Source organism: Nerophis ophidion, linkage group LG02 (genome assembly GCF_033978795.1).
Source record: "Nerophis ophidion isolate RoL-2023_Sa linkage group LG02, RoL_Noph_v1.0, whole genome shotgun sequence".
NCBI lineage: Eukaryota > Metazoa > Chordata > Actinopteri > Syngnathiformes > Syngnathidae > Nerophis > Nerophis ophidion.
The window spans coordinates 18,609,221-18,840,724 of record NC_084612.1 but is presented as its reverse complement, the minus strand read 5'-3'; the positions used below and the strand labels follow the sequence as shown (position 1 = coordinate 18,840,724).

The window sequence follows — 231,504 nt, the reverse complement described above, 5'->3', positions numbered from 1 at the left end:
AGTTCATGTGACAGTAGTGAGGATGTAGAGGTATGCCAATAGGAGCTTCCTCAAGGACCCTGGAACACAAACACTAATATGATATCTCCCAAAGGGTGGGGGGCGACTTCCTCAGTGGCTTATTTCATCACTGAGATTTGCTTTTGGTGAATAGTTCACATGCACAAAATTCTATTAGACATGCTTTATTCTTTTTTTGCTGACAAGTGAATGAGCAAAGAAAGAAATCTGCCATCGTCAACAAAATACTCTTGATTGACACTGCAGTCAGTATTTAAAAACAGTATAATTATTGTTATCACTGTGTTGTTTGCATCAGACCAACACATATTTTTTCACATTTCATTATTCTATTTAGTTACGTAAATAAAGCAACATTTCAAGAAACACATGTGATGCCTTAAATAATGTAGAATTATATATGGAATAACTTTTGATATATATTATTAAATAATGAGACGTTAATGTTAAAATAAGATAAACAATTACACAAATTGTGAAAATAAATGAAAACAATGATAAAGTAGTAATGAAAATAATAAGATAATTTTGAAATCAAATGAAATAATAATATTTAATCTGTATTATTGAATAATTCAATAGAACATCAACCATTTCAAAGAAATTGTTTAAATGGATAAAATGATTAGAATAATAATAATAATAATGATAATGATTAATATGAAATATTAAATAATTAAATACAAACACTATGAAATTAGGGCTTCACGGTGGCAGAGGTTGTTAGTGCGTCTGCCTCACAATACGAAGCTCCTGCAGTCCTGGGTTCAAATCCAGGCTCGGGATCTTTCTGTGTGGAGTTTGCATGTTCTCCCCGTGAATGCGTGGGTTCCCTCCGGGTACTCCGGCTTCCTCCCACCTCCAAAGACATGCACCTGGGGATAGGTTGATTGGCAACACTAAAATTGGCCCTAGTGTGTGAATGTGAGTGTGAATGTTGTCTGTCTATCTGTGTTGGCCCTGCGATGAGGTGGCGACTTGTACAGGGTGTACCCCGCCTTCTGCCCGATTGTAGCTGAGATAGGCGCCAGCGCCCCCCGCGACCCCGAAAGGGAATAAGCGGTAGAAAATGGATGGATGGATGGATGGCACTATGAAATTACAAATTAGTTGTGATAATAAATAAACAAATATGAATAGGATAGGGAAAAATAATATACATCACAATATCCATCCATCTATTTCCTACCGCTTGTCTCTCTCAGGGCCGCTGGGGTCTAATATACTTGATTAAAAAAATAAATATACTGTAAATGTTAAAATAAGATCAACAGTTACGAATAAACGGTGAAAACAATTAAACAATATGAGTGAAATAATGAAAAATAATAAGATAATTAAAAAATACAACGCAAAAGTAATATTTAATATGTATTATAAATTCAAATGTTATAGTATCCATCCATTTCCTACCGCTTGTCCCTTTTGGAGTAACAAGGGGGCGCTGGAGCTCAGTTGCACAGTAACATAAAAAAATCAAATGGTGAAAATAAATAAACAATATGGATAAAATTGGTTAAACAGTCATGTGACCACTGGAAGCAGTCTTTCTCACAAGTCAAATGTATTTTTTTGCCAGCAGTAATTAATAGATTATAAATACATATTGTGCTAATGATGATGTAAAGAACTGTGAATAGCTGGCGACTTGGCCAGGGTGTACCCCGTCTTTTGCCTGAGTGCAGCTGGGATAGGCTCCAACCACCCTGCGACCCCGAAAGGGTCAAGCGGTTGAAAATGTATGGATAGATGGGTAATATAAAGAAATGTAGCGATGGGAATGAAACCCCAAAGACTAAAAATAACCTTTTTTTCTTCACAAAAATACTCAAGTAGAAGTAAAAGTATATTGCATTGAAACTACCCTGACAAATACAACTTATCCCAAAAGTTATTCTAAAGTAAATGTAAGGAAGTCAATGAGGTGTGAAGATCTGTCGCTTCATTTCTGTTTGTGCTTCCTTGTTTTGTGTGCCTAGTGGTTAGAGTGCCCGCCCTGAGATGGGTAGGTTGGGAGTTCAAACCCTGGCCGAGTCATACCAAAGACTATAAAAATGGGACCCATTACCTCCCTGCTTGGCACTCAGCATCAAGGGTTGGAATTGGGGGTTAAATCACCACAAATGATTCCCGGGCGCGGCACCGCTGCTGCCCACTGCTCCCCTCACCTCCCAGGGGGTGAACAAGGGGATGGGTCAAATGCAGGAGACAAATTTCGCCACACCTAGTGTGTGTGGGACAACCATTGGTACTTTACTTTACTTTATTTCCTATCAGTGTTCTTATTTTAGTTCTATTTCCTGCTTGTCCCGCTGAGCGCTGCTTTCCTCCTCACATGCTGTTGATTGGCAGCCGGCCCACACCTGCTGCCAATCAGCAAGTTTCTATTCATGCCTGTCTCGTGCGCTCCTCAGTGCTCGGGGATTGATTTATGTTTAAATATTTTATGCACGACTGCTTCATTTTCTGTTTTTGAGTGAATTTAAATAATCTTACCTGATATTCACTCTCCTGGTTCCTGCATCTTGGGGTCACAAAAAAATTCTGCAGCCATGCCAGCTTCTGACATTAAAGTTAAAAAGTTAAAGTACGAAATTATTCTCTCGCATTTGACCCATCACCCTTGATCACCCCTTGGGTGGTGAGGGGAGCAGTGAGCAGCAGTGGTGGCCACGCCCGGGAATCATTTTTGGTGATTTAACCCCCAATTCCAACCCTTTATGCTGAGTGCCAAACAGGGAGGTAATGGGTCCCATTTTAATAGTCTTTGGTATGACTCGGCCGGGGTTTGAACTCACGACCTACCGATCTCAGGGTGGACACTCTAACCACTAAGCCACTGTAGTGTGTTACCACATGCTTTTGAACCTAATAAATAGATGATTTATCTAATATGTATCTAATACAATATACTTTCTTGTATATTTCTCCTACATAAATAAAAATATGTATTTTTCAGGTGTACAAAGCAGGCACTTACATCGTAATTGCTTTTTCAAAACTAGATTGTTATGAGCATATTACATGACTCCCTGGCCTGTACTATCCTCTTTATATATACATACATACATACATACATACATACATATATATATATACATATATATATATATATATATATATATGTATATATATATATATATATATATATACTGCGATGAGGTGGCGACTTGTCCAGGGTGTACCCCGCCTTCCGCCCGATCGTAGTTGAGATAGGCGCCAGCGCCCCCCGCAACCCCAAAAGGGAATAAGCGGTAGAAAATGGATGGATATATATATATATATATATATATATATATATATATATATGTATATTTATATATATATATATATATATATATATATATATATATATATATATATATATATACAGTATAGTGTGTGTGTGTGTGTATATATATATATATATATATATATTTTTTTATATATATATTCTGTTCCTTACGTAAAGTCCCCATGTAAGGTCACACAAGTGGTCAAATGTCTGAATGGAACGAATCAGTGAAGACTTTTGCAAAAAATAGGGCTCCTTCCTTGGAAAGCAGCTGCAGTCGTGTCCAAAAAAGTATCGGGTGTCATTAACTGGTCGCCACAAACCTATTTGACTCACCACAGCTTGCAGCGAGCTTGCACTCCAGCTTGGCATCCACAGTGGTTCAGACGCTCGCGCCTATAGCTCAGTTTTGATTGATACACACAAAAGCACACAGAAACTTAAGTAGCCATGGATGCCATCAAGAAGAAGATGCAGATGCTGAAGCTGGACAAGGAGAATGGTTTGGACAGAGCTGAGCAGGCCGAGTCAGACAAGAAGGCAGCTGAGGACAGGAGCAAGCAGGTCAGGATGCACTTTGAGGCTTTTGTGTCACGTCTGTGTATGTGCGTAACTATGTGTCACTGTATGTGTCACTATGTTAAATTATTTCTCATTATTACTGAATACAACGTTATATTTACATGAATCACCTTCTCCACTGTGTCCCAGCTTGAGGATGACCTGCTGGCGCTGCAGAAGAAGCTAAAGTCCACTGAGGATGAATTGGACAAGTACTCCGAAGCCCTGAAGGATGCCCAGGAGAAACTGGAGCTGGCTGAGAAGAAAGCCACAGATGTGAGTTTACATCTCTATTACTAGCCTAAAAATCACAACTTCCATTTCAACTGTAACAAAAAATAGCGAAATGACGCCGTCCCCACCTCAAGTCCCACGTTATATTTAGTTTTGTCCTCTATCTGGAGAAGTCACAGCTTGCCGCCATCCTTGAGAATGCCACAGGTGGCGACAAGAAGCAGTGTAGGGTTACAGCAAAGCGTTTTTACATGCATGTTTGACCTGTGTGATCCTCGACAGCTTGGACGTTGTCCCGGTTGGTGCAATTAAATTCCAGCTGGGACAGAATAATTAACAGCATTGAAAACCAATACATACGTACCCTAAAATTAAATTTGAAGATAGAAAAATAGATTTAACCTTTGTTCAACACCAGTGCGGGAAACAGGCATTACATATGATATGATCGTTAAATTTGAAGGTTAGAAATTTTGCTAGGGAGTTTTTTTCCTCTCTCACATGCTTTGTTTTTATGTTTGCAACGGTTTTAGAATAGGATAACAAATTAAGCATACAAATTTTCACTTAAGACCTTTTTCGACCCCTTTGACTCCTATTGTAACTGCTATTTTTAACCAACTATTATCCTAGTATTTTATTATACTTTTTCCACAAAAACTAATGAAATCTCATTCTTGCCAATTGAAAAAAAACAACACATAGTTTTGGTGATCGCAGACCCGACAGCGATCTTGTTCTGTCTCTCTGTGATGTTTGTCTGATCTTGAATGGGATTGTGCTGAAAATTTTAATTTCCCCTTGCGGATTAATAAAGTATTTCTGACTCTGACTGACTTTGGTGTAATTGCACCCATTAAACACTTGATAGCACCAGGAAAGGACGATGAATAATTCTCAGAGCTTTGATGAGCGTAAATGAGTTAAGCTGCCATTAAACCGCTGATATTCCGAGGATGTTGTAGTCGTAATGATTTGTGCAGTCCTTTGAGACATTTGTGATTTGGGGCTATATAAATAAACATTGATTGATTGATTGATTGATATTCAATGAAATTGATCTTTGGAAGGTATATATAAGATGGCTGAAAAATACTTGTGTGAACTCAATGAACTCAACCAAGTCCTGCCTGCTTTCTCTCTCAGTAGGCAGTGTAAAAATAATAGTTCTTGGTATGCTTGTGTACTGTATTAAAATCAAATATTGTCACAAATTAGTGATCTAATCAAGGATTTAATTACCGAACTTAAATATTCCACACTGCAACTTATTTTTTTTGGAAATAGCGCACATTTTGCCTGTTCCCATTATATAAAAAAAAGCTGTTACTATTTTGACAAAATAGACATACAATAAAGGCAAAAATATAAAAATAAGTTGTTAAAAGATTAGGTAAAAGATTTAAAGATGACTAATGGCACTTTTATGAGTGGGTCTCTTTTATCGCTACGGAGTTGACTGTGGTGACGGAATTTCTGCAAAGTATGGATTGCATCCATCCATCCATTTTCTACCGTTTCTCCCTTTTGGGTTTGCGGGGGATGCTGGAGCCTATTTCAGCTGCATTCGGGCGGTAGGCGGGGTACACCCTGGACAAGTCGCCACCTCATCCCAGGGCCAACACAGATAGACAGACAACATTCACACTCACATTCAAACACTAGGGCCAATTTAGTGCTGCCAATCAACCTATCCCCAGGTGCATGTCTTTGGAGGTGGGAGCGAACATGCAAATTCCACACAGGAAGACCCCGAGCCCGTGGATCGAATGCAGGACCTTTGTATTGTGAAGGTCATGTACTTACCCCTGTTCCACCGTGCTGGCCCTAAAGTACAGATTATAAATGATAAATGTAATATTTTCATAGCTAGAGCCAGGCGTGTAGAACTAAATTATTGGCCCCCATACACAAGACTCCTAAAGGGCCCTCATCCCACCCTTAACCAAACGTCACTTTCCCAAACCAACACAGTTGATATTTTTGCATGTAATAAAATAACGAAGTATTCATGGATTTGGTTAAAACCAGCATTTTAAAATGCATGTAAAAATTTTAATTAGTCTTTTTTGACTTTTTAAAGATGGATATTAACATATTTACAACATAACTAGATAAAGCCCCAAAATAGTTTGTTTTTGTTGAAAAAAAATTTAAATATATATTTTTTGTTTTCACAACAAAGTGCTAACAAATGTAAAATAAAGTGACCAGAATATGAATTTAAATAATTATATTACATTTGTCATTATTAACTTAAATATGATTATACAGTACACATGTCAAGTTTCCTTTTACTTCAGAGTTTAAAGTAAAGATCATCTGATTCATGTAGGATTGTCATTATTGAGTGATACAAATCATAATAATTGATGCATTATATTATTATCAGTGCATGCTTAAATATGAGCTTTGATGACGTTATGACATCTATGTTGAGTGAAGTGTTCCATTTTGCATTTTCGATAGGTTAATTTGTTTCAAGCAAATTTATTATTAAACTGCCATAGCTATATTAATGTTTTGTTAACAATGATGATGTTGATTATGATAACTTACATGTTTAAATGACTGAAAAAAATATTTAAACCTTACAAAAGCCCATGAGCCCAGTACAATGTCCCCATTTTCCCCTCCACTTCTACCTCCCTGACTTGCGCACATAGTCACCTTTACTCCCGTTTATTATGCTGGTTGAGGCTGAGCCAATCAGTGGCCACAGTACTGAAAAGCGTGCTCGGATTGGATTGGTCTCAACCGGAGGCCATTATTCTGTAGTATTTACGGGATACTTTTTAGTTCATTTAGCCATATTTTTGTTTGAAAATACTTAATCCATCCATCCATCCATCCATTTCCTACCGCTGATTCCCTTTCGGGGTCGCGGGGGGCGCTGGCGCCTATCTCAGCTACAATCAGGCGGAAGGCGGGGTACACTCTGGACAAGTCGCCACCTCATCGCAAGGCCAACACAGATAGACAGACAACATTCACACTCACATTCACACACTAGGGCCAATTTAGTGTTGCCAATCAACCTATCCCCAGATGCATGTCTTTGGAAGTGGGAGGAAGCCGGAGTACCCGGAGGGAACACACGCATTCGCGGGGAGAACATGCAAACTCCACACAGAAAGATCCTCAGCCTGGAATTGAACCCAGGACTGCAGGACCTTCGTATTGTGAGGCAGACGCACTAACCCCTCTGCCACCGTGAAGCCCCGAAAATACTTAATTTATGCCACAAATACATAGAATATGCATAGAAAAATTATGAGTTACAGTTGAGCCCCCCTCTTTGAAGTGCAATATGGCAAGGGATGACTGAATTATGCTTCTGAAACGACTCAAAGTTTGATTCCATCCACTTTTGTATACTGTTTATTTTCATTGGGGTTACTGATAAGCTGAAGCCTAATTTATAAAACCTTTTTTTTGTTTTTAAATGTATAGGCATATCCCTAATATTTACTGTAAAAATGAGTGCACCACACCAACCAATCTTGCACAAATGTTACAAACACGTGACTGACAAGCACATGTTTGTAAATTATATATATATATATATATATATATATATATATATATATACATATATAAAATAATGAATAATAATTATTCATAATAATGTTTGTATTTATGTATATAAATAAAGAAAGAAATAAAAAATTATATATATATGTATATATATATGTGTGCATACACACAATTTATGAATAATACAACATCATATTTTAATATGCAGTATTCCGCATTGTATCTGGCACATAAAAGGGTTAAATCACTAAAAATGATTCCTGGGCGTGGCCACCGCTGCTGCTCACCCCTCCCCTCACCTCCCAGGGCGTGATCAAGGGTGATGGGTGAAATGCAGAGAATAATTTCGCCACACCTAGTATGTGACAATTTTGGGTACTTTAACTTTAACTTTAATAAAGCATATAAATGATATGTAGAAATATTTAAATATATTCTACATTCATTTGTCAGTATTGTGTTTGAACATGCATGTTGCAATACAATCAAGTTGTACATTTTAAGTAATATAAATGTAATTATACATTTTCGACATTACTTGTTTTCTAATTATTAGTAGTGTAATGTGACCTTCTTGTATACATTGTTGTATCAGGCTATTTTTTGGGTTAGCTCAATTTCCCAGTAGGGCAGGGGTGTCCAAACTTTTTCCACTGAGGGCCGCACACATAAAAATCAAAGCAAGCGGGGGCCATTTTGATAATTTTTAATTTTAAAAACCAATACAATATATGTATAAAAAATATAAATGTTATTATCCCGGGGACCCCAAAGGGGTTTGGTAAAAAAAAAATATTAAAAATATGTCGTTATTCAGTATTATTATTTTTATTATTATTCAAGTTTTAAATCTCTCAATCAACATTAGGGGAAAAAATGGAAAAAAACACAAAATATGCAATATTTTCACACAATAACTTTTTTAGGTGGAATATTTGAGAATATATAATAATTGAAGCCTTAATTTTGGATTTTGATTCATTATTATTTTTTGAGCAATGTCAATTAAAAAAAAAAATCACACTAAAATAATTGGGGATCCAAAAGTGTCCTGCTCATTAAAGTGTTAAAAAATACTTTACTTTTAGCACAATAATCTCGAGATTAACTTCAGAATTCAGATATATCCGTCAATTTTAAGTTTTATTGTTGTTTATGTTTTGTTTGTTTGTTTTAGGCCCTTCTTCTAAAAATAACAGCTCAGTTTTTTATATGGTAAAACACAAAATATGAAACATTTTCTCCCAAAAATATTTCAAAGTGGAATATTTAATGTGACGTAATCGGAGCCTTGAATAGGTCAATAATTCAAAATGACATTGATTTTGATTCATTATTATTTTATAAAGAAAGAAACAGCCTGTATGGCAACTTTGTGTTATAAGAGTAAGCATTCCAACAATTTCTTGTTACATTTAACCTGTTTGCTCTTATACCACTTTTTATGTTTTTCATTTTTTTCAATTGTATTATTAATAAATGCCGTGGGGCCGGTAAAAAATAACCCCCGGGCCGCACTTTGGACACCCCTGCAATAGGGGATGCCCTCATTCCCGTTCTTCTTTTAAGTTTCCTTAAATCCATCACATTTTTAAAATTTGTTATCAATAATCGATATAGAAACGTAAAAATAAAAAATAAAAATATTTTATATAAAGTTCATCAATTAAATGATTTCCGTGAGAAGCGAGTCACTTCCGGGTTCGGTGGCACGTGACCTCCCAATCCTCATCAGGACTTGATTAAAGTACGGTGGGGGCTGGGATCAAAGAGCCGCGCCTCGCCAAGTGTGCGCCAGCTTGCGTGTGTCTCTTTGGAGGGAAACTGACTCGAGTTTAGCCGAGACACTACGGTGGGCTGCAGCGATCACAATGGCCGGTGGAAGCTCCTTGGAAGCGGTGAAGAAGAAAATCAAGTCGTTGCAAGAGCAGGCGGATGTGGCGGAGGACCGAGCCTCCTCACTGCAGCGGGAAGTCAACCTGGAGCGGAGCGCGAGGGAAGCAGTAAGCCCAGCTAATGATTTAAGGCAATTAGTCTGCAGGCTGCCGACGGCATTAGGCGGAAATCTGCTCAAAAAGCGTGGCTGCGAGGCCCAGACAGCAGCGTTTCACGCTTTTATGCACTCAGACAAAAGTAGTGCGGGAAATTAGCCTGCTAATTTGTCTTAAAACACCGAGTGTGAAGTAGGCTAGCTTTCCCCGTGCTAAAGCTACACATAGCACTTCCAATTAGTCTATAACATGTGTTACATCGGCTGGACTTAATCACATCTTGGCATTTAGCTGTAAACAATCCAATCCAAACTGCACTATGCGAAATAAAAGAACCCCTGTGCTGCATCCCTGACCCCGCCCTGTCCCCAAACCAAGATGTTTGGATGCTGCAAAGTCCCGTGGGGAGCATCTTTCTTTTTTCCTTGCATATGTTGTAGGCACAATACCAATGTGAGCAATTTGCAAAATGCGCAATCGCATTTTGCAAATTTGTTTAATGCGCAATCTTTTGGGAAATTGCTTCCAGCTATATATTTGAATAATGTGTGGATGGGCGCAAATACATGTTTTGGTGTCAAAATAATTTATTAAATACTTATGAAAATCTATTCATTTGTAGTCGGGACAATATAACTATTGCCCTCAAATCAGTCCAACCCTAACCCTAAAGACCTAGTGAAATGAGATTTTCTTATTTGAATGGGGATAGCAGATCCATTCTATGTGTTATACCTGATCATTTCGCGATATTGCCATATTTTTGCTGAAAGGATTTAGTAGAGAACATCCAAGATAAAGTTTGCAACTTTCGGTGCTAAGACAAAAGCCCTGCCTCAACCGGAAGTCGCAGACGATGACGTCACACGTGTGGTGGCTCCTCACATATTCACATTATTTTTAATGCGAGCCTCCAACAAAAAGTGCTATTCGGACCGAGAAAACGACAATTTCCCCATTAATTTGAGCAAGGATGAAAGAAAAGTGTTTGAGGATATTGATAGGGACGGACTAGAAAAAAAAAAAAGATTAAAAAAATAATAATAAAAAAACACGATTGCATTGGGACGGATTCCGATGTTTTTAGAGACATTTACTAGGATCATTCTGGGAAATCCCATATCTTTCTATTGTGTTGCTAGTGTTTTAGTGAGTTAGATAGTACCTGATAGTCGGAAGGGTGTCTCCACGGGTGTCTTGACGCGCAGTGTCTCAGGGGAGTCAACGGCAGCTATGGACAGCACAAGCTCAGCTTTTCTCCGGTAAGAACTGACTTTTTAACCACAATTTTCTCACCGAAACCTGCTGGTTGACATGTGGTCGGGATCCATGTTGGCTTGACCGCGCTCTGATCCATAGGAAAGTTTCATCTCCAGGAATTTTAAACAAGGAATCACCGTGTGTTTGTGTGGCTAAAGGCTAAAGCTTCCCAACTCCTTCTTTCTACTGTGACTTCTCCAATATTAATTGAACAAATTGCAAAAGATTCAGCAACACAGAGCTCCAAAATACTGTGTAATTATGCCGTTTAAGCAGACGACTTTTAGCTGTGTGTGTGTTCAGCGCTCATATTTCCTTAAAACCCGTGACGTCTTACTTACACATCATTACACGACGTTTTCAAGACGAAACTCCCGGGAAATTTAAAATTGTAATTTAGTAAACTAAAAAGGCCGTATTTGCATTTGTTGCAATGTTAATATTTCATCATTGATATATAAACTATCAGACTGCGTGGTGGGTAGTAGTGGGTTTCAGTAGGCCTCTAACCACTATACAGTGTACTACCACAACTTGCTTTACTAATTATAAAATATAATAATGTAGGGTTACTGACTAAATCATCTACAAAATCTCGTCTTGCGATATGCAAATTGCTTGCGCACAATGGAAATGTTGTATAATTAGCAAAGTGTGAGAGATTGGTGAAATGCTTACAACACATAAATCTGACTGTTGGTGCTCTTGTGCTTTCCCAGGCTGAGGGCGATGTCGCCTCCCTAAACAGACGCATCCAGCTGGTTGAGGAGGAGTTGGACCGTGCTCAGGAGCGTCTGGCCACAGCTCTGACCAAGCTGGAGGAGGCTGAGAAGGCAGCAGATGAGAGCGAGAGGTGGGTGCACCTTGCAGCTCAGGAAACCCAGCAGCAGGAGCACAGCAAGTTTTTTTTATTTTTATTTTTTTATTTTTTTTTTTAGACCCAAGTATAGCGTTTGCAAAGACCTTAGGCAGTCTGTAAATCAATCCAACACTTTTGCAGAGGCGCAAATGTTAAGGTAGTAAACATACACTTGTGCATTAGCGCATCCCTCAAAATAGTAGCCAATGTCTCTAATATGTTATGTAAAATAACTGTCATAATCTAGCACCTAAGAGCTACATTCAGCTTGACCATGACAAAAACTGCAGGACCACTCCCAGCATCCTGTCTCAGTGCTGCCACAGCTGGCCACCGGCTGTATTGCATTGTGCAGTTTGTCCAAAGTGTTTCTCTATTCTCCTAAACAATATGGAATAATTGGACAGCACGGTGGGACAGGGGTGAGTGCATGTGCCTCACAATACGCAGGTCCTTCGTAGTCCTGAGTTCAATCCCTGTCTTGGGATCTTTCTGTGTGGAGTTTGCATGTTCTACCCGTGACTGCGTGGGTTCCCTCCGGCTACTCCGGCTTCCTCCCACCTCCAAAAACATGCACCTGGGGATAGGTTGATTAGCAACACTAAATTGGCCCTAGTGTGTCAATGAGTGTGAATGTTGTCTGTCTATCTGTGTTGGCCCTGCGATGAGTTGGCGACTTGTCCAGGGTGTACACCGCCTTCCGCCCGATTGTAGCTGAGATAGGCGCCAGCACCCCCCACGGCCCCAAAAGGGAATAAGCGGTAGAAATGGATGGATGGAATATGTAATAATTGGGCAGCACGGTGGTACAGGGGTTAGTGCATGTGCCTCATAATACACAGGTCCTGCGTAGTCCTGAGTTCAATCCCGGGCTCGGGATCTTTCTGTGTGGAGTTTGCTTGTTCTCCCCGTGACTGCGTGGGTTCCGGCCGGGTACTCCGGCTTCCTCCCACTTCCAAAGACATGCACCTGGGGATAGGTTGATTGGCAACACTAAACTGGCCCTAGTGTGTGAATGTTGTCGGTCTTTCTGTGTTGGCCTTGTGATGCGGCGTAGACTTGTCCAGGGTGTACGCCGCTTTCCGCTGAGATAGGCTCCAGCACCCCCTGCTACCCCAAAAGGACAAGCGGTAGAAAATGGATGGATGGAATAATTGGTAGATGAGCTACCAACAAGATAACCTGACTCTTGCTAGACCCTTGTAGTTCGCTGAGCTCCACACAAGGTTCTGGGCTTAAGGGCAATGCAAACTCCTTTAAAGATGGCAAAAAAATAATGAACCTATCAAGATCGCCGGGCGGGATTTCATAGATGTGACGTAGCTCCGAAGCGATTGTTTGATTCAAACAACAATGACGGCACGCAGCGAGGAGTTGTGTGCTGACATTGATTCTGCTATTGCAACTGTCTTGTCAAATATTATTTATTTAAAAGATGAACAGACAACGGTTTTGAAGGCATTTATTAACTTGTCACTCAGTCGTTATCCAGTATGTCGGCTGTTTTGTTTTGAATTTCCCAGTGTCTCTCATTAGCTGACGGGTTGATTTTGATGCGTGTGGTTGAAGTAGCACGTCATTCAACATAATGGACAAGTGGTTTATCCAATCACATACAATGATTCTTTTACAAGGCCCTGCCTTCTGAAATACATCTCCAATTGAGAACTCCCAGATCCTTGTGTGGAGCTTAGTGAACTACAAGAATCTGGCGAGAGTCAGGTTACCAACAATATTTTGTCACACAAATTACGAGGCACCGTGCGGTATCTGTGTCGGACCCAATAGCGCAATAGCATCTTAAGTGTTCGTACAGAACACTAAAGTTATTTAAAGTTAAAGTCACAACGATAGTCACACTAGATGTGGCGTAATTATCCTCTGCATTTGACCCACTCCCATGTTCACCCCTTGGGAGGTTAGGGGAGCAGTGAGCAGCAGCGGTGGCTGTGCTCTGGTGATTTAACCCTCGATTCCAACCCTTGATGCTAAGTGCCAAGCAGGGAGGCAACGGGTCCAATTTTTATAGTCTTTGGTATGACTCGGCCGAGGTTTGAACTCACAACCTTCCAGTCTCAGGGCGGACACTCTAACCACAAGGCGACTAAGCAGGTTGAGGTAAAGGGCTGTGACTGAAAAATATTGAAAACCACTGCACTAATGAGTCGCGACGAGCAAAGCTCTGTAAGCTAGCCACCCGCCGCCTAATGAGGTTTCACTGCTTAATTCTGCTGTGGAATAAAACATGCTTAAGTGCTGTGAGCGATGCACAGAGTGAACCCTCTTGCATTCTTTTTGCATTATGGCAGTTTATCGATGCCAGCAAAGTTAATTTTAATTTCTTTGATTTATTGTCCCAGGCCTAATGTTGAGCAGGTATGGACAGCAAAATTAATTAATTGCTAATGCTAAAAGTGCGCTTTATCTTGATATAGCAGTATTTGTCTACATGTACTTGAATATGGCCCTCTTCAGATTCAAGTCACATATGATCAAAATGTCTTGTTGTTGCTCACGGTGCCCATGAATTAATGCTTAATTCTGCCTTCTCCAGAGGCATGAAGGTTATTGAGAACAGGGCGATGAAGGACGAGGAGAAGATGGAGCTGCAGGAGATCCAGTTGAAGGAGGCCAAGCACATTGCTGAGGAGGCTGATCGCAAATACGAGGAGGCAAGTTTCTCAGCTTTGTCTTCATGTGACAGTTGCCTCATTGGACTCGCTCTTTGCTTGTGGGGTCACACAAAAATGATTTAAGTTACATTCCAGATGTTTTAACTCCTTGACTGTCATCAGGTGGCCCGTAAGCTTGTGATCATTGAGAGCGATTTGGAACGTACAGAGGAGCGCGCCGAGCTGTCTGAGAGGTAGGAAATATCCTCCTATATGTTACCACACTGCCTTATCTATCACCTTGTAACCTCCAGTAAATGCGGTGAGCTTGAGGAGGAGTTAAAGACCGTGCAGAACAACCTAAAGTCTCTGGAGGCTCAGGCTGAGAAGGTAAGCTAGCTAGTGCTAATAATTGACATTAATCAACTTTAAATATGAAGTTTGAACTTTTGTGACACTTCTTTCTTTGTGTGTGTGTGTGTATGACCACAGTACTCGCAGAAGGAGGACAAGTACGAAGAAGAGATCAAGGTTCTTACAGACAAGCTGAAGGAGGTGAGGAGTTGAAATTATTTTAGCACTTTGCAAGACGTGTTTGCTATTTTTTTTTTATTAAATTTTTTAAAGTGTAATCTAATCATTTTCACTATGATCAATGCCTTTTTTGCTGAGGACATCATTTGGTTCTACTGCCTTCTTCTAAAGGGATGTGTACTTTAAAAAAAAAAAAAAAAAAAAGGTGTTCCTATCATTCACAAAAAAAGATTACTTTTTTTTAATGCATTTTAAGTCGTTTGATACGGCAAGTACGAGGTGGCTAACAATGCAGCTACTGGAGTACACTATACCGCCCATAAAGCTTTCTAAAAACATCCAAAAACCGCTAACAATACTCCATTTATCTCGTGAGCTGAATATTAACCAAGTATTAGTGATACTGTTATTTTGCACGCAGACAAAATATTTTTTTTGAACTGAGGAGTTGGTTAATGTCTTTGACATTAAACTTGTATGGGTAGAAATGCACAAAAAGACAACAATTTATTTTTAAACCTGTGTGGCGATTATGATTAATTGTTCATCTAAACGGGAATATATGAACATCCCATCAGTTAGAGAAAATGTTGTACAGTAAGTGATTGTTTTATGTTCGTAGTTTGTATTTCTTGTTTAGCACTTGGCAATACAGCTACATGATGCTTAGTGTGTCACTAAAAGTGCATCTGTTTCACAGCTTCTATAACTTGTTGCTCATCCTCCTTATATCCAGGCTCAAAAATGCCAAGTTTTGATTAACATTTGTCCCAAAATAGTCTTTGCCTCTTACGAAATCTGTCATAAGTAGTAGGTTTATTGCTGAAGATAAAAAAGCAAATGTATAAAAATGTACATGCCGCCAAATGATTATAATTAGCAAAATATGTAAATATTAGACATAATGAATGTCTGTCACTACATTACATGTATAAATACAGCAAATGTACAGTCTGGCAAAAAAGTATTATATTTAGCCACCGATTGTGCAAGTTCTCCCACTTAAAATGATGACAAAGGTCTGTAATTTTCATCATAGGTACACATTCATTCTTTCCTTAACACGGATCAATCGTCCTGTCCCCTTGGCAGAAAAACAGCCCCAAAGCATGATGTTTCCACCCCCATGCTTCACGGTAGGTATGGTGTTCTTGGGATGCAACACAGTATTCTTCTTCCTCCAAACACGACGAGTTGAGTTTATACCAAAATGGATACATGCATGATACAGCTGAGGATTGGGACAATGTCATGTGGTCAGATGAAACCAAAATATAACTTTTTGGTATAAACTCAACTCGTCAAGTTTGGAGGACGAAGAATACTGAGTTGCATCCCAAGAACACCATAACTACTGTGAAGCATGGGCGTGGAAACATCATGCTTTGGGGCTGTTTTTCTGCTAAGGGGACATGACGATTAATCCGTGTTAAGGAAAGAATGAATGGGGCCATGTATCGTGAGATTTTGAGCCAAAACCTCCTTCCATCAGTGAGAGCTTTGAATGGTTGACCAAATACTTATTTTCCACCAAAGTTTACAAATAAATTCTTTAAATTTCCTACAATGTGAATTCCTGGATTTTTTTTTTTCACATTATGTCTCACAGTTGAAATGTACCTATGATGAAAATACAAACCTCTTTCATCATTTTAAGTGGGAGAACTTGCACAATCGGTGGCTGACAAAAAACTTTTTTGCCCCACTGTATATACATAAAAAGATGATTGAGGCTTTTTGGAGGATTTTTAGAGCGCTTTATAGGCGGAATACAGCAACTCCCATTGGTGCCATTGTGAGCTGATTTTTGCTAGTGTTATTTAAAAATTACAAGCATGTGATTTTTTATTTATTTATTTTTTTTATTTATTTTTTTTTTTTTTAAACTCTATAGTCGTAAATCCTTTTTTTATCCCTGTAAAAAATATTTAAAAAATTCAGTTTTTCTTCGTTTTTTCCAACCTACACAGTGTGTTAAAATCGTGATCCGTGTCTTTGCCATACCTGACAACAACTACCGTTTTCCCATAAGTACGGTTTTTAATAATCCATTCCGGTAAAAACCACGGTTTTCTGTTAAAAAATTATAAACTTAAAAATCGAAGCAATGTAGATTAACTACATTTCCCAGTAGCTTGTCAATAGCTTGGCTACTTTTTGAACTAGTAGCTTGGCCATTTTTAGACCCATGTAGCGGTTAGCTAAGCTACATGCTACTAAAGAAGAGCGAGGGAGAAGACAACAAAGTGGACTGGTGTAACTTCACGAGCAAGGGACAACATGAGAAAAATCAATGATTGGTTGATTTATGTATAAGAAAATCCATGATTGTTTGGTTGGTTTACAATGATGAGTCACGATAGGTTAAAATTAGGGCAAAACATTACGGACAGGCCAATCAGAGGCAAGATTGAGCGGGTCATCGAACCAGGAAGCACGTCTGGATAAAACAAAGCACAAAACATTAATTTTCATTGTTCATCATGTAAGCCCAAATCAAAACTGTTCTCGACGTGGAATTCACATTTAAGAACACACAGGATTGTGGCAGACTTGATGACTTTTTCTACAATATAGCCTGTCTACATGCTAAATTTCATTTTCAGTGGTGTTTTAGAACAAGACAGTAACTGACATTTTGTTCATTATTTCTACTGTTAATATTTTGACATTAAATGGTTGAATCATTTTGAAACAAACATGATGCAATATATTTATTTCATGGTATAACCACAAATGGCTATTCAGATAAAAGAAGTTAGCTAATGGAATAAACATTGTTTGTTCTCTTTATGATGTTTATTGCATTTGAAGCAGTTAGAAGTGAAGAGGGAGTCTAAGAGATGGAAATAAGCTATAAAATCCAAGGCTCAATTCACTAAAGCAAAAACAAAAGGGAAACTGCAAGCTGCTCAGAAATTTGCCAGGAAGGCTCATGTCAGAGCGATCGAAGCAAAAATGCCAAAGTAATGTGTAAATAATGTAAATGACTAGATTAACCATCTGTGGCTGTGAAGTGAACACTGGTAATGTTGTAAATACTGTATAAAGTAGGCTGGACCTGGCTGGGGACCTGCGGCCCCCAGACCCTGGCGTATTTTCAGTGTTTTTCATTAAGTTTCAAATCACATGCATGGAGTTGGAATGCATCCAAAATAACCATATGTGTTCCTGTCTCACATAAATATTGTGAAAGATAGCCCTAATGGGGAACTGACCTATTTTTTTTTGCCTAACGTAATGAATGAATAAATTAAATGTCTCCGCTTTTACCAATGTCTTAAGGTTTTAATAATCTATATTACTCTGGCAGGCTGAAACTCGTGCTGAGTTTGCTGAGAGATCAGTTGCCAAACTTGAGAAGACCATTGATGACCTAGAGGGTATGAATCTTTTCATTTTAACTTCATTTTTCATGCATCTGAACTGTTTTTCACAGGATATCACACCATTCAGTTGGCGCTCACAAGGGTTAATTTTGGTCCGTGATAACTTAATACAGTGTGAGATCATATACGTGTCACTTTTAAAGTATTTACTGTTAGTAAATTGACGGGGCCATATTCTGCCACGGCTGCTCAAGGTAATGCGACATGTGAGGACGTTTTCTCGCTGACTGCTCAGGAATCTCTGACAACCTAAGCAGCTGTTACATGTGCACCTTTTCTATTTCTGTCCCGGGTTTTTCATGTGTTTTTGCCTCTGTTCTGACATTTTTTCCATTTCCTTTTCTCTTCTTTTCCCATTCAAATTCATTGCCGTCACGTAATAAATAATTGCCACATCGTAGATGAGTTGTACGCCCAGAAACTGAAGTACAAGGCCATCAGCGAGGAGCTGGACCACGCCCTCAACGACATGACTTCCATGTAAATCAACATGTAGCTTGTGTGTGCTCTGTGGTCCTTGAGTAGTCTTCACACAAACTTCAACACTAATAATAGTTTCCTCTTGTGGCATGTTTGGTTTCATCTTACACAAGATTTTAGCAAAATGTGTTTCCACTAATTTTTAACGAGTATCCGTTGTTGATATTTCCTCTTACTCTCATTAGTTGATCTGTATCCTTGCCTGCATGCCAATTGTTTTGCATCTTTCTTCACTTCTATTTTTTTCTCCTCCTCAACAGCTAAATTTTTACACCTCAGAAGCTGCCTACTGGTCGAACGTTGTCACCCCCTCTCTGCGGCGCAGCACTGCCACAATTTTCCGTCTGTCCTCTCTTTGCTGCCCTTTCTGCCACTTTCTGTGCATTGGGTCTCCAATGCTGCTGCTGCTGCCACCACCCATTTGTTCATCTATCATGCACACCTTTTGAGCTGTTACTTTGTTGTAAAATAAACATTCTTCCATCTGTCACCCCATTTTTCTCTTTTATCCTCACTTTCAACCCTCATTTGTCTGTCTCACCCTCCACCTTGATTTTCATTCTGTGTTTTCCACTTAAGATCCTCTCTCATTTTCTGTTTGGGATACTATTATTTGGTCATCGTAGTGTCAATGGGTGCATACTCCAACTTACAGTGGAGCTTTTTAAAGTAGAACGCAATCTGAGTTTGTCATCTCAGGGCATTTGATTGATCGCAACTGGACTATTTGGTTTGTCTTAAGATGTTTTGCCTCATCCAAGTAGGCTTCATTACTCCATGCTCATAGACTTGAATTGGTGAATCGGTTGATCTAGTCTTGTGCTAAAACCCCAGATCTACCCCATTGCTAATGAGGGGAAAATTTCATCTTAATGACTGTTTGCATAGACAGAAGGGATGCTATTTAGGTTGCATTCCGTCACATGACTTTTGACAAAGAAAACCAAGTGGTGGTCTAAACCAAGATGGCCACTCTGCTGCAAGCAGTATGCAAGGGGCCTAGATCTTTCCGCTAAAAGAAGATATGAGCAAAAAAAAAAAATTTAACAATGCAATGGAATCTATCTCTAAGTTTTGTCCAGCGATATCAAGTGTTATCCGTCGGATTTCCCTGACAAGTTGAATTATCTGGTTCGCCAAATGTTAATCTACATGACAAAACAGATGAAAATTTGGAAAAGCACAGAGCTCTACAGCATATTTGAAGCTTCATTTATAATTGCTGACTTTGACCACCACTTTAAGCCTTGCATATTTAATGAGCCGAACGTGATGTCAGGTGAATACATCCTATTGCACTGCAACAGTTTTTTTTCATTACAATTTGATGAAACCATCCTTGCCCAGGAACATCCTCCCTGTGTTAGTGTAAATAGTTGTTTTTGGCACCAGCTGCTAGACTAGATAAGACCAATCTAAGTCTATGAGGATGATCTGATGAAGCTGACTTGGCTGAGCGGCAAAACGTTTTCAAAGACAAACCAAACAGTCCAGTTGTGATCGATTGAATGAAAACAACCACAGACAATATTAATGTGTCTGTGCATTGGTAAATATTTCCTTTTCCATAACAGAAATAACCCAGGGTCAAATTGTCCACATTATTAGCCCTTTATTCACGTCAAAAATATTTTATTTATAAAGATTAAAGTAATTAACATTGAACATCAAACGTGTAAAATGTGTTAACCACTGTTCAAGCTGCTGTATGTCAGTTAATTGGATGCTTTAAGGGTGCTCGCGTCTAGAGCTGTCTTCAATTATTGGAAAATTCAATGATTCGATTCGGAACAGTCTGACCCGATTATCAACCTTGCAGTCGAATTGTCTTATTACAAACCCCCTACCCCAGTGGGAGGGAGGCAAATTAATTACTCTTATTTAGTCAAGGTTGATGTCTGTATTTGCTGCAACACAGCAGAATACCTCACAAACCGTGGTTTAGCCTTTTTTAGGTGGAAAAAGTCGCAAATAAAATCTTTTTGCAAGTACCTTCCATTTAGGTTGGAAAAGTCACATAAATGTGCTACAGCAGTGTTTAAAAAAAAATAAATGGTTCTCGACTGTGGTCGGTAGGGGTCACAGCAATACTCAGTTGTAATACACTTTTGCACCACTTGGCGGCAATGAAAATCGCAAACAAACCGAAGAAGTCTAGTCTGGAGCTTAAGTCATAGAAGTTTCTTAAGTGCAAAAAAATATGATTAAAGTTGTGAAGCTGTATTTTAATTTGAAAATATCGAATGTTTAGTTAAACATTTTATTTATTTTAGTACATCACAATTGTAAGTAGATTCATTTTGCGTTAGTTATTTGAGTCCTTTCTTAAATTAATAATCTCTATAATTAACACATGGTTTCATATTTGAAAAGGTGATGAACTGTAAGGTTAGATATAATTATTAAATATAATGTAATTCAAAAGTAAGAATTCTAATTCAGTGTTTATTTAAGTAGGTCCCAGGCCCCGAGGTCAAAAAGCTTAAGGATACCTGTGCTAAAGCACATCCATATGACGTTATTGACCCCTAGTGATCAGTCAGCATACATGACGACATATTTGTTTTTCTGTTTAAAAAAAAATGCTATAGTCTGATTTTAGACAATGGAAAAAAATCTAGCGAATCAGATTTGACTATGTAAATCTTTAGTTGAATATCCTACACGTGCGATCATTGTGACCCGCCCTCTTATTTCAAACTAGGATAGGCACACGCACGGAGGAAAAGAACAAAAGCGTTTAGTGATTTTTGGTCTTGCTCACCTGTTTAGACTGCACGTTGGTCATTGAATCTGTTTTTTTAATCCATAGAGGCAAAATTCCTGTGTGCAGACTTTGTTTTTTGAGTCAGAGATGTCTACCTGCTGACAGTTTTGACTGACACTTCAGTCTTCAATACCTAAAAAGAACTTTGTAGCTATATTATAAGACCTAACTAACACAATTGAGTTTTTCAATAATTTTAGTATGTGAAAATCTCTACTGTAGAACGGCCCCCGGCACGATATATTAAAGCCAATCATTTCTAGTGTTACATTTGGTCCGCGCAGTAGTGTTTTACACAGTTTAACTTCTAATTGTGACAGATATAAGTATTTATTTCTTAATTCTGTTCTTTTGAACCACTAGTGGTAAAAAAATTAGCGATGGTGTTTGGTTTAAAAATTTTAGTTTTGAACAAGTTGCGAACAGCCCCTTTTATTTGTTGGTTATGTCAACAAAAAGTTATGTCTTTAGTGACAAAAGTATTGTATGAATGTAATTTGCTTTACAGATGGATATCTCACACCCCTTATTTAATGTCATTGTCACTCGTGTACGGTATAAAGAAGTTAACCACCAATCATAAAACAAAACAAAGTTTCTAAATGGTAACTCTGCATTTCGCTTTGTCATGTAGCTTCCTTTGTATTTTTTTCTCTTAAGATTCCTTCTTGGAATAGCCGTTTCAAAAACAAAAGAAAAAGCAGACAACTTATGCGGAGTTGCTCCTTTGCCGCTGAACTGAGATATAACTTCAAAGGCAGATTTCCTCCCTAAACTTCTAATTGACCTTCCATTGTTCAACATCTTTAGAGGTCCCACTATTTTGTTAAAAATAATATATTTTTAATCAAATACCTGATATTAAAGGCTCTATAAACCTTTTCAGTGCATTAAATTGTAAATCTGACTTCAAGGTGAAATGGGTTGAGCTAGTCTTCAAGCTAAAAGCAATAGTTAGGATGTGTTGAACACCTCCATGAAGCTTGCTTTCATGCTGCTGTCATTTCCTCATGCTTGATATTTCGGGTAAAAGGAACTTAATATTTTCATGCTGACCAAGCTTCAATAGCTGTTCAAATCTAACTTTTTTCTTCAGTTAAATGTGAATACAAAGTAACGTCACACTTTCTTTTGTCTTCTTGTACTAATTACCTACTTGTCTCCTCTCCAATTTCTCTCACCTGCCTTCTGACTGTCAAGACCACCTTTACAAGCAGCTTGAGAAAAACCGTCTCCTCACCAACGAGCTACGGGTAGCCCTAAACGAGGCCTGAAGTGGGGATTCGGCTCTTGTTTTGGCTTTATCTCGTCACAAATCCAGTCTAGACACATTTGCCTCATCATTTTCATAAAAAGAGCGCATACAACCTACACTAATCAATGGATGCTCTTAATTAGCTGGAGCAAAAACAATCCTTTTACAGGACTTTTATTATGCATGCTTCAGGAACACTTCTTGGAAAAGTCAGACAGACTGTCTAGTATTTTTCCTCAACTGTTGTCGTTGCTGTCGCACATCAGTTTGAGTCTTCAAAGTACTTTGAAGAAACTGAGTAGGTTCTTTTGGTTTGTAGCAGTCTTTGAACTACGATAATTTCAACATGGGTATATATGGGTTTCTGGTGAAACCTAAACTGTAATATACTTTGGAATATTTAAGTGCTTTTTCTCAACTTAGTGTTTCATAACAAGGACCTGAACGACAAAATTCACACCAGGTTATTTTTTATTTTATTTTATTTCAACTAGTGCTGTCAAATTATTACATTTCTTAATCAAATTAAAGCTGCTGTGGATTTAAAAAATATATTTAAATTTTGCATGAGCAAAGAGACTCAAGGAAGAATAACGTGCCCTTTGTGTTGTTTACACCTTTAACATGTTGGTTACATAGAATGTACTTTTTTCTGAATTAACATCCAGTTTAACGTGATATTTTAAAATGGAAGTGTTTTGGTTAAGAGTGCATAATGTCAGTCGTTAGTTCCGTCATTTTTTTTGTGTACTCACGATTCTCACTAGTGGGCCAATGTGGCCATTGTCTTCCATATTATCTTCATTGCTTCTGTAGTCTGTCACTACCGTTTCAATTGCTCATTTGCAACCTGCGGATAAAACTCAAAGGTCATTAGCCACTTCCCTGTTGGAAGACTTGCAATCGGTAGGTACTGTTAATCAAATTGTTAGGCGTTGTCTTGGTCTCCAAATAAGTAGCATGACCAAGAAGACTGTTGAAATATTAATTTTAATAGAGCAGAGAATATATTGGTTGATTCTTGGATCACTCACACTTTGTGAATGTTGTAGCTCAGCTCCTTATAGAATAGCACATAAACTTTAAACAGTTGGACATGTGCTTCATTCTGAACCTAAAAACCTCTTTAGGTACCGTAGTCTTTGATGCAGCATGCAGTTGGACCAAACTGCTGATTGTATTGGTTAAGCATCAGACTAGCTTTGTGTAATTTGAACTATGCTGTTAAGATGGACATACACTGGAATTTAACAGTGTTGTTTTTTAATTCAAGCTTGCACTACAGTTGTACATTGCCTGTAACAGAAGATCCTGACTGCTCACACTGTTTGGGGGATGTTTTTTTCCACTAAATTCCACTAGGTGTCAGTAGTGCATGTTTCAATCTTTTGACAACTGTCAAACTATTGAAAAAGACCACCTTCCAGCTGTCCGTGGACAGTAAATGTTAATGCTGAAAACAATGCAACGTGCATTAGGGTTTTAGGAACTTTTTTTGTAACTGCCAATCAAATTCCTGACTCGGAAATTCATCAAATTGAGAAATCCGATTTTAGAATGTCCCATATTTACTCTGACATGTCTAATATGGATAGTGTTTCCTCAGCTTTGGACTTGACACATACTGTACAGCTTATGCTTTAACTTGGCGCTCTTACTTTATATATATATATATATATATATATATATATATATATATATATATATATATATATATATATATATATATATATATAATTTGCTGCAGTGTGAGCTCTTTTTCCAAGGTAGGTCAAACTAATTGGCAATAGTCCTGCCTTTAGCTGAAATTCCAAACATTAGATAGAAATGTTTGACTGCTTGATCGATATGAACACCTTAAATGTACACAATACTATAGATTGTCTTTGCTCTTTATTTCTAAAGCTGACTGAAGCTTCTTGTTTGTGCTAGCCCACTGTGTGTTAACGCTGCAATGCTATATTAACAGATAAACTTGCTCGTGCAAAAGAAGACAACGTGAGCGTAAAGCGGATGCTGGATCAGACTCTAATGGAGATATGTAACATTTGACCCAGCTGTACTCCTCTCCTCAATGTGACTGACTCTGGGACACCATGGCTGCAGTACACAAAATGTGTGTCTCCTCCCTGACCTCATGAAACTATGTTACGCACTGGCAGCATTCACTGTATCGTCTTTATTTGAGAGAATAAGCACTTTTTTTTACAGTGCACAAATATTTCACATATTCATTAAGCCAAGGTTATAAAGGAGTTTTTATTGCGGATTTTTGTTAAGTTGCTTGTTAGTCTTTAATTACGGTTGTTATTTTGTAATTGATACGGTGACATTGATGTTTTCACTTTGTATTAACACATTTGTAGGAAATATTTGCACATTGAACTTGTTTTTTTATTTTTTGTGTTATTGTTTTTCCCTTTTAAGTTATTTTGAGTTTTGTCTGTCATTTTATCATGGAAATGTTAATCCTTAATAAATTGGTAAACCAACTGGCTAACTTGAAGAATGGCTTTATTTTTTTTTTAAAGTTTAGTAGGCCTACATGTGCTTGGAAAAGATCACCGCACACCTGGGGGCGGGGGTAACATTTTTTATTCTACAGAGCAGTGGTTGAACAAGTCCATATAGTAAGGATAATATTGCCAATTACTGCTTGTGCCAACTTAAATTCCTTCCATCTATATTTTCTACCGCATATCCCTCTCAGGGTTGCCAGGGGGCTGGAGCCTATCCCAGCTGCACTTGAGCAGAAGGCAGGGTACTCCCTGGACAAGTCACGATCTCCATAGCAGAGCCAACACAGATAAATATTCACACACTATAGGGCCAATTTCATGTTACCAATCAGCCTCCAACTTAAATAGTTTCAGAAGAAGGTTTTTTTTTTTTTTTTGAAACTAATACAATATATAAAAACATTTTTATCCTTTCATGCTTCCCTCAAGTTGGATTCTAGTGACCCGGAAAGGTCTCGGTTATAAAAATGATAAAAAGTCCTATATGCAACACTTAAGTATCTGGATAAATGTGTATTTTTTTTCTAATGTTTTCTCCGAGTTTTGTCAAAAGGAAAACCCAGGGTTTTTTTTTTTCTATGGCGAAAAATCAAAATGTGCAATATCACCCCCTTCCCTAGTTTTCAAATTTGATTATTTGATGTTAAGTAATTGGAGCTTTAATTAAATATGTCCAATTCATACACAATTGTTTGTATTTCCTTATTTTTTGATCAACCGTTAAGAAAAAAATCCCACATAAATTCTTGGAGAGCAAAACGGGCCCCACTAAGTGTTTAATATAAGTCAGTCTTTTTTTTTTTTTTACTTCCAACACTTAAATCTCTAGATTAACCTCAGATCTGTCAATTCTATAAGTTTTTATATTTTTGGTTTTGTTGTATGCCCCTTTTGACAAAGAAAACTCAAAATATGCAATATTTCCCCCTAAAAATATTTCAAAGTGGGATACTTACAGTGAAGTAATTTTGAGTGGGAATTTCACGTCAGGGTACCTGGACTAGATCGGGGGCAAAAGCTGTGGAGAGAAAGATCACTTGGGCGGACCTCTGGCGGGCAGAGCCACACCGCATCAAGTTCCTTGTCCAGGCAGTCTACGACGTCCTCCATAGCCCATCCAATCTGCACACCTGGGGTTTGGCCGATACACCAGAATGTGCTCTGTGCAAGAGAAAATTAACTCTTGAGCATATCTTGAACTGCTGCCCAAAAGCTTTTGTGGATGGCCGGTATCGCTGACGTCATGACCAGGTGCTCAAAACATAACAGCTGCCGTAGGTCAAAGCCCTCAGCTTCATCAGGGTCGGAGAGAAACCAGAAAGGTCTTCCAAAGTAGCATTAGGGCTTCTGAACACCGCACAGGATTGGCAGCTGAAAGAGGACTTTAATAAATAGCTTAAGTTCCCCCAGCATGTCGTCAATACCACCCTGAGACCTGACATTGTCTTGGTATCTGAGGCAACAAAGAACCTGGTCATGTTAGAGCTCACTGTGCCATGGGAAGACCGAATACAGGAAGCGTTTGAGTGCAAAGTGGAGAAATATGCAGGCCTTGTCAGCAACTGCCACAATCAAGGCTGGAAGGCAAGGTGCTGAGCTGTGGAGGTAGGATGCAGAGGCTTCGCAGGGCAGTCCCTCTACAGGGCCTACACTGCATTCGGCATCACAGGTGAGAAAAGAAGAAGGGCTATCGGCAACAGCACAGAGGCTGCAGAGAAAGCTTCAAGGTGGCACTGGATCAAAAGTGCGGATCCGTAGACAAATGATGCTAGGGCACAAGTTGAGACTTGATCGACCTCAGCTGGGTCACCTGAAGGAAGTTGTCTGATGTTTCGAAACACCCGATGAGGTCAGGAACATCACTGATTGATTGATTGAGAAATTTATTGACATCTTTAAGAATTAAATCCATGTAATGCTTTAAAAAGGCAAACAGATGACACAAAAAGCCAAAAGGCTTGTTTCCATCGTGGTCCATTAAATATTTATCATATTTGATACATTCAATAATAAAATATATATAACCTGTAACATGTATATAAAAAATATGTTGTAAAAATTTATAAATTATGTATGTATACACAGTATACAGTTTTTTCCAAAATGGTGCCGCTGTAGTGGCTGCTGTTGGCAGGAGCTCTGTGCTCTTGTATCATCATTTTGTGTTCCCGATGTTTCCCTCTTGTTTACGTGTGGGTTTTTTATTTTGCCTTTTGGTTCGGGACCCTTTGGGACTGTGTGTCAAGGGGTGGCACTTTTGGGACTTCTGCGGTACTTTTTTGTGAACTTCTGGATCTGCCTCCCAGGAGCCTTTTAGCTATGGAGACTGCTGTTGGGTGTGGAGAGACTGGAGGAGATGGGGATGAAGGGACAGGGCTGCGGAGCAAGCGCCGAGATGGACAAGTTTCACAGTGTCTTGGCTGAATGAGCAGGTATCAGACACCTCGGTCTCCTTGGACGTATCCTTGCTCATCCATGCAGACTGTACGGTGGGCGGCCAAGGGTGGAGCCGGCTCTCTTGGTTGCTTTATTGGGTCTGCTCCCGTCTCTGGCCATGCTGCCCCTACGCCAGCAGACAATGGCATGGAATACCGCAGAGGCCACCACAGTGTATATGTGTTGTTAATGTTTTGCTTTTGTGGCTGTGTAGAAGTGGCTGGTTGCATCAGCTCTGCTCTTTTAATGTCTTTAATATATTTTGTGTTCTCTGATGTTCCCCCTCTTACACACATATTTATGTGTGCTATGGCTATGAGTCCCCGCCCCCTGGCCTTAGTCTGGAACCGCTCTCCAGGGGCACAGGCTTAGACTGTTGTAAATTGGCAGACCTGTCAGCAATCCTGTTCTGTCTCCCTGTAATATTTGTCTGATCTTGAATGAGATTGTGCTGAAAATCTTAATTTCCCCTCGGGGATTATTACAGTATTTCTGACTCTGATCTGATTCTATACATGTCAGGTGATTTGAAAAACAATATATACAAAAATGGGGAAGGGGGGGGGTACATGACTATGCTCATGTTGACTCTGTGTGTGCAAAACAGAATGAGAAACTATATATACACTGTAACCACGCTGATGATGTGCCCTAGCTTTTTAACATCAAAAGATGTATCATTACATCAGTCTTGAATAGGCCAATTATTCACAACATTGATTTTTATTCATTTATTCCTTTTGAGCAATGACCGCTTTAACGGAAAATGCCTGCCTGGACGACTGTGTTGTTGGTTGACCAATTTGGACAGAACTAACATCCATCCATCCATTTTCTACTTCTTGTCCCTTTTAGGGTTTTAGGGGGGGGGGGGCTGGAGTCTATCTCAGCTGCATTCGGGTGGGAGGAGGGGTACACCCTGGACAAGTCGCCATCTTTTCGCAGGGCCAACAGAGATAAACAGACAACATTCACACTCACATTCACACACTAGGGTCAATTTAGTGTTGCCAATCAACTTATCCCCAGTTGCATGTTTTTGGTGGTTGGAGGAAGCCAGAGTACCCGGAGGAAACCCACGCAGTCGTGGGGAGAACATGCAAACTCCACACAAAAAGATCCCGAGCCTGGGATTGAATTTAGGACTACTCAGGACCTTCATATTGTGAGGCACATGCACTAACCCCTCTTCCACTATGCTGCCCTAACATACAAGTTATACCTAAATAATATTCATCACATTGATATAAAATATCAAACTCCCCTCAAACTGATATGATATAAAAATATAAATGTAAGTGTATTATTTCATAACTCTGTAAAGCAGGGGTCTGAAACGCGCGGCCCACGGGCAAATTGCGGCCCGGGAGAAGTTATTTTGGGGCCTGCACCTAAATATGTAATTTAATACTGGTGCGGCCCGCGAGTTTTATATGAATGACGCTTTATAGCGTCATACTTGCATACCCTCGATTTTTCTGGGAAACTCCCAATTTTCAGTGCCCTCCAGGGGTAAACATTTACCCGAATTTCATGCAAACAACAATAATAAGGTGGCACCGTGGAGGTACTGCCTTTAGCGTCCTCTACAACCTGTACAAACAGCGTGCCAGCCCAGTCACATGTTGTACTTGGCTTCTGCAGACTACAAGACATAGTTGATCAACAGCCACACAGGTCACACTGAGGGTGGCAGTACAAACAATTTTGACACTGTTACAAATATGTGCCACACTGTGAACCCACACCAAATATGAATGACAAACACATTTTGGGAGAACATTCGCACAGTAACACAACATAAACACAACAGAACAAATACCCAGAATCTGATGCAGCCCTAACTCCTCCAGGCTACAATATACACCCCTGCCCCCCCAGGTAACTTTTACTTAGGTGAAACGGAATCCATCCTATTTGGGTCCCATATCAACCTTAAGAAAGTCAGTGATTTCACTATAAAAGTGGGTGACATTGTTATCACCAGGAAAGATGAGATCACCTACCTAGGTTCCATTCTAGAGGCTAATCTTTCCTGTGATAAAATGGCAACCAAGGTAATCAAAAAGGTCAGCCAAAGAACGAGATTCCTCTACAGAATCTCCTCTCTGGTCAACAAAAGCACCTTGAAGATTCTAGCGGGAACTATCATTCAACCCTTTTTCGATTAGGCTTGCACCTCCTGGTACCCCAGCACCACAAAAACCCTCAAATCTCGACTCCAAACATCCCAGAATAAGCTAGTCAGGTTACTTTTAGACCTCCACCCCAGATCACACCTCACTCCAACCCACTTCTCCAAAGTGGGCTGCCTCAGGGTGGAGGACAGAGTAAAACAACTTGCACTGAGCCTAGTCTATACAATTCGCTACACCTCCCTGATACCGAAGTACATGTCAAACTAATTCCTTAACCGCCATAACCACAACACCAGGGGGAGCTCCACAAACCACGTTAAACCCAGATTCCGATCTAACAAAGGTTTTAACTCATTCTCTTTCTATGCCACATCAATGTGGAATGCACTCCCAACAGGTGTAAAAGTAAGTGCATCTCTATATTCCTTCAAAACCGCTCTAAAGTAACACCTCCAGGCAACTTCTACCCTTTACTAATACCCTCCTCCATTCACATCCCATCTCCCCGGATTATAAATAATCAAATTTCAATAATCAAATGTACTTCTAATGTATTTACTTGCTCTTATGCTATCTGAACTCGCTATGTTCTCTGCTCGCTGTACATATCCTACTAAGTAAGACCTACACTATTTCAATGTCCATTTCTCTGTTGATGCAATTGTTGATGACTGAAGTACTGATATCAACCAAAGATCCTCATCCCACCCCCCGGATTGTAAATAATGTAAATAATTAATTGTATGTACTATGATGATTAACCTGTGTGATGACTGTATTATGCTGATAGTATATATTTGTACCATGAATTGACTAACGTGAACCCCAACTTAAACAAGTTAAAAAACTTATTGGGGTGTTACCATTTAGTGGTCAATTGTACGGAAAATGTACTGAACTGTGCAATCTACTAATAAAAGTATCAATCAATCAATCAATCAATCAAAACCCGCCCCCTATTGTAGTGGGCGGGGTTAGTTGCATGTTAGATTTTTTTAAAGAAATCTCTTCTTGCAGCCTAGCCTCACCCAGTTTCTGCATCCAGTGCCCCCCAGGTAAATTGAGTTTGAGACCCCTGCTGTAAAGTGATCATTTATGATCAGAAGTGAAAGCGTCATTCACTGTGCTGTACAGACATAGCACCTCCTGACCAGTAGGGGTAGTGTAGCACCCGCTGCATGTGCTTCACGTGCACTTCCGGTACATGTGAATTTACATAGCAGGACAGCCTTGTTTTGCGACACCCGCAAACTCAGAGGGAACATGGGGGATAATCTCGGCCCCGACGTGTCTTTGCAGGATACCAAAGCCGCTTACATTTTGAGCAATGTGGCGGAGGTCGTCGAGCGAGTTCTTACCTTCGTGCCGACCAAATCTCTTCTCCAAATCGCCAGGTAACGAGAACGCGTGCATGCTAGCTCGCAAACTTGACGGGTGTTAATTCATGAGCTGTTTATGGAAGTGAAAGCGAGTATAAAATAACTAGTAGTAAGTGGAAGCCACCAACATATGCTCGTTTTAGCGGTTTTGTGTCTTATTTTTAAATAATGGAGCTGTTCAAGATACTCACCAAGTTGCTGGAACCATTTAGCCAAATACTGCTAACACCAGCTGTGTGGTTTACCGTCAATTGGTTAACGTGGGGCAGCACGGTGGGGAAGGTGCGTCTGCCTCACAATACGATGGTCCTGCAGTCCTGGGTTCAATCCCAGGCTCGGGATCTTTCTGTGTGGAGTTTGCATGTTCTCCCCGTGGGTTCCCTCCAGGTACTCCGGCTTCCTCCCACCTCCAAAGACATGCACCTTGGGATAGGTTGATTGGCAACACTAAATTGGCCCTAGTGTGTGAATGTGAGTGTGAATGTTGTCTGTCTATCTGTGTTGGCCCTGCGATGAGGTGGCGATTTGTCCAATTGTAGCTGAGATAGGCACCAGCGCCCCCCGCCACCCAAAAGGGAATACGTGGTAGATAATGGATGGTTAACGTGGGGCAGCACGGTGGTACAGGGGTTAGTGCAGGGGTCACTTTGCGTCGATAAGTCTAGATCAAGGACTAGGTGAGTCGCCAGCTGGCCTGTTCTAAAAAATAGCTCAAATAGCAGCACTTACCAGGGAGCTGCCTCTATTTTTTAAATTTTGTTTATTTACTAGCAAGCTGGTCTCTCTTTGCTCGACATTTTTAATTCTAAGAGAGACAAAACTCAAGTAGAATTTGGAAATCCAAGAAAATATTTTAAAGACTTGGTCTTCACTTGTTTAAATAAATTCATTTATTTGTTTACTTTGCTTCTTATAACTTTCAGAAAGACAGTTTTAGAGAAAAAAATACAACCTTAAAAATGATTTTAGGATTTTTAAACACATATACCCTTTTCAATCAATCAATCAATGTTTACTTATATAGCCCTAAATCACTAGTGTCTCAAAGGGCTGCACAAACCACCACGACATCCTCGGTAGGCCCACATAAGGGCAAGGAAAACTCACAGCCAGTGGGACATCGGTGACAATAATGATCCAGTGGGACGTCTGTGACAATAATGATTATGAGAACCTTAGAGAGGAGGAAAGCAATGGATGTCGAGCGGGTCTAACATGATACTGTGAAAGTTCAATCCACAATGGATCCTTCCTCTTTTTCCTGACAATTTAAAGGCCTACTGAAATGAGATTTTCTTATTCAAACGGGGATAGCAGGTCCATTCTATGTGTCATACTTGATCATTTCGCGATATTGCCATATTTTTGCTCAAAGGATTGTGTAGAGAACATCCACGATAAAGTTCGCAACTGTCGGTGCTAAGCGAAAAGCCATGCCTCTATCGGAAGTCGAAGACCATGACGTCGCAAGTGTGGGGGCTCCTCACATATTCACATTTTTTTTAATTGGAGCCTCCAACAAAAAGTGCTATTCGGACCGAGAAAACGACAATTTCCCCATTAATTTGAGCGAGGATGAAAGATTCCTGTTTGAGGATATTGATAGCGACAGACTAGAAAAAAAAAAAATAGTTAAAAAAATAAACGCAAATGCATTGGGATGGATTCCGATGTTTTCAAACACATTTAATAGGTTAATTCTGGGTAATCCCTTATCTTTCTATTGTGTTGCTAGTGTTTTAGTGAGTTTAATATTACCTGATAGTCGGAAGGGTGTCTCCACGGGTGTCTTGACGCGCAGTGTCTCAGGGGAGTCGATGGCAGCTTCGTTGGATGGCCCAAGCTCAGCTTTTCTGCGGTAAGAAGCGACTTTTTAACCACAATTTTCTCACCGAAACCTGCTGGTTGACATGCGGTTGGGATTCATGTTCGCTTGACCGCGCTCTGATCCATAGTAAATTTTCACCTCTGGGAATTTTAAACAAGGAATCACCATGTGTTTGTGTGGCTTAAGGCTAAAGCTTCCCAACTCCATCTTTCTGCTGTGACTTCTCCAATATTAATTGAACAAATTGCAACAAAATTCAGCAACACAGATCTCCAAAATACTGTGTAGTTATGCCATTAAAGCAGACGACTTTTAACTGAGTGTGTGTGTGTAGCGCTCATATTTTCTAAATACCTGTGACGTCTTGCGTACACGTCATCATTAGACGACGTTTTCAAGACAAAACTCCCGGTAAATTTAAAATTGTAATTTAGTAAACTAAAAAGGCCGTATTTGGATGTGTTGCAATGTTAATATTTCATCATTGATATATAAACTATCAGACTGCGTGGTGGGTAGTAGTGGGTTTCAGTAGGCCTTTAAAATGTAAAGCCCACCAGGCTGCACCAAACTTGTGGTGCCTTGATGACACAGAAAAGTACAGTGGTGTATGCGCAGCAGCTATGAAGGTTGCAAGCCTGTTTGGTTTAACTTATCTTTGTGAATCAGCCTTTTCTGACATGAACTTCGTCAAGAACTAACACAGAACACGGGTCACTGATGCACATCTGCAATAGTCACTTAGGGTTGTCAAGTTACATACCAGAGTACAACGCACTAGTTAAAAGAGTGCAAACCCAGGCTTCCCACTAACTAACAAATAAACAGATAACAGATTTGGTGTCCAGTTCAAAGTGTGACATGATTTATTTAATAATTTGAGAGTTGACTTCTGTATTTTGAGTTATTATTTGTACAAACATGGTGCAAAGTAATTCATGATTTGTTAAAAAATGTTAGTGGCTAGCTAGTAAAAATGGGATATTGTGATTTCACAAGACTGTCTTAGAAGTAATCACTTGAAAATGTTCAATTTGAAAAATGTGCACTTAGAGAAAATATAAAAATAAAGTGTTGCATATTTATATTTATCTGTTTCTATATATATTTATTGTGAGGAATCATTAAGATGATCAGTGTTTCCACAAAGATAAATATCATTGATTATTAATAGTAAAATATAGTTAAAGGTAAATTGACTAAATTGGCTATATCTGACAATTTATTTAAGTGTGTATCAAACTGGTAGCCCTTCGCATAATCAGTACCCAAGAAGTAGCTCTGGGTTTGTGCACGTGCCTCACAATCCTGAGTTAAATCTCGGGCTCGGAATCTTTGTGTGTGTGTAGTTGTTGCATCTTCTCCCCGTGACTGCGTGGGTTCCCACCGGGTACTCCAGCTTCCTCCCACCGCCAGAAATATGGACCTGGGGATAGGTTGATTGGCACCTCTAAATTTCCCCTAGTGTGAGAATGTTGTCTATCTGTGTTGGCCCTGCGATGAGGTGGCGATTTGTCCAGGGTATGCACCGCCTTCAGCTGAGATGGGCCAGCGGTAGAAAATGAATGGATGGATGATAAACGTGGACCTCGACTTAAACAAGTTGAAACACTTACTCTGGTGTTCTCATTTCGTGGTCAGTTGTACAGAATATGTACTGTACTGTGCAATCTACTAATAAAAGTTTCAATCAATCAATGGCTGTGTTGTCACCTGCAGTGTGTGCAGGCTATGGAGCAACTGTGCCCGCAGGGTGCTCAGGACTCAGCAGCAGTTGGCCTGGGTGTCAGCCTGTGGACCCTCCGATATGCACGGACATGTTCTCTGCAAGGTCCTGGCCGAGGAAGTGGAGGTAAACTTGCTACTTGCACACTCACCACATCCATTTATCTCCTGTTGGGCTTAGTTTACATTTAGGAAATACATAGATTTACATGAACCAGCATTTTCAGACAGGGTCTTCTTGTAAAGACGATTCCAGTGAAAGAAGTGTCATTTTCCTGTGATAGATATTAAAGGCGAATCGGTGCGGCGTCTTCAGTAATGCGGACGCTGTATTGATCCCTTGTGGTGAGGAAGGAGCTGAGCCAGAAGGCCAAGCTCTCAATTTACTGGTCGATCTATGTTCCCATCCTCACCTATGGTCATGAGCTTTGGGTCATGACCGGAAGGATAAGATCACGGGTACAAGTGGCCAAAATGAGTTTCCTCCGCCGGGTGGTGGGCCTCTCCCTTAGAGATAGGGTGAGCAGCTCTCTCATCCGGGAGGAGCTCAAAGTAAAGCCGCTGCTCCTCCACATCGAGAGGAGCCAGATGAGGTCGTTTGGGCACCTGGTCAGGATGCCACCCGAACGCCTCCCTAAGGAGGTGTTTAGGGCACGTACGACCGGTAGGAGGCCACGGGGAAGACCCAGGACACGTTTGGAAGACCATGTCTCCCTGCTGGCCTGGGAACGCCTCGGGATCCCCCGGGAGGAGCTGGACAAAGTGGCTGGGGGAGAGGGAAGTCTGGACTTCCCTGCTTAGGCTGCTGCCCCCGCGACCCAACCTCAGATAAGCGGAAGAGGATGGCTGGATGGATAGATATTACAGGGGAACTTTTATAAAAATGTTGTCTGACTAGAACATGTTTTTGTTTTTATGCAATCCAGTTTGTAAATAAACCCTGTTAAAGTAAGCTAGCAATAGAGTCAATGGCAGTCACACTATTCTGCCTATAAGGTGCTCGAAAAAATATCCAAAAATGAACTTTTTTACGTACATCGCGGCCATCTGTTTTTCGTTTGGAATAAAAGATAATTTATATGAAAATACATTTTCCCCATTTTTTGGTTTGATTATAAAAAACAGGAAACCGATCGTTATCCGTTATCTGAATTTATTTATGTTTCAAAATCGAAAACGGGAATAAAACAAGTGTATACATTTTTCTATACACCCCACTCGATGTTTGGACATATAGACGGATTGCACATGCGCAGTGTCTTCGTTCTTAACTATGTTTACACTGCAGGTCAAAGCGTCCCAAATTAGCCTTTTTTTTTTTTTTAATCTGATTTTTTTCAAGTTGACTGTTTACCCTACAAGTAAAATGTGATCTTTATCAGACTTCAGTATAAATGCACACAGGCCTCAATGTGACCCCAATTTCATGTAGATGTCAACTGCATGCACAGTCCGATAAAGTGAAAAGTAAGGAAGTTGACCGGATTTTGTAAATGATTAAGGAAGTCGCTACTACTACTACTATAAAAGCCAGCCGCACTCTGGACAGGTCGCCGCCTCATAAATATATTTGAAGCTAAACGTCAGTTTGTGAGGTATTTACATAAGGTTTATTCAACTACATAATGAAGAGGGCCGCAGTTTCAAGAGCCAAAGGTTTCGGGGCCTTGACTTTAAAATGGAAATTTTTCATCAGAAAGTGCCTCTGCAGGTTATATTCCTTTTGAGACTGCATGTACTTGATTGCAAAGTAAAGGGTTGAATGAGAAGTCTTCGGGCGGTATAGCTCAGTTGGTAGAGCGGCCGTGCCAGCAACTTGAGGGTTGCAGGTTCGATCCCCGCTTCCGCCATCCTAGATACTGCCGTTGTGTCCTTGGGCAAGACACTTTACCCACCTGCTCCCAGTGCCACCCACACTGGTTTAAATGTAACTTAGATATTGGGTTTCACTATGTAAAGCGCTTTGAGTCACTTGAGAAAAAGCGCTATATAAATATAATTCACTTCACTTCACTTCTTCAACTCACCCCGCTGCTGCATCATCGTGACACATATGCCTCGCTGTTGGGCCTGCAGGTTGGCGGAGTACTGCATACATGGTCAATTCTAGTTTGAATAGTTTCATCAAGCAAATTTGGATGATGTTTGGTGGGCCAAATGAAAAGCGTTGGTGTGCGGTTGTGCCCTCCGGGCCGCCAATTTAATACGAGTGATTTACTTTATTAAAAGTTAAATTGTTCGTTAACTTTTCTGAGTAACAGCAGTTTCTAAACAGATATAAACATGTCCACTGTGGAGGACACTGCTTCTCATAAAATAAAAGTTGAAAGACACTTAAGTGAAAATGTATTGTTTACATTGCACTTTTAACCCACTCAACTGCAAGTTTTTTTAATATTTGTTTAAAACAGTGGATGCTCTTGCACAATTCTTTGCACAAAAAAATACATGTTTGTAGTAATACATTTGAGTAGAACATTTTAGCATTATGTTTGTGTTCAACTACAACGTGTTTATTCTCCCCAAAAAATACTTTAGTCACAGAAACAGAATGTTGCGATGACGTATCGATTTCCGCTGACGAGCTGTGTCTTTCCCCGCGCACACGAATAACGTATCTCGCCCAAAGAGGACATAGAAGTCACATTCATATCGCATTCAGGTATTTCGCATTTCTTTTTATATTGAAGTCACATTTAAAATGATAAGATTCCAATTGGATTCGGACTATCTCCTGATGTGACTTGAGTCTGATGGGAAAATATCAAATTTGAACCACTTTGGAGCTTTCAGACTGGCAAAAAATATCCGATATTCATCTGTGTCACTTTAGGGCAAAAAAAAAATCAAATTTGGTGTGCAGTCTAAAAGGGGTCCAAGACTGACCTGAACAGAACAAGATGAAGAACAGTCTCGTCAAAACAAGTTTGTTGGTGTCAAGAGTTGCCTTCTGTTTTTTAATGTTCACAAACATGAAACGTGACACATTTTATTGGTTCTCTATTGACCAGTCAAACCAGTACGTGTACGTCTCTCTTCTGTTGTTGTAACGGGTCACTCACAGACAAGGTTACTGAATAGAGACACTGTGCATGGGTTCTTTTACTCTTTCAATGTCTGCTCTGTTTCGTATTTGTGTTCGACTTTTTCTTCTGCACTTACTGAATTTCATCATCTTAGTTTTACTGAGATTCAAGCATAATCTGTTTTGTCAAGCCATCTCTTTAATTTGTTAATTTATTTAAGTTATTTGTATTGTTCTCTTCTGGACAAAATGCAGATATTGTGTCGCGTGTTTACCTGGCACAAGACTCTGGAGTTGGTGGCTCTGCAGTGTTGACGGCAAACCTTCACGTCCCACACTTGTATTCTTTCCGGGTTGTGGGGACAGCGATGTAAAAGCTTTATGCATTTATTGCGGGGGGGAGCATCCCCATGCTGCACAACAGGACATTTTTACACTCCAAAAATCTAATAGAAAGTGTCGCAGACACACAGCATTAGCTCAAGGCTAGTAGCAGTCATGGCGCCCTGTAGTCACGTGAGTGCCTTTGTTTGCCTTTAATTAAGGAGACCACCTAAAACCAGGTTGACCATACTCTCTCTATGTACGACTCTGTCACTAGTGGGACGCGGGTTCCATAGTGGTATGCCAAATAATTACTTGATTGAAGTATAGTGTTCATTTTCCCATATTCAATTGCAGTGGTACTGTTGTAATGTTACCGTGGCCAAAAATATTGAATATACTTGTTAAAAAAAAACCTGCCTTGTTTTTAATGAATATTTAGGCTTACTACTCAACTGTATATTAATGTTGGTCATTGTGGTGGTACTTGGAGAGACACATTTTTTTTGAAGTGGTAATTGGTGAAAAAAGTTTAAGAACCACTCTTACGTCATCAGTATTGGTGTGAATGGTGATGGAAAACAACACATAGTTGAACTGTAAAAACAGCGGTCCATTCGCCACTCACTATGGCGTAATTAGCAATTAGTAAATGGTCTGGGAGATCACAGTATCAATTCAGCCCGCGGCGAATACTTCAATAAGTCTGTCCGTTATCTCTCAGACTTATTGGGAAATATGCATTTCTACATAATGACTAATTTAAACTAACTCCACTCGTTATAAAGTTTGTTTCTGTTTTCTGATATTTTCAGAAAGTATTTCTCCTGCCCAAAACAGTACTAGCAATGCTGGATTGTGAGGCCCTCAATGAAGACGTGCACTGCTACAGACGGAATCGAGGTTTGTATTACATAGGTCATATGCCAGGAATATTTACCTAAATTGTTTTGGAGGTCAGGCGCCAGACTCCTCCTTTATTGTTAGTCTATTATTATTATACGACTACTATTAGTCTTATTTTATATATTCCTGAGAACCAGTGTCCTCTACAGTAGACATTTAATTTTGATCCATTTATACATTTGTAAATGCTGAAAAGGAGAGGATTTAAATGGGTGCCTTGAATGCCTCAGTTATGATTTGTGATTTATATTGTAAATCACAGAGTTCTAGGTTTGCTAGCGAGGTTAAAATATCTATGCAAAGATTTGCCGATGTGTTTACAGTGGTCCAACTTCCTCCATGCAACAGGACAACTCAAGTGTTTTTAGGAATTTGCTGAAAAAAAGTTTATCTCCCAAGTTTTGAACTGAATCTGAGGGCCTTAATGGTTTTAATCCTCGGACAATTTTGTGCCCCCGGGTCGCCAGTTGAATAGCCCTGGCATATACTGTACTGTATTGAATTAAATACAGCACACCTGCTGCATGATAAACATACCTCCATATGTGTTAGGTTTAAAATTGTGCCAATGCTATAATATACATATACATTGAAATGAATCTTGAAAACATTCACTGGCAACATTTGGTACACCATAGTACTTGAATTACCAATACGGCCCATAATGGGATATGCTGTAGTTGATTATTTACTCAAAGGCGTGAACACATTCAGTGGGCTACATTGTGGTCATCCAGGACTTTGCATTTCTAGCAATTAATTTGATTACATTGGAAAAAAAAATCTTAAGTTTATAATATTATTATTTTTATAATAATAATTAATTTGATCTATATAGTGCTTTCCACAGCTACTTAAAGACACTTAAACGTAACCAAAACATAGATTGGATTAGATTAGATAGTACTTTATTCATTCCGTCAGGAGAGTTCCTTCAGGAAAATTACAATTTTCAGCACAATCCCATTCAAGATCAGACAAACATTACAGGGAGACAGAACAGGATCGCTGACGGGTCTGCCGGCTTCCAGCGCCCCTTACAAAAAAAGATGAAATACAGGTAAACAAGGGGGTGGGGGAAATAGAAGATTAAAATGAAATAAAAAAATCGGTCTTAGCCTGGGCCTTGGAGAGAGAGGGGGGGGGGGGGGTGCAGACTGAGGCCAAGGGGAAAAAAAAAACAAAAACAAAACAAAAAAAACAACAACAACAACAACTCATAGCCATAGTACACATCCCTCTTCCATGTGTGTAAGAGGGAAACATCAAACATCAAAGAACACAGAGGACATTAAAGACATTAAAGCAGCAGATACAAGCAGACACTTCTACATACAGCTAGCTATGAATAAAAAGTAAAAGAAACATATCCACTGTGGTGGCCTCTCCGGTGATCCACGCCATCGTCCGCTGGGGAGGAGGGAGCATGGCCAGAGACAGGAGCAGACCCAACAAAGAAACCAAGACAGCTGACTCCACTCTCGGCCAGTGTCCAGTCCGCATGGATGAGCGAGGATACGTCCAAGGTGACATAGGTGTCCGACACCTGCTCACCCAGCCAAGACACCGCGAAGCCTCTCCGTCCCAGCGCTCAGTGCCAGCTCCGCAGCCCTGTCCCCTCATCCGCATCTCCTCAAGTCCCTCCAAACGGACTCGGGTGTGGCAGTGACCCAGCAGCTGGTCTCCATGGCCAAAAGGCTCCCGGGAGGCAGATCCAAAAGTCCACAAAAAAAAGCACCACAGAGGTCACAAAAGTGGCACCCCTTGTCACACAGTCCCAAAGGGTCCCGGACCAAAATGCAAAAAAATATAATAACACATGAAAACAAGAGGGAAACACAAAAGGATGATACAAGAGCACAGAGCTCCTGCCAATAGCAGCCACTACAGCAGCGCCATCTTGGAAACCCCCCCCCAAAAAAACATGATCATTTACATTAAAGCACATACTGTATAATAAAATAAATCATCATAGAAATGGGCAAAATGAAGGAACATTGTATTAAGTGATGATTTGTCAAGTATTAAAATCAGTTTTGAAAGGGTGGGTTTTTAACAGGGTTTTTTTGAATGTGGGGTTTGACATGAGTGGATGGGGTGGGGAGGAAGTTCCAGAGGGTGGGGGCAGCGATGGAGAAGGCACGGTCCCCCTAGGTTCGGTGTTGGGTTCTATCAGTAGGGGATAGCAGGTGGTTGTTAGTAGAACATAGGTTTATAACAGGAATGTGAGGCGGACAGAGAGGTACAAGGGGGCTAGAGATATTACAGCAGATGAGGGGGGAAACAGCTCTCTGACAGCTAGATGGCTGTTATATTTTAGCTAACATTGAACCCACATGTCAATCAAACATTTCTTATTTCCATTAATCTATAATCCACATGTTCCAACAAATCCAGTACTGAGGAATATTTATTTTGAGTTTAAAAAGCAGGTTCTGTAGGTTATGTGGATGATACACTGACAGATTTTGTTTTACAGGTGGATTTTATTTCACTTAAAGATGTTATGTTAAGTTTAACTAGTCTCATCTGTGAGGGTTATGAATTTTCCCTGTACATCAAAAGATCAAACTATTTTGTTATCGTAGTGACTAAGTATTCATCATCTTTCTCAACTTTTCTACAGCAAAAAGGAGCCGTCACAGTCGAGACACAGTTGAGGACATGTTCCCTCGAAATTGTGACGTCATGGGCATTGCTGCACCTGGCATCGTCTGTAAGAATGTTTTCTCTTATTCCCTCAATGTAAGATCATTTGTTGTCAATGGTAATTTAAATAAAAGTACTACTTATGTAAGCTACATAGAAAGAAAAACTGTACTAACAGCTCTCACCTGAAATGGAACTTGTTCTTTTTTAAATTTGACAACTATGGCAAAACTGAAGGAAGCAAGCCAGCAGGGACAGTCACTTGTTGCTAGTTCGGAAGAGTTTTTTAGGCACCGAAGTTGTGCACTCATACAGTTTAGATTTAACTCGTGCATGTTTCCTTGGTAATCCCGAGCTGTGGCTTTGCTGCCCTAAACAGCAGTGGAGGACGTAAATTCCGATGTGGAATAGATGATGCCTTCCAGGCAACTTGAGAAGAGGAATCAGCCGTTTTCCAGCAGACAGCTCGGCATTAATCCATGCTGCCGGTGTCGAGTCAGAATGAAAGGCTGGCACCTCCCTTCCCTGATCGATGGCCTCGTCTGCGTCGCCCCCCGCTCACCATTTCTCTACATAATCACAACCCTGCGGAGAAGTGACTCTCCATCAGACAGGCTCTCCTTTGCGGGGATGATGGCCTGTCAGGCTGCCATCGTCGATCAGGCCTAATGGTGGCCCCGGCTGTTTTGCCATAACACTCATTTGGGTGATATTGCAGCTGACGGGGTGGGGTCACCACAGGGTCGTTGTGGGCGGCTCTAATTCAATTGAAGGAAATCTGTGATTGGATTATGTATGGCAATGTATGAAGGCTCGGCTGACATGTAATAGGTTTCCTTATAGCCTAGAGTACAAGTTATTTATGCATGTTAGTTAAGGACTGCAGGGTATTGAAAAATGCCTTGTCCAGGGAGTCCAGGCCGGGAGAGAAATGAGACGCCCCTGTGTGAAATGTTTTCAGTAATGTACGATTTAATGTGCATGTCAGCAAAATAGAGTTAAATGAGGCACGTCTGTTACATACACTCAAGACAGTTCATTAGGTACACTTGTACAGTCCAATATCTTACACAGCGCCAACATTTGTGATAGAAAAAAAGGTAAAAATATAATCTATTTGTGGCTGCACCAGACAGTCACTTTTTCATATCACAGTGCCCTGTAAAAGTATATGCCCCCTTCTGAAATCCTTATTTTTTAACATTGTAACCACTTAAATGTTTAAACCAGCCAACACATTTAAATGTTAGACAAAGATAACCAAAGCAAACACATAATGCAATTGTAAAATGGTTATTTAATGTTCTAAGGGAACAAAGTTAACCAAACCTACCTGGTCCTATGTGGGAAACATTTTTTACGAAAACCTTAGTTTAATTTCACTGACTACACCCAATCCTGATTACCTCCAGACCGGTTCAATCAACAATGACCTACATAGCACTTGTCTGACAAAATTCAGTTGGCCAATAGTTTTTAAAAAGCTACAAAAAAATATGATGATGCAATCAAGAAAGTAATTAACATCTATCAGTTTGGAAAGGGCTATAAAACCATTTTTTTAAATCTTTAGAACTCCAACGAATCACGGTGAGAGCCATCAAGCACAAAAGGAGAAAACATAGAACAATAGTAAACCTTCCTAGAAGTAGCCGGTTTACAAAAATTACCCAAGAGCACAGCAACGACTCATCCAAGAGGTCACAATGGAACCCAGAAAAACATCCAAAAACTTCAGGCCTCCCTTTCCTCAGTTAAAGTCAATTTTCATGACTCAACCCTAAGGAAGAGACCAAGTAAAAATGGCGTCCATGTCAGAGTTCCAAAGCCAAAACAACTGCTGACCAAAAAAAAAGAAAGACATGTCTTACTTTTGCAGAAAAAACATCTAAATGAGTCCCAAGACTTTTGGGGAAATATTCTATGTACTGACAAGATGAAAGTTCAACTTTTTGGAAGGTGTGTGTCTTGTTTCATCTGAAAAGATGCAAGAGTCATTACCAGTTATAAAAAATGCTTGATTTCAGTTGTTGCTGCTATGGTCTTACAGTAGGTTTAGGGAACAATTACTTTTGCCCACAGTGCTAATTAGCTTTGAATAGTTTTTTTTTCTTTTATAGTAAAAATGATTATTTTAAAACAGTTTTTTTTACACTGAACAAAAATATAAACACAACACTTTTCTTTTTTGCTCCCATTTTTCACAAAAATGGTCTAAATCTAGATTTAGATCTCAAAGATCTAAATCTTTTACTGTACACACAAAAGACCTTTTCCTCTCAAATATTGTTCACAGATGTGTGTAAATATTTGTTCTTTAGCACTTCTTCTTTTCCAATATAGTCCATCCCACCTCACAGGTGTGGCATATCAAGATGCTGTTTAAACAGCATGATTATTGCACAGGTGTGCCTTAGTCTGCCCACAATAAAAGTCCACTCTGAAATGTGCAGTTTTATCACACACCACAGTGCTGCAGATGTCACAAATTTTGAGGAGGCAGGCAGTTGGCATGCTGATTGTAGGAATGTCCACCAGAACTGTTGCCCGTCAATTGAATGTGCATTTCTCTACCATAAGCTGTCTCCACAAGCGTTTCAGAGAATTTAGCAGTACATCTAACCGGCCTCGGAACCGCTGACCATGTGTAATGACACCAGTCCAGGACCTCTACATCCAGCAGGTGCACCTCCATGATTGTCTGGGACCAACCACCCGGACAGCTGCTGCAACAATTGGTTTGCACAACCAAATAATTTCTGCAGAAACTGTGAGAAACAGTCTCAGGGAAGCTCATCTGCATGCTCGTAGTCCTCATCGGGGTCTCAACCTGACTGCAGTCTATTGTTGTAACCGACTTGAGTGGGCGAATGCTCACATTTGATGGCCTCTGGTACGTTGGAGAAGTGTTCTCTTCACAGATGTATCCCAGTTCTCACTGTTCACGGCAGATGGCAGAGAACGTGTGTGGGAGAGCGGTTTGCTGATGTGAATGTTGTGAATCGGATGGCTCATGTTTATGATATGGGCAGTGTATGTTATCGACAACGAACGCAAGTGCATTTTATTGATGGCATTTTAAATGCACAGAAGTACCGCGACAGAAGCTTTGAGAGCCATTGTTGTGCCAATCACCAAAGACCATCACCTCATGTTGCAGAATGACAATGCACGGCCCCATGTTGCAAGATTCTACACACAATTCCTGGAAGCTAAAAATATCCCAATTCTTGCGTGGCCAGCATACACACTGGACATTGGGATGCTGTTGATCGGCGTATACGACAGTGTGTTCAAGTTTCTGACAATATCCAACAACTTTGCACAGCCTTTGAAGAGGTGTGGACCAATCAACAGACTACAATCAACAACCTGACCAACCTTATGTGTTGCACTGCGTGAGGCAAATGGTAGTCACATCAGATACTGACACCCACCCAAACCTCCAATAAAGCAAAACTGCACATTTCAGAGAGGCCTTTTATTGTGGGCAGCCTAAGGCGCACCTGCGCAATGATCATGCTGTTTAAAAAGCATCTCGATATGCCCCACCTGTGTGGTGGGATTTATTATCTTGGCAAAGAAGAAGTGCTCACAAACACAGATTTAGACAGTTTTGAGTCTTGGATTATGCATTGAGGGAGGGAGGCACTTTTTTTTTTTTACACATTTTTAAATCTTAAGCACTTTGTGCAACATTTTATATTAATGAAAAGTACTATACAAATAAAGTTAGATTTCATATGATAAACATACCAACTGTGTATGTGAGGCAGTGACGTTAGGTTTAGGGTGGGGTGTCCATTCATTCAGGAGTTTATACAGTCTTTCTAATTGGTACATTTGAATAAAATATTTTTGTGTAGAAGACCAATTTTCTCTCAATTTACAATACTAGTCAAAAGTTGGAACACAACTCATTGTGTAGCTTTAACAAGTGTTTCTAAACCTTTGTGTGTTTGCAGTGACTCCCACTGGCTCGAGCTGCAGGCCTCCAGAAGAGCACCAAGAGGGGGAGGCCGGCTTTGCCCTCATGTTCCCCAGCATGGAGGGTGTCGACATCAAACCTTTTCACTTCTGTTTGAATACTTTTCTCCCAACTGATCTGAAAGAAGCAGGTGAGTGAACCCATATTTTAAAAATTTTAATATTATACATGATTGTTTTAACATTATTTGTCACTGTCAAATTTTTATGTATTACTCCTTGATTTAGTTTGAATTAAAACAAATGTAAATATTTTACAAGAGGATTTATGCTTTTATTAGCCATTGTGTAGTTAAATTTGGTGATGGGACTTTTGCCCGCAGGACTTGTAGACAACCCAGAGCTACGAGTGGTGCTTATCTTTTTCTATGAGACGTATCGATCCAGAGGTGTGCAATTCCTTAACCAAATACTGGTGCCTCTGGCCAAGAGCACAGCTCTGATCACGGGAGGACTGGTAGAAAAAGTCTTCCTTCCCAACAGATACTGGTAAGAAAGAACATCTGTCAGCTGAGTGTGCTATATCTTTATATTTCCTCATATTGCGGGGGAAGGTTTTTACTTTAGCTGCAGAGAATATCAGGCCTCTATTTTGTGATACTGTAATTTCCGTATTATAAGACGCTACTTTTTTAATTTATGGATTTTTCAGGGTTCAGAAGCTTTACATTCCTACAATAAATCTAGCTTTGTCACATCAGACCAATGAAATTGCCACACAGGACACAGTGGACCAATTAAATTGTTCATATTAAATCAAACGTACTCACACAATAATTCAGTCGGTTTTTTAGGATCTTATGCACTTACCCTCCTAATAGAAATTCACATGACATAGCCCTAAAGTCGAATCGACCCGGCCATCCAAAAAGAAAACAGTCACCGGACAGAACGGAAATCCACTACCACACAAGATTGCATTAAAGGGGAACATTATCACCAGACCTATGTAAGCGTCAATATATACCTTGATGGTGCAGAAAAAGACCATATATTTTTTTTACCGATTTCCGAACTCTAAATGGGTGAATTTTGGCGAATTAAACTTAAGCCTTTCTGTTCAGTGCTCTTTTTGCGATGACATCAGAACGTGATGTCTCCGAAGTAATACAGCCGCCATTTTCATTTTCAACACATTACAAACACCGGGTCTCAGCTCTGCTATTTTCCGTTTTTTCGACTATTTTTTGGAACTTTGGAGACATCATGCCTCGTCGGTGTGTTGTCGGAGGGTGTAACAACACTAACAGGGACGGATTCAAGTTGCACCACTGGCCTGAAGATGCGAAAGTGTCTGCCGCCGGACCCCCATTGAATGTGCCAAAGTGTCTCCACATTTTACCAGCGATGACAGACATGGCACAGAGATGTATGGATAACCTGCAGATGCATTTGCAATGATAAATTCAACGAAATCACAAAGGTGAGTTTTGTTGATTTTGACTTAAGTGCTAATCAGACATATTTGGTTGCGGCGTGACTGCCAGCTAATCTATGCTAACATGCTACGCTAATCGAGGCTAACATGCTATTTACCGGCGGTGCTAAAGCAAACATGGCACAGAGATGTATGGATAACCTGCAGATGCATTTGCAACTATAAAGTCAACTAAATCACAAGGCGAGTTTTGTTGATGTTGACTGCCAGCTAATCGATGCTAACATGCTATTTACCGGCGGTGCTAAAGCAGACATGGCACAGAGATGTATGGATAACCTGCAGATGCATTTGCAACTATATTACGTTTACTTCCACCCGCATTTAATGCAAAAAAAACACTTATCAATCGAAAGATTTAAGGTGCTCCAATGTCACGAGATGCGAAAGTCCCGATCGTTTTACCGGCGATGCTAACGCAGCTATTCGGCCATGCTATGGCTATGAATAGCGTCAATAGCTATTCGCTCAATAGCTTCAGTTTTTTCTTCAATACTTTCATACTCCAACCATCCGTTTCAATACATGCGTAATCTGTTAAATCGCTTAAGTCGCTGAAATCCGAGTCTGAATCCGAGCTAATGTCGCTATATCTTGCTGTGGTATTCGCCGTTGTTTGTTTACATTGACAGCACTGTATGACGTCACAGGGAAATGGATAGTCGCATCGGAAATAGCGGAAATCAAGCACTTTATAGCTTTTTTTAGGGATATTCGTGGACCGGTAAAATTTTGAAAAAAAATACAACAGACCACTGGGAATTGATTTTTATTGTTTTTAACCCTTTTGAAATTGTGATAATGTTCCCCTCTAAGGGACTTTTCCGGTAAACTACTGCATACTGAAATATGAATACTGCCGATACCAGATCTTTATGCTAAAATATCGATTCTCAAATGGAAATACAGATACTTTTGGTACTTTTGTTATTTCAGATAATGTACAGTATATGATTAACAGAAACATAGTGTAAAGTAACTTAATCACTGAACGATTGGTGGAAATAACTTTTTCTTTCACCTAGTTAAGTACGTAATGCGCAACCAAGAACATTTTATACATTAGAATCAGTCACTCAATATTATAAAACAAATATTTATTGTTAGCTATTTGGAGACACTACTACATACAGAGTTGAATATAAATAAGCTAACATATTCAGTGCAGAATGACGCCATTATTTTTTCTCCCTGTGATTTTATATCGTTTGAAGATGATTCCTCTAAGAGCAGCAACACTAAAAATGCACTTATTTTTTCATTTTACCAGACACATTAAGTATATTTGCATAAAGGATCGATATTGGATCGGAATCGCCAAATCACTGCGAGAGAGTTGGCTCAAATTGTTGTTGTTTTTTCTCCCAAACAATTTTTTCGGCTAGAAAATAAAGTTGGACTTTTACTTAGATGTTTTTCATTGAACAGCAACAACATGCATTTTATTGCTCTATATTCTTTAATTATTGTAATATTAGGGACTTTTTTGTAAACACAACTATAAAATTTAGCGGACAGTTATATCAGTCAAAGGCAATTATTATTTTTGTAGGGATGGACGTATCTTTTTAGAGGCATATACAGACAACTTCCTGCTTCTTAAGACTGTCACTGATAACTCATTTATAACTATTGTTTTCTTAATGTAGGTTTAATGTGCACACCTGGGAGTAAAAAAGAGTCAAACAATGATTGATTTGACCATCTGTACTTGTAGATTTGTCCTAACCAAACATGACGTCACTGCAATGGTAGAGCTAACATCGAATCTATAAATCTTTGAAGCTTATATCCTGAATGGGGATGGGTTTTGTTTACACTTTAACCAATACTTGCATCAAATCGGTACTTTAACAACAGTGCAGGTACTTCATTGGTGTGCAAACTACCGGTACTTTCATACATATATTGTAAACATGCAAATATTTAGAAAAAAACCCAAAACTATGCATTTTTATTTTTATGTAATTTTGTGACATTAAAGTTCAACAACTAAGTGATATGAATTGAATCATAGATAAGTAACACATTCAAATACAGGAAATAAAATCTACATCAAATGGTCATGATTATTGCAGCAATACAGAAAGGGCAAAAAAACGACTTAGTAATTATTTTTTCCTAACATCCTAATGAGGGCTGTTGTTTGCAATAAAGCGTCAGACTCTGTGTGCTTCTGTCACAACACTACATTACTAAAAAGAATGTTAGAGGAGAAGATGGCTGAATCTGCATTCACTTTGCATAAGAATAAGGCCCCGATACCTACAATTTTTTAGTAGGTGGCAAGTAAGGTTTCATTTTTCAAAGCGAACATTTTTTTTTCCTTTCCTTATGTTTGCAGGGATTTTTGTTCAGGCGGTGCAATGTTTTGCTCTTGAGTAGTGAAGTCTGGTGATCTTAGGGACAGTTTGCAACATACGCAGTAGGAGCACTCGATTTGTTTACTCTAAAACCAACCTAGAGCACAGTATGGGCAATCTCGCCTCATTGGAGAAGTTTCAAATAAAAAAAGTTATCGTTTTTTTCTGAGCTTTTTTTTAATGTCATCAAATTATCGATGTGACGTCATAATTCCCGATAGCAACCAGATAATTTTTGTGCACTTCCCCCCCTGCTGATGGTCTCTGAGGTGTTGTGCCTATTTAATCAAAAAGAGGATTATAATTAGAGCAGAGGCCACTGTATGAGGACATGCATGTTTCCGTGAATATCAATGCTAGCAATTTTATTGTTCTCCCTCCAATATTCCCACTTCCCTGTCACAACGTCTCTATAGCTGCAGCAAGGGAGGGTGTGGCGTGATGGGCCTGACATTGAGCGGCCCCAAAGTGCAGGCAGCGTCTGTGCTCCTGGACCAGGATGTGGTCAGCCCCAAGACGGCCGAAGCTACAATCCGCAGGCTAAAGGCCGCTAAGATCCCGGAGAAGAATACGCTGGGGTTCATGTTCGCCTGCGTGGGCAGAGGCCAGAATTACTACAACCAGAGCAATGTGGAGGCCGACGCCTTCCGAAAAGTGTTCCCCGATGTGCCGCTCTTCGGCCTGTTCGGCAACGGAGAAATCGGCTGCGACCGCATCGTTAAAAACGACTACAAGCTGTTTGAAACTGACACAAACTCTCTGCAACACGAGTACACCACAGTCATTACGCTGGTCCATCTGGGTTGAAGCTGGAAACATTCAACATCATTCCTTTGCTTCATCAGAGGTAACCCTTCAGCCGCCTTTTTGAAGAAAACATATGGTTCTATAGTCGATCTACACACATATTAACACAGTTAAACTAGGATTAATATCCATAATCTCTTTTAACATCCTATTATGATGTACTGTAGCTTCTTTGTAAAATATATGTAAATGATGTGCAAACAGGCAGATTTTACGCCACCTCATAGGGTTTTTGCTTTGCCCTCGGGTGACCCAAGCTTGGGAAATAAGCACTTTTCCTTCGGGTGTGATGAATGTGAGTTTTCTTACGCAAAGTCAAGGCGGTCACTTTGGTACACTATATGGACATAGGTATTTAGACACCTGGCTAAAATATGCAACTGTTGCTGTTCTGGGAATTTTTTGGAGAAGGTTCTAGAGTGTCCATTCACCCAGAAGATAATTTGTGAGGTTTATGAGGTCAATCAAGGATACATCAATGGCCCTTGTTTTGTGCGACGGGAACAGGTAGCTCTTCCGCAAACTGTTTCCACCAAATTGCAAACCTTGAATTATCCAAAAAGGCTAAAGAATTCAGGGACCTGTCCTTGGTTAATTAAGAAGTCTATCTCCGCCTTACTTTTGTCCAAAACCTATAAGCTAACTAACATCAAGTGCAGGAAAACTGCAAACTAAATGCAACTGAGTTAAATCTAAATTGGAATATTTTCTGTTCATGAATGCCCAATGGCTCAGGATTAAACCATTTTGCCACATACAGTTAATATTGCTACTGGCCAAGTGTATCTACATAATTCTGGCGAGGAAAATAATAGACACAATACCTCCCAACTTTTGGTGCATACCTGTAGTTTTTAATGAAGCCTCTTCCTGTCTTGAAATACTTTCTAGCGATAAAGCTGCAATTGACTTAATTACATAGGTTCCTTTGTCATGTTAATGTTGATATTAGGTGCAACAATAACTGTCTTTTGTCATTCGCGCTTTCCAATACTTTGCTTAAAAGTGATTATTTTTCCCTTGACAGATACTTCATTTTGTGCAATATGTTCAGATTCAATACAGGATTTGTTTAATATTAATTTTCATAATGCTGAGGTTTGATAGACGGGTGAAATATGTTTTCTTGTAACCTTTAATTTTTTATCAAAACCAAGCATTGTTATATTAGTAAAGGCAGCTCAGGTCTTGAATCTCATCAGAGGTGTGCAAACTTACTGATAAATTGAAGGAAGTGGGACTTTTTTTTTAACCCTTTTAATAAACGCGCTAAACCCAACCCTAAGTATAGTTGACAAAACAAATATATATTTCAGAAACTTAATTGTCACCAGATTTATTTTGCAAATAACTGAAACAGTTAAAAGTATTTTTTCTCACATTACAAAAAAACGTATTTTGTGTGGCCTAAACCACATTTTTCTGTTCAGAAATGCAAGTAAATAATTGACATCTTAAGAAAATATGCTAGTTTGTTTGTAAAAATATAAATTAATGGGGTGAAAAATCATGCATATTTATTTATTTGGCATTAATACTGTATATGGTGGAGTTTCTTAAAAACCCGCCCAGATTCTGCTTATTTCCTCACTGTAGGAAGTAAAAATCAATAGTTTTTTGCCTTTAAAAAGTTTTGGAAAATGTTTTTATTTTTATTGATCAGCTACACCTCCCTTGAAGTCTTGTACCCCTAAAAAAGGGTTAACCAGTGCGGCTTGCAGCTATTTTTTCTAACACTCATAGGACAAAGGCTGACTTTTTTTTCCTTCGCTAAATTTTTGCTATAATTTGGCCGTATTTTTTGTTGTTACTCTTATGCATGTTTTTTTTCCCCAGAGGGTTTTTTCAGGGCTTCACGGTGGCAGAGGGGTTAGTGCGTCTGCCTCACAATACGAAGGTCCTGCAGTCCTGGGTTCAAATCCAGGCTCGGGATCTTTCTGTGTGGAGTTTGCATGTTCTCCCCGTGAATGCGTGGGTTCCCTCCGGGTACTCCGGCTTCCTCCCACTTCCAAAGACATGCACCTGGGGATAGGTTGATTGGCAACACTAAATTGGCCCTAGTGTGTGAATGTGAGTGTGAATGTTGTCTGTCTATCTGTGTTGGCCCTGCGATGAGGTGGCGACTTGTCCAGGGTGTACCCCGCCTTCCGCCCGATTGTAGCTGAGATAGGCGCCAGCGCCCCCCGCGACCCCAAAAAGGGAATAAGCGGTAGAAAATGGATGGATGGGTTTTTTTCATATTAAATTTAAAAATTTCAATGCCCGATTTTCTTTCTACAGGTGTACATACTGTCATTTATTCCTCAATACCCAAAAACTTTCAAAAAATGGCATAAACCATTTTTTACTTTCTTAGCTCAAATCTCTCAATCAACTTCTGACCTAAACAAAAATAGCAAACTTGTTATTTATTTTTCACCCTTTTGAAGGCCTTTTAAACAAAAGGTGCCACAGTCGTCATTGAGTATTACTTTGCAAAACAGTTTTACTATTTTAAACCTGGCATCTGATCATAAGGGTCAAAATTAAACAAACAAAAAATGGTCGTCTTTTGCTACATCACACTTCAAATATTGCAGCTTCACCACATTGCACATCATTTTGATGTTTTTTTTTAAACCATTTACTGCAACAGTTTTTCCCGACATCAAGCCTTTTCAAGCATAAACATGTCAAAACAAACTATAAATATTAATACATAATATTGGCTGCAAGATGAGCCCAAACCAATTGGAACACAATGTTCAGTATCGTGGCCACTGATTGGCTCAGCCTTATCCAGCATCACTATTTTGGATTAAGAGTGTAAATGTGACTAAATTGGGTTATTTCATGCATAGAGGTCTCTCATGTTGATTTTTTATTTTAGATTTAGCTCTTAACAGTTTTTTTTAATGCTCAAGCTAAGAAAATATTATCCATCCATCCATTTTCTACCGCTTGTCCCTTTTAAGAGTCGTGGGGGGCTGGAGTGTATCCCAGCTGCAGTTGGGCGGAAGGTGGGGTACAAATTTCTAATTGAAATGCATTTATTGCGGACATGTCCGGAACTGATTACAGCAAGAAACGACGGATCACTGTACATGTTGATAGTTTTGTTTAAAACTGAAGGTATATTGAGAAATTTGAGCAAAAAAAGTAAAAACAATTAAATGTTTTTGATGGCTTTAATGCCCCTTCTCGTATGTTGTTAAATTCAACTTAATTCATTATTAATGAAAAATATTGACACTACACTAAAATTATTTGTCAACTGTTTATTTGAGCATATTTTGATCCATACTGGATTGGTTTTAGTGTCTTCCATGTGCAAAATGTATTAATGTGGGCCTCCCATATCTTTAAGTTTTTCACCTCTCGCCTAAACTTTTTTTCCTAATGTACTGATGTGACCTGCCTTCTTAAATGTTCATACATTACGCTGCAGGCAAAAAAAAAAAAAAAAAAAGTCTGCTGCAAATGTCCCTGTGCCGCACTTTTGACACCATTGCAACAGAGTGTGCGGGTGTACCTAAAGGTGTGTCCTTTTTAGGTTTTGTGTAATGATCTTTGGTCCGGATGCACTTTTCTACGGGATGTGCCAAATCTGTTTCAAAATTGTCCTAAAATAAATTAAGAGTTAGAAATATGATGCCTGTATTTTTTTTTCGCCAGTGTGAAGTGGACCTCGTGTAATTAAATGTGTTTTGTAGCAAGCTTGTTCCACTAACATCCTCAGCATCAGTGGGCGGGAACATCCCACTGATTGACGTGCTCGCTAACCATCGCTTGGACATTCCCGATGATTGACAGCCGCTTAAACCAATTGCTGTGCAGGAAATCTTTACTCCTATAGTACCCGTAGATTTTATTTTTGGAAACCATAAAAACGCTTCTGACGAAGAGGGACAACCTAGCGGCGGTAAAGCTAATAAAACTCCAATTATGTCTCTGGCGTTAAATAGACTGTTAAGTGTAGGTTAGTCGCACGCCACCGTGCAAAAACATGATTATTCATTTATTTACACGTCGTGACCGTAGCGACACGAATTATTGTATTTCATTGGCGGTTGTGTTCATTTAAATGGCGTTGGAGTGAACATTGGGCCACATTTGTTGCCGTGGAAGCGAACATTGGATACCCAGATTCCCCCTCCTCCGCGGAAGCCCCGCTGAGCTCGCCGGGAAAACCCTCCGAGCCGCGGCGGCATCTCTATGGCTCCACAGCGGACTTTCACCACCACTACTATGCCGGCCCACGAAGCGTGTTGTGTTGAATGTGTCTTCCAGAACACCGTGGCTACTCAACCCACAACCATGTGAGTCCCACGCAGGTGCGTATGAGCTAACATTTTTCTTCTTTCCTCACCAAAAATGTAGAACATTCTGTTGCTAGGAAGTGACAGAAGCTCCTCGAATCGTGTAGCCGTCAAAAGTTTAGAAAATCAACTTTTATAAATCTTACAATGTGGCTTAATTAGACGTGGCATCGTCGTATATATTTTTTAAACATCATGTTGCATTTGTCAGGAATAATAAAGAGTTTGTATGTGCAACATTGTGTATTATTCCAACTCAGGAGTCACCAACCTTTTTGAAACCAAGAGCTACTTCTTGGGTACTGATTAATGCGAAGGGCTACCAGTTTGATACACACTTAAATAAATTGCCAGAAATAGCCAATTTGCTCAATTTATCTTTAACTCTATGTTATTATAATAATGATATTTATCTTTGTGGAAACACTGATCATCTTAATGATTTCTCACAATAAATATAGATAGAAACAGATAAATATCAATATTGAACACTTTTTTTATATTTTCTGTAAGTGCACATTTTTCAAATTGAACATTTTTAAATGATCACATCTAAGACAGTCTTGTGAAATCAAAATATCCCATTTTAACTAGCTAGCCACTAACATTTTTAACAAATCATGAATTACTTTGCACCATGTTTGTACAAATAACTCATGTAAAATACAAAAGTCAACTCTCAAATGTTTAAATAAATCATGTCACACTTTGAACTTGACACCAAATCCGTTATCTGTTTCTTTGTTAGTTAGTGGGAAGCCTGGCATTGCATGCTGTTAACTAGTGTGTTGTACTCTGGTGTGTAACTTGACACTGCAACTCTGAGTGAGTCTTGCAGATGTGCATCAGTGAGGCGTGTTCTGTGTTTGTTCTTGATGAAGTTCATGTCAGAAAAGGCTGATTCACAAAAATAAGTTGAACCAAACAGGCTAGCAACCTTCATAGCTGCTGCGCATACACCACTGTACTTTTCTGTGTCAACAAGGCACCAAAAGTTTGGTGCAGCCTGGTGGGCTTTAAATTTTAAATTGTCAGGAAAGAAGAAGGAATTTATGTGTTCAAAAATCCTAAAATCATTTTTAAGGTTGTATTTTTCCTCTAAAATTGTCTTTCTGAAAGTTATAAGAAGCAAAGTAAAACATGAATGATTAAACAAGTGAAGACCAAGTCTTTAAAATATTTTCTTGGATTTTCAAATTCTATTTGAGTTTTGTCTCTCTTAGAATTAAAAATGTCGAGCAAAGCAAGACCAGCTTGCTAGTAAAATAAATTAAATTTATAAAACAGAGGCAGCTCACTTGTAAGGGCTGCTATTTGAGCTATTTTTAGAACAGGCCAGTGGGCTACTCATCTGGTCCTTACGGGCTACCTGATGCCCGCGGGCACCGTGTTGGTGACCCCTGTTCTAACAGATCTTTTTTGTAACATACTGGATAAAATGTACTTTTGTATGTATTTCCACACAATAAACATAGCGAGCATTAAACAATATGTAGTGGGTTTTTGGTCTAAACATATTTCATTTTATTCGTTATAGAAATATTTCCTGCCAACTTATGGTGACAGGTATGTAGATTTTTGATTGCAGTGTTTGTTGCAACAGGGTTGCATAACACTTGACAGCTTTCTAATTATGTTTTTCTCATATTAGAAACAGAATTCGGTATGATAATGCAGTGGTTCTCAACCTTTTTTTCAGTTATTTACCCCCTGTGAACATTTTTTTAATTCAAGTACCCCCTAATGAGAGCAAAGCATTTTTGGTTGAAAAAAAGAGATAAAGAAGTAAAATACAGAACTATGTCATCAGTTTCTGATTTATTAAATTGTATAACAGTGCAAAATATTGCTCATTTGTAGTGGTCTTTCTTGAACTATTTGGACAAAATTATGTAAAAATAACTAAAAACTTGTTGAAAAATAAACAAGTGATTCAATTAAAAATAAAGATTTCTACACATAGAAGTAATCATCAACTTAAAGTGCCCTATTTGGGGATTGTAATAGAGATCCATCTGGATTCATGAACTTAATTTTAAACTTTTCTTCACAAAAAAAATAAATATTTAACATCAATATTTATGGAACATGTCCACAAAAAAATCTAGCTGTCAACACTGAATAATGCATTGTTGCATTTCTTTTCACAGTTTATGAACTTACATTCATATTTTCTTGAAGTATTATTCAATAAATATATTTATAAAGGATTTTTGAATTGTTGCTATTTTTAGAATATTTAAAAAAAAATCTCACGTACCCCTTGGCATACCTTCAAGTACCCCCAGGGGTACGCGTAACCCCATTTGAGAACCACTGTGATAATGATGCATACTGCAAACCAAAACCATAATGATGGCGGAAACTTACAGTGACCTCAACTTACCAGCTTAATTGGTTCTGTGACCTAGCTCTTAGGTCAAAGCACTTGTATCTCAAGTCAGCAAATGAAAATGAAATATCTATCCCTCCGGACGTTTGCAAATGATTTTTAAAAATCTTTTGACACCAAAACTGTAGCCACCAATATAGTGTACAGTGCCATTTACTAATTAAGGTAAGTCTTATACTAAGTATTCCAATGGTTGGAATCTGTGCTTTTGAGTGATATACAGGTTTCTATGGTAATCATAGGGACATGGTCACGAGGAAGAAAGCAGAATGAGCCGAATTGGTTTGCAGAGCAACCAGCGCGAGACGCGAGTATCAGGGACAGAAGCACATTTTTGCAGAAAAGTAATAATGTATGTGTTTTACCGTGTACGGTATGTTGCATTTTGTTGCGCTTTGCTTTGAGTGTAAAATATATGGAAGTATGTTGTGTATATACTGCCACTCTCCTAACGGCGTTGCACAGTTAGGAGAGTGGCCGTGCGCAACCCGAGGGTCCATGGTTCAATCCCCACCTAGTACCAACCTCGTCACGTCCGTTGTGTCCTGAGCAAGACACTTCACCCTTGCTCCTGATGGGTGCTGGTTAGCGCCTTGCATGGCAGCTCCCTCCCTCAGTGTGTGAAGGTGTGTGTGAATGTGGAAGTAGTGTCAAAGCGCTTTGAGTACCTAGAAGGTAGAAAAGCGCTCTACAAGTACAACCCATTTTACCATGTATATACTAAATCCTAAATAAAATAAAATGTTGTTTTTTGAGGTCATCCGTCAAAACTGATTATTTAATTTGCATTCTCCCAGACATTATTGTCTGAGATACTTTGGAGAGTAGACTTTTATTTGTCTGAGATACTTTGGAGAGTAGACTTTTATACGTACAGTATCTCCTTCCAGCTGATTATGTCAAACACACAATTAGCAGCTTCTCCGTATTTTTATGTTTAAATGTCAGCCGGTTGGGTATTCTTTTAACATTCCTAGCAGGCGTTAGACTCATTTTGCTTCAGTTTAGTATGGTGCAGTCATACGTTTGAATTGCTTTGCAATGTTTGCATCATACTCGGTCATGTTTTTGATTATTTATTTCTTTAATTGTAGGAAGATCATCCTCTTCTACTCAACACTGCCCTTCACACTCGCTGTATTCCTTCTCATGGTTGGAACGCTGTTATATCGATCCCTACCTATAAGCTAATGCTAGCAAGTAAAACTAGATGTTTCGGTCTGGTCTTACGGGGTTCTTTGTGACATTTGCAACACCAACTAATGGTGGGAATTCTTGTAACTCAATATTTTGCTTGCAACTTAAAGCATAACAATTAGTAGAGAAACAGCTCAAAACACTCTTAAAGTCCAGGTACCGCTGTAATTTGCAAAGCTGATTGGATATCTTGGATGTGTATCTATAATAGTGTGTTTGAACTGTGCAAGAAAGTTACAGTAAATGCAATGTTTTTGCGTACCAGTGCAATAAAAATATTTCATCTTCTGTCACTAACGTGAACCTGTTCTCCCATAGTTTCAACATGAAAGTAGCGTCTTTGGGTTGAAGAGGAGAACTTTAGCAATCTGGTGATAAGAAGCACACACATCTCTCCTTCCTCTCGCCCAACAACATGGCCAACATTGGGTAAGTTAATACACTCACACGAACACACATACTGTAGAGATGATACATGTTGTTTCCCCTAAACTGCCAAGATTTCTGTGGCGGTGGGGATGTGATTATGTGCGTGGTCACCACGTCGGCATCGATAATTTACTGTGATTAAATAATTTTCTTTAAAAAGGCTACATACGTACATTTAAAACAAAGCTGTTATTATTAACTAGTATTACCATATATTTTTCTATCGTTTTCCATATTTTCAATTATTGCTACTTTTTGTAGAATGTACTTTGTTAAGATTTTTTCTAGTGTTTACAGACATAATGTCTTTTAAAAAATTAAAAACGAGTAACAAAGGTAGCATCTTCCTCTGGTGTTATTATAAAATGTATTGGAGTTTAGAGACTCGCTCAATGTTCCTGACAAAAGAAAAGAGCTGCAGCGATCATGATGTCACACTTGCTTCGCGCTGTGGCTCAAGTTACTCTTCTTAAAAGTCACCACTGACCCCTACATATTTGCACATTTTGGCAATGGCTGTCTGCAGGTATATCTGAAATATAAATAAAAATCACATCCTCATCGCAGACACGCTGACAATGTCGCAGACAATGGTGTGCATTTTGTTTACATCCAACAAAAGTATTTTTTTGGTGGTCAAGTTTTACATACATCACTTGTCAATAATGCGCACATAATAGGCTATGTATATATCAATTCATACTGTACCGGCCGGCTAATGTTAATGTTTGTGTGGTTTGGATTTATGTTAGTTTTTCCCATGTTTACAAACACATGTTCGTGCCTGAAAGATGATTGGTGGAGAATGAGGACGTGTTCTTGTGTGTCCCGGAAAGCGTGGACGGAGACAAAAATGTTGTTGCGGAAGGTACATGTAAAACCTGTCGGAATTGTGCCATTGTTTGTTATCATAACATTGGTAATAAAAGTTACAAATAGCGTGATTTTCCTGGGGGCTACAATATTTGATATCACTTTAACTTGTTTTCAAGTAAAAAAAAAACCCCCCAACAACCTTATTTTCAATGTGTGGCGGTAATAAAAATACTGTGGCGGCGCTCCACATTCAATTACATAAAGGGGAAACCCTTGATATATATGTATATATGCATATATGTATATATATATATATTTATATATATATATATACTGGCAAATCAACTATGTTTCACACAAGTTATGTCATCACTGGAAGACGATGAATAGCTAAACATGCTACACTACACTACACACTGTATGATACAACAGGCCATGCTAACCGCTATAGGTGGAAATCTTTGGGCACCTCAATACGATTACGATTCAAGAGCTATGATTCGATTAAAATAGATTATTAATGCATCTTATCCATGTATATTGACGCAGTTTTATATTTCTTTTTGTTCCACTAAATAACCATTCATCACTTTTCAACTTTTATAAACAGTGCATTTGTAATAAGAAACAGTTGAATTAATTCCTATTACCTTCATGAAATTAATGGAAATGCGTGCAAAACTGGAACACAAGTTCCCTAAAATAAAGGAGCTGGCCGGATCTCATGGTGAGGTGGCTTTTAATTTTAGAACTGAGAGATAGAGATAGAGGTGGGCCGATCAATACACTTATCGACAGTAACGATACCAAGTATAGTATCAGTATAGACAATTATTTTTTTATTAACAAATCACTTGTCCATCCATCCATTTACTACCGATTATTCCCTTTGGGGCTGCGGAGGGCGCTGGTTCCTATCTCAGCTACAATCGGGCGGAAGGCGGTGTGCACCCTGGACAAGTCGCGACCTAATCACAGGGCCAACACGCTATTGTTTAACAACTCAAAGTACAGTAAGTCACTGGACACATGAGCGGTTTAAGGGCAAAACCCAAAGGATATAAAATAGAGCCAATAAATACAAACAATTAAATATTCCATAAATATTGTTACACTGCTGTTCTGTGTTTCTGCCTGGTTATAGTTGTGATCAAAAATATAATGATCTTGAAAATGTTTAGTATTGACATTGGTATGACTTTGTTTTTAAGTCTCTAACTCACTTTGTGTTGCATTTGTTTTATGTATGAATAGTGATTTGAGTTGACCAATACTGCCCCTTAAGTACTTGGTATAGGATTGATACTCAAAATTATAGTATCTCCCAAAACTAATTTAAAGTATTCAAACATGTGAATAATAAGGGTTTATTAAATTTTAACAAAAGTGCAGGTAGAACAGACGGCAGAAATGGAAAGTAACCAGATGTTAACAGTACATTAGCAATTAGATTAATAATAGTTTGGAAAAGATAAAAAAAACAGAAATGGTGCAAAATCATGTAACCGCATATGTGAGCAGACTTTGTATCCCATGTTAACATGGTGCTATTGTTATTTACATTCCAAATAACATATTGTGGTATAGGGCTGGGCGATATGGCCTTTTTTTAATATCGCAATATTTTTAGGTCATATCGCGGAATACGATATATATTACGATATTTTGCCTCGGCCTTGAATGAACACCTAATGCATATAATCACAGCAGTATGATGATTATATGTTTATACATTAAAACATTCTTCTTCATACTGCATTCAAATATGCTACTTTTAAACTTTCATGCAGAGAGGGAAATCACAACTAAGTCAATTGACCAAAAGTGTATCTATTAAAGTTATTAAGCAATGGCACAAACGTTGAAGTCATTTCCAAAACATAAAGTGCAAGATTGTCAGAGACATTTTAAGTGTCAAATAAAAATGAGCTGCATAATAGGAAATCAAATAGTATTTGTCCTTCACTAAGTGGTAGGTTACGATGAACGTTATGAAATTCTCTTCATTCTCTAGCGAGTGACTTTTCAAATGATGCTACATATTAGCAGTAATGCTACTTTTTATAGCAAAGCTTTTGCCCCACACTTGACAAATTACTGTTGTCTGTTCAACATATTCCCACTTGAAGCCAAATCACAGCCAGACAATGGACCCCCTTCTGTTTTTATTGGGAACTAAGTCTTCCTTCATTTGTTACATTATCCGCCCCTTCTTTCTCTCGTATTCCCACTCGTACGGCTACGTTAGCAGCTAACGTAGCCCAGTCTGCTACCTCTCTGTTGGGCGAGGGCGTATACGTATGTGACGTATGACGTGACAGTATGTGACGTATGTAAGAATGTGCGCCTGCTTGTCTGTGAGGAGAGACAGGAAAGAGTGAGAACAGCCTGAAGTGTAATGCCCGCAGCTAAAAGAAACTGCGTGAGAACGTATAGTCGAATATTACGATATAGTCATTTTCTATATCGCTCAGAGTCAAACCCGCGATATATCGTATATATCGATATATCGCCCAGCCCTATTGTGGTATATATCATTATCATTAAAGAGATTTCTGGCTCGCTATTAGCTTATGAGTGTGTAGCATCATGCTCAGCTTTTCTTCTTATCTTCACTGATCTCCATCCACAATCACCACCTTTGTTCAAGACTGTGACCTGTGTCCTCATTCTGAATGCTAAAGACACTCACATCATTAGATTGACCCACAGAGGCAACACACATTGTTTTGTGCTCTTTTAGCGAGAACTTGCAGGTATGCATTTATGGACATAGCTCCACCAAGTTTTGCTCAGAGCCTAATGTTTCATTCATTACAGTCCTCCAGGACCTCAAATTAAGAGTGTTTTGAGATAAGAGCTGGTTTTCGGCTAATTGTTATTACAAACCATGTTTCCATATGAGTTGGGAAATTGTGTTAGATGTAAATATAAACGGAATACAATGATTTGCAAATCCTTTTCAACCCATATTCAATTGAATGCACGACAAAGACAAGATATTTGATGTTCATACTCATAAACTTTTATTTTTTTTGCAAATAATAATTAACTTAGAATTTCATGGGTGCAACACATGCCAAAGTAGTTGGCATGTGTTTCTTTTAACAACACTCAATGAATGTTTGGGAAATGAGGAAACATATTTTTAAACCTTTTCAGGTGGAATTCTTACCCATTCTTGCTTGATGTACAGCTTAAGTTGTTCAACAGTCCGGGGTCTCTGTTGTCGTATTTTAGGGTTCAAAATTTTCAATGGGAGACAGGTATGGACTACAGGCAGGCCAGTCCAGTACCCACACTCTTTTGCTATGAGTCCACGCTGTTTTAACACGTGGTGTGGCATTGTCTTGCTGAAATAAGCAGGGGCATCCATGATAACGTTGCTTGAATGGCAGTATATGTTGCTCCAAAACCTGTATGTATCTTTCGGCATTAATGGTGCCTTCGCAGATGTGTAAGTTACCCATGCCTTGGGCACTAATGCAGCCCTATACTATCACAGATGCTGGCTTTTCAACTTTACGTCTATAACAATCCGGATGGTTATTTTCCTCTTTGTTCCCGAGGACACAAATATCCACAGTTTCCAAAAACAATTTCAAATGTGGACTCGTAGGATCACAGAAACGCTTCTCCACTTTGCATCAGTCCATCTTAGATGATCTCGGGCCCGGAGAAGCCGGCTGCGTTTTTGAATGTTGTTGATAAATGGCTTTCGCTTTGCATAGTAGAGCTGTAACCTGCACTTACAGATGTAGCGACAAACTGTATTTATTGACAGTGGTTTTCCGAAGTGTTCCTGAGCCCATGTGCTGATATCCTTTAGAGATTGATGTCGGTTTTTGATACAGTGCCGTCCGAGGGATAAAAGGTCACGGTCATTCAATGTTGGTTTCCGGCCAATCCGCTTACGTGGAGTGATTTCTCCAGATTCTCTCAACCTTTTGATAATATTATGGAACGCAGATGTTGAAATCCCTAAATTTCTTGCAATTTCACTTTGAGAAACGTTGTTTTTAAACTGTTTGACTATTTGCTCACGCAGTTGTGGACAAAGGGATGTACCTTGCCCCTTCCTTTCTTGTGAAAGACTGAGCATTTTTTGGGAAGCGGTTTTTATACCCAATCATGGCACCCACCTGTTCCCAATTAGCATGCACACCTGTGGGATGCTCCAAATAAGAGTTTGATGAGCATTCCTCAACTTTATCAGTATTTATTGACACCTTTCCCAACTTCTTTGTCACGTGTTGCTGGCATCAAATTCTAAAGTTAATGATTATTTGCACACAAAAAAATGTTTAGCGGTATTACAGTTAATATTCTAGAAAGATATATATATATTTGAGACAATACGCAATACAAGTAACTTGATGTGCCTTTGATATGGGCAGGCATCGTAGCTGAGGAGGGGTCTAGCATGCGTCCAGCGTCGCTACAGCGAATTGCCAATACCGACCCCTTGCCACATTCGCCTTCGGGCACAGCCGACGTGCACGCACTGTAGCTCCGATGGCTGGCGGGGATGGGCGGTGGCTCCTTTTTATTAACCAGAGATAATAGAAGCCGGTGAATAGAATCAACAGAACAGCCATCAAAGCTGATAGACTGCTACTGCTAAAGCTAACAAATACAGTTCAGCTGAAACCCTTGTTGGCGTCACACCTTGCTTAGCAACAGAAGCCACCTTTTAAAGGCACACGCCACGCACACGCTGCTCTTATTAACTTCCCTTATTATATACATATATTTGTAGTTTTTTTTTAAGTGATGCATTAATTTCTTTCCCGAATACTTTATTACATTTATTAAATAGTAATTTCATCAGTAATGAACTTCCCTTTTTAGGTAAGTAACAAGTAACTGTGAATAATTACTCTTTAAAAGTAATTTTTCTTCCAACCATGGGAAGGTAGCTATGAGCATGAAGGACAATGCTGAGAAGAAGTGGATGATAATCATTGAATTAAAGAAATAAATCATCAAAAACATGACAAAGTGTAGCCGACTTGGTGAAGCAGTTTGAGCATAGCACTTTTAGTCTGCATTATACTGATGCAGAACAAGTCTAACGCCAGATAAGGATATTAAAGTACAAACCCTGTTCCCATATGAGTTGGGAAATTGTGTTAGGTGTAAATATAAACGGATTCAATGATTTGCAAATCCTTTTCAACCCATATTCAGTTAAATGCACTACAAAGACAAGATATTTGATGTTCAAACTCATAAACTTTATTTTTTTTTGCAAATAATAATTAACTTAGAATTTCATGGCTGCAACACGTGCCAAAGTAGTTGGGAAAGGGCATGTTCACCACTGTGTTACATTACATTTTCTTTTAACAACTCTCAATAAACGTTTGGGAACTGAGGAAAATAATTGTTGAAACTTTGAAAGTGGAATTATTTCCCTTTCTTGTTTTATGTAGCGCTTCAGTCAGTCGTTCAACAGTCCGGGGTCTCCGCTGTCGTATTTTACGCTTCATAATGCGCCACACATTTTCCATTGGAGACAGGTCTGGACTGCAGCCAAGCCAGGAAAGTACCCACACTCTTTTACTACAAAACCACGCTGTTGTAACACGTGGCTTGGCATTGTCTTGCTGAAATAAGCAGGGGCGTCCATGATAACGTTGCTTGGATGACAACATATGTCGCTCCAAAACCTGTATGGACCATTCATCATTAATGGTGCCTTCACAGATGTGTAAGTTACCCTTGCCTTGGGCACTAATACACCCCCATACCATCACAGATGCTGGCTTTTGAACTTTGCGCCTATAACAATCCTGATGATTATTTTCCTCTTTGTTCAGGAGGATACCATGTCCACAGTTTCCAAATATAATTTGAAATGTGGACTCGTCAGACCACAGAACACTTTTCCACTTTGCATCAGTCCATCCAGCGAAGCCAGTGGCGTTCCTTGGTGTTGTTGATAAATGGGTTTTGCGTTGCATAGCAGAGTTTTAACTCGCACTTACAGATGTAGCAACCAACTTTATTTACTGACAGTGGTTTTATGAAGTGTTCCTGAGCCCATGTGGTGATATCCTTTAGATACTGATGTCAGTTTTTGATGCAGTACCGCCTGGGGGATCAAAGGTCCGTAATATCATCGCTTATGTGCAGTGATTTCTCCAGATTCTCTGAATCGTCTGATGATTTTACGGACTGTAGATGGTAAAATTCCTAAACTCTTTGCAATAGCTTGTTGAGAAATGTTGTTCTAAAACTGTTCGACAATTTGCTTACAAATTGGTGACCCCCGCCCCATCCTTGTTTGTGAATTACTTTGCATTTCATGGAAGCTGCTTTTAGACCCAATCATGGCACCCACTTGTTCCCAATTAGCCTGGACACCTGTGGGATGTTCCAAATGAGTGTTTGATGAGTATTTCTCAACTTTATCAGTATTTATTGCCACCTTTCCCAACTTCTTTGTCATGTGTTGCTGGCATCAAATTCTAAAGTTAATGATTATTTGCAAAAAAAACAAACATTTATCAGTTTGAACATCAAATGTTGTCTTTGTAGCATATTCAACTGAATATGGGTTGAAAAGGATTTGCAAATCATAATATTCCGTTTATATTTACATCTAACACAATTTCCCAATTCATGTGAAAATGGGGTTTGTAACATATAAATGGCGGACAATTCTTTGTCTAAATTTGGAGTAGCTGCTGATGGTGTGTTTGACAGAGAAGCTGCTGGAAGGAGCTAAAGTAGAAGTTCACTGTCACACTCAAAGTTAAATACTTTACATTATCATTACATTACTTCATTAAACTACTACAGTTGTTAGTAGTACAATATTTTGTTTTGTTTTTCATTCATTACTAATCTAAAAGATAGCTTTTCTTTTTAAAAGGCATGTTACATGTTAAAACTGCTGTTTTGGAGGGAAATCACCTATTGATATTAAGTAATATGAATTTGCTGATTTGAGAAACAAGTGTTTTGAGTTAAGAGCTATGTCACTGAACCAATCAAGCTTGTAAATTGAGGTACCACAGTAAATCTGAAAATTAGTAGGAAGAATCCAAGCTTATTCAATCCAACTCCTTGTCCGTGTCTATTACTGATATTCAGATCACCACATCTGGGCCCTTTCAATATTTCATGTGGTTATAGTTTGTCGTGAAAAAGTTGATGCACTTTGTTTAAGTGTCACCATTTTCTAATAGGGCGAGAAAAGAATCTAGCATATGGTGCAAAAAATTTAGATCTTATGCAGCAAGAAAGAATAAAAAAAATATAGTATAACTTTATAAAGGAAAAGAATACATGTGATACATCTTTTTAATTGTTTTTTAAAATTTCCATCCATCCATCCATTTTCTACCGCTTGTCCGGGGTTGCGAGCGGTGCTGGACCCTATTCCAGCTGCAGTCTGGCGGAAGGCGGGAAAAAGTCGCCACTTCATCACAGGGCCAACACAGATAGACAACATTCACACTCACATTCACACACTAGGGCCAATTTAGTGTTGCCAATCAACCTATCCGAGGTGCATGTTTTTGGAGGTGGGAGAAAGCCAGAGTCCCCGGAGGCAGGCACGTGCACACATAGGGCCCTATGGGTGCTTGAGCCCCTGCCCTTTTTTGTTTCGTCTTAAAAAGTGCCCTCTGCCTGTGTGTGTTTTTTTTGTTTGTTTGTTTTTTCTTTAAACTAAATTAATAAATTCCTGTTAGGATGTAAAAAAACAAAACAAAACAAAACAAAACAAAACAAAAAAACAGCGGTACAAAAACTCCACGTGTTCTTGTAATATTGGGTTGTTTGAGCCTGTGCTTCCACCAGAGAGAGAGAGGGCGAGTGAGTGAGTGAGAGAGAGAGAGGAGAGGAGAGTGAGCCTACTGCGGCCTGAGGAGACGTGACAGTGGAGCAACTTGAACCTGTGAGTTGTGGTCTAGTCGCCGTCCACTTATTCAGCATCTAATATGGGTAATATTTCAGAAAAACGCTGTATTATTCTCAGGGGAACCGAAAAGGGGGGGGGGGGGGGGGGGGGCAAAGGAGACTGATTCTAGGGGCCCATGATGGAGGGGGGCCCACAGAGGCCCCTAATGATGGTGAAATTATAATACAGATAAAGTAATGACACTAAGTTATTAACTAACACATAATCACACATGTTTTATTTTCCATGCTCTGGTAACAATACCTTTATTTGTTTTGGAAGCATCAACCCCTGCAGGGCCCTTCCTTCCCCCCCTCTTTACGTACAATGGTTCAGTCCGACTGGATCCGCTGCAGGTAGCGCACCGGCGATTTGTCGCAGACAGCGCCACAGCGGGCAAGGCGGAGGAGACAGCAGTATGCCTCAAAAATCAGGCAGCCAAAAAAGAAAGGAAAAGAAAATAAGAGAGGAGAAGGAGTTGAAGGGTCGACAATATGTCACTCAATATTTCCAAACAAAAGGTGGGTTTGTTAGTTGTGGTGGAAAGTTATGCATATTAATTTTGTCCCTGTCTGTGGTCATAAGCTAGCTCACTTTTCTCACCATGTTAGCTCAAGAAAACTCTGGATTTTAACACTTTACTGCTATATTAGTTATATAATCAATCCAGTCAAACATTTATCAAGCTGTTCTTATTCAATAATAGTTGATCTCCCCTCTGTCAAAATGATGCCTCATTCTGAACAGTCAACTGCACCAGCAGCAGCAGCAGCTGTCTGTCAGCCCCTAACTCCCCCTGCCCCTGAATCAGCCCCAGTGCGCCCACATGAGGAAGGAAGTGAGCAGCTGTGTGTGTTGAAATAATAATAATAATAATAATAATATAATACAAAATGTAATACATTTTACTACAGTCTCAAAACAATACAAAGATGAAGGTAATTCATTATTAAAATGAATTAAATAAAAGTCATTTTGAAAATTTTAATGGTTTAATGAGCAAAAACCATTTGTATGTAAAATAGCATCAAAAAATGTTGCCGCTGTGTTGGGGGCCCCTGTAAAGATTCTTTTCATGGGGCCCAAAATCCCTAGCGGCGCCCCTGATTATTCTATTATTCAATGTGTCAGCTTCTTGTTTTGCCGGACGTCGGAGCACTGCGCATCAATTGAGCACGGCACATCGATTGAGCAAAGAGCAGAGCGGATCGTGCGGGAAGTAATGTACAAAATACAAAATAAAACACCGGGTTAATTTTCAAAATAAAATGCACTGTGTTTACGGCGGATCACATTTCTCTCACAGTAGAGGTTTAGATATAAAGTTGTATTGCGTTTCAGTTGTTTAGTCTGAGCATTAAGTGAGAAAGACCATAAGTTACAACTTGATAGTGTTTTCATCAAGTTAAGGGAGGAAGGACAGATTTTCACATTGACGTTATTTCCATTTGGGTATTTATTTTTGTATTTGTTTTCGAAGTTCATGTTGCGCTGTTCAATGTTCAATATTAAAGTGCTTATCTTTAACAATAAATAGCCTAATAATAAACCATTTTTTTGTTGCTTTTCATGTCTTCCAAGCCTATAATAATGTGAATTAAGTAATTATGACAACAATTTGTTGACACAAAAGAAATTGCAATCACTTTTACCTACAAAGGACACACAGCTAAGTAGTTAGCTTCCTATTAGCAAATTTAATTTTACATTAATTTCCATATTGTGTAAAGGACCCCAAAAAAATTTCCTGCCCTTTTCTGACTTTGAGCCCCTGCCCCTCTATGATCATGTGCACGTCCTTGCCCGGAGGTAACACACGCATTCACAGGCACAACATACAAACTCCACACAGAAAAACCTTCTTACTGTGATGCATATGCAATAACCCCTGTGTCATTGTGCTGGCCTGTTTTATAAATCTGTAAATAAAATGGAAAAAAGTTTGAATTCATCGTTAATAAAACATTAATAATTTAAATAATTAGTACGGTGATTAAGAATGAATGAATATAAGTAGATACTGGAGAAATAATCAGAATTATGTGCTCTGTTTTGTGAGTGTGGGAATCACATACTTGCCAAGGTTAACAATTATGCTCATAATAATCAATTATTTTTTTGATTGTGTTGACTTGGTTGTTGATGAATTGGATCTTGAATTAGTTGAAACAAAACTAGTTTGTTTCTAAACATGGACAATGGTAAGTTCAGCTACATCCACACTGTAGCGCAACATCATTTTGCTCAATGCAACATTTTGGCATGGAAAATGTTTTTAGGGCTTTCTCATATTGCTTTATCACATGGAAAAAATTAAAATGAAAAAAAAAATCAACAAACACTATTTATTTTGAATCACGTTAGGTCTATTGTATAAAAACAGCATAAGAAATCATTTGCACATTAGTGTCACAGCCAAAGTTGTTTTGGGGTTGAATCTTGGCTCCCACATGCATGCTCTCCTTGTGCTTGCATAGGTTTACTTTGGGTACTATAGTTTCCTCCCATAGTCCAAAAAAATTCCTTTTCAGCTAATTGATGATACCAGAGCAAAGAGAGTCCATATTTGTGTGATTAAGCTAAACTTTACTTGATGTGACAATGTACAAAATAAAAGATACACTAAAGTTCTCTTTGTTCATCTGAGTCAGTCTTTTGTTGTATTCCTCTAAGGTCCAAACTGCAAAGGTCACTCGGTTACTTTCCTTTGTCTGCTCCACAAAGTTGTCATAGTTTATTCTGAATGTTATTAATGAGCCAATGTGTCTGGCAGGCACTAAAATAGCACTTTTTTTTGTTGCTCCAGGCCTTCCTTTACAGGGCATTTTATAGGCCACTCAAGAGCCTCTGAGATTGTTTATTCTCCTTTTGCCTTGCGACACGGGATTATGCTTTCAAATATTGTAACTATTGATGATGCGTGACAGAGTCATCACTGGAAGATACATTTTAACACAACAAAGCTGGAGGATTTGAAATTGACGTGAAATTTGACAATTGGCATGCATTTTGGAATTACTTGCCGTTTATGTCTGTTACAGCTGAGATACTACCTCAGAGAGTCAAATATTTGTTACTTATCAGTGTCTTTTATCAGACCAGCATCATGAAGAAAAGGAGTAAGAAGACCAGCTTGTACAGGCAGTATAAAACAGCCTATCGATGTACAAACCCCGTTTCCATATGAGTTGGGAAATTGTGTCAGATGTAGATATAAACGGAATACAATGATTTGCAAATCCTTTTCAACCCATATTCAGTTGAATATGCTACAAAGACAAGATATTTGATGTTCAAACTCATAAACTTTATTTTCTTTTGCAAATAATAAACTTAGAATTTCATGGCTGCAACACGTGCCAAAGTTGTTGGGAAAGGGCATGTTCACTACTGTGTTACATCTACTTTTCTTTAAACAACACTCAATTTTACCTTTGGGAACTGAGGAAACACATTTTTGAAGCTTTTCAGGTGGAATTCTTTCCCTTTCTTGTTTTATGTACAGCTTAAGTTGTTCAACAGTCCGGGGTCTCCGTTGTGGTATTTTAGGATTCATAATGCGCCTCACATTTTCAATGGGAGACAGGTCTGGTCTACAGACAGGTCAGTCTAGCACCCGAACTCTTACTATGAAGCCACGCTGTTGTAACAAGTGACTGGGTATTGTCTTGCTAAAATAAGCTAGGGCGTCCATGATAACAATGCTTGGATGGCAACATATGTTGCTCCAAAACCTGTATGTACCTTTCAGCATTAATGGTGCCTTCACAGATTTGTAAATTACCCATGTCTTGGGCACTAATGCACAGATGCTGGCTTTTGAACTTTGCACCTACAACAGTCCTGATGGTTCTTTTCCTCTTTGGTCCGGAGGACACAACGTTCATCGTTTCCCAAAAAATATTTTAAATGTGGACTCGTCAGACCACAGAACACTTTTCCACTTTGCAGCAGTCCATCTTAGCTGAGCTCGGGCCCAGAGAAGCCGGCGCAATTCTGGGTGTCGTTGATAAATGGCTGTGGCTTTGCATAGTAGAGCTTTAACTTGCACTTACAGATGTAGCGACAAACTGTATTTACTGACAGGGGTTTTATGAAGTGTTCCTGAGCCCATGTGGTGATATCCTTTACACACCTATGTCGCTTTTTGATGCAGTACCGCCTAAGGGAACGAAAGTCTGTTATATCATCGCTTATGTTCAGTGATTACTCCAGATTCTCTGAACCTTTTGATGGTATTATTAGATGGTGAAATTCCTAAATTCTTTGCAATAGACCGTTGAGAAATGTTGTTAGTATACTGTTTGACTATTTGCTCTTGTATTTTTTCACAAAGTGGTGACCTTCGCCCCGTCCTTGTTTGTGAATGACAGAGCATTTCACGGAAGCTGCTTTTATACCCAATCATGGCACCCACTTGTTCCCAATTAGCCTACATACCTGTGGGATGTTCCAAATAAGTGTTTGATGAGCATTCCTCCACTTTATCAGTATTTTTTTTCATCTTTCCCAACTTCTTTGTCAGGTGTTGCTGGCATCAAATTCTAAAGTTAATGATTATTTGCACAAAAAAAAAAAAGTTGATCAGTTTGAACATTGAATATGTTGTCTTTGTAGCATATTCAACTGAATATGGGTTGAAAATGATTTGAAAAACATTGTATTCCGTTTATATTTACATCTAACACAATTTTCCAACTCATATGGAAACAGGGTTTGTAGTGGTGCCACCGTTCTCCTACCCACTGTTTTTTGTAGGATTCTGTTTTCAGCAGCAAAGTTTTTGTATACCGTCTTGGTTATCGTACAGTGTACATCGTATCATATCATTCCACAAAATTTAGTCCACAAACATGGAATCCCATGTGTTGGTGAGTCAGTCTTATGTGCTTATTTTTATTCAGTATGGCTCCAAAAAAAATTCATTATGAGGCCGAAGAAAGTTGCAATTGTCATCACTTTGATAAAGAAGGTGATAAATAGGGATGTGCACCTTTCACATTTGAACGAATGTGGTTCCAACCCCCGTTACCTGGGAAACGATAACGGTACCAATGTTCGGTACTTTTGTTTGCGTTCATGTATTTATAATGTTATTTGTTCAATAAATAATTACCATTTTTTTAAATTTAAGATTTACATTGAACTGATTTTCAATACTGTGCTGTCAATTTATTATATCTTGTTTTCTTACACTTTTGACTCTCATTTACAAGTACTATTTAGTAGACTTTGCATGCAGTTGCAATTACAGGACATTAGATGGCAGTAGTGTATAAGCTTATACAGTTTTTCCTAACCATAGAGTAGCCCATTGTTGAGTCGTAAGCAACCCCAAAAGGGCTGCTAAAAATATCTGTTTTTCAGCTGTAATACGTATGGGCAGCAGCAGTACTCAGTTGTAATACATCTTTCCACCACTTATGGCAGTAATGATGACATCAAACAAACAACAAAACAACAAAGAAGTCTGCAGGAAAAATCACAGAAAAATGGTAAATGGTAAATGGGTTGTACTTGTAAAGGGCTTTTCTACCCCTTTTTAAGGAGCCCAAAGCGCTTTGACAGTATTTCCACATTCACCCATTCACACACACATTCACATACTGACGACGGGAGCTGCCATGCAAGGCGCTCACCAGGACCCATCAGGAGCAAGGGTGAAGTGTCTTGCCCAAGGACACAACGGACGTGACTAGGATGGTAGAAGGTGGGGATTGAACCAGTAACTGTCAGATTGCTGGCACAGCCACTCTACCAACTTCGCCACGCCATCCCCCGTTAATTAATTAAACGTCTCTTTATGGTGGAAAAATTGGGCCCCGAGGTCAAAAAGGTTAAGAACACTTGAGCTAAGGCAGACCTGGGTAATTTGACTCAGGGGCCCCATTGGTCGGTAAACATAAATCTGGGGACTGGTGTGTGATGTGTGTGTGTGTGTGTGTGTGTGTGTGTGTGTGTGTGTGTGTGTGTGTGTGTGTGTATATATATATATATATATAATATATATATATATATGTATATATATATATATATATATATCAGAGGTGTAACGGTACACACACATTTCAGTTCGTTACGTACCTCGGTTTATAGGTCACGGTTCAGTTCAGTTTCGGTACAGTAAGAAAACAACAAAATATAAATTTTGTTTACCAAATTTGTAAACCATAATTCTGCCCACGTTAATCCACATTACACTGCATCAAGTTGTTGCTTTGATAAAATAAAATTTCAAAACTTTACTTCTACATATAAAAAGTGCAACATTAAACGGTTTCAAGTCAACTCACCATGCTTAATTTATTACAGCATTTGGGAAGCCTGTAGTTGATTTTTATTATGTAAATGTTATATTTTTGTCAATATATGATAGCAGGGACCTTTTAATTCAAAACTAAGCTGCTAAATTACTAATAATTAATGTAACTATTGCTGAAAAAATAGTACAATAGCATTAGGAGAGACTATTCATCCCTGAACACCATGGAGTTCAAGTGAAATAACAGACAGGCAGGGCTTGGCTGCCCCTAACACACACACACGCACAGTCACACGCAGGCACACACGCACACAGCAAAATGAGCTAACATTACGCTAAAAGCTAATTAACCTTCACCTCAAGCCAGAACTGCAAGCGAGCTGAGCTGCAGTCTAAGTGTCTAGAAGGTCAACGGGCTACTAGGGATGTTGGTAGTAGTTGTGACTAGGAGGTGTTTTTTATAATTTGGGGAGAGTACGCTGTGTTATGCTCACCTGCTAAACATTATTCTGCTCGATGCTGAAGCATTGACTACATGTGCTCTGAATACACACTGCTGATTGGCTGTTACATCTTTTTGAATGCGCACTGCTGATTGGCTTTGTATGTAACCAATCAGATGGTTGTGTGGGTGGGTAAATGCTGGATGCTGACACAGAGGCAGAAGAAACAAAGCAGCTTGTTAAGACTTTAGCTTACAAACTCATTTGGTACACCCCCGTACCGAACCGAAACCCCCGTACCGAAACGGTTCAATACAAATACACGTACCGTTACACCCCTAATATATATATACACATATATGTGTATATATATATATATATATATATATATATATATATATATATATATATATATATATTAGGGGTGTCCTGATCCAGGTTTTTGCACTTCCGATCCGATACCGATATTGTTTTTACACTTCCGATCCGATACCGATACTGGCCTATCCGAGCATGTATTAAAGTTCAGTTATTTAGCCTAATTAGTTATCAGATTCATGCTGAAAAGTATTTTAGTACTCTTGATAAGAACTAGCCAGCTGAATTAGGTGAGTTTGAATAATACACAATAGTTGGTATTCAAGGATAAACACAAAATAGAAAAATTTATACATGACTAACAGAAATGGCATCATTAAACAGTAAAAAAGTGAACAGTATAAAGTGCAAATAATGCTGTAAACATTATTGAAAAAAGCAACACACACAAGCAACCTGAGTGGGATAAAATGTCTATAACTCAGCATCAATACATGCTCTTGAACAAGTGTAAACTTGAAAAAAAAAAAAAATATATATATATATATATCTACACACTCCCTTCATTGTTTGCCCCTGTCAGGGGGGCGAACAACTGAAGTCCAAGCAGAATGGGGAGATTCTTTCTAACAAAGACGAGCACTTCAAGATGCTCAGGTGTTAGCCTGCTCCTGTGTTCATCTATAATGAGTGCTAAAAAGTCTCTCACTCGCAAGAGTCATAAAATGTCTTACAACTTTACCACCACGCTTGACTTTATTGTGGCATGTTTTGCACTCCACCTCTTCATCTTTTTCGTTTTGTAGGATAAAATAATCCCACACGGCTGACATTTTTACCGTAAATTTTAAAACACGGCCGTCTGAACGGTTAGAACGCAGACCTGTGGATGTTTTGAAGGTGTGCTGGAAAATGCGGAACGGAGTTTAGGGAGCAGCAGCAGAGAGGAATGTATTATTTAAATCGGCGTGTTGGAAAACACGGACCGGAGTTTTTTTTAAAAAACTGGATCTGAACCGGCATTTTCCCATGCCTTGCCGATAAGCATTTTTTGGCAAATATTGGCGGCCGATCCGATCCAAATATCGGATCGGGACAACCCTAATATATATATATATATATATATACACAAAACCCAAAAGTTTTGTGAAGTTTGTACTGTACGTTTTGTAAATAGAAACAGAAGACAATAATTTGCAAATCATTTTCAACTTATATAAATATTATATAGGATAGGGTGAGAAGCTCTGTCATCCGGGAGGAACTCAAAGTAAAGCCGCTGCTCCTCCACATCGAGAGGAGCCAGATGAGGTGGTTCGGGCATCTGGTCAGGATGCCACCCGAACGCCTCCCGAGGGAGGTGTTAAGGGCACGTCCAACCGGTAGGAGGCCACGGGGAAGACCCAGGACACGTTGGGAAGACTATGTCTCCCGGCTGGCCTGGGAACGCCTCGGGATCCCCCGGGAAGAGCTAGACGAAGTGGCTGGGGAGAGGGAAGTCTGGGCTTCCCTGCTTAGGCTGCTGCCCCCGCGACCCGACCTCGGATAAGCGGAAGAAGATGGATGGATGGATGGATAAATATTATATTATTATTATTATTAACATTATTACATTATTAAAACAAACTTTGAATGCCCGTGACCTTTGATCCTCGAGGCAATACTGCATCAAAAACCGACATCAGTGTGTAAAGGTTATCACCACATTGGCTCAGGAACACTTCAGAAAACCACTGTCAGTAACTACAGTTCGTTGCTACATCTTTAAGTGCAAGTTAAACCTCTACTATGCTAAGTGAAAGCCATTTATCAACAACACCCAGAAACGCTGCCGGCTTCGCTGGGCCCGAGCTCATCTAAGATGGACTGATGCAAAGTGGAAAAGCGTTCTGTGCTCTGACCAGTCCACATTTCAAATTGTTTTTGGAAACTGTGGACGTTGTGTCAAAGAGGAAAATAACCATCCGGATTGTTATAGGCGCAAAGTTCAAAAGCCAGCATCTGTGATGGTATGGGGATGTATTAATGCCCAAGGTATGTGTAACTTACACATCTGTAAAGGCACCATTAATGCTGAAAGGTAAATACAGGTTTTGGAGCAACATATGTGGCCATCCAAGCAACGTTATCATGGACGCCCCTGCTTATTACAGCAAGACAATGCCAAGCCACGTGTTACAACAGCGTGGCTTCATAGTAAAACAGTGAGGGTACTAGACTGGCCTGCCTGTCGTCCAGACCTGTCTCCCATTGAAAATGTGTGGCGCAATATGAAGCCTAAAATACCACAACGGAGATCCCGGACTGTTGAACTTAAGCTGTACGTCAAGCAAGAATGAGAAAGAATTCCACCTGAATTGCTTCAAAATTTGGTGTCCTCAGTTCCAAAACGTTTATTGAGTGTTGTTAAAAGGAAAGGCCATGTAACGCACTGGTAAAAATGCCCTTGTGCCAACTTTTTTGCAATGTGTTGCCGCCATTAAATTCTAAGTTATTGATTATTTGCAAAAAAATTAAGTTTCTTACTTTGTAAAAAAAAAAATCTTATGTTTGCAGTCCATTCAATTGAATATAAGCAGAACCTTGTATTCTGATTTTATTTACGAATTACACAACGTGCCAACGTCTCTGGTTTTGGGTTTTGTCCATTCAAACATCCCAATCATCAATCATACTATTTAAATGGCACGATACCTGCAGGGTGTTTCTGGTTAACAGAGTAGTGAATGACTGATGAATGTGTAAAAATAACTGCGATGAGATGGCGACTTGTCCAGGGTGTACCCCGCCTTCCGCCTGATTGTAGCTGAGATTGGCGCCAGCGCCCCCGCGACCCCAAAAGGGAATAAGCGGTAGAAAATGGATGGCTGGATGGATTTGTAAAAATAATTCATGTTAACATGACACTGACACTTGACACAATATTTTAGCTGTAAAAAGTGTTACACATTCTGCTGTATGTGTGTCTGGTTCCCTTTTTTAAGGAACACTTTAAACATGTCGGAGTCGCTCAGCAATAGTGGAAGAAATTCCTATAATGCAATAGAAAAGTGTAATAGCTAAACACTCAATGCAAACACAATATGACGATAAATAGTTTATAAGTTAATATGAAAGAACCACCTCAAAAAACTGAATAGAATTGTACAGCCTTTTCGCTGAATAAAATAATGTACATGAAAATAATTAATGTGAGTAATGACTTGTTTGACATCCATCCATCCATCCATCCATCCATTTTCTACCGCTTAATCCCTTTCGGGGTCGCGGGGGGCGCTGACGCCTATCTCAGCTACAATCGGGCGGAAGGCGGGGTACACCCTGGACAAGTCGCCACCTCATCGCAGGGCCAACACAGATAGACAGACAACATTCACACTCTCATTCACACACTAGGGCCAATTTAGGGTTGCCAATCAACCTATCCCCAGGTGCATGTCTTTGGAAGTGGGAGGAAGCCGGAGTACCCGGAGGGAACCGACGCATTCACGGGGAGAACATGCAAACTCCACACAGAAAGATCCCGAGCCTGGATTTGAACCCAGGACTGCAGGACCTTCGTATTGTGAGGCAGACGCACTAACCCCTCTGCCACCGTGAAGCCCTGTTTTGAAAATAAAGTCAGTTTGGTTTTGAAAGCTCTGACACGTGTGTACATTTCATGTACAAACTGGTCTTTGCCTTGTAGCTTCACGTTCAGCTCATTCCTGTGTCCCAGTATGTCCACAGCAAAAGCCAAATCACAAAGCCAATCGGTGTCAATCAGCTCAGGGAAAGTGTCAGCTTTTTCAAGTTGCTCTAAAAATGAAATAATCTCCTGTTCTAGCTCTCACACACATTGACATACTTTACCCAAACTTGACCGGCGGACATTAGAATGCTAAATCAAGTCCTGGTGGTCAGCGTCAGTCTCTTCAAGAAATAAAATAAACTGACGATGGTGAAGTGCCCTCTCGCAAATGAAGTTAACAAGCTTTATAACTGGCCGCAATACAGCTTTGCACAGTGCCACCTGGTGGATTATGCAGTGTAAAAAAAGTACCTCGTGTTGGGGGTTGTCCTCTGTCACCCTCTCCTGGATTCTTTTTAGCAACTCAATGTTTTTTTCCTGTGAGATTTGGCAACCCATCTGTGGTAAAGTTAGCTAGCTTACTCCAAAGCTGCTTCATGACGACTTTTGCCACGCTGTTGAATAAATCCTCTCCTTGCTTTTTTTCTTTTAGGGATTCTATGGTCAAAAACTCCTCCGTCATCTCAAAATTGTCATTAATCCATCCATCCATCCATCCCTTTCCTACCGCTTGTCCCTTTCGAGGTCGCGGGGGTAATCCCTCTGATGAAAATCTAAAGCTGAGCGGCGTCCCGAGTGTCATTACTTTCACTCAGTGCCCAGGAATATATTGTAAAAGACTCTGTTTTATTGTTGAGCTTGCTAAAGGGAAGTCTTTGTCAATTAGCTGCACACGGCGAGTTACTGTCCTGCGCGATGAGCTATTTTTGTCAAATTTGCTCTTGCTCTCAGGGCACAAAACACCTGCTGTCTCCACAATGCGCTCTTTTAGAAACTCTCCTTCGGAAAAAGGCTTACTCGTCTTGGGTAATTTGCTTGATTCTTGGATGGTAGCACGTCAGATAAAGATGTTTTGCTGAGCCTGCAAATTACTGCTTGGTGGAAAAAATTACGACTTACGTTGAATTCCTTCAAAAACCGCGACTGTTTCTTGGCAAATAACACATACATAATTGGACTTCATTCTTTATTAAACACCTGGCATTTGTTGTCAACTTTTCTCATGGTTGCAGATTGGTTCTGCTGTCAGAGCAGTAGCAGTATAAAAAGTGTACCTGGGCTGTGCAATCACTCAAGCATATTGCAGTCCTATTGCGGCACTCTGTGGAAATACTTAGTACTATAGGACAGTTAATGCAGTCCTAATTATTACACAATTTGCTCGATTTTATTTTTCGGCGGGCCGGATGTGGCCCGCGGTCCGTAGTTTGCTCACCCCTGAACTAAGGTGTGTTTCCTAGCCAAGAAATAATTTTAAAGTGCCAATGTAGTTCTTTGCTACGAAGAGTTTTTACTGTAAGTATTGTACTTGCACAGTAGCCATGTGATTGTAGTATGCATCTTAGTTGTAGTTTTCATTACCAAATTCGAAGGTTTTGAAATTCCATCCATTTTCTACCGCTTATTCCCTTTGGTGTCGCGGGGGGCACTGGTGCCTATCCCAGCTACAATCGGGCGGAAGGCGGTGTACACCCTGGACAAGTCGCCCATTAATCGCAGGGCCAACACAGATAGACAGACAGACAACATTCACGCTCAAATTTACACACTGGGGCCAATTTAGTGTTGCAAATCAACCTATCCCCAGGTGCATGTCTTTGGAAGTGGGAGGAAGCCGCAGTACCCGGAGGGAACCCACGCATTCACGGGGAGGACATGCTAACTCCACACAGAAAGATCTGTGCCCGGGATTGAACCCAGGACTACTCAGGACCTTCTTATTGTGAGGCAGACGCACTAACCCCTCTTCCACCGTGAAGTCCGGTTTTGAAATTGTCATGTAAAATCACTAATACTAATCATTAGGGCTGTGAATCTCTGGGCACCACATGATTCGATTGGATTCGGTTTTCAGGGGTAGCGATTAGATTCTGAATCGATTATTGATTTAAAACGATTCCCGATTCAAAAACAATACTATTTAATAACCTTGGGTGCCAGTTCTATGATTAATTACAGTACATTCCCCCATAAAATAAAAAAGCAGTGATACATTTCTATAATACAGTACTTAAAAGTAGAAGTAGAAGAAGAATTATGAGGAACACTTTCAACCTTATTGAAAATAAGATATTCTTCATCTCAGTTTGTATTGACTGAATTAATTAATTACATGTTACAGAACTGTTGTATTACTCATTCACAGATGTCATTTTACCATTTTGCTGTAAAAAGGGTCAGTGAATGAGTGTATATATTTGTGGGCGCCCTGATGTGGGAACGGGGTCGAATTAAATAAGCTTTGCTTCTTCCTACTACTTTTCGGACATGATGTGATGTGAGGTGATATTAAATTGTCTGTATTGTATTGTAAATGTGCTCATGTTCGAAATAAACTAAGAAAGAAAGAAAGAAAAAAGAAAACTGGTTTTGTTTAATACAATTCTACCCAAACATTTAATAAAGTCAAATACAAATAAGGCAACAAGAAAAGTATCCCACACTTCTGTTTTGTAAAGTAAATCTGTACAGCAGATGGAGGTATTAAAGTTAAAGGCCTACTGAAACCCACTACTACCGACCACGCAGTCTGATAGTTTATATATCAATGATGAAATCTTAACATTACAACACATGCCAACACGGCCGGTTTACTTTACTAAATTGCAATTTTAAATTTTGTGCGGAAGTATCATGCTAAAACGTCGCGGTATGATGACGTGTGCGCGTGACGTCACGCATTGTAGAGGACATTTTGGTCCAGCACCGTTCACAGCTATAAGTCATATCTTTTCATTGCATAATTCCACTGTACAACCTGTCGTCACGTCCACTTTTCCGCCGTACTAACAGCGTGTCGGCCTGGCCACATATTATTTGCGGCTTTTACGCACTCACTTAAGCGAATGCAATGCGTATTTGATCAACAGCCATACATGTCACACTGAGGGTGGCCATATAAACAACTTTAACACTGTTACAAATATGCGCCACACTGTGAACCCACACCAAACAAGAATGACAAACCCCCCGCCCCACCTCATCTCCCGCATTCGGAAGTCTCAAGGTTAGCAAGTATGGCTGTACAAGAGAGGTAAAAATAAAAAGTTGTAACATTTTTTTTTATTAAGAATTCTTACAAATAAGAATCACGATTAATTTGAAAATACATTTTTTTGATACACATACTAATCAGTAGTATGTCCATGGAAAAGCCAATGTAAATTGGCATAGAGTTAGCACATTTTTGAAAAGTACAACCTTACGTCCAAGCATCTTCATTCAGGCATGCTTTCTTTGTTGGCATGAAAAATTGTAATATTACCTCGAAACAGTTTTGTTGACTCCACTTTGAGTGCTGCTTGAGTGCTTATTTACCCGCCAAGTGTTTAAGCCGATTGCATAGTTTGCAACCGAATGTGACGTCAGGGGCAACAGAGGTATCGAAATACAATACTGTTTGATTTTACATAAATTAATAACCTGTTGGCGGGTCCCTGTAAATGTACCGAATTTGGTACCGAACCCTCGTGATAAACAGTCAAAAAACAACTTGTAGCAAAGTACAATGGTTGAGTCTGCGTGGGCTCATTGTTGTCATTGCCAACAAGAGCTCTCAGTAAAGTTAAAAGTGATGTTGAATGTTCATTCATCTATGAAATTAATTATTTATAGGCCTTGAAATGTATTTGTATTGATGTACTGTATGTACTGTATGTACTGTATGTGTGTGCAACATGTATTTCACATATTTCATTAGTTGTATAATTTCCAATGCAAACAATTTGGATTTCCAGAACCTGCAGGCAGAGTTTAGCTCAAAACCAGTTTTATTACAGCAAGTTTCAAGTTGATAACAGGGACATCACAATTTGATGAACATTTATTCAGTGTAAATGGTGTTAGTTTTAACTATAAAGCTAATATTCAACTGTAGCACCCGGGCAAATTAAATGTTATAAACTTATTACGTCTTGGTGCAAATCCAAAAACCCTTGGCGGAGGTCACTTTTTTACCCATAGTCTAACATTCATGCAGACATTTTGGAACCCCCACTTACCAAATATAGTTTGTTGCTCTATAAAAGGATTTACCACGCAGAGACGACACAAACATTAGCGCTAGTGCTAACACAACATGAGAAGGGTCCTGGTCTACCCAGTAGGTGGTCCTGGGGTCACTATGGCAACAGCAGAGCTACTATGTTCCTTACTACAAGCCAATGTAGCATCCCAATGATTGTCACGATGTAAGTGCTGTTATTGTCTGGGCTCTAACCGGGTAATAACAACAGAAAGATGTTGGAGAGGATATAGATGGGCTGAATATTGACACAAATGCTAAGACAAGCAAGGCGAGCCTTTATTTGTTTTCTGCTGCTTTAGCTCTTTCGCTACCGTGTAATTTGCTTGCCAATAAAGTCCCCGAGGTTCAGCACACACGTCCTCCTTTGCCTCATCTTCACTTTCAGACATGTTATCCATATTACTGCGCCTATGATTCTGCAGCCATGGCAAACTTTCCTTCCACTTCTCTCCATTTTCTTGACTCCAGGAAATGGCTTTCAACCCCTGCCCACGGCAACACACTAAGTTTTATCAACCTTAGCTATTTCTTTGAAGAGTTGTTTATCATGTATCCTCTACTTATCTTTTTGATTTACAATAGTTTCTGTGAACTGCTAATCTGGTTCATATTTAAACACAGCAAGTAAAGAGACTATCCATATTTGTTGGGACACAGAGTGTATGATTAAGTCAGCTGTGATTATTTTACTGTATATCCTCCTGAGAACCAAATATTTCGTAGTTGACATTAATGTTCCTCAGTTCCAAAATGTTTGAGTGTTGTTAAAATAAAAAGTGATGTAACACAGTGGTGAACATGCCCTTTCCCAACTACTTTGGCACGTGTTGCAGCCATGAAATTTTAAGTTAACTATTATTTGCAAAAAAAATAAAGTTTATGAGTTTGAAGATCAAATATCTTGTCTTTGTAGTGCATTCAATTGAATATGGGTTGAAAAGGATTTGCAAATCATTGTATTCCGTTTATATTTTCATCCGACACAATTTCTTAACTCATATGGAAACGGGGTTTGAATATATTTCTTAAATTTTTGAAAATTTAAAAAATAAAAATACATCACATGTTGATGCACCTTTGGCAGCAAGTTGTGAATATTTTTTATTTTTTGTATTTTTAATATATTTGCAAAAAAATACTTTTCACATTATCGTTATTTGGTATTGTTAGCGGGCAGCACGTGCGGCAGGGTTAGTATGTGTGTCTCACAATACATAGGTCCTGGGTTTGATCCTGGGCTCGGGATCTTTCTGTGTGGAGTTTGAATGTTCTCCCCGTGACTGCATACTCCGGCTTCCTCCCACTTTCAAAAACATGCACCTGGCGATAGGTTGATTGGCAACACTAAATTGGCCCTAGTGTGTGAATGTGAGTGTGAATGTTGTCTGTCTATCTGTGTTGGCCCTGCGATGAGGTGGTGACTTGTCCAGGGTAACCTGCTTACCGCCCGAATGTAGCTGAGATAGGCTTCAGCACCCCCAGCAACCCCAAAAACGACAATCGGTAGAAAATGGATGGATGTGTATAGTCTGCAAAATTTGGAGAAGAAATAACTTTTATACAATTAGGAATAGGGCTGTAACATAACAAAATGCGGAAAAAGTGTTGTGAATACTTTTCAGATGCACTGTATGTGTTTGGAAGCCCATCCTCATTTTTTTATTTTTAGCTTCGGAGAGTCTTTTTGCCACCAATTTTATTTTATTTTTGCAGCACATCCATCAAGTCAATCCGCCATTTACCGCCATCCACCTGATGTGCTTTGTTCAGCAGCACCAATTTTACAGTCTTTATTATTATGATTTTCATCGCGTAGTAGATCTTAGTTTTATGTTGCTGAGAGTAGGAGGGTTGGGGATTCATGATTCATGAGCAGTGTCCAATAAAAGTTTAAACAATATATTAGAGTTCACCTCAAGGCACTATGACGTCGGATCGATTCCAAAGTAGCTGGGTAGTTTACTTTCTGTAACAATATTTTGTCACACAGGCATAATCTCATGACATCCAATACAGAAAATGTATTAGAAATAATGCCCATACAATTAGTGTCACTGAGTTATATTTTCTTTTTAAAAAGTACTGTGGAACCTTAGAATTTGAAGTGGTACAATTTGGAAATTAACCCACATTTGCGGCAAATTTTAATTCTATCATGCATGACGTTCCCTGAGACATCTACAATCTTGGAAGATTAACAATTTAAAGTGATACGGCAGTTTTTTGCCCATCATCCTGATTCTTATGTGAGACAAGAACACACATTTTTTCTTTTTATGTGTATTCTAAATAGTAACCAACTGCTTATAGGAGGCAGCTAACAATGCAGGTAATGGCAATACGTTATATAGGTTGTATTCCGTCATGTGACTTTTGAACGGAAGTAAACGAAGTGTTGGGCCACCAAACCAGTATGGCTACGGTACAAGGGGCCTCGATCATTCCACTAAAAGCAGATACGAGTAAAAAAATCTAACTATGCGAAGCACTCTATCCCTAACATTTATTTAAAAAAAAAAAGGATTTGTCGATTGATACCGAGGATTATCTGTCTTTTACGTTCCCAGACATCTCAAACTATCTGGTGCTCTAAACATTGTTCTACACCGCAAAGCAAATTAAAACTTGGAAAAGCATGGTATCAAGACTCTTCCGGTTAAATCATGCATCATTTTTGCTTAGTTGAGGTAGCATTTTATGATTTAACTTTGCGTCTACAGCCTTGTTTGTTGCCTTATTGTTGGTGCGTGCGCTGATTACGAGTATGCGTGTTTTCCCCCTGTCTTAATCAAAATATAACTCTAGATCTAAACGTGTATGTGCTGAAAGCTTCATTTATGATGGCTGTATTTGGTAAAAGCTTAACTGTTCGGTTTTGCTCACATTAGCTTTCTTTAAAATATAATGAGGTGGTTGTTTGCGAAACACTCCTAGCAAAAATGTGTTTTAAGAACTCTGACAGGCAGGTCAACTATACTAAAAAGGGGTATATTTAAAGGTTAGAGTATTTAAATGAGTTTCAAGATGGGACTTAAATTATTCCACTGAAGTAGCATCTCTAACTGTTACCGGTAGGGCATGCCAGGGCACTGGAGCGTGAATAGAAAAGGCTCTGGAGCCCCCAAACTTTTTTGGGCTCTGTGAATCACTAACAAGCCAGATTTCTGGCCAGGACATTTGGTACAATACAATCAGCAAGATAGGATGGAGCTAGACCCTTTAGTATTTTATACGTAAGTAATAAAACCTTAAAGTTGGATCTTAAGTGCAAAGGAAGCCAGTGCACAGGAAGCCAGTGCAAGTGGGCCAGTACAGGTGTAATATGATCAAACTTTCTTGTCCTTGTCAAATGTCTAGCATCCATATTTTGTACCAACTGTGATCTTCTAATGCTAGACATAGGGAGACCCGAAAATGATATGTTACAGTGATTGAGACAAGATGTAACGAACACTTGAATAAAGATCTCAGCATCGCTGGTGGACAAAATGGGACCGACTTTACAGATATTATGGAGAAGAAAGAAGGCTATTTTGGTAACACTCTTAATATGCAGCTCAAACGATAGACTTGGGTCAAAAATAATGCCGGGATATTTCACTTTGTCCCTTTTGTATAATTGTTTTGTTGTAAGGTTTTAAAGTGGTATTATTTAATAAGTGCCGGTGTCTAGCAGGACCGATAATCAACATTTCCATTTTCCTAGCGTTAAGGTGCAAAAATTTGCGGAACATTCATTGTTTAATTTTATTGAGAGACACCTCCATATGACTACAATCTGGTGTGTTGATTAGCTGAAAAAGTGTGGGCAACTCTGACTGAGATAAATAAGAAGTTAATTTTAGGCAATAACGAAACATCTCTCCTGGGCACATTTATTTCACAATGAACGCTATGCTATGTTTGCTATGTGCTAAACATTTCAAATAAGAACATAAATCAGTGACTTAAAATGTCCGCTGAATCTGGGATGCCAATTGATGGGATGTTTGTATTGTACAGCACTTGTGGTCTTCTTGAGCTGCTAAATTCAGAATAATTGTCACTCCAAAAAATACAAAATGCTTCAGATCGATGTTGCTATACTCTCATGTTGTGTTCCATTTGTTGAAAGCCATATAGTATCAAGTTGGTAGTGTGTGAATTGGTGCACAACCTTCTACTATACAGGTGAAATGCATGTTGTATAATATAGCGTTAACTTTTGCTAACTCAAAGGCAAGCCCAACCTTCTTTATTTTATGGAGAGTCGCAACCAATGTTGTTAGGAGCTCAAACTAGATAGTAGCTGGCTACTCAGTAGTGGTCAAAGTAGCAGAAGTTCCTCTACGTTAGCTTTTACAATAATAATATCGCTATTGCTTGGTTGATATGCAGGTCACAGCATTTAAATGCGGTCCCCTCCAAGGTGTTTCATTGTGCCCATTGGGTTGAGTTTTTTCATGCCCTGATGTGGGATCTGAAGCGAGGATGTCATTGTGGCTTGTGCAGCGATTTGAAACACTTGTGATTAAGGGATATATGAGTAAACTTTGATTGATTGAATGCCACAAACTTGGCTCACCTATCTTTGGGCAGTTTCGCCCATTCTTCTTTGCAGCAGCTCTCAAGTTCCATCAGGTTGGATGAGAAGCGTTGGTTTTCATCCAGGATGTATTTGTACCTTGCTGCATTCATCTTTCCCTCTATCCTGCCTACTCTCTCAGGTCTGGAAACCACCCTCACAGCATGATGCTGTCACCACCATGCTTCACTGTAGTGATGGTATTGGGCTGGTGATGAGTGGTGCCTGCTTTCCTCCAAACATGAAGCACGACATTCACCCCGAAGTTCATTTCTTGTCTCTGATAATCAGAGAATTCTTTTTGTCATGGTTTAAGAGTCTTTCGGGTGTTTTTTGGCAAACTTTTCACTTAGAAATGTCTTCTGTCCGGCCACTGAACTATACAAGCCTGATTGGTTGTTTATTGCAGAGATGGTTGTCCTTCTGGAAGTTTATTTTCACTCCACAAAGGAGTGCTGTACCTCTGACAGAGTGACCGTCGGGTTCTTGGTTACCTCCCTGACTTGACTAAGATGAATGCATCAATGTACAGAGACAAAAATATTTGTTTTAAATATTTTTGTTTAAAACAAATATTTAAAACAAATATCCTGGGCAGACATTTGTTCCCTGTACTGTTTACGACCAGTACTGTTTACAAGCCTAACACTAACACAGCACACCATGGGATACTTTGTAAAAGAGAGAAAAAATGTGCAATTATACACTTGCAGTATCAGTGATGGAGACGGAAACATGCTAGAAATCGTTTTGTAGTTACATTTGCTAGGAAGTGCCCTGTCATTTATTAATTGACTCTTTACATATGCCTGCTTTTTCGCCCAAAACAGTGTCCCCACTGATTGCCGGGCCTTACACACAGAATGTAATCTATATATTATAGGGCGTGGTGGCCCTCCACTTAATGTAAAAAAAGACATGTGAGATTTCATATTTGTATTTCCTTATTTGCCATTAAAGTGCAAAGCGTGTTTGGATGTACTGTAGTTTAAAGTGGGTAAAATCCTTTTAAACTTGTATGGCCCAAGAATGTGAAATACAACACTGTTAATACACATTTTAAGACCACAGTTTGACCCCGTAACAAACTATTTGTTTTTGCAGGATTTCCTATTAAAACCAATCTAAAGTTAACACCTTAGTGGTTCTGCGTTCATAATATCGTAGTATAACAAACTATGGAGATGTTTTGGTTGATTTCAAACATGCATAACAAGGTGACATGAAGTACAGTTACTCAATACAACATTTTTGATAACCACAATATCAGACATAAACTTTAATATTGTTTTTTCAGAAATGTTCCATTGTTTAATTGTTATTTATTGATGTATTTATTAATAAAACATACTGTTCAATGAATAAATGATCTCGTTTTTTTAAATTATCTTTGAAAGGGCATCGTTTTTAAAACAACTCCTATCGTGCAGCAAGTGTACCTAATGTTGTGGCAGATGATGCGTTTCTGTTCACTTCTTGCATGAGCCTCATTTAGGGTTCCACAATGTTGATTTATTTGCAAAGAGGTCACAGGGGGGTCATGAACCGGACACTTCCGCTCGCCATATATGAGGAATATTCTTCAGTGTCTGTGCCTCGCAGTTACTTCCATGACCTTCTGTTTTTGGTCGGTGAAATCCCTTGAGGAACTTTTGTCTCGTAATGACCTTTCCTACCTGGCGCTCAATATTACAGTCCGCTATTTAATTTAATCTCCCTCCCCCAGGGGGGATTCGACTCCCCTGAATATAATTTCTTTTTTTCACTCCCTGTGTGTGTGTGTGTGTGTGTGTGCGTGTGCGTGTGCGTGCGTGCGTGCGTGCGTGCGTGCGTGTGTGTGTGTGTGAGAGAGAGAGAGAGACTGTGGTCGCAGCCAGGCTCGTTAGTGTGTACATGTAATAATGTCTTGCAATTACCAACCTCCTTTTGCAGAACGTCAGGGGGTCTCAGAAAGGTCATTGTGGGTGTGTGTGTGTGTGCATGTTAGTGTTGGCACATGTAATAGGAGCAGTAAGCAAGGTTATGTTCATATTGTCTCTTTAATTAAGTCTGGTACTTTCTTCCAAGAAAGACATTATTTGCCTTCATTCAATTAATAAATACTTTAGTACGGAGACATACACAGTCTATAGCGCAACAGAAAGTAATGTACAGCCTATATATTATCCAAACATAAGGTTACCGGTGCTTCCACATACCCGAAAAAGAGCCAACGTCAATGTACATAAGGCCATTTGAATTTATTGTTAGTCCTTCATAAACAAGAACAAAAAAGTAAAAATTCGTAAAAAATTTTTTTTAACGTCTTCATTAAAGGCCTACTGAAATTTGATTTTCTTGTTTAAACTGGGATAGCAGGTCCATTCTATGTGTCATACTTGATAATTTTGTGATATTGACATATTTTTGCTGAAAGGATTTAGTAGAGAACATCGATGATAAAGTTCGCAACTTTTGGTCGCTAATAAAAAAAGCCTTGCCTTTACCGGAAGTAGCAGATGATGTGCGCGCGACGTCACGGGTTGTAGGGCTCCTCACATCCTCACATTGTTTATAATCATAGCCTCCAGCAGCAAGAGCTATTCGGACCGGGAAAGCGATGATTTCCCCATTAATCTGAGCGAGGATGAAAGATTTGTGGATGAGGAAAGTTAGAGTGAAGCACAAAAAAACAAAAAAGAAAAGGCGACTGCTCCAGGCGGCGGCAGTGGGAGCGTTTCAGATGTAATTAGACACATTTACTAGGATAATTCGGGAAAATCCCTTATCTACTTATTGTGTAGTAGTATTTTAGTGAGATTATAAAGTCATACCTGAAAGTCGGATGGCTGCGGTGAACGCCAGTGTCTCTGAGAGAAGCCGAGGAACCAAGATCACAGCTTCCTTTTTGAGCTGCAGGAGGAGGTCGCATAATCCACTGAAGTCTCCGGTAAGAGCCGTCTTAATATCACAATTTTCTCATCCAAAAACTTGCTGATTAACGTGGAGAAACTTGTTCGCTTGACCGCTCTGTGTTAAAGCTTCACAACAAACAAAGAAACACTGGCTGTGTTTCGGTTGCTAAAGGCAGCTGCAATCTACTGCTTTCCACCAACAGCATTCTTATTTGACGTCTCCATCATTAATTGAACAAATTGTAAAAGATACTGCAACATAGATGTCCAAAATACTGTGTAATTATGCAATGAAAACAGACGACTTTTAGCCGTGTGTGGTGCTGGGAGAACATGTCCGCTCCAACCAATAACGTCACAAGCACGCGTCAATATAAGCGTCATCATTCCGCAACGTTTTTAACAGGATACCTTGCGGGAAATTTAAAATTGCAATTTAGTAAACTAAACCGGCCGTATCGGCATGTGTTGCAATGTTAAGATTTGATAATTGATATATAAACTATCAGACTGCGTGGTCGGTAGTAGTGGGCCTTTAAAGGCCTACTGAAACCCACTACTACCGACCACGCAGCCAACTCACCACCAAGTGGTGCTCGGTAGAAAGCTCCGCCCCTCTCTTCACCTGAGTGTCCAAGACATGAGACCGAAAATCCGATGACACAACTACAAAGTTGATAATGGAACTGCGACCCATGGTGTCCTGGTGCCAAGTGCACATATGGACACCCTTATGTTTGAACATGGTGTTCGTTATGGACAATCCGTGACGAGTACAAAAGTCTAATAACAAAACACCACTCTGGTTCAGATCCGGGCGGCCATTCTTCCCAATCACGCCTCTCCAGGTTTCACTGTCGTTGCCAATATGAGCGTTGAAATCCCCCAGTAGAACGAGGGAATCACTCGAGGGAGTACTAGAGAGTGCTGTATTCAAAAAGGGTGGGTACTCTGAGCAGCCGTTTGGCGCGTAAGCGCAAACAACAGTCAGGACTCGTCCCCCCACCCGAAGGCGGAGGGAAGCTACCCTCTCGTCCACTGGGTGGAACTCCAACGCGCAGTCTTTCAGTCGGCGGGCAACAATAATTGCCACCCCAGCCCGCAGCCTCTTACTGCTGGCAACCCCACCGTGGAAGAGTCCCGCCCCTCTCGAGAGAACTGGTTCCAGAGCCCTTGCTGTGCGTCGAAGTGTGTCTGATTATATCTAGCCGGAATTTATCCACCTTGCGCACTAGCTCAGGCTCCTTTCCCCCCAGCGAGGTGACGTTCGACGTCCCAAGAGCTAGCTTATGTAGCCGAGGATCGGACCGCCAAGTGCCCTGCCTTCGGCTGCTGCCCAGCTCACATTGCACCCGACCTCTATTGCCCCTGCTACGGGTGGTAAGCCCCTTGGAGGGGGACCCACGTGCCTGACCCGGCTCCCTGGGGCAGGCCCGGCCACCAGGCGCTCGCTATCGTGCCCAACCTCCGGGCCTGGCTCCAGAAGGGGGCCTTTCCAGACGCAAATCTGGGTCCTTCGTTTGTGTTTTTCATGGAGGTCTTCGAACTGCTCTTTGTCTAATCCCTCACCTAGGACCAGTTTGTCTTGGGAGACCCTACCAGGGTTTATGCCCCCGGACAACATAGCTCCTAGGATCATTGGGACACGCAAACTCCTCTACCACAATAAGGTGGCAGCTCGGAGAGGAGACGTTATAAAGCAATTTATTAAATTGTTTGCGTGTTAAGTCATACTATCAGTTATCTACTTAGTTATCAGTTATTCGATTTAAAAAAATTGTTTTAAGTTTTATAGGTATTTTTTCCAAAGTTATACCCGGCAGCAAGGTCAAATTCCGTACGCAAAATTCCATTTGCCACATGTTCAACTGTGTATATTTCTGTCTAAACTTATTAATTGTGCCTATGTCACATTTTATTAGTTTTTTTTAATTATTTTTTAAAATTTATTCCATGTATTTGTAAAACATTTGATGTATCTCATTTTGAGAAAAGACTGTTTCTTTTCACGGGAGGCAGTATGGAGGAAATATCGTGAGGTGAGCCACCCTGGAACAGTGCTGTCAGGTATCAGGGGTGCCGTTAGAGGCATTCTTGTACAGTATTAATATCAGTATAAAAAGTCAAAATCCCAGTGAATCTTTAATTTTTTTTTTTTTCTGTTTTGAAAGCAGTGTTGTTTACAAATTGAGTTAATAATTCAGAAATTAAAGTTGGTGGGAGCTCATTTTGTTAGCGCAACTTGTATGCAAAGTGTTGGTGCCAGCAACTCATAAAGTGTTTTTTATAGATGAATAAATATTAGGTTCTCAATAGTATTTCTAAAAATAATCACAATAGCAAAAATGTTGAGTAGGAATGGGAAAATAAACACTCAGGGATTTGTCATGTCTGTGTCACACAGTGAGCATTCCGTTAATATCCAAGTCATTTATTTTAACATTGCAAGTAGCATCTGCCGTTCCTAGCATGTTATTGCATTTTCTTATTTATTTATATGTTTGTTGTTGTTGTTTGAACTGAACTGTTGGCAATGAGGCTTGAATTCACATATGCACACACTAGCACAAGTTGCTGAACAGACAAAAACTTGGTTGTCTGCAGAAGCTCTTGTTTTTCCTTCAATATCAATTTTGTTGAAATGCACGATACATATTGCATTTGGCGTATGACTCAATAGCATACCAGCCTCGGGTGAATTAGTTTTTGTGTATCTTCAAAGAAATGTGAAGCCCTCTCGCTGCGGGAAATAATCCCATCAAATTGAGATCAGGGCAGCAGCTCTTGAGACAAGACTGTAATAACAGCTGATGCTCAATGAAAGCTCTTTTCATTAACTAACAAACATATATATACACACACACACACACACACACACACACACACACACACACACACGTACACACATATACACCAAACATTTTTATATATATATATATATATATATATATATATATATATATATATATATATATATATATGTGTGTCTTACATGTGTGTATATATATATATATACATATATATATATGTGTGTGTGTGTATATGTTATATATGTATATATATATACATATGTGTGTGTATATATGTATGTGTATACATATATGTATATATATATATATATATATATATATTTATATATATATATATATATATATATATATATATATATATATATATATATCAGCACGGTGGGACAGGGGTTAGTGCATGTGCCTCACAATACGAAGGTCCTGAGTAGTCCTGGGTTCAATCCCGGGCTTGGGATATTTCCGTGTGGAGTTTGCATGTTCTCCCCGTAATCCTCCTTTTTCATTGTCCCATTTACTTTCTGTAAAGCACCAGTTCCATTGGCAGCAAAACAGGCCGAGAGCATAATACTACCACCACCATGCTTGACGGTAGGAATGGTGTTCCGCGGATTAAAGGCATCACCTTTTCTCCCCCAAACATATTGCTGGATATTGTGGCCAAACAGCTCAATTTTTGTTTCATCTGACCACAGAACTTTGCTCCAGAAGGTTTTATCTTTGTCCATGTGATCAGCAGCAAACTTCAGACGAGCCTTAAGGTGTCGCTTTTCGAGCAAGGACTTCCTTCTTCCATGGTAACCTCTCAGTCCATGGGGATGCAAAACACGCTTGATTCATTGCTGACCTGCCATTTGGTGGTACTTGGTTGACTCTTGATTATCTTGACCAATTTTCAGCAGCAGGTAATAGCTTGCGTTTTCTTCCTTATCGTGGCAGTGACAAAACGGTGCCATGCACTTTATACTTATGATCAATTGTCTGCACAGTTGCTCTTGGGACCTTAAACTGCTTTGAATTGTCTCCAAGTAGCTTTCCTGACTTGTTCATGTCAATGATTAATTTTTTCTGATCTGTGCTGAGTTCCTTTGACTTTCCTATTGTCACGTTTGTAATCGAGTCTAATGACTGCGTCACATGAGCCCTATTTAAATGGGCTTAGAGAAGTCAACAGGTGTTGTCAATCATAATCACTCACATGACGTTAAGAGGCCATGCCATTAAGCTAATTTTATTTGATTTTAACTTTTCTTCATTACCAAAATTGATAATGTATGTTGCTGTATGTATATTTAGGGTGTCCGCCCTGAGATTGGTAGGTTGAGAGTTCAAACCCCGGCCGAGTCATACCAAAGATTATAAAAATGGGACCCATTACCTCCCCGCTTGGTACTCAGCATCAAGGGTTGGAATTAGGGGTTAAATCACCAAAAATGATTTCCTGCTGCGGCCACTGCTGCTGTCCACTGCTCCCCTCACCTCCCAGGGGGTGATCAAGGGTATTGGGTCAAAGAATAATTTCGCCACACCTCGTGTGTGTGACAACTTTTGACCCAGCAGATTTGGTCACATTTTCAGTAGACCCATAATTAATTCATAAAAGAACCAAACTTCATGAATGTTTTTTGTAACCAATAAGTATGTGCTCCAATCGCTCTATCACAAGAGTTGTAGAAATTATTAGAAACTCAAGACAGCCATGACATTATGTCCTTCACAAGTGTATGTAAACTTTTGACCACGACTGTATTTATATATATGTGTGTGTGTGTGTGTGTGTGTGTATATATATATATATATATATATATATATATATATATATATGTATGTATGTGTATGGCAGGTTGGGTTGTGTATTTTGCACTATACTTCAAATTTTAGGTTAATCTTTTAATCAACCCAACATCCATGAACACGGTAGACATGTTGCATAAAAACAATTCTATCCTTCTTCCCATGGTTGTGCATAGTTTGAAACAGCATTTTTTATTTGACAAATTTCGTTGACTATATCAATTAATGAATTAAAAAAACTAACCGCAATACATTCTAAGTATGTTTACAATTGAGTGTAGCTTGTCTGCCATGATTCCAGTGAGCGAAATAAGGCCATGTCCACACGAACACAAATAAGCGCATAATTATCTCTGCATTTAGGCCTCTTGTCCACACACAGACACATACTTGTGTCCTTAAAAATCCAGACTTTTGCCAACGCTGGCCAAAGTGAAGAGTTCCAAAACTCTCCGCTCTGTGTATGCGTGAACACAGCTCAAACAGAAACTTGGACTCATCTGCAGAGGTCACGGTTGTGCGCGGTCATTTCCAAAGCTCAACAACACTGCTTTGCCAACTTTGGACACACTATAAGAGTACTTACTGTATGTTTGAACGTAAACATGCTACTGTTTTCTCTCCACATTGATGAAAAAGACACATCTAAATGGGCTTTGCAATTTTTCGGTCTGCACCTATCCCAGTCAGCTGTATTGTTTACGACCGCTGTTTGACCTTCAGCTGATAGGACAATTTTGACAAGCAAGACTTTTTGCTTTTTGTCATATTAAAGGTGCGATATTTACACCATGTTTTAATCTTTATTGAATGACAGATCATTGAGAGCGACTAAAACAACAATTTTAGTGTGTACTGATGTTAAAGATAATGTACACTTCATTGCACATGTAACATATCACTATATTGATAAATAAATGTTATAATTCCACAATCATTTTGCAGCGGCACAAGCACATCCATAAGCATTAGGCACTTAAACATTCAAGAGGTTTCCTTGGCTCCTTGTTAAGTTGCGCTGATTTTGGAAATAATGTACACTTCACTACACATTTAATATGTTACTGATTAAAAATTTACAATTCCTCTAGTGTTGGGTTTCAGCAGCACAGGTGCGTGCGTATGAATGCTTTAAACACTAAAAAAAGAAAAATTCCTAATGTTCACAGGGGTCTGTGTAAGTGCAGGCTGGTTTTAAAGATAATGTATATTTCATTGTATGTCTCGTATATCATAATACATATTAAAATAACACAGGTGAAATGCTACCAAGTCAGCTGTTGCTCCCTTACCAGGCTTCTGATTGGACAAAATGTGCATGACAGCAGGTGTATGCATTTGTGTGTAGACAGTCACAGTTTTGAAACTACACCTGTGTGGGGTAGGAGATCGTTCTAATCCCGGATATGTGAAATTATCCGTGTTCGTGTGGACATTGCTTTACTTAATAGCTGGCCACCCAAATTGGTTATAAGAATCATACATATATAGTCACCAGGATTATTTTAAGAAATTTATATCCAAATAGCATGTTTTTTGCTAATCCAGTTTGCAACTTTTCATTAAACGCACTACAAAAGCAGGCTTCCTCACTACTCAACACTTACTGCCAGAGATTATGACGACCTTGAAGAGTTGAGGTCCTTTTGATTGAAATCAAAAGCCATTCAGCACTGATCGCTGTATGTTTTCATAAACCCTGCTTGTGTGTATACCTGCATTTGTGTCATTTCCTAAAGGTGCGTCCGTCTGTCAGACTTGCGTGTCTCTCTTCTGAATGTTTCAGGTCACTCAGTGCGCTGTGTCACCACAATTTGAAGCCCTTCGTCAAAAGGAGGATAAACGGGGAGAGAATGAGGGAAATAATAGATTGGAAATAACGTGAGGCAATTGGGAGAACTTTAGAAATGGAGGATACAAATACATTGATTTATGTTTACGTATAATTATATTTTTCTATATGGGATAGGTTGATTGGCAACACTAAATTGGCCCTAGTGTTTGAATGTGAGTGTGAATGTTGTCTGTCTAACTGTGTTGGCTCTGCGATGAGGTGGCGACTTGTCCAGGGTGTACCCCGCCTTCCGCCCGATTGTAGCTGAGATAGGCGCCAGCGCCCCCCGCGACCCTGAAAGGCAATAAGCGGTAGAAAATGGATGGATGGATGGATGGATTTTAAAATATTGCAGACACATTCACGGCCTAAGCAAATCTTTAAAAGGCTGACTGCAACAGAATGTGAATTTTTATGGTTGCTCATCACCTCTCCTCTCCCATCCATCTTTCCTCTTTCCAATCTCTCGCTCCCTCCTCTTCATTTATTACCTCCACTTCTCACATGCAGCAGTCCTCCCTCTCTGTTCCGTCACAATTTGCCCTCTTTCACTGCTCACTGCTTTCTCTCGCTCTCTTTTTTGTTTGTTGTCCCCCTGAGCTTGTTGCATAACCCCTGACATACCCCCTCTCTCCATCTTTAGTCCCCCGCCCCTCGCCTGACTTCCTTTGACGTTTGAAGGCGAGTGGGGATCCACTCATCTGACAAAGGGAGAGGCAATGACGTAACGGCAGACTTGATACACCAGCATCTGCTTTGGTCTAAAAATACACACACACACACACACACGCAAACACATATGCATACACACACACAGAGTCAGTCTGCGGCCGCTCTTTGCTTTTGTTTCCACTTTCGTGCTCAACTGAGGCCCAGTTTTTGCACAACTGTGGGATAGTTGGCCTTCAACCGTGTAGCTTATTATTTTACGTATGTATGGCGGCGGTTGGTTGAAGTGGATGCACAACGTATGTATCCATGTTGCAAAGAAAACTGGTCCTCCCATGTACTATATGGAGCTGCATCAAGAATATAGCATGGGTACTGTCAATGAAAGGAATAATAGTTGATCATCAAGAATATTGTCGATTGTGTCCAGTTGGCTGTTGATTAATTGTGTCTTATGGCATGGATGCAACCAGCAGAGACATAGAGTTTGAGTTTATTTCAGTTTCCCTATTCAACATGTTTGAAAAGGAGTAGGACTATATAAATTATATACATTTTGCGGATAACAGAGCTTTTAATGCTATCGTCATATCGTGATAATGCGTATTGATGACACATTAAAGCTAATTCCCGCAAATTTTACATCGACAAGCGAATAAGCGCATCATTAATTCAATGTAGAGCCCTCGCTAGCGGGCTAACGTCACTTTACAGTGTGACACTGCTTCTAAGTCACTAATCCTAGCCCCCAGATGGCAAATAAAGTATGTTTTTTTTCCAAGTAGCATTATCACTGAAGGACCAAGACTAAATAAACATGCTAATCTACAATTTGTAGGAGGATACGAGAAAGCATGGTAACCGCAGACCTACAGTTCTTTTATTTAAACAGGGGTAGTTGGATTGATTCACATATTAACAATAACTATACCAAATATAGTATCAGAATACTGTAACGTGCTGGGGTGAAGCTACCAGCATGCATTGCAATCCTCTTAGTTTGGCACCATGAGTTAAGGTGTTGTTACTTTTACCTAAGTTCTGTCTCGTCTTAAATTAATAGAGCTCATCTGAAATGCACATTTATGTGAATTCTTGCATCACAAAGTTCGAACTTACCACATTGGTGTCAGAAGTGGGATGCAAGATGACAGCTCCAATGCTACACCAATTCCGACCATATCTCTACAGTCAGAGGTTCCTACCCCGGGCTGACCATGCATCCCTCAGCTGGTTCTTCATCTTTAAAGATCTTGAAGGGCAGCTGGTGCAATGGCCGGAGACACTACAGTATTACAACATTGAAATTTGACACCGGGCAGGCCGCATTGACATGACATGGATCTCAATGCCCCTGTGAGAGGGAGGAATGTAGGTACTCCCAGCGACTGTGGTAGCAGCTTTACGGGTAACCTCAGTCGATTACTCTGTAACCCAAGACCCCAACCCCGAGGACATTGACCAGTATGGCCAGCAGTTTCGGCCTTAGACACTAGTGATGGGATCGGCAGTTCTTTTGACTGTACTGAATCACTAAAATCAGTTCCTTAAATTGATTCGTTCAAAAGATTCGTTCACCGAATCACTTCTGTAGCAGCAGTTCTGTGTGCCGGTCGGCGAATCATGAGTCAGTCAATAACAGCTTCCCCAGCGGCAGATCTCAGTGTGTGTCAGTTCGCGAACGACACAAGCCCTCAGCACCCAATGAACGACGCACACAGTGACTGAATGAGATCCTCAATGTGACGTCGTCCTCCGCGACAGTCAGTTCTCTGTGTCAGTACGTTCGCTTACGTGATTCACGTTGCGACACAGTTCTCTGCATCAGTACGTTCGTGAACGTGATTCACGTGATTCACGTCGCGACAGTCAGTTCTCTGCGTCAGTACGTTCGCGAACGTGATTCACGTCGCGACATAGTCGGTTCTCTGCGTCAGTACGTTCGCGAACGTGATTCACGTGATTCACGTCGCGACACAGTCAATTCTCTGCGTCAGTACGTTCGCGAACGTGATTCACGTGATTCACGTCGCGACACAGTCAGTTCTCTGCGTCAGTACGTTTGCGAACGTGATTCACGTCGCGACACAGTCAGTTCTCTGTGTCAGTACGTTCGAGAACGTGATTAACGTAATTCGCGCCAGTTCCACTCATACCGGCATGGTCGCGGCGGAGCTCAACTGAACTGAGAATGGAACGAATCAGTTCATAAAGTGATTCAGTTCAGTACGTTCACTCAAAAGATTCGTTCGTTTGAATGAATCGTTCGCGAACGAGACAACACTATTAGACACTCAGACCAAAGCCCTGTACTCTCAGTGGTCTAGTCTCCTCAGCCATGACGGCCTTATACATTGCCGCTTTTAAAACCATGGAGGTAGTAATGACATTCTCAAGCTCCTGGTGTCTCTCCAGCTTCTGTTGCCCCGCTAGCTGTGTTTCAGAGTTCTCCAGTTGGTTCTTGGCATGGTGGCGGCAGGCCACTTTGTGGTTACCAAAACTCTTCACAGCCTCTGGTTCTGGTTCTACTGGCTAGGGTGTCGCCAGGATGTGGAGCTCTACGTTCATCTGTTTGACATATGTACTGCAAAAAAGGGGCCAAATCGGCATTCGCATGCCCCCTTACAACAGTGACAGGTAAGGGCCCCCATGGAGTGTGTCACCGTTAACATCCTATTCCATTTTCCTACCACGGAACAGGGTAACCACTAGATTCTGGTAGCCATGGACTATTTCAACAAATGTGCCTGAAGCCTATGCAGTCCCTGGGCAGAGAACCTCTGGCTCCTTTGGAGGTTGAGGTTGGGGCAGGCGACCTGCCCCTGGGCCCGCACTGTGCCATTGGTAACTACTGCGGGGCCTCCTAAACAAGCTCGACAGCAGTGGCAGCTTCCCCAACACCTCAAAGACTTTGTGATAGATACATTGGTTGCTGTGGACAGCTAACCAGTTAGGTCAAGGCTGTATAATGTGTTGGGGTAAAGCTCCCAACATGTATTGCAGTAATCTTAGTTGGTCACAATAAGGTGACCAACTAAGAATGGTGATGTCATTGTTTATCTTTTGTATGTTCTTATATAAAAAATAATTCCTGTCAAATACCAATCGCCATGCATTTTTGCATTACAAAGCCTGCCACAATGCAGTTGTTAATACAGTGATTATATACATATTTTTTGTTATCACAAAATAATTTTTGTTATTGTTCACAAACTCAGAAGGTAAGTCTCTGCGCAATTAAAAAACACTAAAGGATTTAAATCAAATGTTATAGTTTATTTTGCTTATGTTGCTTGAAATATTGTATAAAATAAAAGAGAATAAGGTAATAATGTAAGTAGTTTTTTGATATTGGTACACTGCCATCCTTTTTCTTTTTTGTCGGATTATAATTCTGAAGAAAAATGTATAGTTCATATTGAACATTATAAGTATTATTAATATTGTGATCAAAACTGCCCCTTTAGCTACTTGGTATTGATTCAATACACAAACTTGTAGTATTGCCCAAAACTAAAACAACAGAAAAATAAATGTGTATTACATTATAACAGAAGTGTAGATAGAAACTTGTTACAAAGGAAAGTAACCAAACACTAAAAGTAAATTACCAATATGCTGCTCCAGCATGGTTCCGAAGTGTACACACTAAAAAACTGGACACATCACTCAATGACTTAGTTACATCACTCAATTTAATCATCACTGGCTGCCTACAACCCACCCCATCTGATTTCCTGCCAATGTTAGCCAGCATTGCACCTGCGACTCTTTGCAGGGAAGATTACTCACAGAGACTAGTGAACAAGGCCTTGCTTGACGTGTACCATCTTCTACACCAGTGTTTTTCAACTAGTGTGCCGTGAAATACAGTCTGGTGTGCTGTGGGAGATTATGTCATTTCACGTAATTGGGTTTAAAATATTTTTTGCAAACCAGTAATTATAGTCCGCAAATAATGTGCTGTTGTTGAGTGTCTGTGCTGTCTAGAGCTCGGCAAAGTAACCATGTAATACTCTTCTATATCAGTCGATGGCAGCTGGTAGCTAATTGCTTTGTAGATGTTGAAAACAGCGGGAGGCACCATGCAGGTAAAAAGGTGTCTAATGCTTAAATCCAAAAATAAACAAAAGGTGAGTGCCCCTAAGAAAAGGCATTGAAGCTTAGGGAAGGCTATGCAGAACGAAACTAAAACTGACAAAATGGACTAAACAAAAACAGAATGCTGGACAGCAGCAAAAACTTACTGTGGAGCAGAGACGGTGTCCACAATTGCTCAAAGGAAGACATGAAATTTTTACAGGAAAATACCAAAAAAAGAGAAAAAAAAGCCACCAAATAGGAGCGCAAGGCAAGAACTAAAACACTGAACACAGGAAAACAGCAAACAACTCAAAATAAGTCATGGTGTGATGTGACAAGTCGTGACAGTACACCTACTTTGAGAAGAGAGCTATATTGACGTATGGTTGGTTATGGTTTCAAGTCATATCCAACAATTGCGACAACCAGTTTTTACTGTCAACTGAGTTTGGTTTTTTAATGATTTCTGCTGGTGATGTGCCTCCGGATTTTCTCAACGCAAAAAATGCGCCTTGGCTTTAAAAAGGTTGAAAAACACTGCTCTACACAACCTTGTTTAGAATTCTCAACTTCACCACCAACGCCTGCCCTCTCGCCGCCCTTTTTCCCGCCGTGCAGCAACTCTTTGCGGCTCCAATGTCAACATCCTTGACAGATGGAGAACCGGCTGGCAGGAGAGCCCACGACCCACTCAATTTACAGTATGCCCTAACACATCATTGCCACCAGGTGCAAACCTGCCTCGCAGAGAATGGGTAACTCTAAATCGGCTATGAATATACTGTACACATATTAAGTATACATTGTATACATCGCAGATATGTTATAATTTATGTTGCTGTATCTAGTCTATTTATACCTGCATTGTCCTTTCCATCCTTACAATCTCCATCACTGTAACTGAGCTACTGTGTTGAACAATTTCCCTTGTGGATCATTAAAGTATTTCTAAGTCTAAGTCTAAGATTTGGAGTCGGTCGTTTCAACTCTGTCATGTACCGCTCGGGGCTGTGCCAATCGGCAGCCTGCATATGTGGCCACACAGAGCAGACTGCTCACCACATACTCCACGAGTGCCCCACCCTACGTCCACCTGAGGACACACTCCTTGACCTGCTTAACCCCATGCCTGACAGTGAGCTGGCTGCAACGCCTGAATCAATCTGCATAGCTGCCTAATACACAAGGAGAACACTATTGTCTTTTTCAATTGCAAAGGTGATGCAGTCAAAAAGTTATTAATAAAACAGAAGCCCGAGGTTTAGTCAAAGATATTTGGATACAGGCAGTTTGTAAGGACCTACTGCAAAAACCTGAGTCAAAGATCCTGTTAGCGTTTCCTAACCTTTTATTGAGCCGAGGCACATATTTTATTGGAAAATGTAACGGCACACCACAAAACAGAATCGTTACATTACAAAAAGTAATAATATTCTGGAATAATGATGATCTTGTCTTATTACCCCGGGTCAGGCAAAGCAGCTATACTAATAGGATTGGATTTATGACTAAAATAAACATTTAGAAATTTCAAATATACATTTTTGGACCAATTAGGTGAAACCGGATCATTTTGCATGGAAAACGCCACACACCTGATAATCTCTCACAGGATACTAATGTACAATAGAGCGTTTGAAGAGCCCCCGCCAAATATTTGAAACGCTATATGCCTGTCATAGTTATTAAAGACAGTGAATTTAGTTTTACATATTTACAAACAAAAACAGGCATACAATATACAGTTATATACTTGCAAAACATGCAGTTATGCAACATCACGTCTTGTCAAAAGATCTTCCTGCAGGAAAATATGAATTTACATGTAAGACAGTATACACTGCTGGATTAATAGCACCCACACTTTATCCCCTCCCCAAATAGCACAATCAAAATAATTTTCTATTTAAGTTACCATTAAGAAAACATCAATCCATCCATTTTCTACCGCTTATTCCCTTTGGGGTCGCGGGGGGCTCTGGTGCCTATCTCACCGTTAAGAAAACGAGCACAGAAAATAAATGCACAAATGCCGAACCGCGAATAGGCGGAGACTGCCTGTACCACTACGTTACGGAGTTTGGGGAATTTTTTCCACTGCTCTTTAGACAAGAGTTCTGTGCTGCTTTTTAAACACCTACTGCAAAAACACTTTTTAATTTGACAAAAAATTTTTTTTAAACCTACTAAAACCTAGCTTTAACTTGCACTTACAGATGTAGCGACGAACTGTATTTAGTGACAGTGGTTTTCTGGTGTTCCTGAGCCATGTGGTGATATCCTTTCGAGATTGATGTCGGTTTTTGAGGGATCGAAGGTCACTGTCATTCAATGTTGGTTTCCGGCCATGCCGCTTTATCAGTATTTATTGCCACCTTTCCAAACTTCTTTGTCACGTGTTGCTGGCGTCAAATTATTTGCAAAAAGAAAAAAGTTTATCAGTTTGAACATCAAATATGTTGTCTTTGTTGCATATTCAACTGAATATGGGTTGAAAATGATTTGCAAATCATTGTATTCCGTTTATATTTACATCTAACACTATTTCCCAAGACATATGGAAACAGGGTATATATACCGTATATTACCAAATAGTAGCCCGGGTGTTTATTTCACAAAATCATTTTTGGAGACGGGCGTTTAAAAGAAGCAGGCGGTTATTTGCACAAGGCGTTTATTTATTTTTGCAGCAGCCTGCACCAGGCCCTTATTTGGTTACAATGGTTACTGTCCAGTATTTTTTTTTCGTATAAAAAACTTTAAATGTAAAAGCTATTGTCAACATACAAACAAAAAAACAAGACTTTCAAAAGACAAGAGATCAACTAGGCCTCAACATGGCATTACTGCAACAATTGTCAAATAGAATACCAATACTGAAAATAAATAAAGTTTTTAAATAAAGCAGCCTACCGGGAAAAATAAAATAGTGTTACCAAGTACTCAAGTATAAAACCCAACATCAAAACAGAACAATAATAGTGTCACTTAAATAAAATAAAGGCTACAGTATTCCAAGTTTTAAATAAAGCAGCATACAGGAAAAATAAAATGATGGTACCAAGTACTCTATAAAACCATCAAAACAATAACACTGCAACAAACACAACCCCAAATGCAACTCAAACCCGCTCATCCTCCTCCTCTTCCACCTACTCTTCCTCCTCTTTTTCCTCTTCCTCCCTCTACTCTCCCTCAACCACTCATCATAATCCTCCTCTTCAATCACAAGTTCATTGAGGAACTGCTGTTCCTCATCACTCTCCTCCTCTTCCTGAACCACAGCAGCACCTTGTTGTCTAGCCCTCAACAGCATCTCTCTGCCTGCCTACAAACAGCCAGCCAGCCTACCTTGAATGAGTTGATCAGACGAGTTGAGTTTGTACCAAAAAGTTCTATTTTGGTTTCATCTGACCACATGACATTCTCCCAATCCTCTGCTGTATCATCCATGTATCCATTTTTGTATAAACTCAACTCGTCCTGTTTGGAGGAAGAAGAATACTGAGTTAAATACCAAGAACACCGTACCTACTGGGAAGCATGGGGTTGGAAACATCATGTTTTGGGGCGTTTTTTCTGCTAAGAGGACAGGACGATTGATCCGTGTTAAGGAAAGAATGAATGGGGCCATGTATCGTGTGATTTTGAGCCAAAACCTCCTTCCATCAGTGAGAGCTTTGAATGGTTGACCAAATACTTATTTTCCACCATAATTTACAAATAAATTCTTTAAAATTCCTACAATGTGAATTCCTGGATTTTCTTTTCACATTCTGTCTCTCACAGTGGAAGTGTACCTATGATGAAAATTACAGACCTCTGTCATCATTTTAAGTGGGAGAACTTGCACAATCGGTGGCTGACTAAATACTTTTTCGCCACACTGTATATATATATATATATATATATATATATGTATGTATGTATGTATGTATGTATGTATGTATGTATGTGTGTATGTATATATATTAGGGCTGTCAAACAATCAAAGTATTTAATTGCGATTAATCGCATTTGTTAGCAGTTAACTGAAAAATAATCGCAGATAAATTAAATTTTTCATCATTAATAGGTGTAGCCTAGACAAATAATTTTCAAGTTTCAACACCATGAACGGACAATTAATTTGTTTTGAATAAATGTCTTTTAAACAGTATGCTTTTTGAAAAAGTTTAACACAACAAACAAAAACATGATTTATGAACAATTTAAAAAATTGTCTACTCTGTGTTTGTGCCTTGTTAGATTTTTTTATTTCGTAGAAATACAGAATTTCTATTCCTGCTTTAGAAGCACCCTGTATTCAGAGGAGCTACAATTCCATCTTTAGATAAGAGTTTCACTTATAGATAACACACAACGTTGATTGTTATAAACATACTTTCATTGTCGAAGATGTTTTTTTGTAATATCCACCCATCCAATTTCTACCGCTTGTCCTTTTCGAGGTCACGGGGCGGCAAATCCTAGCTGTAATCTGTGATATTTCTACCTGAATAAATGCTTCTGATATTCTGTACATTACATGTTGTACAAGTTAATGGGCTTCATATTGCTGCATGGAAATGTTTTAACTTTCTTTATTAATTAATAAAATGTAATATTCAGTCTGCTAATCATATTTGTAATTGAGGACTCAAACAGAACATGTTATAAAAGAAGTTTACACAATATTTTAGCCAGCCAAATATATTTTTTTTCAAAAGTATTAAACTACAAATGAAAGTGAAACAAAAACTTTACATTAACATTACAAAGTATAGTACTTGGAACCAAGCTGATTATGATAACTATTGATAGTTAAAATGCAAAGCTGTTTTATTATACAGAAACCTTTTTACCTGGAGCAGACGTAGAGGATGACGATGTCGCTGTTATTGTCACCTAATGTTAAGGCCATTTCTTCCCCGTGTTAATGGCTACAGCCGAGTCGCTAAAAGTGCCAAATGCAGGAGTTGCAGTCATACATCTAACTTGGCTGCACTCTTCAGTCATGACAAAAATCCTGTGTTTTTAACCAGGTGCTTCCTCAGATTGGAAGTATCCCCGCCACTTGTCTAGATTTTTGTCTCACAAAAGCAGCGAGCGTAATCTGCATGGGTTTCGCATTTGCAAAAGATAAACCACACTTTAGAGCGTTTTCTATTCGGCATGTTTGGGTTTTTGTCATGAAACATTGATGGCTTACAAGATTACTAAGAGCATGTCCGCTTCGAAATCGCCTGTTTTCTTTTTAAGTGCTAGCAAGTACTCGCCACTCTCAAGTGCTAATTCAAATGGACGTGACATCACGCGCAACCCAGGCACCGAATGCACATGGCAACACAGGATCTTACGTCAATCGGTGCCCGGGAGCACCAGCTGGTATCGGTCGGTGCCAAAAAAAGTATCGGATCTGGTGCCCATCCCTTTTGACAATGTAGTTAAACAGGATGTGTAGCCTAGCTTTTATCTTGAAGCTGGAAACGTGATTGGTTTGTGAAAATGTCCTGACATGTTTTAATGTTGGATCGACTGCAATATAAAGGTCTCCTTTCGACCTCCTGCCGACTGTCTATCATTTCTGTTGAACTTTTATGTCATCTTACTTATTAATCAGTCACAGTAACAATCTAAATGTTATGTTATTACTGCACCTTAACCGTGGTCTAAACACGGAAGTGAGGCACCACCCACCTGAACTATGCACGCAGCAGGCGTTTGCTGCAGCAATGTCGCCTCTTGTCAGGGGAACACCTTGAATCTGACATTTCCTTTGTCCATTTCTGCTCACTTGTGGCTCATGAACATCCAGTGAACTAAAGCCCAGTTCCCCCCGCTACAGCACTCCTCGTGGATCAAAATGGACAGGTGTGTGTTAATCGCTTGTTAAAAAACATTAGTGCTGTTTTTGAAATTTATCGTTAACACGTTATCGCATTAACTTTGACCGCCGTATTATATATATATATATATATATATATATCTGCGATGAGGTGGCGTCTTGTCCAGGGTGTACCCCGCTTTCCGCCCGATTGTAGCTGAGATAGGCGCCAGCGCCCCCCGCGACCTCAAAAGGGAATAAGCGGTAGGAAATGGATGGATGGATATATATATATATATATATATATATATATATATATATATATATATATATATATATATATATGTATGTATATATATATATAGACCTATATATATATATATATATATATGTATATATATATATATGTTTGTATATATATATATGTGTATATATATATATATGTGTGTGTGTATATATATATATATATATATATATATATGTGTATATATATATATATGTGTGTGTGTATATATATATATATATATATATATATATATATATATATATATGAGCTGTCCGATAATATCGGACGGCCGATAAATGCTTTAAAATGTAATATCGGAAATTATCGGTATCGGTTTCAAAAAGTGGGCTTTACGGTGGCAGAGGGTTTAGTGCGTCTGCCTCACAATAGGAAGGTCCTGCAGTCCTGGGTTCAAATCCAGGCTCGGGATCTTTCTGTGTGGAGTTTGCATGTCCTCCCCGTGACTGCGTGGGTTCCCTCCGGGTACTCCGGCTTCCTCCTACTTCCAAAGACATGCACCTGGGGATAGGTTGATTGGCGACACTAAATTGGCCCTAGTGTGTGAATGTGAGTGTGAATGTTGTCTGTCTATCTGTGTTGGCCCTGCGATGAGGTGGCGACTTGTCCAGGGTGTACCCCGCCTTCCGCCAGATTGTAGCTGAGATAGGCGCCAGCGCCCCCCGCGACCCCAAAAGGGAATAAGCGGTAGAAAATGGATGGATGGGTTTCAAAAAGTTATATTTCTGAATTCTTAAAACGCTGCTGTGTACACGGACGTCAGATAAGTACAGAGTGCCAATAAACCTTAAAGGCACTTCCTTTGTGTGCTAGCAAAATCACATAATATCTACAGTTTTTCACTCACACAAGAGAATGCCCCGCATACTAGGTCAAAAGCCATACAGGTCACACAGAGAGTGGCCGTACAAACAACTTTAACACTGTTACAAATATGCGCCACACTGTAAAGCCACACCAAACAAGAATGACAAACACATTTCGGGAGAACATCCGCACGGTAACACAACATAAACACAACGGAACAAATACCCAGAACCCCTTGCAGCACTAACTCTTCCGGGAGCTGCAATATACACCCCCGCTAACCCCGCTCAACCCCCCTTCCCCAACCCTGCCCACCTCAACCTCCTGATGCTCTGTCAGGGAGAGCATGTCCCAAATTCCAAGCTGCTGTTTTGAGGCATATTCAAAAAAAGAATGCACTTTGTGACTTCAATAATAAATATGGCTGTGCCAGGTTGGCATTTTTTTCCATAACATGAGTTGACTTATTTTGGAAAACCTTTTTACATTGTTTAATGCATCCAGTGGGGTATCACAACAAAATTAGGCATAATAATGTGTTAATTCCACGACTTTATCGTTAATTAAGAGTTGGACAGTATCGGAATATCGGATATCTGCAAAAAAGCCATTATCGGACATCTCAAATATATATATATATATATATATGTATATATGTATGTATGTATATGTATATATGTATGTATGTATATGTATGTATATATATATATATATGTATGTATATATGTATATATATATATATATATATATATATATATGTATGTATATATGTATATGTATGTATATATGTATATATATATATATATATATATATATATGTATGTATATATGTATATATATGTATGTATATATGTATATATATGTATGTATATATGTATATGTATGTATATATGTATATATATACATGTATGTATATATGTATATATATATGTATGTATATATATATGTATGTATGTATATATATGTATGTATATATATATATATGTATGTATATATATATATATGTATGTATATATGTATATATATATGTATATATGTATATATATATGTATGTATGTATATATGTATATATATCTGTATGTATATATATATATGTATGTATATATATATATATATATATCTGTATGTATGTATATATATATATATATATATATATATATATATATATATATATATATATATATAAACATATATATATATATATATATATAAACTTTCACACTTCTTAAAGTGCTATTAGTGCCTACATTCCAGTAACCTGTATTGTAAAGACAGTGCTCTGCTTCAGCATGCTTTAAAGTGGTGGTCACCATAGTGTGCTGCGCACTTCCAGCAAGACACGCCCCAGTTATTACGGTCCCTCCGAGCGATGCAACGTCAGACCGCCGACTTCTCTGGTGGTGCTAAGCTGTGTGAGCGTTCACTTGCTTCACGGTGCAGAGTTGGTGTTGTGTGCGAGACCCTCGGTGACCCTGCGTCGATGCCCTTAGGGCACCTCAGTGAATAAGAATGTGTTCTGCCTGTTGCCCGGCTGAATAATTAAAGTCTTTTCATCTGCACTGCTTTTTTTGCTAGTAAGATATTATTTGCTTTGTCTTGGCAGCACCTTTCATGTACATTCATTGGGCACTTCATTAGGAACCTGAACAATCTACTGAGAACCAGATACCAGGGTTTGTAACTGTTGAAGATAAATGTAACAATATGTTTATTATTATGGTTGTAGGTTTCATTGGTGCAGAATTGGCTTGTCAGTTCATTTTTGTTTGACACGTTGTTATTTTGTCTGTTCCGTAGTTCTTCATTCAATTAGTGTGTCTGTTACTGTGTCAGTTTGTTTATCAGTTGTTCAGTTAGTGATTCAAATGTGTCAATTTGATGGTTATTCTGTCATTTATTTGATTTGTTAGTTGACCACTTCATCTGTTGGTTAGTTAGTCAGTGAACTAGCCCTGAGTTTCTTAGATTTTTATGTTTATTAGTGTGAGACTTGGCTTGTCAGTTAGCTATTTAAATCATTTGTTAGTCAGTTTTCCACTAATTGGCAGTTTCTTCAGTCGACTAATAGATTAGTGGTAGTGTCACTTGGTTTATCAGTTTGTTTATGTGTACTACATTTAGTTATTATTTGTTTTGTGAGTTTGTAAGTAAGTTGGTCAGTTCGTTTGTTAGTTGGGTCGTCAGTTCCTAGTGTTTTTAGATACTTTGTCATGCGGGTTAAATACATTTCTCGTTGCTCAGTTTTTCACTTAGCTTGATTAGTTAAGCAGTGAGTCAGTTCCTCAGTTTATGAATTCGTTTTTAGAGTAGAATTTTTGTGAGTTATTTTCTTAGTCAGTTCTCCCGTCCAAAGGCAAAACCCAGTAACTCAATTTTGGTCAAAACTGAGCTGATAATAATTTTGGAGTTACTAGGTGATATGCTTTACATTAGTGTATGCGATATTGTAATTTGTTCCGTAAGTAAGCAATATTGTAATTTGTTTCGTAAGTAAGCTGCTTACTTACGGAACAAATTACAATATCGCATACACTAATGTAAAGCATATCACTTAGTAACTCCAAAATGATCAGCTCAGTTTTGACCAAAAATTAGTTACTGGGTTTTGCCTTTGGACGGGAGAGCTGGTTATTCATTCTGTTTGCTATAGCGTTTTGTATATTATTTCCAGGTTAACTCTTTGCTAGATCATCAGTTAGTTTGTTTGTCAGCTAGTTATTTAATTTATTAGTTTTTTGATCAGTTGTTTGGATAGTATGTTTCTTATATCATCAGTTAGTCATCAGTCAGTATTTGTCAGTTTGTTAGTCAGGTAATTGACAAGTTTTTCTGTTGGTCAGTTAGTTTCTAAGGTAGTTTTCCAGTTCATTAATCAGTCAGTTTGTCTGTTAGTCATCCATCCATCCATTTCCTACCGCTTATTCCCTTTGGGGTCGCGGGGGGCGCTGGTGCCTATCTCAGCTACAATCGGGCGGAAGGCGGGGTAGACCCTGGACAAGTCGCCACCTCATCACAGGGCCAACACAGATAGACAACATTCACACTCACATTCACACACTAGGACCAATGTTAGTGTTGCCAATCAACCTATCCCCAGGTGCATGTCTTTGGAATTGGGAGGAAGCCAGAGTACCCGGAGAGAACCCACGCATTCACGGGGAGGACATGCAAACTCCACACAGAAGATCCCGAGCCCGGGGATTGAGGCCTGACTACTCAGGACCTTTGTATTGTGAGGCAGACGCACTAACCCCTCTGCCACCGTGAAGCCCCTGTCTGTTAGTCAGTTAATAATATTTAGTTAGTATGCACATTTACCTTTTTGTCTGTTTTTTAGTTTGTCATCATATTATTTAGTATGTCAGTATGTATGTCAAGTAGTTAGTTATTCATTCCATCAATTAATTAATTAGAGGGATTATGCAAACACTACTGGGCATGTAACATATTTATTTCATATTATGGTTATCATTATTATTTTAATTATTACAAACACATTGAACTTGCAACTTGTAGAATAGCTTAGGTGCTCAGATACCAATGTGTTTGTATAAGTTTAGTACAAGTTTGGATTGGGGAATGCCGTTACTTAATTGCAAAAAAAGTCATTGTCTTCTCTTGTTTTCATGTTAACATTTAAACTAGTGAGCGTGTGGCTATCAGTCACATTTTCACGGTACTTTTAATTTAAAATTGTAATAATAACCGTAGAGAGTTTTACTGCTGTTACCATTGGTACTTAACTCATTTCTAAAGAACCTTGTAGTGGGGTTGCAAATGGACCAAATGTATATATATATATATATATATATATATATATATATATATTTTTTTTTTTCAAGGCTAATCTAGACTGAGATTAAATCAAACTCTTTATTTAGTGGTCAGGTCAGGCTGTGACCACCAGATTCAGCAAAAAGAGCTACTGTTGAAAAAAACCCATTACCTTGTGTGGGGTTGGTTGCAAATTATTTTGTTATACGTTTTAATGCCCCCTTATGTGCTACAGTAGAACTGAATAGCTTGGCATTCCATGAGTTTTCAAATGTTTTTGTTGCAAACTAATAAACTGATCGAAATCTATTCTTATGATTTCATCCGACAAGGGACATGGAAGCTGGAGCTCTGTCCGACTTGGAAGTCATCTCTCAGCAGGTAGATGATGAGAACCAGTGCTTGGCTCCTCCGGTCCAGCTAGTGAGTTTGGGCTATCGAGATCTTCCCCTCGCAGCATTGGACCTCTCACTGGCCGGCTCGCAGCTCCTGTCCAACGCAGATGAGGATGAAACCAGAGAAGGGTGAGTGCAAAGAGTTTACTTTCTGAGGTGATCCATTTAGAACAGGGGTGTCCAAAGTGCGGCCCAGGGGCCATTTTTGTCCCGCAGCTAATCGTTTACCAGCCCGCCACACATTCTGCAAAAATTGCAAAATTGATAGTATTGCAAAAATAAAAATAAAAACATTTAAAAAAGGTGGAATGAGGTGAAATCTAATGAGAAAAAGTGGCAATGTTGACACGAAGCTGCCATGCAGGCAGTTTTTTTTGTTCCTTTTGTCTTTATTATTATTTTTTCCATTGCTAAAAAAAAAAAGGACAAAAAAAATCTGTGTTATAATGAATTATTACTTAAAAATAATTATCACTTAAAAATGTTTTATGTGGAAAAATTTTTGCATATGTTGTGTGGTTGCCATATAAAAACATCAGTTTTGACAAAAGAGCATAAAACAAACAAAATAATAGTTCAAACTTAAAATCGACAGATATATCGGAAGTTGATCTTGAAATTTAAGTGTTAAAAGTAATAAAAATGTATCATTTTATGAGTGGGGAACCTTTCGGATCTCAAATATATTTAGTAGTATTTTATTTAACTTTTCACTGTGATTACTCAAAAATAATAAATAATTAAAATCAATGGTGTCCTGCATTATTGATCTTTGAGGGCTTTAATTGATAAATAAAGGAACTCTCCGGATTGAATCAATAAAGTACTATCTATCTGTCTGTCTGTCTGTCTGTCTGTCTGTCTGTCTGTCGATCGATAGATCGATCTGTCTATCTATCTGTCTAAATACTGCATATTTCAGTTTTACTATAAAAAACAAAGTTGTCTTTGACAGGAAAGGCATAAAACCTTATTTGTTTTTCTTTATATCAACCTCAAGTTGATATAGAGATTTACTGTAAGCATTAAATAAATAACAATAATAATAATTTGACTTATTTTTAACATTTAATTGACGATGACCCTCTATAATCCCCAGGAGCCCTAAGGATAAAAAAAAATCCACATATTTTGTTATGGTTTTAAAATGAAAAATATCAAAACGGCCCCCGCATGCTTAAATTTTTACCTGTGCGGCCCTCTGTGGAAAAAGTTTGAACACCCCTGCTTTAGAATGTCTGTTTTCATGATCTGTATATGCATCAGAACTCATTACAATACTGGGTGGAGGAGATGCAAATATAATCATTCAGCAAGCGCAATAGTGATTTATCACGGTTTTTGGAGCGCTACTATGCGTCTTTATTTAATTCTTCTGAAAAGTATATGCACTGATTGTACGCACACTGCTGTGAGAAAAGAGGTTATTGAGCTGCAAAGACACACGATGGACAGAAAATCCTCGTGTGTGTGTGTCAACATGTTTGGACTTTCAGAAATAAAAATATTTAAAATACTCTATTCAGCAAAATTATTTTATAATTTTATAGCTGCTGGATGACTTAAAGGCCTACTGAAACCCACTACTACCCACCACGCAGTCTGATAGTTTATATATCAATGATGAAATATTAACATTGCAACACATGCCAATACGGCCTTTTTAGTTTACTAAATTGCAATTTAAAATTTCCCGGGAGTTTCGTCTTGAAAACGTCGTGTAATGATGACGTGTACGCAAGACGTCACGGGTTTTTAGGAAGTATGAGCGCTATGCTCAAACACAGCTAAATGTCGCCTGCTTTAACGGCATAATTACACAGTATTTTGGACATCTGTGTTGCTGAATCTTTTACAATTTGTTTAATTAATATTGGAGAAGTCAAAGTAGCAAGACGGAGTTAGGAAGCTTTAGCCTTTAGCCACAGAAACACACGGTGGTTCCTTGTTTAAAATTCCTGGAGGTGAAAATTTACTATGGATCAGAGCGCGGTCAAGCGAACATGAAACACGACGGAATGTCAACCAGCAGGTTTCGATGAGAAAATTGTGGTTAAAAAGTCGCTTCTAACCGGAGAAAAGCTGAGCTTGCCCCGTCCATAGCTGCCGTCGACTCCCCTGAGACACTGCGCGTCAAGACACCCGTGGACGTACACCTCCGACTATCAGGTACTATTTAACATTTAACTCACTAAAATACTAGCAACACAATAGAAAGATAAGGGATTTCCCTGAATTATCCTACTAAATGTGTCTAAAAACAACGGAATCTGTCCCAATGCAGTCGCGTTTTATTTTTTTGGGACTTTTTTTTTTTTTCTAGTCCGTTGCTATCAATACCCTCCAACACGAATCTTTCATCCTCGCTCAAATTAATGGGAAAATTGACGTTTTCTCGGTCCGAATAGCACTTTTCGTTGGAGGCTCCCATTTTGAACAATGTGAATATGTGAGGAGCACCCCACACTTGCGATGTCATCGTCTGCGACTTCCGGTAGAGGCAGGGCTTTTGTCTTAGCACCGAAAGTTGCAAACTTTATAGTGGATGTACTCTACTAAATCCTTTCAGCAAGAATATGGCAATATCGTGAAATGATCAAGTATGACACATAGAATGGACCTGCTATCCCCGTTTGAATAAGAAAATCTCATTTCAGTAGGCCTTTAAGGGCCTGATTAAAACAAGTTGAATTGATGCTTTATGGTGTCTTAAAGGCCTACTGAAACCCACTACTACCCACCACGCAATCTGATAGTTTATATATCAACGATGAAATATTAACATTGCAACACATGCCAATACGGCCTTTTTAGTTTACTAAATTGTAATTTTAAATTTCCCGGGAGTTTCGTCTTGAAAACGTTGTGTAATGATGACGTGTACGCAAGACGTCACGGGTTTTTAGGAAGTATGAGCGCTGCGCACACACACAACTAAAAGTCGTCTGCTTTAAAGGGGAACATTATCACCAGACCAATGTAAGTGTCAATATATACCTTGATGGTGCAGAAAAAAGACCATCTATTTTTTTAACCGATTTCCGAACTCTAAATGGGTGAATTTTGGCGAATTAAACGCCTTTCTGTTTATTGCGCTGGAAGTGATGACGTCAGAATGTGACGTCGCCGAGGTAACACACCCACCATTTTCATTATCAACACATTACAAACACCGGTTCTCAGCTCTGTTATTTTCCATTTTTTGGACTATTTTTTGGAACCTTGGAGACATCATGCCTCGACGGTGTGTTGTCGAAGGGTGTAACAACACTAACAGGGAGGGATTCAAGTTGCACCACTGGCCCGAAGATGCCAAAGTGTCTGCCGCCAGACCCCCATTGAATGTGCCAGAGTGTCTCCACATTTGACCGGCGATGGTAAGGCAGACATGGCACAGAGATGTATGGATAACCTGCAGATGCATTTGCAACGATAGTCAACGAAATCACAAAGGTGAGTTTTGTTGATTTTGACTGCCAGCTATTCGATGCTAACATGCTACGCTAATCAATGCTAACATGCTATTTACCGGCGGTGCTAAAGCAGACATGGAACAGATATGTATGGATAACCTGTAGATGCATTTGCAACTATATTCCGTTTCCTTCCACCCACATTTAATGCAAAAATAAACACTTACCAATCGACGGATTTAAGTTGCTCCAGTGTCAAAAGATGCGAAAGTCTTGATCGTTTGGTCCACACATTTTACCGGCGATGCTAACGCAGCTATTCGGCCATGCTATGGCTATGAATAGCGTCAATAGCTATTCGCTCAATAGCTTCAGTTTCTTCTTCAATATTTTCATACTCCAACCATCTGTTTCAATACATGCGTAATCTGTTGAATCGCTTAAGTCGCTGAAATCCGAGTTTGAATCCGAGCTAATGTCGCTATATCTTGCTGTGGTATTCCCATAGTTTGTTTACATTGGCAGCACTGTGTGACGTCACAGGGAAATGGCCAGTGTCTTCGCAGAGAGCCGAAAATAAGGCACTTTAAAGCTTTATTAAGGGATATTCCGAGACCGGTAAAATTTTGAAAAAAACTTAAAAAAATACAACAAGCCACTGGGAACTGATTTTTATTGTTTTTAACCCTTTTGAAATTGTGATAATGTTCCCCTTTAACGACATAATCACACAGTATTTTGGATATCTGTGTTGCTGAATCTTTTGCAATTTGTTCAATTAATATTGGAGAAGTCAAAGTAGAAAGATGCAGTTGGGAAGCTTTATCCTTCAGCCACACAAACACACGGTGATTCCTTGTTTAAAATTCCTGGAGGTGAAACTTTGCTATGGATCAGAGCGCGGTCAAGCGAACATGAATCCCGACTGAATGTCAACCAGCAGGTTTCGGTGAGCAAATTGTGGTTAAAAAGTTGCTTCTTACCGGAGAAAAGCTGAGCTTGTGCCGTCCATAGCTGCCGTTGACTCCCCTGAGACATTGGCGTCAAGGCACCGGTGGAGACACACCTCCAACTATCAGGCACTATTAAACTCACTAAAACACTAGCAACACAATAGAAATATAAGGGATTTCCCAGAATTATTCTAGTAATTGTGTTTAAAAACATCAGAATCCGTCCCAATGCAATCATGTTTTTTTATTTTTTATTTATTTATTTTTTCTAGTCCGTCGCTATTAATATCCTCAAACACGAATATTTCATCCTCGCTCAAATCAAAGGGGAAATTGTCGTTTTCTCGGTCCGAATAGCACTTTTTGTTGGAGGCTCTCATTACAATCAATGTGAATATGTGAGGATCCCCCACACTTGTGACGTCATCGTCTGCGACTTCCGGTAGAGGCAGGGCTTTTGTCTTAACACAGAATGTTGCGAACTTTATTGTGGATGTTCTCTACTAAGTCCTTTCGGCAAAAATATGGCAATATCGCGAAATGTTTAAGTATGACAGATAGAATGGACCTGCTATCCCCGTTTAAATAAGAAAATCTCATTTCAGTAGGCCTTTAATGAAAATACGTTTATGAAAATACGTATTTGAATAAGCATTTTCCCGAATTTGAATCATAATAGATGCATGAATGTGCTGGAGTCGTGATGGTCCACTGCCTCCCAGCAGCACATCAGCGTGCTAAAAATAGTTTCTGTTGTTTGTCTAAAGATTGCGATTTTATTTTGCACAAACTGTGGTACGTATTTTAGATGTTTGCTGTTAGTTCAACGACATTGCACACATGTTTAAAAGCACAACAACATTAATGTAGAGGCACACAATGCCAGCAGTACCCCTTTTAAACAAATCCAAAAGTTTAATGTTTAAGTCTGATTTAGCATATTTAGCTGTCATAAAAAATAAGTGAATACAAGGGCTGTTGAATGATTAATGCACATATTGCCAGTAGCACACGCTTAAACCTAATTTAAATAAGGCGGTCTGCACCACTTTTCAATTGTATGTGCAGTCTTAGTAGACCACACGCAACACGCCAACTAATAGTACACACAATTTTGTAGTTTGCAAATGCTGTTCAGCCCATAGTATTTGGATTTTAGTAGATCAGGCCTTAAGTGTTTGCTGTGAGATCACAAATATTTATTTTTGCTTGCTCTTGACAAACAATATATTTTTTTTACAATTTAATTTTTTTATACTGTACAGCATGCATAAAGTCCCGGTAAAGGTACCAAACAGCCGACGATAAATTATTATTCCATCTAAATACACTGAGATGTTTGGGTCTCCACGGAGTATCTACTGTAACTAATGTATGCATGAACAATGAGTCATGTGACCAATCAATGATTTGTTGACTGAGCGTGGTGTAGATACTGTACAGAGACCAGCACCGTACACCAAGCAAACACAGTAAGCTCATTGAAACTTTAAAAGATAACGCACAGATTTTAAAACAATTTTTACTATAGAAAATAGAATGAATGGAAATTATATGTTCCACAATTATATTGTCACCATTTTAAACAAATCAAAAAGCTAGAGGCAAGTCTGATTTAGCATATTTAGCTGTCATACAAGTGTAAAAAGGGTAGCACGGTGGGGGAGGGTTTAGTAAATCGGCATCACAATACGAAGGTCCTAAACAGTCCTGGGTTAAATCCTGGGCTCGGGATCTTTCTGTGTGAAGTTTATATGTTCTCCTCGTGACTGCGTGGGTTCCCTCCGGGTACTCCGGCATCCTCCCACTGCAGAAAACATGCACCTGGGGATAGGTTGATTGGCAACACTATATTGGGCCTAGTGTGTGAAAGTGAGTTTGAATCTTGTCTGTCTATCTGTGTTGGCCCTGCGATGAGATGGCGACTTGTCCAGGGTGTACCCCGCCTTCCGCCCGATTGTAGCTGGGATAAGCAAAAGCGGCCCCCGTGATTCCAAAGGGAATAAGCGGTAGAAAATGGATGGATGATGTGTGTAAAAAAATAAGTAACTACAAGGGCTGTTGAACGATTATTTCTTAAATCAGATTAATCACAGGGTGGATGTGAATTAATTTTGATTTGTCATGATTTCATATCATTAATTTTTCAATCGTGGTTTATTTTGCATGAGCAAAGAGACCCATACAATAAGAAAATATACTGTATATGCACATAACTTATTTATCAAACACATTTGATATCATGTTCATGTTTGCAAAATATCTATTTATCCAAACAAACATTTATCCTTATTAACGTGGACCTGTTTCTCTTTTTGGGTTATGAATTTGCTGTTTTAAGATGGAATGCCTGATTGAATAGAAAGTGAGCATAATGGAGTGTGCTTTATGTTGGTTGACTTTCACGTGGACGGCATGGCAAAATTGGGAGAGTGGCCGTGCCAGCAATCAGAGGGTTACTGGTTCAATCCCCAGCTTCTACCATCCTAGTCACGTCCGTTGTGTCCTTGAGCATGACACTTCACCCTTGCTCCTGAAGGGTTCCTGGTTAGCGCCATGCATGGCAGCTCCCGCCATCAGTGTGTGAATGTGTGTGTGAATGTGCAAATAGTGTCAAAGCGCTTTGAGTTCCTTAAAAAGGTAGAAAAGCGCTATACAAATACAACCCATTTACGTCATGTTTTTTTTGTCTGATTTCCCGTCCAAAGGGCCAGCCTGCTGTTTAGCATCTTCCATTCTGACTAATTTGCTTCTGCAGCCTATCACTACAGGATCAACTGCCCGTTTGCCGTGCACAACTCTAACACTACTTGGACAAACTTCTCAAAATGCGTTGCCAGGGACTTTTCACAATTTTTGCACATGGGTTGATTCAGTACATTTGATGAAAATCAGGTTAATAATGATTATAAGATGATCTGCAAGCGTTAATTTTGACTGTGTTAGTTAAAACCTTTAAACCATTTAGTAATGACTTAATTTTTTAACATTCTTAACTTCCACTCAAATGTAAAGAATAAGTTAACCTCCCAAAATAACAAACAACTTTGTAACAAACGCACTCACGTCCTCCGTGTGTCGCTGCCAAAACGCTAGTTAAGGAGTCACGAGTAGGACCTGATATTCAGCTGGAAACGTATTAAACAATACAAACCCAGTTTCCATATGAGTTGGGAAACTGTGTTAGATGTAAATAAAAACAGAATACAATGATTTGCAAATAATTTTCAACCCATATTCAGTTGAATATGCTACAAAGATAACATATTTGATGTTCAAATTGATAAACGTTTTTTTTTTTTTGCAAATAATCATTAACTTTAGAATTTAATGCCAGCAACACGTGACAAAGAAGTTGGGAAAGGTGACAATGAATACTGATAAAGTTGAGGAATGCTCATCAAACACTTATTTGGAACATCCCACATGTGTGCAGGCTAATAAGGAGCAGGTGGGTGCCATGATTGGGTATAAAAACAGCTTCCCAAAAAATGCTTAGTCTTTCACAAGAAAGGATGGGGCGAGGTACACTCCTTTGTCCACAACTATGTGAGCAAATAGTCAAACAGTTTAAGAACAACGTTTCTCAAAATGCTATTGCAAGAAATTTAGGGATTTCATAATCTACGGTCCATAATATCATCAAAAGGTTCAGAGAATCTGGAGAAATCACTCCACGTAAGCGGCATGGCCGGAAACCAACATTGAATGACAGTGACCGTCGATCCCTCAGACGGCACTGATTCAAAAACCCACATCAATCTCTACAAGTTATCACCACATGGGCTCAGGAACACTTTAGAAAACCACTGTCACTAAATACAGTTCGTTGCTACATCTGTAAGCGCAAGATAAAGCTCTACTATGCAAAGCGAAAGCCATTTATCAACAACATCCAGAAACGCCGCCAGCTTCTCTGGGCCCGAGATAATCTAAGATGGACTGATGCAAAGTGGAAAATTGTTCCGTGGTCTGTCCATATTTCAAATTGTTTTTGGAAATATTCGACATCGTGTCATACGGATCAAAGGGGAAGTTATCGACGCAAAGTTCAAAAGCCAGCATCTGTGATGGTATGGGGGTGCATTAGTGCCCAGGGCATGGGTAACCCACACAACTGTGAAGGCACCATTAATCCTGGAAGGTGCATACAGGTTTTGGAACAACATATGCTGCCATCTAAGCGCCGTCTTTTTCATGGACGCCCCTGCTTATCTCAGCAAGACAATGCTCAGCACGTGTTACATCAGCGTGGCTTCGGAAAGAAAGCGTGCGGGTACTTTCCTGGCCCGCCTGCAGTCCAGATCTGTCTCCCATCGAAAATGTGTGGCACATTTTGAAGTCTAAAATACGACAGAGGAGACCCCGGACTGTTGAACGAATGAAGCTCTACAGATAAAACAAAAATGGGAAAGAATTCCACTTTCAAAGCTTCAACAATTAGTTTCCTCAGTTCCCAAACATGTATTGAGTGTTGTTAAAAGAAAAGGTGATGTAACACAGTGGTAAACTAGCTCTTTCCCAACTACTTTGGCACGTGTTACAGCCATAAAATTCAAAGTTAATTATTATTTGCAAAAAAAAATAAAGTTTATGAGTTTGAATATCAAATATCTTGTCTTTGTAGTTCATTCAACTGATTATGGGTTGATAAGGATTTGTAAATCATTGTATTCCGTTTATATTTACATCTAACACAATTTCCCAACTCATATGGAAACGAGGTTTGTAAATAAACAAAAGACGTACGACCATTAGCCCCAACAAAATCAGACTTATTTATACAACACACATGAATCCTTCATAATAAATAAAACCCGCCCCCCGACCCTTCAATCCCTCTAACCCGCCAATACAATAACAACCATTGCACAACACACTCAACCCCACAACCAGATGCACAAATCGTCAAAAAGCATCTTGTTTCAACGTCATGTTTGAGTTGCTCAACGTCAGGACCTAATTCAACAAGTTCTCAATGTTTTTTTAATGTCTTGTGCCTGCTGGGGACTGTGTATATTGTTCTCTTCTTATGTTCTTCCTCTTTTGGGACAAGCCACAAAACACGAAAAGTCAGTCAAAAGGCATAACACAAAGAAGTCATTCTGTTTTGTGTTTTATGCTTTTGGTCTGGGTTCAAACTCTTAAGTTTTGTGTGACATTAGAGGCACATTTCAGCTGAAGCTTTTGTTCAAGTATTGTATTGTAAGTACATTAGGTTGTAGGGATACAGATGGGCTTGTGTAAAATGGGCTGTTATGTTGTGACGCTGCTATTTTTGTCTGCCATATGGATACGAGGTCACGTCACAGCTCTCCTTTTGATTAGTCACAGATTGCTTTCCAACCTGCCTACGCTCCTGTCTTTCCATTATGCCCTGCACCTGTGACTCCATCCCAGCTAGCATGGGCTCCCACCAGGATGCTTATAAACACTATAAGCTGTTGCACGGGATCCAATGGACTCGTGCTGTACATTACAAGGAAGCCAATCCAACTATGCCATTGAGGCTGCTCGTACGGCCAGCAAGCGAACATTTCACAGCGGCGCATTTGGCAAATGCTGACACTCATTCAACCTCACTCTGTGTCTAACAAGAATAGGTGTTTATTTGCAGCCATATTCATTATGGCGCAATGCTTTGTAATGCTTTGTAATCTGTGATTGTGCTTTCCTCCTTGTCTCGGTGTGTGCTACAGTCTATTTTCTTGTCCCGGGGAATGCTGGAGGGAAACGCAAATGTGTGTACAATGTTGAATTATGCATGCAGCATTTCCTATTGTAGCTCAACCAGTAAAACACCTACAAGGCAATGTTTCATAAATAAGCACCACTTAAAAGTCAGGAAGGGGTCAAAACTGGGTTACATCACCAATATTTGGAAAGTTCAATTTTGTGCATGTGTGCATGATTGTAAAAACACCAGCAACATCTTTGACAACCTATATATTTCATTTTTAATCTCACTAAGTATTCTGAACTCCTGTGTTCATAGTAGTTGGCATTGCTTCAAAGCAATCAATCGATTCTCAATTCCACAAAATTGACTAAATTGCTAGTGGTTAATGAACATTTGATTTCATTTTAAATTAGATGACCTTAAATCCAGGCTATTCAAGTACATTTTTAATTAAACCACATTTTAGTAAGCAAATGACCAGTGGTCTGACTTGAAAATCTTTAGGGGTGATTGTCCTGTGTCCTCATATACTGAAAATTGTCACTCGTCAAAGGTTGTGTATTAAACAGAAGTAGGTCTGCAGCTATTGATTATTTTAGTTACGGAATAATCTATTGGTTAGTTTGTTTGATTTAAATTGAGTAATGGTGTTTATAGTGGTGTGGTGTGTATTCTCCTCTCTGAGCTGCCACCTTATCGTGGTAGAGGAGTTTGCGTGTCCCAATGATCCTAGGAGCTATGTTGTCTGGGGGCTTTATACCCCCTGGTAGGGTCTCCCATGGCAAACAGGTTCTAGGTGAGGGATCAGACAAAGAGCAGCTCGAAGACCTCTATGAAGAAGATAAAACATGGACCCAGATTTCCCTCGCCCGGACGCGGGTCACCGGGGCCCCCCTCTGGAGACAGGCCCGGAGGTGGGGCACGATGGCGAGCGCCTGGTGGCCGGGCCTGTTCCCATGTGGCCCGGCCGGGCACAGCCCGAAGAGGCAACGTGGGTCACCCCTCCAATGGGCTCACCACCCATAGCAGGAGCCATAGAGGTCGGGTGCAATGTGAGCTGGGCGGCAGCCGAAGGCAGGGCACTTGGCGGTCTGATCCTCGGCTACAGAAGCTAGCTCTTGGGACGTGGAACGTCACCTCACTGGGGGGGGAAAGAGCCTGAGCTAGTGCGCGAAGCGGAGAAGTTCTGGCTGGATATAGTCGGACTCACTTCGACGTACAGCAAGGGCTCTGGAACCACTTCTCTCGAGAGGGACTGGACCCTCTTCCACTCTGGCGTTGCCGACAGTGAGAGGCGACGGGCTAGGGTGGCAATTCTGGTTTCCCCCCGGCTTAAAGCCTGCACGTTGGCGTTCAACCCAGTGGACGAAAGGGTAGCCTCCCTCCGCCTTCGGGTGGGGGGACGGGTCCTGACTTTTGTTTGTGCTTACGCACCAAACAGCAGTTCAGAGTACCCACCCTTTTTGGGTACACTCGAGGGAGTACTGGAAAGTGCTCCCCCGGGTGATTCCCTTGTCCTACTGGGGGACTTCAACGCTCATGTTGGCAATGACAGTGAAACCTGGAGAGGCGCGATTGGGAAGAATGGCCGCCCGGATCTGAACCCGAGTGGTGTTTTGTTATTGGACTTTTGTGCTCGTCACAATTTGTCCATTACAAACACCATGTTCAAACATAAGGGTGTCCATATGTGCACTTGGCACCAAGACACCCTAGGCCGCAGTTCCATGATCGACTTTGTAGTTGTGTCATCGGATTTGCGGCCTTATGTTTTGGACACTCGGGTGAAGAGAGGGGCAGAGCTTTCTACCAATCACCACCTGGTGGTGAGTTGACTGCGTGGCGGGGGAGGATGCCGGACCGACCTGGCAGGCCCAAACGCATTGTGAGGGTCTGCTGGGAACGTCTGGCAGTCTCCTGTCAGAAAGTTTCAATTCCCACCTCCGGAAGAACTTCGAACATGTCAAGAGGGAGGCGCTGGACATTGAGTCCGAGTGGACAATGTTCCGCACCTCTATTGTCGAGGCGGCAGATCGGAGCTGTGGCCGCAAGGTAGTTGGTGCCTGTCGGGGCGGCAATCCTAAAACCCCTTGGTGGACACCAGCGGTGAGGGATGCCGTCAAGCTGAAGAAGGAGTCCTATCGGGTCCTTTTGGCTCACAGGACTCCGGAGGCAGTGGACAGGTACCGACAGGCCAAGCGGGGTGCGGCTTCAGCGGTCGCTGAGGCAAAAACTCGGACATGGGAGGAGTTCGGGGAAGCCATGGAAAACGACTTCCGGACGGCTTCGAAGCGATTCTGGACCACCGTCCGCCACCTCAGGAAAGGGAAGCAGTGCACTATCAACACCGTGTATGGTGCGGATGGTGTTCTGCTGACCTCAACTGCGGATGTTGTGGATAGGTGGAAGGAATACTTCGAAGACCGCCTCAATCCCACCAACACGTTTTCCTATGAGGAAGCAGTGCCTGGGGAATCTGTGGTGGACTCTCCTATTTCTGGGGCTGAGGTCGCTGAGGTAGTTAAAAAGCTCCTCGGTGGCAAGGCCCCGGGGGTGGACGAGGTACCGCCCGGAGTTCCTTAAGGCTCTGGATGCTGAGGGGCTGTCTTGGTTGACAAGACTCTGCAGCATCGTGTGGACATTGGGGGTGGTACCTCTGGATTTGCAGACCGGGGTGGTGGTTCCTCTCTTTAAGAAGGGGGACCGGAGGGTGTGTTCCAACTATCGTGGGATCACACTCCTCAGCCTTCCCGGTAAGGTTTATTCAGGTGTACTGGAGAGGAGGCTACGCCGGATAGTCGAACCTCGGATTCAGGAGGAACAGTGTGGTTTTCGTCCTGGTCGTGGAACTGTGGACCAGCTCTATACTCTCGGCAGGGTTCTTGAGGGTGCATGGGAGTTTGCCCAACCAGTCTACATGTGCTTTGTGGACTTGGAGAAGGCATTTGACCGTGTCCCTCGGGAAGTCCTGTGGGGAGTCCTCAGAGAGTATGGGGTATCGGACTGTCTTATTGTGGCGGTCCGCTCCCTGTACGATCAGTGCCAGAGCTTGGTCCGCATTGCCGGCAGTAAGTCGAACACATTTCCAGTGAGGGTTGGACTCCGCCAAGGCTGTCCTTTGTCACCGATTCTGTTCATAACTTTTATGGACAGAATTTCTAGGCGCAGTCAAGGCGTTGAGGGGTTCCGGTTGGGTGACCGCAGGATTAGGTCTCTGATTTTTGCAGATGATGTGGTCCTGATGGCTTCATCTGACCGGGATCTTCAGCTCTCACTAGATCGGTTCGCAGCCGAGTGTGAAGCGGAATGAGAATCAGCACCTCCAAGTCCGAGTCCATGGTTCTCGCCCGGAAAAGGGTGGAATGCCATCTCCGGGTTGGTGAGGAGACCCTGCCCCAAGTGGAGGAGTTCAAGTACCTAGGAGTCTTGTTCACGAGTGGGGGAAGAGTGGATCGTGAGATCGACAGGCGGATCGGTGCGGCGTCTTCAGTAATGCGGACGTTGTACCGATCCGTTGTGGTGAAGAAGGAGCTGAGCCGGAAGGCAAAGCTCTCAATTTACCGGTCGATCTACGTTCCCATCCTCACCTATGGTCATGAGCTTTGGGTCATGACCGAAAGGATAAGATCACGGGTACAAGCGGCCGAAATGAGTTTCCTCCGCCGTGTGGCGGGGCTCTCCCTTAGAGATAGGGTGAGAAGCTCTGCCATCCGGGAGGAACTCAAAGTAAAGCCGCTGCTCCTCCACATCGAGAGGAGCCAGATGAGGTGGTTCGGGCATCTGGTCAGGATGCCACCCGAACGCCTCCCTAGGGAGGTGTTTAGGGCACGTCCAACCGGTAGGAGGCCACGGGGAAGACCCAGGACACGTTGGGAAGACTATGTCTCCCGGCTGGCCTGGGAACGCCTCGGGATCCCCCGGGAAGACCTAGACGAAGTGGCTGGGGAGAGGGAAGTCTGGGTTTCCCTGCTTAGGTTGTTGCCCCCGTGACCCGACCTCGGATAAGCGGAAGAAGATGTATGGATGGATGAATGGAATGGTGTGTATTTTCCATCCATCCATTTTCTACCGCTTATTCCCTTTTGGGGTTGCGGGGGGGCGCTGGCGCCTATCTCAGCTACTATCGGGCGGAAGGCGGAGTACACCCTGGACAAGTCGCCACTTCATCACAGGTGTATTTTGAACATTTGAAATGCAAAAATTGTTCTGCTGGCCATGGTTTAAGGTTTAGTTTATTTTGAACATGCATCCAGTTACAATATGGTACAGTAGATATTTCCAGTTTCTTATTTCAACATGTCCAAAAAAGAGCAGGAAGGAGCCGCTTATTTAATCCTACCATTTTTCCATTTCATAGCAATTACTAATACATTTGTTCACTTCCTGTTTTCAATTTGTACACAATTTAAATAAAATAAATAATGATAAATAAAGTTCTCAATAAACTGTTAAATCAATTCTAATTCACATAATGAAATGAATGTTATGAGCACATCTTTTACTAAGGGTCAAGATGTTTATCAAGACTATTCTTTGTACTTAGTAAACTCTTTGAATTAGTTTTTTAACCATAACCGTGTTTTACCTTTAATTCTAATGTTCTATTTACCTTTTTACTTTCCTTAATCTTCTATTTACCTTCATTTTACCTTATTTTACCTTCTCTTACCATCTATTTACCCTTTATACCTTATATTCGCTTTTGCCTACTTTTAACTTGAACTTTTTTCTTCTATATGCCTTCTGTTTACCATGTTTTACCTTAGTTTACATTTTATTTACCTTTTCTTACCAGCCAGTTCCCTGCATACCTTGTATTTACTTTATTTACCTACTTTTAACTTTTATTTTTCTTCTATATGCCTTCTGTTTAACATGTTTTACTTTAGTTGACCTTTAATTTGCCTTCTTTTATATTTTATTTACCTTATTATGTCTTTAATTGACCTTATTTTACCTTTTACCTACCTTCTATTTATCTTTTACTTATCTTTTCACTTTTATTTAGCTTTTAGGATGTTTTATCTTCTATTAATGTTCCATTTTTCCTTCACCTTTTATTTACCTTCTATTTTCTATTTACCCTTTACCTTCTATTTAACTTGTTTTACTTTCTTTCATATAGTCTACACATCGTTATTAGTAGCACATCAAAAACTAATACCACCAGAATATTAATCAAATATTTTTTTGTAATTTAGCTAATAAAATGAATCGAATAATCGTTGCAGCCCTAAACAGAAGCATTGCTTACAAGTAAGCAGCATGCAATGCGCAATGACATTAATTTTTGTCAAAACGCACTGGAGTGATAGTCCCTCCCACAAACGTAGATCATCTATTAAACAGTGGAGCCAGCATTCAAAGATTTATATCGAACGAGAGTTGCCTCTGCTGCTGATTTACAATCTCTAAAATTAAAATGATGGAATCACCAGTCTTACCGGATGTTCATTCAGTTGTTTTAAGGTTGTAGAAAAAAGCAGACAACAGAAATTACACATGACTGTAGTAATTTCAATTGGGAAATTTCTTGCTTTAAAAAATACTAAAATAAATCAAGAAAATAAATTGTGGTAGTCAGTCACAGTTTATTTTTAGATCAAGTAGGGTGAGGAAATTATGGAATCACTCATTTCTGAGAAAAAAGTAAGGAACAAAGTAATTTGAAATGAGTATAGTTTTGTGTCATGTCTGTTTTCTGCTTTGTTTCCTACAACATTAATCAACTGAATGAACATGCTCCAAGTCTGGTGATTCCATCATTTTTGCCAGTGATTGTATAAGGGCTACTGCCAAAACACTGTATTTTTTTCTGAATCTTATTATCGTTTAAATTTTTAGGCAAAAACAAAATACATTTGTTATAATGCCGCCGTACAAGTAGTGCATCCCCGTAAATAATATTTCAATTTAAATATTCAAATATAGTTATATTTATCAAAGCCTTCACAATAAATCCACATTATTAGAATAAATGGCATGCGCTGAGCGTGTCTCGGTCACCTCGGTGACCTCATAGACACAATTCTAGTTTATTGTGCAGATTTCTGTACCGCCAGGCTTCCTCCTCTGTCTGCTGATTACACAATCAATATGCCTTTAAAGCAGCCTGCAGCAGCAGAAGGCTGTTAGCCTCCTTTAATGACAATAATAAGCACCCGCGGCCGTGCTCCGTCGTCATGTTTTACGACGGTATTCATTCTTGCCGGTTAGTGCACTACATGATGGGATATTCAAGTCTTGTCTGAGCATGTAGAGAAAGACAATTTTGCCCAGCTTATATTTAGGTAAACGAGTGAGAGAAAATTAACTTTTTTCTGGATGTGCGGAATGGTTTTGTTTTGGTTTTGTTATTCTAAGTTGGGCACTACTCAAAAAAGCATTAGTGTGGGACTTGAGTATGTTGTGCTTACTCATACACAAGCAAGAGCATGTGAATACAAACTGGACAAGTTATTGAGTTTTTGCGATCCCATAATAATATTTGATATAACGGCTGTATGTCAATTTTTTTTTTTTTTTTTTTGTCCTGTCCAGCTTCTCAGGCAAATCATATAGTTGATGTAGATGCCCTTATATTAACTGATGTAGATTAACTTTACAAAAGAGAAGTGCAGGATACTCCTCTTGTTGCCTTTTATAAATTTAACTTTATTAAATGTATTTATATTATTATTTTGTGCAGCCGGGCCGGAGAAGGAGGGGATAGAAAGAGAAAGAAAGGAAGACAGGCAGTGTGCTTGCTCATACACAAGCAAGTCCATGTGAATACAAACTGGACAAGTTATTGAGTTTTTGCGATCGCATAATAATATTTGATATAACAGCGGTATCTCAATTTAGGAGAGCTCCAAATTAAGAATGTTGTGCGATAAGAGCTGTCTCTCGGCTAATTGTTATGCTTTAAGTTGCAAGCAAAGTTGTGAGTTCCAAGCATCCCCGCCATTAGCCCAAAACATCTCGTCTTACATCTCGTTTCCCCATAATGTAACTGATTGTGGCGCATTTCCAACATTAAATTATAGCCACCACACTTTAAAAATATGGGTTTTACATGAAAGCAAGTTAAAGTAATACAGCCTCGAGAAGAAGTCACAAAAAGGCAATGCTATTTTTAACTTTTATTACCAATCTGGGACGGCGTGGCGCAGTGGGAGAGTGGCCGTGCGCAACCCGAGGGTCCCTGGTTCAAATCCCACCTAGTACCAACTTCGTCACGTCCGTTGTGTCCTGAGCAAGACACTTCACCCTTGCTCCTGATGGGTGCTGGTTGGTGCCTTGCATGGCAGCTCCCTCCATCAGTGTGTGAATGTGTGTGTGAATGGGTAAATGTGGAAGTAGTGTCAAAGCGCTTTGAGTACCTTGAAGGTAGAAAAGCGCTATACAAGTACAACCCATTTATTTATCATTTAATCTTATGTTAACAATCGAACCAATTTCAACAGTATTCCCTCGTGTGTCAAGTAGTGCGGGTGACGAACCCCAAGATGCAGAGATTGCAGGCATCATGAAGGAAAACATGACTTTAATGTCCAAACGAATCAGGCAGGAACACAGGAATCAGGCACCAGGATAACAGGAACACAGGAGCCAGCAAACAGGAACCAGGAGAACTCGAGACAGGAAACAGCAAACAGTTAACATCCAACAGTACTCAAGCAGTAACTTGAAGACAAGGCAGGCATAAATAGCATCCGGCTGATTGACACCAGGTGTGGCCCGGCTGCCAATCAGTCGTAAGTGAGGGGACACAGTGCTCAGACAAAGATGTGTGAAGCGGTCACAAAGAAACACCAACACAACAGGAAGAGTCACCAAAATAAAAGTACAGGACAGGAACTAACCCAAAACACAGCAGAACATCAACAAAAGGGCATGGCTAGGTATAACCAGCTGTGCACACATGTCCTTCTCTGTGCGTCCCCAGACAGACAAAAACACATGTTCATTCTCCGCAAAATCCCTTTCATGAATGGATGGTGTGTTTGTGATCATGGGAACAATGAACATCAAATCAAAACCACACAAACATAAAACATTACTACCAGCAGGCCATTACAGTATGAATGGATTTACAGAGCCTATTATTTGAGCAATATTCACTAGTGATGCACTGAAAATTTGGCCGCCAAAAGACTGACCACCGGAACGGCACTGCTGAAACAGGACCATGCGATGATGTAAGCAAGACGCACAGGATTGTCTGCAGTGGAGGCAGCATGTTTGCGATGTGAACATATTCATATATCCCAGATATACCGGCAGACAGCGATCTACAAAATGTGCAAATATTAAGAGAACAGTGATGGCTTTTAAGGAGAAAAAGTCGAACTGGAGCAGCAGCGCAAAGCGAGTGTGATGTCATGCCTGCTGCAGCTTGCTTTTCATCATGGACATTGAGGGACAGAATTAAAGTCTCATAACACCAGTACAGTCTATAATAACACCAGAAAAATATGCTGGATTAGCTGCTAATTGTTTTTAATAAAGTAAATGTCTAAAAGTTTTTAGAAACTTGACAAATTCTCAACAAAGTACACTGTACAATAAGCAGCAACAATTGAAAATAGCGCAAAACGATATGATATAAAAAAATGTATGTTAATACTAATTAATAACAAAGATTTGTTTTTAAATGTATGTATACATTTTTTTAGCCTATTTAAATACAATTATATCATCATAGCAAATTATGCAATGATGACATGGTGACCACCCCCATACAACCACTGGTATCCTGGTAGTTACGCCAGCATTAGCTTATAGCGAGAGATCGACATTACTTTGTTTTCCAACCATGGATAGGATAGGATAGGTCTTTATTGTCATTGCACAAGTACAACAAAACTTTGTTTTCAGCACAAACCTGTTCAAGATTAGACAAACAAACAGTGTACAAGGTTACAGAACAAGAACGCTGATGGGTCGCCATAAAGCGCTCCGTAAAAGATGGGAAAAGGTAAACGCTGGGGAAGGATGAGTAAAAAAATACAATCTAGACTGGACTCCTAAGGGGGCCCAGTCTGGAGTGGGAAAAAATCTCCATAACAAAGCACATATACATAATACAACATACATCTCGAGATATCTAGCAACAGAGGGAAGGTAGTTCAAGGTCATGGTGGTAGGCCGCAGCTCTTAAGGCGCTGACCATCCATTCATCACCCCTACGGGATTTGCGTCGAAGGCGTTGGGTTGGGGGGGGGGGTGTATGTGTGGCGTATATTTTTTTTTTTGGGGATGTGTGTGTGTAGGCCCGCAGTGTGTCTCTGTTCCGCGGCTTTGATGTATTGTGCAGTCGCTTGTCCAAAGTCAACAACAACGGGTGTCTATCAATGAGACCAAAACGGAGTTTGTTGTGTCTTCATTGCAGTGACCTTCGGGAGAGTCTCGAAGCCAGTGAAACAATCCAAGTTAGAATGATTTGTATGCGAGTGAAAATAAAATCTGCTTTTCACTCTAAATTGTCTATGACTGATCCTCAAAAACTGCGGGGTAGACAGTCCAATGTATCCACAGTTCTTCCCGCATCCTCCAATCATTTGTGGCAGCTTTGGGGTACTTTGAAGACTGCCAGCAACTTCCAATTTGTCGACAACCAGAGCAACGCTTACTTCAATCAGCAGATGTCCTGTTGTCATAATTCCGAATAGGTGGATATCTTCACGTCGTCGACAAAGTGGGAAGAAAGAGAGTGTGAAGGCCAGTGCTGAGAAGAAGTGGATGATATTCTTTGAATTAAAAAAAATAAACTCATCAAAAACATGGCAGAGCGTGTGGCTACGGTAGCAGTTCGACCACAGCACTGTTGGTCTGCACTACACTGAATCAGGATGAGTCGATAACGTCAGAAAGAATGTTGAAATAATATTAGCAGACATTTATCCATAAAAATATGGAGACGCCGAAAGGACATATAACATAAATCCACTCTACATGTAAAATTCTTTACATTGTAATTTTATTACTTCATAAAACTACTGTAGTTGTTTGTACTAAATTAAGGTGTACTGTATTGTTGTCCATACAATATTTTTTATCCAGAAGTTTGTTTTTCTTTTTTAAAGGACATGTTACATATAAAATGCTTCTGATTTTGGTGGGGTTGGGGGGAAGCACAGATTAAATTCATTTTAATGGTTGACGATTTGAATTAGACGCTCCGTCACAGAACCAATTAAATTCTCAAGTTGAGGTAATATTGTAATAACTGTCAGCATAGTAGCATAACTTACATAATAGAAATAACATTACCTCTCTAAATAAGTCAGGTATGTTGAATCATATACCTCACATGAGTACAGTACGATGTGAGTGTGAGTGCGAGCCAGCAGGGGCTACCGACATTTTATCGATCACTCAATATTTATTTATATAGCCCTAAATCACAAGTGTCTCAAAGGGCTGCACAAGCCACAACGGCATCCTCAGTTCATATCCCACATAAGGGCAAGGAAAAACTCACAACCCAGTGGGATGTCAATGTGAAGGACTATAAGAAACCTTGGAGAGGACTGCATATATGGGTGACCCCACACCCTCTAGGGGAGACCAGATGCAATGGACGTCGAGTGGGTCGAGCATAATATTGTGAAAGTCCAGTCCATGGTGGATCTAACATAATAGTGAGAGTCCAGTTCATGGTGGGCCAGCAGGAGACCATCCTGAGATGAGATGGGTCAGCAGCACAGAGATGTCCCCAACCGATGCATAGGCGAGCGGTCCCGACTCTAGACAGCCAGCACTTCATCCATAGCCACCGGACCTGTGCCCCCACTTCCACAAGGGAGTGGGGGGCAGAGTAGAAAAGAAAAGAAACTGCAGATCAACTGGTCTAAAAAGGGGGTCTATTTAAAGGCTAGAGCAGTGGTTCTCAAATGGGGGTACTTGAAGGTATGCCAAGTGGTACGTGAGATTTTTTTAAAATATTCTAAAAATAGTAACAATTCAAAAATCCTTTTTAAATGTATTTATTGAATAATACTTCAACAGAATATGAATGTAAGTTCATAAACTGTGAAAAGAAATGCAACAATGCAATATTCAGTGCTGACAGCTTAATTTTTTGTGGACATGTTCCATAAATGTTGATGTTAAAGATTTCTATTTTTGTGAAGAAATGTTTAGAATTAAAGGCCTACTGAAACCCACTACTACCGACCACGCAATCTAAAAGTTTATATATCAATGATGAAATCTTAACATTGCAGCAAATGCCAATACGGCTGGTTTAGTTTACTAAATTGCAATTTAAAATTTCGCGCAGAAGTATCATGCTAAAACGTCGGGTATGATGACGCGTGCCAGTGACGTCACGCATTGTAGAGGACATTTTGGTCCAGCACCGTTCACAGCTATAAGTCGTCTCTTTTCATCACATAATTCCAGAGTATTATGGATATTTGTGTTGCTGAATCTTTTTCAATTTGTTCAATTAATAATGGAGACGTCAAAGAAGAAAGATGTAGGTGGGAAGCGGTGTATTGCGGCCACATTCAGCAACACAAACACAGCCGATGTTTCCTTGTTTATATTCCCGAAAGATGACGGTGAAGCTTTACTATGGAATAGAGCGGTCAAGTGAACATGGTTCCCTACCACATGTCAACCGGCAGGTTTCGGTGAGAAAATTGTGGTAATAAGTCGGCTCTTACCGTAGACATGAGCGGAGATCTTGCGTCGTTCCTCCTGCACCTGTCAAAGACGCAGCTGCGGACTCTCTTGCCTCCTCCCACCGGCCGCCCCCGACCGTCGGATGCTTCCACCGTGGAGGAGGGAAAAAAAATAAAAAATCTCAGCCCGGCCCCAACGGCTGCCTTCGCCTCGCCTCGTCGAGAAACGTGGCTTCCCTCGGAGACACTGGCGGTCACCAAACCCGTGGCCACACCCCTCCGACTTTCAGGTTGTACAGGTACGACCATATAATCTCACTAGAACACTAGTAACACAATAAGCAGACAAGGGATTTTCTAGAATTATCCTAGTAAATTTGTCTAATAACCTCTGAATCACTCTGCCGTCTAGTTTTTTTTTGTTTTGTTTTTTTCTAGTCCTTCACTCTCACTTTCCTCATCCATGAATCTTTCATCCTCGCTCAAATTAATGGGGAAATCGTCGCTTTTTCGGTCCGAATCGCTCTCGTTGCTGTTGGCCACAATTGTAAACAATGTGCGGATGTGAGGAGCTCCACAACCTGTGACGTCACTCGCACATCGTCTGCTACTTCCGGTACAGGCAAGGCTTTTTTAGTAGAGACCAAAAGTTACGAACTTTATCGTCGATGTTCTCTACTAAATCCTTTCAGCAAAAATATGGCAATATTGCGAAATGATCAAGTATGACACATAGAATGAACCTGCTATCCCCGTTTAAATAAGAAAATCTCATTTCAGTAGGCCTTTAAGTTCATTAATCCAGATGGATCTCTATTATAATCCCCAAAGAGGGCACTTTAAGTTGATGATTACTTCTATGTGTAGAAATCTTTATTTATAATTGAATCACTTGCTTATTTTTCAACAAGTTTTTTGTTATTTTTATATATTTTATTCCAAATAGTTCAAGAAATACCACTTTAAATGAGCAACATGTTGCACTGTTATACAATTTAATAAATCAGAAACTGATGACATAGTGCTGTATTTTACTTCTTTATCTCTTTTTTTCAACCAAAAATGCTTTGCTCTGATTAGGGGATACTTGAATTAAAAAAAATGTTCACGGGGTGTACATCACTGAAAAAAGCCAGAGTATTCAAATGCGTTTTAAGATGGAACTTAAATGCTTCTACTGAGATACTATCTCTAACTGTTGTTAGAGAGAAATAAATAAAAACAACTATTTTAGGACTTTTGAGACCGCTCACATTTAAAGAGTGAAAGAAGAGTGGTCAGCATGAATGTTGTACACTGTCAAGTGTTTTCAAATTAACAATGGAAATATATTTGCACCTAGCACACTTGAAAATGCGCTGCTTGATTTGAAAGGGCTATTAAATATATCATTATTGCATGACAAGCAGAAACAACAACGACAAAAAAAACTTGGAAACTCCATCCCTTTAAGTTGATAGTTCCTAGTTCTTGAATCAGCATATTCTCATCACCAACCAGTCAAACGTGTCGGACCATAACAGTGTGTGATCTCCAGAAGAAGTTATGTGGCATCTAACAGAAAGACTGATAGCTGAACTCACTTGTAGGGAAATGGGGCAGAGGAAATTAGTCTTTTTTTTTTATGGCCTTGTAGAATGATGAAGTGTGTTTGAGCCCGGCCGAGACACCGGCAGTGGCAAAGCAATCCACAGCCGTAAAAGAAAAGGAAAGGAGATGGAATGTTAGCGGCTCCACTGACCCAGCCTGAGAAAGTGGATTGCCCATTTCCACTCACTCTGTACTAGTGTGCAAATGTCAGCAAATGTTCTTTAGAAAAGTTTGGAAAATATGTAAACTTTATTTACTTTTTTCTGTGGCAGTGTGCTGAAAGTTTTTGTACTGTTGCACTTTAGCACCTTAGCTTAGCATATTTTGTTTCATTAACTTTCAGAGATTCAGAAAATTAAACATGCATTTTTTTATGTTGCATTAAATAATATTTTAAAAAAATAAAAGTTTTTCTTATAACAATAACACCGCTACTATTTGGTTAACATTCCGGTCACCATATGTATACAGAGCAGTGGCGGGCCGTGCGTTTCCCACCTAGGCCTTCAGTGATGTCCGACTTCAATGATTACCTCTCAAAATTGATGTCGCCACATGACCATAGCTGGAGAAAGACTATACAGGAAGACATTTACGCCTTACTGGGCATTGAAACACCTCAACAGTGTACAAAATTAGTTATTTTCTGGTGCATTTTAAAAATCATTTAAAAAGCATCAGCAATTAAACCTATCCATATCTCCATATTGGGACGGGGTGGCACGGTTGGGAACCTGAGGGTCCTGGTTCAATCCCCAGCTTCTACCAACATAGTCACGTCTGTTGTGTCCTTGAGCAAGACACTTCACCCTTGCTCCTGATGGGTCGTGGTTAGCGCCCTGCACGGCAGCTCCCGCCATCAGTGTGTGAAGGAGTGTGTGCACACATTGGATTTCTATTGTTTCCTGTATGGGGAAAATGTTTTCGGTTTTCATAAGAGTAATGAAACCTTTGGAGTAGATTCATAATAATAACCGAGGTACCACTGTTCTTTCTCCCTGCTACTGTTGATGAGAAGAGAAAGACATTTCTTTAAAACAATATGTTTTGCCTGTATTTCTGTAATACCATAATATAGTTTTTGCTTTTACAATTATATTAACATGATTAAACATGAAACACACTTTTTCAGTTATGGTATTAAGGACACAGCAAAAATATGATTTTCTTTATGGGTACATACTGTACATGCATGCATTTTTGCATCTTCATGCATCTTAAAAGAAGATGTCCACCATAGAGGACACTGGATACACGTGTTGTTTTCAATATAATCAAAATGACTGAATGTTACCAAAACCACCTCCAACTGTTGATTGGAGGTTACGGACGGATTACAAAAATGTATGTGGTGGGGCACATAAAATTATGTGCCCCACCTTTTCATTATTTAATGAACGATGTTGCGGACCACATAAAATGTTGTGGCGGACCACATAAAATCATGTGGCGGACCACATAAAATCATGTGGCAGACCACATTAAATTATATGACGGGCAACCTGAAATGACAGGGCGAGCCACATAAAATGACGTGGCGGACCACATAAAATGATGTGGCGGACCACATTAAATTATATGACGGGTAACATAAAATGCCATGGCGGACCACATAAAATGACATGGCGGGCCGGATAAAATCATGTGGCGGACCACATAAAATCACGTGGCGGACCACATAAAATCATGTGGCGGACCACATTAAATTATATGACGGGCCGCGTAAAATAAATTGGCAGACCATATAAAATCACGTGGCAGGCAAGATCTGGCCCCCGGCACTTGAGTTTGACACCTGTGTGTTGTGCACTTTGAATAATGCTGTGAAACACTTGTCCCTTACAGAGGACAACACTCATTGCTTGGTCCAAGGAGATTAAGAAGTGCAAACACTGTGGGATTTTATACCTAGGTAAGCAAATTGTAGGTGTGCCACTCAAGTTCCTCATGATCAATACGTCACTATCATAGTGTGCATCTACTGTAAAACTGCTGCACATATCACGCCAGTAAGCGAGCGGAGGGGATTAATCACAAGTAGAGGTTCCTGTGTCGAGCTGCAATTCCGTGATGAAGCACCTCTTGTCAGCCATGTTTGCATATCATAGCCGGTAGCATTGTGAAGGTGGAGCTGACCTTACCGCTATCTCTGCCGCCATTGCCGCTAAAGTGAGCACGGCACGGAACGCCAGCAAATGTATTTATACTCTGAGAGACAGCGAAAGCTGGGCCTGTGTGGCGGTTGTTATCTAATCCTCTGTAATCATGCTTCACTTCATATTCCAATTTATCCTGGGCTGTCACACCTCATTAGGAACAATGGCGCTCCTTCATTGATGCCTCTGTGTATTTAGATGGGCTCTCTTTACCAACTAATATTAACATATTTCTAAATTTCTGAGAGCACATTCTATCTCTGTCGGAATGCAAGAGAGCCTTCAAGTTTTGGTCGGAGGGTTCCGTTTACCGCATTCAATCAGGCAGAGGAGTGGGCGCCATTGTGGGAGATGGTAGTTGGAGCTAGAATTAGGGCCCAATTGCAGCGTTAGCACTTTTGTCGGCATTGTAAGCGTAGTGTACTTATTAATAGAGTTGGGCCCATCCATCTTCCTGTCCAGTAAAAAATTCTAGGAGGACCTAGATGCACTTTCATGGCTTTACTCCCCCTCAGTGGTCAAGATTTAATGTGTTCACGCCCGCTTTTTTGTGGGGGCGGGGTCATGGGAGGAATGTTTGCTTATAGAATGTGTGATAGAGATATTCCAGTTTCATTCATTTAAGCTTTTCATGGTTGACTGAAAATGAGTGACAACTTGAGCAATCTTAACAATGATGATGGTCATACATCCTTCATCCTGCCTCTAGTCTGTTGTCTCCTTCTGCTACCTCTTGCTGAGTTCAACTTCTTTAACCAATGCAGCCAAGTTTTCACATTGATTGATTGATTGAAACTTTTATTTGTAGATTGCACAGTTCAGTGCATATTCCGTAAGATTGATCACTAAATTGTAACACCCGAATAAGTTTTTCAACTTGTTTAAGTCGGGGTCCACGTTAATCAATTCATGGTAGAAATATATACTATCAGCATAATACAGTCATCACACAAGTTAATCATCAGAGTATATACATTGAATTATTTACATGATTTACAATCCGGGGGGTGGGATGAGGAGGGTTTGGTTGATATCAGCAATGTAGTCATCAACAATTGCATCATCAGAGAAATGGACATTGAAACCGTGTAGGTCTTAGTAGGATATGAACAGCGAGCAGAGAACATAGTGAGTTCAGATAGCATAAGAACAAGTATGTACATTAGAAATACATTTGATTATTTACATTTGGTTATTTACAATCCAGGGAGATGGGATGTGGAGGGGGAGGGTTTTAGTAAAGGGTTGAAGTTGCCTGGAGGTGTTGTTTTAGAGCGGTTTTGAAGGAGGATAGAAATGCACTTACTTTTATACCTGTTGGGAGTGCATTACACATTGATGTGGCATAGAAGGAGAATGAGTTAAGACCTATGTTAGATCGGAATCTGGGCTTAACGTGGTTTGTGGAGCTCCCCCTGGTGTTGTGGTTATGGCGGTCATTTACGTTATCGAACTAGTTTGACATGTACTTCGGTATCAGGGAGGTGTATCGGATTTTATAGACTAGGCGCAGCGCAAGTTGTTTTACTCTGTCCTCCACCCTGAGCCAGCTCACTTTGGAGAAGTGGGTTGGAGTGAGGTGGGATCTGGGGTGGAGGTCTAAAAATAACCTGACTAGCTTGTTCTGGGATGTTTGGAGTCTAGATTTGAGGGTTTTGGAGGTGTTGGGTTACCAGGAGGTGCAAGCGTAATCGAAAAAGGGTTGAACGAGAGTTCCCACTAGAATCTTCAAGGTGCTTTTGTTGCCCAGAGAGGAGATTCTGTAGAGAAATCTCGTTCTTTGGTTGACCTTTTTGATTACCTTGGTTGCCATTTTTAATGGGTCACATAATGAATGTTTCCCCTATATTCAAACCACTTTCTTGTGGCCTACATAACGTGTAGGGCTGGGCGGTGCGCCCCAAAAAATTATCACGATTAATTTTTTCTTATCATTTGATCTCGAATAATAATATTTTTTTAGTTTTTTATTCAAGTGGGATTGTCCCGTGCAGGATTATACTGAGTACTGTTGCAACCCTACTCTCTATTACTGCTGTATCTTGTAACAGTCATTCATGCCATGTTTGATCAAGGTAATATATGATAACAGCTGACAACTTTCATTTTGTTCATATTTCTAATTGAGTTTAGAGGTACAACTTTAGGCAACACACGCTGCGGTCTGTACCTCGGTTTTAGGGCCACGGTTTCACTTCTTTTACTGTACATTTTGGGGAGTAAAGCTACAATTTTTTCCTCTGAAACTTAATTTCTTATTTTGCTTGTCATAAACTAGTGGTGTACTAACTACTTTAAGTTGTTTTTCAAGTTATTTACTAATCATCACTTTCAAATGGTAACTTATTATTTGTATTATTTGATTACTTGCTTCTCACCAGTGGTTTGGCAAAGGGCAAGTAATGACCCAGATTTTTTTTTTTTTTTTTTAAACTCAACTTCTTTAGCTTATATTTAATGAAATATATTAAAGTGCAGTTTGAATTTCATGTACTGTAAAATAGTGTGTACCAGCACATACCCAATGTTTAATTATCTATTTCAGGAACAACATGTTTTTTAACCACAAACTCAAAAATTATTTGAACAAAGTGTCTTCAGTTTATAGTCCATGTTTTATCTGATGATTTGAATCAGAAAAAGACACATAAACAAAAAGTCTGATTACAAAATATGTTGATGTTATCTCAGGGGATTTAATCGATCGCAACTGGACTGTTTGGTTTGTCTTTGAAGACGTTTTACCTGTCATCCAAGTAGGCTTCATTAGTTAATGCTCATAGACTTAGATTGGTCAGATCTAGTCTTAGACTTAGATTGGTCAGATCTAGTCTTAGACTTAGATTGGTCAGATCTAGTCTAGCGGCTAGTGTCAAAACCCCAAAAAACAAGAGGGTGTGCCTGGGCAAGGATGGTTTCACCCTCTTGTTGTGAGAAAAACAACAGTTTGATGTCAAAGCCGACGGCAGTCGTCGAAGTGTAATTTCCCCTCGTCAGCATTGAGGTATTGTGTGGCAGAACGATCGCTGTGGATCGACTACTACAAGTCCAAAATAGTCGGAATCCCGCACGTTAGCATTATATTCAGTTGTAAACAATTGGCATTCTGGTCACCTTCTGTGATCAGAATGTTTCTAACTTCTGTTATTTGTCGGAGATTAAATTGCAGTCTTTTAGGAATGGTTGAAAGAACATTGGTGTATTCATGGATGGTTTTTCAATCTTGACAAAGATGCCATATTTAGATGTAAAATTTATTTTTTTCCTGATTAAATAAGTAGTTGTGTTTATTCGCCCAGTCGGTACCAATAGACAAAACTTGTGCCTGCCTGGGAGTTCGCATTCAGGGCAGAATTACCGAACACACCACAAAGTGAGCTCAAGCAGTCAGTGGCACTTTTGTCTGCTACTAAAGTTTCTGCTCCTTTTAAATGTTGTGTTTCAACTTCTATGCTAGTATTAGCCATATTTCTCTAGGAAGCAGCACAACGCTGTTTGAACACACACGGACACACAAGCAAGTGATTCACACAAACACGCACGGGACAACGGTCAATAAAGGTGGATTGTCCCCTGCAGGATGATACCGAGAACCATTGCTTCCATACTTTTTACTACTGTGGTATCTTCCAACAGATATTTCAGTTGCCATGTTTGATGGAGGTAATTATGGTAACAGTTAATTACCGTGATCGAACTGAAACGAATCGCGATCATCGATCACGATCACATAATCGCCCAGCCCTGTACATGTAATGGTGGTGATTTGGTTAAAATGGTCAAAATTTTCAATAGATTATGTTTTACAGACCATCTTAAAGCCGCTTTTTGACTGTCTCTTCAGAATGCGCTGTTTTGTAGGCAGTCTCATGTTACATGCCAAAGTCCTCCTCCAGGCCAAGTCTATTTCAACTGCGTCTTCTCCCCATCAGCACTCGGGCGGAAGGCAGGGTACACCGTGGATAAGTCGCCAGCTCATAGCGGGGCCAACACAGATAGACAGACAACATTCACACTCATTTTCACACACTAGGGCTGATTTAGTGTTGTAATCAACCTATCCCCATGTGTATGTAGTGGACTCGCGCAAAGCGTTTGGGATACACCTCTACCATATATCTGATGTAACTATGGTAAAATATGTCACTGAAGTCTCAAAAGTTTAGATGATTGTTTTATAAATATCATCACCGTACCTCCGTGGTTGGATTTCAAATTTTTGGTACTTATAGGAATACACAAGCAGGTACCATCAGGTAAGAAAAGTTGGTTTTGCGTAATAGGGCCCCCTTTTTAGTAAAGACCGCTGTAGTTATGGACTCTGAAAGAGTGTTTTAGCTCCTGCAATGCCTGCCTGCACAGTGATTTTTAAAAAGCTTAGTGGAAGAGGATGAAACTTCTCTCAGAGAGCATCAGAAGATACTTACAAGCTGAATTTTCTTACAGTGACTGTGAGTGTTGTATAATGCTTTGCCTGACACAAGAGGGTGTTAATATACATCACAGACTGTGTGGTCTGATGTACTATAAAAAGACTTCCCTAAACACATAATTAAAAGTGGCCCTCTGCTTTGTTTTTTTTTTCACAGAGTCAGACTTTTTTATGCTGGGTCACAGTTAAAAACATCTTTAAAAATATGAGACACGGTGCCGTGAAAATATCCCAAAAATAATTTAGAAATTAAAGTGTTCCTTTTTCATTTTCAAATAAATAAAATGTTTTTGTAAGTTTAAAGGCACACACATATTTTATACAGTACATCTGGAAAGTATTCACAGTGATTCAATTTTCCACTTTTTTTTGATGTTACAGCTTTATTACAAAATGGAATAAATACATTTTTGTCCTCAAAATTTTACACACAGTCATCCATCCATCCATCCATCCATTTTCTTCCGCTTGTCTTTCTCTGGGTCACGGGGGTGGCTAGAGTCTATCCCAGCTGCTAAATACCCCATATTGACAATGTAAAAAAAATGTTTTTTAACATTTTTGCAAATTAATACCAAATTATAAACTAAGAAATCACATGTACATAAGTACTCACAGCCTTTGCTATAAAGCGCAAAAGTGAGATCAGAGGCATCCTGATTCAACTGATCATCCTTGAGATGTTCCTACAGCTTAATGGAGTCCACCTGTTGTAAATTCAGTTGGTTGGACATGAATTGGAAAGTCACACACCTGTCTATATACAAGGTCCCACACTTCACAGTGCATGGTAGAGCACAAACCAAGAATGAAGTTGAAGGAATTGTTTGTAGGCCTCCGAGACAGGATTGTTTCCAGTCACCAATCCTAGGAAGGGTACAGAAAAATATCTGCTACCCCGAAAGTCTCAATGAGCACAGTGATTTCCATCATCTGTAAATTGAAAAGTTTGGAACCACCAGGACTCTTCTGAGAGCTGATCAACCATCTAAACTAAGCAATCAGGGGGGGAAGGACCAATAACTCCATGGTCACTCTGTCAGAGCTACAGCGTTGCTCTGTGGAGAGGAGAACTTTCCAGAACAACAACCTTCCACTAATCAGGCCTGTATGGTTGAGTGGCCAGACAGAAGCCATTCCTTTGTACAAGTTTGCCAAAATACACTCTCAGACTAAGAGAAACAAAATGTTCTCTGGTCTGATGAGACAAAGATTAACCTTTTTGACGTGAATGCCAGGCGTCATGTTTGAAGGAAACCAGGCACCACTCATCACCAGGCCAATACCATCCCTACATTAAAGGATAGTGGTGGCAGCATCATGCTGTGGGGATGTTTTTAGCAGCAGGAAATAGTACACTAGTTAGGATAGAGGGAAAGATCAATGCAGCAATGTACAGAGACATCCTGGGTGAAAACCTTTTCAGAGCGCTTTTGAACGCAGACTGGGGTGACAGTTCATCTTTCCGCAGGACAACGACGCAGAGCACACAACCAAGATATCAAAGGAATGGCTTCAGGACTACTCTGTAAATGTCCTTGAGTGTCCCAGCCAGAGCCCAGGCTTGAATTTTGATTGTACATCTTTGTAAAGTTCTGAAAATGGTTTTGCACCAACGCTTCTCATCCAACCTGATGAAGCTTGAGAAGTACTGCAAAGACGAATGGGCTTAACTGCCCGAAGATAGTTGTGCCAAGGTTGTGGCATCGTATTAAAAAAGACTGTAATTGCTGACTAAGGTGCTTTAACAAAGTATTGAGCAAAGACTGTAAATACTTATGTATTTGTGATTTTTATTATTTTTTAATTAAATTTGCAAACATTTAAAAAAAAAAAAAAAAACTTTTTCCCATTGTCATTATGGGGTATTTTGTGTCAGTATTTGATGACAAAAACATTTTTCGGAATAAGGATTTTGGACAGCTTCTTAGAAGTTAGTTTCAACTAGTGCTGGGTGATATGAACACAAATATACATCCCGATAGGTCATGTTGTATTTTAATAACAATATCTAATCACACTTTTGTATTTGGAATCATTTTTCATTTAATTTCATTTATATTTTTCTTAGGACAAAGTACAATTACATTATGCATAAAAGCAAAAATGCTTGTACCAGACTATAGCTTAGTAGCTGATTTCCATTTGTTTGGTTAGTGCTAGCTAAAGCACTATTGTAATGCATCATCCAAATATCATAGATACAGCACCCTTTTTTTTAAATGTTACTGGCTCAAAACTTGGTAAAAGTTTTACTTAAAGTACTGTAGGGGTTTATTTGGAAGTGAAATCACTGTTTCAGTTTTTTTTGAGTAAAATTTGCCAGTGAGCACACCAGTCGGAGTCTCCTCAGTCGACTTAGCACTGACGTATACATTGACCGTATAACACCCCAAACCACCTTTCAGATAAAACATGGTTAAGGTAAAGGCACATGAGCGCTTAAAATAAATTGCTCTATTAATCTGCATTTACACATGCTTAATGTGATAATGTTCTGTGATTAATCCCATGAGTTAACGTGTGAATTTGACAGCTCGAATCGGTACGTATGAATTTGGAGATGGCACTTTAATGTATTGATGTCTGCAGGACTGCTTGTCATAGTCAGCGCTTTTGGACAATCTCTCTTTTGGGCTTGTTTGGTGTTTTTCTTTTCATCACGTCGTGGTTTTAAAGGGGACTTTAGTACTTTGTGGTATTTTCTGTAATATTTTTCAAGGGATAGACAAGAATAGGCATGTTCAAGTCACTAGTAATGGAACACAATGTGCTCTTAATTTGAGGTACCGTATTTTTCGGATTATAAATCGCTCCGAAGTATACGTCACACCGGCTGAAAATGCATAATAAACAAGGGAAAAAACATATATACGTCGCACTGGAGTATAAGTCGCATTTTTGGGGGAAATTTATTTGATAAAATCCAACACCAAGAATAGACATTTGAAAGGCAATTTAAAATAAATAAAGAATAGTGAACAACAGGCTGAATAAGTGTACGTTATATGACGCATAAATAACCAACTGAGAACGTGCCTGGTATGTTGACGTAACATATTATGGTAAGAGTCATTCAAATAACTATAACATATATTACATCCTATACGTTTACCAAACAATCTGTCACTCCTAATCGATAAATCCGATGAAATCTTCTTCCTCAATGTCGCTTCTAAACAACTCTGCCAACTCCAAAGGTATGCGCCGCTTCCTCTTATCGTTTTCTGCTGCATATTTCACTACGTCCATCTTGTAATCTGCAGTACATGATTTCCTTTTTGGTGCCATTTTTGTTCAGCCCTTCTCAGTTTTTATAAGTTACCGCCAACGATGAAATGATCCATATTAATAGCTATGGCAGTAGCATATAGCAGTTAGCATTCCATGACCCGCAATGCACTTCTTCCATGACCCTCCCCCGCCGAATTCTTATTGGTTGACGTGTATGTGACGGTTGCAGACGTGTGTGTGACGATTGCTGACATTTTCTTGGTCTCTTCCGCGAATGAGATACGTAAATAATATTATTTGATATTTTACGGTAATATGTTAATAATTTCACACATAAGTCACTCCGGAGTATATGTCACACCCCCGGCCAAACTAGGAAAAAAACTGCAATTTATAGTCCAAAAAATACGGTACTACTGTACACTTGTGATTTTTGTTTTCAACACAACATGGTGAGAGAAGTTAGTATCAGGTCATAGACTAAACACTACAGTTGGGGAATTGCGGGATCTGCTTTTTACGCAAGAACCGTCTGTGTTACGGCTCTGACAATACACACCCGGAGCTGGAAAATCGTCAGGTTGCCAGACTAAATCCCCCTTCCCTACTCTTGCTGGCTTTACTTGAGAACACCCGAGTCGTGTCATGATGTCACCTTCCATCCCGTTGGAAAGGTCCGCGCCTTGCCAGACACTGAAGTGGTAGCATATGCTGCTGATGCGGCTGTTCTAAATGTACAAAGAGTCCAGATGGTTCTCCTAAATGTGGCGTGAGCGAGGTGATAAAAGAAAAAGCTACACCTTTTACACCCACCAGATTTTGCCCTACGGTCAAAAAAATCTAATATTGGAATCAAGGTTTTTAGGAGGTGGAGGGTAAATACTGCATGTCTTTTAGAGTTTGATTGTTTTGCATGACCATCGAAATGTCTTTGAAGAAAATGAGCTTGTGCCACATGGAGGTCAAACTAACTAATCATCATTTCTACTTTTAAATGCCTTCTGCTTTGTTACAGTTGAAGTTTTGCTTTTTTGGAATTCTCAGAGGGCTCTCACCCAGTCGAGCCAATTTGGCCTGCTTTAATTAGCGAGCGCAGGAAGTTGTCTGAGTGGCCTCCATGTTATCTCCCAGGCTTCTTAATTCCTCTGCTGCAGGGATGACTGCAGGCCAGCGCTGTGAAATAAATGTTTTTTGTGGTTTGCATTGAACAGATTTTGAATGAATAATAGTATTGCATCGAACAACCTAAATAAAATTATATTCTATTAAATGCATTTGATATCATAATTTTAATTATGAAAATAGCACAGACATCTTTTTTTCATGTATTAAGTTGTATTGAATTACTCCCATCTGAGGATAAATACAAGTTTTAAGCGACGTCTCCAGCTTCAAGTTCTCTATCGGAACAAATCATCGTGGCGCTTGTGGGTCTTCCACTCTCTGTTTGGTGGCTCACTCGACACGCTGATATCGATTACCCTTGCTGATTTAATCTCCCTCCTCTGTTTCGCCATCGAGGACTACTCCATCTCAAGCGCTGACAGCTGTATCAACACACACCCAGGAAGCAGGGAGGACGTGGTGGAAGAGGGAATTAAAATGGGAAGAAGGATACTTCCCAGTACTTGTGAGAGCACATTTAAGTAAGACGTCAAAAATAGAGCCACGCCTACAAATCCAAAGATACTTTTTCCTCCACTCCATTATATATACCTTAATGGCAAATTGTGATTTAATTTAATTGTATTTATTTTAATTATGTTACATTTGATTTTATTTAATTATATTTCATTTAATTGTACTTAATTGATTTACTCATCTTATTCCCTGAAGTGAAATTCTCTTGAATGAAAGAAAAGTCATTCTCACACTGTCAAGTGCATACCAAAGCAACAGATGGCGCTCTAAACTCCAAGTAGAGGGCATTTTATCAAATCAACATCAGGAAGTAGGTGATGATTAGAGGGGGAAAAGTTGTAAACTGATTGATTAAATACTGTTCATTACTACACTTAAGGATTAAGATTAAATTACCGTGAGCTAAACAGCTTGTGCAAACTATAAAATGGTTTGTGCAAACTATAAAATGGTTTGTACTATTAGTGAGCGTGTTGCGTGTGGTCTGCTAAAACTACTGGTGCAAATAATAAAAAGTGCAAGAGTGGTGAAAACCGCCCTATATAAATGAGGTTTTGGGGATAATACTTGTATCAAGTGTCCATGGAAACACTAATTTCCCTCCACATTCATGTTATCCGTTACGTGTGGGGGGGTTTGCAATGTTGAACAAGCAACACACATTTGTAATATTAAACACTTTTTCTGCAATATAGAATTGCAATCTAGACAACAGAAACTATTTTTAGCACTCTGACGACGCGCTCTGCGGAGAGCCGGTCGACTGTTGCAACACTGCATCAATTTAACATGTTTTAATCAGCTCCTTAAGTCATCCAGCAGCTGTAAAATGATGAAATGATATCGTTGAATAGACGACATGTCCAACATATTCATTTTTGACAGTCCATATATATTGACAAGCATATAGATGGAGCTGCAGTGTGATCGAGTCATTTCTCACATCTATTTCTTTGCAACTGCACATCCTTTCTAGACGTACTAAATATAAATGCAAAAAAGTGGCGGAAGAACAATTTCGGTCTTGCTAAATCACACAGCGTGTGCTGAATGATTGAAGTTGCATCCTCTCCTCCCAGTATCAGGCATTTGAAATGTCTTTGACCGACTTGCCAACCCTCCCGGAAATCCGGGAGACTCCCGAAATTCAGCGCCTCTCTCGAAAACCTCTCGGAAGAAATTTTCTTCCGAAAATCTCCCGAAATTCAGCCGGAGCTGGAGACCACGCCCCCTCCAGCTCAAACATGCACAGTTCGAAGCTTGAAAAGAAAGATTGCAGGCGGATCTGACGGCATTTAAAGTCATTTTTAAAAACTACTGCTAATCCTCCTCCTTTTCGACTGGAAGGCCGCGGAGAATTAAAGTAGGAACACTCCGGAGGCAGAAGTTCATTAAGAGGGGCGGACTCACAGGCTCTCAGCCATGTTTCCGTCACACAGAGGAAGTCAAGTCCGCCGCCCGCGGGAAGTAAAGAAATCCTTTAGGATAAACATTTTGTTCGTCAAAGATCTTGCGTTCACAAGACCGAACTTGGCGGGGGCCAGCACGTCCAAGGGCGCAGCTAATCCAGGTCGGGCCCGCAGGTGGCGGGGGAGACGAGCCACGAGCAGTGAGCTGACAGAGACGAAAATAGACGCAAACAACACAAAAACGAACAGAGCTGACAGCGAAAGACGGCAGGGCAAAGCACATACTGGCGCCATCTTCTGGAAACTTGGAAGTGACGTTACTCAAATAGTGAAAGGTAAGTGTTGTTTTTTAGTACCCAGCAAGCACAGTACAGTTGGTAGAACAACTGTGTTTTTATTACTGTGTAATTTATTTATATATATAATAAAATAAATATATATAGCTAGAATTCACTGAAAGTTAAGTATTTCCTACAAATATATATATATATATTAATATATATATTAATTACAGCCAATATAAAAATATTGGCTATAAATATACTCTCCTCTCAACCACGCCCCCCGCCCCAACCACGCCCCCAAACCACATCTCCGCCCACCCCTGACCACGCCCCCACCCCCACCCCTACCTCCCGAAATCGGAGGTCTCAAGGTTGGCAAGTATGGTCTTTGAGAATGCACAAAAAGGTTTTCTAAAGAGTCAATTTCATATTAAATTATCACTTTGGTGTTTTTTTACTGAACTATCAAACAAAAAAAACGATCCAAACAAAATTTGTTGAACGCTCGCCTCAGCCGCAGACACTCACTGTTCCTCTTCCTTTTGCGCCACTGGGTTGCAGGACATGGAGATGACCAGGGGCACTGAAATCCCTACTTGGCATTCAGCATCAAGGGTTGGAATTGGGGGTTAAATCACCAAAATGATTACAAAGCGCGGCTACCACTGCTGCTCACTGCTCCTCTCACCTCCCAGAGGTGGAACAAGGGAATGGGTCAAATGCAGAGGGTAATTTCACCACACCTAGTGTGTGTGTGACTATCGATGGTACTTTAACTTTAACTTTAACAAGCTGGCTAGTTAGCATAGCAAGCATTATCTCGCTAGCTTATTGGTTGTCTCCGGCCTTGGCTTTCCAAGCCACAACGTTGACAGCGGTCCGCTTTGCTGCTAATCATATTTGGATGATTACAATCTGAACCGTGTTTGTTCCAAACCAGTTGTAGTTTTTGAGTATTTATTAGTTGGCATCGAGAAGGTCTATTTTTGACGTAACTGTAAACAGAGTTCACAATACCAGAAGTATTGATATATAGAAGTATACTGAGAGGGGGTGACTACAGGGTAGAGTCGCCAGATGGGAAATGTTTTCTGAGTTCTTTGCATGCATCTTATATATTTTTACACTACATTTTAAATTATTATAATGTTATATTTTCTACCTAAATAAACTAAAAATATAGGTAAAATATAGTGTAGAAATGCAGCCAATTGCAGGAAAAGTATAATTGTTTTCCCTATGTTTTCTTTTGGGGTTTGTGTGGCAGCTGATATAAATGTTCCATTTTTTTCATCAGTTTTTCTTTTTTTTCCTCAAATGATGTTCACATGCCTGAGTATTGTGAGTGTACTGATGATCAGCATATATTCTGCATATTCATGAAAGTAGACATGCTAAATGGGTTGCGATCTCTATTTTGTTTAATTAAAAGGGATTTGCCCTTTTTTGGAATTTAGCGGCTAATGGGAGTCACCATTGTAGGCTTCAAAGCCCTCTAAACAACTTCAACAGTCAATAAACATTTTATATACAGACTGCAAGTATAGATGTGATACAGTAAAAGACACGTTCATAACAATATGGAATATGTACAATATTTCATGTATTTTGGTCATTTTAAGCAATACTAGAACCTCTTTCTTTGGCACATTTATATCCGTTTCTATTGCAGCGCACTTTCGACTTCTGGCTCAAATGCGTGTTCCTACTTTAGGAAACAAAGGCAAGTGTGTTCCAATCATAGGAGACTTGGTAACAGACAACCGAGAGGACTATTTTTGGACAAATGAGGATTAATTTAGATGTAGACTTCCTTTCGTAACACTTGGGTCGCATGGTGATGCGGAGTCGTTCTCTCAAGGATGCAGTTGGGCTCAGACACAGCGAGAAAGGTAAGAGTAAATGATTTATTTAAGTATAAAATATACTATGAAAAAAAAAATAAACTTACTCATAGCACAAAAGACAAAGCAAAAGAGCTAGCATGGGAGCTAGAGGAATAACAAGGCCTAGCGCGGAAGCTAGCAAGTCCAGAACTGGGGAACAAAAGTCGTTACTCGTTGTGTGAAACACAAACTACGAAGCCAGACCGAATGAACGAAGGAGGCAGGCTTAAATCAAGACAGTAATTACAAAACAGGTGTGCGTCTGGAACAAGTGACAGGTGAAACTAATACGTAACGATGGTGACAAAACAAACAAGGAAGTGCAACCAGGAACTAAAGAAGTCAAACCCTAACAGAACATAATACAAAAAGACTCAAGAACCTAAACATAATATGACCCGGGCAGCGGACCATGACACCTTTATTGTCATTCAAATTTGAACTTTACAGTACAGATAAGAACGAAATTTCGTTGAATTAGCTCGTTGTAGTACAGGATAAAGGGGCAATAAGGTGCAGAGTGTTTGCATTTGCAAAAAAAAGATGCAGATATAAATAGTTTTACTGTACAGATAAATATATTCCACTTTCGCATATGCATCCACATTTACGGATGCATGTTATATTGTCTTTATAGTCCAGCGAGTTTATCCTTTTTTTGGGGGAGGGGGCATTGAAGGGATTATTATGATGCGTTCAAGAATCTTATGGCCTGAGGGAAGAAGCTGTTTCAGTACCTGGATGTTCTGTTGTGGAGGCTGCGGAACCTCTTATCTGAGTTATGTTTTGGAACAGGGGTGGGGAACCAATGGCTCTCGAGCCGGATGTGGCTCTTTTGATCACTGCATCTGGCTCTCAGATAAACCTTAGCTGACATTGCTTAACACGATAAGTAATGAATCATTCCGCTGGTAATTACAGTTTTGATTGATTGATTGATTGATTGACTGATTGATTGAAACTTTTATTAGTAGATTGCACAGTACAGTACATATTCCGTACAATTTACCACTAAATGGTAACACCCCAATAAGTTTTTCAACTTGTTTATGTCGGGGTCCACGTAAATCAATTCATGGTATGTGTTAAAGTGTTAAATATAACGTTGAAAATATAAAACATTCTCATGCATTTTAATTCATCCATCCGTTTTCTACCCCATCGTTTCAAGAAGTCTCATTAAGAAGTATTTTATTTATTATTGGTTAGCTTCAGAATAGCAATGTTATTAAAAAGAATAAGATACTCATTGTACTGTAAAAATGTTGGTTTTACTTACAAATGCACGCATTTAGTTGTATTCAGTGTTAAAAAATATTATATGTCTCTCACAGAAATACATTTTAAAATATTGGACTTTCATGGCTCTCTCCGCCAAAAAGGTTCCCAATCCCTGATTTGGAAGCTGAATATATGGAGGATTAACTACTGTTTATAGAAGCGAGCACAAAGACGGAGTGAAACGTCGGGGCAGACGTAAGCCGAGGGAGTGAGGTCAGCGTGACTTGGTCATGCTGCAAATGTGGAACTTTGAGCCTGGCTCTGCCGAATTAATGGTGGGCTTACCCAAATCAATCAATCAATGTTTATTTATATAGCCCTAAATCACCAGTGTCAAATCCACTGGAAACGTCCCCGGCCAGCTTGACCAAACAGACAACTGTCCATCGAGTAAGTCACTTTAAATCATTAACACTGTCGAGCTAGCTGTGTACAAACAAAACATGAAATGTGGGCTAATACTTTATAGATACTGTATTATGATTGTTCATGTTTTTCAGTCAGTCCAGATTGTTGTCGCATCGCATTGTGTTTGCATTAAAAAGTTAAAGTACCAATGATTGTCACACACACACTAGGTGTGGCAAAATTATTCTCTGCATTTGACCCATTACCCTTGAACAGCCCCTGGGAGGAGAGGGGAGCAGTGAGCAGCAGCAGTGGCTGCGCCCGGGAATAATTTGTGGTGATTTAACCAACAATTCCAACCCTTGATGCTGAGTGCCAAGCAGGGAGGTAAAGGGTCCCATTTTAGGCCACTGAGCAGGTGGTTACAACCTAGCTTACGGCTAATGCCAGAGCATAGCGATGTGTTCCTACGCTAGCAAAACAGTTCCGTAGTGTTCATTCCTACAATATCAATGTTGCTACAACTTGGTTATTATACAGGTTACGGAATGTAATTGAAGTATTGTTGGCGGTTTGTAGATGCATTTTTAAAGTGATTTAGAAGACGAATGAATTGCTGCCATTAGCTGCATTACAAGTAAGAATGCAAAAAAAAAAAAACCTTCTGTCCTCTTGTCTCTCATAAGGATTGTGAACGAAAGGCAAAAGTCCCGAAACAGTGAAGTTTCCCTTTAAGAAACACAATCCTCTGTACCCATGTTTAGTAGATCAGCTTTGCAAGTTTGTGTGTGTTTTAATACACCCAAACCTTTATTGAATCAGGTCAGGTCTGGTCAGGTCAGGTTTAATGTAGAGCATAAAAACAGTCAACAAAACAATTTTTTCTAAGAATTAGCTTTCCCCTAAATGGCTTGGATATACTTTTGTAAAATGGGTTTACCAGAAATACTAAAAGTTGGACAGGTGACCTTGTCCATTGCGACTGCGGCCAGCTGGTTCCGTCAGGCTGTCAGGCAGCAACTGTCAGAGCAGCTACATTTTATTCTGTTGCTTTAATAAGACTCTTTAATATCCTGCATGTGTCAAGAGCAGCTTCTGATGACGCCCCCTCCGGGCTGGAATACTTTGGCCATCAAGCAAAGACTCAACAGTACACTGGATTCTGTCTTATCAAAGTCTCCCTGGTTACTTTGCAGCTTTGTTTTAATCTACCACCAGTGTGTGAATGTGTGTGTCACATGTCGCAGTTAGCCTATAACAAGATGGCTTGTGTTATCAAAAAGGATCGTAACTCAAAGGTTTATTGCCGTGTTGACTCATTTTAATATCCTCTGATGATAAATCTGATCCTGGCTCTATGTGCAGTAGGAAGCAATAACAGGTTTTCTCAACTGAACATGGTGCATGGATGGTGTTTCTTTTTCAATGTTTTCCAAACACAGTGGAATCTGTAAGATTGGACACAATCCGTTCCAAGAGGCTTGTTCAGATTTTGACTTTTTTCCCCGATAACTGAAATTATCTGTTGTGGGATCAAAGTGTCATCATAAAATCAACCAATCAGTCAATCAAAGTTTATTTATATAGCCCTAAATCACAAGTGTCTCAAAGGGCTGCTGCACAAGCCACAATGACTCAGATCCTACATCAGGGCAAGAAAAAACTCAACCCAAGTGGATTACAGTGAGAAACCTTGGAGGGCACCGCAGATGTGCGACTTTTATTAAATGTGTTTATAAAGTAACAGTTCATCATTTCCAATTGATATACAAGTAGGGCTGGGCAACATGGCTTTTTTTTAATATCTCTGTATTTTTAGGCCATATCGCAATATACGATGTATATCTCGGTATTTTGCCTTAGCCTTGAATTAACATTTGATACATATAATCACAGCAGTATGATGATTTTATGTGTCTGCATTAAAACATTCTTGTTCATACTGCATAAATATAAGGTCATTTTAAACTTTCATGCAGAGAAGGAAAAAATCACAACTACAAACCCCGTTTCCGTATGAGTTGGAAAATTGTGTTGGATGTAAATATAAACGGAATACTATGATTTGCAAATCATTTTCAACCCATATTCAGTTGAATATGCTACAAAGACAACATATTTGATTTTCAAACTTAAAAACATTTTTTTTTGGGCAAATAATCATTAACTTTAGAATTTGATGCCAGCAACACATGACAAAGAAGTTGGGAAAGGGGGCAATAAATCCTGATAAAGTTAAAGAATGCTCATCAAACACTTATTTGGAACATCCCACAGGTGTGCAGGCTAATTGGGAACAGGTGGGTGCCATGATTGGGTATAAAAGTAGCTTCCATGAAATGCTATGTAATTCACAAACAAGGATGGGGCTAGGGTCAGCAATTTGTAAGCAAATTGTCGAACAGTTTTAAAACAACATCTCTCAATTACCTATTGCAAGGATTTTAGGGATTTTACCAACTACTGTCCGTAAACTCATCAAAAGGTTCAGAGAATCTGGAGAAATCACTGCACGTAAGCGATGATATTACGGACCTTTGATCCCTCAGCCGGTACTGCATCAAAAACCGACATCACTGTGTAAAGGATATCACCACATGGGCTCAGGAAAACTTCATAAAACCACTGTCAGTAACTACAGTTGGTTGCTACATCTATAGGTGCAAGTTAAAACTCTACTATGCAAAGCAAAACCCATTTATCAACAACAACAAGGAACGCGGCGGGCTTCGCTGGGCCAAGCTCATCTAAGATGGACTGATACAAAGTGGAAAACTTTTCTGTGGTCAACATTTCAAATTATATTTGGAAACTGTGGACGTGGTATCCTCCGGAACAAAGAGGAAAATAACCATCCGGATTGTTATAGGCGCAAAGTTCGAAAGCCAGCATCTGTGATGGTATGGGGGTGCATTAGTGCCCAAGGCATGGGTAACTTACACATCTGTGAAGGCACCATTAATGCTGAATGGTCAATACAGGTTTTGGAGCAACATATGTTGTCATCCAAGCAACGTTATCATGGACGTCCCTGCTTATTTCAGCAAGACAATGCCAAACCACGTGTTACAACAGGGTGGTTTTGTAGTAAAAGAGTGCGGGTATTTACCTGGCCCGCCTGCAGTCCAGACCTGTCTCCCATCGAAAATGTGTGGCGCATTATGAAGCGTAAAACACGACAGCGGAGACCTCGGACTGTTGAATGACTGAAACTCTACTTAAAACAAGATTGGGAAAGAATTCCACTTTCAAAGCTACAACAATTAGTTTCCTCAGTTCCCAAACGTTTATTGAGTGTAGTTAAAAGAAAAAGTGATGTAAGACAGTGGTGAACATGCCCTTTCCCAACTACCTTAGCACATGTTGCAGCCATGAAATTCTAAGTCAATTATTATTTGCAAAAAAAAATAAATTTTATGAGTTTGAACATCAAATAGCTTGTCTTTGTAGTGGATTAAAATGAATATGGGTTGAAAATGATTAGCAAATCATTGTATTCCCTTTATATTTACATCTAACAAAATTTCCCAACTCATATGGAAACGGGGTTTGTAAGTCAACTGACCAAAACTGTATTTATTAAACAGTTATTAGCAGGTGACTTTTCAAATGATGCTACATATTAGCATTAATGTTCATTTAGTATAATTTTTGTGCCCCACATATGACAAATTAAATTTGTCTATTCGACATATTCCCGCTTGAAGCCGAACCACTGCCAGACGATGGACCCCCTGCTGTTTTTCTTTGGAATGAATTCTTCCTTCATTTGTTACCAGATTCACACCTTCTTTCTCTCGTATTACCACTCGTAACAATCCGCTAGCATCACAGTTAACGTTAGCCAAGCTGCTACCTCTCTGCTCCGCAAGGGCGTATACGTATGTGACATATGACGTGACAGTATGTGACGTATGTAAGTCTGTGCGCTTGCTGTCTGTGAAAAGGAGAGACAAGAAGGAGTGGGAGAGCCTGCAGTGTAATGCCCGCAGCTAAAAACAACTGCTTTAGAACGTATACTCGAATATTACGATATAGTCATTTTCTATATCGCACAGAGACAAACCCGCGATATATCGCCCAGCCTTATATACCAGTATACAAAAGTAATGTTAAAACAAAAATAATAGGGTGACCTTTTACCTTGTTGATGAATGTGTAACATGTGACATTTCACAGTTTAACCTTCAACAAAGTCTAATATTTTTTTAAATTTAGATTCAACTGTAGTTTGGGCACACCTTTCTTTGCGGCTAATTTTAGGGTAGCTTTTTTAACAGGTGTCTCTGTAGGCTTTCAAAACACCATCGTGGCAATATTGTCGTTTCTGGTGGCTGATCAGGTTTTATGTGGTAAAGTTCGATGGGGTTTTTTCCCACTCTTCCCCGAATTAATTCCCCGCCTTCCACCCGATTGTAGCTGAGATAAGCACCAGCACCCCCCACGACCCCAAAAGGAATAAGCAGTAGGAAATGGATGGATGGAAGTAATCATTAACTTTAGAATTTGATGCCAGCAACAAGTGACAAAGAAATTGGGAAAGGTGGCAATAAATACTGATAAAGTTGAGGAATGCTCATCAAACACTTATTTGGAACATCCCACAGGTGTGCAGGGTAATTGGGAACAGGTGGGTGCCACGATTGGGTATAAAAACAGCTTCCCAAAAAATATTCAGTCTTTCACAAGAAAGGATGGGGCGAGGTACACCCCTTTGTCCACAACTGCGTGAGCAAATAGTCAAACAGTTTAAGAAAAACGTTTCTCAAAGTGCAATTGCACGAAATTTAGGGATTTCAACATCTACGGTCCATAATATCATCAAAAGGTTGAGAGAATCTGGACAAATCCCTTCACGTAAGCGGCATGGCCGGAAACCAACATTGAATGACCGTGTTTTTTGATTCCTCAGACAGCACTGTTTTAAAAACCGACATCAATCTCCAAAGGATATCACCACATGGGTTTAGGAACACTTCAGAAAACCACTGTCACTAAATACAGTCCGTCGCTACATCTACTACTATGGTAAGCGAAAGCCATTTATCAACAACAACCACAAACGCCGCCGGCTTCTCTGGGCCCAAGATCATCTAAGATGGACCGATGCAAAGTGGAAAAGTGTTCTGTGGTCTTACGAGTCCTCATTTGAAATTGTTTTTGGAAATATTCGACATCGTGTCATCCGGACCAAAGGGGAAGCGAACCATCCAGACTGTTATCGACGCAAAGTTCAAAAGCCATTTTCTGTGATGGTATGGGGGTGCATTACTGCCCAAGGCATGGGTAACTTACACATCTGTGAAGGCACCATTAATGCTGAAAGGTACATACAGGTTTTGGAACAACATATGCTGCCATCTAAGCGCCATCTTTTTCATGGACGCCCCTGCTTATTTCAGCAAGACAATGCCAAGCCACATTCAGCACGTGTTATAACAGCGTGGCTTCGTAAAAAAAGAGTGCGGGTACTTTCCTGGCCCGCCTGCAGTCCAGACCTGTCTTCCTTTGAAAATGTGTGGCGCATTATGAAGCGTAAAATACGATAGCGGAGACCCCGGACTGTTGAACAAATGAAGCTCTACATAAAACAAGAATGGGAAAGAATTCCACTTTCAAAGCTTCAACAATTAATTTCCTCAATTACTGTAGTTTCCTCAATTCCCAAACGTTTATTGAGTGTTGTTAAAAGAATAGGTGATGTAACACAGTGGTGAACATGACCTTTCTTAACTACATTGGCACGTGTTGCAGCCATTAAATTCAAAGTTAATTATTATTTGCAAAAAAAAAAAAAAGTTTATGATTTTGAACATCAAATATCTTGTCTTTGTAGTGCATTCAATTGAATATGGGTTGAAAACGATTTGCAAATCATTGTATTCCGTTTATATTTACATCTAACACAATTTCCCAACTCATATGGAAACAGGTTTTTTTTCTATTAAATACTTTTGAGCGAGGGTGACTAAACCTTTTGCCTCCAAGTGCCAAAGTGAAAGTGTGCCATTGGGCAGTGGGCCAAACACAGCGATTTTAGGCTTACAGCTGCACAATAGGTGAGTAGTTTAAAATCCCATACACCATTATTTAAGGTAGTGGTGATCATCACGTTCGATAGATGGTAACTTGGTAGCCTTGCGGACATGCCATCAATAATTGTGTGAGCCTCCGAGAGTATGAATATGTATACATTTTTGGCAAGTCACCCTTCGACGGGCCAAACTAAATAAGTCATTGGGCCGAATTTGACCTGCGTGCCCCACTTTGGGCACCCTTGCTTTTGCGTAGTTGAGGTACAACCTGTGTAGGAGTAAATATTTACTAACCTTTGAAAAAGCCTCATCACACAGGCATTGATTGATTGATTGATACTTTTATTAGTAGATTGCACAGTACAGTACATATTCCGTACAATTGACCACTAAATGGTAACACCCGAATAAGTTTTTCAACTTGTTTAAGTCGGGGTCCACGTTAATCAATTCATGGCATTGTTGTCAAAATAGCTGGCAGCCTCTAAATTATTTTCAGTGTCGTGTATCGTAAAATCCATACTCCTTTACACACTGTGCATTGATTACTCAAAGTTATATTGAATTTTCATTCCTATATTACTTTGCCTTGGGAAGATATAATAAAATGCTTGCTGAAATGTGAGAGGTATACTTAAGTGCGATAATGTAGTCTACTCTTTTTACATCAGAAGTATTGGCAGGGAAGTGTTTTGCAGTTTCTTGAACGTAGAGCTAAAAAAAACCTCCACCCTTGCTTATTTGCAATTTTGAGTTAAATTGATTAAATATTCACTTCATGTTGGCCTCTGCTTTAGATAAACAAGGCAGCTGGTGCAGGCTGTAAATAATTTTAGGAAGGTTATTACTGCTGGCTGAGAGGTGCTAATCCCTCGAGTGTCACATAGAAGGTGGATGGAGAGGAGAAGTGACTTTTTTACCTCCCTCATGTCACCTGCTACTGTCAAGGTGATGTCACATCAGCATCACAGCATCATAAGCTTGTGTATGACAAATACTGTATATCAATGTCTGGCATCTTAAGAGTCTCACAGAGATCCTGTGAATGTCTGGCACGGCTGATTCCACACCATCTGGAACACCAGCATCCAAAGCCAAGACGATGATCGTCATCAAGACGGCTATGTTGTTATTAGATTAACTGCATTGTTCACTGGCCAGATATCGGCAATTTCCCTAATACATTATATTAACCACAGTGTCCAGTAGCCACATTATTGCTAATAATTAAAAGCTGTCAATTCATGCTAGTACAAACGTTTGTATGTTCACTTCCTGTGTTGAAATGCTACAACTTGTTGAAACAATTGCTTGAACTGAATTGTTTATTGAATGGATCCCCATTAGCTGACGCCAAGGCGACTGCTAGTCTTCCTGGGGTCCATATAGGAGCATGCAAATTAAAAATACAAAAAATACATAAATGACCAAACATTATACATACGAAAAGTACAACATAAGATTAAAAAAAGCTTGTTAAAAAGCTACCGGCTTGAATTTCCGGTATTGCTTTCATTACAAACCAGAGAGGGGAAAGGAATAGACAACGTGTGCCAATAGTTAGCTTATACAGTGATGCAAAAAAAAGGGAAAAACAAAAAAGATGTGTCAAATACATGTAAATATATTCGATTTAATAACATCAAGCCATCCATTTTCTACCGCTTATTCCCTTTTGGGTCAGGGGGGGGCGCTGGTGCGTATCTCAGCTACAATCGGGCGAAGGCGGGCTACACCCTGGACAAGTCTCCACAACGGCCAACACAGATAGACAGACAACATTCACACTCGCTCATATACATTGAAAATATTACAAAAATTTAAATAAAAAAATCAAACATGCTCATCAAACACTTATTTGGAACATCCCACAGGTGTGCAGGCTAATTGGGAACAGGTGGGTGCCATGATTGAGTATAAAAACCGCTTCCCAAAAAATGCTCAGCCTTTCACAAGAAAGGATGGGGCAAGGTACATCCCTTTGTCCACAACTGCGTAAGCAAATAGTCAAACAGTTTAAGAACGTTTCTCAAAGTGCAATTGCAAGAAATTTTGAGATTTCAACATCTACGGTCCATAATATCATCAAAAGGTGGAGAGAATCTGGACAAATCACTCCACGTAAGCGGCATGGCCGTAAACCAACATTAAATGACCGTGAACTTTTATCCCTCAGACGGCACTGTATCAAAAACCGACATTAATCTCTAAAGGATATCAGCACATGGGCTCAGGAACACTTCGGAAAACCACTGTCACTAAATACAGTTTGTCGCTACATCTGTAAGTGCAAGTTAAAGCTCTACTATGCAAAGCGAAAGCCATTGATCAACAACATCCAGAAAGGCCGCCGGCTTCTTTGGGCCCGAGATCATCTAAGATGGACTGATGCAAAGTGGAAAAGTGTTCTGTGATCTGACGAGTCCACATTTGAAATTGTTTTTGGAAATATTCAACATTGTGTCGTTCGGACCAAAGGGGAAGCGAACCATTCCGACTGTTATCGACGCAAAGTTCAAAAGCCAGCATCTTTGAAGGTATGGGGGTGCATTAGTGCCCAAGGCATGGCTAACTTACACATCTGTGAAGGAACCATTAATGCTGAAAGGTACATACAGGTTTTGGAACAACATATACTCCCATCTAAGCGCCGTCTTTTTCATGGACGCCCCTGCTTATTTCAGCAAGACAATGCCAAGCCACATTCAGCATGTGTTACAACAGCGTGAGAGAAGTTAAGTCCCTACCTTTAGTCAAAAGTGATTTATGACCCCCCATAAAACAATGATTTATGACCCTCAAGGTCAAAGGTCAATGATTTATGAGGGGTCAAGTTCAAAGGTTAATGATTTATGAGGGGGTCAAGGTTAAAGGTCAAGGTTAAAGGTCAGGTTCAAATGTCAGGTTCAAATGTCAAGGTCAAGTGGGTGTGGCTTACCCGGAAGAGGGTGGAGTTAAGACCTGCGGTGGGAGTGGTTAAACCAGGAAGAGGGTGGAGTTTTAAACAGAAAGAGGGCAGAGTTAAGACCTGCGGTGGGAGTGGTTAAACCAGGAAAAGGGTGGAGTTAAGACCTGACAGGGAACAGAGGAGGGTTCAGTTTTTTTAAGAAAGCAATGTCATCTGAGCAGCATGTGACCATATATTTGATAGTTTAAATGTTTACGATCGTTTGAAACAACTTCCAGATTTCGATGTATTGATGGCTGGGAATGTTACGTGTGGAGATGTGGACACGCACGCACTTCACACACACACACACACACACACACACACACACACACACACACACACACACACACACACACACACACACACATTCGTACGCACTGTTATTACCATGTTATTAGACATTGTCTTAGTCATTATTTGGAGCTTTATACGTTAGCGTAAAGACTTTGTTCGATTCGGTCATGATTAGTGAAACGCCTGTTTCGATTGATAAAAATAATAAAACTTACATTGACGCTCCGCAAAAAAGTCGAGTGTTTCTAAATCGTATTCAGTTTTCAGCTAAAAGAAAGAAGAGACGGAAGCCCTTTCTCGATATTTTCATCGTTATCTACCGTGGATTGGGAAGTTTTTGGTGGACACGCACACACACACGCACACACACACACACACACACACACACACACGCACACACACACACACACACACACACACACACACACACACACACACACACACACACACACACACACACACACACACACACATTCGTACGCACTGAAACAACTTCCGTACCTCACGAAAACATATTTAAACAGATGGAAAAAACTATCGCAGAACACAGTGTCACGTAGCAACTGGTCTTTACGGTCGTTTGAATCAACAGGTCAGTTTGGGGGACAAAAGGAGGGTTCAGTTTTTACTGACTTCCCATCTGACAGTTTAAATGTTTATGACCGTTTGAATCAACAGGACACGCACGCACACACACACACACGCACGCACACACACACACACACACACATACACACACACACGCACACACACACACACACACACACACACACCATTACCTCTGCTTTACCATGTTATTAGACATTGGTTTAACTCCATTTAAGCATTTAAACGTTAAAAGCATTGCACTTGTACGACGTTGTAATACTTTTTTTTTACCAGCCGATGACGACGAAGTGAAAGACGATGAACTTTGCTTAAACAGTCTTACAAAGTTGGAAGATGATTATCGAGGTGTGTTTAAACCTTCGAATTATTTAATATTGTGTGTATTCATTATTTTGTTTTATAGAGGATTTGCCGTAAGATCCTAACGCGATCGTTTTAACACAATCGCAGTCTGGTGAGTCAAATGATTCTCATTTTACAAGAAAAAAAACATGCGGTATACGATACATATATACATATATTTACTTACATCTCCGGCTCGCTGGTCTCCCTTAAAGCTGGCGGGTCCGTCAACGGCCGTTCCAGGCAGAGGAGAAGGCTTGATTGTGCCAAAGACTCCAGACATCGAATCCTTGCTCCGAGGGGAAATCATCGAAAACGACGGTGAATGTCCAACAGGCACCCGCTGTAAGTTTTTCTCGTTTTCTGTAAGCTTTTTTAAGATTCTCAGGAGCTTTAAAGAGCTCCTCTCATTCCAATGTCTTTCGCTCAAATGAATTTCGCGCCTAAGGGGAATGGGCGGGGACTGATTCCGGAGGTGGGCGGTTGTTTCCGCCAAGCAACCTTCTGGTTGAAATGGAGTGTGGATCAAGATGGATCCCTACTCTATATTCTTTTATTTAACCCAATGTTTTTTAAATACGTGTATAATGCTTTATATCCTATGTGTTGTGAATTCCATCCTACAATATCTTCCAAGGAACCCAAAGAAATGTTACCACACCTCCCGCTTTATTTATTCTATAGATTGCCTGAACTATTTCATAAACTAAATCTTGTCTTGTTTCTGATGCTATGTTTTTTATGCTCATCAATGCACTGTTGGACTGCGAGCACACAACTACTTTCCTTGCTTTGTTTTCCTCTATCCAGTTAACTGCCATATAAATTGCTACCAATTCCCCCGTAAAAACAGATAGTTTATCACTGATTATTTTATTTAATACTATGTTTCCTTGTGGGATAACTGCTACAGCTCTTACCTTTATTTTTTTTTATATAGTTTTTGATGCATCCGTATATATCATATCTCAATCCATTTTTCTATCCGGTAACTATTTAAATTTCTATTCTTTAGTAATTGCATGTTTTCTTTTGGGTTATCAAACATCCACGGTGGTATTGCAGGCATTGGTACTGTAGGACTAACTTTAATATTGTCAATTTTAACTTTATTACATATGTCTCCTATAATCCACCCAAAACTATTCTTTTTTGTTTTCTCTTTTTCTTGGCAGATTGGTAACACTGGACAAGTCGGATATCCTTGCTTGGATCCTTTTAAAGTTGCCCGATAAACTGCTGAGAGTTGATCTCTCCTCTTGTCCAAAGGTTTTTCGTTCATTTTTACTTGTAATACTGCCACTAGGGTTGATGTAGTAGCTCCACAACATAACCTTAAAGCCTGTGACTGGATCCGGTCTATTTTCCCAAGTCATGTTTTTGAAGCAGATTGGTAAATAATGCATCCGTAATCAATAACAGATGGAATTAAAGTTATAAATATATACATGTATTGTTTTCAACGTTAACCTATCAGCCCCCCAATCATTACCCCTCAAAGACCTCATTATATTTAACACCTTTTTACTTTTTCCCCTATTTTTTTATTTTCCGGAAGGAACACTCCTGAAGGAATAAATAAAGTACTATCTAATCTAATCTAATCAAATCTATTTTGCTGATGTGGGTTGACTAGTTCATATTTTTATCAAACCATATTCCTAAATATTTAAATACTTGTACCTCTTCTATATTTTCACCTTAGAGTTTTTATTTGGAGCTTGTTTGGTACTTTTGTCTTTGTAAAATGTATGACTTTTGTCTTTCCAACAGAGAATCTTAAACCTCAAGCCGTTCCCCAGTCTTGAACATTATTTACCACTTTGTTAGTTTTTTGATTATTTCTTTTGACTCTAAATAATATACTAGTCTTTCATTAATCTTTTTTTTTTCCATTACTTTTACCCAAATTTATAATTTCCTGCCTCTTCCGGGTCTTACCCTGACTTGCATATTGGAATTGTTACCGCTAATTTTCCCCTCTGCCGGTCATTCTCCTTCTTCATATATCCTGTCATATCATTTCAAGACCACTTCTTTGACGATGCCACCTAAGTTTTTGATCATTTGATAACCCGCTAGGTCTTTCCCCGGTGACGTATTTTTAACCTTTTTCAAAATTCGAACCATTTCATTCAAAGAAAATGTCATATCCATAGTGTTGGTAAAGCTATTAACGTTGTCTTCCATCATTTCCCCAATATTTAAACTCATTGTTTTTTCTCTCTTTTGTTTTTCCACATTTCTCAAATTATCATTACCGTGCACTTTAACAAATGTTTTTGCTAAAGGTTCTGCTGTTTCTTTACCCGTGACTACATCTTCTTTGATAAATGTGGCACATCATCCTCTTTACCCTTCATTCCTATCTTTACGAATCGTTATATATCCTTTTATTATAAAGTTTAATTTTGGCTTCAGCCCTGTTTCTTGAATACAAATTATACGTGGTTTAGTTTTCATATTTTTAATATATCCCTTTAATTCATGTTCGGTTGCTATCAAACTTCTGGCATTCCACCGGACCATTAACAGGGTGTTGGAATGTGGTAACATGACTCCGTCACGTCTACTCTCCGTAGTACAGCTTGCACCCGGTACCAAGATAGTTCTTTCAACAACTTTGATGCTGCTTTGACAATTATTTTGATCTTCTCAGTCTTATTTTTACTTTCATTTTGTATCAAAGCTGAGTTGTGCTCTCTGGTTTATTTTGCAAATGAACCGACAGAACATGATCATGTACAAGACTCGCCTACCCACAATGCACTGCAACCCAACGCTCCTGGTCGGATGTTTTTTTTCGGGGTTCATGGAGAGATGCGGTAAAGAGTGGTAGCCAAGACACACGGTCACACACGGTCACACACGGTCACACACGTTCACACACGTTCACACTCGGCAATTATTTTGACCTGGGGAGCAGATATAGAGGAAAAAATGTGTCTGGGGGGCCGGGATATCTGATTTTCAGGTACAAAAAACTTCACAATGACACAAAATAAACACAACAGTTAAACCTCACACTAAAAACAAGACATTGACTTGTACGTTCAAAAGACAGAATAGAACAAGTCAAGACATGCAATGCCATCTACAAAATGTTATGTAAATGTTAGTCATTACACACGCGGCTATGGTTTTGATGTATTTGTTACAGACATGTTTACGTCAAGTAACATCACATGGTTCCATTTGCACCTTTCAACAAATCTGAAAAGGAATATTAAGAAGTAAAACTTATATTTAATCCTACCTCTTCTCCGAGCACACGGTGACTGTACATACGGGTCGAAAAATGTTGACCTAATTCAGCATTTCTCAAAGTCTGGGGAATAGAGACATGACAGGTGGGGCGCGAGGAAAGGGAGGAAATTTTTGATTTTTGATTTTTTTTTACTATGCTTTCATTTTCTATACACACTGTAAATCACTTTGTGATTCTGTCTGTGAAATCCGCCGTATAAATAAATGTAAATTACTTATTTTTCCTGTAGGCTTTAAATTTCTCGGCAGGAGCGAAAGTTTGACAGACATAGCAACAGTAACTTTTGCAGGCAGGGCTAAGAGGAACAAACTTTCGCGCGGATGGGTAGCAGGCTAATGTGCGGACCACAATTACACAAAATGGATACATTTGCAACTCGCACCTCAAAGGTCTGCGGAGAAACAAAAATATGACGGGTCTAATCAACCAAAAAGTCAACCTAAAAGAAAATATGGCGAAGGGTATCTTGCTCTTGGATTCACGGCAGCGGAGGTGGGGGCAGAGGAGAGACCCCTGTGTGTTCTTTGTCTAAAACGGCTAGCAGCAGACAGCCTGAGACCCAACAAAGCAAAGAGACAACTCGAGACCACACATGATGTCCAATAAATTGTTTTGTTGGGGCGATGGGGGTAGGTGGGCCTTGAGTCTAAAGTGCTGATGACAGAAAAAAAAAAAGTTTGAGAAGCCCTGACCTAATTGTACGGATCTCACTTTAAACGGCAAACCGATCATTTAAATGTTTTCACTTTGAATATGAAACGAGGAGTAAAATGTACAATGTACAATATTATCAATTATTTCACAAGGACATGTTTTAAGGATATTGTACAGTATCATTAAATCTAAAATGAATGTGATCACTTTCAGGATCATTTTATTTTTAGCCAGTAAACAACTGTTATGTACTTTTGAATCGGGTTTTCCCCTTTAAATAACAAAAATTATAGAATTTTACAATATTCATTATTATTAAATATTAAATGTGCCAACGAATGTTGTCCGTCTATCTATGTTGACCCTGCAATGAGGGGGCGACTTGTCCAGGGTGTACACCTCCTTCCACCCGATTGTAGCTGAGATAGGCGCCAGCGACCCCCACGTCCTCAAAAGGGAATAAGTGGTAGAAAACGAATGTAGGTTCCTACTGTGGAAAGTTCAGTAATACAGAATCATTGTGGCATTATCGTGTCAGTTGGACGCTATATGCGCTAGTCCTCATGGTAAATGTGGTTTTCCTTTTGGGAAAACGCCATCGCTTTGGTTCACTGGTGCGGCCAATATAAACCAAAACTGAAAATTCTTAAGTGGGGCTTTAAGTAGAGTTTATAAATCTTGTATCTGTGCCACATATAGCCTTATTTCAGTGTCAACAGTCTCCAGCTTACTTGCTACACATGTTTTGGCTCTGCCCATCCCTGTGCAGTTATTGGACCGACATTTTTAATACTTTGTCTCTTGTTGTAATTACCTACTAGGCCTTCTTTGCCTTTATTTGATGTTGTATCTTTATGTTAGCAATTGGGACTTTTTGAATGAAATTGTCTGTGGCTCCATGTTAACGAAGTTGCCTGTACTATTTGACTGATGCATTTTATTGATTGATTTATTATTTTTCTTTCTTTTTCGTTTTGTCTCCTCAGAAAAAAAATTTGGTAACTTTGTTTGTTTTATAACTTGTGCCAGGATAGCAGTAATTGCACAAAGGCATTCTTCTTCTTTTAGTTTTCTGACAGCACGTAGGCGTTCGCATCAACTTTCGTCTTTTTAACAAATGGGTAAAGGGGGAATGATGTATGCCGTAAAACTAGTTGGCACATTTAATATTTAATAATAATGAATATTGTAAAATTCTATAATTTTTGTTATTTAAAGGGGAAAACCCGATTCAAAAGTACATAACAGTTGTTTACTGGCTAAAAATAAAATGATCCTGAAAGTGATCACATTCATTTTAGATTTAATGATACTGTACAATATCCTTAAAACATGTCCTTGTGAAATAATTGATAATATTGTACATTGTACATTTTACTCCTCGTTTCATATTCAAAGTGAAAACATTTAAATGATCGGTTTGCCGTTTAAAGTGAGATCCGTACAATTAGGTCAGGGCTTCTCAAACTTTTTTTTTTTCTGTCATCAGCACTTTAGACTCAAGGCCCACCTACCCCCATCGCCCCAACAAAACAATTTATTGGACATCATGTGTGGTCTCGAGTTGTCTCTTTGCTTTGTTGGGTCTCAGGCTGTCTGCTGCTAGCCGTTTTAGACAAAGAACACACAGGGGTCTCTCCTCTGCCCCCACCTCCGCTGCCGTGAATCCAAGAGCAAGATACCCTTCGCCATATTTTCTTTTAGGTTGACTTTTTGGTTGATTAGACCCGTCATATTTTTGTTTCTCCGCAGACCTTTGAGGTGCGAGTTGCAAATGTATCCATTTTGTGTAATTGTGGTCCGCACATTAGCCTGCTACCCATCCGCGCGAAAGTTTGTTCCTCTTAGCCCTGCCTGCAAAAGTTACTGTTGCTATGTCTGTCAAACTTTCGCTCCTGCCGAGAAATTTAAAGCCTACAGGAAAAATAAGTAATTTACATTTATTTATACGGCGGATTTCACAGACAGAATCACAAAGTGATTTACAGTGTGTATAGAAAATGAAAGCATAGTAAAAAAAAATCAAAAATCAAAAATGTCCTCCCTTTCCTCGCGCCCCACCTGTCATGTCTCTATTCCCCAGACTTTGAGAAATGCTGAATTAGGTCAACATTTTTCGACCCGTATGTACAGTCACCGTGTGCTCGGAGAAGAGGTAGGATTAAATATAAGTTTTACTTCTTAATATTCCTTTTCAGATTTGTTGAAAGGTGCAAATGGAACCATGTGATGTTACTTGACGTAAACATGTCTGTAACAAATACATCAAAACCATAGCCGCGTGTGTAATGACTAACATTTACATAACATTTTGTAGATGGCATTGCATGTCTTGACTTGTTCTATTCTGTCTTTTGAACGTACAAGTCAATGTCTTGTTTTTAGTGTGAGGTTTAACTGTTGTGTTTATTTTGTGTCATTGTGAAGTTTTTTGTACCTGAAAATCAGATATCCCGGCCCCCCAGACACATTTTTTCCTCTATATCTGCTCCCCAGGTCAAAATAATTGCCGAGTGTGAACGTGTGTGAACGTGTGTGACCGTGTGTGACCGTGTGTGACCGTGTGTCTTGGCTACCACTCTTTACCGCATCTCTCCATGAACCCCGAAAAAAAACATCCGACCAGGAGCGTTGGGTTGCAGTGCATTGTGGGTAGGCGAGTCTTGTACATGATCATGTTCTGTCGGTTCATTTGCAAAATAAACCAGAGAGCACAACTCAGCTTTGATACAAAATGAAAGTAAAAATAAGACTGAGAAGATCAAAATAATTGTCAAAGCAGCATCAAAGTTGTTGAAAGAACTATCTTGGTACCGGGTGCAAGCTGTACTACGGAGAGTAGACGTGACGGAGTCATGTTACCACATTCCAACACCCTGTTAATGGTCCGGTGGAATGCCAGAAGTTTGATAGCAACCGAACATGAATTAAAGGGATATATTAAAAATATGAAAACTAAACCACGTATAATTTGTATTCAAGAAACAGGGCTGAAGCCAAAATTAAACTTTATAATAAAAGGATATATAACGATTCGTAAAGATAGGAATGAAGGGTAAAGAGGATGATGTGCCACATTTATCAAAGAAGATGTAGTCACGGGTAAAGAAACAGCAGAACCTTTAGCAAAAACATTTGTTAAAGTGCACGGTAATGATAATTTGAGAAATGTGGAAAAACAAAAGAGAGAAAAAACAATGAGTTTAAATATTGGGGAAATGATGGAAGACAACGTTAATAGCTTTACCAACACTATGGATATGACATTTTCTTTGAATGAAATGGTTCGAATTTTGAAAAAGGTTAAAAATACGTCACCGGGGAAAGACCTAGCGGGTTATCAAATGATCAAAAACTTAGGTGGCATCGTCAAAGAAGTGGTCTTGAAATGATATGACAGGATATATGAAGAAGGAGAATGACCGGCAGAGGGGAAAATTAGCGGTAACAATTCCAATATGCAAGTCAGGGTAAGACCCGGAAGAGGCAGGAAATTATAAATTTGGGTAAAAGTAATGGAAAAAAAAAAGATTAATGAAAGACTAGTATATTATTTAGAGTCAAAAGAAATAATCAAAAAACTAACAAAGTGGTAAATAATGTTCAAGACTGGGGAACGGCTTGAGGTTTAAGATTCTCTGTTGGAAAGACAAAAGTCATACATTTTACAAAGACAAAAGTACCAAACAAGCTCCAAATAAAAACTCTAAGGTGAAAATATAGAAGAGGTACAAGTATTTAAATATTTAGGAATATGGTTTGATAAAAATATGAACTAGTCAACCCACATCAGCAAAATAGATTTGATTAGATTAGATTAGATAGTACTTTATTTATTCCTTCAGGAGTGTTCCTTCCGGAAAATAAAAAAATAGGGGAAAAAGTAAAAAGGTGTTAAATATAATGAGGTCTTTGAGGGGTAATGATTGGGGGGCTGATAGGTTAACGTTGAAAACAATACATGTATATATTTATAACTTTAATTCCATCTGTTATTGATTACGGATGCATTATTTACCAATCTGCTTCAAAAACATGACTTGGGAAAATAGACCGGATCCAGTCACAGGCTTTAAGGTTATGTTGTGGAGCTACTACATCAACCCTAGTGGCAGTATTACAAGTAAAAATGAACGAAAAACCTTTGGACAAGAGGAGAGATCAACTCTCAGCAGTTTATCGGGCAACTTTAAAAGGATCCAAGCAAGGATATCCGACTTGTCCAGTGTTACCAATCTGCCAAGAAAAAGAGAAAACAAAAAAGAATAGTTTTGGGTGGATTATAGGAGACATATGTAATAAAGTTAAAATTGACAATATTAAAGTTAGTCCTACAGTACCAATGCCTGCAATACCACCGTGGATGTTTGATAACCCAAAAGAAAACATGCAATTACTAAAGAATAGAAATTTAAATAGTTACCGGATAGAAAAATGGATTGAGATATGATATATACGGATGCATCAAAAACTATATAAAAAAAAATAAAGGTAAGAGCTGTAGCAGTTATCCCACAAGGAAACATAGTATTAAATAAAATAATCAGTGATAAACTATCTGTTTTTACGGGGGAATTGGTAGCAATTTATATGGCAGTTAACTGGATAGAGGAAAACAAAGCAAGGAAAGTAGTTGTGTGCTCGCAGTCCAACAGTGCATTGATGAGCATAAAAAACATAGCATCAGAAACAAGACAAGATTTAGTTTATGAAATAGTTCAGGCAATCTATAGAATAAATAAAGCGGGAGGTGTGGTAACATTTCTTTGGGTTCCTTGGAAGATATTGTAGGATGGAATTCACAACACATAGGATATAAAGCATTATACACGTATTTAAAAAACATTGGGTTAAATAAAAGAATATAGAGTAGGGATCCATCTTGATCCACACTCCATTTCAACCAGAAGGTTGCTTGGCGGAAACAACCGCCCACCTCCGGAATCAGTCCCCGCCCATTCCCCTTAGGCGCGAAATTCATTTGAGCGAAAGACATTGGAATGAGAGGAGCTCTTTAAAGCTCCTGAGAATCTTAAAAAAGCTTACAGAAAACGAGAAAAACTTACAGCGGGTGCCTGTTGGACATTCACCGTCGTTTTCGATGATTTCCCCTCGGAGCAAGGATTCGATGTCTGGAGTCTTTGGCACAATCAAGCCTTCTCCTCTGCCTGGAACGGCCGTTGACGGACCCGCCAGCTTTAAGGGAGACCAGCGAGCCGGAGATGTAAGTAAATATATGTATATATGTATCGTATACCGCATGTTTTTTTTCTTGTAAAATGAGAATCATTTGACTCACCAGACTGCGATTGTGTTAAAACGATCGCGTTAGGATCTTACGGCAAATCCTCTATAAAACAAAATAATGAATACACACAATATTAAATAATTCGAAGGTTTAAACACACCTCGATAATCATCTTCCAACTTTGTAAGACTGTTTAAGCAAAGTTCATCGTCTTTCACTTCGTCGTCATCGGCTGGTAAAAAAAAAGTATTACAACGTCGTACAAGTGCAATGCTTTTAACGTTTAAATGCTTAAATGGAGTTAAACCAATGTCTAATAACATGGTAAAGCAGAGGTAATGGTGTGTGTGTGTGTGTGTGTGTGTGTGTGCGTGTGTGTGTGTATGTGTGTGTGTGTGTGTGTGTGCGTGCGTGTGTGTGTGTGTGCGTGCGTGTCCTGTTGATTCAAACGGTCATAAACATTTAAACTGTCAGATGGGAAGTCAGTAAAAACTGAACCCTCCTTTTGTCCCCCAAACTGACCTGTTGATTCAAACGACCGTAAAGACCAGTTGCTACGTGACACTGTGTTCTGCGATAGTTTTTTCCATCTGTTTAAATATGTTTTCGTGAGGTACGGAAGTTGTTTCAGTGCGTACGAATGTGTGTGTGTGTGTGTGTGTGTGTGTGTGTGTGTGTGTGTGTGTGTGTGTGTGTGTGTGTGTGTGTGTGTGTGTGTGTGTGTGTGTGCGTGTGTGTGTGTGTGTGTGTGTGTGTGTGCGTGTGTGTGTGCGTGTCCACCAAAAACTTCCCAATCCACGGTAGATAACGATGAAAATATCGAGAAAGGGCTTCCGTCTCTTCTTTCTTTTAGCTGAAAACTGAATACGATTTAGAAACACTCGACTTTTTTGCGGAGCGTCAATGTAAGTTTTATTATTTTTATCAATCGAAACAGGCGTTTCACTAATCATGACCGAATCGAACAAAGTCTTTACGCTAACGTATAAAGCTCCAAATAATGACTAAGACAATGTCTAATAACATGGTAATAACAGTGCGTACGAATGTGTGTGTGTGTGTGTGTGTGTGTGTGTGTGTGTGTGTGTGTGTGTGTGTGTGTGTGTGTGTGTGTGTGTGTGAAGTGCGTGCGTGTCCACATCTCCACACGTAACATTCCCAGCCATCAATACATCGAAATCTGGAAGTTGTTTCAAACGATCGTAAACATTTAAACTATCAAATATATGGTCACATGCTGCTCAGATGACATTGCTTTCTTAAAAAAACTGAACCCTCCTCTGTTCCCTGTCAGGTCTTAACTCCACCCTTTTCCTGGTTTAACCACTCCCACCGCAGGTCTTAACTCTGCCCTCTTTCTGTTTAAAACTCCACCCTCTTCCTGGTTTAACCACTCCCACCGCAGGTCTTAACTCCACCCTCTTCCGGGTAAGCCACACCCACTTGACCTTGACATTTGAACCTGACATTTGAACCTGACCTTTAACCTTGACCTTTAACCTTGACCCCCTCATAAATCATTAACCTTTGAACTTGACCCCTCATAAATCATTGACCTTTGACCTTGAGGGTCATAAATCATTGTTTTATGGGGGGTCATAAATCACTTTTGACTAAAGGTAGGGACTTAACTTCTCTAGCGTGGCTTTGTAAAAAAAGAGTGCGGGTACTTTCCTGGCCCGCCTGCAGTCCAGACCTGTCTCCCATCAAAAATGTGTGGCGCATTATGAAGCGTAAATTATGACCCAGAACTTTCCTCCAGAAGGTCTTATATTTCTCCACGTGATGTCAGATGAAACAAAAATTGAGCTGTTTGGCCACAATATCCAGCAATATGTTTGGAGGAGAAAAGGTGAGGCCTTTAATCCGAGGAACACCTTGCCCACCGTCAAGCATGGGCCTGTTTTGCTGCCAATGGGACAATGACAGAGGAGGATTACCTCCAAATTCTTCAGGACAACCTAAAATCATCAGCCATGAGGTTGGGTCTTGGGCACAGTTGAGTGTTCCAACAAGGACAATGACCCCAAACACACGTCTAAAGTGGTAAAGGGATGGCTAGATCAGGCTCGAATTAAGGTTTTAGAATGGCCTTCCCAAAGTCCTGACTTCAGCATGTGGACAATGCTGAAGAAAGAAGTCCATGTCGGAAAACCAACAAATTTAGCTGAACTCCACCAATTTTGTCAAGAGGAGTGGTCAAAAATTCAACCAGAAGCTTGTGGATGGCTACCAAAAGTGCCTTATTGCAGTGAAACTTGCCAAGGGACATGTAACCAAATATTAACATTGCCGTATGGATACTTTTGACCCAGCACATTTGGTCACATTTTCAGTAGACCCATATTAAATTCAGAAAAGAACCAAACTTCATGAATGCTTTTTTTGACCAACAAGTATGTGCTCCAATCACTTTATCACAAAACATAAGAGTTGTAGAAAATTATTGGAAACTCAAGACAGCCATGAAATTATATTCTTTACAAGTGTATGTAAACTTTTGATCGTGACTCTTTATACAGTGCATAGTATATACAGTACATATATAATTATGTATTTAATAAATAATAAAATAAGTGCAGCTGAGATAGGCTCCAGCACCCACTGCGACCCCGAAAGGGACACACGTTAGGAAATGGATGGATAAAATAAAGACATAAGGAAGCCATATTATCCCAGTGCCAAAAAATGAAAACGTCAACTGATGAAGTGGCCAAAACGCTGCGCCTACGTGGGCCTCCTGCATGCCTGCACATGGTGTGAGATGGAGGTTGTAGCCAACTTTCCGATCCAGCTGGATAACTGCTGAGAGGCTTTGTTCCTCTCGTAGTTCCAACAATTGGTTCATCAGTACGACTTACACAGAAAAAAGAACAATTAACCCGAACCTTCTTGATTTTTTGTTTGTTGCCGGGCAGCAGATGATTAGGCCATTTATTTAAGGGGGAAAAAAATCATGGCTCTTAAGATGTTGGTTTTTGCTGGATTCCCATCCGCTCCAGACCACCTCTCCTACAGTGGTCCTCTTCATGGCATCCTGAAAGGGACATCATCAATATTCCAGCCTCAGATGCAGCTGATGGTCAAATCAGCAGTTCACAAAGCTTCACTGTCTCTTCCTCTGTCAAAGCATCTCTCTCATCACACTTCTGACACCAGATCTAAACAATTACCGCCCTCTGTTGGCCACATCTAGGACTTCAGGTAATAGTATTTGTAAATAACTTTAGTTTTTCTGGTGCATTTTTTTTATTTGTAAAATGCTGTTTTTAGTGTGAAGATTTGTATTTAAAAAGTTAACTTTAGCTGCAATGCATCACGCAAAGGATTACGCAAAAACTTAAAAAAGTTCTCCTTAATTTACTTCACTTTACTTCTAACCCGTATTTTATGTTTCTCTGCTCACCTCACACTCTATTTATTCCCTCACTGTAGGTAAAGGAACTAAAAATTAGTATATCTTAACATCACAGTAATATGAGTAAAATTAGCCAACACTTTTGAAAAAAGCAGTTTTTCTTTATTTTTATCAAGGTGCTGAAATAGATACAGTGAGGCAAAAAAGTATTTAGTCAGCCACCGATTGTGCAAGTTCTCCCACTTAAAATGATGACAGAAGTCTGTAATTGTTATCATAGGTACACTTCATCTGTGAGAGACAGAATGTGAAAAAAAATCCAGGAATTCACATTGTAGGAATTTTAAAGAATTTATTTGTAAATTATGGTGAAAAAAAAGTATTTGGTCAACCATTCAATGCTCTCACTGATGGAAGGAGGGTTTTGCTCAATATCTCACAATACATGGCCCCATTCATTCTTTCCTTAACACGGATCAATCGTCCTGTCCCCTTAGCAGAAAAACAGCCCCAAATCATGAAGTTTCCACCCCCATGCTTCACAGTAGGTGTGGTGTTCTTGGGATGCAACTCAGTATTCTTCTTCCTTCAAACACGACGAGTTGAGGTTATACCAAAAAGTTCTATTTTGGTTTCATCTGACCACATGAGATTCTCCCAATCCTCTGCTGTATCATCCATGTATCCATTTTGGTATAAACTCAACTTGTCGTGTTTGGAGGAAGAAGAATACTGAGTTGCATCCCAAGAACACCATACCTACATTCTGTCTCTCACAGTTGAAGTGTACCTATGATGAAAATTACAGACCTCTGTCATCATTTTAAGTGGGAGAACTTGCACAATCGGTGGCTGACTAAATACTTTTTTGCCCCACTGTACATATTTTATTGAATCGCATCATTTTCTTTCAAGTTTAAGTCGCAATGGAATCATCACCAATAGCATGGTTGACCAGGTGTTCGTGCTGGTACCTCACAATAATTACGTCTTGGGTTCGATTCCCTGGGCTCGGGATCTTTCTGTGTGGAGTTTGCATGTTCTCCCCGTGACTGCGTGGGTTCCCCTCCGTGTACTCCGGCTTCCTCCCACCTCCAAAGACATGCACCTGGGGATAGGTTGAGTGGCAACACTAAATTGGCCCGAGTGTGTGAATGTTGTCCATCTTTCTGTGTTGGCCCTGCGATGAGGTGACGACTTGTCCAGGGTGTACACCACCTTCCACCTGAATGCAGCTGGGATAGGCTCCAGTCACCCCCTTCACCCCAAGAGGGACAAGCGGTAGAACATGGATGGCTGGATGGATAGATGGAACATTCTGTACCATTCTGAAAGGGACAAGCGGTAGTAAATGGATGGATGGATAGTTAAGTATCTACTGCTCCGTTACTGTCAGAGCACATACTGCTGATTGCAGACATTGCCACTCATCACAATCTGGTTGGACAAACACAATTATGGCGCTTCCATTTTTGCCCACCCACGTTTGTTCTACTGAGTGCAATTAAAGTCCAGCTTGTTTTCAGAAACGTATGTGTATTTTTTCCCCCCCTAACCTTTTTCTTTCCCTATGTGTTTTATCCCTCTTTTTTTGTCCTGTCTAATGTGGGCTAGGTTTAGTACTATAAATATTTAATACATTTAATTAAATTCATTTCTGCGTGTGTTGGACTCAGTTTGAACTGTGTAACATACTTGCTTTTGTATTGCCTGACGTTTATGCACAAGTGTCGTTTAGAAAAATTAAATACAAATGTGTCATCACATAACTCAAATTGTTGCTGTTTATAGGTCCAACTGGCTGAAGCCGTGCTGTGGCCGCCGAGTGGCCTTGTGGCAGGTCTGTCTGCTTAGTGCCGGCTTCAACTGTGTCCTGGTAGCCTGCGTCATCCTGGTGGTACTCTTCCTTTCGCTGGAGCTGCTCATTGACACTAAGCTCCTTCAATGTGAGTCCTTGTTCATTTTTTTACACTAGTTTTGACTTTTTTTAATGTCAACACACAGTCATATTTCTCAGTACATGATAGGATTGGGCAGGTCAACTTATAAAGAAGTATTGTACATTGATAAGGACTGTTGTGGTCCCCCTAAAAAGACAGGTCAAATGGAAGTTCCATATGACTGTATGTAAATTAAAGATACAGTGTGGGAAAAATTGGACGTTGCATCATTTTAATGCTTACATTGGCTTTTGATAATGAGAATACCACACTTAGGGCCTGATTTAAGAAGATCCAAATACCATTCTATAGAGTAGCGTATACATGCGATCTACTAAGACTGCATGTGCAACTGAAAAGTGGTACACAGCGCCTTTTTTAAGTGAAGATTTTGCATGTACTAAACGGGGCATTACCATTTAGACACTCTCATTTATTGCACATTTATGTTATCATGCTCCTACCTGTTTTCAAACATGCAGGAGACATCTATCATTTTTAATGCAGAGCATCTACATTGGCAGCACTAATTTTTTTTTTTTTCACCACTAAAGGTGCATGGGAGGTTGGCTGCACTACTGTGCTCAAGACACAAAAAAACATCAATAAGTTTATATCGTATGGAATATATGTTAGTAATATCTATTGTAGGTGAAAAAAACGAATGTCATTAAAAGAATACCACGGGACACCAAAACGCATCAATTGAATTTGTTTTAATCAGCGCCATAGGTCATCTAACAGCTATGAAATTATAAAAGGATGTTTCTAAACAGACAATGTGTCTAATAATTTTTATTTCTGACTGTCCAAATATGTTGAAACATACACAAAGGTTTGAAAATGTTCTGTCCATTGTCTGTTTTTGTAGCGGGAACATTCTTCTCTCACAGCCGTGTGTGGAACTCAGTCAGTTTGTGTGTCTTTTTCAAACATGTTAAATAAAACGTAGAGCTTCCAAAACGGTGAGGAGTGTTGATGAATCAAATTTCTCCTGCTGTATAATATAATAATTTTCTCCTCCCAGTATTGTGTGTGTGTTTTGATGATCGGCATATATTCTGCATATTAATGAACACCTTATTCTGCTCACTTAACAGGTTCAATCAACTTTGCACACATTTATTTGATCCCCTTTGCGTGTACTATCAAGTTTGCATGTACCTATATTAGTAACCGCAAACCTTTAGTAAATCAGGCCCTTACTGTGTACTTTAGAGATTTAGTTACAAACCCTGTTTGCATATGAATTGGGAAATTGTGTTGGATGTAAATATAAACGGAATACAATGATTTGCAAATCCTTTTTAACCCATATTCAATTGAATGCACTACAAAGACAAGATGTTTGATGTTCAAACTCATAAACTTTATTTTTTTTTGCAAATAATAATTAACTTAGAATTTCATGGCTACAACACGTGCCAAAGTAGTTGGGAAAGGTCATGTTCACCACTGTGTTACATCACCTTTTCTTTTAACAATACTCAATAAATGTTTGGGAACTGAAGGAACTAATTGTTGAAGTTTTGAAAGTGGAATTCTGTACCACTCTTGCTTGATGTACAGCTTAAGTCGTTCAACAATCCGGGGTCTCCGTTGTCGTATTTTACGCTTCATATTGCGCCATACAGTGCCCCCCGCGACCCCAAAACGGAATAAGCGGTAGAGAATGGATGGATGGGATATTGCGCCACACATTTTCGATGGGAGACATGTCTGGACTGCAGGCGGGCCAGGAAAATACCTGCACTCTTTTACTACAAAGCCACGCTGTTTTAACACGTGGCTTGGCATTGTTTCGCTGAAATAGGCAGGGGCATCCATGATAACGTTGCTTGGATGACAACATATGTTGCTCCAAAACCTTAATGGACCATTCAGCATTAATGATGCCTTCACAGATGTGTAAGTTACCCATGCCTTGGGCACTAATACACCCCCATACCATCACAGATACTGGCTTTTGAACTTTGCGCTTATAACAAGCCGGATGTTTTTTTTCCTCTTTGTTCCGCAGGACACCACGTCCACAGTTTCCAAATATAATTTGAAATGTGGACTCGTCAGACCACAGAACATTTTTCCACTTTGCATCAGTCCATCATAGATGGCGGCTTTCCTGGGTGTTGTTGATAAATGGCTTTTGCTTTGCATAGTAGAATTTTAACTTGCACTTACAGATGTAGCGACAACTGTAGTTGCTGACAGTGGTTTTATGAAGTGTTCCTGAGCCCGTGTGGTGATATCCTTTACACATTGATGTCGGTTTTTGATGCAGTACCGCCTGAGGGATCAAAGGTCCGTAATATCATTGCTTACGTGCAGTGATTTCTTCAGATTCTCTGAACCTTTTGATGATTTTACGGACAGTAGTTGGTAAAATCCCTAAAATCCTTGCAATACCTCGTTGAGACATGTTGTTCTAAAACTGTTCGACAATTTGCTTACAAATTGGTGACCCTCGCCCCATCCTTGTTTGTGAATTACTTAGCATTTCATGGAAGCTGCTTTTATACCCAATCATGGCACCCACCTGTTCCCATTTAGCCTGCACACCTGTGGGATGTTCCAAATAAGGGTTTGATGAGCATTCTTTAACTTTATCAGTATTTATTGCCACCTTTCCCAACTTCTTTGACACATGTTGCTGGCATCAAATTCTAAAATTAATGATTATTTGAACATCAATTTGAACATCAAATATGTTGTGTTTGTAGCATATTCAACTAATTATGGGTTGAAAATGATTTGTAAATCATTGTATTCCGTTTATATTTATATCCAACACAATTTTCTCAACTCATATGGAAACAGGGTTTGAATATTGGTGGACCAGCCAGGTCACCGTGCATGCTAGTTTGAAGGCTAACATTGTTTGTATGAGCATGTACAACACTAAAAATATCGTATTAATTCCACAAACAGTAGAATTGTAAGCATTTAGCATGCACTTACTGTATGCACATTATGGTATTGCCCACCACAGGATGCCAATGCTTGATGAAAACAAAGGCAAGGGCGCACTAATGAAGGTGACGTTTTGTCAATTGCAAAAGGCACACATCTCCATTGATTAGTGGCCAGCTTTAATGATACCCAAGTCTACAGGGAATGTACTAAAAGATAATCAGTGACACTGGAGCAAAGAAGGCCCCATGATGGACACAGTGTCCAGGCTGCAAAAGGTGGAAATGTTATTTTTTAGTTTGTGTTTTGTTTTCTGCAGTTGCCAATGCTTTCCAGTTTGCCAGCATTATCCATTGGATCAGTCTTATCATCCTGTCACTTTTCTTTTCAGAGGTAAGATGTTATTTAAGTACATTTTAAATCTTAAAGAAACACTGTGTTTTATCTGCTAATTAGAAAATAATTGTACACACAAGTTAGCTAGATAGCTTACCTGACCAGCTGAATTACACATTATCGTGTGAGATTTGCACTTTTGATTTATTATAAACAGGCTAATATTTTTAATAAACTATATATATAGATTGAATTATTTACAGGTAAGATACATCAATATATAGTTAATTTCTATGTATTTCAGCATGTAACAAGTAAATAATTGGGCTAGCCTAAAAGCTTATTTCAGCTTCTAAACTGTATAACAGATTTACACTATTAGCATGTTAGGATGCTAGTAAAATCACATTGCTGTTAGCATGGCTGCAGACTCAAAGTATTTTTTATTAAATAATATGTATATTTAATTATTTACTTTGAACATACTGGCCTTTTTATCTCAATAAAGTTAATAAATGCAATTAAGTGCTGTGGGTAAACCATTTTTCTAGATAGTTTAGCCACTAAATCAGGGGTGTCCAAAACTACTTTAGTCCCCTGAGAATTACTCAGGGAAATGTTGTCGCCCTCTTGTAGGCCAAGAATGAAGCAGTGCTATATTATTATTACTTTCATCGGAGAGTTAGTTTGTCATAGCATCAATTTATATGACCCAATCCGAACAACTTTCCCCACTCGTGGTGTGAATTAACTATAAACAACAATTAAAGTTAACTCACGGTTGCACATAACACACCTCGTGTGCAATTAAATTTGTGGACATGATAAAACACGTATAAGCAGTATATATAATTTAAAATTACACATTACAGTGTATGATGGGTGACATGCAAAGCACTCTCTTCACACTTCCCATGTTTGGCGCATTATATATGCTTCATATTTCTGATTGATTATAAAACATTAAGGAGTTTGTCAGGGAAGTAAACAACGTAGGAGTCAAATTTTCATATACTCTTAATATTCAATGTTGTATCGTTTATAATTGATATTGCATTGTCGTCAGGGTCTGATGTGGGAGGGTTGTTAAAGTTGAAGTAGTTGAAGTTATGTGTCGTTGTTCAGTCTGTTATAGCTTGCTTTAATCAATGCAAACTGAAGTGTTATTTTGGTACAAATGATTGTTGTTAAGTCACAATCAACGCTCTGCTGTGTGGCGGGGAAAAAAGCGTTGTAATCTGTATATTTGTGTATGTGTGTCTCTATGTATGTGTGTATCCGCACGTATTGGCGATTTCCCTCGAACATGTGACTTTACTGCAGGTTGTTCTATATTCTCTTACATATTTGGAAAACTTCCCTCCTCAATTTGGTATAAAAGGAATAGGCAGACTTAAAGGATTGTGATCGCAAATTATGTGTAAAAAAAAGCTGTGTAAATGCGATCACAGACCACTCTGAGACAGCACACACTTGTAATAGTATATAATAAAATACAACTGTTGTTAGTGTAGTGATTTCGATATCAAACATACTATATTTAAATGCTTATTTAACTACAGTACACATATTCCATATCTATATAAGTATGTTAACTTCAGAACAGTATAAAAATATTATGTATATACATTGTGTGTATGTATGTGCATACATATATATATATACATATATACTGTATATATGTATATAATAAATGAATATACATATTAATATATATATATGTTTTACCCATATACACTGTATATATACATATATGTATATATATAATATATGTATGTATGTATGTATGTATGTATATATATATATATATATATATATATATATATATATATATATATATATATATATATATATATATATATATATGTCAGCTTTAGGCCCGCAGCCAAATTCTTTTAGCCTAATGCAGACCCTGAGTCAAAAAGTTTGGACACCCCTGCACTAAACAATTCAGCGTGTTGGTTTCACATTGCTAGCGTGTTAGCAGGCTACTATTACTAACAAGCAATGTATTATTTGTTATTGCTAGTTTAGTGTTAGTAATACCACCTAAGGGCTTTACTATAATTGATATTTTATCTAAATGATAAAACATTTTAAATTAAATACTAACTCAAGAGGAAAGTGTTTGACCCTCAGGCCTAACTCCAGTGCAAAACAATTAGGCCTTGATGCCCTAAACCAAACGTTAATTACAATGTAGCTAGCAGGAGCAATAATTGAAGCAAAGTTTAATGAGCATTTGCGATGGAGCACAAATGACGTCATGCAGGAAAATGTCATCCAGAGACGCTTTTTTCAAAGGGTATTTAATGGGTTTGGTATTGTCTACCAATCAGATCACGTCGCTTTAGGTCAACGCTTTTAAGCATTTCATTTACTGCAAACTTGTTTGTCCAAGCGTTGCTACAATTTGATGGATTTGCAGGATCCCTTGTGCAAGACCCCTCATGCTAAGTGGAGGTGGGGGGAGGGGTGATCGATGATCCTGCTCGGAGGTGCGTCCTGCAGTTGACCACATCTGGCAAAGAGCAATGTAGACTTTAATGTGGTTGATCAGATAAAAAGATGTCTGTCTCGCTTTGTTGTGTTGTCAGCCAAAACAATAGCTTCATCAGAAATAATCCTAACAGAAACAACGTTTCAATTTTGTAAAACATGCTCTTTCAAGCAGGTCTTGTTTTCTCTGCAGTTTACTTCATCTGTCTGTTTTCGCACTAGACTGTCTTCAGAATTGTCGTGCTTGGGATCTGGGACTACATTGAGAACAAAGTAGAGGTTAGTGTGCTTACCTTCTACTTTTTAATAATATTGTACCTAACCAAAGTGTGAGAACTAGTTTCTTCTAAATGTTTTATCATCTATTTTACAAAGACATTTTGGAAATTCAAACAGAATCCATCCAATGCATGGTCTCGTGTGAGGACAGCTGACTTTGGGTAGTGATGGGGGTACACCCTGGTCTGGCCGGCAGCACATATTTCTGTCATTAGAAAGTACATTTTACATAGTAAGGGACATTGGTAATGGCAATGGTTAGTTTATTCTAAAGCAATACCCCCAGAGTCTCCCGAGAGGGGGGGAGGATGAGAGACTCAATGGGACGGACACAACGGGAACGGCCAGGAAAGGATCACGGACAAAGAGACGGCTCACCCAAACATCAATAACTGGAGAGGGGTTGGAGGTAAAGTGTCATTGCGGAAAGACCTGCAAAAACACAAGAGGGCTTAAAATACACCAAGCCAGGACCACATGTGGAAAAGGGGAGACACAGGTGCAGCGCACAGCGGTAGCACCTGGTGAGACGCAGGAGAGCTCCAGTCAGGAAGTACCCCACAGCACTGGAGATCTCTCAGTACCGGTGCCACCTCAAGACCTCAGGCGGGATCCACCACATACCTCTTCAGAGAACCAAACCCACCCTGCGAGAGAACGAATTAAGTGGCCCAAGATGAGTGACACCAAAGAATGGAACCAACAAGACGAAGACCTTGACAAAGTGCTAGAAGCCGCTCTAGCAGGAACAGCTGAACAGAAAGTCAATACACTCACAACAATAACGTACAATCTGGTAAGGGAGCGTTTTGGGATGGAGGACAAGAAGGTTTACACCAAATTGGCGCATCAGCCAAGCAGAAGAGAAAGAGAAATCCATCGCCTAAGGAAGGAAATCAAAACTCTAAACAAACAGTTCAAAAGAGCCACTGTCGAGGAAAAGGAAGGCATCAAGGATCTGACAAGGCAACTTCGGGAACGTCTTTGCAGACTCCGTAGAGCAGAAAACATTCGGAAGAGGAGGAAGGAGAGGGAGAACAGAAGAGCACAGTTCACCAAAAACCCTTTTAGATTCACCAGGAAACTACTGGGTGAAGCAAAATCCGGAATGCTAACCAGCTCTAGGGAAGATGTGGAGGCGTTCCTAAGGCAAACCCATAATGACACCTGCAAAAACCAGGCCCTGGGTGCCAACAATAACATCGGCAGCTTGGAAAAACCAAGAAAGGAGCTCAACATCGGTGAACCATCCTGGAAGGAAATCCAAGATGTGGTGAAAAAGGCCAGAACAGGATCTGTCCCTGGCCCCAGTGGTATACCCTATAAGGTATACAAAAAATGCCCGATGCTCCTTCGGAGGCTGTGGATGCTGTTCCGGAGAATCCGGAAAAAGGGCACCATTCCATCATGCTGGAAGAAGGCAGAAGGCTGTTTTGTGCCAAAGGAAGAGAACTCCTCAACCATAAATCAATTCCGTACAATATCACTTCTAAATGTAGACGGCAAAATCTTCTTTTCTGTACTGGTAAAAAGGATGACCTTATACGTGACTGAGAACGGATATGTTGACGCTTCTATCCAAAAAGGTGGAATACCAGGCTTCTCTGGATGCCTGGAACACACCGGAGTTCTCAGTCAGATGATCCGGGAGGCCAAAAAAAGCAAAGGCAACCTGACTGTTGTCTGGCTCGATCTGGCTAACGCCTACGGATCAATCCCTCACGCCCTCATTCACACTGCACTAAACCATTACCACATCCCTCTGCACATCAAGGGAATGATAACCAGCTACTTTGGGGGCATCCAGATACGTTTCAAGACAGCCAATTTCACAACTCAGTGGCAAAACCTGGAAAAGGGAATCGTAACTGGATGCACAATCTCCCCCGTCCTCTTTATCATGGGTATGAACCTCCTCATAACAGCTGCTGGGAAAGAAGCCAGAGGACCAGCAATGGAATCAGGCATTCAACAACCCCCAATAAGAGGTTACATGGACGATCTCACCGTGACGACCACAACCCATGTGGAGGCGAGACGGGTGCTAACAGTTCTGGACCACATGGCAACATGGTCCAGAATGAAGTTTAAGCCCAAAAAATCAAGGAGCATGGTGATCCGGAAAGGTAAATTGACGAACAGGTTCAAGCTGCAAGTGCAAGGAGAAGTGATTCCATCGATTGAGGGGAACCCTATAAAGTGCCTCGGAAAGTGGTTTGACAGCTCACTTACTGACAGGAACAACATCACCAGTACAGAGAAGCAAACAGAGGAGTGGCTGAGGAAGATTGGAAAATCAGGACTCCCTGGTAAATTTAAAATATGGCTCTACCAACATGGACTGTTACCAAGACTCATGTGGTTGTTGACAGTGTATGACATCCCTATGACACGCGTAGAAGGAGTGGAAAGAAAGATCAACAAGAACCTCAGAAAATGGCTGGGAATCCCTCCAAGCTTCACATCAGTAGACCTCTACATAAGATCAGGACAGCTCCGGCTTCCCTTGTCATCCGTGGTGGAGGAATTCAAGGTAGCAAAGTGCAGAGTCTTAATGACATACAGAGACACCCAGGACGAACAAGTCAGACACGCAGGCGTCACTACAAGATCAGGACGCAAGTGGGCAGCTGACACAACTGTTGCACAAGTTGAGAGCATATTGAGGCTACGTGACATCATAGGGATGCCATGCACAGGGAGACAGGTTCTTGGAACTTCCCATGTCCAACAATGGAGTAAGGCAGAACCCAGGGAAAGAAGAGCTATGGTCCAGGAGTAAGTACGAAACCTGGAAGAGGAAGGTCGGATATCAAGAGCAGTGGAACTAGCGTCCCAGGGAGCTTGGACCAAATGGGACCTCCCTAAGAGAAAGATCACATGGGCAGATCTGTGGAAGCTGGAACCATTCCGCATCTCTTTCTTGCTGAGATCAGTGTATGACACACTCCCGACACCAACAAACTTGCACAGATGGGGCATGAGAGGGGATCCACTATGCAAGCTTTGCGGGCAGAAGGGTACCATGGCACACATTCTGTCAGGGTGTAAAACAGCACTCACCCAAGGGAGATACAGATGGCGTCATGACAAGGTGCTCATGACACTGGCTAACACCCTGGAGCAGCAGAGATGCTAGAAACAGCAACCCCAAGGGAAAACAAAATCCATCCAGTTTGTGAGGGAGGGAGAAAAGCCACCAATCACAGCAACAGCAAGGACGAGCCTACTGCAAATGGCACGGTCTTGGGATATGAAGGTAGACCTGGGAGGAAGGCTGCAGTTCCCCCAGGTTGTACAAACAACCCTGAGACCGGATGTGGTGCTGTGGTCCGAAGAGGAAAAGAAGATAATTCTCATTGAACTCACAGTCCCATGAGAAGAAGGTTGCGACCAAGCCTTTGAAAGGAAAAGTGCTAAATACCAGGAACTTTTAAATGACTGCAGGGGAAAAGGATGGCAGGCATGGCTGTTCCCGGTCGAGGTCGGCTGCAGAGGATTCCCTGCCCAGTCGGTATGGAGAATGCTCACAGCTTTGGGAATAACAGGGAAGAAGAGAGAGACAGCAGCTCGCAGGATGGGGGAGGCAGCGGAGAGAGCCTCTTGCTGGTTATGGAGCAGGAGAGATGAGATGAGCTGGAAGCCAGGAGGAGGAGATAGGCAGTGACTTGGCCACCACTGCCGGCCCACCAGCGGTAGGGTGTTACGGTTCAGGGTCGAAACACCCAATGACCGCTGGACACCGTCTGAAGATATCAAGTTCTCCTGGCCAAGGCTCCATTCACCTAAGGTGAATGAAGAAGAAAGCATCTCCGGATGTAATGCAATCATAAACATGCAAACATGCAATTTACATAGCAGTAAAGTAGGTCATATGTTTACACTTGTGCATTTCATCATATCCAAAAAGGGGTAAGCACTTTTAATACTTTTGCTGTTAGTTTAATTACATCTTTTTTATTTAGTAAAAATGATGCTGTTGATTCTTGTTCGTTCAGGAGACTACTATCAATAGCTATACTGTATGAAAAGTAGTTGGTTGATTATTATAAATATTGTGGTACCTCGGTTTTTGTAAGTCCTATTGTTTGTATTATTTTTATGAAAGTTTTTACCAAAACCTTGTTGTGTTTTTTCCCATACTGTGTCGGTAATTGTACAGCTGTATACCACCTGGTCCAGCCCCTGTTTTTGATCCGCCAGAGGCTTAAACCTGGATACTGTATGGGCTTTCCCTTTTAAAGGGCAACGTCCTTCTAGGTTCTTTTATTCTAACAGCTGTAAAAAAAATAAAGCGAGAAAACAAGAATTTAAGTTTAACATGGAATTCTATAATTCTACAATTCTACAATTTTACAAATACAAAGGCTTTCCCTTTTAAAGGGCAAAGTCCTCCCATGTTATTTTATTCTAACAGCTCTAAGAACAAAGCGAGAAAACAAGAATTGAAGTTTAACAATGAATTCTACAAATACAGTAAGTACAGACAGTATTAATACCAGGGCTCGAGAGAATGCCCAGTTCTGCAAAGTCTTGTGCGTTCTCGAAAAATGGTCTCACTCCTTACTAGCTTTTTTCCATTGTTTTATCTCTCCCAAGCGGAGTTTTTTGGGCTTCAGTCCAACAAAACCGAAAGTCAATGTCTGCTTATGCGTCTCGTACCTGACACCTCTTCTTGTCATCAAAAGTAGGGCGTATTCTGTGTGTGAATGAGCAAAGATACAAACAGAGGGTGGAATCTCTGTGGTCCGTTCCTTCAGCAGAACTGAGTGCACACAGAATTAATTCCTACGCATTCTACTCTGCTAAAGTGAAACACAATTCCTGTAACAGTTCTCTGAATGAGCGTACGACAGCACTAGGCATCTTCTCTAATCCTAATCTAGTGTAAACATGTCACACGTTCTTGATTCTGCAGCCATATGTGCTTATTTGCAGTCTTACATGGTCCATCAAATGTAGAGTTCCTTCAGGAAAATTAACATTTTCAGCACAATCCGATTCAAGATCAGACAAACATTACAGGGAGACAGAACAGGATCGCTGACGGGTCTGCCGACTTCCGGCGCCCCTTACAAAAAAGGTGAGATACAGGTAAACAAGGGGGGGAATGGGAGAAAAAAATAAAAGATTAAAATAAAATAAAATAAAATAAAATAAATCGGTTTAAGCCTGGGCCTCTGGAGAGGGGTCCAGAATGAGGCCAAGGGAAAAAAAACAACAACTCGTAGCCATAGTACACATCCCTCTTACATGGGAAACATCAAACATCAAAGAAAACAAAGGACATGAAATACATTAAAGCAGCAGCGCTGATACAACCAGCCAATTCTACATACAGCTATGAATAAAATGCAAAAGAAACATATACACTGTGGTGGCCTCTGCGGTGTTCCACGCCATCATCTGCCGGGGTGGAGAGAGTATGGGCAGAGACAGGAGCAGACCCAACAAAGCAACCAAGAGAGCCGACTCCACTCTCGGCCGCCAACCAACTCTCGGCCATTGTCCAGTCCGCATAGATGAGCGAGGATACAGTATGTCTAAGAAGACCGAGGTGTCCGATACCTGCTCATTCAGCCAAGACACTGTGAAGCTTGTCCGTCCTGGCGCTCAGTGCCAGCTCCGCAGCCTTGTCTCTTCATCCGCATCTCTTCCAGTCTCTCCGAACTGACTCTGGTGTAGCAGAGACCCAGCAGCTGGTCTCCATGGCCAAAAGGCTCCCGGGAGGCAGATCCAGAAGTCCACAAAAAGCACCGCAGAGGTCACGAAAGTGCCACCCCTTGTCACACAGTCCCAAAGGGTCCCGGACCAAAAGGCAAAAAAATATATATACATAATAACACATGAAAACAAGAGGGAAACACAAAAGGATGACACAAGAGCACAGAGCTCCTGCCAACAGGAGCCACTACAGCGACACCATCTTGGGGGGGGAAAAAAAAAAAGTTGACAATCTTTTGCATTAAAGTAGCCAGTTGTGCCCGTTTCCACTAAATTGAAGGTAATGCTACTTATACAGTTTCCTTTATTGTATTGATAGGCGCCAGCGCCCCCCGCGACCCCGAAAGGGAATAAGCGGTAGAAAATGGATGGATGGATGGGTATTGTCTTCTTCAGTTCCTGTCTATTTTTTTTTTTGTACAGTATTTTGCACAATATTTTGTTACTAGTTTCTTTCTAGTTCCTCTCGAGGTTCCCCAAATGACCATCCAGTAAATATTGTCAGGATCTCATTAGGATTTCAATTCAGGCGTTGTGTGTATATTGTTTGGGGGCTTTGACAGAAAATAATTATGAACAATTCACTGATCTACGCGTTGGACATGTACTACGCAGACTTTGAGCCTGTACCTAAAGGTTAATCAGGGCTTTATTCAAGTCTTTGTATTTACACAAAAATGTCCATAGCCCAAAGGACACAGCTTTATCATGTTTTTGAAAGTGTGTTCTGGTTGGGGGGACTCTATTTTTTTCACAAGAGTTTAAATGACATGTTTGGCGACCCCTATTGGTTGTGCTAAAACATGCTTAAAAACATTCATCCATCCATTTTCTATTGCTTGTCCAAAGGTTTTGTTTTAATTGTGTTGATAACTTTACTGTTGCCTATACACAGTGCAAGAATAAAGGTATCTATAGTTTTCACAATGTGGTGGGTTGCCTCTCGAGCTTGTTTTTATTGCGCTGGTTGCTTGTTTCTCTCTTGAGATATGGCAACAATGCTGCAAACCCTATTTTGTAGGGTGAAGTACACCTCCCAAAAATTCTAACCTTGCATAGCGGTGACAGGGACTTTAAAAGGCTGTAATTGTTTGGCTTTTAGTACCTTTCCTGTGTTGATACGATTCTTTCAGAGGGCAAACACCCCCGACCCTTTCGCAAAAAAAGTGTTACGGTTGTTCATTAACAACAAAGGAAGCGAACAAGCTGTATCATGACAAGCTTAGTGTCCTGGTTTCTCACCAAGATGGCTTACCAGAAAACACTGTCCCGAGCGCCTGTGTGAAAAATTGAATGGCACACACTTAACGCAGAAGTTTAGAAGGCTCATGATGGCCTCTGAAGGGACAGCGGAGTGACTACACAGAAGTATAAACTAGCTAAAGCCAGAACAGAAGGATGAAATAACTGCATGTGGCTAAGGACCACTGGACTAGGCTTACAATAGCAATATTTTGTGTTCAGTGACCCTCTAGAAGCATGGACTCCAAGGCTCGTTTTGACTTTGATTGGACTATTATTGTATGCTCAGGGATGGGAATTTTCCGCGGATCCACGGAATTCCGCCGATTTTGGCGCAGCCAAGGTGGTTTTTGTCTCTGCGTTAGAGATGCGCGGATAGTAGGGGTGTAACATACGGTACATGTACTTGTATTGAACCGTTTCGGTACGGGGGTTTCGGTTCGGAGGTGAACCGAATGTCACGGAGATATTAAGTAGCGCACCGCACGTTTTGTAAACAATGCACACTGAGGCACCATGAATTGATTTACGTGGACCCCGACTTAAACAAGTTGAAAAACTTATTCGGGTGTTACCATTTAGTGGTCAATTGTACGGAATATGTACTGTACTGTGCAATCTACTAATGAAAGTTTCATTTCAATCAATGAAAAAAACAACAATACACGGCATGCTAGCAGTGATCAAGGTATATGATAGACTGACCACACATCCTGTTTTCACGGGATATGTCCTCTTTGCGGAGCTGTCCAGGTGGAGTTTCTTAAATGCTTCAAATGTCCGGCATTTTAAGTTAAGGGTTGCGTCTATTTTCAATGTACTTTCAGGGTTAAGAAGGGGTTAAAAACAAAAAAAAAGTGCTGCACGGCAGCAACATTCGTGAGGGAGGCAGAGACAGAGAGAGTGAGAGAGTTATGATAAATGCGCATGCGTCGCCAGGCTCTGCTTTTTAACCATAGATTTATCAGATTTTATTTTCTATTATCTCTAGCAGGGGTGTCAAAACTGTGCCCCGGAGGCCATTTGCGGCCCACAGCTAATGTTTTAAAAGCCCACGACACATTCTAAAAATACTTTTAAAATAAACAAAAACATAAACAAAAGTGAAATAAAACAGCTTAAAGGCTAAATGTAATTTGGAAAAAGCTGCAACGTTGACTAATAAAACAAAGCAGTTTTTCTCCCCTTTCAAACTGCCATTGCTCAAAACATAACATTGAATCAAAATCAATGTAATTATGAATTATTGACCTATCCAAGTTTCCGATTACTTCACAACAAATACTCCACTAAGAAAAATGTTTTTGGTGGAAGATTTAGCAAATTTGTTAAATAAATAATCAAAAAATGTATATATATATATTTTTGTACTGTAACGAAAATGAACCGAACCGGTACCTCTGAACTGAGGTACGTACCAAACCGGAATTTTTGTGTACCGTTACACCCCTAGCGGATAGGCAATTATATAATCCGCAACTGCATCACTAAAGTCGCCATCCACCCAAACCAACATTTTATCAAAGCCACAACCGCCCGCCTCCCGCCCGTTGTTATATATCTAATATAGACGATGCAAGGCATTAGTGAGGTTAGAAAGTGTAACTCCCTCCAAATAGCACAGACACAATGGCTTTCTTGAACTGATTTATTTGAAGGCTTCCTTTCCCTTCAAATTCAACGTGAAAAATTTAATAAATAAAGCACGTTACAAACGTAAAAATAATAACATGCACAGCATGTGGATCAAACATTTTACCAAGTAAAATACCAACAAATGACAAACAAATACCTCATTGGCCATACCCGAAAGTAGCTTGCTTTACATCCGTCGACAGACCAAACGAGACACTTCAAAATAAAAGTATGCCCACATAGTGTTTCAAAAAGTGCTGCTCGTTTTTCGTATGTGGGTAACAACATTTAAGTATTTATAAATGGTTGATTTATATAGGCTAGTAAGGTAAAGTGTTGTACCTGACAAGTTTGGGCTACCTTGCTTCTGCAGCCTTCATCAGAGGTGTCACATGATGATTGCGTGACGTTGTCTGTGACGGGTCATATGTATTGTACCATCAAGTGTTGTCAGGTACAACACTTTACCTACTAGCCTATATAAATCAACCATTTATAAATACACGTCAGCAGGCTAAATGAACCTCTTCAACATAACATTTATCTATGTATATATATTTCCGAATGGTTCAACCGCCACCCGCCCGAATCTATTTCAAATCTATTTTTTCGTCATGTCACCCTCCCGACCCGCGTCCGCGGATGAGACCGCAAACCGCACAGCTCTACTCTGCGTTGACCTAGTTATCAGTACAAGGCAAATAATTCCAAATAATCCAAAAGTGTGCAAGAATTTGATATATGTGTGAACTTGTATACATAAATGGTACATTTTAATGAAAATATTTGCTAAACAATGTGAAATTTTGGTCAGGAGAATATTGTTAGATTTTGACTCAAAATAGCAGGAAATGTATCCTAAGCTAACATAGATTTCAAAACTTTTCCGGGGGGCATGCCCCCAGACCCCCCTAACAGGCGCTGTGCAGCCTTCCGCAAAGCGGTGTTTTAGGATTAAAAATTTTTCAGCTGAATTTGTAAATCTTCATTCCCATCCCTGTATGCTACAATCATTGTGCCTGTGCGATTGCACATTGCTCACGCATCCTCTGTGCACGGCAAATCTAGGCCGCGCACAAAATCGAATAAAAAGATATGCGCATAACAGTGTGCACGTCTGCCGTCACTCACATGTGTGCCACTGAATGCTCAAGGAGTTTTGGCCTTTGCTCACATATATGAAAACTTGGAGGGAGAATTAGCTACAATCATTATTTTGCTGTACTCAATGAAAAAAAAACACAGAAACTGAGTCAACAACATGTGTTTGATCATACTAAAACAAGGCAGCGTATGAAAACCACAACATATTATAGGTGAACATTTTTGCATGAAAATCGAGGTGCCATTGCAGTGTATTACAACAATCTAATAATCTGTGACTATTATTACTGGTTTCAGGTGTTTGATGGCGCCGTCATCGTCTTGTCCCTGGCCCCCATGGTGGCCTCCACGGTGGCCAATGGGCCTAGCAGCCCCTGGGATGCCATCAGCCTCATCATCACCCTGCGCATCTGGAGGGTGAAGAGGATCATCGATGGTGAGGCCTTATTGTTGTGTTAAAGCCGTTAATTTTCTGTATGGAAGCACCTGGTCTCTCTTCAAGGCATCAGCTGGCCTGGAATGAGATGAGTGACCTGCTTCTCTCCATGATTATACAAATTATTTACTATTCACACACAGCAATATAGCTATTGATCAAACTCCAGAGTAAATTTGCTGTCACTCGTCTCCTCCAGCTCGTATCGACTGCAGGGTCCGTGATAAGCAGGTTTGCAGAGGCTATAATGAATATAGTGGTTGTTCCCGTCTATGCTAATGTCGTTCGGTTCGATATCTGTGCCGAGGTCACCCTCGTCGCCCGCCTCCTGTGCTTACGGGATCCGGCTGCCAACACAGCAACTATTTGCACGGCTGCTCATCTGACCCTCATCCTTTTATGATGTCATGGTTTATCAACAAGATATAATGAGCTCATCTACCCAACCTCAATAAAACCATGCCTATGCATGGAAATCGGTGCACAGAATCAAAGCAAAGTTGCTTTTCCCGCTCAAACTCCTCCCCACTGGCCATTGAAAATAACTTCCACTATGGATTCTATCTTTTATACCCAGAACATATCATCTAGCGACCTCCCTACTCTACCTTATTTGGCAAATAAGTGGAAAATGTTTTGGTATTCAGCTGCACACCTCCACCTGCTACGTTTGATACGTGTGAGTGATTGAGCGTCCTTGTTAGGTTGCAGGGAGCAACCCGCGCACTTACCGCAAAGATTGACTCTCTCTCCCAATTAGTTTGATGTATAAAGTAGTAGTTGTTGCGTATCGGCCTTAATGGGCGAGGACATGCGGCAACAGTTGACTGCACAAGTGGGGAATGAGCAAGTCCATACGCACACGTCATTTTCATTAATTTAATCATTTTCCACCACTTGTCTTATAAAGGGCATGGATAAGCTGAAGCCTACAACAGCTGATGTAAACTATGCAAGCAAAAAGGACATTTTTTTTTTCTTCAAAATAAACCTTTGAGACAGATTGTCAAAGATACTGACTGGGATCAACATATATTTGATATTGCATTTATATGTACAATAAACTTCCAGGGGGCAAGGAAGCGAGGAAACACCTCACCAGTCGATCATGTTGAAATTGTACACAGGCTTGTAAATAGTTTGTCTGTGTTAGCGCTTATAATACCAATTTTACTAATACTTGGTTATTATTCAAATCCCGAAATGTAAATAGAGTATTGTTGGCGGTTTTTGAATGGATTATATCTGCCCTGCCACCCTGAAAAGGACAAGCGGTTGAAAATGGATGTATGGATGGGTGGGCGAAAAAATGGACCTGCCATTGGCGCCGCTAAGCTGACTTTTATTTACATTTAATTACATTTTAGATTGCATTAAAAATAATCCATCCATCGTCATGTCTTTCATATTGATTCTGAACAATAGGCACAATTCCCCCAAAAGTGCAGTTCTCCTTGAAGTGCTGTATGCATGTTAAATTCACTGCAAGGAGTGTTCAAATCCTTTATTTTGCCATATTTTGCATTAATTTTAGAGCACTTAAGACACTTTTTGAGGTGATTATATTTTTGAATAAAAAATATATTTTTTTAATTTTTATTATTATAATTACTTTTAAGAACTTTATTTAAGCAAACCTTCCAGAGTGCATCCATTTTGTAAATGTGATACAAATGTCGTTTGAGTAATAATACATAAAAAAAAAAAACGTGTTTGCTGCCATCTAGTGCTGTAACTGTAGAACGGCATTTAAAAGAGTAAATGCAAAATTAGGTCTGCTTATATAGTGATGCTGATGAACTGATACCATTTGTGTAATCATGATAACACGTCTTTTTTTTTGCAGAAAACCCTAAGCCTCCTGGAATTGTGTATAATTTATATATTTTTTTGTTTTTAAGGTTGACAGTTTTTGACACTGCTTCATGTTTTACTAACACCATTAAACATTTCCGTGTGTGTTTATCTTATGTTTCCCCTATGTATTAGCTTATGTGCTCCAAGTGAAAGTGGAGATGGAGCTGGAGATCCAACACTGTGAAAAGACTAAGGCTGTCAGAGAAGAGCAGCTGGAGCGTCTCACACAGATCTGCCAGGAACAAGCTGTGAGTGCACCTTTGATTTATTTACAACAAATATAGACAAACAAAAATACTTATTGTCTTGAGCTTTGCATTTGAAGTTGGCATAAAATAGGGCACTTTAAGAAATCCACACAATATGATATAAGAGCTAAGTATATATCCTTTTTACAAATGAGAGATGTCAAATTTAACACTTCAACTCATATGATAAATCACAGAAATAAACAGTCAAGCATTAATCCTATATAAGCAAATATATCACGTAATTTATTTTTTATGTAAATGCTTATACTTTTTTTTTTTTTACCTGAACCTAAAAGGTGGTGCGGGTTGCTATATGGCCAGTGATCAGGCCAATGCATTCGTCAGTGCAAAAAATGATTGCAGAGATTTTAGGTAAAATTGTTACCAAGTTTGGAGAAAAAATTATGTGCATTCAAGTAAAAGATATTTTAAAATTACCCCTGTGATTAGATGGGGACTTGTCCAGGGTGCAGCTGAGATAGGCTCCAGCACCCCAACGACCCCAAACGGGGCAAGCGGTAGAAAATGGATGGATGGATGTGACATTCTGATAATTATTTTGCATTTGTTCAAAATATTAGACTCTTTTTTTAAGTTAAATAAAATATTTATAAAAGTAATTTACTGCGAATAACCAAAATTCACAATTGTGAATAATTCATCGGATTAAACATTTTTATTATTTACCCGCACTAATATGTGTATATATACTGTATATATATGGGACAAGCAGTAGAACATGTATGTATGTATATATATATATATATATATATATATATATATATATATATATATATATATATATATATATATATATATATATATATATATATATATATTTTTTTTTTAATATATATATATATATATATATATATATATATATATTTATATATACATATATATTTATACATCTATATATATATATATATATATGTACACACACATATGTCTATATTTTATACATAATTTATCTTATAGGTATGTGCGTTGAAATAAATTATATTTAAAAACATAGCATGATATGATTAATAATTTCACAAATTTTGGTTCATCTTTTATTAATTTGCGTTTATATAATCAAGTTTTTCAAATTGAAAAGCACCTGTTTACACAAACTGTTATATCATTCATATTTATGACCAGGAGAGGGCAGCAACAGCTCACAAAAGCTCTTTTCCAGCAGCACTTTTACTTTCTCCATACCACACATCATATAGTATATGTATAATCTTGTTCTAAAACAAAGAAGTAAAAATGACAAAATTATCAGTGAAAATGCAAAGTATTGTATGTGTACTTTTTATTGTTCACTGTCATTGATTCATTATCATATGTATAATTCAAGCACAATAAATGACAGTTAGTATTGGCGTTACATTTGTTTACGACAGGGGGCGTCACTCTCCCATACTTAAATACATTACAGGTACTTTTTTTTCCATATTTTGCATGTATTTGTACAAATCACTTACTCTCTATCTCCTTATTTCTGTCCAATCGCTTTATTTTCAATCTTCCTTCCTCCTCATTTGTGCTCACAGCATGCTTCCTTGTTTTGTCTTCGATTTCAACATGTCCAGTTTGAGATCAGGCAGCTGAGGGCCCACCTGGCCCAGCAGGACCTGGATCTGGCGGCAGAGCGGGAAGCAGCCATGCAGATCCACCGTGTGTGGGCCAAGCAGGGCAGAAGTTTTCAGGTGATGGAGGGCTTGACTCCTGGGGAGTCTGATGACGAAGGCGCTCCAAGAAACCCCAGGGAGCTGCACAACACTGCAGGTAGGATACGCTGCATTTTGGGACTGGCAATCATGGTGCAGCTAGGGTACTTTAATTATTATGACTTTTTACTTTTTCTGACTTATTGAGAACTTTGACATTAAATATAAACTAAAGCATTTATAGCATTTTTGCTTTGTGGTGCATTTTTTTTGTTGAAACTGCAGGTCTATGGCCTTCATACTATAAAGTGTCCCTTTTGATGAAATTTGGAAGTTAAAAATGCTAACCAAGACACTTTTTGAGTTTCTTTCAAGGGAACTGCTGACAAATAAATAAGAGGAGGAAAAATAAAATGTTTAAAAAAATAATAACAAATGCTTTAAAATGTAATTGAACACCAGGATTACTGAATATTTTTTATGGCAGTAATTTAAAAAAGGATTAGTTATATTCATATTTACACTTGCTTTGATGTATGTCGTTACCTTTTTTAATTGCAGAAGTGCCCTAAAACACATTTAGTGAGGTCAAAATGGATTGAAGAAATATCTGTGTTCATGGATATGTTCCATCTGATAGTCTGTGTAGAAAAAGTGTGTAGTATTAGTTGTGTTTGGATCGAGACAAATAATAGCACAAGAAACAAGTTTTTGGTTTTAATGCATTGAAAAGTTATTCCTGGACTGGAGGACATTTTTGTGATTGTGTAGTAGCTGTGAGGGAAATTCTAAATGAGCCAAACTTGTCTGTACTGTATGTCTTCAAGTACATGCTCATTTAAATATATATCACGCCAGGTGGAGCGTTTGCTTGAGAAAGCAACATGACAAACCAGCAGAGAGGTACGTCATCGTGTATGTACATAATTATGTGGAACAAAAAGTCCCTAATGGTGCAACATCAGGCCAAGTGGATGCCGCCGCAGTGTAGGGTTAACACGCAGCAGTACAGCCCTGGAGCGTCTTGGAGGCTGCAGGCTCTTAGTCCTTCCATTCTCACACACAACAGCCATCTGACCGCAGGCACACCGGGATCAATAGAGAGGGCAAAAAAGCTTTTAGGATGTGCTGAATGGTGGAGAAAACAAGCATGTTTTCTGACACTCTGTCAGTCTGTGCTGCAGAGAACCACGTGGTGCAAGAGGCTGTGCGTCGCGGTTATTCCACATACAGAGTGCTCTGTGCATTGGGTCTTGTTCGGAGTAGAGTGGGCTCCTGTCAACATCTGTTCTCATTCACCTGCAAACCACAATAGGGCTAAGCGGCAGCCACAATATTACCCAAGGGCATCATGGCAAATCTGGGTCTGGAATACAAAGTGGGCCTTTTTACACCCAACATGGTCACTGTGATGAACACTTATTCCACACAAGCCTCAGCGCAGGTCAGGTCCACTCCAATCAAGTCAGATTATTGTCAGATTTTTCTTTCTCTCACCTGCTCGATGACATCATGCTCCAAAAACACCAGCTGCCCCAAGAGACAAAGGCTTTATGGCACCTTAGAAGTACTAAAACGTGTCACATTCTAACAACATCCACTGTCACGCAGGGACACAGTCTGCTCCTAGAAGCAGGTCATACTGCACAACTAGAACAATTTATATTAATTTATTTTAACATTCAACACTACATATGTGACACACTACTTGGAATATAAACTAACTATTAATATAAATCACCATAAATGATTCCCGGGCGCGGCACCGCTGCTGCCCACTGCTCCCCTCACGTCCCAGGGGGTGATCAAGGGGATGGGTCAAATGCAGAAGACAAATTTCACCACACCTAGTGTGTGTGTGACAATCATTGGAACTTTAACTTTACTTTTAAATCCCAGTAAGATAACAAAGAACACATTTAATTTGTGTCTGCATTTTAATAAAGGTGCCTCAGTCTGGATTGTTTCCCCAATGTACATTTGTTGACACTCCACATTTTAGAATAATACAAAAAAAAACATGATGGTTAGGTTTGTACAAATTTGGATTACATCTATTTATGTTTTATCTTATTATTTTGTCTTAGTAATATATTTATTTATATCTGCACCTTATTGCTCTTTTATCCTGCACTACAACGAGCTAATGCAACAAAATTGTGTTCTTATCTGTACTGTAAAGTTCAAATAAAAGGAAGTCTAAGTCTAATATGTTTTATCTTCTAGCAATGTGTATATGTCCTTATGGCTTTTATGACTAAAGAACTACAGATAAAACAAAGCAACTTTGGTATTTTTAAAAGTATAGCTCTTTTGTTTGCAGCCTAGTAAAAATGTCCAAATAAATGCAGCAACTACAAAAAAAATCTAAACCAAAAAGAACTTAGGGTTGAAGATTGAAGAAAAGCTGTTATTTCCCAAAAGGCCTGGTCTACTACTAAAGGTTTGCATGTACTAAAACAAGTGCAAACTTGATAGCATGTGCAAAGTTAATCTACTAAACCTGTGTGCAGAGGTTTGTGTCTCTTTAGTGGGCAGAATAAGGAGGAGCGCAATCCATTTTTCATGACGATGTAGAATGCATGCTGATCATCAGAATGATCACAATACTGGGAGGGAAAGATGCAAACATATTTATTCAGCACGTGCAATGTGGTTTATCAAAGCTGAAGCTGCTGTCTTCGTGCTATTTTGTGTCTTTATTTAGCATGTGTGAAAATTCCTTGCAAATTTACACAGTTATACACAGAGTTGTGGGAAAGGAGATAATCAATAGGCAGAGAATCCTATGTTCTACATGCTTGTGTCAACATATACTGACTCCCAAAATTAAAAAATATTAGACATATCATCTACATACATAAATGTTACTTTACATGCAGTCGGCTTTCGGCCCTTGAACAAATGTTTTTAGTCCAATGCGGCCCCCAAGAACACCCCTGTCCTATATAAACAAAAGATGTTTTGCAATATGCATTTTCTTGCGTCTGGAATATTATATGGCACGCTCGCAGTTAGTGCGAGCATCTTCCATAAGCGCACCTTCAGCGCTGTAAAAAAACTGAGTTCCATTGTAAATCGCACTGCAAGACTGCTTTAAAAATGCCTATAGAAAGCGTTACACAGATGTCAGCTGCATGTTTGAAAACATAGTAAATACCGCAGGTAGCAGCATGATAACATGAAATAGGTGTCTCCGTGGTAAATCCCATGTAGTTTACCAAAAAACGTCATTTAAAAAGGCGGTCTGCACCCCTTTTCACTTGAAGATGCAGTCTTAGTAGCTCACACGCAACACACCAATGAATAGTTCATGCAATTTTAGCGCGTGCAAAACAAAAATAATAATGATTTTGTTTTGCAAAAGAATACAGAGAAGAAAACATAGCTTGATTTGGCCACATGTTTTTTTTTAATTACCAGCACAACATAGCACCACCAGAACCAATGTTGTAATAATAATAATAATAAGGAAACTGTTCAATGAGAACTAATACAACTGATGAGTTCATCCTAAACAACAGTACAGCAAGGGTAACACGCTTTTTCACACCAACAAATTTTAAAGCGTATTCGGCGCTAGATAGCGATGATACTATTGTATTTTTCAGACCATAGGGCGCATCGGATTATAAGGTGCACTGCCAATGAGGGGGTTTATTCAAGTCAATTTTCATTGAAAAGGCGCACCGGATTATAAAACGCATTTAAAGAGTCATATGATTTTTTTTTTCTACTTTTTTAAAACACGTCATTATCGTCTGCATAACATGTAATGGTGGATCTTTGGTCAACATGTTGCATACATTATGTTTTACAGACCATCTTCAAGGCACTTTTGTTCGCTTCTGTCAGGCTTGCCTCTGACAGTTCGACTATATTTTAGTTTTTTCCTCTGCATTTGTCTTTGTTTCCTGTGTATGTGTAGTGTTTCCTGGCTGCGCTCTTATTTAGTTGGTTTCCTGTCTTTCTCCCTGAGTGCTGTGTTCACCCTCAGCTGTGGCTCATTGGCACCTGGCCACACCTGGTGTCAATCAGCCCGCTCCTATTTAGACCTGTCTTCCCATCCAGTCACTGGTGGATTATTGGATTGTCAATGTCGCTCTCGTAGGCGGTTGTCCAAATGGATGGAAAGGGAGATGAGCTCCTCGAGGGTTTGGGTTTCGTCAGGGGCAGCCAGCTCGTCTTGGATGTGGGGGCTGAGGCTAGCCAGGAATATTCCCCGCAATGCTCTCACCCCCCAGCCACTCTCCGCTGCCAGGATCCGGAAGGAGAGTGAGTGGTCGGCTACGGAGGAGGACCGCTGGCGAGTAGCGAAGAGGCCGCCTGACAGGAAACACTACACACACAGAGGACACAAAGACAAATGCAGAGGAAAAAAACTAAACATAGTCGAACTGTCAGAGGCAAGCCTGACAGCTTCGGTCTTAAGTCTCTTCAGAAAGAGCCGTTTTGTGTCTTATTTTTAATACGTGTCTCCACTTCGACTGTGTTTTCCTCCTGGTTATCTTTGTTGTATCGGTAGTTTTTAGAGCTTGGAAACTATTGCAGTGCTCTGTGCTCAAAAATCCCTCAAAATTCTGTTGTACGACTTTTGTAAATGACAAACCCGCACCACATGATGAATTGTCAGAGTTTCACCACTATCCTAGTCAGACGTACTGTGCTTCAACATACTATATTGTGTGTATAGGACCCCAAAATGGCACCTATTCGGAGTTAAATTATTTGAGTGTTTTGTTTCGACCTATTTGCAAAACCAACTTTTCTTGCCTATTGGCACCTGCTGATATGTATTTGGGATCTGCATTAAATCCGCAATTGTAGTCCAGCTGTAGTCAATAAGATACTTATTTTTCTATATCCTCTTGATGTTGGGGATTCATTGTACCAGTAGTTTTTAGCGCTTCCATAGCGAGTCTCCTGACAGATATAAGTTAGAACTGTACAGTTCTTTATATTAGAAATGGCAACAGCGGAGGATGAATGCCCCACACCAAGAGGATGGAGAAAAATAAGTATCTTATTGACTAGAGCTGGACTACAAATGCGGATTTAATGCAGACCCCAAATACATATCAGCAGGTGCCAATAGGCAAGAAAAGTTGGTTTTGCATAAGAAGGTCGAAATAAAACACCAGATAACACTACTCCCAATAGGTGCCATTTTGGGTTCCTGTACATACAATATAGTATGATGAAGCACAGTACGGGTTTGTCGTTTACAAAAGTCGTACAAAAGAATTTTGACAGATTTTTGAGCATTGAGCATTGCAATAGTTTCCAAGCACTAAAAACTACCGGTACAACAACGATGACCAGGAGGAAAACACAGTCGAAGTGGAGACGTACTAAAAATAAGACACAAAACGGCTCATTCTGAAAAGACTAAAGACCGAAGCGAAAGCGCCTTGAAGCTGGTCTGTAAAACATAATCTATGCAACATGTTGACCAAAGATCCACCATTACATACGTTGTAGAAGATGACGTTCTTTAAAAAAGTAGAAAAAAAATGTCTTCTATATTCTCAATGAAACAAACAAAGTTTTGGGCTTGCTCGCGTCCTATATTGAACATCAGGCTGCAGTCGAACGTATCGCTTATTTGTGACTCCCAACTGGTCACAGTTATCATTACACCATGTAACAAATAAGATTGCTTCGATGGTGGTAAGGGCAACCAGAATCAATCCGTACATTAGGGCGCACCGGGTTATAAGGCGCACTTTCGATTTTTGAGAAAATGAAAGGATTTTAATTGCGTCTTATAGTCCGAAAAAATACGATAATAACCTTAAATTCATTCAGTCACTACGCAAAAAATAGCTAGAATAAACTTCCTGAAGATGTCAGACTTTCCCCAACTCTGACTACTTTTAAAACTAGACTGAAAATGTTTATGTTCACCTTAGCTTTCAGCTAAATCTTTTAATCTTTTAACTGTTAACGTTCGCGCTGTTTTTGTTTTTATTGTCTGCATTTTAATTTCACTTTTATTTTCTTTCATTTCACTTTGTGGTCTGTGAAGCACTTTGAGTCTGCCTTGTGTATGAAAAGTGCTATACAAATAAAGTTGCCTTGCTTTGCCTAAATTAAATTGTAATAAATATTGACAAAATATAGTTACTATTGATATAGTAATTTATAAGGTACATGCTGCCAGAGCATTCAATGGTGCAGGTATACTTCTTGATATGGTGCAGCTCTAAACACTATTCTTAGAAATAAAAATAAAAAAACATTTTACCGTACACCTATATCCATATTCATAGTGAAGCTTGGTCCAGTGGCACAGCCATCCAGGCTGCAGTATAATGGAGAACTGCACTAAAAGGAGCACAGCATGTCACCTCTCCTTTTACGCACACGAGTGACAGCTTGATAACTGGGCTGTCTCACAAAAAGAGCCGAGAGCCTTTTTATGTATGCTGGACAGCCAATTCTTCCCCTCCACCTTTCTCCATCACTCATGTGTTATTAATTGTGAAGCGATTGTCTCCGTCTTGTTTTAGCAAGCGCAATGCTTCCTCTCCGGGGGTGGCCCAGGGATTAATATTTTAAAATGAAAAATAAATGAGATTACCCATCAGAGTCTGCAGAGTGTCCCGCGGGACGGGGGCTAGCACTCAAGCTACCCCTGCTTCGCACTCAGCCAGCAGACAGTGAGCTCAAGACCAATCAAGCGAGTACAAGATCCCTGCCATTCAACCGGGCATATAGGCCCCAACAAAGAGCTCTCATCTGTGCCCACTATGTCCCCTAAGCCCCCTTACTGCTCAACCGGGCGCTGTCTATTACCTGGTGCACTGTGGCTAATGTAGCACCAAGCGGAGCGTGAGCCTTTCAAGCACCTGTGGCCTGGGGCACAAGTCATTTCTGTCAATATTTCCTTGTAAACATTACAAATAGTTTCCATTTATAGTGTTTACAATGACATGGATCAAAGTGGCCACAAGGGTGTAAAATCCAATTAGTCAATCCTGTGCTGAGAACTAATTCCTATTTAACTACAGAGTAGGCCCTGCGATGAGGTGGAGACTTGTCCAGGGTGTACGCTGCCTTCCACCCGATTGTAGCTGAGATAGGCACCAGCGCCCCCAAAGGGAATAAGCGGTAGAAAATGTATGGATGGATGGACTACAGAGTAGGCCACTCATTTGAAATACAACCATAGACAATACTTTTTTTTTAACTTTTGAATATGCACTTAAATTATATTTATAATCTATAATGCAATACTGTTCACTATTTTCTTGGCATTATTTTACTGTTGTCTTTACATTATAACTTTAACACGCCATGTATTTTCCAATCAGATCCAGTTGTACGTGACGACATGAACAACTACATCAGCCAGTACTACAGTGAAGGAAGCTCTGGTGAGTGGCTCAACATCTTCTTCAAACTTGATATGTGTTTTTTTTTTTTACTCACAGTAGTGTAGTGTGTGGGAATAAAAGTAGTTGTACATATAGTAAAATGTAATACTCCAACCAACACTACTTTGTTGGATAAAAAACAACAACAATAATACTACTACTAGTAATAAAGCAAATGATAGTACAGATAATATTAACATTATTATTCAAATTAATATTATCGTTGTTTTTATTATTGTTGTCGATATTATTTGTTAGTTATTATTTGTAATATATGATTGATTGATTGATATAATATATTGTCACCAACACATTGTAATTTCATCGAGTATTCTAAAACCATTTATTTATACTGTGGCTTTTTTACACACTGAAATGGGAAAATGGAATCTGGCATTTAAAGGCCTACTGAAATGAGATTTTCTTATTTAAGCGGTGATAGCAGGTCCATTCTATGTGTCATACTTGATCATTTCGCGATATTGCCATATTTTTGCTGAAAGGATTTAGTAGAGAACATTGACGATAAAGTTCGCAACTTTTGGTCGTTAATAAAAAAGCCTTGCCTGTACCAGAAGTAGCAAACGATGTGCGCGTGACATCACGGGTTGTGGAGCTCCTCATATCCTCGCATTGTTTATAATAATGGCTACCAGCAGCGAGAGAGATTCCGACCGAGAAAGCGACGATTTCCCCATTAATTTTAGCGAGGATGAAAGATTCGTGGATGAGGATAGTGAGAGTGAAAAACTAGAAAATAAAAAAAAAAGACATGGCAGTGGGATCGATTCAGATGTTATTAGACACATTTACTAGGATAATTCTGGAAAATCCCTTATCTGCTTATTGTGTTACTAGTGTTTTAGTGAGATTATATAGTCGTACCTGAAAGTCGGAGGGTGTGGCCACGGGTGTGGTGACTGCCAGTGTCTTTGAGGGAAGCCACGTTTCTCGACGAGGCGATGCTTTTTTCCCCCCTCCTCGACGGTGGAAGCCTCCCACGTTCGGGGGCGGCTGGTCGGAGGTGGCAAGAGAGGAGCTGCCACCTTTGACAGGTGCACGAGGATCGACGCAAGCTCCGCTCATGTCTACGGTAACAGCCAACTTATTACCACAATTTTCTCACCAAAACCTGCCGGTTGACATGTGGTAGAGAACCATGTTCGCTTGACCGCTCTGTTCCATAGTAAGGCTTCACCTTCGGGAATGTAAACAAGGAAACACCGGCAGCCCATTTCAGTGTGTAAAGGCGGCCGCAATACACCGCTTCCCACCTACATCTTTGTTGTTTGACGTCTCCATTATTAATTGAACAAATTGCAAAAGATTCAGCAACACAGATGTACAGAATACTGTGTAATTATGTGATTAAAGCAGACTACTTATAGCTGGGATCGGGCTGGAACAAAATGTCTGCTACAATACGCGTCATCATATCGACGTTTTCAACAAGATACTTCGCACAAAATTTAAAAATGCAATTTAGTAAACTAAAAAGGCGGTATTGGCATGTGTTTCATCATTGATATATAAACTATCAGACTGCATGGTCGGTAGTAGTGGGTTTCAGTAGGCCTTTAAATGAAGAAAATGTTGTTTGGGCTTTGTGACGTTACAATGCAGGTGTGTGGTCAGTGCATTACTCCTTATAGCCCAAAAACAGTACAAGCTAAAAGTAAGATGGGAAAAAGTTGTGAAACAATGTTACAATCATCTAAAAAAATCCTTTGGACAATAAGGACCCCTGTGTCCAGATGGGGACCATACTGTTGTACCTTAACTTACAAGCTTAATTGGTTCTATGACCAAGGTCTTAACTCAAAATACCTGTATCTCAAATCACTGTCGCCCATTGAAATAATTGAAATATATTTAATCTGAGTTTGGCCCCCAACAAAACAATTTGAACTTGTAACATCTCTTATAAAAGGAAAAACCTTTGAATAAGAAATATTCGATGAAAAACAATGCAATAAAATGTACTATACTTTTCTCATTATTTGTGTTCTTCTTTTTGTTTGGCTCTTTCTTCTTCTTCCTGTTCTTCTTCAAGTTTTTTTTCTTCTTCTACTGTATTGTTGTTGTTCTTCCTCTTCTTTCTCCATTTGTTTTTGATTTTCTCCTTCTATTTTTCAATGTTTTTTATTTCTCTTTATTTTTGTTCTTCTTTTTCTTCTTGTATAAATTATTTTTTTTGTAATTATTTTTGTATCCTTCCTCTTTTTGTCCATGTTCTCGTTTTTATTATTCCATGTATTATTGTTGTTCTTTTTCTTCTTGTTCTTTATGTTTCTATTTTTCTTCTTTTTGTTTTGTCCTTCTTCTTGTTGTTGTTCATGTTCTTGTTGTTGATGTTCTTCTTGTTGTTTTGTTCTTCTACTTCCTGTTTTTATTCTTCTGTCTTCTTTTTCTTCTTCTATTATTTTAGTTTTTCTTCTTTGTCTTCTTCTCTTTTCCTTCCTCTTCTCATTGTTTTTCCTCCTTTTCCCTTTTCTCTTTTTCTCCCTAGTCCTCTTCATCTTCTTTTTTCACATCTTCTTTTTCCTCGTCCTCCTCTTCTTACTCATAACTCTAATGTATGCTTACAACCTAAATCATAACAAAATTATGAGACAGCTGGCATCTCAAACTACTAGTAAGTTGGTTTAATAATAATAATAGTATACATAATAGTAATACAATAAGGCCCCTTTCCACGTACAGCACTAAAAAGCAGTTAAAAATTACAATCAAACAGTTAAAAATTTGAGGTATTTGTAGCCCTGAAACCAAAACCACTATGTTGTTATTCCCTTGGCATCTTGGATTTAAATGACTTCATTGCCCCACACAGCAGAAAAAATGAGCGGGTTATTTTTGTTTTCCTAAAGATGCCAGGACTTCTGGCCTAGGTAATCGGGTCGTCACCACAGCTGCCATCGACGTCCACCTCCCCTCCAATCCCATCCAGTCCAACTCCAAGCTCGCTATGGAGCGCCTGGGTAGCGGCGTTAGCGAACCCCCCACCAACATGTCCCGGTCCAGCGGATGCCTGACCACCCGCCCCAACACCCTGAAAACCCACATCCTGCGCTCTTCTGCGACGGACTCCAGCAGCAGCACAGCTCAGGACTTGAACCTGAAATACACTTCTCACCGCTGCTGCCCGCCTTCGCTCCAGGATCAGGGCCAGAACATGGTGGTGCAAGACTTTCTCTCATTTTCTGAGGACTCCTGCCTTGCACAGAAGGGCCTGACAGTCGACCCGGTCAACCTTAAGCTCCCTAGTCCCACGGGCTCCGAGAAGACCAGCCTGGAACTGGACCACAGAATAAACATGTTCAATCGCAGGAACCAAGAGGAGAGGCAAGGCCGAGGAGGACGAGGTTGCGTTCTGCTACAGACAAAGCCTCTTATTCACCTACAGGACGGCGCCACAGAGCCCTCACTGGAGGAGAAGTACTGTCTCTTGGGGCCCGCTGACACAACTCTGGGGCATCTGTCTGACACATAACAGATTTATGCAACAGAGTATTTTCTTCTTGTACTGCCAACATCTACAGGATAACCTCAAGAGAGCAAGTTTAAGATTTTCAACAAACGCCACAAAGTTGAACCTTTTCCATAGACATGAAGATGACAGCACAAATACAACAAAACTCAATCAGACTAGACCGCAACTGGGATGGGCACAATTATTGTTGAAACCAGCAGTCCTTAACCTTATTGACCTTGTGGCCCAACTTTTTCAAAAACATACTAACACTGAATTAATAATCTTACTCTTGATTTAAATCGTACTCAATAATTAAATCTAATTTACTTACAGTTTAACAGGATAAACCTAAAATAATATAAAACTTAATCACAAAGATTATTATCAAGGCTCAGGTCAGGCTGATTACAAAAATGTTAATACTGCTGATAAAAACTGATGAAAAATATATTTATATACAATTACTAATGCTAAAATAAATTATTCTAACTAAATAATATATATGTTTTTTTAATAAACTGTCAATAAAATTAAATTGTAAATGAAATATAGCTTCAACACTTGGGTCATAATTTTTGCGCTTAAGAAATTACTATGACTTTAGCTCCAGACTTCTTTGTTATTGTTGTTATCCTCAATACTGGCACAAGTGGTGGAAAAGTGTGTTACAATTTAAATATTGCTGTGGTCCATACGGGCAATAGCTGAGAAACAGTAGTTTAAATGATTATTTGATAATTAAAACTGCTGTAGATTGAGTCAAAATTGGGTGCACCACCTAAATGCAACCAGCAGAGGCGCTGTTTTTTCATTATCAATAACGTTGCTGTCTAAAGAAGATACAGCTACTTAGGAAGCTGTGGCACAGTTCCTCCTTTGTTCTCCTAAACACAGGCATGGAAACAGGAGTTCAGAACTTCACAGAGAGAATTTCCCATTGCATTAGATTTATCTTAAACGTGTGATCCCACCGTATTAATCAATGTTGCCCGTCGTCGGTCAAGGAGATATTATGAGATGCCCATCTCTAGTGGACTTTAAGGTGTTTTCAAACACATCAGGAACCCTCTTTTAAAAGACTATGAACTTTATACAAATCAAAACCAGCAAAGAGGCCGTTAAAGCCTTCATTGAACATCTCTTTTCCAAACAAAGATGCTGTTACATAAACTTTTCATTTTTAATGTTGTTTTCTTATCTTGTCATATATCTAACCAAGCTCCTTTTTTTCTTCAAAGAGACACAGGGTACATGGCTGGATGAATAATACTCTCACATTTACTCCCACTGGATTCATTTTGGAACTGTTAAGATTGATCCTATAGACTTTTTGTTGTTATCGTTTAATTAAAAGTGATTTGGCTACGTTTGCGTAGAAACAAAAGGTAAGTGGTCGGGTTTTTTTAAACTAGTGAGAAATTGTTTACTAAAACTGGAGTGTTTGTAGCATGATCCTTTAAAATGATGAGCAAGTTATTTGCACTTTAATGTTTACACGGCCACTTTTGTAGACTTGATATACGAGGGGTGGGGGGGTCATTGCAAGTGCAGGTGTTGCCATTTCATGAAAAGTAATATTAATAAAAAAAAAACGTATTTCCTTACTTTTTTCTGTTCAATGATTGATTGTAATTGTTTTGCATCGAGGTGAGCATGGTCATTGTTTGGCACTGCTTTGATGGATTTTTTCTTCATTCAATTTTGCTCAAATTTAACAAGTTTTTGTCACTCCCCTAATGGTGTGTACCAAATGGTGCGCTATAAGGCCTGAGAGTTGCAATGGATGTCCTGTGGATTGATCCATCCATTTTCTACCGCTTGTCCCTTTCAGAGTTGCTGGGGGTCGCTGGAGCCTATCTCTGTGTGGGAAATTTCAAGTTAACCCGATGTACGGCTTTTATTACAGCGCCAACACGTGGAGTATTTGTCAGATAAATATTGCACAGAAGGGGTGCATGTTTTCATAAAGTTTCAAACTTTTGGGGGCAGAATTTCTGGAGTGAAATATTTGCATGAACATTCCTCGAGCCCCTTTATTATACTGTAAAGCATAAGTCTTCAACGGGGGATGGGGGGGTTGGGGGCAGAAAGGTTGTAAAATATTTAGTGGGTTGGACTTTTTCATATACTGTATATTATTTTTCCACAAGTTTAAATGTATATAAGTATATACTATATTGCCAAAAGTATTTGGCCACCCTGTCTTGACTTACATATGAACTGGAATTGCCATAGGGTTCATTATAATACCTTTTGCAGCTAATACAGCTTTGACTCTTCTGGGAAGGATGTCCAAAAGGTTGCCGAATGTGTTTATAGGAATTTTCCACCAAACTTCCGAAAGCGTATTGGTGAGGTCACACACTGATGTTGCTCAAGAAGGCATGGCTCTCAGTCTCCGTTCTAATACATTCCAAAGGTGTTGTATCGGATTCAGGTCAGGACTCTGTGCAGGCTAGTCAAATTCATCCGCACCAGACTCTGTCATCCATGTCGTTATGGACCTTGCTTTGTGCACTGGTGCACAGTCATGTTGGATTGAGAGCATGGAATTGTCCAAAATGTTTTGGTATCCTGGAGCATTCAAAGTTACTTTCACTGAAACTAAGGGGTCAGGCCCAACTCCTGAAAAACAACCCCACACCATAATTCCTCCTCCACCAAATTTCTCACTGGTCATAATGCAGTCCGAAATTTACTGTTCTCCTAGCAACTTCCAAACCCAGACTGGTACTGTATATCATGCCAGATGGAAAATTGTAATACATCACTCCAGAGAAGGCGTCTCCACTGCTCTAGAGTCCAGTGACGACAGGCTTTATACCACTGCATCTGACGCTTTGCATTAAACTTGGTGATGTATTTCTTAGATGCAGCTGATCGGCCATGGAAACCCATTCATGAAGCTCCCTGCGTACTGTACGTGGGCTAATTGGGAGGTCACATGAAGTTTGGAGCTTTGTAGCAACTGACAGTGCAGAAAGTCTTTGCACTATGCGCTTCAGCATCCGCTGACCCCTCTCTGTCAGTTTATGTGGCCTAACACTTCATGGCTGAGTTGCTGTTGTTCACAAACTCTTCCATTTTCTTATAATAAAGCCAACAGTTGACTTTGGAATATTTAAGAGCGAGGAAACTTCACGACTGGATTTGTTACACAGGTGACAGTTCCATGCTTGAAATCACTGAGTTCCTGAGAGGCGGCCCATTCTTTCACAAATATTTGCAGAAACAGTCTCCATGCCTAAGTGCTTGATTTTTTACACCTGTGGCCGGGCCAAGGGATTAGGACACCTGGTTCTGATCATTTGGATGGGTGCCCAAATACTTCTGGCATTATAGTGTACATTGTCATTAGTCCAACAAACTGAAGTGTAGTTTATAAATGGCATCGGCACGGACACCTGATCACTGCAGTTTTAAATTTAAATTAACTATTTTATTGAATTCATGTTAGCATTAAGGATAGCTAGAGATTAGAGCAGTAGTTGCCAGCTAGCAATTAGCACTGCAGTTTCCAGCAAGCAAAGTGCGGAACAGTTGCCAGCTAGCGATTAGCAAACCAGCTACCAGCGTGCCATCAGTGCTTTAATTGCCAGCTAATGATTTGTGGACAAGTTGCTAGCTAGCAATTTGCAAACCAGCTGCCAGCGAACAAGTAGCGCTCAAGTTGCCAGCTAGCGATTAGTGCTCTAGTGGTCTGCTGGCGATTAGCACACCAGTTGCCTGCTCACCATCAGTGCTTTATTTGCCAGTTAGCAATTTGTGGACCAGATCCCAGCTAATAAATAGGGCTCTAGTTGCCAGCTTGTGATTAGCGATTTAGTTGTCCGCTAACAATTAGCACACCAGTTGCCAGTTAACCATCAGTGTTTTAATTGCCAGCTAATGATTTTCAGATAAGTTGCTAGCTAGAAATTTAGACTAAGACTTAGACAAACTTTACTATTTGATCAACTACGGAAATTGTTCCACACAGTAGCTCAGTTACAAATAATTTGCAGACCCGTTGCCAGCTATCAATTAACACTTAAGTTGCCAGCTAATGATTAGCGCACCAGTTGCAGGGTAGCCATCAGTGCTGTAATTGACTGCTAGCGATTAGCCGATATGTTGTCAGCAAACATGTTGCGGCCAAGTTGTCATCTAACATTTAGTGCCCTACTTGACAGCTAGTGATTTTTGCACTAAATGCCATCTAGCAGGAAGCAGTCTAGTTTTTTGCTAGTGATTAGAACGTTAGTTGCAAGCTAACTATTAGCAGTCTAGTTATCAGTTAACTATTAGGACGTCAGTTGCCAGCTAGCGATTAGCGCTCTAATTGACAGTTATAAATTAGCACACTATTTGCCAGCTAGCAATTAGCAGCAGTGTTGCTAGCTAGGGATTACCGCACTATTTGCCAGCTAACGATTAGTGCACCAGTTGCTAGCTAGCCATCAGTGCTTTAATTGCCACCTAACAATTTGCGGATAGTTTGCTAGCTAGCAATTTGCGGACCTGTTGCCAGCTATAAATTAGCACTTTAGTTGCCAGCTTGCGATTAGAGCTCTGGTTGTCAGCTAACGATTAGCACACTAGTTGCAGGCTAGCCATCAGTGCTTTAATTGACTGCTAGCGATTAGCGTATATGTTGCCAGCAAAAATTTTGCGGCCCAGTTGCCAGCTTACATTTAGCGCCCTACTTGACAGCTAGTGATTTTTGCACTAAATGCCATCTAGCGAGTAGCGGTCTAGTTTTTTGCTAGTGATTAGAACGTTAGTTGCAAGCTAACTATTAGCAGTCTAGTTATCAGTTAACTATTAGCATGTCAGTTGCCAGCTAGCGAATAGCGCTGTAATGGACCGTTATAAATTTGCACACTATTTGCCAGCTAGCAATTAGCAGCCGTGTTGCTAGCTAGGGATTACCTCACTAGTTTTCAGCTAACGATTAGCGCACCAGTTGCCAGCTAGCCATCAGGGCTTTAATTGCCAGCTAACAATTTGCGGATAAATTGCTACCTAGCAATTTGCAGACCTGTTGCCAACTAACGATTAGCACTTTAGTTGCCAGCTGGTGATTAGGGCTCTGGTTGTTAGCTAACGATTAGCACACTGGTTGCAGGCTAGCCATCAGTGCTATAATTGACTGCTAGCGATTAGCGGATATCTTGCCAGCAAACATTTTGCGGGCCAGTGGCCAGCTACTTGTCAGCTAGCGATGTTCGGACTAAATGCCATCTAGCAATTAGTGGTCTAGTTTCTACCTGGCGATTAGAACGTTAGTTGTACGCCAGCTATTAGCAGTGTAGTTATCAGTTAACTATCAGCATGTCAGTTGCCAGTTAGCAATTAGCACTCTAATTGCCAGTTAGCAATTTGTGCAATAATTGCCACCTAGCGATTAGCAGCCTAGTTTCTAGCTAGGGTTTAGCGCACTAACTGCCAGCTCGCGATTAATGATCGAGTTGTCAACTACCGGTTATCGCAACAATTTTCAGCTAGTAATTATTGTGTTTTTTTGCCTGCCTACTATTGGTTATTGGCTACTGTTATTATTTGAATATCTTAGTATTGCACAATAACAGAATAGTTTTATGACCAGTTGAATTTAGAACACAATGTTAGATATATAAGATTTACATCTGGTGGTCTTTGCTCGATCGCTCCTTTAGTTTGGGAGTCCTTGGCCTTGACAACGTTTAGGACCCCTGTTTTAGACCTTTAGGCGGAGCCAGAGAGCAATAACTACTTGTTTTCTTCATTGTGATTTTGACTCTCGCCTAACACCAGCTCTCTATTTGCATGCAATTGAAAGACGTCTAAATAATTGAAAGGTTTTTAGGATCCGAAGACCTGTCACAACAAGCGCCAATTAGCAGCGTTAGTTAGCCTTCTATATCATTAATTCACAAGATTAACTGCTGTGCCAATTTGTTACATGAAAAATGTTTACAAGCATACAGATAGTCTTTAATTGTTAATTAAAAAAAAATGCAATTAAATACTTTGACTGCAGGGATGGTTTAATGTGGAACAATTTGATTGCAGTCTTTGCATCAGTGTGGGTTTTATATTCCATTAATTTCACGACATATGTTTACTCTTAATAATAAAAATAAATGATGGCAGAAATATGTCTTATTAAGGACCAGTAATTACTCCCTTTTTAAATGTTGTATCTGGAGACTTAGGATCATATCATGCCACACATAATCTGTTTTTCAGCTTTCTTAACTAGCCTTTAAAAGTCTACACTACGAACTTGATACTTTTTTGCTCTCAACTTTGCTCTCGACAAACGGAAAGCAGCATACGAACATCGTTAGGTTGTGTTATCCGAGGAGTGAGGATTATTCAAAGTTTCACAGTTTAAGGAGAGCCCGGTTGCTGAAAGAGGCAACGGTCCCATTAAATGGGCACAGCAAATAAGTTACGGCAATGTTTAAAATCAATGCGCTTTATATTTTTGGATGTTTTTTAGTGGGCGAAACAAATTGTATCCCCATTACCTGCGTTGTTAGCTGCATCTTACTTTTTCACTATTTAAAATGCACAGAAAAAGGAAGGACACTATTGTCTTCTGGTCTCACAAAAGGATTGTGAATAAGAAAACTTCCCAAAAAGTTCAGTTCCCTTCTAAGAATCCACATTTCCCAATTCCCTCAGCGCTTTCTCGTGCCTGATGTTGCTGACCGTGCTTCACTGCCACACACCAAGACAGGTTAGAAGTAACAGTTCAGTATTATTTACCACTCATAGTGTCCTTTTTCGAAGAATTCACTTTGAAAAGCACTATATAAATCTATTTCGCAGTGGACATTTCCTTTCCTGGCCCTCCTAGAGTCCAGACCTGTCTCCTATCGAAAATTTGTGGCGCATTATGAAGCGTAAAATATGAAAGCGGAGACCCCGGACTGTTGAACGACTGAAAGCTCTACATAAAACAAGAATGGGAAAGAATTCCACTTTCAAAGCTTCAACAATTAGTTTCCTTAGTTCCCAAACATTTATTGAGTGTTGTTAAAAGAAAAGGTGATGTAACACAGTGGTGAACATGCCCTTTCCCAACTACTTTGGCACGTGTTGTAGCCATGAAATTCTAAGGTAATTATTATTTGCATCAAAAAATAAAAAATAAAGTTTATGAGTTTGAACATCAAATATCTTGTCTTTGTAGTGCATTCAATTGAATATGGGTTGAAAAGTATTTGCAAATATTTGTATTCCATTTATATTTACTTCTAACACAATTTCCCAACTAATATGGAAACTGGGTTTGTAGTTACAGGATCATACATTGGTCATATTCAAAGTCCTCATGTGTCCAGGGACATATTTCCTGAGTTTATAAACATAATATAAACTTTAAAAAAACGAAAGAAGATTTTGTGATGCCAAAAAATATTGACGTAATCATAGTAGTATCGACTAGATACGCTAGTGTACTTGGTATCATTACAGTGGGGGGCGGCATGGCGTAGTGGGTAGAGTGGCCGTGCCAGAAACCTGAGGGTTGCAGGTTCGCTTTCCACCTATTGACATCAAAGTCGCTGCCGTTGTGTCCTTGGGCAGGACACTTCACCATTTGCCCCCGGTGCCGCTCACACTGGTGAATGAATGATGAATGAATGATTGGTGGTGGTTGGAGGGGCCGTAGGCGCAAACTGGCAGTCTACCCCAGGGCAGCTGTGGCTACAGATGTAGCTTACCACCACCAGGTGTGAATGAATGATGGGTTCCCACTTCTCTGTGAACGCTTTGAGTATATAACAATAGAAAAGCGCGATATAAATCTAATCCATTATTATTATTATTATACAGTGGATGTCAGGTGTAGATCCACTGATGGCGTTTGTTTACATTTTGACGCCGGTGAGGTACGCTGTGTAGTGTAGCATGTTTAGCTATTCCTTGTCCTGCAGGGATGATACTTGTAAGAAACTTACTTTATTTGTCGCCATGGAGACCAGGATGAGTGATTTAGAAGTTGCTACAACACTGCAGACTGCGGATGTCTTAAAGGAACTCTTCCTGAGGGCGTTTCAGTGTTATAACTTCCCCTTTATTGTTAGTTTTTAGACCAAGGGACAAGCGGTAAAAAATGAATGGATGAAGTCCGTTGGATCCTTTCCTGTCTACACACGGTGTCTGCTTGTAAGTACTCTGTGATTGTGCGTTGCCGAACATGCTTATCTGCTCTTAAAACCAGCAATGACACGATGTGACGATGATGGTGTACTTTTTAGAGGCGGTATAGTACCAAATATGATTCATTAGTATCACGGTACTACACTAATACTCACATTCACATACTAGGGCCAATTTAGTGTTGCCAACCAACCCATCCCAAACCCACGCAGTCACGGGGAGAGCATGCAAACTCCACACAGAGAGACCAGGAATCGAACCCAGGACCTTCGTACTGTGAGGCACATGCACTAACCCCTGTTTCACCGTGCTGCCCCTGTGTCAACTTGTGTCACCTTATATTACACATGTGCCGAGTTTTTGCCGAGGCCTCCATCCGGCAGCACCCTCCTCCTGCGTGCCCCACGCTTGCTCAAGAGGAGTGAACTTTGACCTGTGATGTCACACCGACCAAGTGGTTCAGGCAAAGGTGGGCCTAAATAATTCACATGGACCCGATTTGTTGATCCGTATTAAAGGCGAGCGTGAGAGTTAAGTGTTGGCGTTTGACAGGCCCAAGACCCGAGCACAACTCCACGAGATGCTAAATTGCTTTTGGGACGTCTGGGATGAGTGGAGAGCGCCGCTCGCTGTCACCCTGATGGTAAGCTAAGTGAACAAACGGTGACCATTAGACACTTCTTTATTGGCATGTTTTAATAATGGCACGAAGGGAGTCACTTGACTGCATTAACGTTACATGATCGTTGTTTTCATTCTCATTAATGGAAGGAGATAGGATCAGAGTTTATCACTTGCAGGATATAAAACTTAATTCCCTCCTTATAAACACACTGAAGATATTGTTTCTTCAGCTTCAGTCATTCGTCCATCATGACCCAACAGACAATATTCAAATGAAACATCAATAATGTTTTCTCACTTCAGGACTGATGTTTTGCCTTTGATTGAACCATGTATGTTTTCTTATTTCCATCTAGAGCATAAGTTTAATGTAAGAATTTTTTTTTGTGCCCATTTTATTTAATTTAAATTTATTAAATAAAAAATGCTTCATTAAAAAAATTCCCAAATTTAAAAATTTACAAAATTGCAACCATTGAAAATAAACTAATAATATGCACTATTTAAACAGGGTTTTCAGATAATATTTCACAAAGCAGACACAAATTGGTTAAATAAATACAAAACTTAGATGAAAAATGTGCCATCTTATATGGTATGTATTATATGTACGATGCTAAAATTATATTAGATCACCACCCAATTATATGTGTAATGTTAACGCAATACTACCATGATTTAAATTATATATATATATATATATATATATATATATATATATATATATATTTAGGCCTATATAAATGAACATTGATTGATTGATTGATATATATGTACTATTTCATGCCTACAAGCCTCCTCTTCAGGGGATTTTTTTTAAGTGTCTGTGGTTGTTACATATATACAAACTTTATATATGGTACATCAAATGGGGGTGTGGCCATTGTTACACAATAGTGCCTTGCTTCTGTACCGGCAGGATGACACCAGTTCGTTGAGTTTGTTTTATGTGGACATGCTGGGATGGTATATAATAAAAAACAATTATTTCAGGCACAGGTTACGTCTTTTAGTTGCACTGTTGTATGCAATACATTAGTGCAGGTCACCAACGTAGTGCCCGGGCACCAGGTAGCCCGTAAGGACCAGATGAGTCGCCTGCTGGCCTGTTCTAAAAATAGCTCAAATAGCAGCACTTACCAGTGAGCTGTATCTATTTTTTAAATTGTATTTATTTACTAGCAAGCTGGTCTCGCTTTGCTCGACATTTTTAATTCTAAGAGAGACAAAGCTCAAATAGAATTTGAAAATCCAAGAAAATATTTTAAAGATTTGGTCTTCACTTGTTTAAATAAAGTCATTTATTGTTTAATTTGCTTCTTATAACTTTCAGAAAGACAATTTTAGAGAAAAAATACAACCTTAAAAATGATTTTAGAATTTTTCAATCAAGCAATTAATCAATCAATCAATGTTTATTTATATAGCCCTAAATCACAAATGTCTCAAAGGACTGTACAAACCGCTACGACTACGACATCCTCGGAAGAACCCACATAAGGGCAAGGAAAACTCACACCCAGTGAGCAGGGAGAATGATGACTATGAAAAACCTTGTCGAGGACCTCTTTCTGACACAACTTTTTGTTGACAGAAATGTTGAAATGTAATATTTATTCCACACATTTTTACAACATTGGAAACTATCAGTAAAACTTCTCAGAAGGTGAGATAACTGCTGGAAATGACCGGCTTAGAATGGCTGAAGGTATAGATGTGTGCATCCAAGTTTAAGTAAAAACGGCAGGCTGTCTTTTTCTAATGGGTTTATTACAATCTTTGCAAGCTGGGTAATGTTTGCTGTGGTCTGGAACAACATGGCACACAAACAACTACCAGAAATGCAGCCAATATTACATACAGATAATGTGTCATGAAACAGAAAAAAAAACTAAATACAGAGAAGACATAAGTAAAGGAAATTAAATGAGCTAAAATATACCTACAAACGAGGCATAATGATGCAATATGTACATACAGCTAGCCTAAATAGCATATTAGCATCGATTAGCTTGCAGTCATGCACTGACCGATTATGCCTGATTAGCACTCCATAACAAGTCAGTTACAAAGCTCACTTTTGCACGCACAGCATAAAATGTTTGGTTGACAAAATGAGACAAAGAAGGAGTGGCATAAAACACGTCTTTCTGTGGCAGCGTCGGAGAAAATTATACATGTAAATAAACCGTTGAGTCGCAGTCCAGACAGCAGTGAGTTCAAGGACCGTCAAAATTAGTAGAATAAAACGGTATACTCTCATCAGTAAGGCATAAACACAAAACTATTAAACAGTGGGCTTTCCGACAATTAGGAAGGTTTGTGTCGTGTTTAATGTCCTACAGAAACCATATTACAACAAAAAAACATATTTTTCACCTCATTTTTTTTCCATTTCCATACATTTTTAAAAAAGCTCCATGGAGCCACCAGGGTGCCATTAAAGAGTTGCATGTGGCTTTAGAGCCGTGGGTTGCTGACCCCCGGAATAAGTCCTTAGTTTTCTGGAAATTTGGCCCCAAAAACAATTGAGCTGAATATTCCTGGTCAATACAGTAGAAAAAAAATCAAATTTTGCATAAAAAATGTCCTAATTTGCCACGCTCATGCAGCTAAAGAGGCTAACCTGAAGACTAGAGTGGCGTACAAAGCATCACAGCTGTACGCCACTCTGATGCAATTCTGCAAAGGCTGATTGCGCAAAGTCTCCAGCAGAGCCTTCTGTCCGTAACGTGAATGTAAATGTCCCTTCCCAACATTACAATCATGCGATTCCGTTTCTGAGATTGAGAGTGCACCACTAAACAGCTGGGTGGGCCTCATTGAGAACAAACAGAGTGACAGATTGAGAACGCCTCTCACACAGGACTCCAAAGCCGGGAGAAAAATACAAATAAATTATACATCGCTCTTTAAAAAGCTTCTCAGGTTCTCCTTTTCAGACATACTTCTTAAGTGCACGGGTCTCCCAACAACTTTGATGACATCCACTCAGGAGACTGTTGTCATGGCTACAGCACTCGCTTTTACGTAAAACCTTTTTTTTTTTTTTTTTTTTTTTTGATCGCGTTCCTGCCTGAGATACTCGTTATGGCTCTTAGGGGCAAAAAGTGGGTCAGTGTTAGAAAAATAGAAGGCATGAAAACACTGAGTGACCACGCTGAATCACATCCCTTCCCTTCGAGGATGTCGCATCAATTATTCAACTCGTTTGGTGAAATTAAACATAATAATGTTAATTTAGGCAAGACAGCGCTGTGACACTCAGACTAAATAGTGACAAGTCAGGGGAAAAAAAAAAAAAGGCACGCAAAATATTCCAATGTTGACGGTGCAATTTTGCCACGGAAAAGAAGGACTGAAAGTAAATAATAATGATAATAAAAAAAAAATTGCATGTGTCATTGGATAAACATGAGCTTCTCCTGAGGGACTGCGTGCTCCCAAAGAGATGAATAGAAATGTTCTGGGCGACATTAATTCAGCGATCAAAACGTGTAACGTGTAGTTGCGCTTGGCTAGTCATGGCTAAATTAGCAACCATTTCAAGTAAAAAGCACATCAAATCTTCGGGGAAATTGTCACTCAACATGTTTTTTTACTTCTTCCTACGTGGGTGGGGGGGACTACATATTCATATTAACTAAACACCGACTGACATGAATACACAATGGCAATGGCGACACATACATCTACTTAAAGCAACCCGCGGCTTCAAGGCCTCTTTAGCGCCGCCCTAAGGGGCTCCCTGGACCTCTTTTACAGATGTGTGAAAATGGAAAGATTAAGAAAAATAAAGTTTTTAAATATATTTTTATTATATATAATGCATATGTTACTTCTGACTGTACTTAAATGTAGAATATATGTAGAATATATTTATATAATTCACATATTATATATTATATATAATATATAATATAAATTATATCAATTATTATTATTATTGTCTATTGTGAGCAAACTGTGGTGCTGAATTTCCCCCAGGGTGTTGTGATCCGATGGCCGGATCATTCCATATTCGTGTTTTGTTCCATTTTTGTATCATATTGTATTGTTTGACGTCCTTAGTTCCTGTTTTAGTCTGTTTCCATAGCAACGTATTACCTGCCGTGGTTTCCAGACGCACACCGTTCATTCATTCTCGGATCTTAATTTGCTTTTACGCAACAGATGACGACTTGCTTTCCATGTTAATACTCGCTAGCTCTCGCGCTGCGTTTAGTTTAACCCTAGCTTTCATGTTAGTAGTTTTTGTTTTCCCTTTTTGTGCCTTTGTGCCAAGTTTAGTGTTTCTGTTTGTTTCCCTAGCTCCCATGCTAGCTCCTTTTGTTTGCCTATTCTGCTTAGCACCAGTGTTTTTGTTCTAGCCTGTTTTATTAGTTTAATAAATACTTATTTCTTACCTTACGCTGTGTTCTTGTCCGACGCATCCCTGGAATAACATATCCCGGCATCGCTATGCCACACAAGTCTCACACAGGGATCAATAAAGTAATTTCTATTCTATTCTATTCTATTCTATTCTATTCTATTCTCTTTAGAAGAACAAATTTGACACAAATCTTTATAATTGTTCGAAATCCCACTGTTTATGTTATACATGCTTTACTGATGAGAGTATTTGGCAAGCACTGTTTTTCCCTTCTAATTTCAGCAATCTTTGAACTCATCTGAGTTTGTTTACATGTACAACTTTCTCTGATAATGCCACAAAAAGATGTGTTTCATCCCACTCCCTCTTTGTCTCATTCTGTCCACCAAATGTTTTATGCTGTGCGTGAATGCACAAAGGTTTGTTGATGTTATTGACTTGTGTGGAGTACTGATCAGGTATATTTGGTCAATCCATGACTGCAGCTAATCTATGCAAACATGGTATTTATGCTAGCTGTATGTACTGTACATATTGCATCTGTCAGGCTTGGACTAAGGAATGGACTCAGATGCAGAGATGAGATTTTTAATAAAGCTTTTATTTTGAAAACTCTTAAACCTCCAGAGCCAGAATATACCAAATATATAAGGAACAAAAAAAGGTCAGCAAAAGGTTCCAAAAAGGGGAACAACCGAAAAGCACTCCTAAAAAGGAGGAAAATACCAAAATAAGGACGCACTATAATTAGCGCCGTATCTGCTATGAAAGTTTAACATAAAAAGCTCCAACAGGAGGAAGAAAACAATTGCTATAAAAAATATGGCCTGTTCCATCCCATCCATCCATTTTTCTACCACTTATTCCCTTTGGGGTCGCGGGGGGCCCTGGTGCCTATCTCAGCTACAATCGGGCAGAAGGCGGGGTACACCCTGGACAAGTCGCCACCTCATTGCAGGGCCAACACAGATAGACAGACAACATTCACACCCACATTCACACACTAGGGCCAATTTAGTGTTGCCAATCAGGACTACTCAGGACCTTCGTATTGTGAGGCAGACGCACTAACCCCTCTCCCACCGTGAAGCCATATATATACTCTTATCTCAGTCCCAAAAAGGTAAACAAAAAATAACTCGAAAACTTTGAGGACGTAAATATTATTAGAAAAAAATCATAACTCACCACTTCGGAAGAACAAAGGCTAGGTAACAAAAGTCGCTCTGAGGAGGAGAAAAAGTTAAACTCAAAATTACAGCGGAATTCCGGATCCAAGAAAGTAGACGTGGAAGGAGGCAATGCATGGACATGAACATGAACATGGACGCTAGACAGGCACGAAAGCTCGAGACAATCTGGCACAGAACAAGGGGAGGCATGGGCCTATATGGAAGATGAGAGTAATGGGAAACAGGTGGAAACAATCAAGGGTCAGGGATGATGTCAGACTGGTGACACAAGAGGAAGGGCCCGTGATCTGAAACAAGAGAAATTGCTCCTCAAAATAAAACATGCAAATCACAAGACAGAAAAACCAAGACAAGACATCCCTCACCGCGGTGTGACAGCATCATTTTGCCTCATTTGTGGGTATATTTGAGCTCATTTAATTTATTTTACTCATGTGCTCTGTGTATTTCATTTATATTTGCATGTCTCGTGACACATTATCTGTATGTAATATTGGCTGCATTTCTGATAGTTGTTTGTGTGCCACGTTGTTCCAGACCACAGCAAACATTACCCAGCTTGCAAAGACATTATATCCATTAGAAGAAGACACCCTGCCATTTCCTTAAACTTGGACACACACATATGTACCTCCAGCCATTCTGAGCGAGTCATCTCCAGGAGTTATCTCATCCTGTCAGAAGCCTCCATTTTACTAATGATTTCTAATGTGGCAAAAATGTGTAGAATAAAAATAAAAATACGACATTTCTGTCAACAAAAGTTAGTGTCAGCCTTTGATAGTAGGCTAATATAGCTAATATAAACACCGACGTGTTGCATTCATTATAACACTCATATGAGGTTTTTAATTTTACTTTTTGGTCCAGTATGGCTCTTTCAACATTTTGGGTTGCCGACCCCTGACTTAAAGCAACAGTCAGGAATAACTGGGTTCTTTTTCTGCTGCATGGTTCCCCTTGCAGGTGTGAAATTCAAACCCTGTTTCCATATGAGTTGGGAAATTGTGTTAGATGTAAATATAAACGGAATACAATGATTTGCAAATTCTTTTCAACCCATATTCAATTGAATGCACTACAAAGACAAGATATTTGATATTCCAACTCATAAACTTTATTTTTTGCAAATAAGAATTAACTAACAATTTCATGGCTGCAACACGTGCCAAAGTAGTTGGGAAAGGGCATGTTCACCACTGTGTTACATCACCTTTTCTTTTAACAAAACTCAAACATTTGGGAAATGAGGAAACTAATTGTTGAAGCTTTGAAAGTGGAATTCTTTCCCATTCTGGTTTTATGTAGAGCTTCAGTCGTTCAACAGTCCGGGGTCTCCGCTGTTGTATTTTACGCTTCATAATGCACCACACATTTTCGATGGGAGACAGGTCTGGACTGCAGGCGGGCCAGGAAAGTACCCACACTCTTTTTTTACAAAGCCACGCTGTTGTAACACGTGGCTTGGCATTGTCTTGCTGAAATAAGCAGGAGCATCCATGATAACGCTGCTTGGATGGCAACTTATGTTGTTCCAAAACCTGTATGGACCATTCAGCATTAATATTGTATTCACAGATGTGTAAGTTACCCATGCCTTGGGCACTAATACACCCCCATACCAACACAGATACTGGCTTTTGAATTTTGCGCCTAGAACAATCCGGATGGTTATTTTCCTCTTTGTTCAGAAGGACACGACACAGTTTCCAAAAACTATTTGAAATGTGGACTCGCCAGACTACAAAACACTTTTCCACTTTGCGTCAGTCCATTTTAGATAATCTCGGGCTCAGAGAAGCCGGCGACGTTTATGGATGTTGTTGATAAATGGCTTTCGCTTTGCATAGTAGAGCTTTAACTTGCATTTTCAGATGTAGCGACAAACTGTATTCAGTGACAGTGGTTTTCTGAAGTGTTCCTGAGCCCATATGGTGATATCCTTTAGAGATTGATGTCGGTGCTTTATACAGTGCCGTCTGAGGGATCAAAGGTCACGGTCATTCAATGTTGTTTTCCGGCCATGCCGCTTACGTGGAGCGATTTCTCCAGGTTCTCTGAACCTTTTTATGATATTATGGACCGTAGATGTTGAAATCCCTAAATTTCTTGCAATTGCACTTTGAGAAACATTGTTCTTAAACTGTTTGACTATTTGCTCACACAGTTGTGTACAAAGGGGATGTACCTTGCCCCATCCTTTCTTGTGAAAAACTGAGCATTTTTTGGGAAGCTGTTTTTATACCCAATCATGGCACCCACCTGTTCCCAATTAGCCTGCACACCTGTGGGATGTTCCAGATAAGTGTTTGACTAGCATTCCTCAACTTTATCAGTATTTATTGCCAACTTCTTTCTTTTTTTTAATTATACCGTGATTAACTTCTTTTTACATTTGAAAAACTTAATTTAACTTTTTTGTGTTGTGCTGTAGATTGGTCTACTTTTTTGGCTTAAAAAAGGTAATGCATGCTTCTGTCAGCAAGCTTCGCTCATCACTCAATCTCGATGCTGCGGTCACTTATTGGTGAGTCATTTCATTTTATTTGAGTTTTCCATGCCTAGATTGACTTCTTTTTACACTTGCGTGTCAGTCAACAAGATTAAAAACTGATATTCATGAAGTCAACTGTCTTTTGCAGTCTTCCACTTTGGCTCATGTCGCTTTTTGCCAAAAGTTGAGTCATTTTATGTTATTTTAGTTTTAACATACAGTGATTAACTTTTAACACGTGTAAGACATTTTAAAACGTTATAGAATAAAGTAATCCGCCTTCAACAAGCTTCCCTCTCTTTTGGAAGACTACAACACTTGTCATTAGATAGTGAGTATGCCTGATTTATTTTATTTTGGTTTAATGTAGAACACAGTTATGACAGTCAAAAAGCTATAATGCAAAAAGTCAACTGCCCTCCATAAACCTTCTCATTTTAAACTCTGCAGCACTTGTCGTCAAAAGGTGAGTTGGACAATTTTTTTTTTGTTTTGATTTTATTTAGTTTTATCATTCCGTGGATAAGTTATTTTTACACTCTTAAGACGGTTAAATGTGTTAATTCATGAAGTTGACTGTCTACAACAATCATCCTACCCCACTTAAATGCTACATCTCTGTCACTTCTCATTACAGAGTAAATCATTTTAATTGATTGTATCTTTATTATGCATTAGTTTACTTCATTTAACACGTGTGACGGTCAAAAAGGTCAAAAAGATATAATGAATGAAGTCAACTGCCTTCCAAAAGGCTCCCTCTCCATTTAAACTGTACAACACTTGTCATCAAAAAGTGAGTAGAGTTTACTTTATTTTATTTTGGTTTTATTTGGTTTTATTATACAATGATACTTATTTTTACACTGTAAAAAACAATCGCCCCACTCCATTTAACGGTGCTGTTTGACTCTTCTTCACAGTAACATTTTTCAAAAAAGTCCACTGAACAAAAATACAAAAAACAACTTTTGTTGTTGTTCCCATTTTTCATGTGTTGAATTCAAAGATCTAAAACTTTGACTTTATACACAAAAGACGTATCCATCTCAAATATTGTTAACAAATCCGTCTGAATTTGTGTTAGTGAGCATTTCTTCGTTGCCAAAATAAATCCAAACCACCTCACAGTTGCGACATATCAATTTGCTGTCAAAACAGCATAATTATTGCAGAGGTGTTCCTTAGGCTGCCCACAATCAATCAATCAATCAATCAATCAATCAATCAATCAATCTGTCAGTCAATCAATAAATAAATGGGTTGTACTTGTATAGCGCTTTTCTACCTTCAAGGTACTCAAAGCGCTTTGACACTACTTCCACATTTACCCATTCATACACACATTCACACACTGATGGAGGGAGCTGCCATGCAAGGCGCTAACCAGCACCCATCAGGAGCAAGGGTGAAGTGTCTTGCTCAGGACACAACGGACGTGACGAGGTTGGTAATAGGTGGGAATTGAACCAGGGACGCTCGGGTTGCGCACGGCCACTCTCCCCACTGCGCCACGCCGTCCCAATCAATCAATCAATCATTCAATCAATCAATGTTTATCTATATAGCTCTAAATCACAAGTGTCTCAAAGGGCTGCACAAGCCACAACAACATCCGCGGTACAGAACCTACATAAGGCTCACCCCAGTGGGACGTCAATGGGAATGACTATGAGAAACCTTGGAGAGGACCGCATATGTGGGCAACCCCCCCTTCTAAGGGAGACTGAAAGCAATGGTAGTAATAATAGTGAGAGTCCAGTCCATAGTGGATCCAACCTAATAGTGAGAGTCTACTCCATAGTGAGGCCAGCAGGAGACCATCTTAAGCGGGTCAGCAGCGCAGATATGTCCCCAACCGATGCACAGGAGAGCGGTCCACCCCGGGTCCCAACTCTGGACAGCCAGCACTTCATCTACGGCCACCGGACCTGTGTCCACCCCCGCGCCTCACTCCACAAGGGAGAGGGGGGCAGAGGATAAAAGAAAAGAAACGGCAGATCAACTGGTTTAAAAAGGGGGTCTATTTAAAGGCTAGCGTATACGAATTAGTTTTAAGATGGGACTTAAATGCTTCTACTGAGGTAGCATCTCTAACTGTCACCGAGAGGGCATTCCAGAGTACTGGAGCCCGAATAGAAAACGCTCTTTAGCCCGCAGATTTTTTTTTGGCTCTGAGAATTACTAATAAGCCGGAGGTCTTTGAACGGAGATGTGTTGCAATGTGTGAGGCTAATGGTAGTTGCACCAGATACTGACTGCTTTTCTGACCTTCCCAGACCTCCAATGAAGCAAAACTGCACATTTCAGAGTGGCTTTTTATTGTGAGCAGCCCAAGTCACACCTGTCCAATAATCATGATGTCGAATTAGCATCTTGATATGCCACACCTGTGAGGTGGTATGGATGATCTTGGCAAAGAAGAAATGCTCACTAACACAGATTTAGACAGATTTGTAAACAAAATTTGAGAGGAATGGGTCTGTGGAGAGACACAGCCAAACAGCCGACAGCGGGCTGAGAGGAGCGGCGGTTCTGGCCGAGATGGAGGCCAGGAGGCGGAGCTTGTGGCGGAGAGAGGAAGCGTGAGGCACTCGGAGCCGCACGGCAGCAGCAATCAGCGCAAGGTGCGTACACCACACAGCTGCGCTCAATCCCATCATCTGCTCCTGCAGCATAAGATGGGGGAAGGAGGAACACTCAGGAGAAGTAGGAGAAGGAACCAGCTGACGACACCGACCACGAGCACGACAAACAAGACCCGAGAGACGATGAGCCCCCGCCACAGACTCAAACCCCGGACACCGCAAGGTGCACCGCGACCAGAAACAGGAAACGCCCGCGCACTGCAAAGTGCCGCGACAAAAAGGCAAGAGGACAAAGTGATTATTGAAATAATAAACACAAGTCAGACCCACTTCGATGCGTCCTGTGTCCATCGTCACGACAACCCACACATGGACGACAGGAAGTCCGTCACAAAGTCTTTTGTGTTTATAGTAAAAGTTTTTGGAAAAAAAAAAAAGTTTTCGATATTTGAGTTCAACTCATGAAAAATAGGAGCCAAAACAAAAGGGTTGTGTTAATATTTTTGGTTCAGTATATGATGCATAAAAAGCCAGTTGCTTTCAACAAGCCTCCCTTTCTATTTAATACAGCACTTGTCATCAAAAAGTTAGGAGGCCTAATTTCATTTTATTGTGTTTTTAATGTAGTTTTATTATACAACAATCTACTTTTTTTCCCCACACAATCATCTCTGTCTCTTCTCATCAGGGAGTACATGATTTCACTCTATTGTATTTTTTTTATGCATTAGTTATTGTCATCATCCGCTGCCTGGATCATGTTTGTTTAGTTTTTGACCCACTCAGTTCCTGTTTTGAGCACCCCTGGGTTTGTGTTTTGTTTACCATGGGTGCTGACCAGTTTCACCCGCCTCTGATTAGTGTTTGGGACACTCACCTGCTGCCGGGCACTAATCAGAGAGCTACTTATTCCCATTTTTCGCCAGACTCAGTCTGGCTTTCTTATTTGCTTCCATGCAACAGTTACCACGGCTATTCCTGAGCTAAGCTGTGCCTTTTGTTTGCCTATTTTTATGCTAAGCTCTTGCGCTACCTATTTCCTTAGCTTTGCTTCCTGTACTATCGGCACGCTACTTTGACTTGTTTTGTATCCTGTATGATTTATGCGAATAAATCATTGTCTCACCTGCACCTTGCCTTTGTAGTTTCTGTCTCCATCCTGGGAGAACCATCCGGGCATCACCATGCGACCACAGTTAACTTATTTTTACACTTAATGGCAGTTGACAAATTCAATAAGTATGATGTACAAAGCAATTTACTTGCCACTGCCAATATTTAGAATTTCATTTCTAGAAATGTCCTTAGTTTTAATAGCTATTTTACTTATTTTTGTCATTGACTAATCCTAATTATAGCATAAATTATTCGGCGTGGCGCAGTGGGAGAGTGGCCGTGCGTAACCCGAGGGTCACTGGTTCAAATCCCACCTAGTACCAACCTCGTTGTGTCCTGAGCAAGACGCTTCACCCTTGCTCCTGATGGGTGCTGCTTAGCACCTTGCATGGCAGCTCCCTCCATCAGTGTGTGAATGTGTGTGTGAATGGGTAAATGTGGAAGTAGTGTCAAAGCGGTTTGAGTACCTTGAAGGTAGAAAAGCGCTATACAAGTACAACCCATTTATTTATTTGTTTATATGTTTTATTCTAGTTTATTTTTTATAAAATTGATATTATAACTATTCAAATAGAATATCTTGTTTTTGCAACATCTGAAGCAGGGTTCGGGAACCTTTTTAGCTGAGAGAGCCATGAAAGCCACATATTTTAAAATGTATTTCCGTGAGAGCCATACAATATTTTTTAACACTAAATACAAATAAATGTGTGCATTTTTACGTAAGATCAACATTTTTAGAGTATAATAAGTCTGTTATTTTTTTTAACAACATTGTTTTTTGAAGCTAACCAATGAGAAATGAAAAACTTTTTACCATTATTGCCACTGCTTGAACAGGTGCGGTAGAAAAACGGACGGATGGGTGAAAATGCATAAGAATGCTTTATATTTTTAACGTTATTTTTAACACTGTGATTACCAGCTGAATTATTCATTACTTATCGTGTTAAGCAATGTCAGTTAAGATTTATCTGAGAGCCAGATGCAGTCATCAAAAGAGCCACATCTGTCCAGAGAGCCATAGGTTCCCTACCCCTGATCTAGAGGAGACTCCATTTACGAATTGCAAGTTGAATAATTTTCAGGATAAAATACTTATTTGTATGTTAAAAGTTCATCTAATTTCTACAAACCCCGTTTCCATATGAGTTGGGAAATTGTGTTAGATGTAAATATAAACGGGCGGTTGACATGACGATTAAATAGATTTTAATTAGATTCGGGCGGGTGGCGGTTGAACCATCCGGAAATATTTGATATGCATGGTTCTGTGACCGGTATCCTTTGCCATTAAAAGTGCCATTTAAGACCCGTGTCATAAAGCGAAGAAGACAATAAGAGACGCTATTATTCTCCTGAATGACTGCCGGTAGTCACCAAGATAATAAGTATTAGGGCGTGCTATGAAGCCATGGGCTTTGTCGCCTTCTACAGCATGTACGATCTGCTTGTCAGTCCGGCATCATGTTGTGTGTGGCTTCCGCGGCAACACGCACACGACTGCAAGGCATACTGGGTGACACAGAGTACACTGGTGGTTGTGATATAAACAATTTTAACACTCTTAGTAGTGTGCGCCAAGCTGTGAAGCCACACCAATTAAGAGCGACAGGCACATTTCGGCAGAGCATCCTCGCAGTGGCACAGCATGGACAAGTGCCCATGGTCATTTGTGTTCATGACACTTCCTGACTAGTTTATACACCCCGTTAGCAGCAACCTCCCCCCCCCCGTGCGTCGGTAAGGTGGGCGGGGTTGGTGGCGCGGGGGTGTAGAATATATTCAGGAGGTGTCACGGATGCAAAGGATTATGGGTGTTTGTTGTGTTGCGTTTGTGTTGTGTTGCTGTGGGGATGTTCTCCCGAAATGTGTTTGTCAATCTTGTTCGGTGTGGCTTCACAGCGTGGCGCATATTGGTAAGTGTTGGGGTTGTTTGTATCACAACTATCGGTGTACTCTGTGTCACCCAGTATGCCTTTCAATCTTGAACGGGTAATTGCGGCAACTGCACACAACATGTTGCCGGACCGACAATCGGTTCGTACATGTTGTTGAAGGTGTCTGAGGCAATGGCTTCACAGCACGCCCATTTTCTTGTAATCAGGATGAACGCAATTGGATAGTCGCGGGAACGTTAGTGGCTCCAATTGTCATCATTACTCTGTGAAACAGGTTTAAATAGCTCTGTGAGTGGTAAAGGCGGACAACCTCTGATGTATTTCAGCGGGCGGGTACGGTCCTAATAAAATGTTGGTGCGGGTGCATGACGACTTATGTGGTGCGGATGCGAATGATATAATTGCCTATCCGCGCATCTCTAGTTTGTAGATTCTGCAACTACTGTTTGGATCCCACTCTACGCAATATCTGAAGAGCATGGAAAAAAAAAAAAGCATTTCACTGTAGTTAGGGATGGCGTGGCGCAGTGGGAGAGTGGCCGTGCGCAACCCGAGGGTCTCTGGTTCAATTCCCACCTAGTACCAACCTCGTCACGTCCGTTGTGTCCTGAGCAAGACACTTCACCCTTGCTCCTGATGGGTGCTGGTTGGCGCCTTGCATGGCAGCTCCCTCCATCAGTGTGTGAATGTGTGTGTGAATGGGTAAATGTGGAAGTAATGTCAAAGCGCTTTGAGTACCTTGAAGGTAGAAAAGCGCTATACAAGTACAACACATTTATTTATTATTTGCAAATCCTTTTCAACCCATATTCAATTGAATGCACTACAAAGACATGATATTTGATGTTCAAACTCATAAACTTTATTTTTTTTGCAAAAAATAATCAACTTACAATTTTATGGCTGCAACACATGTCAAAGTAGTTGGGAAAGGGCATGTTCACCACTGTGTTACATCACCTTTTCTTTTAACAACACTCAATAAATGTTTGGGAACTGAGGAAACTAATTGTTGGAGCTTTGAAAGTGGAATTCTTTTCCATTCTTGTTTTATGTAGAGCTTCAGTCGTTCAACAGTCCGGGGTCTCCGCAGTCGTATTTTACGCTTCATAATGCGGCACACATTTTCGATGGGAGACAGGTCTGGACTGCAGGCGGGCCAGGAAAGTACCAGCACTCTTTTACTACGAAACCACGCTGTTGTAACACGTGGCTTGGCGTTGTCTAGCTGAAATAAGCAGGGGCGTCCATTATAACGTTGCTTGGATGACAACATATGTTGCTCCAAAACCTGTATGGACCATTCAGCATTAATGTGTAAGTTACCCATGCCTTGGGCACTAATACACCCCCATACCATCACAGATGCTGGCTTTTGAACTTCACGCATATAACAATCCGGATGGTTATTTTCCTCTTGGTTCTGGAGGACACCACGTACACAGTTTCCAAATATAATTTGAAATGTGGACTAGTCATACCACAGAACACCTTTCCACTTTGCATCAGTCCATCTTAGGTGATCTCGGGCCCAGCGAAGCCAGCGGCATTCCTTGGTGTTGTTGATAAATGGGTTTTGCTTTGCATAGCAGAGGTTTAACTTGCACTTACAGATGTAGCGACCAACTGTAGTTACTGACAGTGGTTTTATGAAGTGTTCCTAAGCCCATGTGGTGATATCCTTTACACACTGATGTCGGTTTTTGATGCAGTACCGCCTGAGGGATCAACAGTCCGTAATATCATCGCTTACGTGCAGTGA

The 231,504-nt window shown here is 39.8% G+C and overlaps 3 protein-coding genes across 7 annotated transcripts; all 3 read left to right on the top strand.

Annotated features, from left to right (window-relative positions):
* Window positions 1–3,621: 3,621 nt before the first annotated feature.
* LOC133537493 (tropomyosin alpha-1 chain-like) lies at window positions 3,622–25,269 on the top strand. 4 transcript variants are annotated; one of them, XM_061878554.1, is made up of 10 exons: window positions 3,624–3,859; window positions 4,007–4,132; window positions 11,598–11,731; window positions 14,292–14,409; window positions 14,533–14,603; window positions 14,664–14,739; window positions 14,842–14,904; window positions 18,197–18,266; window positions 18,674–18,752; window positions 19,013–19,242. In XM_061878554.1, exons 1-10 carry the CDS (start codon window positions 3,746–3,748, stop codon window positions 19,014–19,016), a joined length of 855 nt encoding a protein of 284 aa, XP_061734538.1. In that variant the 5' UTR covers window positions 3,624–3,745; the 3' UTR covers window positions 19,017–19,242. The 4 variants fall into 4 exon arrangements, with proteins under 4 accessions (XP_061734548.1, XP_061734538.1, XP_061734564.1 ...); XM_061878564.1 differs by lacking the exons at window positions 18,674–18,752; window positions 19,013–19,242 and adding an exon at window positions 24,744–25,269 and having other exon boundaries at window positions 3,622–3,859; XM_061878573.1 differs by lacking the exons at window positions 3,624–3,859; window positions 4,007–4,132 and adding an exon at window positions 9,392–9,630.
* A 5,787-nt stretch (window positions 25,270–31,056) lies between these two features.
* On the top strand, window positions 31,057–53,926 carry fbxo22 (F-box protein 22). The gene is made up of 7 exons (XM_061878647.1): window positions 31,057–31,261; window positions 34,794–34,926; window positions 38,964–39,051; window positions 41,681–41,770; window positions 45,669–45,821; window positions 46,014–46,179; window positions 49,908–53,926. The coding sequence occupies exons 1-7, from the start codon at window positions 31,131–31,133 to the stop codon at window positions 50,296–50,298; spliced, it is 1,152 nt and encodes a 383-aa protein (XP_061734631.1). The 5' UTR covers window positions 31,057–31,130; the 3' UTR covers window positions 50,299–53,926.
* Window positions 53,927–54,054: 128 nt separating this feature from the next.
* On the top strand, window positions 54,055–209,288 carry LOC133537528 (transmembrane protein 266-like). Of its 2 annotated transcripts, none has more exons than XM_061878635.1 (11): window positions 54,055–54,596; window positions 58,504–58,614; window positions 111,851–112,042; window positions 176,385–176,539; window positions 179,763–179,836; window positions 182,501–182,557; window positions 192,560–192,698; window positions 194,688–194,803; window positions 196,387–196,582; window positions 203,781–203,843; window positions 206,714–209,288. In XM_061878635.1, the coding sequence occupies exons 2-11, from the start codon at window positions 58,601–58,603 to the stop codon at window positions 207,334–207,336; spliced, it is 1,629 nt and encodes a 542-aa protein (XP_061734619.1). In that variant the 5' UTR covers window positions 54,055–54,596; window positions 58,504–58,600; the 3' UTR covers window positions 207,337–209,288. The 2 variants fall into 2 exon arrangements, with proteins under 2 accessions (XP_061734619.1, XP_061734610.1); XM_061878626.1 differs by having other exon boundaries at window positions 54,055–54,611.
* The last annotated feature ends 22,216 nt before the right edge of the window (window positions 209,289–231,504 follow it).

Excerpts from the sequence above, each read along its gene's own strand:
- LOC133537493 (XM_061878564.1), top strand. The coding sequence starts at position 3,746 with ATGGATGCCATCAAGAAGAAGATGCAGATGCTGAAGCTGGACAAGGAG. Across the intron at positions 3,860-4,006 it reads CTGAGGACAGGAGCAAGCAG|CTTGAGGATGACCTGCTGGC; the intron begins GTCAGGATGCAC and ends ACTGTGTCCCAG. Across the intron at positions 14,410-14,532 it reads CTGATCGCAAATACGAGGAG|GTGGCCCGTAAGCTTGTGAT; the intron begins GCAAGTTTCTCA and ends GACTGTCATCAG.
- LOC133537528 (XM_061878635.1), top strand. Across the intron at positions 194,804-196,386 it reads AGATCTGCCAGGAACAAGCT|TTTGAGATCAGGCAGCTGAG; the intron begins GTGAGTGCACCT and ends CAACATGTCCAG. Across the intron at positions 203,844-206,713 it reads CTACAGTGAAGGAAGCTCTG|ATGCCAGGACTTCTGGCCTA; the intron begins GTGAGTGGCTCA and ends GTTTTCCTAAAG.
- fbxo22 (XM_061878647.1), top strand. The coding sequence starts at position 31,131 with ATGGGGGATAATCTCGGCCCCGACGTGTCTTTGCAGGATACCAAAGCC. Across the intron at positions 39,052-41,680 it reads CTGCTACAGACGGAATCGAG|CAAAAAGGAGCCGTCACAGT; the intron begins GTTTGTATTACA and ends ACTTTTCTACAG. Across the intron at positions 41,771-45,668 it reads TGCTGCACCTGGCATCGTCT|TGACTCCCACTGGCTCGAGC; the intron begins GTAAGAATGTTT and ends GTGTGTTTGCAG.